At 47.2% G+C, this 216,601-nt stretch overlaps 2 protein-coding genes and 1 pseudogene across 2 annotated transcripts; 1 reads left to right on the forward strand and 2 right to left on the reverse strand.

The window, feature by feature from the left end:
• Positions 1-431: 431 nt before the first annotated feature.
• Positions 432-123,873, reverse strand: slc67a1 (solute carrier family 67 member 1). Its single transcript, XM_086007691.1, has 10 exons — positions 123,450-123,873; positions 96,830-96,927; positions 86,394-86,539; positions 86,168-86,300; positions 53,797-53,912; positions 51,946-52,056; positions 43,250-43,350; positions 11,500-11,601; positions 9,060-9,180; positions 432-6,433 (listed from the first exon to the last, which is right to left on the reverse strand). The coding sequence occupies exons 1-10, from the start codon at positions 123,555-123,557 to the stop codon at positions 6,267-6,269; spliced, it is 1,203 nt and encodes a 400-aa protein (XP_085863817.1). The 5' UTR covers positions 123,558-123,873; the 3' UTR covers positions 432-6,266.
• LOC147106657 (uncharacterized) lies at positions 25,333-26,882 on the reverse strand (annotated as a pseudogene).
• Positions 123,874-124,172: 299 nt separating the features above from the next.
• On the forward strand, positions 124,173-139,549 carry tssc4 (tumor suppressing subtransferable candidate 4). Its single transcript, XM_086007693.1, has 3 exons — positions 124,173-124,464; positions 132,458-132,530; positions 138,008-139,549. The coding sequence occupies exon 3, from the start codon at positions 138,090-138,092 to the stop codon at positions 139,194-139,196; it is 1,107 nt and encodes a 368-aa protein (XP_085863819.1). The 5' UTR covers positions 124,173-124,464; positions 132,458-132,530; positions 138,008-138,089; the 3' UTR covers positions 139,197-139,549.
• Positions 139,550-216,601: the final 77,052 nt, after the last annotated feature.

The following is a 216,601-nucleotide window of genomic DNA, read 5'->3' on the forward strand; positions in this document are numbered from 1 at the left end:
TGTTCGGCGCCTTCCCGGATGCTTCTCCTCCACTTTGTGCGGTCTTGGGCCAGGGATTCCCAGGTGTCGGTGGGGATGTTACACTTTTTCAAGGCTTTGAGGGTGTCCTTGAAGCGTTTCCTCTGCCCACCTGGGGCTCTCTTGCCGTGCTGGAGCTCCGAGTAGAGCGCTTGTTTTGGGAGTCTCGTATCGGGCATGCGGACAATGTGACCCGTCCATCGGAGCTGATCGAGCGTGATCAAAGCTTCGATGCTGGGGATGTTGGCCTGAGCAAGAACACTGACGTTGGTGCGCCTATCCTGCCAATGGATTTGCAGGATCTTGCGGAGGCATCATTGGTGGTACCTCTCCAATGCTTTGAGGTGCCTGCTGTACATGGTCCATGTCTCTGTTGGGGTTGAACGGTTGCACTGAGAGACCCATACTGTATATCTATTCATCAGATCTTTATTCCTTCCATTTTACAATAGATATAAAACTTCAATGTTTGTTAATCTACATCACAAAAACATGATCGAAAGGGATGTACAGGAAATTAATGACATAATTGGGGGTGGTGGAGGGGAGAAGTTGACCGTTGACCTGTTTAATGAGTACAGATCCTAAGGCACAGTTAGCTTTCATTGTGCTTCATACAGCTGTCAAAAACAATGCTCAATAATTCATATCACACAATATACACGTCCTTTTATACCATCCGGTAGAAATTTCAAACCGCCTGAGGCTAACTCCCTTGATGGCGTAGTGTGTAACCGCGAATGGATTAATAGGTCCTGCCTGGGTTGTGATTCTCTTCACATCCTGAATAGACCCCATTCCTTTCTCTGTCTCTGTTGCATCTGCTCTGATGATGCACATCAGAGCTTTTGAAATGGCGTTCCTTTTAGCTCAGCGGAAGATTCGCCACAACAATGGTCAACAGATCCCTTAACCATGTCCGTCCCATTTCCCGTGCTACTGCTTTCACCCTTCCCCCTCCACTCACAAGTGTTATAGGGTCCCCCTTGTCCTCACCTTCCACTCACCAGCCTGCACTTTCATCATTACTATTTCTATCACCTACAACATGATCCCACCAGCAAACATATCTTCCTCTCCCCTTCTACCTCTGCTTTCCATTCCTTCCATGACATCCTGGTTCACTTCCACTACTCATACCTCCAGCTGCTGATACCCTGGCACTAGCCCCTCCCCCTGCCATTCCCCCTCTCCCATACAGCTCTCCAGGGCCCCCAAACACTTCTTCAATGTGAGAGAGCAATTTATGTGTAATTGCTCTGATCTCGCCCTTTATTTGGGACACGTGCAAATGACTGTTTTTGCATTGTTTGGCACAAGCAAGTAAGTGAAAGTGTCATCAACGAGAGTCTGTTTTGTGCCTCTTCCCGTCTGAAATTCAGGTTCTGCATGAATGTCCTCAACCGCTGGGTCAGTGTCCTCTTCTGCCACTGGATGTGGCTGGGCTTCCTCTTCCACCTGCTCCATGTCAATGCCTCTTTGGACAAAAAAGCTGAGCAAGAGGCAACAAACCACAATAATCTTGAAGACTTTTGCTGTTAATACTACAACTCTCTCCCCCTCCATCGGTTTAGATTCTAAAACCTCTGCTTCAACCCGGATAGTCTGCTCCAGCATGTTCTTGGTGGTGGTCTCAGCCTTATCATGGTTGCCTGAGGGGTGAAGAGGATAACCTTGGTCCCTGAGCAACCACCCATCTGCTCTTCCTTGCCTTTCAAATAATCTTGGTTGAATCAATTGGTAAAATGAAGGAACCATGACATATACCTATAGTCACAGAGCAGGTGCACATTAATGGGATGGTGCCCTTTTTGTTCATGAAGGGCATGGGATTGGGAGGTCAGGATTTAAATGGCTATGTGTGCCATTAATAATGCCCTACACTATGGGGAAACCTTCCACATGATAAATGTGCAGAGCTCTCTCGTTCTACGGGCTGGTTTCTATGGAGAAACAAATGCAGAAACTTGCCCTGGCAAACAAGGACCTGCCACCTGCATATTTGTACTGTTGGATGCAAGATTTGCCACATAACTCCAGCTGTTGCTTGGAAGACCAATAACATAGAAGGTGGTCAAGTGGCCACCTTGACAGCCAGTGGCAGAGCTTTTCCTGTCCTGGAACTGGTCTGAAGGTTTGGCTCCAGGAGATGGCATATATTTTCTATTGCCTCCTCGGGGATCGCAGCTTTCCGAAGTTGATCTCCTCTGACCTGAGGTGTAGTTGTTTGAGGGGGGAATGTGGTATAAGCTCCAAAGGTATAAATGCACCTCAATTTCATGCCCCTCCCCCTTTGATACTCCTCTTCTGCCCCCACAACCAGCAGATATAGTGATATCCCCAGTGGTACACCCATGGTCAGACCTGTGGCACTGCTGCATCAAGAAGCACTGGACAAACATCCTGATAACAAATTCAAAAAAATCAATACAGTACTGCCAAAAAAAAGGACGCAAGAAAAATTGCCATAAATCTGCAAAATAAGCACTGCAAGCAGCTAAGCTAAATTTCCTCAGCAAAATTTAAACTTCCCAACATGACTGAATGGGCCTTACAGCCAGGGCCTCTTGTAAACAAACGCAATAGTGCCAAACCCATCATCTCATAAATCATGAGATTTGGTAAGAAATCATGATTTGGACATTTTTGGTTTATAAACCTCATTAGTGGCTTTATTTAATCGCTAACAAGTCACAGTTCTTTACAAAAACTGTATTACTGCATCTGAAAATGCTTTACAAAGCACTTTTAAAAAATCCTACCCGTTATCACCACTCTTCACGAGTTGGGGTAAATTTTCATTAAAAATCGTGTGTCTCACGATTAATTCGCAAGAGTTGGCATTACTGGCAAAGCATTACCAAATGGAGCGTGGAGAGTGGTACCATGTCCAGTGTGCACTGGGGTACGGAGGTGCCACTGAATTGTTTTGGCACAAGTCCATGGTCAATAAACCCCAGGCAATGGGTTCCCAATCACACCCATAGGGCAAGTAGTGGACAGAGATAGAGGGCGACAGAGAGAGACACATACACACAGAGAGAGACACACAGGGAGAGAGGCACAGAGAGAGAGGCACAGAGAGAGACACACAGGGAGAGAGGCACAGAGAGAGAGGCACAGAGAGAGACACACAGAGAGCGGGACAGAGAGAGAGAGAGAGAGAGAGAGAGAGAGAGAAAAAGAAAATGAGAGAGAGAGTGGACGCCCCTTCCCCTATCCCTGGCCAAATCTGGGCTGTGAGAGGTAGTTCTAGTTCACTGAGGTAGATTTTTGACTTTGTGCGATGGTGTAAAACAGGTGATAGGTCGGGAGCCCGTTTTACATCTCTCCCATTAACTTCAATGCAAATAAAAATGGTGCGAGATGGGGGTTGGTTGGACCAAGATCTGAAGCTGTTTCCAGTGTGGCAGCAGCAGCAGCGCGGTGCGGTTCGAAGTCCTCCCTTTGCTCCAGAGTGACTCCACACCCACTCATGTTCTCATCCAGCTCCCCATCCAGCTCCGGGGTGAAGACTCTCGGCAGGTCCCCGGCTCCAGGCGCAGTGCTGGCCAACAGTGGGCTGGCAGAGCGCAGCGGCGACTCGCAGCTGGAAGTCGAATCTGAGTCCTGTCCTGCGGCGCCTTTCATCATCGCTGCCGTGTAAGAGGGTGGAGGCCTGGCTCCTGGTCCTGGCCTGGCTGTGAAGCTGGCGGCACCTTGAGCCGCCGGCGCCGACGTGATCCGGGGCCTTTCAGGAGGAGGGGGTGGGGCGGGGGATCGGAGCGCGCCTCACCCCTTTAAGGGTTTTAAACGGAATAAAAATCCGCCGGTTCCCTTGGTGGCAGTTTTAAGACCTCCCCCACCCCCCCCCCCCAAACTTTCAAAATCACAGGACGCATGCATGGCTTGGAAGAGGCGGAAGTCGCGAGGGTTGGCATTACTGCCAACAGTGAAAGTCAGCAGCACTCTCCACTGCCGAGAGCAGGTTATCTGGGGAATATGTCGCTTAAATGGATTTGGCATACCTAATTTGTTGCACATGTCGCGTGCACTCACCCTCTGCTCTCTTAGTGCTGGCCCATCATAGTATAGCACACGTCATGCTTCAGGCAATCACCAGGCCTGAGATCGGTGTGCCCAATAGCCCATGAGTTTGCATAATCGGCACCTGTACTCCAAGCACACATCATCGTGGAATCAGCCTCTCCATTCGGAGAACGCTATATGTTTTCTCAAAGTTACAGATGGGGAGAAAATGATATAAAATAAATGATGAAGAGTTAGCAAGGGAGACTACAAGCTCAGTTGAAGAAGTGGGTTTTGAGAAGGTTTTTAAAGGTAGAAAGAGAAGTGGAGTGGTTTAGGGAGGGCGTTCTAGAAGGTTGGGCTAAGGCAGGTGAAGGCTCTGTCACCAATAGTAGGTAAAGTGGAGAGGAATACACAGAAGACCAGAGGATCGAAGGGTGAATGGGGAATATAAAGCTGGTGGAGGTTGCAGAGATAGGGTGGGGCAATGCCGTGGAGGGATCTGAAGATGAGGACGATGATATCAAATTTAATGTGTTGAGGAACAGGAAGCCGGTGTAGGTCAGTGAGGATGAGGATAAGGGTCAAGTAAGACTTACTGTGAGACAGGATACCGAAGGCTGAGTTTTGGAGAAGTTGGGGTTTATGGAGGGTGAATGGCTAGCGAGGTGGACATTGAGTCTAAAGGTGACAAAAGTATGGAGAAGGGTTTCAGCAGTGGTGAGGCTGAAGTAGAGGTGCAATGAGGCAATATTGCAGAGCTGGAAATAAATGGTCTTTCTTATGTGGTGGTTTAAAGCTCAGCCCGAGTCAAATAGCATACCAAGGTTTTATATGGTCTGGCTCAGCTTGAGCAGGTTGCCAGGGAGGGTGATGGGGTTAGAGGCAAAGGAACGGGATCTGTTTACAAGGTGCTGGGACTTAACTCTGACCATGCCAGGCTTAAGCAGTCTTTCAGCATTTGTCATTAGTATGATTGTAGCCCTGCTTTGTTGGACAGGCACTCATGCCTGGTACATGAGTGTGCTTTGCAAAGGTACATCTGCCACATTTCATGTTTACATGCACCAGCAGCTGGTACAGGTGTGGCACGCGTACCTGGAGCAAAGCTTGTACAGGCATGCATGGTTTCTTGCAGCATCAGCTGGCAGAGGTGGGACACAGTTACCTATAACAACTTTAGATTTAAGGCCTGGTCAAACACATAGAACAAGTAATTATAGGATTCCTGTTAAATCAACTGTTGTGTGGCCCCTTTTGTTCTACTCTGTATTAAGAGTGAACTTGCCTGATCACTGTTTAAGAGGTGCGAGTTTAACTTGATCTGCTCCCATTTTTAATTTAATATAATTTTAAAAAATTGGTCTTGGGACATGGGCAATGCTGGGTTGTTCTGAGTCAGTTATGGCCATGTAGTGTATACTAAAGTCAGGTGCTAGCCAGACCAGATAGGGTTAGGGCTGCAGGTAGTGATCCAGTTGGGTTTTTACAACAATTCAGCCTTCAGCAATTCTGACAAAGGGTCAAAGACCTGAAATGTTAACAAAATCTTTTTCCTTTCTCCACAGACATTGCCTGACCTGCTGAGTCGTTCCAGCATTTTCTGTTTTTAATTCAGCCTTTTCTGGTGCTAGCACAGAGACTTATTGAATTCAGTTTCACAACTTGGCACGGTGGGATACACTCATAACCTCTGGGTTACTAACTCAGTAGCATCATCATCCCCATTTGTACCTTATAAGGTAGAAATGCTGTACAACAGCAACCAGATTGCTACTGCTCACCTGGTGAATTAAGTACCTTTCAGCTAAATGAATTTTATGTGACAATGCTGGCAGTTTCCTGTGTAATATTCTTCACATTTATAGTTCTTGATTTCCAGTATGTACCAGCTGAACACGAACAGTTTTGGGATCTGCAGATACCCATGATTAGCAAAAATAGACTCTAGAACTCTCCAGTCTTTGATCTTCTCAACTCAAATCAGAGGGCTGGATCGAGACACTGGCTGCACAGTATGTTAAACTGCCACATCGCCATTTCACTGCAAACTTTGCTCGAGTGCAAAACTGTTGATGTAGCAAATGTTGAAATTATTCAAAAATTAGATTACTATTGTGTTACTGCAATTCTCTTAAACTAATGATGGACTGGACCTGAAACCTGACCTTTGTACTTTCACATCTGGAAGTCAAACTAGCCCCTAAAGTCTTCCCAGTGTTGATGCCACTCTGGCATTTTCAACTGGCATTGTTCCCATAGATGTAGAGGCAGACCAGCAAATTGACCACGAACTGCAGATATCCGAAGGATGGGAACCCATATGATTCGAATAGGAAGCCTCCAATTGTGGGAGCCACGGAGCGGATGAGAGAATGAACACACATATTCAACCCCAGCATCGCACCTAGAGAAAGAGAGCAGTAGCAGATTCACAATCAAATAACAAATGAGAAAAAGAAAGAAAGACTTGCATTTATATAGCGCCTTTCACGATCACCGGACATCCCAAAGCACTTTACAGTCAATGAAGGACTATAAGGAAAAAATGAAAACAGTGCAACAGGCCTGGTGCATCTACCTCAACTCCTCCTACCATCACGGTAACCAAGTCTGGCTCCTACAACCCAACTCCCCTGCCAGCACAGTAACCCAGTGCTGAAAATCACACACACCTATGCGCAGCCATCATTTCCCCCACCTAATTCTCTTCTCACTCTACCCAGATTACTTTTGAAGTTCAGAGGGAGATGCCCTGCTCTCTCTCAGATTTGTGATGTTATCAATGGGAGAGAAATGGAAATAGCCCATCATTTACTCGGCCCTAAACAATAGGAAGGAGCTGGGCTAAGGCTGGTTGGGTGACCAAGCTGAGCTAGGTTGTTGGGAGGGTTAGGTTAGTGAACTTAAGCAGAGTGACTCAGCAGAAGAGTCTGGGTGAGTAACTCTGCTGGCTGGGGGAGTTGGTCTGGGTTACTGTATAGGCTAGGGGAGTTGGGCTGTAGAGCTATAGTTGCTGTCTGGGCTACTACGCTGGCTGGGGGAGATGGCCTATAGAAGCCAGGCCGGGTTACTATATTGGCTGGGGGAGTTGGGCTTGGTTATTGTGCTGGCTAGGGAAAATGGGCTATGGGAACTAGGCTGGGTTACGGTGCTGGCAGGGGAGTTGGGTTGTTGGAGCCAGCCTGGGTTATAGTATCATTGTGTCATTTGTGACTGGCTTCCTGGGTCAGCACTGAGTCCCAAACGCTCCGATCTGTCTGATATTGAGCCCGTATTCAGCAACAACTTGCAGCTCTACCACATTCTTCTTGTGCAGGAAGATGTCTCAAGGCACAACATTAGGAGGACAAAATAGTGGGTGTCGAGCAGGAGTGGAAAACAGAAAAAGAGAGGGTTGTACGAGGTGACTCAAAGGCACAATTGAAAAGAATGGTATGAAGACATTTTATAAACCAAAAACTATACAGAGCATTTAATGGTGGAACAGAGAGAATAAGGACAAGGAGAGGCTGGTGTTAGAGGAGTGTAGGGTGTGCGCGGAGAAGTAAAAGAAAAGAAAGACTTGCATTTATATAGCGCCTTTCATAACCTCAGGATATCCCAAAACACTTTACAGCCAAATGAAGTACGGAATGTAGTCACTGTTGTAATGTAGGAAACGCAGCAGCCAATTTTGAGCACAGCAAGATCCCACAAAGAGCAATGTGATAATGACCAGATAATCTATTTTAGTTGGTTGAGGGATAAATATTGGCCAGGATATTGGGGAAAACACCCCAGCTCTTCTTTGAAATAGTGCCATGGGAGCTTTTACGTCCACCTGAGAGGGCAGATGGAGCCTCAGTTAAACATCTCATCCAAAAGACTGCACCTCTGACAGCACAACACACCCTCAGTGCTACACTAGGGTGTCAGCCTAGATTTTGTGCTCAAATCTCTGGAGTGGGACTCAGAGGCAAGAGTAAGGCAGAATGAGACCACTAAGATAGGATAGGATGATTGGAAAGCTAGGATGAGAATTCTGCTGGGGCATGGGGTATCAAAGGACCTAGGAGAAGACAGGGTGATGGAGAAGGATGATCTTATTGGGGCAAGGATGTGGGCTGCAGTTCGGAATGGGCTGAAGCTTATGGAGGTTGAGGCAGGAAGGATGGGCAGGAGAATTTTAGAGAGGTTGAACCTTGAAGTGATGAAGGCACTAGGGATTCAGCCACAAGAAGAGGTACTGGCAGCCATTCAGTACCTCATCCAAGTGTGTACTCATCATGTGCGAGCCTAGACAGGTAGTCTCGGCAAACTCGTGCGCCATGGGGTGGAGGAAGAAGGGGAGGGGATGTCATAGATGCATCTGATTCTGACCTTGTCTGATGTCCAAAAAAGCAAAACTTTGCAGCATGGGTCAAAGGATAAGGATGTGGAGCAGAATCATACAGCACAGAGGAGGCCATTCGGCCCATCGTGCTTGTGCCAGCTTTGAAAGCTGTCCAATTAGTGTCACTCCCCTGCTATTTCCCCATAGCCTTGCAAATTTTTCCTTTTCATGTATTTCATATATCCCATTCCTTTTTGTAAGTTAAAGCCTTGTGATTTTTCCTCTCCGTATGTCAGGAGAGGTTGAGGCAAATGAAAGCTTTGGAATTCTCTGCTCCAAAGTGCTGTGGTTGCTCAGTCTTTGAGTATATTCATGGCTGAGATCGAACTGTAGGGGAATCAAGGGATATGGGGATCGGGCGGGAAAGTGGAGTTGAGGTCGAGGGTCAGCCACGATCATATTGAAGGCTCAAGAGGCCGTGTGGCCTTCTCCTACCCTTAATTCTTATGTTGTTAAAGCACCCCCAGCATCTCCCTAATTGATATCAGCTAATTCAGCACAGACCAGGGATTAAACTTGGGACCTTCTTGTCTGAATGGCTCAGTGAATCACTATGCAGTGCATTTTCACAATGAATCATGAGGGAGGATGAGGGTTTGAAGGGAGTGTTTAATAGCAGTAATATATTGATAATTACAGTGCTGTATTGTCCACTTACCAGTGTCTGCGGGAGGAACTATTTTGGTTAAGATACTATTCGTGGTGAGGTAGAAAGCAGAGATTCCCAGGGACATCGGGATGCAAGTGAGGCAGAAATGGAATATGCTTGTCATCAATGCCTGAAGGAAAACAGATTGAAACTATTAAACTTGGAACGAAGGAGGGAACTAAAACCAAAATGACAGAATTATAACAGCATATTTGTGATGTATAAACTGCGGAGGTCTGTTCCTTCTCCTCTGACGGTTTTTATGTTGCCAATATCACAGTTTAAGCTCATACAGGAGAATGGCCACTTGGGAGAGATATATTGGAAAGTGCCTGACAAACTGTAACTGAGCAACAGTCAGTCAATGTTTCCAGAAAGAGGGAGGGGGTCGGGAGAAAATCGGTACAAAAAAAGCTTCCAGAACTGTCTTGGAGCCTTTTTACTGTGCTTCAATCTTCCCAGGCTCCAGTCTCCCATAACCCTTGCTGCTTGTACTTAGTAAAGGGCCTCAGACTGCATGGCAGCTACAACCCACCAACAAAACAGTCAAAGGAATTCAAAGGCATCCAGCTGCACTAAACACTCACACACCCATTTATGTAGCCCCCTCTCACTGCTCCAAGCAATGAAATCCTATCCATCTGCATCAGGTCCTGTGCATTCACCTCAGCTTGAGCATGCTTTAAAATCCACAGGAAGCGATCCCTGACCTTTACCCTGTGACCCTTATCTTACAGCAGTGTGAGGATGTGGACTAGCCTCGGGCTATGAGCCGCATCCTGCTATTAAAGCCATATCCACAAGCACAGCTGCCACAGTCAGATAGTTCAGGGGTTAGTGTGGTGATGGACAAAAGCTTTTATTTAACATCTCTCTTTGAACAATTGTTGAAATATTTTACTCTTTTTCCTGTCAATTTTCTCCCTTCCTCTCTCTCCCACTTAGGCTTGCCAACCCTCCAAGAGTGAGGCATTAAAATGTAATTGTGTTTTTTCCCCTCATTTTCTTTGAACACTTTCACTTATTATTTAGTATAAATATATATTAGAGATGGGGGAAAAAAGGCCGTTTGATTGAGAGTCAAGAGTCATCCAATTGGGTAACAGTTCGTTTCCCAATTGGCATGGGAAGGCGGTGTGCTGCGAGGATAGACATGTTGGGCAACCAATGACGGAGCAGTTGGAGGCAGGAGGTCATGTGATGAAACCTCCAGAGTTAGCGACCCTGCTCTCACTGGTTCGAAGGATGCAGATCCTCACCCAAGCGGCCATTCTTCATCCGTGAGTGTGCAGAGTGAATGTTGACAGGCTATTCGACTGAGCGGCATCACAGCCAAACCTGATCGTGTCCTCACTTGATGTCTACACAGATATACTTCCAGCAGGGCTATTGTATCCATGAAGCCTGGCTGAATTTTTTCTCCCTTTTGTAGCCCAAAGGAAGGAAGGAAGAAACAGGGAAAGAAAAAACTTGCATTCATAGAGTGTTTTTCACATCCTCAGGATGTCCTAAAGTGCTTCATAGCTAATTAATTACTTTTGATATGTAGTCACTTAATTGTAAATTTGGGCACATCAAGGTTCCTCAAACAGAAAGTGAATAAATTAACAAATACAGGAAACTTTGTGCTATCCGGCACCGACGGGACCGAGCTGTTGCCGTCCCATCAAAACTGCCGGACAAACCAGCGCTAATGTTAAAACATACGGAGATTTTGAGCTCCGTATCTGGCAACTAGAAGCTGTTGCTAAACAACAGGGTTTAACAGTCGGCCGTACCTTGCAAGCATCTCTGTAGCTTAGCAACAGCTTCAGCGAGACCTTGCAGAGCCTGACTGGTGAAAAAAAAGCAACGAAAAGAAAAAAAACCTAACGAAACGGCTCCTGATTTTTGCCGGTGGCTCGAGCATTCCGGACAGTTAACCTCCGGATAAACCAAAGTTTCCTGTAATCAGTTTGGTGCTGTTGGCTGAGAGATGGATTTTCGCCAGGACACTGGGAGAACTCCCCTACTCTTCTTCCAATAGTGCCATGGGATCTTTTACATCCACCTGATAAGGCAAATGTTGGTTGAACATCTCATCTGAAAGACGGCACCTCATACCATATAGTGCTCCCTCAGTAATGCACTGAAGTGTCCGATAGATTATGTGCTGAAGTCCTGCAGTAGGGCTTGAGCCCACAACCCTTTGACTCCGAGGCAAGAGTACTATCACTGAGCCAAGCTGACACGCCACATGGGCCCTGAAACCAACTGAAGCACCCTAATACCACCCTGTCTCAGATCAGCTAACTTAGCAAAAACTAACACTTAAACCAGGGACTTTCTAATCTTTATGGGCTCAGCAACACGCCACATGTGCTCGTTACTTTCTTGAAATATCCGCTTTGAATACAAGGAAAAGCGAAGAACACCACCCAGTGTACAGGGGCACAAAATCAAAACTTACCGTTGCCAAACCCACCAGACAAATGACCAGGATGGACCAGAGAAGTAGGGTTTTCTCTGCCATCCGCTGAGTCAGCCATCCAACCACTAGCCCCTGCATAACCTAGGGAAGAGTAAAAACAATCAGAGAGCCACTGACATCGATTTAAACTTGACAACATGCAATAGCTCAGGAGAAAACAAGTAGGGGACTGGGTGGAGTACTGACGTATGACCTCTGTGACCCAGTTTTGAATCCAGCCAAGACTAATTGGATGAAATTCTCCTATCTCATGTTATAAAAGCATTAGAGATAGCTGTACAATTATTGATCCTTCTTTGTTACCATTCATTAATCTGGAGCTGTTTGAACTTAGGACCTCCTGGTCTGTATGGCTCAGGCAATGATTTACTCACTAGGCTATTGGGGATCTGTGAACAACTTTAATTCCTAACTGTGACTCAGTAGACTTAGAAATATATCGCCGATCCTTCATCGTCGCTGGGTCAAAATCCTGGAACTCCCTCCCTAACAGCACTGTGGGAGTACCTTCACCACACGGACTGCAGTGGTTCAAGAAGGCAGCTCACCACCACCTTCTCAAGGGCAATTAGGGATGGGCAATAAATGCTGGCCTTGCCAGCGACACCCACATCCCATAAATGAATTAAAAAAAGGTAGAGATAACCTTCTATCAATTTGAACACAAGGTTACAGTTCCTTTGTACAACACATGTCACAGGACATATGTGCATGAGCATCTGTGTGCTCATGCTAATCACTGTTGTATGTGGAACTGTACACAGAGCTGTATGTAGAAGTGCACTGTCTGAGGAAATGTTTGTGGAGTTGACTGCACATGGAGCTTGTGAGATATTGGTTGTATACTGAGCTGACATTTACCTTTCTCTGCATTCACTGACTACACATGGCAGGGTGCGCTGATGGGTGTTTCTGTGACTCAGTCGTTAACTGACGGCAAAGTTGGTCCACCTGCTACATTCACAAACAGGGAGGTTACTTCATCTCTCATTCAAACCACTTCATTCTTCTTTTGTTTGGTGTCAGTGAGTTTAGATTCCAGTTGGGCAAACAAGTGCAGGACAGGTGTATGCAGTGACCTCCAGACACTGGGCCCTGCCCTTGCACAGCATGTGAGTACTGTACCACAACCCAGCTCTCTCTAGACTAGTACACCACCTGCTGTGGTGCTGAGCCATAAAGGTTGGAAGATTCCAGCTTTCAATCATGGGCTGCACTGTGTTAGCTGATTTCAACGCAGGCAGCAGTACAATTGGCCTCAGTATTCCTGGATTAAGGTCGGGAAAATCAGCCAGGGTTCCCATTTTTAACTGTTATCCAGTGACCCTCCTCTGGAAACTGCATGCTGTGTTGACATGGATCAGGTTCAGCTGTAATGCCACCCCCGCTGTCAAATATGTTGCTGACAATTCACTGTCTGCACTGACACATTAAGAAAGGTCACTTGTCAGAGCTGCCAGAACACTGCTAGTCCCGAAGGAGCAGTACCCCAGAATAAGCAGGCCCCTTCAGGAAGTGGAGGGAGAAAATTAGGATTTTTTTTTAAAAAAGCACGATCCACACTGGGACTATAGGTGTTCCTCGGCAGTGGACTGAATATAAAAAGAAAAAAAAACTACAAATGCTGGAAATGGGAAATAAAATCAGAGCCCTGTGTTTGCAGCTGACCTGCACACACCTGTCCTGCCCATCTGGAATCTGATCTCATTGTCACTAAACAAAAGAGGAAGGAAGTAGTTTGAAAGGATTGTGATAAAGCCAGCTCCCTGTTTGTGAATGAAACAGGTGGACCAACCCTGCCAGGTAATGATGCAATCTTCAGTTCAGATGAAAGGTGCACGCCCAAAGTATCATAAGCTGTCTTTTATCTTGACAGAAGCCCTTGAACAGAATGCAGCTACTACCATAACGATGTGAGGGAGTTTTGCCAGGGGGATGGGGATGGGGGCAACTATGCCAATGGGACACACACCCATGGTCTTTTGCATGCAGCGCATAAGATGGTGGCAGGAGTGCGATGCCAGAGTGGCACATCTGCTTGGCAGCTTTTTACAAAGTGATTGGCAGCTTGAATCCTGAGACCTGGGAACATTGGCAGACCTTGGAATCTTAAAACCCCAGAGGTGCAGCGCTTCCTCTATACTGCCCCTCCGACGGTGCAGCGCTCCCTCTGTACTGCCCCTCCGACAGTGCAGCGCTCCCTCTGTACTGCTCCTCCGACAGTGCAGCGCTCCCTCTGTACTGCCCCTCCGACAGTGCAGCGCGCCCTCTGTACTGCCCCTCCGACAGTGCAGCGCTCCCTCTGTACTGCCCCTCCGACAGTGCAGCGCTCCCTCTGTACTGCCCCTCCGACAGTGCAGCGCTCCCTCTGTACTGCTCCTCCGACAGTGCAGCGCTCCCTCTGTACTGCCCCTCTGACAGTGCAGCGCTCCCTCTGTACTGCTCCTCCGACAGTGCAGCGCTCCCTCTGTACTGCCCTCCGACAGTGCAGCGCTCCCTCTGTACTGCCTCTCCGACAGTGCAGCGCTCCCTCAGCACTGCACTGGGCGTGTCAGCCTGGGTTAAGAGCTCCAGTGCCTAGTGTGGGACTTGAACCCACAACCCTCTGTGAAGTGCTTCAGGGTGTCCTGAGGATTTAATAAGGTGCTATAAACAGTAGTGCTTTCTTTCTATTAAAGTTAACAGGCAGGCATGGTAGCATGCCAAGGCACAGCACATTACAATCCTCATAACTAAGGCATTGGACTCACATACAAGGGGTCCTTTCACAAGGAGGGGAGTGATGTGACAAAAATTAAACATTTTTGTCTGTTAGATGATTTTTTGGAGTAATTACCTTGGTTGGGGTTGTGAGGCGGGCAGGGTCGATGAGTTTTCTATGTAAGTAACTATGTAAGAAGTGAGCAACTATGTTTCAAGAATCATCATTATGTTAACAGTTAGCACAGGAAAAGAGTCTTTGTTTTTTCTCATTTCCAGGAGAATAGTAAAGGTTGTAATATGTTTGTACTGAATACTGTTTATTTACCTGTTTAAGGTTGAATAAATACATTAGTTTATAGCCTGAGCCTTAGCGTGATAGTCAATCCATCTACCAAAGACTAAGAGGTCACATGGCAGTATGTGATATATTCCAGTAAACTAGAGTGTAATGGCAAGGGTTCTCTGTTTGATCCGCAGGTCTCAACAACAACTTGCATTTAAATAGTGCCTTTAATGTAATAAAACATCCCAAGGTGCTTCACAGGAGCATTATTAAATAAACTTTGACATTGAGCCACATAAGGAGATATTCGGAAAGGTGACCAAAAACTTGGTCAAAAAGGTAGGTTTTAACAACAACAACAGCAACTTGTATTTATATAGCGCCTTTAACATAGTAAAAAGGATGAGAGAGCTAGAGAGGCGGAGAGGTTTAGGGAGGGAATTCCAGAGCTTAGGGCCTATGCAGCTGAAGGCATGGCTGCCAATGGTGGAGAGATTAAAATTGGGGATGCGCAAGAGGCTAGAATTGGAGGAGTGCAGAGATCTCGCAGTGTTGTAGGGCTGGAGTAGGTTACAGAGATAGAGGGGGGTGAAAACAAGGGTGAGAATTTTAAAATCGAGGCATTGCTAGACTGGGAGCCAATGTGGGTCAGCGAACACAGGGGTGATGGGTGAACAGGACTTGGTGGGAGTTAGGAAACGGGACTTGGTGGGAGTTAGGAAACGGGACTTGGTGGGAGTTAGGAAACGGGACTTGGTGGGAGTTAGGAAACGGGACTTGGTGGGAGTTAGGAAACGGGACTTGGTGGGAGTTAGGATACAGACACCAGAGTTTTGGATGAGCTCAAGTTTATGGGGGGTGAAAAATGAGAAGCCGGCCAGGAGAGCATTGAAGAGTCAAGTCTAGAGGTAGGAGAGGCATGGATGAGGGTTTCAGCAGCAGATGAGCGGAGGCAGGGTCGGAGACTCGCTACATTTACAGCGATATCAGGCAGATAAAGACACACGCTGGTTCATAGAGGATGAGAGGTCCGTTTATGGTAATGGTTGTAGACACCGAACCCAGGTCATGTACCTAGCGTAAGAACTCAGGTAAAGGCAGCAACTCAGGAATTATTTGCAGACTTGAAACATTGCAGAAGTGCTGAGAAAGCTCAAGGTAGACACTCGGCCTGGTTGCAAAGAACCAACCAGATTCCTGCATGTCTCACCTGCACCAGCATACTCCCAAGTTCATTGGTGAATTTTTCTGCCTGTCAAATTGAGGATTCAGAGTCCTAAGGAATGGAATGCATTCTTACTTTTTACATCCAGCATCCATGAAGCATTTCCAGGTTGGCCATGGTTTATAGAGTAATGCTTTCTCTACATTGCCCCATTTAATGCTCCTAGGCTAGATACAGCATGAGTTAGATATGAGTAAAGGGGGGCTAAATTTGGTTGATTTACGCCTCCCATTAGCGCCCAAACAGGGCGCAAATCAACTAGTGCCTGAGCACGGCACCGCTAACGCCTCCCGTGAAATTCAACGGGAGGTTAGCGGCGGTGCTAACCGTTAGCGCCCCGGCTGTAACGTTGGGTGGCGCCCCCCAACTTACCGCCAGACGCTATGTCCGCCGGGGTCAGGGGAGGCCTTCCTGCGGCCGGGGCGGTGCTAGTTAAAGGGGAGGTGGCGGGCTGCCATTTTTGTTGCTGGCCACCTGCCAGTACCTGCCCCTGTTGTCGTCCCCGGCCCCCGTGAAGCCCCCCTGTTTGCCGGCACTCGATCCCTGGTGGCCCAGCTGGGTGCCAGGATGCGCTGCGCCAGGCCCCACCCCTTTAATAAGGGAAGGAAGGCCTACAGTACCGCAGCACAACGTGCCGCAGCGCCCGCTGCGATATTGGTTCGCAGCTCCCCAAGAGGGATGCGGGGCGCTTCCAGTAGCGCCCCTCCTCTCTCTCGGGGCGCTACCCGGGAAAATCGGTCGCGGGGGTTCTAACCAACATTATGCTTTAGCCCTAACCATAGCAGATCACCTACTACTGCACCCCTGTGACAGACCTTGGAAAATTCTCCTTTCATCTGTGGCAACTGAGACTGATGGGATTCTGTCGATAGCATTTGATAGACAGATGAAAGCAAAATCTCCAGCAGAAGGTGAAGCTGAGCACAAGGATCTTCCTCACCCTCAGAAATGCTTCTGTCCAAAGGGCTTTGAAGGAACGTGACTTTCACTCACATCGATGGGAGGCTACTACCCGATCTTCAGCATATAAGACAAACTCCAAGTCTGAGCCAAAATCTAAAATTGGCTCTTGAGCTAGAGGGAGGAAATTGTCCCGGGTTCTTACTTCTAACTGCGAGCTCTGCTGAAAATGAGCTGTGTGGATGTCAGGTGAGGATGGGATAGCTTTGGCTGATGACCTCATGATTCAGTACCCTGCTGACCCTCATCATCTAGCCTCACACCTGAAGAATGGTCACTTGAGTGAGGTAATGGAGGGCGCCCACGGAACCCTTCCCAATAAGGAGTCATTTTACATTAGAGCAGTACAGCCGATTGCAGGCATATGATTCACCAAGCAGTGACTGCACAACTAAATTTTAAAAACTTCTGGATCTGCAGTGAACTGACGGTATCATAGAGCCATGAAAATGTCATTCTACAAATTTACTTTCATATTAAGGCCTCATGTTCCACTAAAGTATGTTCAGAGAGCTAGTCTCTGGATTACACAGCAGAGCTCAGCACTTCTGCAGAAACTGGAACCTGAAGCCCACTGTAAAGGGGTAGCGTGGTACTCAGAGGTTGTTATCCATAAAGAAAGAACTTGCTTTTATATAGTACCTTTCATGACCTCCAGATGCCCCAAAGTGCTTCACAGTCAATGAATTACTTTTGAAGTGCAGTCACTGTTGTAAGGACATTCTGCAGAAGCCAATTTACAAATACAGCTGGGCTGTTCTAAAAGAACACGAGCTATTGCTATCAAAAATTTGTTGATGACACCAAATTGGGGGGTGTAGTTATTAATACAGAGGAGGACTATGACAAAGTACTGGAAGACATCAATAAACTTGCAGAATGGGCATATAATTGGCAAATGAACTTCAATATAGGTAAGTGGGAGGTGGTATATTTTGGTAGGAAGAGTAAGGAGGCGACATACTCCTTGGAAAATAAGAGTCTAAATGGGGTAGAGGAGCACAGGGATCTGGGGGTACAGATATAGAGGAGCACAGGGATCTGGGGGTACAGATATAGAGGAGCACAGGGATCTGGGGGTGCAGATATAGAGGAGCACAGGGATCTGGGGGTGCAGATATAGAGGAGCACAGGGATCTGGGGGTGCAGATATAGAGGAGCACAGGGATCTGGGGGTGCAGATATAGAGGAGCACAGGGATCTGGGGGTGCAGATATAGAGGAGCACAGGGATCTGGGGGTACAGATATAGAGGAGCACAGGGATCTGGGGGTACAGATATAGAGGAGCACAGGGATCTGGGGGTACAGATATAGAGGAGCACAGGGATCTGGGGGTACAGATATAGAGGAGCACAGGGATCTGGGGGTACAGATATAAAGGAGCACAGGGATCTGGGGGTACAGATATAGAGGAGCACAGGGATCTGGGGGTACAGATATAGAGGAGCACAGGGATCTGGGGGTACAGATATAGAGGAGCACGGGGATCTGGGGGTACAGATATAGAGGAGCACAGGGATCTGGGGGTACAGATATAGAGGAGCACAGGGATCTGGGGGTACAGATATAGAGGAGCACAGGGATCTGGGGGTACAGATATAGAGGAGCACAGGGATCTGGGGGTACAGATATAGAGGAGCACAGGGATCTGGGGGTACAGATATAGAGGAGCACAGGGATCTGGGGGTACAGATATAGAGGAGCACAGGGATCTGGGGGTACAGATATACAAATCACTAAAAGTAGCAATAAGGCCATAATAAAAGTAAACAAAGCACTGGGGTTCATTTCTGGAGGGATAGAATTAAAAAGCAGAGAAGTTATGTTAAACTTGTACAGAACCTTGGTTAGACCACACTTGGAGTACTGTGCACAGTTCTGGTCTCCATAATAGAAACAGGATATAAAGGCACTAGAGAAGGTGCAAAACAGATTGACTGGAATGATACCAGAACTGAGAGGTTATACCTATCGGGAAAGATTGAACAGGCTGAGGCTCTTTTCTCTAGAAAAGCGAAGATTGAGGGCTGACCTGATAGAGATCTTTAAGATTATGAAAGGGTTTGATAGGGTAGACGTAGAGAAGATATTTCCACTTGCAGAGAGACCAGAACTAGGGGCCATAAATATAAGATAATCACCAATAAATCCAGTTGGGAATTCAGGAGAAACTTCTTTACCCAGAGAGTAGTTAGAATGTGGAACTCGCTATCACAAGGAGTAGTTGAGACAAAAGCACTGATGCATTAAGTGGAAGCTAGATAAACACATGAGGGAGAAAAGAATAGTAGGCTATGTTGATAGGGTTAGATGAATTGGGGTGGGAGGAAGCTCGTTTGGAGCATAAACCTGTTGGGCCAAATTGCCTATTTCTGTGCTTTATATTCTATGTAATTCTATATAATTTGCGCATAGCAAGGGCCCTCAAATATCAATGAGATAAATAACTAGATAATCTGTTTTTAGTGGGTGCTAGTTGAGGAATAACTGTTGGTCAGGACACCGGGAAAATTCCCTGCTCTTCATCGAAAAGTGGCATGGGATGTTTTACATCCACCTGAAAAGGGCAGATGAGGCCTCGGTTATCAACAGCGCAGCACTCCCTCAGTAGCACAATGAGGTATAGACAGGGGTGATAAAACCTGGTAATGTCAAAGTCCCTAATGCCTTCAGGCCACAGAAGAAAATTGGCAAAGAAAAGAGGGTATTTTTTTTTTAAAGATTGATTCAGGGAGCTAGTATGCCAGGATTGAGAAGCTGCAGCAGTCAGAGAGGACAGATTTGCCCAAAGGCCACAAACATTTGGATGGTGTGTGATTTTAATCAATCAGCTGCAACAATTGTCATTTGGCCAAGAGTTTCAGCTGCCCGCGTCTTGAGGCCATGCCCCAGGTTGAATATAGTGTGGGTTTGAGTCCCCTTCTGTCATTACACTCAAACTTGTGAGGTTGAAATCTGAAACATCAGGAAGGGTGCTCTAGGGATATTTTTTTTTGCTTCACCCTATTCCCACCACAATCAACCCTGAAACAGCTCTCTCAATAGCTGGACTGGCTGGTTCACCTAGAGATGTCTGGTTCTGCGTTGCTTAGTAATTCTGCATTGCTTAATGAATGGCCTTGGTCAGACACAGTTCAGCAAGTTGCATCATATCTGTTGTCATTTAATCAAACCTGCCTTCCACCCTGTCACAGACCTGCCCTTTTGTTCTTTCCTCCACTCCCCCCTTTCCCTGTTCCATCTCTAACTTTTTCCAGTTCTGACGAAAGGTCATCGACCTGAAACGTTAACTCTGTTTCTCTCCCCACAGATGCTGCCTGACCTGCTGAGTATTTCCAGCATTTTCTGTTTTTATTTCAGCAAGTTGCACCTTTCACCTCCTGATGCCTACTGTCTTCTTAGGCAGTCCCTCGGATAACTTGCTTCCACATTAAAAATGAGTTCGCAGGTGACTGATGTGTCCAATGCAGGACCTACAGTCTCTATCACAGGTGGGGCAGACGGTGGTTGAAGGGGCGGGTGGGTGGGGTGCTTGGGTTGACGTGCGCTCCTTGCGCTGCCTGCGCTTGGCTTCCGCTTGCTCCCGGCGAAGAGACTCGAGGTATTCGGCGCCTTCCCGGATGCTTCTCCTCCACTTTGTGCAGTCTTGGGCCAGGGATTCCCAGGTGTCGATGGGGATGTTACACTTTTTCAAGGAGGCTTTGAGGGTGTCCTTGAAGCGTTTCCTCTGCCCACCTGGGGCTCTCTTGCCGTGCTGGAGCTCAGAGTAGAGTGCTTGTTTTGGGAGTCTCGTATCGGGCATGCGGACAATGTGACCCGCCCATCGGAGCTGATTGAGCGTGGTCAAAGCTTCAATGCTGGGGATGTTGGCCTGAGCAAGAAAACTGACGTTGGTGCGCCTATGCTGCCAATGGATTTGCAGGATCTTGCGGAGGCAGCGTTGGTGGTACCTCTCCAGTGCTTTGAGGTGCCTGCTGTACATGGTCCATGTCTCTGAGGCATACAGCAGGGCGGGTATCACTGCTGCTCTGTAGACCATGAGCTTAGTGCTGGGTTTGAGGTCCCGGTCTTCAAACACTCTCTTCCTCTCTACTCTTCCAGTATCCCCTCAACTAGCTGAATATAACTGAGAAGCTCCATTGTAGGAGATCAGTAAGACCAGCCCAGTTCGAAGTCTGTTCAATGTGTAACAATGGTCTCTACACCACTTTGCATATGAATGTGCTGCCAGCAGGCAGTTTCTTTTTCCCTCTGGGCTTTTCCTGAGACATATCTTTTCCCACGGTTACACACTCAGCTATTTACTCAATTTACATTCCGCCTCTAGCTTCACAGGTGCCAAAGCATTAGCCATTGTGAGAAAGCCAGTAGGGTGGAGAGAGGAAACTCAGGTATTTCAGGTTAAAATCAACATCACATTAATCAGCTAATTGTATGAAAGGCATTGTGCTGGGTTAAAGCGACTCAGCTGGTATGGATTCCAGTCTCTTTGATCTTTTAGCCACATGTCATCAAAAGCTCAAAGGAACAATTGGCATCCAATAACCAGTACTTTGAGCCGAGATATTATGAACAGGAAAACTGTTACACCAAGCCCATTAAAAAATTCTATCGCTTTAGTGGGTAAAGGCACTACCCAGTGCGATACTGAATCACACAGGCCAGGTGGTCTCTGGTCTGCATGGAGTTAGCTGATCTCAGACAGAGTGCCCTTGGATCAGTGAACAAAATAATTCAGCCAGAGTTCCCATTCCTGATCACTATCTAGTGACTCAGCAGGAAAATGCTAATATGTATATATCAGATGAGAACAGGATGGTGTGTGGTGTGCCACCGGTTGAATATCCTGCCAAAGCTATCTAGGCCCATACATGAAGACCGGCCACTCAGGCTAGACATTGGAGGGTTGCCGGCAGCTGTGGAACCGTACCCACTGAGGAGTCAGTGCCTTTAGGAGAGGAAGGGAGAAACCATCAAAAATCTACACTTGCATAAGGCCTATTTTGTGAGAAATGACCCACAGTGTCTTACAAGAGATCCAAGGGTGCTGAGTGGAAAGGAGGAGAGGGGTTATTGGAGGTGACAAAAGTGCGGTTGAAGAGATAGGTTTCTGAGAGGCTTTTGAAATTGAGGAGAGAGGTAACAAGGCGGAGGGGTTTATGGAGAGTCCCAGAAGGCAGGAGCATGGTTGCTGAGGACTCTGCCACTGACAATGGAGTTTAGTAAGAGAAACGGCACAAAGTAGAATAGAATTGGAAGCGTGGAGCACGTGCACTGGGATGTAGGGCTGGAGAAGATGGCAGTGGTGGGTGGAGCAAAATGGAAAATAAACAATAAAAGTATCAGTCATTCAATATTTTGAGGCAGGCCCAAATTCTCACTCAGCTGATGCCAGCCACAACCTCAGACTTTAACCGTCTCCATTAAGGGAAGAAATCAGCAAACCTTTTGCTACTGAATGTCAATCAGAAGCTGAAACTCTGTCTATGGCATTCTCCACTCCTGCTGTGCACTTGGACAATGAATGGGCCAAGGACATAATGTTAACTGATCAGGAATATAGGTATTCCAACCGCCACCTGATTGTGTACATGCAGGAACTTGCTGAGTGAAATATGGCTGGTGTCATCCAAGAGTTGGTTAAACTACATGGAATCATAAAGGGGCAATAAATACACTGAACCCATCTCATCTGCATTACGATTTAACAGTGGCGCTATGTATTGCTTATGAAGTTTCACATATAGCAAACCTAGTTTTAGCCCTTTGGAGAATGCACTGATTGGAGGCTAGATCCCTCCCAACAGGGTTAGAAAGTAAATCATCCAGTGCATCCCTTACTGCTTTGCTCAAAAGGGGCACTAGCAGGGTACCACTCACAATTCACAATTCACAATTCAAATCGCTTTATTGGCATGATAAGTTACATCTTATGTTGCCAAAGCATCAAAATACATTTATGGTTTAGCACATAAACGCAGTTCTATTCATACAGTGTATAAACAGGTATATCCCTGAGTGTATAAATATACATTCGCATTGTTTATATATATTCTTTTCTTAGTTTACTGGTTGTCCCTCTGTTCATGGCAAGCTGTAACATAGTGTGCCGCCAGTGTTATACAGCTTCTCTCCTCTCCCAGTAGGAATGGGAGTTTTTGGTTGTCATTCAGATTTCTGAAATCAGGGCATATTTGTGAGAATTTTTGGTAGAAATTCTCCCTGATGCCCTGATATTTTCCACAAGCTGTGAGGAAGTGCATCTCTGTCTCCACCACTCCCTGACTGCAGTGAGAGCATATCCTGTCCTCTCTTGGCAGCCTGGTCTGCCTGTGTCTGCCTTTTTCGATCGCTAGGCTATGTTCGCTAAGTCTGTACCTTGTCAAGGTTCTTCTCAGTTTGTTATCCTTTACCATGGTCAGGTAATCAGCTATGTTGTATTGTCTGTTTAGGGCCAAGTAGCAATTGAGTTTGCTTTGGGTTTTTGTTGTTTCTGCCCAATATGTCAGATATTTTTCCTTTTGCTTAGCGACGATTGTGTTGGGTCGAATTCTTTGTGTTACCCTGTCACTGTCCTGGGGCTGGTTATTCTGCACCACTATTAGTGACAGAGGTTTCAGCATCATGGCCCAGCTACGCTGGAATTCTTTACCTCAACCCTTTTGTCCTGCTATCTCGCTCCACACCTACAAAAGCCTCTTCTAACCTACTTCTTCGACCGTGCTTTCAGTCACTTTTCCCAACTCTTAAACCAATTTCTGCTCAGGCGTCTGAACCTCCCCACCCCCCACTCCCGTTGCTGTCTATAACACCCAGCACACTGGGTACGAGAGCCATTGCAGCGATATTTCTCTGGTTCTCTGATGTTGATGAGAGGGTGCGGAGAAGCGGATACAGGGAGCAGGTGTCATCCTGCAGAAAGCAGCAGCAACCTGAGCAATATCATCGCTCAGTGACTGATGACCAAGGCCGCACTGGCAGTGGTCTAAAAGATTAAACTAGAAGGCAAGCACAGCGTCACTGACAATGTCACACAGGTCACAATGGCAGTGTTAGCCTGACACGCTGGACTTTCTTACAGCTCATCACATCGGCATTTCTTGATTACATCTACACCCCAAAATGGTTTGATTCCTTTTGATAAAATATGGAGATAAAAAGAAAAAATATACAAATACTGAAAATTTAAAAATAAAACAGGCACTGTTGGAAACACACAGCAGGTTTATCAACATCTGAGAGAGAAAGACAGGTTAATGTCTTGAGTGGAAATGTGTCATTAAAACTGTTCAAATGAAGGATCTATATCAAAATGTTAGCCCATCCTTTTTATTTTAGATGCTGATCAACCTGTTGGGTGAGAATTTCGGTTGGTTAGCACCTCTCGTTAGCGCCTCCAGGGGGGCGTTAACGACTTACCACCCGGGGCGTGGCAATGTTTAGCGCCGCCGGCGAAATTCACCTGGCGGTTTGCGGTGACGCTAAACACTACCGCCATGATCTTCTGCGCCCGAAAATCGTGACATCATCCGGCTGCGCATCGCCCCGGACCGGAATTCATTTTTCGCCCCCTGCCTCAGCGCCTGCCATTAGGAATGACAGGTAGAGGAGGCGGTTTGCAGTCGGCTGGGAGCTGGAGGAGTGCTATTTAAAGGCATGCACTTCCTGGTTTTTTTTGTCAGCAAACAATGCTGCCTTGTCACTTTGACAGAAGCAGACAGGTGTTTTGACCCATTTGAGGTTTTCCTGCTTGAAGGAGATTTGCTCCTGACCAAAATTTATCAGGTTCATTTGTCTTACATTTGATAGTGCAACATTTCCAACACTTAATGGGGGCTGTACTGGCACTGGACCTCGCCTTCCAGCTTCGCCATTGGAGGCACAGAGAGAGAGTGGAAAACATGGCCAGAGGCAGGAGGGCCAACAGGACTCTCAACAGGAGACCTTACCCTCCCTGGGTATTCCAGGAGCAGTTCTCCTACATTCATCTGTCAGAGGAGCAGTGCCTTAGAAGGCTCCACTTCAGCAAGGAGGTGGTCACAGAGCTCTGCCAGCACTGTTCCACCCACCACATGAAGCTCACAGCTGGCTGCTTGGAGACAAGGGTTATCCACTCGCCACCTGGCTGATGACACCCCTCCGCAACCCTAACACTCTTGCTCAGCACGCATACAATGAGAGCCATAGCGCCACCAGGAACGTGATCGAACAGACTATCAGCGTGCTAAAGCAAAGGTTCCGCTGCCTTGACCGCTCTGGAGGAGCCCTGCAGTACTCCCCTGATCGAGTCTCCCTTTTCATCGTTGTGTGCTGCATGCTGCACAACCTGGCCATTCTGAGGGCCCAGCCATTGCCACCAGGGATTGCAGGGCCACCTCAGGAGGAGGACGAGGGAGAGGAGGAGGAGGAACAGCACCAATGTAGGAGGGAGCCACTCAATGTTGCTTCTGCAAGGGCTGTTCATGAATGCCTCATTACACAGCGCTTCCAATAAATGAGATAGTACATAGCATTTGCGCAGAACAACCACATCACTACAGCCAGCTCGCAGTCTATCACCGGGCAAAGCTCAAATGAGAAACATCACAACATTTGCTATGTCGAAATAAACATTAATTATTCTGCACATCTCTCTCTTATCAGACACAACCAATAATAAACAAACAAAAGCAATTTATGAACAAACACAACTGGTTCTTAGCAAACGGAACTATTCCTTACCAAACTGAACAATATATTTACAAACACATCAACTTTTGTACACACACTCCCCCCATTTGCTATTAACATTTTATTCACTGGGTCTTCCTCAATGATTTCCCTTCCCTTTGCAATTCCCCCCTCCCAACCCTACTGCTCCTCCGTAATGTGGCCCCAGTGGCTGCAGCAAGGCTGGCGGAAGGTTGCTGAGTCTGGGAGCCAGAGACTGCAGATGGCCTTGCAGGATGCCCTCGTCCAGCTCTAGGCCTGGAAGGCCCAGCTGCAGACTGCACTAACTCAGCATGGGCGGCAGCAGTCTGGGATGGCTGGGTTACAGGCTGCGGCAAGTGCAATGGCGGAGTGGCAGTGGTGGGAGCAGGAATGCTGTCACCCTGAGAGAGGACAGCACCTTCCTGCTCGACCGACACACTGCCACTCCCCCGGGGCAGAACCTCAGCATCCTGAGCAATCTGCTCGAGCACAGATTGCTGGCCCGCTGCGGCACCATGAGATCCCCGGTGGACAGTGGGCGACCCAGCGACGATGGCAGCAGTCAACGCTTGCGTAGCATCAATCGGAGACTGCATGAGAGCAATCTGAGACTGGATGCCACCAACCACTGACTCCATTACAGCACTAAGCCTTTGCGTTGCCTCGGCCTGTGCTGCAGTAGCTGCTGCCACCTCCCCTATAACACGCGGCATGGGGTCTGGGACCCCACGGTCTCTCTGTGAGTCAACCATCCTCTGCAAAGTGCCAAGAATGGGCTCGAAGGTTTACGCAGAGATGAGAGCAATGCAGGAGGCGGACTCCTCCACGCTCCTTGCCAGTGCATCCATGCTCTCGGGCACCCTTGCCATTGCACCCATGAGCTCAGTATGCATGCCCATCGCCTGTGTGGTCATTGCCTCGACATCGAGGTCCTCATCCGAGTCCTGTGTAGCAGAACTCGTGCGTGCACTCACCCTCCGGGGAGATGGCCCCCGAGCTTCCCTTTCCCCAAGGCGTTGCTGCAGCCCACTGGGTCCAGGTGATTCACCCACATCAGAGCCAAATCCTCTGCTCCCCTCCAGCAATCGCGTGGCCCCAGTATCCGATGTGTCGCCCTCAGGAGACGCAGGCAGTGAGGTTCCGGCTTGGTGTTCCTCCTCCTCTCCCGTGTTGCTGCCACTGGGAGGCTGAAAGACAGGCTGGTCAGATGGTGGTTGATTATCTGAAAGCATTAAGGCACAAGAGTGGGCTTAACATCAGGGGAGGGGGCTGGAAGGGAGCAAGGAATGGAGACAGTATACTTAGATGGAAAGTGGGACGGGCTTGTGTTGTGAGGGGGAGGTGGTATGAGAGAAGAGGGAGAGGTGATGTTGTCCCAAAGGGAGTCGACCTCTCCGACTGCCACAGCACCCACGCCCTGGGCCGTGATGATGCTGCGCACTTGCTCCTCCAGCTGTGTGAGGAGGTGCAGCTCCGCCTGACCACCTCCTGTGCATTGCTGCTCCCTCCTGTTATGAGCAAGCTTGGCCTGCAAGAAAAAGGACAGCGTGTGAGTGAGTGTGCAGCCATGTGCTTGGAAGATGTGCCTACCATAGTTGAATAGCTGTTAATGTATGCAAGGCGTGAGATGTGGATGTGACTTTTAGTAGATGTACATAGTTGGTGGGTGTTGGAGATTTGGCGGTTTATATTGTCTGTACACAGAGTGAGGTTGAGATGGTGGGATGTAGAGGTTTTTGAAGCATGTACTCACCCTGACCAGCCGAGTGAGGTCACTGAACTTCTTGCGGTATTGGGTCAGAGTCCTGTGGACCAGGCTTCTGGCCGAGACATACTGGGCCTCCTCCCTCCACATCCTTCTGAACTCCTGTGGCAATGGCCTCCTGCCAGTGTCTGGGAACAGCACTGCCCGTCGGCGTTCCACAGTCACAACCAGAGCCTCCAATGCCTGGTCACTGAATCGGCGAGCTCTCTCCCTGGGCCTCTGATCAGCCATGAGATTTCTGAATGATGGATTGCAGCTCCTTGCAGGCCCAGGTCACAAGCAGCAATGATCAGAGTGAGGCTGTGCAGCATGATTGAACCTCCCGTTTAAGAACTGGAAAGCACCAGTCTGTCGGAGTACTTGTAATTGATAGCGCCTGAGCTCGAGTAGCGCTCTGCGGTAGCGCCCCGCTCCCTGACATTAGTGCCCCAAGTGAAGCGTGTAGGGCTTGATTTAGTGCTCCACTTCCCTCTAGGGGCGCCAAAACTGAATTTCGCTAGCGCCGGCGCTAATTAGCGCCGGATGCTAAAGTTTGTACCCGGGCAATGTTAGTGCTCCAAAATGGTCGATATCAAATTTTCCCCCAGTTGTGTATTTCTAGTATTTTGTGGCAATAAAAGGTGGCACTTTGCAAGTATACTGTTGGACAATGATGCATAGTGCTATCTGTGCTAACCTACAGATGCAACCCCATACTGTAATAGATTTCAGAGCTCTATGAACCAGAAATCAAGAATGTGTCATGCAGAAAATATGCAAGAATAAAAAGGTCAAGCGTTAGATAAGGATGAGTCAGGTTTGCAGGTAATTTAAGCAATGACAGGCATCATCTTATCTGTGCGACAATCGCTGAGAAAGGAAAATGTTGCATGAGAATGAAAGTGTAGCTGGTGAATTTTTCACATTTTTTCCTCCTACTCCCCTGAAGGCATTGACTCTTACTGAGGCATGATTCCACCAGCAGCTCACCCAGAAGTCATTCCTCATGTGTGAACCTGGCAGAAATTGACAATAAGCTATTCAACTCTGGGGCTAGCACAGCTAATCCCAATCCTGTCCTCATCCAATGTCCTGGCATGTGCACTTTCCAGCAGGGGTCCCTGGATAGCCAACAGGAGGAGGAACATTGGGTAACTTTTATACCTCCCTAACCTAGGTGTGCCAACTTGTATTTATATAGCGTCATTAATGTAGTAAAACATCCCAAGGCGCTTCACAGGAGCGTTATCAAACAAAATTTGACAGCAAGTCACATAAGGAGGTATTAGGGCAGATGACCAAAAGCTTGATCAAAGAGGTAGGTTTTAAGGAGCATCTTAAAAGGAGGAAAGAGAGCTAGAGAGGTGAAGAGGTTTAGGGAGGGAATTTCAAGGCTTAGGGCCTTAGCAGCTGAAGGCACAGTCACCAATGGTGGAGCGATTGAAATCGGGGATGCTCGAGACCAGAATTGGAGTGTAGATATCGCTGGAGGAGATTACAGAGGTAGGGAAAGGCGAGGCGGTGGAGGGAATTGAAAACAAGGATGAGAATTTTAAAATCGAGGCATTGCTTAACCGGAAGCCAATGTGGGTCAGCAAGCACAGGGGTGATGGGCAAACGGGACTTCAAGTTTACGGAAGGATAGAATGTGAGAGGCCAGCCAGGAGTTCGTTGGAAGTGCCTATCTAAGGTCTAGAGTAATTGTGGTAAACCACTGTTATTGTTGTTCACTGTTGTTGTTGCACACTGTTGTACCTATGCATGCCTCAGCATGTCTCTGCTGGCTCCGCCCCTGGCTCCACCCACAGGCCCAGGTACAAAGGTGATTGCCCTGCAGCCCCCTGCCTTCTTGGAACCCAGTCAACCACGAGAGGCATGCTCTGTTCTTTGCTAATAAAAGCCTTTAGTTACTCTCCTAACTCTCCGTCTTTTACGAGTAATTGATAGCGCATCAATTTTATTAGCAAAAACAAAATGTCGACAACAAACGCTGAGTAGCAGGCTGCTGCACCAAACACTGAGCAGCAGGCTGCTGCACCAAACGCTGAACAGCAGGCTGCTGCACCAAACGCTGAGCAGCAGGAGCTGCTGCGAGCCCTCAGACCAACATGCCTGGACCTAGACCCCCAAGAAGCGGGTTCGGCTACCAAATTCGCGCATTGGCTGCGTTGCTTCGAGGCCTACCTGCAAGCCTCAACTGTGACCCTGGACGAAAACAAGTTGGAAATCCTGGCCTCAAAGGTGAGCCACCAAGTTTATACAATAATCCAGGACGCGACGACCTACGCGGCGGCTATCGATCTGCTAAAAGGGCAATACGCACGCCCGGTAAATACGGTCTATGCCAGGCACCTCTTAAGATCCCGCAGACAGCAGCCTGGGGAATCGGTGGAGGCCTTCCTACGGGCACTACGGATACTCGGCCGAGACTGCGATTGCAAAGAAGTATCAGCCGCAGCACACACGGAGGGACTGATCCGAGATGCTTTCGTTGCGGGTCTAAGGTCCGACTACTCCCGGCAGAGACTGTTGGAAAAGGGAGAAATGGACCTGAGAAAGGCAGTGTCCCTCGCGCTCTCGCTCGACGCGGCCCACAGAAATATGGACGCCTTCTCCCCTAACCGCTCCGCAACGTGGACGCCACAACCTTGGGTCATGGGACCGCCACCTTCAACTGCTGCTGCGATGTCCAAGGCACAGAAATGTTATTTTTGTGGCCAGGCAAAACACCCCAGAGCACGCTGCCCGGCGAGAAACGCTACCTGCTCCGGCTGCGGGAAGAAAGGACACTATGTCAGCGCCTGCAAAGGTAAAACCGCTAACGCCAGCAGCGCCGCGTGCGAACCGTGGGGGCAGCCATCTTGTCCGCCATCTTGGGCTCCCCCAGCCGCGTGGGGATCGGGACCATGGGCGCCGCCATTTTGTCCGCCATCTCGGACGTCTCCAACTTCAACCACGGGGGACCCGGACTCAACCACCGCCTCATCTGACGACCACATCGACTCGCTCGACCATACGCTGGCCTCCGTGACGCTGGACCAATCTCTCCCTCATCAACTGTCCAGGTCCATGATGGACATTACGGTAAACGGCCGCGCCACTACCTGCCTTTTTGACAGCGGGAGCACGGAGAGCTTTATCCACCCCGACACGGTGCGCAGTTACTCTCTCCCGGTCCTGCCGACGCGACATCGGATCTCTTTGGCTTCCAAAGCCCAGTCAGCGGACGTCGGTGGCTACTGTGTAGTGACCCTTTCAGTAAGGGGCACAGAATACAAAAATTTTAAACTCCTGGTCCTGCCCCATCTTTGCGCTGCCGTTCTACTGGGGTTGGATTTTCAGTGCAACCTTAAGAGTGTCACATTAGCGTACGACGGACCCCTCCCCCCACTCACAGTCTGCAGCCAGCAGCTTTTAAATCGCCCGCCGCGCACCATTTGCAGCCTCTCCACCCTTAAAGTCCCCCCCCCCTCCTTGTTCGCTAACCTCACCCGCGACTGTAAGCCCATCGCTACCAAAAGCAGGCGTTACAGTGCCGGGGATAGGAGCTTCATTAAATCCGAGGTAGCAAGACTCCTGAAGGAAGGGATTATTGAAAGTAGCACCAGCCCATGGCGAGCACAAGTGCTGGTAGTGAAGACTGGCGAAAAACAGCGCCTAGTTATTGACTACAGCCAGACGATCAATCGCTACACCCAGCTAGATGCATACCCACTCCCCCGCATATCTGACATGGTCAATCAGATAGCACAATACCGGGTGTTCTCGACGATTGATCTGAAGTCGGCGTACCACCAGCTCCCCATCAGGGCTGAGGACCGCCAGTACACAGCTTTTGAAGCTGACGGTCGTCTCTACCACTTCCTCAGAGTTCCCTTCGGCGTCACCAACGGGGTTTCAGTCTTCCAACGGGAGGTGGACCGGATGGTTGACCAGAACGCGCTCCAGGCCACTTTCCCCTATCTAGACAACGTCACCATCTGCGGCCGCGACCAGCAGGACCATGATGTTAATCTAGAGAAATTCCTCCGTACGGCCCAGCGGCTGAACCTAACATACAACAAGGACAAATGTATGTTTCGTACCAAGCGCCTTGCCATTCTTGGCTGTGTAGTGGAGAATGGAGTCATCGGCCCCGACCCCGACAGGATGCGCCCCCTTATGGAGCTCCCCCTCCCCCACTGCCAAAAAGCACTGAAGAGATGCCTAGGGTTTTTCTCGTACTATGCTCAGTGGGTGCCCAACTATGCGGACAAAGCCAGACCCCTCATCAAGTCCACCTCCTTCCCCCTGACAGCAGAGGCCTGTGCAGCCTTCACTCTCATAAAAGGAGATATTGCGAAGGCCACAATGCACGCAGTGGATGAGTCCATCCCTTTCCAAGTGGAGAGCGATGCATCCGACTTTGCCCTAGCTGCAACCCTTAACCAGGCGGGGAGACCCGTGGCCTTTTTCTCAAGGACCCTCCAGGGCCCCGAGATTCGACACTCCTCCGTTGAAAAGGAGGCCCAGGCCATTGTGGAAGCTGTGCGACATTGGAGGCATTACCTGGCCGGAAAACGATTTACCCTGCTCACTGACCAGCGTTCAGTAGCTTTTATGTTTAATAATAAGCAGAGGGGCAAAATCAAGAACGACAAGATCTTGAGGTGGAGAATCGAACTCTCCACCTACAATTACGATATCTTGTACCGGCCCGGGAAACTCAATGAGCCCCCAGATGCCCTATCACGTGGTACATGCGCCAACGCGCAGGTCGATAGACTGAAGACCCTCCACAATGACCTCTTCCAACCAGGGGTCACCAGGTTTTTTCACTTCATCAAATCCCGTAACCTGCCCTACTCCATCGAGGAGGTCAGGACCATGACCAGGAACTGCCAAATCTGTGCCGAGTGCAAACCGCATTTTTATAGGCCAGACAGAGCAAGTCTGATCAAAGCCACGCGCCCCTTTGAACGGCTGAGCGTCGATTTTAAAGGGCCCCTCCCCTCCTCCGACCGCAATGTGTACTTCCTCAACATAATTGATGAGTACTCCCGTTTCCCGTTTGCCATCCCTTGCTCAGACATGACCAGTACCACGGTCACTAAATGTCTGAATGACCTCTTTGCCTTGTTCGGTTTCCCTAGCTATATTCATAGCGACAGGGGCTCATCCTTTATGAGCGACGAACTCCGGCAGTACCTGCTCTCGAGAGGTATCGCTACAAGCAGGACCACCAGCTACAACCCCCGGGGGAATGGCCAGGTGGAAAGGGAGAATGCGACGGTCTGGAAGGCAGTCCTTTTAAACTTGAAATCTAAGGGCCTTCCGACCTCTCGCTGGCAGGAAGTCCTCCCTGCGGCGCTCCATTCCATTCGGTCACTGCTCTGTACAGCCACCAATGCTACCCCTCACGAGAGAACGTTCTCCTTCCCCAGGAAGTCCACATCGGGGATCTCGTTACCGACATGGCTGACTTCTCCAGGACCCGTCCTACTGCGGAAGCACGTGAGGTCCCATAAGACGGACCCCCTGGTCGAGAGGGTGAGCCTCCTCCATGCCAACCCTCAGTATGCTTACGTGGTGTACCCGGACGGGCGGGAGGACACAGTCTCCATACAAGACCTCGCACCTTCGGGTGCTCCCGAAACACCTCCCTCGCCACCCACCACTACCCACGCCTACCCCCAGTACGCTTACGTAGCGTACCCGGACGGGCGGGAGGACACAGCCCCCACACGAGATCTCGCACCTTTGGGTGCCCCTGAAACACTACCATTGCCATCCACCACTACCCACAACCCAACCCCGCTAGACGGCATGCCGCAGCCCCAGGACCCGTCATTGACCACCCAACCACTCAATGAGACGCCAGATCCAACGTTGGATGCTGCACCATCACCGCCGCCACCACGACGATCAGGACGGCATACAAGGCCACCTGATTGACTTACTTACACGAACCTTTAGTACACTTCACCCCGCCGGACTCAATTTTAAACAAGGGGTGAATGTGGTAAACCACTGTTATTGTTGTTCACTGTTGTTGTTGTTGTTGCACACTGTTGTACCTATGCATGCCTCAGCATGTCTCTGCTGGCTCCGCCCCTGGCTCCACCCACAGGCCCAGGTACAAAGGTGATTGCCCTGCAGCCCCCTGCCTTCTTGGAATCCAGTCAACCACGAGAGGCATGCTCTGTTCTTTGCTAATAAAAGCCTTTAGTTACTCTCCTAACTCTCCGTCCTTTATGAGTAATTGATAGCGCATCAGTAATATCCTGCACAGGTCACTATCTAGTGTCTCACTGATACCCACTTTATAAGAACCAAGAGTGTCACTGCAGCGTACAAAAACAACAATGACAACGTATATTTATATCGTGTCTTTAATTTAGTAAAATGTCCCTAGGTGCTTCACAAGGAAAGATTTCTCCTCGAGCAATTCAAAAATAGTGGAGAAACACGCCTTTAATTTAGTAAAATGTCCCTAGGTGCTTCACAAGGAAAGATTTCTCCTGGAGCAACTCAAAAATAGTGGAGAAACACGCCTTTAATTTAGTAAAATGTCCCTAGGTGCTTCACAAGGAAAGATTTCTCCTGGAGCAACTCAAAAATAGTGGAGAAACACGCCCAAATTACCCTTAGATCACAGGCAAACAGTAGAACCAGACAACACATACAAGCCTAGAAATTCAGGGTTTTAGCACCACCTGTTACAGCCAGATTCGGACAAAAAATGGCAGCCGCCGCTTTTCCACCCGCTGCCGGTGGGTCCCATGGTGGCCACCATTTTCAGATGGCCGGCAGCACTGCCGATGTCCGCGCTCACTAGGGATATGTAGATTATGCAGATCGTTACGTCAGTGAGTGTGAAACGCTCACTTAATGCCCGCTCTGCGAGTTTTGACTTTGCTGCTCTGAGCAAGCGTTGCCAAGCAGGAAGGAGGCTCGAGCAGTGGTATTTAAAGGGATCATCAGCAACAACTTGCACCTGACATGTTTCTGCAGTTTGACTGGCTCTGTGCAACTTTCTAACTCCAGCAGCTTTATTAACTTCTTTCAAGGTTCTACAGTAATAGGGAATGTTGATGCAAGTGGGGAATACCTTCAGTCTTATTTAAAGGTTTCTGCTCACAACACATGCTCATGGTCATGGGGTACTACTGGCCGTCCCCCTCGCGCTCGAGTATCTTAGGGAGAGGAAGCAGAGGCAGCGATGATGATGAGGGCCAGGAGGGCTCTCAACAGAAGGCCTTATCCACCTAGGGTGTTCCGAGAGCAATTTTCTTATATCCACTTAAGCCAGGAGCGGTGTATTAGGAGGCTCCGCTTCACCAAAGAGGTGGTCACAGAATTCTGCCACCTCCTGCAACCAGACCTGCAGCCTGAGAGCAGGGCGACCACGACTCGCCCAGTGGCACTCAAGGTCACCGTGGCCCTCAATTTCTTTGCCAGCGGATCCTTCCAGTCTGCAGCAGGAGACATAGTTAACATCTCACAGTTCGCCATCAATCATTACATCTAGGTCACTGAGGTTCTCCACACCAGAAGGGACTGCGTTGTCTTCTCTCTGAGCAGAGAGAAGCAGGACGACCGTGCATGTGGCTTTTCCAGGATAGCGGGCTTCCCCATGGTGTAGGGCGCCATCGACTGCACCCACGTGGCTTTGCGGGCGCCATATAACAATCCTGAGATCTCCTGTAACCGCAAAGGCTACCACTCACTTAATGTGCAGTTAGTGTGCGACCACGCCCAGCGCTTCCTGATGGTCAATGCCCGCTATCCTGGCAGCAAATATGATGCCTTCATCCTGCGTCAGTCCGGTGTACCAGCAATCTGCCAGCCTCCACATGAAACTCGAGGGTGACTGCTCGGAGACAAGGGCTATCCGTTCTGCCCCGGCTGATGATTCCCCTCCACAACCCCACCACTCGTGCCCAGCACTCATATAATGAGAGCCATGCTGCCATCAGGAACATCATCGAGCAGACCATCTGGCTACTGAAGCAACGGTTCTGCTGCCTTGACTGCTCGGTGGGGGGGGGGGGGGGGGGGAGCCCTCCACTACTCGGCTGAGCGGGTGTCCCATTTCATGGTGATCTGCTGCACACTCCACAACTTTGCCATCATGAGGGCGGAGCCCTTGCCACCAGGGATTAAGGGACCACCTCAGCAGGAGGAGGATGAGGAAGAGGAGGAGGAAGATGAGCAAGTGGAAGAGGAAGAGGACAAGGACGAGGAGGGAGCAAGGAGGCAGGCAGCTAATCCCCCTTCCGGATGGGCTGTCCAAGAACGCCTCATCAGACTCCGATTCTAATGAATGAAATCCCAGATCCCTGATGCTCACCACATCCCCATCATACCATCCCTGTGTCATGGAATATCACAGCATCCTCCTGGGCACAAAGCTGAAATGAGAGGCACCACAACAGATTCCAAACAAAATTAATACATTTATCCAAAATCAATTTACTCACATTTATACTTACGATATGAACTAATCACCCTTGTGCAATCCCTTAGTGTCTGTCGTTTGGGTGCCCTTTCCTGATCTCGTGCTCCCCCAGTGGCTGCAGCACAGCTGGTGGAAGGCTGCTGAGTTTCCATGGCGGAGACTTCAGATGGCCTTGCAGGATGACCTCGAGCAGCTCTGGCCCTAGAAGGTCCAGATGTAGACTGCAGCACCTCGGGAGGCAGCAGTCTGGGCTGGCTGGCTGATAGGCAGCGGCATGAGAGCGGTCTGCGCTTCCGCTGCAGCACTAAGACGTTGGGTCGCTTCCGCCTGTGCTACAACTGCAGCCGCGACATCGCCCATCTCACACATCATCATGTCTGGGTCGACATGGTCTCTTTGGAAGTCTTCCATCATTTCCAGCCTGGAAATCCTGGGCTCCAAGCTCTGTGCATAGTCCCGTGCAATGTTGGAGGTGGTCTCCTCCATGCTCCTTGACATTGCCAAGATGTTCTCTGGCAGGTTTGCGATTGCCAATTATCAATTCGGTGGGCATGCTCGTCATCCTTCTTCTGAAGCCTGCCCCATCGAGGCCCTCATCCGAGTCCTGCGCAGCAGAACCTACGTGCGAACTTCCCATCTTAGCTACCCTTTACCCCTGGCCTTGCAGCAGCCCACTCGTGCCTGGTGCCTCACCTTGTGCAGATCCCACTTCTACACTAGTCTCTAAAGTATGCGCAGTTTCTGAGCTGGTGTCTGTGAGTGTCAGATGCAGTGGCGCTGTGTCTTCTTCTTCTTCTCCCCTCTCACTCTCCTGCATTACCTCGGGGACAGGCTGCTGGGGTGCTTGGCCTTGATTAGCTGAAAGCAGAAAGGCACAAGGGTTGGGTTATGGTGAGGGGAGCGGGGGGGAAGCAAGATTACCATGCATACAGCATCAGCAGCTTGAAAGTGAGAAGTGATTGCAGGATGAGGGGGACGTGGGATATGAAAAGGATTAGGAATGAGCATACCGTTGTTGTCCCCAAGGGCTTCAACCCTGCCGGTTGCCACGGCCTCCATTATCTGCCACCCAATGATCTCCAGCACTCTCTCCTCCAGCTGGCTGAGGTCCTGGATGGCAGCTTGTCCCCCCTCACCCCGCCTGTCTGCCGCTGCTCCCTCCGATTATGAGCGACCTTGGCCTGCAAGAGAAAGCGAAGTGTGTGAGTGAGTGTGGTGCAATGTGTTTGGGTGATGAGCCTGCCATGGTTGAATAGCTGTCAGTGTGTGCATGGTGTGAGATGTGGGTGTGAGTGTTGCAGCAGTGGTAAAGTTGTGAGGGTGAAGTGAAGCTCTGATTGTGAGGTGTGGTGGTGATTAGTAGAAATTGTTGGTAGGTGAGTGCTGGGGGAATATGGCATTTGCTGAAGCATTCACTCATCTTGACCTGCCGTATGAGGTTATTAAACTTTTTTTGGCACTGGATGGCCGACTTTGGCACCACAGTGCTGGCCATCACATCGGCGGCTATCCCCTGCCAGAGCCTTCGAGAGGTGTGTGGTGAGGGCTTCCTGCCAGTGTGTGGGAAGAGGACAGCCGCCTCCTCTCCACGGCCACAACCAGTGCCTCAAGAACCACGTAGGAGAATCTGCGGGCTGTCTCCCCATACTGAGGCTCCGCCATATGTTTCCACTGCCGTCTTCTTCCAGCTAAAGTTGTAAGTGGCTTGACAATGAGGTGCTGTAGCAACAATGTACCTCCCCTTTAAGTACTGAATAAAGCCTATGCCAAACATGACTGGGAATTAGACTGGACCCGATATTGGCCCACCTGTTGAGCAGTAAGCTAATGAGCAGTGGTTTTAGCGCTGAGCTCAAGGCTCATGTTAATGAGGACTGAGCACAAATTGTGTGTGCTACCAAGGCCATTTTGATCTGGTGCAGCTTAACATCGTTGGGCCTGAACACTGCCCGTTTTGTGGCCATATCCAATTTCTAGGCCATGAATCCTTAACACCAATTCATTTCTGATTATTATTAAGTGAGTGGTTAACAGTTGCCTCCAACAGCACTGACATTTTCTGTACAAAGGAGTTGCAGCCCTGATTCATTGGGAGTATCTCTAATCCTGCAAGACTGCCCCTGTGAAGTGAAGTGACAGTAAGAACCTTAGGTGCGGGCGTTGCCTCTTTAATCATAATCACTGGGACGCCTTATTCATTTCTCACAGCACTCTCATATCTTTTTGGCACCACTGACAGTGGAGCAGCTCATCTGATTTGACTGAAGCTGATGATTAATGTAAGTTGGGCTTAAGTGCAAATGCCCAGGGCAAAGTTTGCCACATCCCTGAATAGGAATATCTTTACATAAAGATGGAAACATTCTGCAATCATTAATCTTAAAGTCATTAACCGCTCCCAGCACTTTCCATAATGGAAGTCTTATGATTGGATAACAGTCGATGTAGACTTTCACTGGAAAAGGACCTCTGAGTGAGGTCAATGTTTGTGAGAGAGATGGAGATTACCATCTTCATCAGAAGACTGCTGCACTCATCAATTTGACTTTGTGTCATTTTCTGTCCTGTGATTTTAAAGCCAGGATCTGCTGTATTTCTGTGGCTCTCTCAAGGAAGAGGTGGTCCATTCATGTTCACAAATATGAAAATTGGAATGTTCGAAGTTAAGAATGTTGTTCTGAGGGTTGTAACAATTTAGCTAATAAGCATGAAATCTCTTTTGCATTCATTTGTGCTGTACAAAAGGCTTGCACATTCTGGCTGGGGCGGAGATCACCTCTTACAAGAGGTATGTACCGTATAACATTAACCAGGGCCAGAGTGGTCTCCTGGACTAGTTTTGATCACCTAAATGGGGCGGGGGGGGGGGGGGGGGACGAGGAGGGAAGAGATGGGGGCTGGTCAGAGAGGAATTGTCCAGAATTTCCCCCCCCTAATTGGCCTGGGTTTTTATCTGGTTTTTCACCTTTCCCAGGAGATTACCTGGCTTCCGGGTGGGGTCGGGAGTGTATGAATTGTGATGCACAAGACACCACAATTGCATGGGGAAGGCTAAATTGACCAGTTGGTCTTTTCCTGTGGTACATGCACATAGGTTTTAATCATTGGCCTCACACTTTAGGTTATTCACAAAGTCCCTAATGCTGTTCATGAGCTGCTGTTCATTTAAACGGAAAGTGCTGACGAGGCACTGTGCCTCCCGTGACAAAAATAAAGTCTTTGTCCTGTGTCTAATATGGAACATTTCTCTATTATATTTTTATATGATTTTAGATATACAGAGTAAATGCGATTTAAAAAATAGTTTCAACTATATGGAGCAGGAAAAGAGTTCCTTTGTCTGCAGCAGGGCAGAGGACAAAACATCAAACTTTCAGATATATATGGCTGCCAGCCTTTTTTGTTAGTGCCACTCCCTGTACTCAGAAACTGATTCCATCAAAGTACACTGATGCCTAGGCAATCAATCCTTCTTTGAAATGCTAATGCATTACCCTATCTTCAACCCAACCCAACCCAGTTTTGTGCTGCCAAACCAGAGGACTCCTCTTGGTCCCAAACCTAAGGACCCCCTTGCCAGTGCTATCAGGATCCCCCCACCATTCTTGTCAAACCCTCCTCCAGCGCTGTAAAGCTTTAGGGCCTCCACTGCAGTTCTGTGCAGTGCTTTTAAAACCCACAACCTCCCCTTGTACTGTGCTGATCCTTTATAAATATAAGAACTAAAGATCTTATTCAATTTTTCAACTATGTCGACATCTTCACTTATCAACATTTCAGGAGCCAGCGGTTCTATACTCTTGCATTTTTACCTACCACCGCCCCCCTCCCCCCACCAAATCAAGGATACCGTTAACAGGAAAAAAAATTGGTTACAAGGGAATCATGATTGACTACAAGATCAGCAAGTCTGAAGTCAGTATGGAGATCAGAAAGTCCGGGGTCTGCAAGAGGTCAATCAACATGGACGTTGGATCATCCGCAGTGCTCCAGGCAGGCCAGGGCAGCAGAGGAGCTTGGGCAGCAGGGATCAACAGTAATGAAGCTGAGAACCGGAGGCAGCAGGAAAGGCGGTGGATGCAGGAAGCAGTGACTGTGGCAGTACAAGAGTTAGAGGTTGCCACTGTCAGAGACCCAGAATTTTTTTGGGTGACTTCCAACTGGGACCAGCAGCGAGAGAGCTCAATGTGGAAAATTCACGAGACAGAGTGGCTTGTTTCCTGCTACCCCTGAACACTCAGACTAAATGTCAATTAACACACCAAGGAAATCAGTAGGTTTGAGTGCCTAAAGCATTAGAGGAAGAAGAGTAATGCAGTTCACAATGCTTGGGGATGGAGGAGCAGTTCCAATGCCATTTATTTGCTCCTACTGAGAAACTATTAATAGGACGGAATGCTGAGTTGGGCTGGGAGTTGAGCAAAAGGGCTGGAATACAAAGGGGTGGAAGTTATGTTACAGCTGTACAGAGTTCTGGTTAGACCCCATCTGGACACTGCATTCAGTTCTGGGCACCGCGCCTCAAGAAGGATATACTGGCCATGGACAGGGTGCAGCGCAGATTCAATAATGATATCGAGGCTAAAAGGGTTAGATTGAGGACAGGTTGCATAGATGATGATTAAAGGATTTGATAGGGTAGAAACTATTTCCTCAGATGGGGGAGTCCAGAACAAGGGCGCATAATTTTAAAAATAGAGCTAGGCCTTTCAGGGCTGATGTCACACAAAGGGTAGTGGAAATCTGCAACTCTCTCTCCCAAAATGCTGTTCAAAATGTCAAAACTGAGATTGATAGATTTTTGTTAGGCAATTATGGAACCAAGGTGGTTAGATAGAATTAAGATACAGATCAGCCATGATCTAATTGAATGGCAGAACAGACTCGAGGGGCTGAATGGCCTACTCCTGTTCCTATGTTCCTCAGAGTAGGAATGATGACTGTCAGTGAGATAGTAGTAGATTCAGTGAGTACGCACTGGGAGCAGTGCAAGAGTGAGACAGCAAGTTGCTATCTTGAAAACTGACTATATCCTAATAACACGGGGGAAGGATAGCTGCCTAGGCCCCAAGATCTTCAATTCCCACACCCCTCCCAAATCTCACCACCTCGCTCCTCCTTTAAGATGCTCCTTAAAACCTACCATTTTGACCAAGCTTTTGGTCACCGGTACTAATATCTCCTTATGTGGTTCGGTATTTGATACCACTCCTGTGAAGCACCTTGGGATATTTAACCATATTGAAAGGCGCTATATAAATGCAAGTTGTTGTTGTCAGGTCAGGGTGGATAGTATTTGGGGTGACTGTTAGCTTTGGAGAGGGAATAGGGTAATGGTAGCATCAGACACACACCTGTCTATTTACTCATGGGTGAAATGTCCCCATACACCGAACGACAATTAGATTACTGAAATTCCTTGGCAGCACTCAGAGACATTGATCCGTTTTAGAATGTTGACTTCTCAGGAATGTATGTTTCTGTGGTCCAAGTTATTTGCAATGCTTCAGGTATGTGCAGGTCCAAGAGAGAGAGAGAGAGAGAGAGAAAAAGAGAGAGGTGAGAAAAAAGACTTGCATTTATATAGCGCCTTTCATGACCTCTGGCTGTAATTCACTTTGGGACATCCTATGAAGTACTTCTGAAGTGTAGTTACTGTTGTAATAGAGGAAACGCGGCAGCCAATTTGCACACAGCAAGGTTCCACAGAGAGAGGAGAGAATGAAAGAGGAGGAAAGAATGAGCCAAACTCCATTTAATAACCACCGCCACACACACAGCTAAACAAAGAATGTAATAGCAAAATACTGCGGATGAATGTTGGCCCATCAAATTATAAGTAATACCTTGCATAACACAGATAATTCTGTATAGACACTTATTGTAATGAAATCTGTTTGTCTTGATCCTGTATTCGTTTTGCACTCATGTATATTACCCTCCCCCACTGTGTATAGTTTCACTTCCTCTTTCCCGACTAACCTGGGAGGTTTCAGGTCTTGGCTCTTGGCTCCGCCCCTGACTTCTCTTACATAAAGATTCCAGGATCTGTATGACTCATTCCTGTGAACCAGTCGGCGTGTTGAGATGTTAGCTCTGATCTTAGTGATTAAAAGCCAACTTGTTTAAGTCTATAACTTATAGTTTTGTGGTTATTGAAGGCCCATCACTTATATAAATGGAATTCAAATTATAGTCAACACCAGATATAGAACCATAGGACAATACAGCTAGACGTGTTCTCCCCAGAGAGGAAATCAGCACAGGGTCAATTCCAATGTGGGTGGTATTATAAAACAGTTCATCCGACTGACAACACCCCGATGTGCACTAGCCCCTCCAGTTCTTCGACCTAGTTCTGAATTCAGCCCCAGTTGATGAAATAAAAGACTCCTTTCTCTCTACTGGCTGAAACAGTCCTATGCGAAATGAGCTTGGGGCAGTTTAACCCAGTTCCTAGTGGATGTGGGTCCAGAGCAGAGATAGACATGGAGTACTCTACTGAAATCGGTATTACGAGCGAAAATGGGACATCACAGCGAACCCAATCTTGTCCTTGCCCAAGATATAAATACATACACAAGCATTCACGCATGCAGGAGTCATTGGATAATGATCAGGAGCAGGAAACTTGATCATTTTTTCCCCTTCCTGGTCCAGGAAAGCTGGGAGGAGTTGTAGTGTTGCTACTGCTGCGTGACCAATGCTGGATTCAGCAAAGACCAGAAATTGAACCCGGAACCTTTCTGGGCTGTAGGTACCAAACCAAGTAGTTGTCAGGAATCCTGGGCGAACCACAGTGCCACCTTTTCTGGGTGCCCCTGTGCTGGGGCTCCCATCAAGCGCCCCCTTCCTCTTCATTTAAATGGCCCTGTCTGGCCTGTGCCTACATCTGCTGCAGGCCAGGCTCTGCTACCCCTCCAAGGAAAGTTGTGAAAATCTCTAGGCAGTGTTAAAGGGGCAGGGACCCGCTGATCCAGGTCCTGCCCCTTTTTCCTCATTCTTGAGGCACGGGAAATGCTCAAGAAAATTGGTCTTAATGATTCACTACATCCGTTCCCAGAGGTGAAGCCAGAGAATCACAGAGGAAACTGATCCTGGGCTCACGCCACAAAGGAAAACTGGAAATTTACCAGTGATACTTTGAATATAGATTGTGATACTTAATCTTACTAAGCCTGTACTATAATCTTATATTGTTACTAAGTAAAACCCAGCTATGGAGGAGATAATTTGATGCACTAAGCTTACGTTCACACTTACGATAATCTAGATTCAGTTGATTGACTAATTAAAGATCAGTCCACTTTTGCTGTAATCTATTAATTGTGTTATAATAAACACTGTTAAATAAAGTTGTGTTAGTTAATACATCTGTGTCCGACAGTCTTGTATGTCTTTTGCAAAAAGGAGGTGTTACACTTCGGTCAGTGTTGTAATGAGGTTCTGCTGTGCAGACCTGGCTTGGTTAACAATAAAGATCTTTCAACGCAAGCTAACTAGGAAAGATTTCTCTGATACCCTTCAACCAATAATGGTTTAACATTGAAATTTTCAGAAACAATACAGTATTTCTTATACATTGTGCTAGATGGTGTGAGAGTAGCCCCTTTTTCAGGTATTTGCAGTTATCTCCAGTACTGCTCAGCACTGCTGGAGAGAGTATACGTAGTGTCCCTTACCATTTGCAACACGCCAATGTAAGCCATGAGGTAGCCATTGTACTCCGGCTCCAGTTTGAAATGGTCCATAGCAACAACCGAAAACATACTCTGGAACACTCCTGCAACAGAATGAGAAAGCTAGGTCATGCATGGTCTCAATACCTTTCAGCTGTTCAAGATTTGTGGTTATATTTTGCAGCATGCATTTCCATTTGGATAAGTTCGCCACCCAATCAAATTGAGATTTGGGGTGGTCCTTAACATTGTGCAGACAACTACACACTAACATTTTGTTTGGACTGTCCAAATAATTTAGAACCAGTTTAATGAGGAGCTTGCGTGTCCCCAACATAGTTGTTCCATCACAAATTGCAGTGGTAAAACACGAGGGTTAGAAAGGTCTACTTGAATGAGTTTTAAATTGCGCACTCCCACATTCTTCACAAGCAGATGTGGGGCTAGTAGGATGACCTTTACAGTTTTGTTTGATCCCACAGTTTTTTGCTAATCTCTAGGTGGGTTCCAATAAACACTGCAGATGCTCACCAGAAGAGCACCAATTATTTAGGTAGAAAATGCTGTAAAATAGAAAACAGGAGAACTTCCTTGATGACCTAGTAGGATGACCTGTCATTCAGTGTAGCAGAGCCATACAGACCAGAAAGTCCCAGGTTTAATTCATGAGTTAGTCGATCGAAGCATGATAAATTGTTATGGGTGCTAGAAATTCGACTTAGTGCTCCGAGGATTTTGGGAAAAATTAGCCACAGTTCCTGCTCCTGGTCACTAACCAGTGAGCCCTGTTAGAAAGTGCGCATATGTGAGCGAGGACAGGATTGGGCTCAGCTGCAATGTTCTCCAAAGTGGAATAGCCTGCCGACACTCACTGCTTAGAGTCACCATACTGAACGGTAATTTGGCAGTGATAATGAAAAGAGGGAAAGAGAGAGAGAAGGGGAGAAGTGGAAGGGGTAGAGATCAACACCAGATAAGTGAAAAATTATAAGGATCTTTTGGGGATGCAGTGCTCAGTAAATATATTCTTCTGTCAGGATATTGCAGTGACACAGACACTCATCTGTAATTGCCACAACTTAAATTAGAAGCCATGAAAGTGACAAGAGATGTTAATTTCAAGGCAATCATTTGTCTCCAGGCTCCTTAAAAGGATTATGCTGGGATCAGGTCACACAGAATTTGCTAAGGACAGTTCCAAAGTAGACTCGCAGAGACTAAATACTAACAGCAAGAGAAACTCTTTTACATTTCATTTTTTTAAATAATATTTTTTGCTCTCCTCTGCTGAAGGCTTGGACTCATACTGGGACACAGTTATATGTGCACCAGCAGTGCTCCAGTTATCTTAATCAAGCAACAATCTTTATGTGTGAGCCTACACTGTGAGTGTCGGAAGTGCTATTGCCCATCGAGGGCCTGAGTTTGCCCTCAACTGTCATCCACATATGCCCACTTTACACCAGGAGACATTGGATTGCGACCAGAATTGGGAACTTTGGCTGATTTTATTGCCCCCAAAGCCCAGAATCAGACCTGCAAGACTGAATAGCTTAGTATTACATCAGGCAGGGTTGTTACCACACTAGCCCTGGGTTTCTAAGGATACTGGGTGGTATTGCCAGCAAATGTTGACATGGATATCTACACCTAATGTTCTGGCATACTGTGGTAAACCACTGTAGTTCACTGTTGTTGTTGTTGTTGTTGTCGTTCACTCTTGTTTCACTGTTGTGCCTGACTATGCCTCAGCTGACTCCGCCCCTGGGCTACCGAGTATAAGAGCGGCCGCATGGCAGCTCCTGGCATTCGGTCGTCCACTAGAGGCATAGTCCTGATCTGTCTGAAGTGCAATTCAGTAGTTAATAAAAGCCTGTTGTTCTGAACTCTGCCTAGCCTTTTATTAGAATTGATAGCGCATCAATTTTATTAACTACTGAAAAAAAAAATAAACGATGCTGCAGATTCTTAAGATCAAGTGCCTGGAACTCGACCCGCAAGAACCGGACTCGACTGCTAAGTTCTCGCACTGGCTGCACTGTTTTGAGTCCTTTCTGACTGCATCCGGCGAGACCGTCGCCGCCGATGCCAACAAGCTCAGGGTGCTGAACTCTAAAGTAAACCACCGAGCTTTTGCCCTTATCCGGGACGCTACGAGCTACCAGGGGGCTATCGACATCTTGAAGGAGCAATACGCACGCCCGGTCAACTATGTTTACGCAAGACATCTCCTGGGGTCTCGCAAACAACAGCCCGGGGAACCCACAGAAGCATACATACGGGCGCTGAAGGAACTCGGCCGAGCCTGCGAATGCAAGCAAGTAACAGCCACGGAACATACGGAGGAGCTCATCCGGGACGCCCTCGTGGCGGGCCTCAGGTCCACTCACACACGGCAGCGACTGCTGGAAAGTAGCGAGCTCGACCTGAAGAAGGCGATTTCACTCACCCTCTCGTTGGACGTAGCCCACCGGAACATGGAGGCCTACTCCCCGGACCGCGCGGCCGCCTCATGGATGCCGCAGCCGCCGCCACCTTGGGACGCGGCGCCGCCACGGGCCCTGGCCTCAACTGCTGCAGCGATGTCCCGCCCGAGCCAAAAATGTTATTTCTGTGGCCAAACCAAACACCCCAGGGCGCGCTGCCCGGCGAGAAACGCGGTCTGCTCTGCCTGCGGTAAGAAGGGACACTACGCTGGCGTCTGCAGAAGCCAGAAGACCCCTACCTCCAGCAGCGCCGTGTGCGATTCGTGGGAGCGGCCATCTTGCCTCCCTCCAGCCTCGTGGGGATCGGGATCGTCATGGGCGCCGCCATTTTGTCCTTCCTCTCCGACGCCGCCATCTTGTCTGCCATTCTGCCAACGGGCCCCCGACTCACCCACCGCCACCTCACCGGGGTTCTACAGCGACGCTACCGACTCCACAGCGGCCTCCATCACGCTGGATCAATCCAGACCCCATCAGCTAGCCAGGTCCACGATGGACATCCAGGTAAATGGCCGCGCCACAACTTGCCTTTTTGATTCCGGGAGCACGGAGAGCTTCATACACCCTGATACAGTACGGCGCTATTCTCTCTCGGTCCGGCCAACGCGCCATCGGATCTCCATGGCCTCGAAATCCCACTCAGCAGACGTCGGCGGCTACTGCGTAGTGACCCTCTCGGTGAAGGGCTCCGTATGTAAAAATGTAAAGCTCTTCGTCCTGCCACATCTCTGCGCTGCCATTCTACTGGGGTTGGACTTTCATTGTCACTTTAAGAGTGTCACCTTGACATACGGTGGACCTTTTCCCCCACTCACTGTCTGCAACCAGCAGTTTTTAAATTGCCCGCCACGCCCCACCTGTAGTCTCTCCACCCTCAAAATCACCCCCCCCCCCCTGTTCGCCAACCTCACCCGCGACTGCAAGCCTATCGCCACAAAGAGCCGGCGATACAGCACCGGGGACAGATCCTTCATAAGATCTGAGGTGACGCGGCTCCTGAAAGAGGGGATTATTGAGGATAGTACCAGCCCCTGGCGAGCCCAGGTGGTAGTCGTTAAGACTGGCAACAAGCAGCGCCTAGTCATCGACTACAGCCAGACTATCAACAAGTACACCCAGTTGGACGCATACCCCCTCCCCCGCATAGCCGACATGGTTAATAAGATAGCACAATACCGCGTTTTCTCGACCATTGACCTCAAGGCAGCATACCACCAAATCCCTATCCGCCCTGAGGACCGCCAGTACACCGCTTTCGAGGCAAACGGCCGCCTTTTTCACTTCCTCAGGGTTCCTTTTGGCGTCACCAACGGTGTCTCCGTCTTCCAGAGGGAGATGGACCGGATGGTCGACGAGAATGCGTTACAGGCCACGTTTCCCTACCTAGACAACGTGACCATCTGCGGCCATGACCTGCAGGACCATGACGCCAATCTTGATAAGTTCCTCCGCACGGCCCAACTCCTAAACCTCACGTACAACAAGGAAAAGTGCATATTCCGCACAGCCCGCCTCGCTATCCTTGGTTGCGTGGTGAAACACGGAGTCATCAGTCCTGACCCTGACCGGATGCGCCCGTTGATGGAACTTCCCCTGCCCCACTGTCTCAAGGCCCTCAAAAGGTGCCTGGGCTTCTTTTCCTATTACGCCCAGTGGGTCCCTCATTATGCGGACAAAGCCCGTCCACTTATCAAGTCCACTTCCTTCCCCCTGACGGCGGAGGCCCACTTAGCCTTTCACCGTATAAAAGATGACATTGCCAAGGCCACCATGCACTCGGTAGACGAGTCCATCCCCTTCCAGGTGGAGAGCGATGCATCCGACTTCGCCCTGGCCGCTACCCTTAACCAGGCGGGAAGACCCGTGGCCTTCTTTTCACGAACCCTCCAGGGCTCCGAACTCAGACACTCCTCTGTGGAAAAAGAGGCCCAGGCCATTGTGGAGGCGGTGCGCCACTGGCGGCACTACCTGGCTGGAAAACGATTTACCCTGCTTACTGACCAGCGTTCAGTTGCTTTCATGTTCAACAACAAGCAGAGGGGTAAAATCAAAAATGACAAGATTTTGAGGTGGAGAATCGAACTTTCCACCTACAATTACGACATCTTGTACCGGCCAGGGAAACTCAACGAACCCTCAGACGCTCTATCGCGAGGCACATGCGCCACCGCGCAGATCGATAGACTACGGGGCCTCCACAACGACCTCTGCCACCCGGGGGTCACCAGGTTCTTCCATTTCATTAAGGGCCGCAACCTGCCTTACTCCATCGAGGAGGTCAGGACCATGACCAGGAGCTGCCCAGTCTGTGCAGAGTGCAAGCCGCGCTTCTATAGGCCTGACAGAGCAAACCTGATCAAGGCCACCCGCCCTTTTGAGCGCCTGAGTATCGACTTTAAAGGGCCCCTCCCCTCCTCTGACCGCAATGTGTACTTCCTCAACATAGTTGATGAGTACTCCCGTTTCCCTTTTGCCATCCCCTGCCCGGACACGACCACCGCTACGGTCATTAAATGCCTGCACAACCTCTTTGCTCTGTTCGGTTTTCCCAGCTATATTCATAGCGACCGGGGCTCGTCCTTCATGAGCGACGAACTCCATCAGTACCTGCTCATGAGAGGTATTGCCTCAAGCCGGACCACCAGCTACAACCCCCGGGGGAACGGACAGGTTGAAAGAGAGAACGCGACGGTCTGGAAGGCGGCCCTCCTAGCCTTAAAATCTAGGGGCCTTCCGACCTCCCGTTGGCAGGATGTCCTACCCGATGCGCTCCACTCCATCCGGTCACTGCTGTGTACAGCCACCAACGCAACCCCCCATGAGCGAATGTTTGTTTTTCCCCGGAGGTCCACATCCGGTAACTCACTACCACACTGGCTGACGTCCCCAGGGCCCGTCCTGCTGAGGAAGCATGTAAGGTCCCACAAAACGGCTCCCCTGGTAGAGAAGGTTCACCTCCTCCATGCCAACCCCCAGTACGCCTACGTGGCATACCCGGACGGGCGGGAGGACACAGTCTCCATTAGAGATCTGGCACACTCGGGGTCCACTGACCCGCCACCATTGCCCCCCACCACGACCCCCTCCGACACGGCCCAAAATTCAGTAGACCCAATTCTCACCCCTGTCCATTCCACCCCAGTAGACGGCATGCCGCGCCCCCAGGACCAGCCGGAGCCCACTCGCCCACCCAACACCAAAGGGGACGATACGCCGGTGCTGGACCCCGCTCAAGACGCGTCGTGGGAAGCTGTACCATCGCAACCGTCGCCACGAAGGTCTCGACGGCAAACGAGGCCGCCCGACAGACTCGCCTACTCGAACTTTTGATACACTTCACCCCGCCGGACTTAATTTTAAACGAGGGGTGAATGTGGTAAACCACTGTAGTTCACTGTGTTCACTGTTGTTGTTGTTGTTGTTGTTGTCGTTCACTCTTGTTTCACTGTTGTGCCTGACTATGCCTCAGCTGACTCCGCCCCTGGGCTACCGAGTATAAGAGCGGCCGCATGGCAGCTCCTGGCATTCGGTCGTCCACTAGAGGCATAGTCCTGATCTGTCTGAAGTGCAATTCAGTAGTTAATAAAAGCCTGTTGTTCTGAACTCTGCCTAGCCTTTTATTAGAATTGATAGCGCATCACATACCTAACCAGCAAATTATTTAATTCCATGAATAACTAAGCCACAGCCAAAAATGCCATCATACACGCTCATGTCAATCATCCAGAACCACACAATTCCTTCATACAGTACTTAATCAACTGATTGTGAACCAAGTTTTGAGAATCCCAACAAGAGAATGGGCTGTGGTGCCTCAAAACACGACCAATGCCTCCCCCAACCAATCCACTGTTGCTTCCAAGCATAAATCTGTTATATTACTGGCACTTTAAGCACTGTGCAGTTTTCAGTACCACTGAATATTTGTCAACATGGGAATTTAATATAAAAACAGGGGCTACATCAGGTATGGTAGTGCAGTGGCTATGATCCTGGTAATCTGGAGGTCTGGAGTAATGATCCAGTGAGCGGGAGTTCAAATCCCACCTTGGGCTGTTGTGGATTTGAATTCTGTTCGTTATGCTAAACCTTTATAAAACACTGGCTGGGCCTCAACTGGACTATTATGTTCAATTCTGGGCACCACACTTTAGGAAGGGTGTCAAGGCCTTATAGAGCGTGCAGAAGAGATTTACTAGAATGGTACCAGGGACGAGTGACTTCAGTTATGTGGAGAAGCTGGGATTGTTCTCCTTAGAGCAGAGAAGGTTAAGGGGAGATTTGATAGAAGTGTTCAAAGTCATGAACGGTTTTAGTAGAATAATGAGAAACTGTTTCCAGTGGCAGAACGGTCGGTAACCAGAGGACACAGATTTAAGGTGATTGGCAAAAGAACCAGAGGCGACATGAGAAAACATTTTTTTTTAAACAGTGAGTTATGATCTGGAATGCACTGCCTGAAAGGGCAGTGGATGCAGATTCAATAGTAAGTTTCAAAAGGGAATTTGATAAATACTCGAAGGTAATATATTTGCAATGTTATGGGGAAAAAGCGGGGAGTGGGACAAGTTGGCTAGCTCTTCCAAAGAGCCGGCACAGGCACAATGGGCCGAATGGCTTCCTTCCGTGCTGTATCATTCGACCATTCTATGATTCTATGACTAGAAGCTGAGGAGAGGATCCCAACATCTGGCCCTCTGACCCTTTCCCCAAACACCACAGAAAACCTCTGCCACATATTCCACTGTAAGGTTCAGAAGCCGTGTCCCCCTAAGTGCTTTCTTCTGCAGTTTTTCCAGTCTGGCAGCTAAATGCATTAAAAAAAAAATCTTTTGATAACTTTTCAATCATGAAATACTGCATAACATTTTACCATCCTCTTTTATTTCTGCAGATTGTGTTTAGCTGCCCCAATGATTTTCTTCCCAAGCATTCTTCACCCTGTGAAGGAAACTTTCTGTTCTGTGCACAGATGGCTGCCCGAGCCCTTCATCCACCTTCGGATTCCTGACTGTTGCATTTCCTGTATTCTTTGCCCCAATTTCCACAGATTCATGTCAATAAGATTTTTACTTGCACAGATTATGCTGATCTGGGAATCTCCCAACCCAACTCCTGGGGTTGGATTTTGCCGGGTCCCACCCGCATGGTGCGGGGGGACCCGGGAGATGGCGGGAAACCTGGAAGGTCGGGTTTCCCGGCACGCTCCACAGCGTGCGTGCAACGTCAGGGGCGGGTTCCCTGCCCGGATGGCAGCCTGATTGATAGGCTGGCTTCCAGTTGTGCGGGGAATTTGGAGAAGGAGGCCGCAGCAACAGGCAAGTGCTGGGCCCAAGATGTTTGGGGGGTGGGGTCCAGACCCCGGGGCCGAGTTGTTCCAGGCCCGGAGGAGCGGGTCCGATCGCCGACCCCGGGGAGGAGCAGGCTGATGGTGGGGGAGCATGGGGGGCCGGGAGGAAGCTCTCCTGCTCCTCCCAGCCCACAAGGATTGCTCCCGGAGGCTGAGGCCGCCTTGTTGCAGCCACCTCGACCCCGAGCCCCGGGATCCCCGGCCACCTGCAGTAAAACCTGCAAAGCCGGTTAAAGTAGATGCTTCAGGCCTCATTATCATATGTAAATTGCCAACCTGCCTCTTGACAGCGGGTTGGCAGCCCCCCCACCCCCGTCCTGCCTGAGTGAAAGGTGAAAGTGGGTGGGTTGGGGTCGAGGTTCACATTTTTTCAACTTTCACTTCCCCCCACGCTGCCAACCCACCCATTCTTACCTCAGGCCATTCTGGCCCTGATGTTGCAGACAAACCCTCCCAACAGCAATGCAGCTGGGAAGTTTCTCTGCAAAATCAGGAGTAGGAAACCGACACAGCCAATCCAGGACCAGGAGGGCTCAGCTATGTTGCTCCCCCATGGTTTAATGCCAACTCTCAATGTTTGGGCTCACACATGGTCACTTGGGTGAAGTATTGAACAGTTCTGACTGAGCTATACTCTCGAGAAGAAAAAGACAGAAAAAATACAAGCAGTAATCAGGGTCAATTATGCATAATTAGCACTCATTATATAATATACAGTAAGTGAGGAAAGTCAACATTGTAGTCCCCATTATATAAACATGCACAAAGTGACGTCACTTACCCAGTGCAGTAACCATTATAATAATGCATATTAAGTAAACAAGTTGACTTTATATTCAAATAGGTGCAGTAAGATGACTTACCCATGGGCAGTCCAGTGATGGTTTTAATGGTGAGGATTTCTGCAGCTCCAGGGATGCTCAGCAGTCTGAAGATTTCTTTCACACTGAAGATGCTCCTATTGGGAGTCATTTCTAAAACAGAAATGAGTATGTCACTGCTCAGTGTTGTGCATGCTCCTTGTTTCACACACATACTCTCACATCTACTAGGAACTGGGCTGAGACTGCCCAAGCTCAGCTTACGAGATCCAAACAGCCATCAGAAAGCAGAGACTTTCATTCCATTAGCCTGGGCTGGGCACAGATCCACATTTCACAGGTGAAAGGATCTTGTATACCCAACTATGTCACTCACTATCCCAGCGCAAGAATTGTGTTGTCAGAACCATTATTGCTTGCCTTAGTAAGAAAAAAATATCAGGCTTTTCCAATGGTGCAGCGTGTAAACACGCTGACTCGATGCAGTACTGAGCCTTACAAATCAAAACATAGGAGCAGGAGTAGACCATTCAGCCCCTCGAGCTGCTCCGCCATTCAATTAGATCATGACTGATCTGTACCTCAACCCCATTGATCCGCCTTTCATCCATATTCCTTGATACCTTTACCTAACAAAAAATCTATTGACCTCAGTCTTAAAATTTTCAATATTTTTTTATTCGTTTATGGGATGTGGGCATCGCTGGCAAGGCCAGCATTTATTGCCCATCCCTAATTGCCCCAGAGAAGGTGGTGGTGAGCCGCCTTCTTGAATCGCTGCAGTCCGTGTGGTGATGGTACACCCACAGTGCTGTTAGGGAGCGAGTTCCAGGATTTTGACCCAGCAACAGTGATGGATCGGCGATATACTTCTAAGTCAGGATGGTGTGTGACTTGGAGTTGGTGGTGTTCCCATGCGCCTACTGCCCTTGTCCTTCTAGGTGGAAGAGGTTGTGGGTTTGGGAGGTGCTGCCGAAGAAGCCTTGGCGAGTTGCTGCAGTGCACATCTTGTAGATGGTTCACACTGCAGCTACGGTACGCCGGTGGTGGAGGGAGTGAATGACCCAGCATCCAGGCATTTGGGAGACAGAGTTCCAGATTTCTACTACCCTTTGTGTGAAAACATCCCTGATTCAATTCCCATTCTCTGCCGAAGTAGCTGATCAAAGGAAAAGGATCAGTTGAGGAATTGCAACTGGCCTCAGTATTGCTTAGGAGGAGAGAAAAAAATGTGGTCAGTAATCATATTCTTGGTTGCACCATTCAACTCCTGCTGGACAGTACCAGTGGATGGATGCCCACAAGTACTGTCTGGCAGGGATTGAATGCTGCAGATCGGGCTTCAATAGACCTCCATGATAGACTAAGTAGGGAAAAAATGTTTACACTGGCAAGTAGGTCGTTAACCAGACGTCATAGATATAAAATAATTGGCAAAAGAACTAGAGGAGAAATGAGAAGGAATTGTTTCACAGAGGGTTGTTAAGATCTGGAACGCACTAACTGAAAGGGTGGTGGAATCAGATTCCATAGGAACTTTCAAAAGGCAATTGGACATGTACTTCACGAGGACTAATTTGCAGGGTTATGGGAAAATGCTGGGGTGTTGGACTAAATTGGAGAGCTCTTTCAAAGAGCCAGCACAGGCACGACGGGCTGAATGGCCTCCTTCTGTGCTGTAAGATTCTATGATTCTATGAAATGTCAGAGGGCATCTGGTGCCTGTGGAATCACACTTTACCACAAATCAAAGTCTTCAGGACTGAAAAGGTTAAGGGGAGAAAATTGCAAAAAGCATAAAAAAAGGACAGAAAAATGAATGTACAAAGACTTGCACGGGATTAGTTATTCATGTTTGGACATGTGCTGTGACACACACAAACTTCAACTGACCTGGTTTATTTTCCTTTGTCAAGGTCACAGGTTTGGTATGAGCTGGGATGTATTTTATTACTACAATAGTGTTAAGGACAGATCCAGCTGCTGCAACATAGGCTGCAAACGGCTCCCTGAAGGAGGCAACAAAAGTTAGATCAACAACATGGGCTTCATAAGTTTGCATTGTACACCTGTCATCAATTAATGTATTTACTTTCTTCACTTTAATTAAAATTCAGGCAGGGACATCTGATTTAGATATCAAAAGAGGTTTGCTTCTTTCGGATGAGATGTTAAACCAAGGCCGCGTCTGCTGTCTCAGGTGGACGTAAAAGATCCCAAGGCACTATTTCGAAGAAGAGCAGGGGAGTTATCCCTGGTGTCCTGGCCAATATTTATCCCTCAACCAACAAAACAAAAACAGATTATCTGGTCATTATCACATTGCTGTTTGTGGGACCTTGCTGTGCGCAAATTGGCTGCCGCGTTTCCCACATTACAACAGTGACTACACTTCAAAAAGTACTTCATTGGCTGTAAAGCGCTTTGAGATGTCCGGTGGTCGTGAAAGGCGCTATATAAATGCAAGTCTTTCTTTCTTTCTTGGATCTTAGTGCACAAAGGGATCTTTAATTTAGATCATGGTGGTTTGCTGATTTAGACTTGCTGTTGACTATTAATACAAGTAGCAGGGATTTCCTATAATCTGAACAAGTTGAATTTTTTTACCCATTGTTTCATGTAGCTGACAACCCATTTATTTGCAAATGTGAATTTTTGGATCATCACATACACCGACGTATGTTCCCCATTGTATACGATCTGAATCCAGCCTAGGTACATATTTGCACAATATGCATTACTCATACGTTTTATGTAGTATTGTCATCGTACACATTTGAATTTAAAATAATTAGGTTCAATTGAAAGTCTCCGGTTCAAAAGAATCAATAGATTAAAAGCAGGGGTTAGCTTTAGTTCAGCAGCTCTTCCAAGTTCTGGTATACAATTAGACAAATTTTCTCCCTGTTTTATTACATTATATGTTAAGAGCAGAAATTGTACTATTCCCACTGGAACGTGTACATATGTGGAATCAGTTGAGAATAGGATGAAGCTTGGATGTGATACCTTACATGGCTGTATAGCCTGCTAATACTCAGTCTGTGCTTATACATGAATAATACACACTTCAATGAGGTACTAAAGGGCTACTGGTACCCATAAACTTGTACGCCAGCATGAGTCAGCACTTTACTGACTGCCCAGATACAACGGAAACAGAGGAACCTTATTGATGTGCAACTGACTTCATCAGTTCTCATTAATGAAGACTGTCAATAAACTTTAAGTCCGTCATACTGCCCAAGGAGTTTGCACATACATAAAGCACCCAGACTCTAGAGCAGTCAAGGTAATAAACTGATATTGGGCGTGTGTGCTATGAGGAGGATGCAGAGAAACTCCAGTATGATTTGGACAGGTTGGGTGATTGGGCAGATGCATGGCAGATGCAGTATAATGTGGATAAATGTGAGGTTAACCATTTTGGTAGCAAAAACAGGAAGGCAGATTATTATCCGAACGGCAATAGATTGGGAGAAGGGGAAGTGCAACGAGACCTGGGTGTCCTTGTGCACCAGTCGTTGAAGGTAAGCATACAGGTGCAGCAGGCGGGTAAGAAGGCAAATGGTATGTTGGCCTTCATAGCGAGAGAATTCGAGTACAGGAGCAAGGATGTCTTGCTGCAGTTATATAGGGCCTTGGTGAGACCACACCTTGAGTATTGTGTGCAGTTTTGGTCGCCTTATCTGAGGAAGGATGTTCTTGCCATGGAGGGAGTGCAGCAAAGATTCACCAGGCTGATACCTGGGATGGCAGGAATGACGTATGAAGAGAGATTGGGTCGATTAGGATTATATTCGCTGGAGTTTAGAAGAATGAGAGGGGATCTCATTGAAACTTATAAAATTCTAACAGGACTAGACAGACTAGATGCAGGAAGGATGTTCCCGATGGCGGGGGAGTCCAGAACCAGGTGTCACAGTCTAAGGATAAGGGGTAAGCCATTTAGGACTGAGATGAGGAGGAATTTCTTCACCCAGAGAGTGGTGAACCTGTGGAATTCTCTACCACAGAAGGCAGTTGAGGCCAATTCATTAAATATATTCAAGAAGGAGTTAGATATATGTCTTAAGGCTAAAGGGATCAAGGGATATGGGGAGAAAGCAGGGACAGGGTACTGAATTTGGATGATCAGCCATGATCTCATTAAATGGCACAGCAGGCTCGAGGGGCCAAATGGCCTACTCCTGCTCCTATTTTCTATGTTTCTATGTTATATTTTTCTCCTTCTCTCTTGAAGGCACTGATTCTGCTGGAGTACATTCCCTGGCAATGGCAGCTCTCTGGTACCTCTGCTAAGTGGCTATTTTTCTTGCTTGAGTCCAAATACTAAGGGCTGGATTTTACCAGCCCTGAGGAGGCGGGTTTGGAGGCGGGACTGCTGGGAAAGTCAAAAAGAATGGGAGCAGGTCCCGAACCCGCTCCCAAACAATCTTCCCGGGAGTCGGGTCCCCGATTTGCGCAGGGACCTGACTCCTAGCGGCGGGAAGAGGATTATAGCCAGTTAACTGCCTGTTAACAGGTAGTTAACAGGCAGTTAACAGGCTTTTTCCAATTTTGAGACTTCTGCCGCAGGTTTCCCGACGTTGGGGAACCCCGCCAGGGTAACTGAGGAGTGCTGTGGGTCTGTTGTTATGTTGGTGTATAGATGACAGCTGCAGAAGTGGTGTGAAGGATGCAATGGGACACTGGTGAGTATCAGAGGTAAGGAAATGTTGGGAAAGTCATTTTTAATGTGTTTAGATTTTTCTGTAGGTGACAAGCTTTGAAGTGTTTGTGTGGCCTCACCTCAATGGGAGAAGTGACAGATTGCTTCTGTACCCTCACCTGCAGCTGCCATCTGTTTCATCCTAAGGAGAGAGTCACTGGAGAGCCTGGGTGCAGGGCTCACCTGTGTACAGTGATTGTCAGTGTTCGACAGCACATCAATGCTGTCAAACACTGTCAAAAATTTATGGTTCATGTGCCTTTAAGAAAACCGGCAGATAAAGCGTCATCAACTGACGTCATCGGACACCGGCTTTCCCTTAATTGGCCGGCAACCCACAAGGCCAATCAGGGGAAAATAGCGTCTGTGCGTCGGATGTCGCTGGGGGCGGGACTAGAACCCGGAAGGTAGCAGTCCCGCCCCCAATGTGTTTCGGTTAGTAAAATCCAGCCCCAAGTGTCAGTAGACTATATAACCGTGGAGACCAATAAAGTCAAGCAAATCCTGTCCTCATCCAATGATCGTGCACATGTACTTTCCAGCACAGGTCACTGAACAGTGCTCAGGAGTAGGACCCTGGCTAATTTCTCCCCTCCCTACCCCAAAGGCACTGCAGTCAATTCTAGCTGCTCTAGCTAATTCAGCACAGTTCCAGGCTGAAACCTGGGAGCTTCTGGTCTACATGGCGTAATGTTGAACAACGCACACTAAAAACCTTTTTTAAATACACAGTGGAAACCCATATGTAATAAGCTAACAATCGAACATGATGAAAAGATTTTGAGGGAAAAGATACAGGTTTTGACCACAAGATGATTAAAGATGAGAAAGTTCATTCGGCCCATCTTAGTTCATTAATGTTTTAAAGACCATAAAGAGGGAAAGAATTTGCATTTATACAGTATCTTTCACATCCTTGGAATCTCCCAAAGTACTTTGCAGCCAATGAATTATTTTGTGAACTGTTGTAGGCAAACATGGCAATCAATTGGCACACAGCAAGGTCTCAAACAGCAATGAGATAAATGACCTAATGACAGTGCCTTTGCTACTCAAGCTAATGACTTTTCCACCCTGGAAGCCATGCTCACTAATGATATGAAACTTATGGCGGAGTACTGCCTGAAACGGTGTCTTCAGCCAAGCATCACAAAGGCTGTGTCCTCCGTCTTTCACCTGCACATTGCAAGTGGCTCTCGTGAACTCACTGCCATCCTTATGAAACACCATGCTCATCCTGTTTACTTGTTTGTCACCCATGACCGATCACCAACCTACAAAAATCATCTCCTGAAAACTGCTGAGAAAGTCAAAACCTGAATTAACCTAACCACCAAACCTGCCAACTCTACCTGGGGGAGTGAATTTCCTCACTTTAAGCTCATCTACTCTCGCTCTTTGCTATTCAGTTGTGGAATATTGGCCCAGAACTTGGTGTCGGGGGCTTGCCGCACGTGCAAGCCCCCGATGTGCACTTACCCGGCGCGCCGACATCTGAAACCTGGCCCGCAGTGGATTTCCTGTCAGTGGCCCGGTTCTGATGTCGGCGCGCTGTGCTAACCTGACCCAGCGGCGTAGTTAGTGCGATGTGCCGGCTGGGATCAGGTGAGCACTGTTCAGCCAATCAGGGGAGGGGAAACTTCATTCATAAGTTTGAGAGTAAGAACTGTCAAACTCATGAGAAGTACTGCACCCCAAAACACTACTTAAACTTTAAATAAAATTTTAAAAAACATCCCAATCATTAAATTAAGTACAAATAAGTTTAAAAAAATAATTTAAACAATAATTTTTTTGTTGAAAAAAATAAATTTTTAATAAAAAGGGTCTAAAACTAAACTTACCTTATTGTAGATTCTTTAAAATAATAAACCTGTGGAAAAAAAAATTCTAAATTGCACTAAAACACCACTTACCTGTAAAAATAAATACTTACGTGTGCTTTTTACAAGCGTAAAGACCGGAGGCCTTTACACATGCGCAAATCCCCCAAAACAGAGGAAATCCAAGACGCACGCGCTGCCCCCTACAGCGCACGCGCTAGCCTCTTCACCTCTTGGGTTAGAGGAGCGGAAATGCCGGTTTTCAGCGCATGCGCTGTGCATGCTGAAAACCGGCATTTCCTCCGGCCAGACACGTGAGTACCCCTTCCGTACTCACGCGTTTGGGGAGGAATTACTGCCCCATTATGCTCCTGTTTGGGCTCATTAAGCTGGTGGATACTCAACTGCATGCCACTATGCGTCTTGCGACAGGCACATTACGCCCTACGCCCCTCCTGTATAAATTGGCCAGAAAAAGCAGTAAACCTGAGGATTGGGAGCAGTTTAGGATTCAACAAAGGAGGACAAAGGGATTAATTAAGAAGGGGAAAATAGAATATGAGAGTAAGCTTTCAGGGAACATAAAAACTGACTGTAAAAGCTTTTATAGATATGTGAAGAGAAAAAAATTGGTGAAGTCAAATGTAGGTCCCTTGCAGCCAGAATCAGGGGAATTTATAATGGGTAACAAAGAAATGGCAGACCAATTAAATACATATTTTGGTTCTGTCTTCACAAAGGAGGACACAAATAACCTCCCAGAGATGTCAGGGAACATAGGGTCTGATGAAGGGGAGGAACTGAAAGAAATCAGTATTTGTAAGGAAATGGTGTTAAGGAAATTGATGGGACTGAAGGCCGATAAATCCCCAGGGCCTGATAATCTACATCCTAGGGTACTTAAGGAAGTGGCCCTAGAAATAGTAGATGCATTGCTGATCATCTTCCAACATTCGATGGAATCTGGAACAGTACCCATGGATTGGAGGGTAGCTAATGTTACCCCACTATTCAAAAAAGGTGGTAGAGAGAAAACGGGGAATTACAGACTGGTAAGCATGAAAACGGTAGTGGGGAAAATGCTAGAGTCCATTATAAAGGATGTAATACCAGAGCACTTGGAAAACAAGGACAGGATCGGACAAAGTCAACATGGATTTACAAAAGGTAAATCGTGCTCGACTAATCTACTGGAATTTTTTGAGGATGTAACTGGTAAAATAGATAAGGGAGAACCAGTGGATGTGGTATATTTGGACTTTCAGAAGGCTTTCGATAAGGTCCCGCATAAGATGTTAGCGTGTAAAGTTAAGGCACATGGGATTGGGGGCAAGGTATTGACTTGGATAGAAAACTGGTTGGCAGACAGAAAGCAAAGAGTTGGAATAAACGGATCTTTTCCCAAGTGGCAGGCAGTGACTAGTGGGGTACCGCAGGGATCGGTCTTTGGACCCCAGCTATTTCACAATATATATTAATGATCTAGACGAGGGAACTAGATGTAATATCTCCAAATTTGCAGACGACACAAAGCTAGGTGGGCGTGTGTGCTGTGAGGAGGATGATTTGGACAGGTTGGGTGATTGAGCAGAAGCATGGCAGATGCAATATAACGTGGATAAATGTGAGGTTATCCACTTTGGTGGCAAAAACAGGAAGGCAGATTATTATCTGAATGGCAATAGATTGGGTGAAGGGGAAGTGCAACTAGACCTGGGTGTCCTTGTGCACCAGTCACTGAAGGTAAGCATGCAGGTGCAGCAGGCGGTTAAGAAGGCAAATGGCATGTTGGCCTTCGTAGCAAGAGGCTTTGAGTACAGGAACAAGGATGTCTTGCTGCAGTTGTACAGGGCCTTGGTGAGACCACATCTTGAGTATTGTGTGCAGTTTTGGTCGCCTTATCTGAGGAAGGATGTTCTTGCCATGGAAGGAGTTCAGCGAAGATTCACCAGGCTGATACCTGGGATGGCAGGAATGACGTATGAGGAGAAATTGGGTCGATTGGGCTTATACTCGCTGGAGTTTAGAAGAATGAGAGGGGATCTCATTGAAACTTATAAAATTCTAACAGGACTGGACAGACTAGATGCAGGAAGGATGTTCCCAATGGTTGGGGAGTCCAGAACCAGGGGTCACAGTCTAAGGATAAAGGGTATGCCATTTAGGACAGAAATGAGGAGGAATTTCTTCACCCAGAGAGTGGTGAACCTGTGGAATTCTCTACCACAGAAGGCAGTAGAGGCCAATTCATTAAATATATTCAAGAAGGAGTTGGATATATTTCTTAAGGCTAAAGGGATCAAGGGGTGTGGGGAGAAAGCAGGGACCGGGTACTGAATTTGGATGATCAGCCATGATCTCATTGAATGGCGGAGCAGGCTCAAAGGGCCGAATAGCCTACTCCTGCTCCTATCTTCTATGTTTCTATGTAGTTACCAGTCCTCTGTAACATTGTTCCTCCACATCTTCGTCATTCAGATGCAATAGCAAAATTGATGAATAGACTTTGTGAGAAAATCATGTTATCAATTCACTCTGACTTGTTCTATCCAGCAACAGAGCAGCTCCCTTTAAGACACCCACTTTGGTCAAGCTTACCTGATTCCTTTGACTTTTCATTACCAATTTGCTGGTGTGAAGCGTGGACAGCAGATGTTCCATTAACTCATATCATCTCTGACTCTACACACCAGGATTCAACTGGCCATGTCGTAATTAGGCACTTCTCAACTGCTTTCGACCTAGTCAAGGACAGTGCACCTCAAATCTTCACCTATGGGGCCTTCCTGATGACAACAAATGTCCTTGCAGACAAATAAGAACCATGTCCCACATCGTTGAATGACAATGCTCCAAAATGGCTGGAATTATATGTCGAGTATGCATAGGCAAAATAATAATTAGCCTGTTTCCAGTCTATTGCCCCTCTGTTCACCCTTTTAATGTGTTTATACGAACATACGAAAATGATGGGCAGGAAACGACCATTTGGCAACACGATTTTGTCACAAAGTATATTCACCAATTTTGCTACTACATCTGTCAAGAGAATGCAGAGAAGACCTTAATCATAACAGTCTGGGCTGGATTTGAACAGTCTGAAAGGTTCCAAACTAAGCCCCTCGCTACCTCTGCAATCTCCTCCAGCCCACAACCGTCCCCCCCTCCCACCCCCCGAGATATCCGCGCTCCTCCAATTCTGCCCTCGAGCATCCCTAATTTTAATCGCTCCACCATTGGCAGCCGTGCCTTCAGCTGCCAAGGCACTAAACTCTGGAATTCCCTCCCTAAGCCCATCTGCCTCTCAACCATTCTTTCCTCCTTTAAGACCCTCCTTAAAACCTACCTCTTTGACCAAGCTTTTGGTCATCTGCCCTAATATCTCATGTGGTTCGGTGTCAAATTTTGTTCGCTAATGCTCCTGTGAGCACCTTGAGACATTTTACTACGTAAAAGGCGCTATAGAAATACAAGTTGTTGTTGCTGTCAGCTGACTATTGAAAAAACAAAGACAGCATCCATAGTTCTTATTAGAAGCACATTAATAGATGATTTCTCATAGGAGTTCCCCTCCCCCACCACCACCCACCTTACACAAAATGGCAAAACAAATACAAGATGACACAGTGAACAACAAATTAATAGACCAGGAGACATGTCCCTTCTTAGAAACTTTGGCGCGGGCTTTCCACTTGTGTGCTTGCCAGCAATTTTTCTCACATTTATTTCAATGGACAGGAAAATCATTGGTGTTGAACACAAAAGCAAGAAACCCTGGCCATGTTGCCAACATCGTCCTCAGAGGAGCTGCAAGAATTATGGAAGTTGACTTTATTTTGAAACAGTCAACATTGCTTGTATTAGTGAAAGTTTTTTTTTGTGCTGAATTTTTAGCTCAATACCAGAGGAAATTACATATTTTAAGGCACTCATCACCAATGTATATTCAGGAAAAAGTGTCCCTGTGGCGGGGTGGGGGGTGGGGGTTGGGGAGGGGCACACAGAGACAAACAACAGATTGAATTTTGGGTAGTCTGACATAGATTGAAACAGCAAAGAAAACCCATTTGGGATTGGCATCCCACGGAATAAGTTGACAAACGTAATGTCAATATATCCAGCCATGTATATTGGCCATCTATATACCAACTTCTTCACAGAACAAGCAAAACCTCATCCATATATTCCCAAGGCTGAACCCATTTTTATTAATTTGGATTTACCCTAACTATCTAAAATCATATTAAATATAGATAGAAGTCCCTGTTTTCACCACCACTCCACCCCTCTTGCCACGGTAGAATAGCCTGCCAACAGTCTCTATCTGAGCTTTACATGAAGAAAGCTCACTTGGGCAAGGTTCTCCTGGAACCATATCCTAATGATAGAGAAAGGGAGTAAGAAAAAATATTATTTTCGGAAAAAGTCACATTCAGGAAGGAAACAGCAGGCTCATGAGGATTTTTAAAAAATATCAAAACACCACAGAAAGGATAAATAGTCTTGTCCGCCAGTTTCCTATCATTTAAAAATAATCCTGCTGTTTAGTACATAAATGCCAGGAAGTGGTTGAGTATTGACACCAACCTTCTGGAGCTAATTATATGCAGGCCAGGCACAGCATTACATGTTCAGGATGTACCACTTCCTCCTCCCCACCCTCCCTAAACCTGACAACAAACCAAATAGCCATCAGACAGAGTGAAAGCCCAAACATACATACAATGAACTGCGAGCTGCTCAGCAGACGAAACCAGGCATGTCTCCACTCCCAACACCTCTGTGTTGCCACAAAACACATTACATGCTGCAACTATAAACCGTGTTCCTAAAAGTAACAGTATTTTGAACACAAATAAAAGAAATGCTTTCAGTCAAACGTGCTTATACCCCACTTGTTCCATTCCGAGTTGATCCACCCACTTCATGTTACAGAGAACTGCAGCACCATAGAGGTTTATAGTACAGAAGGAGACCATGCGGTGTACCATGTCTGTGTCAACTGTTTATTAGAGCAATCCAAAACTAATCCCACTTCCTCACTCTCTCCCCACAGCTCTGTATCTTCCGCCAGTTCAAATATTTGTCCACTTTTCCTATAAAAGATGCAATGGTCCCTGCCTCAGTTACTCCATGTCAAAGCAATCCATGCTCCAACAACTCTCTGAGTAAACATTTTTACTAACCTCACTCTCTTAGTGACAATTTTAAATTGATGACTTCTCATCATTCACTCACTTACTACAGGAAATTGTTTTTCTCTATTCACTATCACAATTCTAAAAAACTCTTAAATCTCTTCTTATAGTCCCAATATCTCAAGTCTTCCTCATAACTGTAGTTCCTCATCGCTGGTATCATCCTGGTGAATCTACACTGTATGCTCTCTATAGCTTTTAATGTTCTTTCTATAATGCGGCATCCAAAATTGTACACAGTACTCTAAAACTACAGCCTATAACCTTGTAGAAATATATTATTTCCTATTTGTTCTTGTACTCTAAGCTCCTATTTATAAAACCCAAAATGCTATTTACCTGCACTCGTACATTCAAGAAATTAGATATTTGCACCTTCTGGTCTCTTTGTTTCTCCACACCTTTCAGCATCTTTCCATCAACTGTAAACTCAAATTCCTTCTTTTTCCACTAAAAATGCGTCACTTCACATCTCTGCATTAATTTGTATCTGCCACCTGTCTGCTCATTTTGTTAACCAATCTATGTCCTCCTGAAGGCTTTTACAGTTCTCCTCTGTGTTTGGTAAACACCCTTCTTCTGTGTCATCATTCAGAAAATGTCAATATCATACTTCCTATGCCCAAGTCCAAATCATTTATATAAATTGTGAACAAAAGTAGATCCAACACTGCTCCCTGGGGTACACCACTTCCAATCTTTTTCCAATCCAAGTAACATCCCTCAACCCTAATCCTTTGTTTCCTGTCAGTCAACTAACTTTCCATCCATTTCCTCATACATACCCCAGAATTTTTGCAGCAGTCCTCCTGTAAGACGCCTTATCTAATGCCTTTTGAAAATCTCAATATACAATGGGGAAAATTTGGAGGACTTCTGCCCAGCAGAAACGTGGTAGTGACTCCCCAAAGATGGTGGGGAATGACTTACTGCCCTGTTCCTACCTTCCTCAGGCCGACTGCTGAGCAGACGAAGCGCCCACCTGCATCAGGCGACAGGCCTTTTAGGATGTAAATCAGGGTCCCTGTGATGTACATAGGACCTTGATTAACATTTTAGGATAGTACTGGGCGGAGCGTACCCACAGCATCAGCTGGTCATCCAGCTGAAGAGGAGCTCTGCAGGTCAGTTTTAATTGATTTTTGTGGGGCTGGGAGGAGGCGTGCTTCTCCCGGCTCCACAGAAACAACCTGGGTCGCTGTTCCCTCGCCCCGCCACACCCCCACTCACCCTGGACCTACCTTCTTCTGGCCTGAGCCAGCAGGCAGCCTCTTGGGGCGCTCGTTTTCTGCTCCCTGCCCGAATGAAGCCTGGCCCTCAAAACAGAGGACTGATGCGCAGCCAGTTGCTCAATACCGCTCAGAGAAAAAATCAACCCCTACAATTTTAGTGCATACCTTTCAGTTATAGTCACTTCAAAAAAATTATTGCATTTGTGAAACAAGACTATCCTTTAACAAATGCATACTGGCTAGACTTGATCATTTCATGCATCTCTAAACGCTCACTAATTTTAATCGCGAGACTTTGATGAGACTAAGTGCCACAATCAGCATGCCTGAGTCGTGAAGGAAAACAAGACCTTGCTGTGAAAATCTAAGTGTAAAGGAATTGAGGCCCACAGATCAGAACATCCCAGGTTCAGGTCTTTGTTGAGTTAGCTGCGGCAACAGTTCAAGTGTTACAATTGGTTCTTAGGCGAGGAGGGGGGTGGGGGAGGGGAAGGAGAGAGAGGTGGAGTAAAAATATCAGCCCGATTGCTGCTCTTGATCACTATCCAGTGATCATGTGTACAGGCCCGGGCTGTGGGAAGGGGAAGGAAAGAAGGGAAACAACATCAGGTGAGTGCAGGGTCTGACCTGACAGTGTATCCGACCATGGTTGAATAGCCAGTTGATGCTCACTATCTAGGCTCACACATGATGAGTGCCTACTTTGGCAAAGTACAGAAGGCCTCTTGGAGCACACAGAAATGTACCCCAGCTAGAGTTAGCACCTTTAGGAGAGGAAGCGAGAAAATTAAATATTAGCAACAATGAAAAGAAAGAATTAAAAATACAGGGAATTGTTGAAGAAAGACAGCTTTGTGGCAAGAGAAGTGAGAGCTGCTTTCAAAACATCAAGTTGATGAAGGTCTCCACAGAAACAACAGAGCTCCCTATCCTTCTCAGCTGATTTAAAGCTTGCTAATATTAAATAACTAGTCATCAGTGCCTCCAACAACAAATGTGTGGGTAAATACATTAACCAGTGCAAAGCTGATCCACAAAGGCTAAGAAGGTACAATTTTTTATTTGATGGTTACAGTAGCATAGTGGTTATGATACTGGGCTAGTAATCCAGAAGCCTGGACTAATAATCTGGAGACGTGAGTTCAAATTCCACCACAGGCAACTAGGGAATTTAAATTCAATTAATTAAATAAATCTGGAATTAGAAACTAGTATCAGTAATGATGACCATGAAACTACCGGATTGTCATAAAAACCCACCTAGTTCACTAATGTCCTTTAGGGAAGGAAATCTGCCGTCCTTACCCGGTCTGGCCTATATGTGACTCCAGACCCACAGCAATGTGGTTGACTTTTAACTGCCCTCTGCGGTTCAAGAAGATGGCTCACCACCACCTTCTCAAGGGCAAATAGGGATGGGCAATAAATGCCGGTCTTGCCAGCGATGCCCACAACCCATGAACCAATAAAAAAAAGTAACCATTTCCATGTGTTGAGTCAACTCATCTCAGCCGGGGCAGCAGCTGCAGCGCTATAATTGACCTCAGTGCCACCCAGCAAGGAAAGTGTAATCAGAGTCATAGTTAGAGTAATCAGCCAGGGTTGCTGCTCCTGATCCAGTGACTCACTAGAAAGTGCGTGTGCAGCCGTCAAAATGAGGACAGGATCGGGCTGGGCTGTTTTATCCTCCGCAGCTGAGCCCATCCTGACAGCACTCACTGGCTAGGTTTATATTAACAACGGCCATTTGAGTTAGGTACCGGAGAGGTGGGGAAGAAAGACCTGCATTAATCTCCTCCTCACGTGTCAGACGTTGAGTGAATTGCGCTGCTCAGTGAGTTCAACACAAGCATGTCCTGAGTGATTTAGAAACATTTTGCAGGCTGTGTGGCATTTGCTTGAACTTGCTGGGAGGCCTAAAAGCACTAAATGCTCCGTATTTAACATGTGTGAACAGGAACCGGGTGGCAGCACGCAGTCTGAAAGAAGTCTTTTATCCCACTGAGCAGCGAATTGTGATTGACACAGACAACCCCACCCATCAAAATGCCATTCATACACACTTCATGTGTAGACTCTGTGTAATACAATCCTAATTCTTGTTATCTTGTATGTAATTTACCACCAGCCACCTAATACTCTAACACACTGTCAGTTATCTAAAATCCAGTGGAAATACACCATCAGTTGTCTATTACCCTGTAATTAATTCCAAACCAGCCATTTAGTGTCCTGTGTGAATGACAATGTCGGTCATCATTACCAATATGTGTAACACAGTGTATAGCCAGCTATTGCCCTGCAATTAACCCCAGGCAAGCACCACTTAGGGCTCAATCTCAGTTCCCCAAGAAACAGAGTTAACGGGGGTGATTTTGCCAATGGGGGCGCGCTGGAAGCGGGACTACTGCTCGTCAGGTTTTAGTCCCGCCTCCATCGATTTGTGGCCAACCCACACTATTTTCCCTTGATTGAGCCAGCGGGCTTAGCAGGCCAATTAAGGGAAAGCCCGTTGCAGTGAACGGCAACGTATGACGTTTCATCTGTCAAAAATTTTTGACTGATGAATTGTCATCGTTTGACAGCTCTGTGAAGCCGTCAAACACTGACATTCTCTGTAGTTTGATGAGGTCTTGAATTGCAGAAATGAGATGGTTGTTGCATTGGAGAATGCAACAGCCATCTGTCATCTCTACCGCGGAGGTGCAAGACTCTCCGCATACCCAAGGATTGACGCCTGCAGGAAGAAACAAAGGTAAGTACACTTTTTCTAACACTTTGCACTTACCTCAGATACTCACCTCTCCACACTTGCACCCATCACTTACCTCCACAGCACATTTTTGGACCCCTCTGACCCACTGTTCGCCTCGGTGACCCTGGCGGGGTTCGGAGCCTTCGGGAAGCCCGCACTTATGTGGGCAAAATGGGGATAATTAACAGGCAGTTAAGTGGCTGTAATCCCTTCCCGCCTCCAAGGAGATGGGACCCGGCGTGGGACGGCTACCCGCCTCCTGGCAAGATGGCACAGAGGTGGGTTGGGGGCGGGTTGGGCATCTGGCATTTTCCCGGCAGTCCCACCTCCATACCCACCTCCCCAGGACTGGCAAGATCGCACCCCATGTTTCAGGTTGATGGGAGTTGACCCTTGTGAGCTCCTTAGTCATTGACCTGAAACGTTAACTCTGTTTGATTCTCTCCACAGATGCTGCCTGACCTGCTGAGTGTTTCGAGCAAATACTGTTTCTATAACTATCTATTACCCTGCATGCAACTCACTGTGGACAGTCTATTACCCTGTGTATAACATATGAAGCCCTATTGTGCCCCTTTTCAACACTGTGCTTCAAAGTTCAAATTTTGAATTACTATTCAGTGATCGAGACAGAAATTCTCAGATGGAACAGAATGGTGTGAAGGGAAAAAGAGTCAGCCAAGATGGTGTAATTCATCAGATTTTAAGCATTCACACGGGGTAGAGCTATAGGGTCTTGATCTGCAGGCAGTGGAAATGAGATTTGAGTGGTGTCCTGGTTTTTGTTTTTTGCTACTTCCAACTCCTCCTCGGGTATGGTTCTATGTATACCAGGCACCCTCAGGTACCTCATCTAATGCCCATTCTTCACATGAGCCCAGACAGTAAATGTTGGCAGGTGATTTGACTGTGGTAGTCACGACAACCAAGCCTGACTCAGTCCTCCATCAATGTCCATCCACGCACACTTTCCAGTAGGAGTCACTGGATAGCGATGAGGAGGGGGAACCCTGGCCAATTTTCCCTTTCCATCCAACAGGTGTGAGGCTTATTGTGTCCCTTACTCCCACAGTTGCTCTGGCTGAGATCAGCTAATTCAGCACAAATGAGGATGTCAAACCTGGGGCCACTGGATCTATTTGGCTCAGAGATTGAGCCCCAGGCAATGTTTCCTCTAAGTTGCGCACATGCACGGCCGCGCGGAAATCTGGAAGGTATCGCACAGACCCCTCACAAGTAATTTCCTCTAAGATACCATGTGTGCGCAACCGCATCGCAAATTTAAAGGGACTGCGCATTGAAATAAACAGGCTGCACACAACAAAGAAAATTTAGAGGGAACATTGGCCCAGGTGTGGATATTTCACATTCTTGTTTCCTTACATTGCCATCTCTAAATATTCAGATATCCAAGCTGTTTTCTACACACATCATGGCCTGGACCTCCCACAACATCTTTGATTTCGCATTATTACCTGAGGCATGTTCTAGTATGAAAGGGAATATTTTGAGATAATGTCACCATGGAAACATCAACAGGGAGACTAAAGCCAACAAAAGGGAGGAAGTCTGTGGGCAGGATGGGACTTGTCCAAGCAGATCTGATCAGTGTTTAAAGACAGCCTTGTACTAACGAAATGCCTGTTGCTGCAGAAGGACAGAGGGTGCAATTGTAAAATGTGCTGCAATCATTCAGTGGTTCCATGCTGGGATCATTCAGTACAACATCCGCTTGATGCTCTGTGTCTGGCCTACTTTCCAAATGGAGCCAGCATGTTTTTTCATTTCCAATTTCCTCCTCTCCTAAAAGGCTGATTCTTCCTGGAATATGGTTTCATTGGCACTAGCACCTTCCAGTATCTCATCAAAAAAAACACCCTTTCAGGCAGTGAGTTCCAGATTCCAACCACCCTCTGGGTGAAAAAGTTTTTCCTCAAATCCCCACTAAACCTCCTACCCCTTACCTTGAAACTATGCCCGCTGGTTATTGACCCCTCTACTAAGGGGAAAAGTTCCTTTCTATCTACCCTATCTATGCCCCTCATAATTTTGTACACCTCTGCTCTAAGGAAAACAACCCCAGCCTGTCCAGTCTCTCTTCATAGCTGAAGCGCTCCAGCCCAGGTAACATCCTGGTGAATCTCCTCTGCACGCTCTCTAATGCAATCACATCCCTCCTATAGTGTGGCGACCAGAACTGCACAGAGTATTCCAGCTGTGGCCTAACCAGCGTTTTGTACAGCTCCATCATAACCTCCCTGCTCTTATATTCTATGCCTCGGCTAACGAAGGCAAGTATCCCATATGCCTTCTTAACCACCTTATCTACCTGTCCTGCTGCCTTCAGGGATCTATGTACATGCACACCAAGGTCCCTCTGATCCTCTGTCCTTCCCAGGATCCTACCATTCATTGTGTATTCCCTTGCTTTGTTAGTCCTCCCAAAATGCATCACCTCACACTTTTCAGGGTTAAATTCCATTTGCCACTGTTCTGCCCATCTAACCATCCCGACTATATCGTCCTGTAGCCTGAGGCTTCCCTCCTCGCTATTTACCACTCCACCAATTTTCGTGTCATCTGTGAACTTACTGATCATACCTCCTACATTCATATCTAAATCATTAATGTACACTACAAACAGCAAGGGACCCAGCACCAATCCCTGCGGTACACCACTGGACACAGGCTTCCAGTCACAAAAAGAACCTTTGACCATCACCCTCTGCCTCCTGCCACTAAGCCAATTTTGGAACCAATTTGCCAAATTGGGAAAGAACGGTGATATACTTCCAAGTCAGGATGGTGTGTGACTTGGAGGGGAAATTGGAGGTGGTGGTGTTCCCATGCGCGTGTTGCCTTGTCCTTCTAGGTGGAAGAGGTTGCGGGTTTGGGAGGTGCTGCCGAAGAAGCCTTGGCAAGTTGCTGCAGTGCATCTTGTAGATGGTACACACTGCAGCCACGGTGCGCTGGTGGTGGAGGGAGTGAATGTTTAAGGTGGTGGATGGGGTGCCAATCAAGCAGATTGCTTTGTCCTGGATGGTGTCGAGCTTCTTGAGTGTTGTTGGAGCTGCACTCATCCAGGTAAGTGGAGAGTATTCCATCACACTCCTTACTTGTGCCTTGTAGATGGTGGAAAGGCTTTGGGGAGTCAGGAGGTGAGACATTCGCCACAGAATACCTAGCCTCTGACCTGCTCTTGTTGCCACAGTATTTATATGGCTGGCCCAGTTAAGTTTCTGGTCATTGGTGACCCCCAGGATGGTGATGGTGGGGGATTCGGCGATAATAATGCCGTTGAATGTCAAGGGGCAGTGGTTAGACTCTCACTTGTTGGAGACAGTCATTGCCTGGCACTTGTGTGGTGTGAATGTTACCTGCCACTTATCAGCCCAAGCCTGAATGTCGTCCAGGTCTTGTTGCATGCGGGCATGGACTGCTTCATTATCTGAAGAGTTGCGAATTGAACTGAACACTGCGAACATCCCCACTTCTGACCTTATGATGGAGGGGTCATTGATGAAGCAGCTGAAGATGGTTGAGCCTAGGACACTGCCCTGAGGAACTCCTGCAGCGATGTCCTGGGGCTGTGATGATTGACCTCCAGCCACCACAACCACCATTAAGCGCACCGACTATTTTGGGCAGTTCAAAAAGTTCTTTGCACCTCGTTAACTGTATTTACCAATTTAAAAAGCTCTGCTCTCCTTTCATGATTTCTGTGACTTGGATCAGGCAGCCCCGCCACCTCCAGTTTCCCCCCGGGGTCTCTGGAACTCCTGCAACTGCTGCGAGCCCTTCATGCTGGCTGACTTGCCGCCACCAGTGGCTGGGTTAGAGCCAGATTTCTTGGGCAGGATCACGGCCTGGATGTTGGGCAGGACGCTCCACTGGGCAATGGTGACACCATCCAGCAGCTTGTTGAGCTTCTCGTCCTTTTGGATGGCAAGCTGCAGGTTGCGGGAGGTCAGTCAGTAAGCATTGTGTAGTACTGAGCGAAACAAAGTAGAAGGTCCCGGATTCAATCCTCGGTCAGTGCAGCCTTAGCTTGGCCAGCAGTTGGGAGGCAACATGTCACTCTGGCTTGGAAGATGCACGAGTGACCGTCGGGTGGGAATAGGATCGAACTTGACTCTGATACATTCCACTGTCAGAACACCTTATCCAGGCTCGCACATTCATTGAATGAGGCATCGGTGAGCAAATTACGCACTTGAAGCTGCCTCAGAGAAAAAGTCACCACTTTCAGAGAAAATTTCCAGTCCGCAAGTGGGTGAAAGCTCAGATTATCAAACACTGACTCAGTTGGTTCAAGACTACCCATTATTTATAGTACAAACAACGAGTTTGTTTCTTGTCTGGGACCCACCTCAGAGCCTGCACGAAGCAGACAGATGTTCACATTTTTATCCTTTAAAACAAGCACCAACAACTCCTGGGGGATTTACAGTCAGTGACTGAGTTTACATACTCCTACGCAGATAGCTGCTTTAATGAATTTAGCCATGGCTTAGTGGGTAGCGCTCTCACCTCTGAGTCAGAAGGTTCTGGGCTCAAGTCCCACTCCAGAGATTCCAGCACAAAACTCTAGGCTGATACTCCAGTGTCAGTACTGAGGGAGCGCTGCACTGTCGGAGGTGCTGTCTTACGGATGAGACGTTAAACCGACGCCCCGTCTGCCCTCCCAGGTGGACGTAAAAGATTCCATGGCACTATTTTGAAGAGGAGCAGGGGAGCTATCCCCGGTGTCCTAGCCAATATTTATCCCTCAACCAACATGAAAAACAGATGATCTGGTCATTTATTTTGTTGCTGTTTGTGGGACCTTGCTGTGAGTAAATTGGCTGCATGAGTATGAGTAATCACCTCAAACTAAGATTTCCCCAGCCCTCTGCTTTACATAATAGTATATAAATGACCTGGATATTGGAATACAGAGTAAGAATTTCTAAATTTGCCGATGACACCAAACTTGGGGGTGTGGCAAACAGGGAGGTGATACCAATCAACTGCAACAGGACATAGAAAGGCTAGTAGAATGGGCAGACAAGTGGCAGATGGAATTTAATACAGAGAAGTGTAAGGTGATGCATTTTGGCAGAAGGAACAGGGAGAGGCAATTTACACTTAATGGCACAATGTTAAAGAGTGTGCAGGGACAGAGGGACCTGGGAGTTAATGTGCATAGCTCCCTGAAGGTGGCAGGGCATATTGAGAGAGTGGTTAACAAAGCATATGGGATCTTGGGCTTCATAAATAGAGGTATTGAGTACAAAAGTAGAGAAGTTATGCTGAACCTTTATAAAGCGCTGGTTAGGCCACAGCTGGAGTATTGCGTCTAGTTCTGGTCACCACACTTTAGGAAGGATGTGAAGGCCCTTGAGAGGATGCAGAGGAGATTTACCACAATGGTTCCGAGGATGGGGGATCTTAGCTACAAGGACAGGTTGGAGAAGCTGGATTTATTTTCATTAGAGCAAAGGAGGTTATGGGGTGATTTGATAGAGGTGTACAAGATTATGACGGGTTTGGATAGGCTAGACGGGGAAAGGCTGTTCCCACTAGTTGATGGTACAAGGACTAGGGGACACAGATTTAAGGTTTTGGGCAAGAGATACAGGGGGGAAGTGAGGAAAAACTTTTTTACGCAGCGAGTGGCGAGGATCTGGAATTCGCTGCCAACGGAAGTGGTGGAAGCGGAGACACTCAATGTTTTCAAGGGGAGACTGGATAGGTCCTTGAGGGAAATAAACTTGCAGGGCTACAGGGATAGAGCAGGGGAGTGGGACTGACTGGATTACTCTACAGAGAGCCGGCACGGATTCAATGGGCCGAATGGCCTCCTTCTGTGCTATATGACTCTATGGGGGAAAAATTCGGTATCGCCCATTTTGGGGTGCAGTTATCGGGCGGGCGCAAAGTTTAGCGCCTGCCGCTAATTATCGCCTCCGACTGCAAAATTTGCCTCTATCGCCCCTGGAGGTGATTTGAGTGCTAAATCAGGCGCTACACACTTCTCTTAAGGCGCTAACGTCGAGGAGCTACCTCAGAACACTGGCGAAGCTCAGGTGATGTCACTTAGCAATGGAACCCAGACAGACTGGCGCTGGCCAGTTCTTAAAGAGGGGCTAGCCAGCCACACCCTGCTCATTGTAGCGTTGACTCTGGTGTTGGAAAGACCTACTACCATTGTGCTGAGAAGAGTGATGGATAGGCCCAGGGAGAGAGCTCAGTGCTTTAGCGACCAGGCCTTGATAGCTCTGGTTACTGCCGTCGAGCGGCGACAGACAGTGCTGTACCCAGAGAGCGGCAGGAGGCCATTGCCCCGGGAGTACCGAAGAGTCTGGAAGAAGTTCAACGACCTCACTCAGGTAGTCAGGGTGAGTGGCTGCTTTTCAATACTTCTACATCCCTCCATCTCAACCTCACTGTGCCCAGAGAGTTTAAAAACCCCAAATGCCCAACACTCATCCAAGACCTATGGCCATCTCATAAAACACACACGCACATTCACACCTTGCATACATTAAGGGCTATTCAACTATGGGAGGCACATCAGGCAAGCACATGGCTGCACACTCACTCAGATGCCATCCTTTTTCTTGCAGGCCAAGCTCTCTCATAACAGGCGGGAGCAGCAATGAACGGGAGGAGGACCGGCTGACCTACACCCCCTCACCGTACTGCAGGGCTCCTCCTGAGTGGTCCAGACAGCAGAACCGTTGCTTCAGCACGCCGATCGTCTGCTCAATTAAGTTCCTGGTGGCGCTATGGCTCTCATTATACCGCAGCTCGGCAGGGGTGTTGGGGTTACGGAGGGGTGTCGGGGTTACGGAGGGGTGTCGGGGTTACGGAGGGGTGTCATCAGCCAGGTGCAGAGTTGATAATCCTTGTCCCCGAGGAGCCATCCACTTGGGTGATGCGGAGCCTTGAAACCGTCTGGCACACCAGTCTGGCGCAGGATGAAAGCATCATGGCTGCTGTCAGAATAGCGGGCATTGACGGCGAGTATGAGCTGTGTGTGGTCACAGACCAACTGCACATTTAAGGAGTGGTAGCCCTTGCGGTTTTGGAATACCTCTGCATTTTCAGAGAGGTCCTGGTCCTCAGTTGAGGCTGCAGATCTGGTTGCAGCAGGTGACAGAGCTCAGTGACCACCTCCTTGCTGAAGCGCAGCCTGCGCAAACACTGCTCCTCAGACAAATGAAGGTATGAGAACTGCTCCCTGAATACCCGCAGAGGGTAAGGTCTCCTGTGCAGAGGCCTGTTGGCCCTCCTCCCTCTGGCCATGATTGCCATTCTCTCTCTGCGCCTCTGCTGCCTCCGATTTTGCAGGTGCAGGACGATGCCCCGAGTCAGTGCAGCCCCCATAGTATCTTCTAAATCGCTGGAATGAAGGTGAAATCAAAATGAACCTGCAAAGTGCTGCTCAGGACCCAAAACTCCTTCGCACAGCGTTGAATCTCTCCAGACGTCTCTCTCCCTCTCAGCATGCGTGGTGCAAAAATTTCGCCGACAAGAAAAGGCAGGAAGCAGCTGCGTTTAAATAGCACTCCCCCAGCCCCTTCTCCACTGCAAAACGTTCCCCTCTACCGGTCGTTGCGAGCGGCAGGCGGAAAGGCAGGTGGCGCAACTCAATATCCGGTCCGGGGCATTGCACGCTCGACTAACGTCACGACCTGCGGGCGCAGGAGATCGAGGCGGTAGTGTTTAGCGCCGCTGCAAAACATCTGGTCAATTTCGCGAGCAGCGCTAAAATTGCCGCGCTTAGGTGCTAAGTTCCTAACGCCCCGTTAGCACCCCCCTGGAGGTGCTAATGGGAGGCACTAAGCAACCGAACGTTTCCCCCATGACTCTATCTCTGTAAAGCAGAATGACACAAAGAAGAGTGAAGCCATGAACCTCAAATTTTTCTGTTTGTATCATGTGCCACGGATGCATGGCGGAGCCTAGCTGATCCCCGAACAAAGGCAGAAAACTCAAGCTCACTCTGTCCTCCCCATCTCAGAGTACAGCCCAGCAGACAGGAGAGCTGATCCAGAGCCCAGCCTGTGTTCCTTAGATCTATTGCTAGCACTTTGCTGCCCCCTGCTGCTCCACACATGGATTGCAGAACAAAATCAAGATACTGGCCAGGCCCTGGGAGGATAGTTTTAGTCATAGCTCACTTCCTCCAAATCAAAGGTGTTGCTATGGGAACCCGCATGGGTCCTAGCTATGCCTGCTTTTTCGTGGGATATGTGGTGTGGAACACTCTTTGTTCCAGTCCTACTCGGGTCCCCTCCTGTGGTATATGTGCCTTTAAGAGCCCCCTGTGTACTGTAATGCCGGTAATGGCCACTCGGGCTATATAAGCCTGTATATTGTCTTGTATCTGTTAGTTCACCTCCAGACTTTGTTCAGTAAACACCTGTGAAACCTACTCCTGCCTTCCGTGTCTCTATTAACACACGGATACAACAGTGGCGACGAAGTGGAAATGGACTTACCTGCAATTCGGCAGCACCTCAAGAAGATCGATTCCTCAGACGAAAGTCAAAGAAAAGCAAGAAAAAAAAACAAAAAAACTGTGGTTTCACCAGCTAGCCGAGCTGGTGGCAGGTACTGCAATAATCCTTCCTGGGCGGCGGGCTGGGGCTCCATCGGCTGGCTCTGCAGCGGGGCCGAGCAGCGAAGGCGGAGGCAAACACAGAGAGGGGGGGAGCACTCGGGAGACGGCCGGCGCTGCAAAGCAGGTCGGCGTTCGGACAAGCAGAGGGAGGGAAAAGTCCCAGAGAGTCCGGCGGGAACGAGTCTCCACCTGTAAATAAAAACCGCGGAAAACAGCGTTGTCAGCAGCAGCAGCGGCGGGAAAGTGCGGGAAGCGCCATTTTTTTTGCAGGAAAGGAAGGAAAGCGCGGGAGGCACCATTTTTTTTCCAAGATGCCTAAGGCTGGCAATATTAATGCTTTCGATAACGATATAGAGAATTGGACCACATATGTGGAAAGAGTGGAGAAATATTGCACAGCGAATGAAATAAAAGATGATAAAAAGGCATCGGTACTTCTAAATCTAATGGGCGCAAGGACATACGGGCTGTTACAAAACTTAATCACTCCAGCCAAACCGATGGACAAGAATTTTAAGGAGATTGTTGATACCCTACACTGCCAATTCGGGACAGGACTGGCAGATTCTCTACGAGACAAATTCGTCTGCGGTCTCCTAAGTGAAGGAACACAAAAAAAGCTACTTTCTGAGAAAGATTTGACACTGGACAAGGCTTTCAGTGTGGCTGTATCATACAAAGCAGCAGCAAGAGGAGCTGCAAAGATACAGCAAAAGCCACAGGACTTCGGCACCCATGAAATGACACGGGGTTGAGAGAGATGTTATCGCTGCGGCAGATCCACCCATGACCAGAGGGACTGCTGGTTCAAGGACAAAGCATGCAGGCAATGCGGAAAGATGGGACACATGACACGTGTATGCCGATCTGGAAAAAAAAATCCACTGACAGAAAAAAAAATCAATAAGGAAAAGTACAGAAAGGTACAAATGATGACGGACAGTAGCTCCAAAGACCAGAAGAGCAACAGCGACTCCGGAAACAAGAGACTAAGCTCTCTCAAATTACATAATGTAATTGCCAAAGAAGATTACCAGACCATTTGGGTTACCCTCACGATAGCGGGGTCCCCAGTTAAAATGGAGCTAGATACAGGATCAGCCCTAACCGTCATAAGTCGACAGGATTACGAGCGGCTATTTCCGCATATACCTTTGAAAGACACATCCATTATCTTGAAAACATATACGGGGCAGAAAGTATACCCAAAAGGGAAAATAAAGGTGCCTGTTGTATACAACGGCAAGGAAATACAGAAGTTGTATTTATACGTTCTGCAAGATGGTGGTCCACCGCTGTTGGGACGTGAATGGATCAGGAAGATACGTTTAGACTGGCACTCCATTCAGGCACTGACGGTGACCAGTAAGAAAAAAAATGATGACGTCATACCTGAACGATTAAAAGACATCTTGGCCAACGCCAAGGAAGTGTTTCAACAGGAACTAGGAACCTTGAAAGGCATCACCGCCTCAATAAAAGTGGAAGATGCGGCAATTCCCAAGTTTTTTAAGGCAAGGTCGGTGCCATACGCAATTCGTCCAGCAGTCGAGGCAGAGCTGGAGAATTTGGAAAAGGCAGGCGTATTATCCAAGATAGATTGGAGTGAGTGGGCAACACCCATCGTCCCGGTCATGAAGAAAACGTTGAATAATGATAAATCTGAAGAACAGAGAAAAATTCGCATCTGTGGGGACTTCAAGGTGACTGTAAACCCGGTCCTTCACATGGTACAGTATCCTCTTCCGAGGATAGAAGATATTTTCGCCTCACTATCCGGAGGTAAACGTTTCACCAAAATTGACTTGGCACAGGCATATCTACAGATGGAAGTTGAAGAGGCCTCTAAAAAGTATCTCACGATAAACACACACAAAGGCCTGTACCAGTACAATCGACTGGTTTTCGGAGTAGCATCAGCTCCAGCTATCTGGCAAAGAGCTATGGAGCAAGTCCTGCAAGGGATTCCGGGGACTCAATGCTACCTAGACAACATCCTTGTAACAGGAGAAAACAACAACGAGCACCTTGCCAATTTGGAGCAGGTGCTCACTAGGCTGAGAGAACGGGGCCTAAGAGCAAATCGCCCCAAGTGCGAATTTTTCCAGAAACAAATATATTGTGGCCACATAATTAACGAGGAAGGGTTGCATAAGTCACCTGAAAAAAATTGAAGCGGTCATAAAAGCCCCAGCACCTGAAAATGTCTCACAATTAAGGTCGTTCCTGGGATTGATAAATTACTATCATAAATTTTTACCGAACTTGTCAACTCTTCTGCACCCTCTTAACGAACTGCTACAAACAGGAGTAATTTGGAAATGGGGCGAAGACTGTAAACGTGCCTTCCATAAATGCAAAGTCTTGATCACGTCCAAGGAAGTTTTGGCTTATTACAACCCATCACTGCCAATCAGACTGGCGTGCGATGCATCCCCTTACGGCGTAGGAGCGGTATTATCGCATAGATTCCCTGATGACTCGGAGCGGCCGATAGCTTTTGCGTCATGCTCATTGAACTCAGCTGAGCGTAACTATGCCCAGATCGACAGGGAAGCACTCAGCCTGGTATGGGGAGTGAAGAAATTCAACCATTACCTACACGGACAAAAATTTACCTTGTTGACTGACCATCAACCCCTTGTCTCCATATTCAACCCTAAAAAGGGTGTTCCCATTATGACAGCGCAAAGGCTACAGAGGTGGTCCCTTTTCCTAGGGGCACACCAATATGACATAGAATACAAAAGGATCAAAACAGCATGGGAATGCTGACGGTTTATCGCGCCTACCGTTGCCAACGGTAGAAGAGGCACCTACAGTAGACCCAGTGGAGATGTTCCACTCAACCATAGTGGAATGTCTACCAGTAACAAATTCTGCCATTGAAAAGGAAACGAGAAATGACCCGATTCTCTCACGAGTCTACGATTTAACAGTGAAGGGATGGCCAGCACATGGCGAACCACTGTTGCCAGCATTCTCGCAAAGAAGAGAACAACTGTCAGTGTGCCGAGGAACCTTGATGTGTGGATCCAGAGTGGTGATTCCACCCAAACTCCAGGATAAAGTGCTAAAGGAGCTTCACGAGGGGCATCTGGGTGGAGTGAAAATGAAGAACCTAGCCAGAGCGTTTGTGTGGTGGCCAGGTATCGATGGAGACATCGAAGAAATGACCAAGAGCTGCCTAGGATGCCAGAAGGTCCAAAACGCCCCACCACAAGCCCCTCTACATCCATGGGAGTGGCCCTCATCTCCATGGCAAAAGGTACACATCGACTTTGCTGGTCCGTTTATGGACTCAATGTTCTTAATCGCGGTGGATGCACACTCCAAGTGGCCGGAGGTAATAAAGATGTCCTCCACCACCACGGAAAAAACCATCACAGTATTAAGGATCATATTTGCCAGGAATGGGCTGCCTGAACAGATCTGTTCTGATAATGGACCGCAATTTGTGTCCGAAGAATTCAGGAAGTTCTTAAAAAACAATGGGGTTAAGCACTACACGTCCGCCCCATACCATCCCGCCACCAATGGATTGGCTGAAAGGTTTGTCCAGACCTTCAAGAAGGCCATAAAGGCCATGGGTAATGAAGACATAAAACTTCAGCATAAGGTAGATAACTTCTTGTTTGCATACAGGAATGCAACACATATGGTTACAAACCAAACTCCCGCCATGATGTTCTTCAATAGAAGCCTAAGATGCCGGCTGGATTTGATCAAGAAGGGACGTGGAGAACTGGCAATTTCAAGGCATGAATGAAAGGCCAACTAGAACCTTCCAGATAGGTCAACAAGTTTTGGCCCGGGACTACCGTACCGAGAAATGGCAGCCTGGAACTATTTGCACACGACTAGGACCGCTGATGTATACCGTGGACATTGGTGAAAGCATAATAAGGCGCCATGCTGACCAGATCATAGAGTCATCCGAAAAGGGACAACCTACACCACAACGCTATACGCCTAATGATGAAGTAGAGATACCCATAGTATCTACCTCCGATCCAGTGATACTGGAACCAGATGAACCCGACACTGGCATTCAAGCCGAATCAGCCTTGCCAAAAGAACCTACTACACCACCAGAAACTACAACACCACCGAGGCGTTATCCGGACCGAGTCAGGAAGCCTCCAGAGAGACTGACTTATAATTGATTAACTGCAGCAAATGTGTAGATTATTGTTCTTGTAACATGTTAATTAATGATTACTTAAAATATTATGTACTGGTTGTCTAAAAGGGGAGGAATTGTGGTGTATGTGCCTTTAAGAGCCCCCTGTGCACTGTAATGCCGGTAATGGCCACTCGGGCTATATAAGCCTGTATATTGTCTTGTATCTGTTAGTTCACCTCCAGACTTTGTTCAGTAAACACCTGTGAAACCTACTCCTGCCTTCCGTGTCTCTATTAACACACGGATACACCTCCCTCACCTCTTTTTCCGATACATTGATGACTGTATCGGTGCCGTTTCCTGCTCTCGCCCTGAACTAGATAATTTCATCCACTTTGCTTCCACCCTTCCTTCACCTTCACATGGTCCATCTCCGACTTCTCCGTCTCCATCTCTGGGGATAGGTTATTGACATTCACTACAAGCCCATCGACTCCCACAGCTACCTGGACTACACTTCCTCCCACCCCGCTTCCTGTAAGGACTCTATTCCATTCTCCCAGTTTCTCCGTCTCCGCCGCATCTGCTCTGACGATGCCACCTTCCATACCGGTGCTTCCGACATGTCTTCCTTTTTCCTCAACCGAGGATTCCCCTCTACTGTGGTTGACACGGCCCTTGACCGTGTCCGTTCTATCTCCCGCACTTCTGCCCTCACCCCTGCATCTCCCTCCCGGAACCACGATAGAGTTCCCTTTGTCCTCACCTTTCAGCCCACCAGCCTCCATATTCAACGGATCATCATCCGCCATTTCCGCCACCTCCAGCATAATCCCACCACCAAATACATCTTCCCCTTTCAGCATTCCGAAGGGACCGTTCCCTCCACGACACCCTGGTCCACTCCTCTATCACCCCCAACACCCAGCACCTTCCCATGCAAGCGCAGGAGATGCAACACATGCCCTTATAGCTCCCCCCTTCCCACTGTTCAGGGCCCCAAACACCCCTTCCAGGTGAAACAGCGTTTTACTTGTACTTCTTGCAATCTAGTATACTGTATTCGCTGCTCACGATGTGGCCTCCTCTACACTGGGGAGACCAAACGCAGATTGGGTGACTGCTTTGCGGAACATCTCCGTTCAGTTCGTAAGGGGGACCCCGAGCTTCCGGTCGCCTGTCACTTTAATTCTCCGCTCCATTCCCACTCGGACCTCTCCGTCCTCGGCCTCTTGCATTGTTCCAATGAAGCTCAACGTAAGCTCGAGGAACAGCACCTCATCTTTCGATTAGGCACTTTACAGCCTTCCAGACTCAACATAGAGTTCAACAATTTCAGATCATAACCTCGGCCCCTATCATATATATATTTTTTATTATCCACACTTTTTATCTGTGTCTTCTTTTCTTCTCCCCCACATGGCAGCTGTCTTTCATTCTGCCAGCGCAATTTACACTTCATCTAGAGCCATCTTTTGTTTCTTAACCTGTCCCATTACCATCTCCTTTTGCCTTGAATGATGTCTCTTAACATCTCCTGCCTTCTATCCTATCACAGACCTTCCCTTTTGTTCTTTCATCCCCTCCCCCCTTTCCCAGCTCCTACACTTGCTTAAAAATCTGTTCCATTTCCTGTTTTTTTCCAGTTCTGACGAAAGGTCATCGACCTGAAATGTTGGCCCCGATTTTCTGCCAGCCATCGGGCGGGTTTTCATGCGGGCGGGGGCCGAAAATCGCCGAAATAGGGGGTCGCGACCCCCCCCGCCCGATTCCCCGCCCCGTCCGACTTTCGGACCGCCATTTCTCCGCGACCCGAATCAGTCCTGCCCGCCGCTGGCGGGACTGGCCGTCGGGACCCTGATCACCCATTATTGGCATGTTTAATGCCATTTTAGGGTGTCCTTGCGATTTTCAGGGGTTCCCCACGCTAAACACGCCTGCGGGGAACTCCGCTGATGAAACCTGGCGTGAAGCTTGCCGGCTTGCTTGCTCTCAGCTGCAGGTCATTCGGGAAAGCTGCGATTTAAAGGGACAGCATTTGTATGTTGAAGGACCTTGTTGTTGCAGGCTTGGGGCTACTTCTTCAAGGCTTAGGCACAGCTGTGGAAGGTTGGAGTCTCACACACTGCTCCAATGCGATCTCCTGGGAAGCCCCTCTCGCCACCCTCACTCAGCGCTTCCTCAGCGGAGGCATCTACCAGAAGCATGGGACGCCTTTTTTTCCTTCCCTTCTTGCCATTAGAGGATCTCCAGCAGCAGAGGCGGCAGCAGCAGAACCAGGAACAGCAGGATGAGCACCAGGAGCACCAGGCTGCTGCTCACTCACCTGAAGCTGCACAGGCCAGAAGGGGACAGTGCTTGGAAGTGTTTTGAGAGCACCTTGCTGCGCTTTAGGGGGCCATGGGGACCCATATCTGCACTGGCAGTCCTACTCAGAAGGACTTCCATGAAGGTCTGGTTTCTCTGTTCAATAGATGGCCAACGCTCCTCAAGAGATGTCATTCTCTTATGAGCACTCACCATGTTTTCCGTACCCTGGCGAGTTATCTCCTCCATGGAGGTTGCCAACCTTTCCATGGTGATGTGTTCCTGCGCCAATGACTCCACAAAGGCTCTGCTCATGGTCGCTATGGACTCCTCTATTCGCTCCACACTCGCAGCGACCCTGGAGACAAAACCTGCCAGAGACTCCTGCATCTGTGCATGGAGATCCATCACCTCTTCTCTTGCGGATGGACCCAGAGGCAGAGGGTCGACATGCAGCGCCGCTGAGCTGAGCTGGCAGAGTCCTGCGCCCTCCGACGAGGACTCGCCACTGCTGTCCCTGTCTCCAGAATCTGCTGAGGCTCACTTGTGAGCTGTGAAACACCAGGTGACAACACTACTCTATGTCCCGAAGGTCCTCCCGAAGTGTGAGTGTCTGCGCTGGTGCTGGGTGCGCTTACTTCTGCTGACGCTGCGCCCTCAGAGGTTAGGGCTTCCTCTGAGGAGTCTGGCTGCACAGCCTCTTCCTCCTCCACTGTGGGCTCTGGATGGTCCTGTGGGGGAGTAGAGGAAGGAGTTAGAGATGTGATGCCAAGGTTACATGCACATTCGAGTTGACATCTGCTGACACCTGCATCCATGCAGCCTTGGTCTCAGTGGGAGGCCTCTTCCTGCCTGACCTAGGGAAGAGGACCTCCCTGTGGGCCCTAACCCCATCCAATAATGCCTGCAGTGAAGCTTCGTCGAATTTGGAGGCAGCTCGGGGTCTGGCACCAGCCACAGCTGCTGCAGGCTCCTCTGCCATCCTGTATGGTTCGTTTGGAAGCCAACAGAGGAAGCAATGCTTGCTGTTGACCTTGAAAGCACCACGAATGATGACATCATACTGTGGGGCTTTCTGACTGGAAATGGACAATTAGCAAGGCTGCCCACACGCTGGAAATTAATTGGCCACTTGAGGGAAAATTGCGTGCAGCTGGCTGACCCATTTTTTTGTGTGTCAGAACCCCACATTCGGGGGAATCCGACCATTTCCCACACAATCCACAAAATCGGGCCCGTTAACTCTGTTTCTCTCTTCACAGATGCTGCCTGACCTGCTGAGTATCTCCAGCATTTTGTTTTTATTTCAGATTTCCAGCATCTGCAGTATTTTCTTTTTGTATTAGTTTTAGTCATAGTTTTATTCATATCCTAGAAAGCACAAACAAGTTCATTATCACTCGATATTGAAAGGAAAATTCCCTAAAATTAAAGTATTTATTACAGAAAACAATTCTGGCCCACAGCAAAATGCACTGGTAATCGAGAGATAGCAAGGTTAATGATCAAAGTACTAGACATCACTAAAGCAGGAAAGTAATGAAAGTCACAATAGAAGGAACCATTATGCATTCAACATTGACAGCATTTTCATCTTAAACTGAACCCTTCTCAGTACCGTAAACACTTTGTGCTCCCTGCATTAGACACAGAACATGCCAATATGGTCCCTTACAGGCTCGCAGAGTTAGGAGAGGTAGGACCAGTCAAAACCTCGCAGGAAATCACGCGTTATAATTTTCTGAGCAAGAGATTAAATCTTATATATTTAGGTTGGTTATGGGGTTGACAAAATGACACCTTTTAATATGTTAGAAGTGCCTTGACACATCAAATTCTCAGATGAACGCACAATTAGAATTGTTTCAGGTGTAAAAGCTCTCAGTACAGTGTAACATCCGATCCATTAAGAAGCCAGTTTAACTTAAAGGAGCTGTACATTTGTTAGCCTGGGCAGGATTTTTATAAACTGAATGCTAGATTTAAAACTGAGTTTCGTTGGTTACACAGGGTGAGAGCAGACCATGCTTCATCTCTAGCTGAACCTTACTGGAAAATGCAATTGTGTGGACACGAAGTAAGAACTGGATCAATGTGGCTGTGATTGGGGTGTACCAAGGATTTTTAAAAGAGTTTGTCACACTGGTGGGTCACCTCTGCACATTGCTGGAAACGCATGTATGCATATCAGGCAAGGATAGGATTGGGTGCTGTGCTGTGCCTCTTCCTACTACAGGAAACTTTCGCTTAAACGGCACCTAAATATCCGGAATTCTCTATTAACTGGCAAAATTCTCACTCCGAAAACAACACCTCAATAACCGGCAATGTTGCCGAGTCAGAGTTTCCCGCGGTGGCCGAGTTAGTCAGTGGGGGTAGTTCTCCAAACTGCCACTACTCGGCTTCTTGGCGCTGTCGGAAGTCCGAACACCTCAATACCCCGTAACAGGAGTCTGACTCTCCCGCGCTGCCGGTCGTCTCTTCTGATCCGCCATTTTACAGGGGTACTGTGTGTCTCCCACGCTGCTGGTAGTCATTGCATTGCATTACCCTCAACTGGCAGTACTGTACTTAATCAAGCATCTTCCACCATCCATTTAACACAACATTCTGTAGGTGAGTACCCAATTACTATATATTGCACATTTCTTGATTATTTTATTTATTTTTTGTTAAAAATAGCCTCGGTAGATAACCCTCTCCATCATCCGGAAATTTTGATCAACTGGCAACACGGCGGTCCCGTCGGTGCCGGATACCAAAGAGTTTCCTGTACTATTTAAAGTGTCGGCCGTGGCTCAGTGGGTAGCACTCTTGCCTCTGAGTCAGTAGGTTGTGAGTGCTGCACTGTCAGAGGTGCCGTTTTTCGGATAAGACGTTAAACCGAGGCCCTGTCTGCTCTCTCAGGTAGACATAAAAGATCCCATGACATTATTTCGAAGAAGAGCAGGGGAGTTATCCCCTGTGTGCTGGTTTTTAAGGAGTGTCTTAAAGGAGGAGAGAGAGGTAGTGAGGCAGAGGGGCTTAGGCAGGGAATTCCTAATACACAAAGGAGAAATTAAAGTCAGTGCTTCAATGTGTTACCTTTGGCTTTTTAAAATAAAATTGAAATCTCCCCCCCCCCCCCCACCCCAAATTTTTTCCATGCTCTCTCCAAGGTGCTGACTCATGCTGGGCACCAGCTCCATTGAAGTGGCTGCCTTCCAGTGCATCTTGCCCACGTGGCTATACTTTGTGACTGAGTCTTGACAGTGAGTGTTGGCAGGCCATTCAAGCTTGGAGGACAATACAACCGAGTCTGATCGGGCCTTCGTCTGACACATGCAGTTTCCAGGGTGATGAGGACCTTTCTGGTCAGTATGACTCAGGACCACATAGTACATCTATCTAATTAGCCATTAAAGGAGCTCTCTGATGGGCTGTTTGAATGAGGGGAGGATTAGGAGTGACCAATTTTTCTGCTGGATTGAGGCCTGTGGGACACACCCAGTTTGTACTTACCCAAACCAGGAGATCAGCAAACCACCAACTGAAGAACCAATGATCATCCCCATACCATATGAGAGACCAAGCTTCCCCAGGGCACCTGTCCGTTCCGACTCATTAGAGAGGTCAGTCACAACCATCTGAGCAGCTGGGAGGGTTTAAAAGGAAAGAAATGCATTTTAAAATCAGACACAGGAGAGACGGGACGAAAAATGGAGGGGCAAAAAAAGTACCACAGTACCTTGCATCCCGTGCATGAAGACTGAGGGCACCCGGGAAAGGAAAAGCAGTGACACATTAGTCGAAAGTCCCATCAGAACGTAGGTAAGTCCTGAGGAGAGGTATGCTAGTGATAGGGCAGCTCGTCCTCCAAACAAATCACCAAACCTGTCAGCAGAAAAAATAAAAATACCACATCAAAGATTCCTGCACACTCACAAATTAACACACAGTGGATAACCACTGGGGCACCTGCGGAAAGCACACTTGTCAGCAGTTGGGCAAATTCCCTAACATCCCTCCAGAGGTAGCTGCCAAGATAGCGGGAAGATAGACATGTTCCAGCTGTGACAAAAGCAGAGTTTTCATCCTGTAACAAATAAGGACATTTGTAATTTTGTCAAGACAGGTTTCAAAATAGCTAGAGTTAAAATGGAAGTGTCTTGCCTTACTAATTGGGTATTTTAAAGATAAACTCCAGCTCATGCCAATCAAACAAAGTTATGGTTTCAATTACAGTCAATATCAAAAGCAAATGGACCATTTGAAAGCCAGGAAGCTACAGTTCACATCCTATCCACCCAAGTGTTAAGGTTGGCTAACATCTTAATTGCCAGACCATTGAGAAAAAATAATAATTTTACCATCAAATGGGCCTGCTTTAACATCAAAGTAATCACAACTATATCCTGAAGGATGGCCCCAGTCCCCTGCCTCTACCACACGAGGGGTTAAGGAGCACCACAAAGGTTAACTCCCATGTAACTGCCATCAAAGACTCGGTCAGAAACGACTGAAAAGCGCTATAAGTACTTCAGACGGCTTCTTTTTTTTAATTTGAAACAGTTTATATATTGTGCAAGTCTAGCACTATACTCAGTTTCTTGGGCGAGTTTACTGCCTCTTTGTATTATGCAACCTGTGAAGAATTCTCACCATTGGTTTTAAGCTGTACACACTAATCTGATGGCATGGTATTGTCTTTCTTTCAAAGGAGAACCTGATGAATATTCCCCATGATGGAGTGGTCAATATTGTTAATCCCAGACATTCTAGTCCATGCATGGCGTGTACAAAGGCACAGGTTTCCGTTTATAGGAGACTTGGTCTACTTGTAGAAACCCCCTTTTGGCCATAAACAGAACATAAAAAGTGTTGAGAGAAAACCCAACTCTGGCCTCCCTCACAACCTGCAGTCCATTATCTTACGAGTCAAAATAAGACTTCTTTGGAGGATAGCTCACAATTGCTAACAATTCCTGAATCCATCTCTGTTTAATCAACTACAAACATGGAAGGCAGCAGTGCTGCCTCACAGAGGCAAACTGCAGTGGGTAATGAGGAGAGACTCATTGCATAGAATACATCTATAAAAAAAAACATAAATGCACTGGAGAAAGTGCAAATAAGATTTACAAGGATGGTACCAGAACTGAGAGATTACAGCTATCGAGAAAGATTGAACAGGGTGGAGGTTTTTCTTTAGAAAAGAGAAGACTTAGAGGTGGCCTGACAGGTCTTTAACATTGTGAATGGGTTGGACGGGGTAGATGTGGAGAATCCAAAACTAGTAGCCATAAATACAAGATAGTTAATAAATCGAATAGGGAAATAAGAAGACATTTCTTTACTCAGAGAGTGGTTAGAATGTGGAACTCACTACCACAGGAAGTATTTGAGGCAAATAGCTCAGATTCATTCAAAAGGAAACTAGACGAGTACATGAGAGAAATGGGAATAGAAAGATGTGCTGAAAGGCTGAGATGAGGCAGATGGAATAGGAGGAGACTCGTGTGGATTATAAACACCAGCACAGACCAGTTGGGCCGAATGGCCTGTTTCTGTGCTGTATATTCTATGTAATCTATAACCATAAACATTAGTAGTCTTCCCTGTATATTGAGACGAGTGGAATAGTCTCAGCTATAAAGGCTGTGCATGCACAGTCAATTCAGGTTCTTACTGTTGGGACACCATTTGAAAATTCAGACAAGTCCCTTTGCGTGCCACTGACTTTTACAGCAGTATTTATTGCGGTAAGTTCTTTTTTGATCCAGCCCTAATCGCTTCCACGTTCCACTCGCCACTTTTAACTAATAACTATCGTCAAATACTTCATGACACAGCTTGTACTTCTGCATATGGGTTGAGAGCAGTGGCCAAGAATGCTTGAAAGTTCCCCACTTTATCTTTTGGAAGCAGACCAAAGTACCGCAAATGGTCCACAACATTCTCTCAGGACCAGCCGTTCAGGCAAGTGGCCGGATATCATTCTGAAACCCAGATAAGCTTTTCAGCCGAACAAGGATGGATGATTAGTTCTGCCAAGGTAAATACCTTGGGAACCTTTCGCAATAGTTTATAACCAGCCACATTTTCCGCCCATTCATTCTTTTTGTGGAAGTCTGGTGACCTAGTCTGTGACACACTGACTGCTGCCCTGCTCTTGAACTGGACTGCATCATTTTATATATGAGCGACTGCTTTCAAAGTCAGAGTGCGTTAGAGGTGTAAACATTGACTGAGCTGAGCAGGGAGAACACAAAAATAAAAAAATGACAGCTAGAGATTAACGCACAGTGAGTCACTGCCACTATGGTTAGACTGTTTTAGCCCCTTGAGTAAGTCACTGATAAGAAGGCAAACAGGAATTCAATTGTACAGTGGTGTGTGGATATAGGTGTTAGAAGCTGGAAAGTGGCTGCAAGGAAACTCGTATAAGTGCAGTCTATCCAGTCAGTCAACACTTTCTTTCCCCTCATGCGGAGCCGCCCTGTGTCGGTTGGAAGCTTGCCCGTTTGAAAAGAGACCTTTTTTTTCCTGATTAAATTGGTGTTTGAGACTGGGAGGGTGAACCATCAATGGAGAGAGGGCGCATGTCATGTGGCCTTAGAGAGAGGGGAAAAGGGAGGGTAGATAGAAAGAAGGAGACTTTCCAGTCTCTGGGCCTGCAGCAAGGTCGTAATAATCAGGATCCGGTGAGACTCTCTCCTTCAGTGTCTTCAGTCTGAGTTCATAAAATAGCTGACGGTGTTATCATGATTTTTCTCGTACCTCAGACTCGGAGCTTTATATTCATGGCCATGTGCTTCTCTGACGGACGGATAGGCCTGGTCTGGGCGCTCATGTCCTTTGAGATACCGTGGGCTTTGTGAAAGGGTTGGGGAGGAGGAAAGAGGGGGCTTCCTTTGTCACTAAAGGATTTATGGTGATGAGGTTAGTTGGGTAAAGTCGCTCAGGGCCCGATTTATTTCTCCGTTTCTCTCAAGTGCCATCCGCCTCCGCCATTACTGGTGCTGTTAATTCAAGTCGCTGACTTTCACCGCTGTGTTGGGGTTTAGTATTGAAGTAAGAGGGAAGTTCTTTTTCCTAAATGGAGGACGTGGACCTGGAATTTTAGGGCAGTCCGGCTGAGTGTGCACAAAACGAGCCTGTAGTGAGCACTGTCTAGGTTACTCCTGGTTCATTTCCTGTTAAGCAAGTGGTTGCTGGGGTGGAGCAGACCTTGAGCAGTAAACAGGCACATAATGTAAGTTTAGGATAAAAACAGAAAATGCTGGAAATACTCAGCAGGTCAGGCAACATCTGTGGAGAGAGAAACAGAGTTAATGTTTCAGGTTGATGACATTTTTAAAACTTGTTTTATGGGATGTGGGCATCGCTGGCAAAGCCAGCATTTATTGCCCATCCCTAATTGCCCTTGAGAAGGAGTTGTGAGCCACCTTCTTTAACCGCTGCAGTCCGTGTGGTGAAGGTACACCCACAGTGCTGTTGTTAGGTAGGGAGTTCCAGGATTTTGACCCAGCGACGATGAAGGATCGGCAATATACTTCTAAGTCAGGATGGTGTGTGACTTGGAGGGGAACTTGGAGGTGCTGGTGTTCCCAAGCACCTGCTGCCCTTGTCCTTCTGGGTGGAAGAGGTCGCGGGTTTGGAAGGTGCTGCCGAAGAAGCCTTGGCGAGTTGCTGCAGTGCATCTTGTAGATGGTACACACTGCAGCCACGGTACGCCGGTGGTGGAGGGAGTGAATGTTTAAGGTGGTGGATGGGGTGCCAATCAAGCAGACTGCTTTGTCCTGGATGGTGTCGAGCTTCTTGAGTGTTGTTGGAGCTGCACTCATCCAGGCAAGTGGAGAGTATTCCATCACACTCCTTACTTGTGCCTTGTAGATGGTTGAAAGGCTTTAGGGAGTCAGGAGGTGAGACACTTGTCACAGAATACCTAGCCTCTGACCTGCTCTTCTTGCCACAGTATTTATGTGGCTGGTCCAGTTACGTCTCTGGTCAACGGTGACCCCCAGGATGTTGAAGGTGGGGGATTCGGCGATGGTAATGCCGTTGAATGTCAAGGAGCGGTGGTTAGACTCTCGCTTGTTGGAGACAGTCATTGCCTGGCACTTGTGTGGCGCGAATGTTACCTGCCACTTATCAGCCCAAGCCTGAATTCTGTCCAGGTCTTGTTGCATGCGGGCATGGACTGCTTTATTATCTGAGGAGTTGTGAATGGAACTGAACACTGTGCAGTCTTCAGTGAACATCCCCATTTCTGACCTTATGATGGAGGGAAGGTCATTGATGAAGCAGCTGAAGATGGTTGGGCCTAGGACACTGCCCTGAGGAACTCCTGCAGCAATGTCCTGGGGCTGTGATGATTGACCTTCAACCACCACAACCACCAGTCAGATCTGAAACATGAACTCTGTTTCTCTCTCCACAGATGCTGCCTGACCTGCTGGGTATTTTCAGCATTTTCTGTTTTTACTTCAGATTTCCAGCATCCATACATAGTATTTTGCTAATGTAAGTTTCGGACTTAATAAATTCTTCTTTACGTAAGGTGTAATATAGATATTAATAACTAATTTTATACTGAAAAAATACTTGTGTTGTGTTACAGGTGGTCCGTGGAATTTTTATAACTTGGGAGGGGGGCCTCGGAAGCAAAAAGGTTGAGAATCCCTGCTCTAGGTGGTTAGTATAATTTTTGTTATTTCTTTCAATGATAATATGGCACTATAGTTACATAATAAACACATCCCACATCCCAGTACAAGTCATTCCAGGCTAGCCAGTGCTTGCCTCCTGCAGTAAATGATCTATTCTCAGGCATTCCTCCCACCTCTGTAGAGACAAACACTCCAAGATGAAGAAATCATCATTGACTGTTTACAAAGTTCACACACTGTTGATTGATGCCTCCGTGTGTAAATGCATTGCATGATTTTGTAGTGAGTATACAGTTGAGGAAGGTCCCAGGTTTGATCTCTTGATCTGTGTCAGGTCAGCATCTGGGCGGCGCTGCAAATGGCACATTCTAAGAGAGAAGGAGAGCGAGAGAGGCCCACAAACAGAAATGAGGAAGTGCATGCGTGTGGATGTTGCGATCAAGGTTAGCTGTAATGCCCTTCATGGTTGAATAACCTAACAACACTCACTGCCTAGACTCATGCATGAAGAATAGGCTACTTTGGATGAGGGTCTGCAGGGTGCTTGGAGCCTGCAGAACTGCACCCCAACTTGACTCAAAGCCTTCTGGAGAAGAGGGCAGGGTGAAAACTATGAGAAAATAAAACCTTGCGACAATACCCTTCATATTTCACTATTGCAATATTTCCATTTCCCACACCAGCCCTTTGGCCTTTATGAGCAAGACTGTCAATTTAGTGCCAACTTATGGATAGTGCTTGGGCATCAGAGCCCAACTGTTAGTGGTTGTAAGACTATATTGTGACACTATCCATAGGGCTAGAGGGAAATAGAAATGTTGCACTCAGGGAGTATGAAGTGTGCTACTCTAAGATTATTTATTTTTCTCCAAGTTTTTAACCCTGCCTCTTCTGAAGGTTTTTGAGTCCTTTTCAGATACAGTGCTATGGGTGCTGACCACCCTCCGGAGTCTTATCCAAGTAGCTTATTCTTTATACATGAGACTTACAGGCAGTAGAAAGAGGAGACGTTTAACTTATTGTTCTGGTCTGGTCTGGATTTGACCCCAGATGCTTTACATGAGAAGAGTATCTAACCCATTGCAGCACCTGTCCCCAGTGAGTACCTCTGGCGTCCTCAAGTTGGAGCCACCAATCATACTTCTGAAAACTAATGGAACAAGAGATGATTTAAATGTATCCCTTGTTTAGTTAAATGAGTGAAGAGACAGAAACACGCCCTGGACAGGTGCCCTCTACTTGTTTATTTACAGTCTTTACTTGGCGCTATGCCACAGTTGCTATGTGACTGACTTAAACCAAAATTATCTAATTCAGGCTGAAAGTTTATAATTGAAGGAGTTTGCATTCTTACGTGTAACAACAAAGGCGCTAGGAGTTTTAAAAAAACTTTTGTAATTCTTTAAAGTCAAACTTAAAATTAATATAGTTATTCAGAATGATTTTCTTTCCCTCACTGTCTCAAACCGTTGACATAATAATTCCACTTTTAAATCACAAAGCCCCGAGCTTTCCTCTTTTTCGTGCTCCAACATTCTGGTGCAAAACAGAGTAACCTTTGGACCCTTAGTGAAAGCAGCTCACAATAGTAGGCGTCCATACACTGATGTAAATCAAACATCGGGGCCTAGAAATTGGGTTGGGGTGCCAAAGTGGCGACAAAGTTGCCTGAGCGCAGGATTTAGCGCAGCGTTCGAGGCTTTAGCGATCGTCAGATATTCAGTTCCATTGCCCCTAGAGGGAGACGGGGCGAGGCTCGAGGCGTCCCTCTTAGGGCGCTGAAACTGAATATCGCAGCGCAACGTGCTGCGGCACGGCACGCTGCGGTACTGCAGGCCTTCCTCCCATTGTTAAGGGGGAGGGGCCTGCAACAGCGCGATCCCCGCTCGCGAGTGCCGGCAAACGAGCCCAGCACCAAGGAGAAGTGCCGGGCTCTCGGGAAACAGCCGGCAATGCCGCAGGGAGGGGGGTCAGGAGGCCGGGGACGGAGGTGCTGGCAGGCGGCCGCCGAAAAAGGCAGCCACCCCGCACCTCCACCTTAACTTGCGCCGCTGCCGGCACAGTAAGGCCCCGCGAACCGGGCGCGGGTAGCGAACGGCGCAACTGCGGCGTTCGCTACCAAATATCGCGAACGGGGCGCTGCGCACACCGATGACGTCATCGGTGGCAGCGCAGCGCAAATGGCTAATGCCAACATTAGCGCCCCTGCTGAATATCGCGGGAGGCGCAGCCAGTGGCGCTACAGCCACTGACTGTCTCTGTAGGCGCTAACAGGTGGCGCTACTCACCCAATTTTTCCCCCCTGATTTATAGATAGTGTTACATACTTCATCTGTGTAAGTGTCCATTCGGTCTTCAGAACCCAGACTCAATGCTGCCCCACACTGGACAGAACACTTCCTGACTGTAGCTGACTTTAGTTATACGACTCAACTGCAAGCCTGACGAAAACTGCTCTCAATCTCTGCAGTGTAGGATTCTCAAAATTAACAGATCCCCAAAACGAAGAAAACCCTATTAAAGTGATTTTGGACCCTTGCTAAAAACTTCAGGAGTGATAAGAAGGGCATGTTGGGCCTAACAAGGAGATTCAAGATCAGAAAACAGACTTGGCATTTTTAAAAGGACATGTTCAGGCATGTTTGGGGAAAAGGCTGCAACAAAAAAATGGGATCTGCCTTTGCAGTAGACAGTTTGAGTATTCGAGATAGCCAAACTGTCTGGGGGAACTGTAAACGTCACTCAGCCCCTATCAAGAAATTTACATGCTAACAATAGACCCACAGAAGAACAGCCTCACAAGACCCATCCAAAAACCATGCATAAAACAAATTGTTTAGCCAACCTACAAAGAATCTCAGGCCCCACAGGAAACTCAAAGCTTGAGGACAATTCAATACAATTAGATAAGAGCTCAACAGCTCAGGAAAACCATCCCGAAACCACTTTAAACAATTTAAGATTAAGAGGCCCCAATTAGTATAATTGAAAGCCTGTTTTCTAAAGACAGAGAAGTTAAGAAGTTCAAAAGACTCGTTCAGCAGTTACACAGTTGCAACAAGTTCTCTACAAGCTCTACAGTTCTGGGCAGTTCTCAGGAGTTCATCAAGTTCGAAGAAGTTCGCAGTTCTGGAAGCAGGTCAACACACAAGAAGAAACCAGAGCAACAGTTTCAGTGACCATCAGACACCTCGCGGCAACAAGGGCCTTACGAAACAACCAACCGGGGTACGGCAGGCACCAACCAACACATCCAGCGAACCCCAAAATCGCGAACCAGCTCAACTGTCAAGGAGTCGTTTTGGTGAGCATTATCCTTGGTCCTTCAGAGCCTAACTTAGCTAGTAAGGTGGGATTGGGAGGGGTGAGAGATTTGTCTACTGTAATTTTTCCCTCGTGTATGTCGAAGTGTTTTCCCCATTTTATTAGAGTGTTATTATTGTGTTGTATTTTCTTTCTCAAATAAAGATCAAAGTTCTTGCACCAAAATCAGTTGTTTGCTGCACTTTTATCACAACCCCCAAATAAGTCCAAGGTCTAGAACCAAGGGAGTGGGAGCGGTTCGAGCTGCTCATAAGTCAGAGGTGAAGCTGACCCCAAACACCACCCCCTACAGCAGTGACAACCAGAACGGTCACATTGGGCAGCAAAACTGATGTTCTGATGCTTCTGCTAAGACACATTGTCAGATTAACGTAGAGCAACTCTGAGAGATTCAGTGTCGAGGCACAATGTCAAGAGTTAATTTTTATTTTTCAGAAACTTAGGAGAAGGGCCAAGATCCATAATGCAGGACATTGTCAAGACTTAGAAGAGTAGAAGGGAAGGTGATGTAAATCAGGAGTAGTGGTTGTGAGACTCCAAATCCTGCAGATTGTAGAGACTGAGGGAGACAAGGAATTTCTAGCTTTGTAGTTCTAGAAATCAATGAATTACATGGTGCAATAAGCCTTGATTTAAACACAGGAGCATGTAAGGAGGAAGATAACAAATTTGGAGCTTAGGATGAAGAGAGGACTGTTCAGAGGAGCACTGCCCATTGTGGTATTTATAATAGTGACACACAAAAAATACTGCAACGAAGACCAGGGGCTACAGGTGAGAAAAAAAACTATAAGACAAGAAGCTTTTTTATGTGTCTTACCAAGGAGTGTGAAGAAAGTATTAGAAGAGCCTCCCCTGACATGTGGGCACCATTCAAGTCTTGGATCGACTTGGACTTTATAATGCATTAGGAATTATTGAAAGAATAGAAGTGTTTGGCAAGAAATAAGAAACCAAATTTCTTGGAGGCAGCTCTAGCAATGGGGTGGGGTTGGGCATTTAGGAGTTCCATTTGAGATTCAAAGAGATACTGGGACTTAGTCAATAGATGAAGAAGAGTTTTATAAATGATATGAAGAAAACTGTCAATGAATTTGAAGAAAGAAGATTTTCATTGCCTCATTGAAGGTCATGGGTATGAAGGAGGTTAAAAATTTAGCAATTCAATCATTAGGCTACAAGAGAAATGAAAGTTATCTGCATAGAAGGCAAGTGTTCTGAAGAAAGTTTTATGAACCTAGTTTGGAATCATCAGTAAAATGGGAGATTTCCCTACCTAAATCACTGTGGGAGCAACAGTGCTACAAGGACTGCAGCAGTTCAATAAGACCCACCATCATCTTCGGGCTAATTAGCGATAGTAATAAAACCAGCCTTGCCAGCAATGCCTACATTCTGTGAACACATTTAAAAAAAACATTAAGGGGGTTGGATAATGCGTGGACAAGGCGAGAAAGAAAAGTGGAGCGGGAACTTGGCATTATTATTAGAAATAAGATCTCAAGATGAGCCTTCAACAAATAGCACAATTTGAGAGGAATATAATTTTGGTGGAAGACTAAAAGGCAGAAATCCATTTAAAAGTATAAGATGCCAAAAGTTTTGCAGATATCCAAGGTGACAATAATTGAATCCAAAGGTGTTAAAAAGCAGAGATCCAGACATGTGTATCGTAAGCAAGAACGGAAGCATCAAACATCAGGCTGGTGATTTATGGATTTGGCCAGAACTTCCAAGGTGATGGATAATTTGCCAGTTAACAGCAGCAGCCATAACTTTAGAAAGTACCAATGGAGCAATAGTTAGAAGGATGAAAGGGACGGGATGAATATTAGCAAATTGCCAAGGAAAAGGAAAGGTAGCCTGGGATTATGAGAGGCTAAAGTGATGTCATAATGCAGAGGCAAATATCTTATGGACCACAGGAGTACAAGAGCTATGTCAGTCTCGGAGTTTAGCTACAATGTCAAGGTTAACATACAGAGTTCATGAGTTCCCGGGTTGAGGCACACTATGTAGCGGCGGTCTGTGTGGTTCACGGATAAGGCACACTATGGGGTTAATGAAGAGTAGTCCTGTGAGGGTCAGGGTTCATCGTGTAGGGGAGTTTCCTGACATAAAATTAAATTTCATGGAAATTCAATCCTGGAGAATCCAGTCATCCTGCTTCCTGGCCCAAGTCATTTACCTGCCAAATAGGGGTCCTCCCAGGAGTTGGATAATAGCAAACGTTGTCTGTAGGTAACCAAACATGACGGTATCCATCCCCAGCCTCTTCGACAAATACTAGGGACAAAACATTAGTGTTAGAATCTGGAATAATACTGTACAGTGTTCTAAAGCCTATAACCAAGCAGACTCCAGCTCTGACACACTTTGCCTTCTCCACATTAAATGGAAACGTGGTATAACATTGCTGCAGGTGTCCTACTGATTAGTGATCAATCAAGGTGTAATCTATCAAATTTGCCACTACCAAATCCAACACAAGCTTGGTCTGTGGGCTGCTATGCAAAATTAGGTTTAAATCCAGGGAAAAGATTAAACAGGTTTGTTATAACGCACAGCAGGAGTGCCAGCGGCTCTTCAAAAGCATCAACCAGGACCAATCAACCAGAATGGATAGCAAACTGGCTACAAAACAGAAAACAGAGTGTAGGGGTTAAGGCTAGCTACTCAGGCTGGCGGAAGGTGGGAAGTGGTGTTTCACAGGGATTCATGCTGGGACCACAGTTTTTCACAATTTACCTAAATGATTTGGACTTGGGAATCAGAAGTACAATATCAAAATTTGTGGATGACACCAAATTGGGGAGTATAGTTAATACTGAGGAAGGCTGCGACAAAATATAAGATGACATTAACAAACTTGCAGAATGGACATGTAAATGGCAAATTAATTTCAACATCGACAAGTGTGAGGTGGTGCATTTTGGTAGGAGGAAAAAGGATGCAACCTACTCCTTGGAAAATAAAGGGCTAAAAATTGAGTAGCGCCCCAATTGGGGCATTAACTTTGCGGAAAAATTAGCGTCCCCGCGCCGGAAATTGAATGATTGCGCCCCAAGAGGGAAGCGGGGTGCTACTGGAAGCGCCCCGCATCCCTCTTGGGGCGCTGTGAGTCCATATTGCGACGTTATGTGCCGCAGCACCACACGCTGCGGCACGTCGCGCCGCGGTATTGCAGGCCTTCCTCCCCTTCATAAAGGGGAGGGGCCTTGTGCAGCGCGACCTGGGGCCCAGCTGGGCCCCCGGGGATCAGGAGAGCAGGCAAAAGAGCCCGGCACTCAAGAGAAGTGCCGGGCTCTTGGAGCGCAGCCAGCACTCCGCAGGGGGGGGGGGGGGGGGGGGGGGCGGCGGGGCGTTTCAGGAGGTCTGGGACGGGAGCGCAGGCAGGTGCTGGCAGGCGGCCAGCAACAAAAATGGCCACCCCGCACCTCACCTTTAAATTGCGCCTCCCCGGCCGCAGGTACGCCTCCCTGACCCCGTCGGACATAGCATCCGGCGGTAAGTCAGGGGGCGCTCCCGAAGATCGTGAGCGGGGCGCTGCGCACGCCAATGACATCATCGCCAGCAGCGCAGCGCCACAGGGCGCTACCGGTTAGCGTCACCACTAACCTCCCGCTGAATTTTGCAGGAGGTGTGGGCAGTGCCGCGCCTGGGCGCTAGTTGCTTTGCGTCACGTTAGCGCCCTCTTAAGGCGCTAACGGGAGGCTCAACCAACTGAATTTTTCCCCCAAAGGGATCTAGGGGTACAGATATACAAATCATTAAAAGTAGCAACACAGGTTAACAAAGCCATAAAAAGTGCAAACAAAGCACTGGGGTTTATTTCTAGAGGAAAATAATTCAAAAGCTGAGAAGTTATGTTAAATTTATATAGAACTTTAGTTAGACCACTTTATTGAACAATTCTGGTCTCTATATTATAAAAAGGATATAGAAGCACTGGAGAAAGTGCAAAAAAGATTTACAAGGACGATACCAGAACTGAGAGGGTACAACTGTCAGGAAAGGCTGAACGGGCTGGGGCTCTTTTCTCTCGGAGTGACCTAATAAAGATCTTTAAAATTATGAATGGGTGTGATAGGGTAGATGTAGAGAAAATGTTTCCACTTGAGGGGGGAGTCCAAAACTAGGGGCTATAAATGTAAGATATGCACTAATCTATCCAATAAATAATTCAGGAGAAACTTCTTTACTCAGAGTGGTAAAGATGTGGAATTTGTGACCACATGAAGTCGTTGAGGCGAATACCATAGATACATTTAAGGGGAAGCTAGATGAGTACACGAGGGAGTCCATGAGGGAGAAAGGAATAGAAAGATATGATAATATGGAAAGATGACGCAAGGCGGGAGTAGGCTCATGTGGAGCATAAACACTAGCATAGACCTGTTGGGTCTGTTTCTGTGCTATAAAATTCTAGTAATCTTGCCCTTCTGTCTGGTCTCTTCCTCCAGCTCTTGCTTTTGTCTGATGCTTGCTCACCTTCTGGGGTGAAAAAGCCCAGCTTGCTGACAGGCTGAACTTTGTAAACCCCACCCTATCAGGGCAATATTAAAGTTGGAAATCAAAGAGAATTATTTTCTTTCTCTAGCTTTTCCCCCCTTTCTTGAAGATGCTCACTCTTGCTGCAGAAGGGTTTCATGGGTACTGCCTGCAACTCACCCAAGTGACCATTATTTTTGTGCGAGTTTAAACCGACTATTCCACATTGGAGGAATTACAGACAAGCCAGGGAATCCTTGCTGATTTTCACTCCTCCCTAGCTTAGGGTTACAGAGGCCAACTGTTGTGCTCCAACTGCTGCCCCGGATCTAATGCTCTAATGAAAACAAATCCAGCTTCTCCAACCTGTCCTTGTAGCTAAGATCCCCCATCCTCGGAACCATTCTGGTAAATCTCCTCTGCACCCGCTCAAGGGCCTTCACATCCTTCCTAAAGTGTGGTGACCAGAACTGGACGCAATACTCCAGTTGTGGCCTAACCAGCACTTTATAAAGGTTCAGCATAACTTCTCTACTTTTCTACTTAAAGCATGCTGCCTGACCTGCTGAGTTTCTCCAGCATTTTCTGTTTTTATTTCAGATTTCCAGCATCTGCAGTATTTTCTTTTTCTCCTTTTCTACTTACAGGAAACTTTCGATTAACCGGCCACTAAATAACCGGAAATGTCGGTTAACCGGCAAAATTCAGGAGTCAGTTCAGATAACTTTTTTTACTTTTACTTTTAGTTACTTTTTTTTAACTCATTTCTTTCTGGCTGTGCAAGCGTCTAACTGAAGCTGTTGCTAAGCTACAGAGACGCTTGCAAGCTGTGCTGATTGTTTTGAAGCAACAGGGTTTGTTGCTTTAGACGGAGCGCTGAGCTCCGTATCTTTTAACTATAGCGCTCGATTCTCCGGCATTGTTGATAGACCGGCACCAGCTCGGTCCCGTCGTGCCAGATACCAGAAAGTTTCCTGTATCTGTTTTCCTTTACTTCTCACTTTCTTCCACTCTCCTGCATCACTTCTTGTAGTCTTCCAATTCCCTCACTTCTCACTCTCTTTCAATCTGCTCCTTCAATTCTCACTTTCCCCCCATTTCTTGCTGTCTCTCTACCTCCTTTTCCCCGTCACCCGCACCCCCCAACACAGCTTAGCTGAGCAGTAAGCATTTGGGCGAGACAGGAAACACTCCTGGTAAGTGGGTGAGCAGCTGGATCAGGGATGCATTGGGGTCAAGTGGGCTGGTAACTACTCGAGCTAGGCGGGTAATTGAACAAGATGAAGCACTCAGGCTAGAAAGAGGGTGGTCAGGAAGCACTCGAGGTGACTGAGTAAGCAGATCAGCTAGGAGGCATTCGTCGCAGATAGGTTAGGATGCACTTGGGTTAGGTAAATGAGCAGGTAGGCTAAGAGGCACTCTGGGCCACTTTGCTGTCCAGCCTGCTGCCCCAAACTCATTTTCAGCCTGCCGTATTCACCTAGAGTCCTTTGCAGTCCAACCTGTCCAGAAATGTTCCCTCCCGGGTCCTTCCTCAACTATGATTTTCTTCTTGGCTGATGCTATGTTTCAATCTCCTATTATATTTTCCAATTGTAGAAAGGACTTGGGCAGGAACAATTCCAGAGCAGATTGGGGTGTGCTGGGCTGTGAAGGACTCCAGGTGGCTGGGGTGAAGCGAACTAATGGAGCCAGGCCAGGCCAGACTATTTAATGGGTCAGGCCACTGAAATTTCAGCAGAGGCCAAAGAGAGGAGTTTGCTGTGCTTGACATGACTGCAACTGTTTGTGAGGAATCAAAACATTTACTCATGAAATGCACAACAAAGCCCAACCCAATAATTGAAACTCCAGCCATGTAGAAGAATGCACATTTAGCCACTGCCTTTCACATCCTCAGGATATTTTGTGTATACTTGAATTGGCAGGCATGGCATTCATCTCATCTGAAAGAAGATTCCTCCTATAATACAGCACTCCCACAGTACAGCATTGAAGTGCCAGCCTAGATTATATGCGCAAATCCTAGAGTGGAGTTTCAACCCACAACCTGCTGTCTCAGAGGCGAGATTATCATCACTGAGCCAATTTCACACTTTAAACTCCAAACTGAGCGCCAGGCTCATGTCATAGGAGTACGCCCCTCCTGGAAATTTATTTTCATGGATTTACAGCACTGTACAGGCAACTCTGAATAGAAATAAGCATTTTATTCTGTTGTTTTCTTCGGGTTTCTTGTAACTGTTGTTTACATAGTAAATATTCCACATGCTGTAAAATTCAAGTTGGCAGTAAAACCAACTTCACAAAATTATTTGAGCAATTAGATTGGTCTTTTTCTTCCATTTGCCATTTAGGAATTGTTGCTTTGAAAAAAATGAGCAATTTCATTACTTGGTTTCCTGCTGCTTAGCTATTCGCCATTACGAACATAAGAACAACAAATAGGAGCAGTAGGCCATTCGGCCCTTCGAGCCTGCTCCACCATTCAATGAGATCATGGATGATCTTCTGCCTCAACTCCATTCACCGGCCTTATCGCCATATCCCTTGATGCCCTTACTAGTCAGAAATATATCGACTTCTGTTTTGAATATACCCAATGACTGAGCCTCCACAGCCCTCTGGGGTAGAGAATTCCAAAGATTCACCACCCTCTGTGTGAAGAAATTTCTTCTCATCTCAGTCCTGAATGGCCTACCCTTTATCCTGAGGCTGTGGCCCCTGGTTCTAGACTCCCCAGCCAAGGGAAACATTCTCCCAGCATCCATCCTATCAAGCCCTGTAATAATTTTGTATGCTTCAATGAGATCTCCTCTCATTCTTCTGAATTCAAGAGAATACAGGCCTAGTTTACTCAATCTCTTCTCATACGACAGTCCCCCCCATCCCAGGAATCAATCTCGTGAACCTTCGTTGCACTCCCTCTATAGCAAGTATATCCTTCCTTAGGTAAGGAGACCAAAATTGTACACAGTACTCAAAGTGTGGTCTCACCAAGGCCCTATATAATTGGAGTAAGACTTCTTTACTCCTGTACTCAAATCCTCTTGCAATGAAGGCCAGCATACCATTTGCCTTCCCAATGGCTTGCTGCACCTGCACATTCACTTTCAGTGACTCATGTACAAGGACACCCAGGTCCCTTTGAGCATCTGCATTCCCCAATCTTTCACCATTTAGGAAATACTCTGCCTTTCTGTTTTTTCTACCAAAGTGGATAACTTCACATTTATCCACATTATATTCCATCTGCCATGTTCTCGCCCACTCACTGAGCCTGTCAAGATCCCCTTGAAGCCTCTTCACATCCTCTTCGCAACTGACACTGCCACCTAGCTTTGTATCATCAGCAAATTTGGAAATGTTACATTTAGCCCCCTCATCCAAATCATTGATATAGATTGTAAATAGCTGGGGCCCAAGCACCGATCCTTGCGGTACCCCACTAGTCACAGCCTGCCATCCTGAAAAAGACCCGTTTATCCCTACTCTTTGTTTTCTGTCTGTTAACCAATTCTCAATCCATGCTAGTATATTACCTCCAATTCCATGTGCCCTAATTTTGTTAATCAACCTCTTGTGTGGGACCTTATCGAAGGCCTTCTGAAAATCCAGATACAGCACATCTACCGGTTCCCCTTTGTCTACTCCACTAGTTACATCCTCAAAGAACTCCAATAGGTTTGTCAAACAGGATTTCCCTTTCATAAATCCATGTTGACTCTGCCCAATCTTACTATTAGTTTCTGAGCACCCAGTTATTGCATCCTTTATAATAGATTCCAGCATTTTCCCAACTACTGATGTGAGGCTAACAGGTCTGTAGTTCCCCGTTTTCTCTCTCCCTCCTTTCTTAAAATAGCGGGGTTACATTTGCTATCCTCCAATCTGCAGGAACCATTCCAGAATCTATAGAATTTTGGAAGATGACAACCAATGCGCCCACTATTCCAATGGCCACCTCTTTCAAAACCCTAGGATGTAGGTCATCCAGTTCTTGGGATTTATCGACTTTTAGTCCCATTAATTTTGCTAGTACTGTTTTTTTACTAATAATAATTTCTTCAAGTTCCTCATTCTCGTCACACCCTTGGTTTTCTCATATTTCTGGGAAGTTTTTTGGCTTTTATTAACTTAGAAGGTAACACACAGTGGAGAGGTGTCTTCCATCCAGAGGTCTGCAGTACTGGATGTGAGGCACGCTGAGCCTGGTATGGGCGGAGCCCTACACACAATACAATACAAGGTGAGGAAACGGAACTGAGGTAAGGGAAATGAAACTGAAACTAAACCACAGTCACAGGCACAATCACAGAGAATACAGATGAGTGATGAATGGCATATTTCATCACACTGCCAAGCCAAGATCTTTTATCTCTACCGTACCGATCTCATCCCTTATTAACAGCACTACACCACCTCCTTTTCGTTTGTCCTTCCTAAATGTTGAGTACCCTGGAACATTCAGTTCCCAGCTTTGGTTACCCTGCAACCATGTCTCTGTAATGGCAATTACATCATACCCATTTACTTCTATTAGTGCCATTAATTCATCCACCTTGTTGCAAATGCTACGTGCATTTAGATAAAGTGTCTTCAACTTTGCCTGTTTAATATTTTTCTGCACTTTGACCCTCTTTACTGTTGGCCTTTGTTTCTGCTCCCAACTAGTTTTGCTGACTACTTTTCTAACTTGCACTTCCAGCTTTGTTTCTCTCCGTTCTGGGCCCACACTTAGGTTCCCAGCCCGACAAACTAGTTTAAATCCTTCCCAACAGCACTAGCAAACCCCCCTGCGAGGATGTTGGTCCCGCTTCTGCCAAGGTGTAGCTCGTCCAGCTTGGACAGGTCTCTCCTTCCACAGAATCGGTCCCAATGCCTCAGGAATTTAAATCCCTCCCTCCTACACCATCTCTCCAGCCACGCATTCATCTGGTCTATTCTCCTATTTCTGCTCTCGCTAGCACGTGGCACTGGGAGTAATCCTGAGATTACTACTTTTGAGGTCCTGCTTTTTAATTTATTTCCTAGCTCCCTATATTCTGCTTGCAGGACCTCGTCCCTCTTTCTACCTATGTCGTTGGTACCGATATGGACCACGACCTCTGGCTGTTTGCCCTACCCCTTCAGAATGTCCTGCAGCCGCTTGATGACATCCTTGGTCCTGGCACCAGGGAGGCAACATACCATCCTGGAGTCAAGTCTGCAGCCACAGAAACGTCTATCTGTTCCCCTTACGATAGAATCCCCTATCACTATTGCTCTCCCACTCTTTTTCCACCCCTCCTGTGCAGCTGAGCCACTCGTAGTGCCACGGACTTGGCTCTTGCTGCATTCCCCTGAGAAACCATCTCCCCCAGCAGTATCCAAAACGGAAAATCTGTCGGAGAGGGAGATGGACCCAGGGGACTCCTGCACTACCTTCCTAGTTCTTTTACTCTGTCTGCCAGTCACCCATTCCCTGTCTGCCTGTGCACTCTTTACCTGCGGTATGACCACCTCGTTAAATGTGCTATCCACGAAGATCTCAGCCTCGCGGATGCTCCACAGTGACTCCAGCTGCAGTTCCAGCTCCGATAAACAGGTTTCGAGCAGCTGCAGCTGGAGACACTTCCTGCACACGTGGTCTCCCTGGACACCGAAAGTGGTCCTGACTTCCCACTTAGCACAGGAGGAGCACTCCACGCTGCCGAGCTGCACTGCCATGTCCTACCCTTAATTTACTCCCTTTACTTCCTTTAAATTAAAGAATATTAAATACACTAGGGACCTTACTTCACTTTAAACACTACTTACTCTAACTAGAGACCTTACTTTTACTTTAACGACTGGACTGTAGAAATACTCGCCAGGTCCTACTTACCAATCGGCTCCTTCCCTTGTGCCGACGTCACTTTTAATCTCTGACGTCACTTTCGAATGTTGCCGGTTGCGGTCCGCTGTCGCTGCTGCTCCCAATAGCTCGGTCTGGGCCTCGAGCCTTATTTCCTCGCTCTTCCTTCGCCTGTTCCCTCACAGGTCGGTCCGCTCTCGCTGCTGCTCCCAATAGCTCGGTCTGGGCCCCGAGCCTTGGGCTTTATTTCCTCGCTCCTCCTTCGCCTGTTCCCTCACAGATCGGTCCGCTCTCGCTGCTGCTCCCAATAGCTCAGTCTGGGCCTCGAGCCTCGGGCTTTATTTCCTCGCTCCTCCTTTGCCTGTTCCCTCACAGGTCGGTCCGCTCTCGCTGCTGCTCCCAGCGAGGAAATAAAGCCTGAGGCTCGAGGCCCAGACTGAGCTATTGGGAGCAGCAGCAAGAGCGGACCGACCTGTGAGGGAACAGGCGAAGGATGAGCAAGGAAATAAAGCCCTAGGCTCAAGGCCCAGACCAAGCTATTGGGAGCAGCAGCGAGAGCAGACCGACATGTGAGGGAACAGGTGAAGGAGGAGTGATAGTTACCTGCACCATTGGTTATTAAGTTCAATTGATTACAAACACTTTGGAACTTTATAAAATGTGCTGTTTTCCAATCAGACATTTTAAGTCAAACATATGTAGTTGTCAATTATATCGACACCTCCAGTCAGTGGGAGCAGGCAGGGAACTTTCTGTATTTAACAATAGATACAAATTTAAACCAATATTGATATATTTCTCTCCTCAAAATAAAATTATATTTTTAAATAAGAACATTTTCACCAACAACAGCAAAATCTGCACCAACTATATAATGTCTAACAGTTTCAGAATTAACAGTTCAAACAACGGCACTGTTGATAAAATTGTTACGTCATTTTTACACTACTCTACCACTGCTGGTTAGGGTAGCGAGCTTGCTGTTCCTAGTGTTAATGGGAGCCTTTTCCATCAAAGGTTCTAGTTACAGTGCTGGCTCACTGTTTTGTTGACCACAGTCTGTTCTTCTTTTGTAGTCTGTTGCTATGGCTGTGTATTTTTTAAACTATGAGCTGACTGGGTACAGAGTGTATAACCAAACTTACATGTCTCACCACAAACAACAGTTCTATCTGTCACAGGTTTCTCCCAAGAGACCTTCCCATTTTCAGATCTTACTTTGTAAGATCCGATATCCACTTATTGTTGCGCTTGTGATGGCATCCATTTCCCTGCTCCTGTTAGCTGAATTCTGATAACTTATTAAGCTCTTTGCTGCCTTTATTGTGGAATCAGACCTGTTGTATCCGTGTGTTAATGGAGACATGGAATGCAGGAGTTGGTTTAACAGGTGTTTACTGAACAAAGTCTGGAGGTGAACTAAAAGATACAAGACGCTATACAGGCTTATATACCCGAGTGGTCACTACCGGTATTACAGTACACAGGGGCTCTTAAGGTACATACACTACAAGACCTCCCCTTTTAGATAATTAGTACATAACATTTTAAGTAATCATTAATTAACATGTTTACAAGAACAATAATCTACACATTTGCTGCAGTTAATCAATTATAAGTCAGTCTCTCTGGAGGCTTCCTGACTCGGTCCGGATAACGCCTCGGTGGTGTAGTAGTTTTCGGTGGTGTAGTAGGTTCTTTTGGCAAGGTCGATTCGGCTTGAATGCCAGTGTCGGGTTCATCTGGTTCCAGTATCACCGGATCGGAGGTAGATACTATGGGTATCTCTGCTTCATCATTAGGCGTATAGAGTTGTGGTGTAGGTTGTCCCTTTTCGGATGACTCTATGATCTGGTCAGCATGGTGCCTTATTATGCTTTCACCAATGTCCACGGTATACATCAGCGGTCCAAGTCGTGTGCAAATAGTTCCAGGCTGCCATTTCTCGGTACAGTAGTCCCGGGCCAAAACTTGTTGACCTATCTGGAAGGTTCTAGTTGGCCTTTCATTCATGCCTTGAAATTGCCGGTTCGCTACGTCCCTTCTGATGTTTGGCTTGATCAAATCCAGCCGGCATCTTCGTCTTCTATTGAAAAATGTCATGGCGGGAGTTTGGTTTGTAACCACGTGTTGCATTCCTGTACGCAAACAAGAAGTTATCTACCTTATGTTGTAGATTTATGTCTTCATTACCCATGGCCTTTATGGCCTTCTTGAAGGTCTGGACAAACCTTTCAGCTAATCCATTGGTGGCGGGATGGTATGGGGCGGACGTGTAGTGCTTAACCCCATTGTTTTTTAAGAACTTCCTGAATTCTTCGGACACAAATTGCGGTCCATTATCAGAACAGATCTGTTCAGGCAGCCCATTCCTGGCAAATATGGTCCTTAATACTGTGATGGTTTTTTCCGTGGTGGTGGAGGACATCTTTATTACCTCCGGCCACTTGGAGTGTGCATCAACCGCGATTAAGAACATTGAGTCCATAAATGGACCAGCAAAGTCGATATGTACCCTTTGCCATGGAGATGAGGGCCACTCCCATGGATGTAGAGGGGCTTGTGGTGGGGCGTTTTGGACCTTCTGGCATCCTAGACAGCTCTTGGTCATTTCTTCGATGTCTCCATCAATACCTGGCCACCACACAAACGCTCTGGCTAGGTTCTTCATTTTCACTCCACCCAGATGCCCCTCGTGAAGCTCCTTTAGCACTTTATCCCGGAGTTTGGGTGGAATCACCACTCTGGATCCACACATCAAGTTTCCTCGGCATACTGACAGCTGTTCTCTTCTTTGCAAGAATGCTGGCAACAGTGGTTCACCATGTGCTGGCCATCACTTCACCGTTAAATCGTAGACTCGAGAGAGAGAGAGAGTCGGGTCATTTCTCGTTTCCTTTTCAATGGTAGAATTTGTTACTGGTAGACATTCCTCTATGGTTGAGTGGAACATCTCCACTGGGTCCACTGTAGGTGCCTCTTCTACCATTGGCAACGGTAGGCGCGATAAACCGTCAGCATTCCCATGCTGTTTTGATCCTTTGTATTCTATGTCATATTGGTGTGCCCCTAGGAAAAGGGACCACCTCTGTAGCCTTTGCGCTGTCATAATGGGAACGCCCTTTTTAGGGTTGAATATGGAGACGAGGGGTTTATGGTCAGTCAACAAGGCAAATTTTGTCCGTGTAGGTAATGGTTGAATTTCTTCACTCCCCACACCAGGCTGAGTGCTTCCCTGTCGATCTGGGCATAGTTACGCTCAGCTGAGTTCAATGAGCGTGACGCAAAAGCTATCGGCCGCACCGCGCCATCAGGGAATCTATGTGATAATACCGCTCCTACGCCGTAAGGGGATGCATCGCACGCCAGTCTGATTGGCAGTGATGGGTTGTAATGAGCCAACACTTCCTTGGACGTGATCAAGCCTTTGAATTTATGGAAGGCACGTTTACAGTCTTCGCTCCATTTCCAAATTACTCCCGTTTGTAGCAGTGCGTTAAGAGGGTGCAGAACAGTTGACAAGTTCGGTAAAAATTTATGATAGTAATTTATCAATCCCAGGAACGACCTTAATTGTGAGACATTTTCAGGTGCTGGGGCTTTTATGACCACTTCAATTTTTTCAGGTGACTTATGCAACCCTTCTTCGTTAATTATATGGCCACAATATGATATTTGTTTCTGGAAAAATTTGCACTTTGGGCGATTTGCTCGTAGGCCCCGTTCTCTCAGCCTAGTGAGCACCTGCTCCAAATTGGCAAGGTGCTCGTTGTCGTTTTCTCCTGTTACAAGGATGTTGTCTAGGTAGCATTGAGTCCCCGGAATCCCTTGCAGGACTTGCTCCATAGCTCTTTGCCAGATAGCTGGAGCTGATGCTACTCTGAAAACCAGTCGATTGTACTGGTACAGGCCTTTGTGTGTGTTTATCGTGAGATACTTCTTAGAGGCCTCCTCAACCTCCATCTGTAGATATGCCTGTGCCAAGTCAATTTTGGTGAAACGTTTCCCTCCGGACAGTGAGGCGAAAATATCTTCTATCCTCGGAAGAGGATACTGTATCGTGTGAAGGACCGGGTTTACAGTTACCTTGAAGTCCCCACAGATGCGAATTTTTCTCTGTTCTTCAGATTTATCATTATTCAACGTTTTCTTCATGACCGGGACGATGGGTGTTGCCCACTCGCTCCAATCTACCTTGGATAACACGCCTGCTTTTTCCAAATTCTCCAGCTCTGCCTCGACTGCTGGACGAATTGCGTATGGCACTGGCCTTGCCTTAAAAAACTTGGGAATTGCCGCATCTTCCACTTTTATTGAGGCGGTGACGCCTTTCAAGGTTCCTAGTTCCTGTTGAAACACTTCTTTGGCGTTAGCCAAGATGTCTTTTAATCGTTCAGGTATGACGTCATCATCATTTTTTTTCTTACTGGTCACCGTCAGTGCCTGAATGGAGTGCCAGTCTAAACGTATCTTCCTGATCCATTCACGTCCCAACAACGGTGGACCACCATCTTACAGAACGTATAAATACAACTTCTGTATTTCCTTGCTGTTGTATACAACAGGCACCCTTATTTTCCCTCTGGGGTATAATTTCTGCCCCGTATATGTCTTCAAGATAATGGATGTGTCTTTCAAAGGTATATGCGGAAATAGCCGCTCGTAATCCCGTCGACTTATGACGGTCAGAGCTGATCCTGTATCTAGCTCCATTTTAACTGGGGACCCCGCTATCGTGAGGGTAACCCAAATGGTCTGGTAATCTTCTTTGGAAATTACATTATGTAATTTGAGACAGCTTAGTCTCTTGTTTCCGGAGTCGCTATCGCTCTTCTGGTCTTCGGAGCTACTGTCCGTCATCATTTGTACCTTTCTGTACTTTTCCTTATTGATTTTTTTTCTGTCAGTGGATTTTTTGTTTCCAGATCAGCATACACGTGCAATGTGTCCCATCTTTCCGCATTGCCTGCATGCTTTGTCCTTGAACCAGCAGTCCCTCTGGTCATGGGTGGATCTGCCGCAGCGATAACATCTCTCGAAACCCAGTGTCATTTCATGGGTGCCAAAGTCCTGTGGCTTTTGCTGTATCTCTGCAGCTCCTCTTGCTGCTGCTTCGTATGATACAGCCACACTGAAAGCCTTGTCCAGTGTCAAATCTTTATCAGAAAGTAGCCTTTTCTGTGTTCCTTCACTTAGGAGACCGCAGACGAATTTGTCTCGTAGAGAATCTGCCAGTCCTGCCCCGAATTGGCAGTGCTTTGACAGCTTTCTTAATTCGGTGAGGTAATCAGCGTTACTTTCATTCTTGTGCTGATTCCTCCTGAAGAATTTGAATTGTTCCGCTATAAGCAGCGGTGTTGGGTTTAAGTGCTCCTGCAGGGTATCAACAATCTCCCTAAAATTCTTGTCCATCGGTTTGGCTGGAGTGATTAAGTTTCGTAACAACCCGTATGTCCTTGCGCCCATCAGATTTAGAAGTACCGATGCCTTTTTATCATCCTCTACTTCATTCGCTGTGCAATATACCTCCACTCTTTCCACATGTGGTCCAATCCTCTATATCACTATCGAAAGCAGTAATATTGCCAGTCTTAGGCATCCTGAAAATCAAAAATGGCGCCTCCCGCGCTTTCCTTTCTTCCCTGCCGAGAAAAAAATGGCGTCTCCCGCGCTTTCCCGCCACTGCTGACAACGTTGTTCCCCGCGGTTTTTATTTACACAGATATTTTTAATAGTTGGAGACTCGTTCCCGCTGGACTCTCTGGGACTTTTCCCTCCCTCTGCTTGGTCCGAACGCTGACCTGCTTTGCAGCGCCGGCCGTCTCCCGAGTGCTCCACCCTCCGTCTCCGTTTGCCTCCGCCTTCCGACTCGCTGCTCGGCCCCGCTGCAGAGCCACCTGATCGAGCCCCAGCCCGCCGCCCAGGAAGGATTAGTGCAGTACTTGCCACCAGCCCGGCTAGCTGGTGAAATCAGTTTTTTTCCCTCGTTTTTTTTCTTCGACCTTCGTCTGAGGAATCGATCTCCTTGAGGTGCTGCCGAATTGCAGGTAAGTCCGTTTCCAATTCGTCGCCACTGTTGTATCCGTGTGTTAATGGAGACACGGAATGCAGGAGTTGGTTTAACAGGTGTTTACTGAACAAAGTCTGGAGGCGAACTAAAAGATACAAGACGCTATACAGGCTTATCACAGAAAGAATCACTCGGGCTTATATACCCGAGTGGTCACTACCAGTATTACAGTACACAGGGGCTCTTAAGGTACATACACTACAAGACCTGTTTGGCTTCTCTTTTACATTTCTTACCAGCCTTAGTTTCAGGTCAGCTTCCTAGACGGAGGAATGTCTTGCAAAATAGTCTTTGAACTGTTGAGCTGCCTAGAATCTCATCAGGTGTATGGTACCAATCAAGAAAAGTGAGGCAAGGATCTATGCCAGGCTTGTATGCTCTTTTTAAAGAGTGCCAATGTAATTTTAACAATGTTCTCTACCTTGCCAGTTGACTGTCGACACCCTGAAGAACAGATGGTAGCACTGAACTCATCCTGTTGTGCAAACTGTTGGAATTCCCTCGAGTTAAATGGTAGTTATTTAGCTGATACATGACATGCAAATAAGCATTCATCCTAGCCATGACTTCTTTCCTTCTTTTAAAAAAAGAAATTGGATTTATAGTCAGATCATATGAGATAGTTTCTTCCATTTCCTTCAAACAAATTACACAGTAGTTTCTCCTATGGCATTTCTGATATTTGGTGGCTGATAAGTGGTTCATTTTGCTGTTTGGCTTAAATCTGCTGGTCTACATCAAGCCTTGATATGAATGTCTCAACATTTTTTTGTCAAAGACCAGTAAATAATTTCTCTAGCTCTTCAAACACAACCTTGCATTCCAATGTCATTTGACTTAAGACTCTACTTCATCTGTTCTCTCACCTGTAGTAGCATAATTACTTGATCGCCCTTGAACATCAGTCTATCCTGCTTGTGGAGTTTGTCTCTAATATTGAAAGACAGCAATTTGGGTGCTACCGCTCTTGTGTCAGGTTATCCTTTGTTCAAACCTCAGGAGATTTCAAAGGTGAGCGAGAGCAGCTGGAGAGCGCCAAACCTCGGGAGATTTCAAACGTGAGCGAGAGCGGCTGGAAAGTGCCAAACCTCGGGAGATTTCAAAGGTGAGCCGGGGCTACAACGGACCGGTGAGTGTACAGAAGTAAAACGTAATCGAAGTGTGACATCACCAGATAGCAGGTAAGTGATTCGTTTGTGAGTATTTCTCTCTTTCTCGCTTTTTTCCAAACTTAATTTTGTGATTTATAGTTTCTAAGGTCTCTGTTGTATAGCGGGGAGTGCTGGTAAATAAGGGCCCTTGAGTATATCATTTAATTGTAGTGTAATTGGTGCTATTGATTAGATTTAATTTAATCTGAATTAATTAAAGGGTAAGTCATGGCAGCACAGCTCGACCCCGTGGTATGCTCCTCCTGCACTATGTGGGAAATCAGGGACACTTCCTGTGTCCCTGACGACCATGTGTGCGGGAAGTGTATCCAGCTGCAGCTACTGGCAGACCGCATTGCGGCGCTGGAGCTGCGAATGGATGCATACTGGAGCATTTGCGATGCTGAGGACATCGTGGATAGCACGTTTAGGGAGTTGGTCACGCCGCAGGTAAAGGCTGCACAGACAGACAGGCTGGTGACCACCAGGCAGAGTAGTAGGCACAGGCAGGTAGTGCAGGGGTCCCCTGGGGCCATCCCCCTCTCAAACAGATATACCGCTTTGGATATTGTTGGGGGAGATGGCTTATCGGGGGAAGGCAGCAGTAGCCACCTTCCTGACACCATGGGTGGTTCTGCTGATCAGGACGGGAGGAAAAAGAGCGGGAGAGCTATAGTGATAGGGGATTCTATTGTAAGGGGAATAGATAGGCGTTTCTGTGGCCGCAAACGAGACTCCAGGATGGTATATTGCCTCCCTGGTGCAAGGGTCAAAGATGTCTCGGAGCAGCTGCAGGGCATTTTGGAGGGGAAGGGTGAACAGCCAGTTGTCGTGGTGCATATAGGTACCAACGATATCGGTAAAAAAATGGGATGAGGTCCTAAAAGCTGAATATAGGGAGTTAGGAGGTAAATTAAAAAATAGGACCTCAAAAGGTAGTAATCTCAGGATTGCTACCACTGCCATATGCTAGTCAGAGTAGAAATAGAAGGATATTTCAGATGAATACATGGCTAGAGGAATGGTGCAAGGGGCAGGGATTCAAATTCCTGGGACATTGGAACTGGTTCTGGGGGAGGTGGGACTAGTACAAACTGGACAGTTTGCACCTGGACAGGACCGGGACTGATGCTGCCTGGCCTGCTGAGTATTTCCAGCATTTTCTGTTGTTATTTCAGATTTGCAGCATCTGCAGTATTTTGCTATTGTCCATGGGGGAGTTTTTGCTAGTGCTGTTGGGGAGGGTTTAAACTAAGATGGCAGGGGGTTGGGAACCTGTGCAGGAAGACAGACAAAAGGGAAGCAAGGATAGAAGCAAAAGACAGGTGGGAGAAAAGCAAAAGTGGAAGGCAGAGAAATCAAGGGTGTAAATCAAACAGGGCCACAGTAAATAATAATTCTAAAAGGGCTAAGGTTGTTAAAAAAAACAAGCTTGAAGGCTTTGTGTCTTAATGCGAGGAGCATTCGTAATAAAGTGGATGAATTAGCTGCCCAAATAGATGTAAACGGATATAATATAATTGAGATTATGGAGACATGGCTCCAGGGTGACCAAGACTGGGAATTCAACATCCAGGGGTATTCAATATTCAGGAAGGAGAGCCAAAAAGGAAAAGGAGGTGGGGTAGGATTGCTGGTTAAAGAGGAGATTAACACAATAGTAAGGAAGGATATTAGCGCTGATGATGTGGAATCTGTATGGGTAGAGCTGAGAAATACCAAGGGGCAGAAAACATTAGTGAGAGTTGTATACAGACCCCCAAACAGTAATGGCTGAGATTGGGGATGGCATTAAACGGGAAATTAGAGACGCGTGCAATAAGGGCACAGCAGTTATCATGGGTGACTTTAATCTACATATAGATTGGGCTAACGAAATTAGTAACAATACTGTAGAGGAGGAATTCCTAGAGTGTATACGGGATGGTTTCCTGGACCAATATGTCGAGGAACCAACTAGAGAGCAGGCCATCTTAGACTGGGTATTATGTAATGAGAAAGGATTAATTAGCAATCTTGTTGTGCGAGACCCCTTGGGGAAGAGCGATCATAATATGATAGAATTCTTCATTAAGATGGAGAGTGAAGTAGTTGACTCAGAGACTAGGGTCCTGAATTTAAATAAAGGAAACTACGATGGTATGAGGCGCGAGTTGGCTAGGATGGATTGGGGAACGTTACTTAAAGGGTTGACGGTGGATAGGCAATGGCAAACATTTAAAGATCGCATGGATGAACTACAGAATTTGTTCATCCCTGTCCGGCATAAAAAAACAAAAAAGGTGACTCAACCGTGGTTAACAAGGGAAATTAGGGATAGCATAAGATTCAAGGAGAGGACATATAAATTGGCCAGAAAAAGCAGCAAACCTGAGGATTGGGAGCAATTTAGGAATCAGCAAAGGAGGACAAAAGGATTAATTAAGAGGGGGAAAATAGAGTATGAGAGTAAGCTTTCAGGGAACATAAAAACTGACTGTAAAAGCTTATATAGATATGTGAAGAGAAAAGGATTGGTGAAGTCAAGCGTAGGTCCCTTGCAGTCAGAATCAGGGGAATTTATAATGGGGAACAAAGAAATGGCTGACCAATTAAATACATACTTTGGTTCTGTCTTCACAAAGGAGGACACAAATAACCTCCCAGAGATGTCGGGTAACATAGGGTCTAATGAGAGGGAGGAACTGAAAGAAATCAGCATTTGTAGGGAAATGGTTTTAGGGAAATTGACGGGACTGAAGGCCGATAAATCCCCAGGGCCTGATAATCTACATCCTAGGGTACTTAAGGAAGTGGTCCTAGAAATAGTAGATGCATTGCTGGTCATCTTCCAAAATTCTATAGACTCGGGCACAGTTCTCATGGATTGGAGGGTAGCTAATGTAACCTCACTATTTAAAAAAGGCGATAGAGAGAAAACAGGGAATTATAGACCGGTAAGCCTGACATCGGTAGTGGGGAAAATGCTAGAGTCCATTATAAAAGATGTAATAGCAGAGCACTTGGAAAACAGTGACAGGATCGGACAAAGTCAACATGGATTTACAAAAGGTAAATCGTGCTTGACTAAGCTACTGGAATTTTTTGAGGATGTATCTGGTAGAATAGATAAGGGAGAACCAGTGGATGTGGTGTATTTGGACTTTCAGAAGGCTTTCGATGAGGTCTCGCATAAGAGATTAGCGTGCATAGCTAAAGCACATGGGATTGGGGGTAAGGTACTGACTTGGATAGAGAACTGGTTGGCAGACAGGAAGCAAAGAGTTGGAATAAACGGGTCTTTTTCAGAGTGGCAGGCAGTGACTAGTGGGGTACCGCAGGGATCGGTGCTAGGACCCCAGCTATTCACAATATATAGTAATGATCTAGACGAGGGAACTAGATGTAATATCTCCAAGTTTGCAGACGACACAAAGCTGGGTGGGCGTGTGTGCTGTGAGGAGGATGCAGAGAAACTCTAGCATGATTTGGACAGGTGCATGGCAGATGCAGTATAATGTTGATAAATGCGAGGTTATCCACTTTGGTGGCAAAAACAGGAAGGCAGGTTATTATCTGAATGGCAATAGATTGGGAGAAGGGGAAGTGCAAAGAGACTTGGGTGTCCTTGTGTGCCAGTTGCTGAAGGTAAGCATGCAGGTGCAGCAGGCGGTTAAGATGGCAAATGGTATGTTGGCCTTCGTAGCGAGAGGATTCGAGTACAGGAGCAAGGATGTCTTGCTGCAGTTGTACAGGGCCTTGGTGAGACCACACCTTGAGTATTGTGTGCAGTTTTGGTCGCCTTATCTGAGGAAGGATGTTCTTGCCATGGAGTGCAGCGAAGATTCACCAGACTGATACCTGGGATGGCAGGAATGACGTATGAGGAGAGATTGAGTCGATTGGGCTTATACTTGCTAGAGTTTAGAAGAATGAGAGGGGATCTCATTGAAACATATAAAATTCTAACAGGACTAGACAGACTAGATGCAGGAAGGACGTTCCCGATGGCCGGGGAGTCCAGAACCAGGGGTCACAGTCTAAGGATAAGGGGTAAGCCATTTAGGACAGAGATGAGGAGGAATTTCTTCACCCAGAGAGTGGTGAACCTGTGGAATTCTCTACCACAGAAGGCAGTTGAGGCCAAGTCATTAAATATATTCAAGAAGGAGTTAGATATATTTCTTAAGGCTAAAGGGATCAAGGGATATGGGGAGAAAGCAGGGACAGGGTACTGAATTTGGATGATCAGCCATGATCTCATTAAATGGCGGAGCAGGCTCGAGGGGCCAAATGGCTTACTCCTGCTCCTATCTTCTATGTTTCTATGTTTATTATATAATGCTCTACAATTTCAGATCTTCATCTCACACAGCGGTCAGTACCACAGCATGTTAATGATTTATCTTTCTGTTTCTGAGCATGTGTCAATTATTAGGACTTCCACAACAATTCTGGTCATATATGGCAGAGACACTCAGTTCAGCATGTCACTAAGAGACATCTCCTTGCCTCCCCTGTAGACAATAAAATGTGCTTTTGAAAGCTACATTCTTTGGAGCTTTTTGAGATGACTACAGGAAACTCTTGCTTTACCGGCACCTAAATAACCGGAAATCTCGGTTAACCGGCAAAATTCAGGAGTAGGATCAGGTAAGTTTTACTTCATGTTTGTGGCCGTTCCTCGATCTGTGGCTGTGCAATCGGGGTTGCTGCACATGTTGCTAAGCAACAGGGACGCTTGGTCTGTGGCCGGGATTCCTGCTCATGTTGCTAAGCAACAGGGAAGCCTGGATTTGTTGCTGTGTACGGAGCTCTCGTACCTTTTAACTATACCACTCTGTAATCCAGACTTTTTGATAAACTGGCACCACGCTGGTCCCGTCGGTGCCTGATAAAGAAGAATTTCCTGGTAATTAGAAACCCATTTTAGCTTTTAAAAAGTCTAATCACTTTCCACAGTAATTTTCTTTTCAAAGACATGCATTCAAATTTGTTAAATCCCAAAACAATGGCTAACTGTTCAATTTCAATCTCAACATAGCCCATCTCAGTTTCAATCAGAGACCTTGAGGCATAAGCCACAGGTTAACCTTCTTTCATGAAACAATTTCCCAATCCTCTTTCAAGTGCATTGCACTGTAGAAGTAAATTATTAGTGGTGTTAAAGTATTCCAGTATTGATGCTTGAGAGATGATCTTCATGACATCCTCTGAACACTTCTTATGGCCACAGTTCTTTGTAATCTCAACTTGTTTCTGTAGTCACGAAGAGTAGTGGTTACCTCATCGCTTCAGAGAAAATTGATGCATAGTTAGCAATTCCAAAAAATGTCTGGATTTCCTGTCTGTCAGTGGGAGAAGGCATCTAAGTTCTGTTCCAACTTTTCTGTATCTGGTTTTAGTTCATCTTTAGAGTCAATTGCACAAATATTTCACTTCTTGTTTGTTGACCTTGATACCTTTTTGTTGTCACTGGTTCAATTGGGCTTCCAATTTCCAATCATGGTCCTGTTCAACTGCACCATAGATTAAAATGTCATCCGCCATGATAGCAATTCCTTCCAGACTTTGAAGTGTGTTGTGACGTCTTCTCTGATTTCGCTCAGGATCTGCAGAAATTCTGAAAGGCTTACATAACCACCTGTATTTTCCAAATGGTGTTGAAAAGGTTATCTGCAGGCTTGATTTTTCATCTAACACAATATGCTAACCCCCATTCATTGCATCTATAATTGAATTAGTTTAGCTTTCGCTAGTTCATCGTGTAGGTTTTGAAGTTTGTCGGTGAAGTGCCTTGGGATGTTTTTACTATGTTAAAGGCGCTATATAAATGTAAGTTGTTGTTGTTACTGATTATATTTGAGAGCTTTATTAAGTGGCTTTGAGTTGATACACAAGCATACTTTATCATTCCCTTTCATTATCACCACCACCGAGACCCAGTCAGTTGGGACACTGACCAGCGCAATAACTTTCTTTTCAATAAGCTCATTAATGCACTTCTGGACAAGTTCTTTCAACAGTTGGAGGTAGTTTCTTGCCTGACAATTGTGTTCCTGGGGCCTTCTTATTAATTTGAAGGTTCACAGTGTTCCCCTCTCCTTTGAAGACAGTCTAGTACAATGCTACTATATCTTGTTTTGTGAGCTTTGATGAACCCTCCATTATAATGTTCGTCTGAGTCACTGTCACAAGTTCCATATGTTGAATGATCCCAGCACCTACGACAGATCCACGCAGTGCTACTTGAAACTCAATGCTGTATTTCTTGCTGCTCTTGGGGGTTTTAACACTAACTTATCTTTTCCCCATTGGTTTTATTTCTGTTTTGTTGAATGTGAAGTAGTGTTTGAATTCTGAAGCTCTGCCACTTGGATCATTCTAATACTGGTGCTCTACAGATCCAACAACTTCAAGCGAGAAAATATAACCCTCATCTGAATCACAATTAGCTTAATCTAGAGTTTGTAGTTGCTGCTTGCCTTGTTTCCAATTTCTGAACTTTGAACACTTGGCTAAGAAATGGTTTAGTTCTCTACATGTATTACACTTCAAACCCTAAGCAGGACAAGCTTCTTTCTCTCTGACATGATTTTTTTCCACAGTGTTTACAGTCTATTTCAGTTTTCCAAAATTTCTTACAGATTTCGTTAGTCTTTTCAACACAAAATTGTTACATCTTAGCAACAAGAGCCTTTATATCAGCCTTGCTTGTGCCGGTCTCAAACTGAAGATCGAGTATTTTCAGTGTCTCTTTGCCCATACAGGTAATTAGTGCAAGAATTCCCACATATTTTGGCTGCTCATAATTGTCCCAAGTTCTCTTCAAGCTTTTCCAATCACTGTCTGGATTGCCCTCCATCTTTAGTTTTGCTGGAGTGGCACAGAATAATAAATTCACAGAGCTGTAATCCTAATGGTTAATGTTTTTAATTTTCCATTTCAAATGACCTTTCAGCAATATAGTCAGAAAGAGCAGAATACAGTCAAAGAAGAACAGTATAGAATCTACTTGAACAGTTCAGAGCACTTAGCTGAAAAGCCCAATATAGCCACAGAAAGCTGGCTTTCTTGGCTTCAAAATGTTCTTTTTCTTTCCTTCCTGTTACAACTTTAGGGTCTTGCTTCAAATATTCTCTGGGGTACGGCAGTGTTCGACCCTTCTGCAAGTGGTCTGAGCCTCTTGAGAGCTGTGCCCATAATGCCCAATATCTAACCAGACAATAGCATAACCCAGGCACATAACAATAAGACCCCTTGTATTCCAAACTAGATATGTGTCTTTCACATGTGCCCCCATCTGTGCTTCTCTAATCTTTTAGAAGGTGAACCGTTAAAACACTTGGTAGACAAGGCTAAAAATTAAATCATTAAGCTGCTTTATTTCATGGCAAGTAAACATACTGTGCAACAATTATGATCGTACTTAATTTATTCAGTACAATTTGTGTTGGTATAGTAATACGAAATATGTCCCGGATCTTGAATTGAGAATAATGGTGAGTCTACCAGCGCTCACCGTTATTATGGAGTAAATCGGACAGCAACTTACGGAGTCCACACATGTGCAGTTAACGCGGAAATCCGGAAGTTACCATCAGATTTGCCCTGCTCCTCCGCAAGCTTCGCTACACTGGTACCTCGCTGATAGACTCAGCATTGAAACACATGCAAGGAGAGGGAATCTCATTGAAACTTATAAAATTCTAACAGGACTGGACAGACTGGATGCAGGAAGGATGTTCCCGATGGCCGGGGAGTCCAGAACCAGGGGTCACAGTCTAAGGATAAGGGGTAAACCATTTAGGACTGAAATGAGGAGGAATTTCTTCACCCAGAGAGTGGTGAACCTGTGGAATTCTCTACCACAGAAGGCAGTGGAGGCGAAATCATTAAATATATTCAAGGAGTTGGATATATTTCTTAAGGCTAAAGGGATCAAGGTATATAGGGAGAAGGCAGGGACAGGGTACTGAATTTGGATGATCAGCCATGATCTCATTGAATGGCAGAGCAGGCACGAGGGGCCGAATGGCCTACTCCTGCTCCTATCTTCTATGTTTCTATGTTAAAGTGCTTGTGTAAGGAAATAAGTGTAGGTGATAAAATATAACTTTAGTTTTAGGATAATAAAACTGGGGTAGCGCATCCATTTGCTAAAGATAACAGTAGGTAAAGGAAGTCTTGTTTAAGGGAAGTGGTTTTGAAGTAAACAAACTACAACTGTTTACATGAATAGTCTGTTTTCAAAGGGTTTGGGAATAGATATGTCATACAGTCTTATCTATGACATTGTCCTTTGATATAGTCAAAATATGATGTATAAAGGACCATTGTTTTCAACAGGTGGTCAGAGTGTGCTTGTAAGATACAGAAACCAGCAAAAAGCCACTCTCTGCATACAGTTAAAGGCCGATCACCTTTACTGTGCATCAATAAAGTCTGTTCCATTTACCCTACTACGAAGTCTTGTGCTTACTCAAAACGTGCTGTTCTGAACCAGAGGAGAAAGGAGGTTGACTGCTAACAATATAGAGCTTAAAATGAAACAAGAAGGAGGCTTATGATAAGTGTCAGGTTTCTAATTCAGTAGAGAACCAGGCTGAATACAGAAAGCACAGAGAACTGAAAAAGAAAAAAGGGGCAAAGAAAATGTATGAGAATAGATTAGTGGCCAACATAAACACATAATTAGTAAAAAGGGTAGTCAAGGAAAGGGTGGGGCTGATTAGGGACCAATAAGATCTTTTTGTGGCGGCAGAGGGCATGGCTGAGATACTAAATGAGCACTTTGCCTCTGTCTTCACTAAAGAAGAGGATGCTGCCAATGTCACAGTAAAGGAGGAGGTAGGAGAGAAATTGATTCGGATAAAAATAGATAAAGAGAAAGTACTTAAAAGGTCGGCAATGCTCAAAAGTAGAAATGTCTCCCGATCCTTGATTACTGAGGGAAGTAAAGGGTGGAGATTGCGGAGACTCTGGCCACAATCTTCCAATTCTCCTTAGATATGGGAGTGGTGCCAGAGGACTGTAGGATTGCAAATTTTACTCCCCTGCTCAAAAAAGGGGAGAGGGATAAACTCGCAAGCTACAGGCCAGTCAGCTTAACGTCAGTGGTGGAGAAACTTTTATTGACAATAATCTGGGACAAAATTAATTGGCACTTGGAAAAATATGGGCTAATAAATGAAAGCCAGCACTGATTTGTTAAAGGCAAATCATGTTTGACTAACTTGACTGAGTTCTTTGATGAAGTAACAGAGAGGGTTGATGACGGCAGTGCGGTTGATGCTGTGTATATGGACTTTCAAAAGGCATTCGATAAAGTACCACATAATATCCTTAGTAGCAAAATTGAAGTCCATGGGATTAACAGGGAAGTGGCTGTGTGAATACAAAATTGGCTAAGAAACAAAAAGCAGAGTAGTGGTGAACGGTAGTTTTTCCAGAAATAAAAACAGAAAATGCTGGAAATACTCAGCAGGTCAGGCAGCATCTGTGGAGACAGAAACAGAGTTAACGTTTCAGGTCGATGACCCTTCGTCAGAACTGGGTTGGGGTTGGATCTGAGAAAATGGAGTGCTGCAAGTTCAGAGGGAGGTAGGTTGGAGTGAGTGAGGAGAGCAGAGAAATTGAGATGGCCAATGTCACGCCGCTGTTTGCAATGAAAAGATCTAGAGAGGTTAAGAGGCCAGAGGGAGGGGTCCAGGTAGAACGAGAATTCTGAAAATGGGAGAAAGGGTCAGCTGTGCAGGGAAAAATTCCTGGCCAAAGAAGTGGGCACGGAGACGAAGGCGGCGGAAAGTAAGGGGATGAAGCTAAGGACTGATCGTTCAGGGTCAGAGAGGGGAAGGTCAGAGGGGATAATGAAAACACGGCAGGGGGGTGAGATTGGAAGAAGGGATGGGGTCAGAGGAAAGTGAAGGGGAAGAAGGTTTCAGTGGAGTGTTGGTGTCCAAGAGTTGTTGAAGCTTGCGATCCTTGACACCTGAAAGGAAGAAAAAAGATTTTTTAAAGTGCCGGATGAGGCGAAGGATGAAATGGAACTGCGGGCAAGGACAGCTTTAAGATAGAGTGAGTCGGTGCTGCTGGAGAGAGAGGTCGAGAGTGTTCATGTGGCGGCGCATGGCATTCAGCGTGGATCTCAGGATACGGCGAGAGCAGTGGTTCGAGGAACGCTGAATATCTTGGGAGATATCTGTAGTCCTGGGCGGATCCAAAACATAAAGGGTGGAATTTCAGTTGGAATCCACGTGGAGTGGAGCCGGAGACAGTTGCTGAGGAAAGATATGTGGCTGTGAAAGCGAGTTTTGGTAGATACCTGATCAAACATGAGAAGGGAGACAGAAAGCAATGAAGATGAACAAGGTAAGAGACAAACGGAAATCCCATCGGAGAGAAGAGCAGAGCTTCTTCAAGGTGGGCATTCTTAGAAGAGAAGTGTCAGTGAACACTAACAAAAGCAAAATACTGCGGATGCTGGAAATCTGAAATAATGACGAAGGGTCATCGACCTGAAACATTAACTCTGTTTCTCTCTCCACAGATGCTGCCTGACCTGCTGAGTATTTCCAGCATTTTCTGTTTTTATTTCAGATTTCCAGCATCCGCAGTATTTTGCTTTTGTGGTAGTTTTTCCAGACTGGATGGAAGTATGTAGTAGTGGAGTCCCCCAGGGCCTGTTGTTGGGACCACTGCTCTTTTTGATATATATATATATAAATGACCTGGGTATACAGTGCATGATTTCAAAGTCTGCAGATGACAGAAAACTCAAATGTAGTAAATATTGAGCAGGATAGCAACAGACTTCAGGAGGACATTTAAGGTAATTGGCAAAAGAGCAACATGAGGAAACAACATTTTTTACACAGCGAGTTGTTATGAGCTGGAATGTGCTGCCTGAAAGAGTGGCAGAAGCAGATTCAACAATCACCTTCAAGAGAGAGTTAGATAAATACTTCAAGGGGAAAAACTGGCAGGGCTACCATGGGGAAAGAGCAGGGGAGTGGGACTAAGTGGATACATCTTTGAAAGAGCCGACACAGGCACGATGGAACAAATGACCTCCTGTGCTGTATCATTCTATGATTCTATGTAACCTGTAATGCATCATCACGCAACAAACTGTGTAAATTGGAACGAACTCAATAAAACTTCCGAAAAATACCCCTCAACCCCGCCACCCAGCATTGCGCAACCAGGAAGCGCTGATCACTGCATTCTATCTGATCACTCACTGCCGGTGTCGATCAGTAAATCACGGTTAACTACTCACAGGCATGACTCCAGTTTGGATCCAGAAGCAAGTGGAATAAATAGCCATGTTGATGTGAGCTACCAGGATGACGAAGCCCACCCCGGTGCCTTTCTTTGGCTCTGTCATGTTTACGTGTCTGTTTTGTGCGGGTTTAAACCTCTGGGTCTTGCACCTCAATTGCCACAGTCTGACTGACAGCTGCCAATCTTCGAGGGTCTGGGGAGAAGGTGTAATCCAGGGCTAATGTCCCCGCAGCCAGTCAGCGATGGTACAGCGGCCGGCCGACACTCAATCCCCGCCCAGCCCAGACGCCACCCACTGACCGGTGCAGCCCAATCACAGCGCATGGCAGCAGAGGCGGCGCGAGCCGACAAACCAGGACGCAGTTTATATAACAGGCCAACGTCGCCCATTCCCAGCCGGCGATTTATCCGAAGCAGAGTGAGATTCAAACAGCAAAAAAAACCGCTTGGGCCGGCCCACGAGCCGGGGGGGGCGGGGTCAACGCTGCAGGTCCCGCCTCTCCTTCACGCTGATTGGTCACTATCTCACACCTCGGCTTTTGATTAGTCGATGCAGCCGCCAATAACCGCCGACAACTTTGCTGAGCTGAAGCGCTTATTTCCGTTGACTAAAAACACGATCCGACGGAATTTGTGACCATGTAAAAGCGAGGAAGAATATTAAAGGTGCTAATATGTCAGGGTGGTTGGAGAGGCATTGTGGGAGTTGTAGTTCTATGGGATCGAGGCGCTGCCACTGTCAACGGGAGCGCGAAGCTGCCGGACTCCCACTCCCGGCGCGCACTGCGCGACACGGGGTTGCGAGGTGCGCATTGGTCTGTTTTGATCAGTCGGTCCCGGAGAGAGTGCGAGTGACAGAGGCGGGAGAAGGTATCGCGACGCGCCGATCGATACCTGGCAGCCAGACCACATCGAGACTAGAGGGATATGGACTCGGAGTCACAGCTCAATGCACACAGAACCGCCGTCCTTTTAGAGTTAAACAGTATCCTGTCCACCACTCGGAACCTGTGAGTAGCGCGGAGGGGGAGGGGAGGGGATTGGGGGGAGATGGCGCCAGAGATGCGCCATCAGCACGCACGGTGCGTCATCTTTACGTGCTTTCTGATAGGCTCGATCCACGAAAAGGCCCAGTCAAGAAAACCTAATGTAGCAAAATCCTGTTATAATTCATTACCGTTGTGATAATTAAATTTGTGTACATATAAAGGGCACTAGAGCAACTTTCCCCCAATCTTCTGCCATCCTCATTTGAAGACTCGAATTGTAGTTAGTGCCCTTGGGCATCTTATCCAAGTGGCCATCCTTCACGAGAGAGTCTGGATAGTGAGTATTGGTAGGCTATTCCATTGAGGGGTCATCACAACTAAGCCTGTTTCTGCCCTCAACTTACATCCACACATGAACCTCCAGCAAGGGTAAACGAATAAAGATCAGGGGAGTAGAAATATAGAATCACTGAATGGTTACAACAGGGAAGAAGGCCATTCGACCCGTGCTGGCTCTGCAAGAGCACTTCAGCTAGTCCCACTCCACTGCCCTTTCCCTGTAGCTCTGCAAATTTCTTTCCCATCACATACTTCTCCAACTCCCTTTTGAAATCCAGGATTGAATCTGCCTCCACCACCCTTTCAGGCATTGCAGTTCAGATCTTGACCACTTGCTGCATAAAAAAGTTTTTTCTTGCGTCGCTTTTGGTTCTTTTGCCAATCTCCTTAAATCCGTGTCCTCTGGTTCTCGACCCTTCTGCCAATGGGAACAGTTTCCCTCTATCTACTCTGTCCAGACCCCCCCCCCCATGATTTTGAACACCTATCAAACCTCCTCTCAATCTTCTCTGCTCCAAGGAGAACAACCCCAGTTTCTGCAGTCTATCAACGTAACTGAAGTCCCTCATTCCTGGAATCATTCTCGTAAATCTCTTCTGCACCCTCTCTAAGGCCTTCACATCCTTCCTAAAAAGTGTGGTGCCCAGAACTCCAGTTTTGGCCTAATTAGTGCTTTATAAAGGTTCAGCATAACTTCTCTACTTTTGTACTCAATACCTCTATTTACAAAGCCCAAGATCCCATACGCTTTGCTAACCACTCTCTCAATATGTCCCGCCACCTTCAGGGACCTATGCACATTAACTCCCAGGTCCCGCTGTCCCTGCACACTCTTTAAAACTGTGCCATTAAGTGTATATTGTCTCCTTCTGCCAAAATGCACCTCACACTCCTCTATTAAATTCAGTCTGCTAGCCTTTATGTCCTGTTGCAGTTGATTGGTATCATCATCACTGTTTGCCACACCCCCAAATTTGGTGTCATCGGCAAATTTAGAAATTCTATTCTGTATTTCAATATCCAGGTCATTTATATATATCAAAAAAAGCAGTGGCCCCAGCACTGACCCTTGGGGAACTCCACTATCTACCATCCTCGAGAGTGAAAAACTGCCATTTACCACAACTTGCTGTTTTCTGTCCTTAAGCCAATTCCTTATCCAAGCTGCCACTGACCCACCTATTCTATGAGCCTCAAGTTTGTTAACCAGCTTTCTATGTGGTACTTTGTCAAACGCCTTCCGAAAATCCATGTAGACAACATCCATTGCATTCCCTTCATCAATCCTCCCTGTTACTTCATCAAAGTACTTCATGTCTTCCTGAAGTCTATCACTCTCCTCCTCACTGTTCACTATACTTCCAAGTTTTGTGTCATCTGCAAATGTTGAAATTGTGCCCTGTACACCCACGTCATTAATATATCTGAATAAAAGCAGTAGTCCTAGAACCGACCCCTGGGGAACACCACTGTATAACTTCCTCCAGTCCGAAAAACAACTGTTGACCACTACTCTCTGTTTCCTATCACTTAGCCAATTCCGTATCTATGCTGCCACTGTCCCTTTTATTCCATGGGCTTCAACTTTGCTGGCAAGCCTATTATGTGGCACTTTGTTGAATGCCATTTGGAAATTCATGTACACTGCGTCAACTGCATTACCCTCATCAACCCTCTCTGGTTACCTCATCAAAAAACTCAAGTTAGTTAAACACGATTTGCCTTTAACAAATCTATGCTGGCTTTCCTTAATTAATCCACACTTGTCCAATTGACTGTTAACACTGGTTAGTTTATTCCTCCCTAACCTAGCAGCCAATTGTAGCATCCTGACTATTGTCCTAGTTGGAGATTAGCTAACTCGCTACAAAATGGGGGATTAAGCGTGGATGGAATGTTCCTATTCTGGCTTAGTTGCTCACTGAATAAAATTCCTTTTCTACTATAGGGAAGCCCCCCCCTCCCACCATGTGATGCTATTTGTTGCAGTTTTAACCCAATCAATTATGTTTGCTACATAGCCACACATAATCATAATATCATCAAGATAAGGGCTCATGGGGCTGGGGGTAATATATTAGCAAGGATAGAGGATTGATTGAAGGACAGAAAACAGTAGAAATAAATGGGTCATTTCCAGGTTGACAGGCTGCTACTAGTGGGGTGCAGGAAGGATCAGTGTTGGGGCCATGGCTATTTACAATATATATTAATGACTTACATGAAGGGACCAAGCGTAATGTATCAAAGTTTGCTGATGATGCAAAGCTTGGTGGGAAAGCAATCTGTGAGGAGGACACAGAGTCTGCAAAGGGATACAGACACGTTAAGTGAGTGGGCAAGAAGATGGCAGATGGAGAATAATGTGGGGAAATGTGAGGTTATTCACTTTGGTAGAAAGAATAGAAAAACAGAATATTTTTGGCCCGAAACGTCAACTCAAATTTCTCTCCACGGATGTTGCCTGACCTGCTGAGTTTTTCCAGCATTTTCTGTTATTTCGGATTTCCAGTATCTGCAGTATTTTGCTATCGTCTTATTAAATGTTGATGTTTAGAGGGATTTGGGTGTCCTTGTACACAAAACACAGAAAGTTAACATGCAGGTACAGCAAGCAATTAGGAAGGCAAATGATATATTGGCCTTTATTGCAAGGGGGGTTGGAGTACAAGAGTAAAGAGGTTTTGCTACAATTGTACAGGGCTTTGGTCTTCGTATCTGAGAAAGGATAAGCTTGCCTTAGAGGGGGTGCAATGAAGGTTGACTAGATTGATTCCTGGGATGAGAGGGTTGTCCTATGAGGAGAGATTGAGTAGAAGTTTAGAAGAATAAGAGGTGATCTCATTGAAATAGACAAGATTCTGAGGGGGTTGACCAGGTGGATGCTGAGAGGCTGTTTCCCCTGGCTGGAGTGTCTAGAACTAGGGGCCATAGTCTCAGGATAAGGGGTCAGCCATTTACTACTGAGATTGGTCTGGCATTCATTTCAGCAGGGGTTACTGTTCTTGTCCACTATCCAGTGACAAGAGGGCAAAACGGGACTTGGCAGCAATGCTCCCTTGCTGATATTTGCATTTCAGGCTCATTTATGAAGAATGGCCATTGGAATAAGGTGATAGAAGGTGCTTGGCACTTATGGCATTGTATCCCAGACAAGATAGCATCTTTAGGAAAGAAGTTAACTTAAAACTTAAAATAAATTTATTACCTAGAATGTACATTACAGAAACAGGCCAGTCTGTCTGTGCTAGTGTTTATGCTCCACACTAGCCTCCTCCCACCCTACTTCATCTAACCTTATCAGCATAACCTTCTCTTCCTTCCTCCCTCCCTCCCTCCCTCGTGTTTATCAGGACTTGATTGGCACCTCATCCACCACCATAAACATTCACTCCCTCCACCACCGGCGCACCGTGGCTGCCGTGTGTACCATCTACAAGATGCACTGCAGCAACTTGCCAAGGCTTCTTCGACAGCATCTCCCAAACCCGCAACCTAGAAGGACAAGGGCAGCAGGTGCATGGCAACATCACCACCTCCAAGTTCCCCTCCAAGTCTCACACCATCCTGACTTGGAAATATATCGCCGTTCCTTTATCGTCGCTGGGTCAAAATCCTGGAACTCCCTCCATAACAGCACTGTGGGACTGCAGCAGTTCAAAAAAGCGGCTCACCACTACCACCTTCTCAAGGGCAATTAGGGATGGGCAATAAATGTTGGACATCCCATGAACGAATTAAAAAAAAAAAAAACATGGGGGCAATACCAAGGGCATCAACCAGGATGGGAGAGAGTAAAGGTTTTGATGGTTACAAGGGTATCCAAAGTGGAGCTGAGGGAGTAGTTGAGCAGATCAATAGTAGCAGAAGTATTGTGAATGGAGGTCCAAAACCTAGTATTTGAAATTACGATTGTAAGTGATTTGGTGGAGAGTATTTTCCAGGGATGGACACAGAAGGAAGTGTGGTTGGAAGGGACTTATGGGATGTGGGTGGCGAGGGATACAAGGAAGTGATTGGAGATGGCTTTGTTTGTGATCGAGTCCATGGAAGTAGAGAGGTCACAGGAAGTGGCAAGGTTGAGGAGTAGCCATAAATTTGGGTAGGACTGTTTATATAGATGGAGAGGTTTAGGGAGAACAGGAGGTCAATGAATTCAGAGGAGAGCGGGCAAGGGGAGCTACGATGAAGATTGAAATCACCAAGGATGAGGAGTCGTTAAGTGCAGAGGTTGAGGGAGGGAACATGGACAATAAGGATTTGAAAGGAGAGGTTAGAGGGGTGGAACAAATTGAGATGTTCGAAGGAGGAGAAAGTATCAGAGGGGTAGGGGCAGAAGCAAAGGTATGATTTGGAGATAAGGGCCACACCACCACCGTGGCGGTCTTGGGTGGATCAAGTTGAAAGCTGGGTAAGCTTCAGTAAGGGGCAAGGTGTCGCCATCCGTGCGTGTACCACAGTTACAGCCATGAATGTCAATGCAATCATCTACAGTATTGTTTTGGATGGCAAAGGCCTGGTTTGCGAATGAACGAACATTCTGGAGGAAAGTGCGTAGCGGGACGGTGATTACTGATTCGCTGGCAGAATTCAATGGTGGGATGGGAAGGAGGTCGGCGAGGATAGCCCCCAGCAGATGTGCTGGGCGGGAAGGTCAGCGAGAGAGGAGGATGGGGCAGTTTGGGTTGTTGCTCGTAAGGAGGCAGGGCTGAAAGCTTGATTGGCCCTTCGGAGTATGCCAAGGTAGCTGTGGACTTATGCAAGCAGGATTCACGCCTGGAACAGTATCAGCAGAATAGGATGGCAGAGGAGTAGTGATGAGTTGGGGTACGAATGGGGGTCAAAGTACCCAGGAGGGCAGAAATGAAAGGTGGCATGACTGGGCGATGGGAAGGCGAGGAGACGGAAGAAAATAAGAGGGACCAAAAGAGAAAAGAAAAGAGATAGAATTAATGGGTTCGGTCAGAGATGAGAGCCAAAATGTGCACATGTATAGACACATGGAATTTGGTCTACGTAGAGAGGACCGTTCCTCTTACTCCAAATGCCTTGTATTGGATGGATCAAAAATGGTTACACTTGGTACGCTCGGTACCTCAGTGTTACAATATCTAGTTAACCAACTCAGCCCACAGGTGCAAAACTTTATTGGATCAACAACCTCACCAAACACTAAAGCACTCCACAAAGCAAGGCTCAAATTCAACAGCAGTTGTCCATTTTTCACTGAGTCTCTCTGTGTGGGTTCAGTGGATAAGGGCACTGATTCCTGGTCTGTGCTGATTCCTTGATGGTTCACTGGGTAAAGGCACCAATCCCACGTCTGTGCCGATTCCTTGATGATTTACTGGGTAAAGGCACCAATCCCAGGTCTGTGCTGATTCCTTGATGGTTCACTGGGTAAAGACACCAATCCCAGGTCTGTGCCGATTCCTTGATGGTTTACTGGGTAAAGATACCAATCCCAGGTCTGTGTTGATTCCTTGATGGTTCACTGGGTAAAGGCACAATCCCAGGTCTGTGCCGATTCCCTGATGGTTTACTCGGTAATGGCACCATTCCCAGGCCTGTCCCAATTCCCTGATGGCTTACTCAGTAACGGCACCATTCCCAGGCCTGTCCCAATTCCCTGATGGCTTACTCGGTAATGGCACCATTCCCAGGCCTGTCCCAATTCCCTGATGGCTTACTCGGTAACGGCACCATTCCCAGGCCTGTCCCAATTCCCTGATGGCTTACTCGGTAATGGCACCATTCCCAGGCCTGTCCCAATTCCCTGATGGCTTACTCAGTAACGGCACCATTCCCAGGCCTGTCCCAATTCCCTGATGGCTTACTCGGTAACGGCACCATTCCCAGGCCTGTCCCAATTCCCTGATGGCTTACTCGGTAACGGCACCATTCCCAGATCTGTGCGATTCCCTGGTGATTTGCTTGGTAAAGACCCAGAGCCCATGTCTGTGCTGATTCCCCGATGGTTTACTGGGTAAAAGAACCAATCCCAAGTCAGTGCTGATTCCCTAGTGGTCCCGAAATACAAAATTATAAAATGGAACATATTTATAATACTACTAATAAATAAGCTGTCCAAACTAAAAATGAGGTCTCACTAAATTTGTGTAGTTTTGAAATTGGAGCCAATAAAACATTTGACATTCTGCAGTGTCCACTGGTACCCTTTGGCGATCTGGTAGACACCGATTGTATTCCATGGGCACTCGGCACATACTAAAGGTTTACACATGGGAAAACAGTTGGAGAGATCCTTCCCAGAATCGAATACACTAAAAGAACAGCCAGTTATGTGTATTGGTCACCATTGCCAAAGAAAGACGGAAGCCGCGACTTTATCAATGGAGGCGGGTTGGGTGCTGGTCAGGTGGTTTCCAGCTTCCAGTCCCGTCCCCAGCTACATCCGGCCCACAGACGTGATTTTACGTTGATTGACCTTGTTAAGCCTGCCCTGCGGGCTTGCTGGCCAATTAAGAGGAAGCTGGTCATTTGATGATACGTCATTGCCGGTTTTCTGAAAGGGACCACGCACAATTTTTTTTTTTGACAGTTGATTTCTCTGTGTTTGACAGCATTGAGGTGCTGCAAACACTGACAATCACTGCACAAAGGTCACCTCTTGCACCCAGGCTCTCCAATGACTCCCTCCATAGGCTGGAATAGATGGCAGCTGCAGGTGAGGTGACAGAGGCGATCTGTCATTGGTGAGAGAGGTTCTCCCAATGCGGTGGCGCTGAACATGGATTTCAAAACTTGTAACCTAAAGAAATGTGTAAATGTATTAAAAATCCCAACATTTTCTTACCTGAGACTCACCAGTGCAACATTGGATCCTTCACACCACTTCTGCAGCTGTCATCAATCCAGAAACATTACAGCAGGCTCACAACACGTCACACTTACCTGGCGTGGTGTCCAGACTTTGGGAAACCCAAGGCAGAAGCGGCAAAATTCAAAAATAGCCTGTCAACTACTAGCAACTACCTGTTAGTAGGCAGGTAATTGCCTTTAATCCTCTTCCCGCCGCTAGGTGTCGGGTCCATGCGCAAATCAGGGACCCGACACTTGGGAAAATTGTTTGGAGGCGGGTTGGTGGTGGGATCGCAACCCGCCATCAATCAAAATGATTTTACCCTTTGACCCACCTCTAAACATGGCAAAATCGCGGCCGGAGTCCTTCCAGAGAAAGATGGACAAAGCCAATTTTTAAATTATATTTGTAATTATCTGACATCACATAAAATAACATGAAGAAATTACCCTACTTTATTTCCATCCCAAAGCACTTGACATACAATGAACTACCTTGAAATGAATTAATGGTTGTGTATAAGCAAACAAACGGCAATGAGATGAATGACCAGTTAATCAGTTTTTGGTAGTGTTCATTGAGGAAAAGGTGTAAGCCCAGATGCTGGGAACTCTGTGCTCCACTTGGAATAGTTTCCTGGAATCTTTAACGTCCATGTGAATCATTAGTCTGCCTGTTACAAGGATTCAGATGGACGTTAATGGATAAAACTGCAAAAAGGAATGGAAAATAGCAGAAGTTAAAAGAAAACAATCTATTTACATTTGTTTGGATATTTGAACTATGACTGATACAGAAGGGAAGTAACAACTAAAAGCACTAACTTGAGGGCTCTTGATCTTTGTTTTACAGGGTGTGTGAGCTCAGGACGCTGGTAGCTTTGACAGACCGAGAAGGAGGGAAACTAGTCCAGTCTCAGAACAAAGTAAGCATTGATCAATAGGTTCCCCCTGTGATTGATACTGGAGGGGCAATGTGGTAGTGCCTTATGTGTCCCGAGACTAACTGGTTGTATTCTCGAGTATATTATAGTTTTGTACTGATTTAACATTGGGCTAAAAATGTAACTTCATTCCAGAAAGTGATAGTGGTACAGTGTAACAGATCTTTGAACGGATCCCTTTATCAGGGCTTTGATACAACACAAGTTACTTCTGCCTCTCCTTCCAAGTTTGCTACGTGACTCACTCCAATTACGATGTGATCTTTGATTTATCAAATTGTCAGGAGTCGCTGTATTCTAGGGATCTGGAGGATGTACTTTGGGGTAGAACCATTTACACACGTTAAATCACCAGTTAGCACTGGGTGGAATACTCTTTAGAAAATGTGACACAAATATTTTATGTTGTCTGAATCACAGTTTCCTTTTTTATTCAATATGTAAGTTGCAGCTTGTTATTTATTTTCCACCTTAATATCAGCTGTATTTCACATCACTTTCATTGAAAGACATAAAGTCTCAGCTGTTATAGAAAATAAAAACTATTGTTAAGAAACAGTTGGTTTAGGCAGCAATAAATTAAGTAGAAAGCAATCAATGTATTCCCCATGATCAATTTTCACATGTTTCTCTGTACAATGAATACAGGACAAAAATAGACCATGCAGTGTCTTTTTGGACATTCACGTTACATCCTCAAGCTCCAGTTTATAATTTCTGGTCCGTAGGTCCATCCACAGGAACCAGGACAGCCACAGTTTCAAGCTAACCCAGAAACCTGGTTTATAAGTTGCGTTTAAAAGTATTGATTATGGACTTTGCCAGCATAAATCATTGTCTATAAAACATAATTGTAACCGCAATTCATATTGTAGTCAGACAGCGGCTGAGATAAGGAGGGCCTGCAGGTAGACAGGAGGCTGAGGTAAGGAGGGGGCCTACGGTTAGACAGGAGGCTGAGGTAAAGAGGGGGCCTGCGGTTAGACAGGAGGCTGAGGTAAGGAGGAAGCCTGCGGTTACACAGGAGGCTGAGGTAAGGAGGGGCCTGCGGTTAGACAGGAGGCTGAGGTAAGGAGGGGCCTGCGGTTACACAGGAGGCTGAGGTAAGGAGGGGCCTGCGGTTACACAGGAGGCTGAGGTAAGGAGGGGGCCTGCGGTTAGACAGGAGGCTGAGGTAAGGAGGGGGCCTGCAGGTAGACAGGAGGCTGAGGTAAGGAGGGGGCCTGCGGTTTGACAGGAGGCTGAGGTAAGGAGGGGGCCTGCAGGTAGACAGGAGGCTGAGGTAAGGAGGGGGCCTGCGGTTTGACAGGAGGCTGAGGTAAGGAGGGGGCCTGCGGTTAGACAGGAGACTGAGGTAAGGAGGGGGCCTACGGTTAGACAGGAGGCTGAGGTAAGGAGGGGGCCTACGGTTAGACAGGAGGCTGAGGTAAAGAGGGGGCCTGCGGTTAGACAGGAGGCTGAGGTAAGGAGGGGGCCTGTGGTTAGACAGGAGGCTGAGGTAAGGAGGGGGCCTGCGGTTAGACAGGAGGCTGAGGTAAGGAGGGGGCCTGCGGTTAGACAGGAGGCTGAGGTAAGGAGGGGGCCTGCAGGTAGACAGGAGGCTGAGGTAAGGAGGGGGGTTGGGCTGCGGTTAGACAGGAGGCTGAGGTAATGGGGGGCCTGCGGGTAGTCAGGAGGCTGAGGTAAGAGGAGGCTGAGGTAAGTGGGGGCCTGCGGGTAGTCAGGAGGCTGAGGTAAGTGGGGGCCTGCAGTTAAATAGGAGGCTGAGTTAATGGGGTTTTCTCAGAGACAGTACCAAATCTTAGAAGAATAAAGTTGCTAGGATAGCTAGTACGTGCTATATTATTACCCATTACAGAAGGGTATTGATAAAGGCTGGGTAGTAGGCAGCCTGGCCAAGATCTCAGCCAAGAAAGGATCCTAACAGAAAACGTTGGGGGTGACTGAGTGGTATAGTGAGTTAGGCACTTGCCCTTCACCTCTGAGACTTGGACTGAAATGTAGCCTAGATTTATGGGATGGAAGTGTTCTATGTCTGCTGGCAATAAGGATTGTCTGTAAAATGAATTTGGTCAGTCAATCTAGTTCTTGGTCCATAGCACAAGAAAGCTTCTAATGTGATGCTAATTTTATTTTTAATTCATTCACGGGATGTGGGCATTGCTGGCTAGGCCAGCATTTATTCTCCATCCCTAATTGCCCTTGAGAAGGTGGTGGTGAACCGCCTTCTTGAACCCCTGCAGTCCATGTGGCAAAGGTACCCCCCACAGTGCTGTTAGGGAGCGAGTTCCTGGATTTTGACCCAGTGACGATGAAGGAATGGCGATATGTTTCCAAGTCAGGATGGTGTGTGACTTGGAGGGGAACTTGGAGGTGGTGGTGTTCCCATGCACCTGCTGCCCTTATCCTTCTAGGTGGTGGGTTTGGGAGGTGCTGTTGAAGAAGCCTTGGTGAGTTGCTGCAGTGCATTTTGTAGACACACTGCAGCCACGGTACGTCGGTGGTGGAGGGAGTGAATGTTTAAGGTGGTAGATGGGGTGCCAATCAAGCGGGCTGCTTTGTCCTTGATGGTGTTAAGCTTCTTGAGTGTTGTTGGAGCTGCACTCATCCAGGCAAGTGGAGAATATTCCATCACACTCCTGACTTGTGCCTTGTAGATGGTGGAAAGGCTTTGGGGAGCCAGGAGGTGAGACACTCACCACAGAATACCCAGCCTCTGACCTACTCTTGTAGCCACAGTATTTATGTGGCTGGTCCAGTTAAGTTTCTGGTCAATGGTGACGCCAGGATATTGATGGTGGGGGATTTAGTGATGGTAATCCTGTTGAATTTCAATTGGCAATCTCACTCAGGATGGCTGGTGTAGGAAATGGGAAAAAAAAATCAGACTGGTGTACTAGAGGATGCTCGTGGAGTTCGGGCATAGCATACTCTACAACCACTTGTTTCATACCTGACCCCAAAGTGTTTGATAGACAGTAGGCACCAAAATGGAAAGTTTTCCATTCCCAGTACTGATGCCCTCTACTTTGAGCACAAAAGAAAGATGCTTAAAAGAAAAGTAGCTAAAGTAAAACAGTATTTGTACAGTGGCGCTGGAAGCTATAATGGTAGCACTGCCCACAAAGTATAAATCCTTTCACTGCGTTTCATGTTCCCTGAAATCCAACAAGGTGGACTGTAGCTGATTTACAGAAGCCGAAGCGGATTTGAGGCAAAGCTCAATAGCTGAGTTTATGATAACTCTCAAATGGAGGACTATAAAGTTAGCACTGCAGTTGGAAAGTCAATCTCCGAGAAATAACCTCCATCTGATTACTCACAGCATTTTACCTTAAAGGTGCAGTTGGGCTAATTTGGTAGCTCATTGTGTAAAGACACCCCCCAGTGTGGTACTGGGCTACAAAGACCAGGAACTCCTGGGTTCCATCCCTGGTTTGTGCAAAGCTGGCAGTCCCAGCTGGCGTGGCACTGGGAACCCTACCTTGATGTCCTTGAGCTGGGAAAGGCTAAAATCAGCATGGGTTTCTATTTTTGATTATTCCCCAATGATCCTTGCTGAATTACAAGCAATGTATGGATGCATAGTGAAATAGCCTGATGATAGCTGTATGAAGATTTGTGACTTGGAAGAAGTATGAGAGGACAATTGGTATTTGTAGAACTGTGTCCCCTGCAAAAATCATCACTTCCAGGAAATAAGGGGGGAAGGGAAACAATTGGGTTGGGAACCTTTAATGATGCCATTATGGTTTTTGTTTCATATACAGTCAGATTTAGTTAATCCATTTTTCATTAGTACACGGACCTGCAAATATATTTTTACACATCAACCCAAGTCATTTAAAAAAAACCATAGTTGATGTGTATTGCCGCGCTGACCCAGCTGGCCACCGCCGCGCTGACCCAGCTGGCCACCGCCGAACTGACCCAGCTAGCTGCACAGAATCACCCATGTTCAACTGAAACCACTTACTGGTGCTAAACTGTTCCCCACAGTTATTCTTGGGGAATTTTGACCACAGTTGCGATATTTCTCAGTGAAGTGCAGACAAAAACAAAATTTACAAGTTTATATATATTAATGACTTAGACTTGAGTGTACAGGGCAAAATGTTAAAATTTGCAAATGACACAAAACTTGGACGTATAGTGAACAGTGAGGAGGATAGTAATAGATTTCAAGAAGACACAGGCTGGTGGAATGGGCGGACACGTGGCAAATAAAATTTAACGCAGAAGTGATACATTTTGATAGGAAGAACAGGGAGAGGCAATATAAACTAAAGGGTAAAATTCTAAAGGGGGTGCATGAACAGAGAGACCTGGGGGTATATGTACACAAATCGTTGAAGGTGGCACGGCAGGTTGCGAAAGCGGTTATAAAAGCAAACGGGATCCTGGACTTCATAAGTAGAGGCATAGAGTACAAAAGCAAGGAAGTTATGATGAACCTTTATAAACACTGGTTTGGCCTCAACTGGAGTATTGTGTCCAATTCTGGGCACTGCACTTTATGAAGGATGTGAAGGCCTTAGAGAGGGTGCAGAAAAGATTTACAAGAATGGTTCCAGGGATGAGGGAATTCAGTTACGTGGATAGACTAGAGAAGCTGGGGTTGTTCTCCTTAGAGCAGAGAAGGCTGAGAGGAGATTTGATAGAGGTGCTCAAAATCATGAGGGGTCTAGACAGAGTAGATAGAGAGAAACTGTTCCCGTTGGCGGAAGGGTCGAGAACCAGAGGACACAGATTTAAGGTGATTGGCAAAAGAACCAAAGACGACATGAGGAAAAACTTTTTTACACAGCAAGTGGTTAGGATCTGGAATGCACTGCCTGAAAGGGTGGTGGAGGCAGATTCAATTGTGGATTTCAAAAGAGAATTGGATAAGTCCCTGAAGTAAAAAAATTTGCAGGGCTACGGGGGACTAGCTGAAGTGCTCTTGCAGAGAGCTGGCTCGGGCTCGACGGGCCGAATGGCCTGCTTCTGTGCTGTAACCATTCTGTGATTCTAGTTATTCTGGATGAGTAACTTGAATAATGAATTACAAGTTTGTTGAGTTTTTATTTTAATATTGATGTCTCATTAGTACACTGATTTTTATTGTGTTACAAAATAGTGGGCTCCCAATGTATATGGACTAGTCAGGTCTGACTGCATTGAAATAAAAACAAAATGCTGGAAATACTCAGCATGTCAGGAGCATCTTCTGTGCGGAGAGAAACAGAGTTAACGTTTCAGGTTGATGTCCTTTTGTCAGAGCTGCAGAACTGACTGCATTGTACTTTTGCTGTTTAAGGTGTGATGGTACCTTGATTTAATATTTATATGTCGCTACTATTACAATATTTTTAATACATATAAAGCATGTTGCTTTGTAAAAAGTTTGCGTGTGCTTAAAGTCCCTTGATCTACTGAGCTTTGTACTATACTACAATATTTTGCTGTTTTCTTACCAGGCTGTGAGCTCCCTGGACATCTGGAAGCATCTGTTTGCTGCAGTGCCTTCTGAAGAAGACGCTTCATTATTATTGCAATAAAATGGCCGACGGAGAGACCAACATGGTTTCCACGGATCTTTTGCTTCTAAAAGACCCTGATCACGAAACCAGGTTACCCAGTGATGCAGTATCACTCAGTGACACTGACTCGGAGACAAATCTACAGTCATTTAATTCCTTGTCACCTCTTAGTGAATCTGATCCAGACTCCTGGTCCCCAGATGACTCGCCTGTTGATGGGGTTGAACCCCAGTGTGACTACATGTCGGATCATTCTCTATCTACCGTTGGAAACAGCCCTCCATCACAGCTGTTTCAGCTACGAGGAACTAGTTCTGGCTTCTCTTTTCGTAGTCAGAATATATTCAGTGGTTTGGAAAATGCAGTAAAATTTGATGCATCTCAACCCAGGGACAACAGCATCATTGACGGAGAATTCAAGCGTCCGCCAAATCCAGCTCCTCAGAGAAAGGTGACAGGGGGGTCTCCTCCAGGAAACCAGAGCAGTTCTCCTTCAAAGAGAAAGGTCATCGGAGAGCCTCCCAGAGGAAAGCAGAGCAGCGCCTTGTGTAAAAAAGCACAGTCTGTCCCAGATTATCTTCTGCATCCAGAACGCTGGACCAAGTACAGCCTGGAGGATGTTCCTGAAACCAGCAATAAGAAGAATGCAGCAGTGGCGTTCGAGTTCATGGAGGGCTTGAAGAAACAGAGAAAAGAAAAATCTACAGTAGACTTGGATGAAAGCTTCACTTCCTGTTTCAATCAAGAGTCTGATGGTGTTGCTGGTAAAATCCTATTCACCAAGCCATCGAAACCAGCAGGCAGCATGGCAGATTATGTAGACAGGACAGAACAGGAAGGTCATGGCAGTAAGCTTGGTGTGGCCAGGAAGATAGCAAAGAGAGAAGAACTGAATCCAGAGGATCCTGGGCAGGTGGACCTGGCACACCTAGATTACGGTGAAGTCAAGGAAGTGGAGGACGTGAAAGCATGGTGGCATGATAAAGATGCAGAGGAGCCGGCAAAGGATAGAAAACGAGTGACTACAGGGGAGAAGGTGCACGAGTCAGTGGTGTTTCATAGTGGAAGAAAGAGGAATCGAAAAAATATTCGAGTGAAACTGGATAAAGACAGTGAAGATGACTAATGTCTAGGTAGTTTGATCCCAAGGCTGCTGATGTTTTTAAATGGATTATTTCAAAATCATTCTTTAGCTGGATCTGACCTCTACAGGGGCTGTCTCATTTTGTGTAGTAATCTATAAAACAGGATTTCCAGGACAGCTGCAATTACTTTGTACAGCTGCCTGGATGCCTGTGTTTAACACTTTGCAGTTAACTATATTAATTTGAGGGGTGGGAGGGCGGAGGGGAAAGAGAAGTTTAGTATCTCTGATGTAGTTAAAGTTTGTGACGGGAAGGAGAAAAGTGGGGTTAGATCCTGAACTGTAGTGAAGGTAAAATGTACATCATTAATAAAGACTTTTTGTTATCCTTTAAACACCGTGTCCTGTGTTTATAAATATGAAATGTGATTTGGAAACCCCTAGACTAAAATGGTGGGAAGAGATTACACAAGATCTTATTTAGTAACATTCAGGAGTTCAGAGGGGGGGGTTACAGGAGATCCTGTTTAATAAATTCAAGGGTGTCGTCCATTTTTGGAGGGGCGGAGGGAGAGCAAGGCAACAGGAGATTATGGTCAGTTTCACTGTTGACCCAGTGGTGGGACAGTGCACTGAAAGTGTCTGACGACTGTTAGCAATTAGAATATTTACATTTTCTAACTATCAACAAAACACATGATAAATCAGGTGATAATTAGAGGTGGTTTACTTCACCATTCAACTCTGAAAATTGAACTCAAATTAAAATAAGGAAAGACACTGTTTGGCTGACTGAATGTTGCTGGTGCATCCTGGAAAATTGGGTACATTACATATGCTCAGACTGCACATCTGCCTCCAGATGAGTCACAACTGGTCAAAAATATCAATTTCAAGCCCAGGTATTTGGGAGAGGCTGAGGCCCTCAGTAAAAACCTAAGAAAGCCAATGAAAGGCATTTCAGTGGATAAATTCAATCATGTTATTGTGACTGGAAAATAGGGCTCCCAATGCTGTTTGAGGCATTCTTGGAGGTTTGATCACGTGACGGCCTGACCGTGTGACATCTGATCACATGACATCTGCAAATGTTACTGTATTTACCTTTAGAGGTTGGGTCCCCTGTAGTTGAGTATCTTTACTTGTGGTTTTGTGCCAGCAGCTGTTGTGCAAGAAGTTCAGAGAACCAGGAGGCCACCCGCGAGGAAATGAAGACAGGAAACCGAGAGCTGGGAAATGGGGAATTTGAGGGCGGGGGAGCGAATCGCAGGAGGAAACCAGAGGTGGGAGGAACGTTGATTCCACCAATAAGCAAAGTGCACCGATAACTAATATTAATACTGGTAAAATTCAAATTTCCCTCATCAACAGTAATGTAATAACTCAAAGTCTGTATGTAACTGCCATGTGTAACACCCCAATATCCTACCTGTAACTAGTAGTATTCCTACAACCCACTGCTACCCTGAAACTACAGCTAGACTATCCCTGCACTGGTCAGTCCCCGGGTTTCACTCACCCCTTTACTGGCTCCTCTCACGGTGCTGCTCCAACTCCAGTCTTTGCAGAAAATAGTGATTCCCATGTCCAACCCATTCTCCACTCTCCCTCTTTGCCACCCCACGACTCGATCACCAATTCCCCCCAGCCTCCAGTCTCCCTCTCTATCCCACTCTTCCCCATAACCCTCAATCTCCCTCATTTTGCAGGCTCCCTCTCTCCATGACCCCCAATCCCCAGTTCCCAAAACAAAATGCACCGCTTTTCAAGGACAAAAAAAAAATCATCTAGTGCCTTTTGCCTTTGCGCCTGCACTGTTACATTCAGAAAATGTAAATTCAATTTGAAACCATGACAAGAGATACTCCAAAAAGGAACTGCTACATGGTTTTATAATGCAAGGAATACCTCTGCGAAACAAATTAAATGTCGGGCAAGGCAGCAATTCATTTCAAACAATTGCTTGTGTCTAGACACAAACTTCTATTGCTTACACTTTGCCCTCTTCTGATCCACAGCATCTCCACCACTGCTGTAACTGCTCTGGCTTGCGCAGGCAGCAGCTCCCTCCAGTGCAAACTTCCAGATCTTCGGAAGTGCGGCAGGCACACAGCGGTGGTGGGTGGCGAATAGCTGATTAGCAGCTATACCATTTAAAAACCTCGGTCCGGCGACCTTTGAATCCCTGCATCTAAATAAAACAACATGCAACAAAAGGTAGATATTCCCCGAACAAACTTTTCTCCCGTGTTGCCAGTGGCAGTGTTGGGGAGATGAACAGCACGGACCTAATCGGAGGCACCAGCGGCAGTGGGACCTTCCACGATTTCCAGAAAAACAAGGTGTGACATCACAGGACAGCAGGCAGGTGATTGGTTGGTGAGTATTAAGGTTTCTTTAATCTAGGACAGTGGTTTAAATTAGGAGCAGAAAACTATAACATACTGTATTAAATTTATAGCTTGACTAGTTAAACTAATTAATATAACTATAAATAATCGTTGATTAAAGACTTTAACTAATTAAAAAAATAAAATAAGGGTAGACTAAGATATGGCAGGGCAGGTTGTATGTCTGGGCTGCAGTATGTGGGAGTTTATGGACAGCGAGACTGTCCCAAACAGGAGATGTCTCCATCTCGAATCTCTCTGGCTCAGAATCATTGAGCTGGAGTGCAAGTTGGAGACACTCCTTCACATGAGGGAGGGGGAGGAATTTCTGGACAGTTTTATCCAGAATACAGTCACACCCCAGAGGAAAGCACAGGTTCAGGAAAGGGAACGTGTGACTGTTAAGGAGATGGGTAGCAGGGATTTAGGAGAAGCTGAGAAGGAGGTCCCGCAGACACTGATCCTGTCCAACAGATACGATGTACTCGCTACCTGTGAGGACAAGGAGAAAGACTGCTGGGAGGACAGCCACAATGCAGACCAAGGCACCGTGGCTCAGAAGGCTGTCTAAGGGGGGGGGGGAGACAGCAGAATAGAAATGTAGTGATAGGGGACTTTATAATTAGGGGGATAGCTGGCATCCTCTGTAGCCAAGAATGAGAATCCCGAAGGGTGTGTTGTCTACTTGGTGCCAGAGTAAGGGATATCTCACGGCGGCTGGAGAGGAACTTGGAAAGGGAGGGTGGAAATCCAGTTGTTGTGCTCCATGTTGGAACAAATGACATAGCTAGGAACAGGGAGGAGGTCCTGCTGAAAGAGTATCAGGAGTTAGGATCTAAATTAAAAAGCAGGACCTCGAGGGTAATAATCTCTGGATTATTGCCCGAGCCACGTGCAAATTGGCATAGAAGCAGACAGATCAGGACAATTAACATGTGGCTAAAGGGCCAGTGTGGGAAAGAGAGGTTCCTTTTCATGGGACACTGGCACCAGTTCTGGGACAGGAAGGAGCTGTACCGATGGGACGGGCTCCACCTGAACCAGGATGGGACCCGTGTCCTAGTGGAAAAGGTAAATAGGGAAGTGGCAAAGGCTTTAAACTAGTAAGATGGGGGGAGGAATCTACAAGAAACGTAACCAGCCTAAATATAAACAAAACAGGAAAAGAGCACAGGAAAGAATAAAGTAATGGAGGACATTCATGGCAAGGGAATAAATGGTGTTATAGAACAGAAGTCTAAAAAGGTGGTTAAACATAAAGTGAGAGGAAATCCTATTAAAAATGAGTTAAACTGTCTGTACAGCAATGCACACAGTGTCCGTAATAAAACAGGGTAGCTGGAGGCAATCATATGGTGCGAGGAACCAGACATAGTAGTGATTACTGAGACATGGCTACAGAAATATCAGGACTGGGAATTGCAGGGTATAACATATTTAGAAAAGATAGGGAGGGAAAAAGGGGAGATGGAGTAGCTGTACTTATTAGGGACAACATAATGGCAGTAGAAAAAAGTGATGCAGATATCAGCAAGACAAAAATAGAATCCATATGGACAGAGATAAAAGATAATAAAGGATCAATCACACTAATAGGCGTAGTCTACAGACCACCTAATAGTGGAGGGGAGGTGGAGGAAGAAATATGCAGACAAATTAGGGAAATGAGTAAAAAAAAGAAAATAGAATATTAATCATGGTGAATTTCAACTACCCTGATATTAATTGGACATAAGAGGTAGATAAAGGGGATAAGGGAATGGAGTTCCTACAATGTGTACAGGATTAATTTCTAACCCAATATGTAAAAAGCCCAACAAGGGAGGATTTGATATTGGATCTAATAATGGGGAATGAACCAGAACAGATAAGAGAAGTAAAGGTAGGGGAACGTACAGGTAATAGTGACCATAATATAATATGCTTTAAGATGATAATTGAGTAGGACATAAGTATGACGAAAACCAGGTTAATAGATTGGAGAAAAGCTGATTTTGAGGGGCTGAGAATAGAACTGTGGTTGGGGGGGATAAATGGGCAACAATATTGGCAAACAACGATGTAGAACAGCAATGGGAAACATTTACGGTGTTCAACAGAGTGCAGGAAAAATATATTCCGCTAAAAGGAAAGAACAAACTAAACAATAATGAGTCTATGGATGAATAAAGCCATAAAGGAACAAGTGAGGGTAAGGAATGAGGCATACATTAAGTATACACAGCAGGGGAGTGGATGATGAGAGAGAATACGAAAAGATTAGGAGAGAAGGCAAAGAGGAACTATGAAATTAAATTATCAAGGAACATAGAACAAAATAGTAAAATATTTTATAGGCACATCAATAAGAAAAAGGAAGGTTGGGATGGTAGGGCCATTAAGGGATAGTCAGGATAATACCACAGGTAATGATAGAGAGATGGCAGAAATATTAAATAACATTTTGCTTCAGTATTTACCAGGGAGATAGAACAGGTGGACATGACACTGGATGATGAGATTAGTAATGAGATAAGTGCATTTAAAATTTAAAAAGAGTATATTTTAAATAAATTAATCAAACTCAAAGAGGATAAGACCCCTGGTCCGGATGGATTGCATCCACGCATTTTAAAAGAATCTAGGGAAGAGATAGCAGAGGCATTACTATGCATATTTAATAATCCATTAGAAAAGGTATAGTGCCAGAGGACTGGTGGATAGCTAACGTAATACCGATATTTAAGAAGAGGGATAGAACATGTCCAGGGAATTATAGACGAGTTAGCTTAACATCGGTGGTAGGAAAAATAATGGAATCCCTACTAAAGGAGAAAATAGAAGAACACCTAGAAACCAAAAATATAATAATGAGTAGTCAACATGGATTTCAAAATGGAAAGTCTTGCTTGACCAACCTTATTGAATTTTTTGAAGAGGTAACAGAGGGAGTAGACAATGGTAATGCAGTGGATGTAATTTATCTGGATTTTCAAAAGGCCTTCTATAAAGTACCCCATCTTCTTCTTCTTAGGCAGTCCCTCGGAACCGAGGATGACTTGCTTCCACATTAAAAATGAGTTCGCAGGTGACTGATGAGTCCAATGCGGGACCTACAGTCTCTGTCACAGGTAGGGCAGACGGTGGTTGAAGGGGCGGGTGGGTGGGGTGCTTGGGTTGACGTGTGCTCCTTGCGCTGCCTGCGCTTGGCTTCCGCTTACTCCCGGCGAAGAGACTCGAGGTGTTTGGCGCCTTCCCGGATGCTTCTCCTCCACTTTGTGCGGTCTTGGGCCAGGGATTCCCAGGTGTCGGTGGGGTTGTTACACTTTTTCAAGGAGGCTTTGAGCGCTTGTTTTGGGAGTCTCGTATCAGGCATGCGGACAATGTGACCCAACCATCGGAGCTGATTGAGCGTGGTCAAAGCTTCGATGCTGGGGATGTTGGCCTGAGCAAGAACACTGACGTTGGACGTTTAATAGACTGATGAACAAGATCAGGGAATGTGGAGTCAGGGGACAAGTAGCAGAATGGATTGTTGGCTGGCTTCAGGACAGAAAGCAGAGAGTAGGAGTAAAGGGTAGCTATTCACAGTGGCAGAAGTGGGCAGTGGTGTTCCACAAGGATCAGTGCTGGGATCACTGCTGTTCACAATTTACATTAATCATTTAGACTTAGAAATCAAAAACACAATTTCTAAATTTGTGGATGACACCAAATTGGGAGGGGGGGGGATAGTCAATACTAAGGAGGACTGCAACAAGTTACAGGAGGACGTTAATAAACTTGCAGAATGGGCATATAATTGGCAAATGAAGTTGAACACAGATAAATGTGAGGTATTACATTTTGGTAGGAAGAATAGGGAGGTCACTTATCACTGGGAGGGTGCGAGTCTAGGTGGGGTAGAGGAACAAAGGGATCTCAGAGTACAAATACACAAATCACTAAAAGTTGCAACACAGGTTAGCAAGGTCATAAAAAAAGCTATTTCTAGAGGGATAGAATTGAAAAGTAGGGAGGTTTTGCTAAACCTGTATCGAACCTTGGTTAGACCACACTTACAGTTCTGGTCGCCATATTATAAAAAGGATATAGAGGCACTGGAGAGGGTACAGAGAAGATTTACAAGGATGATACCAGAAATGCGAGGGTATACATAGCGGGAAAGGATGAACAGGCTGGGTCTCTTTTCTCTTGAAAAAAGAAGGCATAACGTAATAGAGGTCTTTAAAATTATGAAAAATTTTGATAGAGTGGATACAGAGAGAATGTTTCCACTTGTGGGGAAGAGCATAACTAGAGGTCATCAATATAAGATAGTCACCAAGAAATCCAATAGGGAATTCAGGAGAAACTTCTTTACCCAGAGAGTGGTGAGAATGTGGAACTCGCTACCACAGGGAGTAGTTGAAGCAAATGGTATGGATGCATTTAAGGGGAGGCTAGACAAGCATATGAGGGAAAAGGGAATAGAGGGTTATGCTGATAGATTTAGGTGAGGAAAGACGGGAGGAGGCTTGTGTGGATCATAAACGCCGGCATGGACTGGTTGGCCTGAATAGCCTGTTTCTGTGCCGTATATCCTATGAACCGCTGATTTCGGGAGATGCCTGCCTAAAGTGGGAGCGTTGGGACCCCTACCAGTGGAAAATAGTAGATGGTGGGCTGAACCAGAGGAGAGATAAAGAGAAGGCAAAAAAAGATTAAAATAGACGGGGAAACATAGAAAATAGGAGCAGGAGTAGTCCATTCGGCCCCTCGAGCCTGTTCCTCCATTTAATGAGATCATGGCTGATCATCCAAACTCAGTACCCTGTCCCTGCTTTCTCCCCAGATCCTTTAGCCTTAAGAAATATATCTAACTCCTTCTTGAGGCCAACTTATTAAATATGTTCAACTGTCTTCTGTGGTAGAGAATTCCACAGGTTCACCACTCTCTGGGTGAAGAAATTCCTCCTCATCTCAGTCCTAAATGGCTTACCCCTTATCCTTAGACTGTGACCCCTGGTTCTGGACTCCCCCAACATCGGGAACATCCTTCCTGCATCCATGTTACTGAAGACAACAGTATAACTCTTATAAAACAGACTAATATATAAGGGCAATACTGTATTGCACCCTCTGCAAAAGGTGATAGTTATTGGAAAAACAATGAGACAGTAAAATCGATCGGAAGACGAGAGGCCTAATTGAGGCACTCTGTTTAAGCAGCTGAGTGGTAAATAATAGAGCCCAGTGGCTGCTGAGCACATGCGCTCTGGCCTGTTTACCTGGCATTTGGTTGAACAAGCTGATGCACATCCCTGCAGAACCTGTTTGACTTGCCAGCTTGTGAGTTCATCTAATCCACGTAGGAGAACAAGCAGCAACAGTTAATCAGAGCACCTGATGGAAGGGAGCCTGAGAATTAAAGAGATCCGAAAAAAATATTCAGCAACAAAAACTTTTACTACAAAAGAATCAAAAAGGAATAAATTGACCAAAGTGGGCTGGTTGTGCAGGGTATTAAAACTTGTCCTTTCATCCTTTCATACAGTCCTGTGTGGTATCAACAGGCTGAGACTCACCCAGTCTTCAGCTCCCCTAGCCACCCTTATACTGCCACCCATGTATACAGGCCAAGATAATTATACCTGGAAAGGTCCATGTATGAGGAGACTACGTACGGGCTGGATTTTACCTTAGATCCGGAGGTCGTGGCGGGATTGCTGGTTTTCGGGTTTTAGTCCCGCTCCCAGCGACGTCTGACGAACAGATGCTATTTTCCCTTGATTGGCCTTGTTAAGCCCGCCCTGCGGGCTTGCCGGCCAATTAAGGGAAAGCCGGTGTCAGATGACGTCAGTGCATGACGCTTCATCTGCCAGTTTTCTTAAAGGGACAGGCCCCATAATTTTTTGACTTATGAATTGTCAGTGTTTGACAGCATTGAGGTGCTGTCAAACACTGACGATCACTGTCCAAAGGTGAGCCCTTGCATCTCTCCTTTAGCAGAAAACAGATGGCAGCTGCATGTGAGATTGCAGAAGCCATCTGTCAATTCTCCTGATCAGATGAGGCTTCACAGAAACATCAAATCTTGTCATCTGCAGATACATATAAACAGAATAAAAATATTTCTCACAACATTCTTTCACCTGTCATACTTACCTGTGCACCATTGCACCCATCACACTACCTCTGCAGCTGTCATTTGCACACTTACACTACAGCAGACCCACAGCTCGCCTCGCTGACCCTGGCAGGGTTTCCTGCCGTCGGGAAGCCCGCATCAGCAGGCTGAAAATGGGAAAAAGCCTCTTAACTGCCTGTTAGCTACCTGTTAACAGGCAGTTAATTGGCTCTAATCCCCTTCCTGCCGCTAGGAGACGGGTCCCTGCGCGAGTCGGGGACCCGCCTCCCGGGAAGATGGTTCAGAGGTGGGTTGGGACCCTGCTCCCAATTTTTCCCATTTTCCCAGCAGTCCCGCCTCCTCAGGGCTGGGAAAATTCCCCCAAGTAGGCCATAACAGAACTGTTGTCTCCTGCAGCCAGGCCTAGAAACTACTTTCATGAACATGCTATGTTAGTAGCTGTCAAAGTGACTGCTTGCCTTGGATCCTTCCAAGCAACAGCGGGAGATTGCTATTAGATTTCACAACCTGCAGTGTAGTTAGATTGTGCAGGTGACAGATGCTTTGTTTGCATAGGCCAGTGATTTCTTAGCAACATGAGAGCCCTGCAATTTTACTGACTGGCTGGATTATTCAGTGCAAAGCGTTATTGGCGGTGGACATGTGGTCAGTGTCACCTTCATGAACAGAATTGGGTTCTACTCCATGAATATGGAGCTTGGTCTCTGACTGTAGGTACAAAATAACACACATTAATGTCCATTGCCCTAGTAGTTGTCATAATTCCGTTATTATTTCAAGGATCAGGAAGACTTCTTGGATGGCTGCTGGGAACCAAGGCTATCTACTGGAGCCTTGGCTCATGACCCAGTTAAGACACCCATATGAAAAGACTTGAAGAAAGATGCAATGAGGCACACGCAGCTACCTGGATCTGGGTGGAGCAGATCATTGGGCTGTCAAACAAAGATTTCTAATAGATTGACTGGTCAGGAGAAGTCTTACAGTACAGCCTGGACAAGATATCAAGATTTTTGTAGCCTGCTGTGCCCTTCACAACTTCACTCTGCAGAGAGCCATTGGTAAGGAGTAGGTGAAAGAACAGAGCCAAAACCAGTGGTAGAGAGAAACCCAACCAAGAGCCAGATGAGATGTCTGTTTAACCAACTGTTCACTCAACAACAGGCTTACGGCAGGCTTTAATATATATTTAGTTAGATATCTGTAACATTCAATGCAAAAGTCAGCTGCACATGCATGCAATACTCTGGCCATAAAGGCACAACTGCCATTGCCCACAGCCATCAGGACCCATGAATTCAATAACATTCCTCCCAACTATATTACTGTGTTTCATCCTAAATGTAATGTTGCACATATTAGAGTGCCGGAGAACACAAATTTTATTAACCTTTCCAGATTGTAGTGGATTTGTATTCAGGGAAACTGGATGATACCGTGAGACACACATCATCTGTGCCAGCTCTTGCCATTTGCCTGCTGCTGGGCACTCCCTCAACTTGGCCAAACTGTTGAACAGCCTGAGATGTGGAAGCCCTACAGTGTGGGGACACCACATTTTGCGAGAGTGAAATCTTGAAGGTCTGGAGCAAAATAATTTCGTATTTTATTACCACCAAACATTCCAAAAAAGATGCAAAACAGTTTATTTTCTCACTCCATATGTAAGTCGCTGCATTTCCACACTTCCCTCTAGTTCACACAATAAGTCTAAAATGATCTGATTCAATAGTTCCAATTTCTTTTTACTTTAACAACTGGCTCCACAAAAATAACTCTTACAATTCTAACTAAGGACATTGATACTGGCACGCCTCCCTTCCTTTCAGTATCACACTCTGCTTCCCTTCGGTCTCTTTCTCTCCTCTCCATCCCATTTGTCTTTCTCACTCTCCCTTCTCTTCAATCTCTTCTTCCGTTCTACCTTTCCCACTTCCGTTCTACCTTTTCCACAAGTGAGTCATGAGGTTTGCATTGAGGAGCAGGAGTGTGCCCCACACTTGCTCTCCTTATTGAGGTGCCATTTAGAAGAAGAACAAGGATTAAGTAGACAACACATATCCTACACTATCTCACCAAGGCAAGCACTGGGGAAGCAAATGTTGATGCAGGGACTTGCATATGGAGTGGGAAAATAAACTGCATCTTTTTCAGAATGTTTGGTGATGATTTGTTATCTAGAAGAGTCATATGAATGTTGGTATTGGGTGTCAAACATGTAGAAATTGAAGTGAAGGGGGGAAATTGGTGAGAGTACAATATAGAGAGAACCATAGCACAGTTCATGTAGGAGCTCAAGTGCTATATTTAACTGAAAGTCCTGTCGGTTAATCTTTCACACACCAACTTGCCTGGCTGTACATCAGCCTCAGTCAATCTTCCTCCTGCTCTTCCTGTTCCAAAGTTGCTAGCCCACCTTCCTTCTACGAATAGCTATGCCTGTGATGAATCTAGTTTGTCAGGTACAATTTGGTATCAGCCTCCCTGCTGAACTGGGGATAGCAGAGGCAGTAGGCGTGCCTCGGTTGGATAGCATAGTTCCTGGAAAGACTGCGGGTGGGTGCCAGACACCCAAGGTGAGGTGTAAGTGCAGCTGCAGGAACTCCTCTTCCACCTCGAAATCCAAGACGGTCATTTGCAAGCTCAATGTTGGCAACTGGCAGCAAGAATGCTGTTGCTGGAGGTGTGCACCAAAGGAATGCTGAATTTCACAAAGCAAGCAGCTGAAAAACAAAATATACCAGCAATACTGCACAAAGTACAGTGGGACAAGTCATACAGCAGGAAGAATCCAAGTATCACAATAAGGCAACCTAGCTTTAAGAAGTGCTGTTTTGCAGTGAACAATATGGACGTCTCCCAGTGACCGTTTCCTACAGGTGCTCAGTGAATGAGGAACTCAGTACAAAAGACCACAATGATTTTGTCTAGAGTCATAGGGGATGATTTTAGCTCTGGTGCGGGATGGTGTCGTGTTATCCGAATTTCGTGTTTCCCACACGAATCTAAATCGATGTGGGAGATTGATGCAGTTTTAACTCAATTGGCCAATTGATTTCCAACGTGTGGGAAGCCTTTGCAAAGGGATTTTTCATGACTGAAAGTCCCCTCCGATGACGTCATTATTGCTGCTGCATTTAAGGTCTGCAACAAGCCTTGCTTCTTCTGCAGACTGCCAACCTTTTGCCCTTTCATGCTAGAGGGACCTGGAGGCAGAATGACCATCGAGAGACCTAGGTCTGCTCCCAGGTTTGATGATGTGGCCCTGCAAGCTTTAGTTGAGGGAGCAGGAGCTCATAAAGAGGTGCTCTTCCCTTCCTAAGGGAGGAAGAAGCCTCCCCAGCAGACCAAGGCTATGTGGATCCAGGTGGCAGAGGAGGTCAACTCATTATCAGTACCCCACAGAACCTGGACTCAGTGCAGGAAGAGATTTCATGACCTTCTGCGCACTGGAAAAGTGAGTATGGATTTCCCATCACCCTCAATCTGATCCCCATTGCCTTTCCTCACCAGCACTCAGCTTCAGCAATCTCTTCCTCCACATCCCACTTGACACTGACATCCATGCACCCTTATCCATTCCCTTTCTCTCTCTGGTCACATTCACATCACTATTCGGCTATGCAGCCCTCACACTCCCTATCACTCTGATGCTTTGAACACAACTGACAACACACAGGGAGGGCCCTTGGTCTTGCCACCTCACTCCATCTTTGTCTCCTTCTAAGTATCTACGCTATGGAATCTCTGCACTCACTCCTTCATTCTCACTCAACCGCCACTTGTCTCCCTCATTGCAGGAAAAGAGAGCTCACAGTAAGCGAGAAAGAGTGAGGACAGGAGGAGGGCCACCCTCACTAGCCCACCTCACCCCCTGGGAGGAGGCGGTCCTGGAGATCATAGGAGTGGAGGAAGATGCGCAAGTGGGGGACGGACAGACGGGTGCATCACAGCAAGCTGGTGACAGAATAGTTTTCCATCTCGCTCATTGACATTGCATGAGTCACTGATAATGATTTTGAAGCTCTAACAGATGGACTTATGATCATCTGCAATATGCAGCATGTAACCTTGGCATCACATTTCTGACTCTTTCCTTTACTCCCCCACAGGACCATCGCAAGCAGCTGTCACCACTAGCCAGGAGGAACAGCCTGAGCATCCAGACTCCTCAGAGGAAGCTGCAACCTCTGAGGGCACAGCATCAGCAGAATGCAGCGCACCCAGCACCAGCGCAGACACACCTTGGTGGGACCTTCGGGACATAGAGTAGTGTTGTCACCTGGTGTATCACAGCTCACAAGTGAGCATCAGCAGATTGGGACAGCAGTGGAGAGTGCTAGTCAGAGGGCGCAGGGCTCTGCCAGCTCGGCTCAGCTGCATGTCGACCCTCTGCCTCTGGGTCCATCCATAAGATCAGCGGTGCTGGAACTCCAGGAACAGATGCAGGAGTCTCTGGCAGGTTTTGTCTCCAGGGTCGATGCGAGTGTGGAGCGAATGGAGGAGTCCATAGCGAACATGAGCAGAGCCTTTGTGGAGTCATTGGCGCATCAACGCATCACCATGGAAAGGATGGCAGCCTCCATGGAGGAGATAAGTCGCCAGAGTGCAGAAAACATGGTGAGTGCTCATAATAGAATGACATCTCTGGAGGAGCGATGGTCATCTATTGAACAGAGAAGCCAGACCTTCATGGAAGTCCTTCCGAGTAGGACTGCCAGTGCAGAAATGGGTCCCCATGGCCCCCTGATGTGCAGCAAGGTGCTCTCAAGCCACTTCCAAGCGCTGGCCCCTTCTGGCCTGTGCAGCTTCAGGTAGGTGAGTAGCAGCCTGGCGCTCCTGTTGCTGCTGCTGTTGTTCCTGGTTCTGCTGGTGCCGCGGCTGGTGTTCGAGCTCATCTAATGCCCAGAAAGGAAGGAAATAAATGGCTCCCATGCTTCTGGTATATGCCTCCGTTGAGGAAGCACTGAGTGAAGGTGGCGAGAGGGGTTTCCCAGGAGGTCACACTGGAGATTGATGTGAGGCTCCAACCTTCCACAGGTGTGGTTAAGCCTTCTAAAAGTTGCCCCAGACCTGAGACTGTTGTGTCGGTACCTTTCTACCTAGACACATTAGGACTCAGAACTCAGAGATTCAAACATGAAGTGCTTTATTGGAAGGAAAGGAAGTTCTGGCAAGTTCCTAACAAAGAGAGCTAAAACTTAACAGAGAACACCCAACCATTTATCTCCTGTGACAGCGCCACCACAGGTGGGAGGAGAACACACAATACATAACATTTCCTCCCCTCTTAAATGGAAGGTCCACATTATTCCTCAACAGGTAAGTTACTTTCAATGCACTCAACGAACCTAGGGTAGAGGTAGACTGCCTCAAACCCTGACTTTACCCTGGGGTTTATTCTGCCCCAGTCTTGTGGGTAAGTCACTAAGCCTACAGATCCAAGCGTCTTGGAGGCCGCCACTCTCTGACAGGATACCGGCGGTCATCGCTGGCTTCCACAGCAGTAGGCATTGACACAGGCCTGGATGGAGAAGGTGCCTGTGTCAGTCGAAAGTCAGGAGTTTGCACAGGTGGAACAGTCTCTTTGACTTCCTGTGTTGGAGAAGAGCACTGTGGCAAAGGATGCTGGTTTGCGGTATCATCCGGAAACAGTTCAGGCCAACCAGCCGTTGGAGCCTCTGTGGCTGTCTCTGCTCCTAGCAACAGTTGATCTGTGTGTCTTCTCCAGACGACGTCCTCCGCAGTCTCAACCGTGTAAGACACAGGGCCCGTCTGCGCGATCACCGTAGCAGGAACCCATTTCGGTCCCGTGTTGTAGTTTCGAGCTAGGACGTGCTCTCCTGGATGAAACCGTCTCTCCTTGGCTCTTTTCTCTTTTCAACTTGAGCTTGTTGTTGACAATGGACAACCTGTTCTGCCCTTGGAGGTTTGAGTAAGTCAAAACTTGTCCGCAACTGCCTCTTCATCATGAGCGAAGCGGGGGAAGTTTTGGTTGTGGCATGCGGCTCGTTCCTGTAGGACAACAGGAAGCTGTTCAGACGTTGGTGGATTGAGCCCTGACCTTGCGATGCCTTCAAGGCGTGCTTCAAAGTTTGCACAAACCTTTCTGCCTGGCCATTAGTAGAGGGATGATAGGGCGCAGACCTGATGTGTTGGACACCATTCACATGCAGGAAGGTTGCAAACTCCTGTGATACAAATTGTGGACCGTTGTCACTTACGTTGTTCCGGTGAGCCATAATGGCTGAACATCTCACCAAGTTTCTCAATTGTTTTCTCTGCCGTGGTAGACCTCATCACAGCGACCTCCGGCCACTTGCTATGAGCGTCCACAACCACCATAAACATCTTCCCTTCGAAAGGACCGGCGAAGTCCACATGTACTCGCTGCCACACTTCTGCAGGCCAATCCCAGGGGTGTAGGGTTGCCAGCTGTGGAACATTCCGGACCCTTTGACATGGGGAACATGTTTTGGCTTTCTCCTCAATATTCCCATCGAGACCTGGCCACCAGAAGTAGCTTCTTGCCATTTCCTTCATCCGAACCATCCCACTGTGGCCTGTATGAAGTTGTTGCAGTATAGGTTCCCTCAGAGGTGGCGGAATGATGACACGGCGTCCCCAAAGAAGACAACCTGCCTGGACGGAGAGCTCATTTCTTTTTGAAACGTAAGGTTTCAAACTAGGAGAATCTCCTATCGCTCTCCCTCGAATGACATCGTCCATTACCTCAGACAGGACTGGATCGTTGCGGGTGTACCTTCGCACCTGAACTGCAGTGACAGGTGCTCCCTCCACTTGTCTAAAGTAGAAGATGTCTATCTGACGAGGCTCTGGGGGAGTAACAGGCAAGGGTAGCCTCGAGAGACCGTCTGCGTTGCCGTGCAAGTCTGATTTGCGATATTTGATGTCGTATGTGTGTCCTGACAACAGTAAAGCCCACCTTTGCATCCTGCTTGCAGCGAGAGACGGAATTCCGGTGTGGGGCCCGAAGATTGAAGTCAATGGACGGTGGTCCGTCAGGAGTGTGAACCTTCTCCCAAACAGGTACTGATGAAATTTTCGAATTCCAAAAACGATTCCCAAGGCCTCGCGCTCGATCTGCGCATAGTTACTCTCGGCCTTGTTCAAGGTGCGTGATGCGAAGGCGATAGGTTTCTCTTCACCCGAAGGCACGATGTGGGATATGACTGCTCCCACACCATATGGTGATGCATCACATGCTAGCTGCACTGGTAGCTTTGGGTCGAAATGTGTCGGGACCTCCGAATTCAGCAATGCTTTCTTTGCTTGGGCGAAAACTTCGTTGCACAGTTCAGTCCATTTCCATGTTTTGCCTTGACATAGCAACTGATGTAACGGCTTCAGCAATGTTGCTAAGTCTGGAATAAACTTCCCATAGTAGTTAAGTAGCCCCAGAAATGAACGTAACTGGCTCACATTCTGGGGTGCTGGGGCCTCCACGATTGCCTTGACCTTTGGCGGCGCCTTATGCAGACCAGTAGCATCAATCACATGCCCCAGGTACTCAACTGAAGACTGAAAGAATTCGCATTTGTCTTTACGAACTCTGAGTCCGTACTCTTTCAGTCGTTGTAGTGTCGCATCCAAGTTCAGAAGATGATCCTCCTCATTTGTCCCAGTGACAAGGATGTCGTCCAGATAGCATTGGACTCCTGGCAGTCCACTCAAAATCTGATCCATTGCCCTTTGGAATTACGTCGGCCCCTGCTCTATTCCAAACGGAAGGCGGCAGTACCTGTATAGCCCCTTGTGTGTCACAATTGTCAGCAGCTCCTTTGATTTGTCATCGACATGCATTTGTAGATAAGCCTGGCATAAGTCTATTTTGCTGAACTTTTGCCCTCCGGCCAGGCCCGTAAAAAGATCATCAATGAGGGGAAGAGGGTACTGTTCCACAGACAGCACCGGGTTAATAGTCACTTTAAAATCCCCGCAGATTCGAACAGATCCATCCTTTTTCAGGACAGGAACAATGGGTGTGGCCCATTTGCTCACGCTCACAGGCTCCAGGACTCCATTCTCGACGAAGGCCTCCAAGTTAGCCTCAACTTTTGGCCTAATTGCATAGGGTACAGGTCGGGCTTTGTGAAACTTCGGCTTGCTGTCAGGTTTAATGTCCAGTCTCACGCTGATCTTTTTCATGCTCCCAAGTTCCCCATTGAAGAGTTCTGCATGTTTGTTTAACACTGCAGTCAGACCTGACTCCCCTTTTGACATCATGCGGACTGCAGGCCAGTCCAGCGTGATTTTCTCTAGCCACGCACGTCCCAGTAGCGATGGGTAATTTCCCTTTACCACATATAGTGGCAGTTTTGCAGTCTGTCCGTTCAATTTAACTGTCACCTCAATGACGCCTCTCATGGCCACAGGTTCGCCAGTATACGTCTTTAGCACAATGTTTGTTGGCTGAAGGGTAAGATGCTTTAGCATTTTGTTGTAGACAGTGTCTGAAACAAGGGACACAGCCGCGCCTGTGTCCACCTCCATCCGCACTGATTGTCCCTCCAGCAGTGGTGACACCCAGTAGCCATTTGAACCACCTGCAACCGTCAGTATGTGCACCTCTTCCTCCTCAGAGGTGTCGCTCCCCTCTGTTTTGCTTGTTCCATCATACTGCACTGAATGAACACTCTTTTTCCTCTCTTGTCCAAATACAGACATTTTGTTTCCATGCTTCCCAGCTCTTTTTTTTTACCTCTACAGGCGCGTTCAATGTGACCCTTTTTGCCACAATTTCGGCATTCCAGCTCCGTACACCAGCAGTCATTAGCGTGATGGCCCGTTTTCCCACAACGGTAACGTGCCGTTCCGCGCACCTTTAGGCTCAGATGACACCTTGTGAACTCTCCCTGTTAAACTCAACTGGTGAGCCTCCTTTTCCGCCATCTCCATGGAGACACTAACTTCAATGGCCTTTTCAAGAGTATGGTTGTCCTCAGTAAGAAGGCGCTTCTGTGTGGCTGCATTTTGCAGACCACGCACAAGTCTGTCTCTAATGGTGTCATTCAGCACCTCCTTGAACTGGCAGTGTTCCGACAACCTTTTTAAAGCAGCAATAAACATCGTCACTGATTCCCCCTCCTCTTGATTCCGTTTGTGAAATCTAAATCAGCAATAACCAGAGGTTTTGGTGAAAAATGTGCTCCAAGAATTTCCACTAGTTGCTTATATGGTTTAGTTCCTGGCTTATGTGGCTGCACGAGGCTGCGAAGTAAATTGAAAGTCTTCGGCCCGATTACACTCAAAAAGGTAGGCATGACCTTTTCATTTGTCACCACATTCGCCAATACAAAATAGTCAAAACGTTCCGTATATGCGCTCCATTGCTCCACATTTTCATCAAAATCACCGATGTTTCCTAATATAGTAGCCATCTCACGTTTCAAATTAAATTTTCTGTTTACTCACTGCACCCGTAACGTACGCAGATTCATCCGCTCCTCGTTGCCACTTGTTGTGTCGGTACCTTTCTACCTAGACACAATCTGGGACTCAGAACTCAGAGATTCAAACATGAAGTGCTTTATTGGAAGGAAAGGAAGTTCTGGCAAGTTCCGAACAAAGAGAGCTAAAACTTAACAGAGAACACCCAACCATTTATCTCCTGTGACAGCGCCACCACAGGTGGGAGGAGAACACACAATACATAACAGAGACTACTAAGTCCTGCCACCTGCAAATCATGGCTGTTCAAATCTCTTTAATGGTTTACCTGCAGTTGATCGTCACCAATGCAATAGTGCTCCCGCCAGGTTTCACATTTGTGATTCCCACCAGGCGTATTTTACATGGGAAAAGGATTAAAGTTGCAAGGGTCTGTTAAAATAGGATTATAGAGGCCATTTAGTGGTAATTAAGGGCCTTAAAGACCAGTCCCGCCTGTTGGATGCGGGACGGAGTCGGGACCATTAGACACGCCTGAGTTAAAATTGCTCGGAGCCGGGAACCAGGCGGGGGGGGGGTGGTCCCGCCCGCCTGCCCGCAACTTTTTGCGGTTTTAACCCCCCGCCCGCCTCACAGCCCAATGAAAATTGAGGCCATAGAGTTATACAGCACAGAAAGAGGTCCTTCGGCCCATCGTGTCCACGCTGGCCATCAAACCCTGTCTATTCTAATCCCATTTTCCAGCACTTGGTCCGTAGCCTTGTATGCTATGGCGTTTCAAGTGCTCATCTAAATGCTTCTTGAATGTTGTGAGGGTTCCTGCCTCTACCACCCTTTCAGGCAGTGAGTTCCAGATTCCAACCACCCTCTGGGTGAAAAAGTTTTTCCTCAAATCCCCTCTAAACCTCCTGCCCCTTACCTTGAAGCTATGCCCCCTGGTTATTGACCCCTCTACTAAGGGGAAAAGTTCCTTTCTATCTACCCTATCTATGCCCCTCATAATTTTGTAATCCTCAATCAGGTCCCCCCTCAGCCTTCTCTGCTCTAAGGAAAACAACCCCAGCCTGTCCAGTCTCTCTTCATAGCTGAAGCGCTCCAGCCCAGGTAACATCCTGGTGAATCTCCTCTGCACCCTCTCCAATGCAATCACATCCTTCATAGAAACATAGAAGATAGGAGCAGGAGTAGGCCATTCGGCCCTTCGAGCCTGCTCCGCCATTTAACGAGATCATGGCTGATCATCCAAACCCTAGCACCCGGTCCCTACACCGACAGCCATCCCACCCAAGCCCTATCCCCGTAACCCTGCGTATTTAATCCCCCCTAACACTAAGGGTCAATTTTTTTTATCATGGCCAATCAACCTAACCAGCACATCTTTGGACTGTGGGAGGAAACCGGAGCACCCGGAGGAAACCCACGCAAACACGGGGAGAATGTGCAAACTCCAAACAGACAGTCACCCGAGGCCGGATTTGAACCCGGGTCCCTGGCGCTGTGAGACAACAGTGCTAACCACTATGCCACCGTGCTTCCTATAGTGTGGCGACCAGAAGTGCACACAGTACCACTGACACCTGGGAATCCCTGGCCCAAGACCGCACAAAGTGGAGGAGAAGCATCTGGGAAGGCGCCGAACACCTCGAGTCTCTTCGCCGGGAGCAAGCGGAAGCCAGGCGCAAGGAGCGCACGTCAACCCAAGCACCCCACCCACCCGCCCCTTCAACCACCATCTGCCCCATCTGTGACAGAGACTGTAGGCCCCGCATTGGACTTATCAGTCACCTGCGAACTCATTTTTAATGTGGAAGCAAGTCATCCTCGGTTCCAAGGGACTGCCTAAGAAGAAGAGACACAGTATTCCAGCTATGGCCTAACTAGCATTTTGTACAGCTCCATCATAACCTCCCTGCTCTTGCCTTCATTAGCCGAGGCATAGAATATAAGTATCCCATATGTCTAGTAGGATGGACAGATAGAAGGTAGATGCAGTTCAAATGTAAAGTAGTATATTTTAGAACTAAAAACAGGGAAAGTAAATATATTTTAAATGATAAGTTTTTAAATGAAGTGGAGGAGCAGAGGAGCCTTGGTATGGAGGTGCACAGGTGGCAATGCAACTAGATATGGCTATAAATAAGACAAATGGAATCCTCGGGGACGATTTTGCCAATGGGGGCGCGTTAGAGGCGGGACTGCTGCTTGTCGGGTTTTAGTCCCGCCTCCATCGACTTGTGGCCAACCCATGCTATTTTCCCTTGATTGACCTTGTTAAGCCCGCCCAGCAGGCTTAGCAGGCCAATTAAGGGGAAGCCGGTTACAGAGAACATCAGCGTATGACGTTTCATCTGTCAAACATTTTTGACAGATGAATTGTCATCGTTTGACAACTCAGAAGCTGTCAAACACTGACATTCTCTGTTGTTTGATGAGTTCTTGTATTCAAGACTCATCAAACCTCTTTTGTGAGCAGAAATTAGATGGTTTTTGCATCGGAGAATGCAGCAGCCACCTGTCATCTTTGCCGGTGAGATGCGGGACTCTCCGGTTCCCCAACTGTTGAAGCCTGCAGGAAGAAACAAAAGTAAGTAAACATTTTCTATCACTTTTCGCTCACCTCACATTTACCTCTCCACACTTGCGCCCATTACTTACCTCCACAGCGCACTTTTGGACTCCTCTGACCCCCGCAGACCCACTGCTCGCCTCGGTGACCCTGGCGGGGTTTCCCAGCGTTGGGAAGCCCGCGCCTCTGCTGGAAAAATGGGGATAATCCTCTTAACTGCCTGTTAACTATCTGTTAACAGGCAGTTAAGTGGCTATAATCCCCTTCCCGCCTCCAGGGCCTGATAATCTACATCCTAGGGTACTTAAGGAAGTGGCCCTAGAAATAGTAGCTGCATTGCTGGTCATCTTCCAAAATTCTATAGACTCTGGAACAGTTCTCATGGATTGGAGGGTAGCTAAAGTAACCCCACTATTTAAAAAAGGTGGTTGAGAAAAAACGAGGAATTATAGACCGGTAAGCCTGACATCGGTAGTGGGGAAAATGCTAGAGTCCATTATAAAAGATCGGACAAAGTCAACATGGATTTACAAAAGGTAAATCATGCTTGACTAATCTACTGGAATTTTTTGAGGATGTAACTGGTAGAATAGATAAGTGAGAACCAGTGGATGTGGTGTATTTGGACTTTCAGAAGGCTTTCGGTAAGGTCCCGCATAAGAGACTAGCGTGCAAAGTTAAAGCACATGGGATTGGGGGTAAGGTACTGACTTGGATAGAAAACTGGTTGGCAAACAGGAAGCAAAGAGTTGAAATAAATGGGTCTTTTTCCGAGTAGAAGGCAGTGACTAGTGGGGTACCGCAGGGATCGGTGCTAGGACCCCAGTTATTCACAATATATATTAATGATCTAGACGAGGGAACTAGATGTAATATCCAAGTTTGCAGACGACACAAAGCTGGGTGGGCGTGTGTGCTGTGAGGAGGATGCAGAGAAACTCCAGTACGATTTGGACAGGTTGGGCGATTGGGCAGATGCAGTATAATGTGGATAAATGCGAGGTTATCCACTTTGGTGGCAAAAACAGGAAGGCAGATTATTATCTGAACAGCAATAGATTGGGAAAAGGGGAAGTGCAACGAGACCTGGGTGTCCTTGTGCACCAGTCGCTGAAGGTAAGCATGCAGGTGCAGCAGGCAGTTAAGAAGGCAAATGGTATGCTGGCCTTCATAGCGAGAGGATTCGAGTGCAGGAGCAAGTATGTCTTGCTGCAGTTGTACAGGGCCTTGGTGAGACCACACCTTGAGTATTGTGTGCAGTTTTGGTCGCCTTATCTGAGGAAGGATGTTCTTGCCATGGAGGGAGTGCAGCGAAAATTCACCAGACTGATACCTGGGATGGCAGGAATGACGTATGAAGAGAGATTGGGTCGATTAGGCTTATATTCGCTAGAGTTTAGAAGAATGAGAGGGGCTCTCATTGAAACTTATAAAATTCTAACAGGACTGGACAGACTAGATGCAGGAAGGCTGTTCCCGATGGCGGGGGAGTCCAGAACCAGGGGTCACAGTCTAAGGATAAGGGGTAAGCCATTTAGGACTGAGATGAGGAGGAATTTCTTCACCCAGAGAGTGGTGAACCTGTGGAATTCTCTACCACAGAAGACAGTTGAGGCCAATTCATTAAATATATTCAAGAAGGAATTAGATATATTTCTTAAGGCTAAGGGGATCAAGGGATATGGGGAGAAAGCAGGGACAGGGTACTGAATTTGGATGATCAGCCATGATCGCATTGAATGGCAGAGCAGGCTCGAGGGGCCGAATGGCCTACTCCTATCTTCTATGTTTCCAGGAGACGGGATCCAGCGTGGGTCGGCTACCCGCCTCCTGGGAAGATGGCATGGAGGCGAGATGGGTACCCGCCCCCAGACTCTGCCATTTTCCTGGCAGTCCTGCCTCCAAACCCGCCTCCCCAGGGCTGGCAAGATCGTGCCCCTTGGTTTTGTATTTAGAGGCATAGAATATAAAACCAAAGAGGCAATATTGCACTTGTACAAGATCTTAGTTAGGCTGCAGATGAAGTATTATGTATAGTTTGGGGCACTCCAGTATAGGAAGTATATAAAAGCAATGGAAGGGGCACAACATTGATTAACTAATGTGTTATCAAGGATGAGAGGTTACAATTATGAAGAAAGACTGAAGAAGTTAGGGCTTTTTTCACTAAAATGGAGGTGATTAAGAAGTGACATGATAAAGGTCTTCAAGGTTATGAAGGGTTATGATAAAGGTAAATAGTGATAGATTGTTTCCACTCTCTCCCCTCCTTAAAGTTTCCTCAGAACCCACGGTTCCGACCCTGCTGCTGGCTCCATCCCACTTGAAAATGAACTTACCTTAATGGGGTCTATTAAGCCCGCCCAACACGTTACCCAGCCCAATGAGATGGAGCGAGTCTGGTGAAGTCATTCATGACACGTTTTCAGTCGGGATCTTTAAAGGGACCATGGCCACATTACATTTGAAGTTTCATCTAACATAGTGCTGTCAGTGTACTACAGCATTGGAGTGCTGTAAACACTGACGATGACTGTACAGAGGCAGAGGGCTACACCCAGGTTCTCCGATGACTCCCTCCATATGCTTATGGAGGGACTCCGAGTACGCAGGGAGGTCCTCTTCCCTTCCAAAGGCAGAAGAGACCTCCCCAGGAGACCAAGACAGCCTATTTGCAGATTGCAGAGGAGGTCACAAGCAGGGATGTGGTCAGGAGGACCTGGGTGCAGTGCCGCAAACGTTTTAATGATCCCATTAGATCAGGAAACGTTAGTACAAAGCCACACTCAACCTCATCCTGCTGTGCCTCTCATCACATCCCCACCACTCTGCCTTCCCTACCCTACTCCTGCACATCCTTACACCAACTTACTTTGCACCTCGACACATCCCTTTCTATCTAGATTTTTACATCCCCCATCTCACTAGCCACCCCTCACATTCACCCTCATCCTAGTGCAATCAAAGCAACTAACAACACACAGGGGTAGAAACTTGGGTGTTTTATCCAATGTTTATGTAAAGTTTCTGTTAATGTGGTGTCAAACGTAAAAATATTTATTTTCAACACTTTCCGATCTTGGACAGATTTGTGTGCACCTTTGGAAGTGGCTTAGTGAGTTGCAGTGAATGGTGAGACATAACGATACTCCCCGCAATGGTAATGAGTATGAAAGGTATGGCTTGGTCATTGTAGGGATGCGTTATGGTGTTGGTGTGGGGTGGTGCCAACCTGGCACATCATGTGGCAGCCATATGGGTGTACAGCGTAAAGTGAAGTAAATCTGGCCATGATGAGGCCATCCCTGGCCTCCCGGGCAGCAATGTGCTCGGTTGCTGATGCCCTGTGTCCTATACAGCATCAGGTGATTGCGGAGAAGGTTGGTGGTGGTGTTTGTGCTGCTGGTGTTGGGGCTCATCGTGGTCCGATTCTGAGGACCAAGGTGAGACAGTATAAACCCATGTTGATGGAATAGATGGCAGGTGAAGTACAGATGACAGAACCATTCTGTCAATGGTGAGAGAGTTCTTCTAATGAGATGAGACTGGATGGAGACTTTGCTGGAAAGACTTGCAGCCTGCAGAATCTGTGCTGGAAATGGACTGACCAACAGCGTCTGCCTGCAGAAAGTGATCATCTGTCAGGTGGGAGCTTTCACTGAACATTCCATGCTGTCAAGTAATCAGCTGGAGCAATGGCCACGGAAATCCTGCCTCAGGTTGACAGACGTGGTTCCCGAGCTGCGTGAATCCTGTGGCCATGCAGGGAAATTGAAAAAGTAAGTGAAAAAAGGCTTTTAAGTGCCTGTAAACGACCTGATAATTATCTCAATTGGGTCCCCCACCGCTGCCAGTTGGGTCAGCTCCGCGATGACAGACGCGACTGGGGGAAAGGCGCGGGGGAGCGAGATGACAGCGGGTTCCTGACCCACTGTCAAAAATAACAACTTTCCCACCTGACCTGCCACCAATCACCCCGGAAAATTCCGGCCAGTTTGACTTTGCCTTCAGGCTTCACCCATAACCCTTTCCCACCAGGACTTGGTTTCCAACTATTTTATCTCTGTGAAGTACTTCGTGATATTTCATTATATTAATGGCTTTATATAAATGCTAGTTGTTGTGATTCATTGTTAAACACAAGAAAAATATCTGGCACAACCCAAAAATGAAAGCAGTCCTCAACATGGCAGATACATCTACTTACATAGGATTACATAGGATATACAGCACAGAAACAGGCCATTCGGCCCAACCAGTCCATGCCGGCGTTTATGCTGCACTCGAGCTTCCTCCCGTCTTTTCTCATCTAACTCAATCAGCATAACCCTCTATTCCCTTCTCCTTCATATGCTTATCTAACCCCCCTTAAATGCATCTATACCATTCGCTTCAACCAATCCCTGTGGTAGTGAGTCCCCCATTCTCTGGGTAAAGAAGATTCTTCTAAATTCCCTATTGGATTTCTTGGTGACTATCTTCTATTGCTGGCCTCTAGTTTTGCTCTTTCCCACAAGTGGGAACACTCTCTGTATCCGCTCTATCAAAACCTTCCATGATTTTAAAGACTTCTATTACGTCACCCCTCAGCCTTTTTTCAAGAGAGAAAGTCTGTTCATCCTTTCCTAATATGTATACCCTCGCATTTATATCATCCTTGTAAATCTTCTCTGTACCCTCTCCAGTGCCTCGATATCCTTTTTATAATATGGCGACCAGAACTGTACGCAGTACTCCAAGTGTGGTCTAACCAAGGTTCGATACAGGTTTAGCCTACTTTTCAATTCTATCCCTCAATAAATAAACCCTAGTGCTTGGTTTGCTTTTTTTACGGCCTTGTTAACCTGTGTCGATTTGTGTATTTGTACTCCGAGATCCCTTTGCTCCTCTACCCCATTTAGATTCTTATTTTCCAAGTAATATGTGACCTCTCTATTTTTCTTACCAAAATGTAATACCTCACATTTATCTGTGTTGAATTTCATTTGCCAATTATATGCCCATTCTGCAAGTTTATTAATGTCTTCCTGTAATTTGTTGCAGTCCTCCTCAGTATTGACTATCCCCCCAATTTGGTGTCGCTGCAAATTTAGAAATTGTGTTTTTGATTCCAAAGTCCAAATTGTTAATACAGTTTGTGAACACTGATCCTTGTGGGGCCCCATTTTCCACCTTCTGCCTCTCTGAATAGCTACCCTTTACCCCGACTTTCTGCTTTCTGTCTTGAAGCCAGTTAGCTATCCATTCTGCTACTTGTCCCCGACTCCGCATTCTCTGATCTTATTCATTAGTCTATTATGTGGTACCTTATCGAAGGCCTTTTGAGAATGTAGATAAATTACATCATCTTGAATTTTACTAATCCCTCTAGGCCTTTCCAAGAACAGAAATTATCAGCACTTTGTCAACTTGCAATTGTGGTCATGGAGACAGAAAGAGAGACATCATGCCAAGATGGTATGTGGGATTATAATTGCAATGCCGTAAGCTTTATACAATCACATTTACTTTCTCATGCTGATTATCATGTGTACTTCCAGAAAAAATAAATTCTGTGTAATAAACCAGTGGATATCAATACTACCAGTTAACAATTAAACAACATAGCACAGACACACCAGTTAACAATTAAACAACATAGCACAGACACACCGGTCTTGCAACTTATGCAAGTAGACATGGCCTATCCACTTCGTTGCTGAAAATTAAATAGCAGCTGGAACCAAGACAGTTGTAAGAAAATGAATGATAAATAAAACTTCTGCAGTGCATAAAATTGGGCATGTACAACAACAAAAAGTAAAGTAACAATGAAAATGTAGATCAAGCAATTTAATAAGCAAAAAAAAAATTCTAAAATTGAAAAGTGCCTCCCACTTTTAAGAAGCCAGCTCTTTCAGACCATGCCACCTGGAGAGTGTTGTACCCATTTCATAAGCTATGGGCTAGAAAGCCACAGAAAGAAGATAACTGTCATTTTTTCTAGTGCTTTTCACGACCACCTGACATCCCAAAGCAGTTTACAGTACTTTTGAAGTGTAGTCACTGTTGTAATGTAGGAAACGCGGCAGCCAATTTGTGCACAGCAAGCTCCCACAAACAGCAATGAGCAGATAATCTGTTTTTAATATGTTGATTGAGGGATTAATATTGGCCAGGACACTGGGGATAACTCCCCTGCTCTTCTTCAAAATAGTGCCATGGGACCTTTTACGTCCACCTGAGAGGGCAGATGGGGCCTCGTTTAAACATCTCATCCAAAAGACGGCACCTCCGACAGTGCAGCCCTCCCTCAGCACTGCACTGGAGTACTGAGAAAAACTATTAAATATGGTGTGGGACAGACTTAAATAAGAATAAGAGGTTTAATGAGGGCCACAATAACTGGCAGTTTGACCTCCAAAAAAGTAGACATTTTCTTTGCAGTGAAATGCGTCGTGCTGTGCCTCATAAAATTTCCCCTTTCATGGTACATCTGCAAGAACAAGTTGGAACAAAAATTTATACGAAGCCCATGTATGCCTAAAGTGTTCTCGCTGAAATGACCCAAACCAGGTCTTGGAAATTGAATGTGCAGCAAATTGGGCTTAAGGTCTCATTTTATGGTGCATACCCTCTGCAATTGAGGTCCAACCAGTCATGCAGGGCCTTGCAAAATATGGTTCTAGAATCAGAATGTTACAGAAACAGCCCATTTAGCTGATCAAGTATGTGCCAGTGCTTTCCTCCGTGTGAGCTGTCTAATCGAATTCTACACTCCTGCTCACTCCCCATAACCCTTTAATATTTCTATTTTTCAAGTAACTAACTAATTCCCTTAAAATAAAGGACTCTGCTTCAATAACTATATGTGGCAGAGAGTTGTGAAAGAGTCCTTGAACATGTTGTCGCCTCCCAAATCCGTGCCCATCTTTCCCGCAACTCCATATTTGCACCTCTCCAATTAGGTTTCCGCCCCTGCCACAGCGCTGAAACAATCCTTGACAACCAATGACATCCTACGTAACTGTGGCCATGGTGCACTATTCCTCCTCATCCTCCTCAACCTGTCTGTAGTGTTTGACACGGTTGACCACACCATCCTCCTCCAATGCCTCTCCTCCGTTGTCCAGCTTGGTGGGACTGCTCTTGCCTGGTTCCATTCTTGTCTATCCAGTCATAGCCAGAGAATCTCCTGCAATGGCTTTTCTTCCCATGCCACTACCTCTGGAGTACCCAAGGATCTATCCTTGACCCTCTCCTATTTTTCATTAACATGCTGCCCCTTGGCGACATCATCCAAAAGCAAAATGTCAGACGACACCCAGCTCTACCTCACCATCTCTCGACTTCTCTACTGCACCTGATTTGTCACGTGGCTCGTCCTACATCCAGTACTGGATAAGCAAAAATTTCCTCCAATTAAATAGTGGAACACCAATGCCATTGCCTTCGGCCCCTGCCACAAACACTGTTCCCTAGCCACCGATTCCATCCCCCTCCCTGGCCACTGTTGGAAGCTGAACGAGACTGTTCGCAACATCGGCGTCATATTTGACCCTGAGCTGAGCTACCGACCCCATATCCTCTCAATCACCTACATCCACCTCCTTAAAATCGCCCATCTCCGCCTCTGCCAAAGCCCATCTGCAGCTGAAACTCTCATCCATGCTTTCATTACCTCCAGACTCAATTATTCCAATGCTCTCCTAGCCTGCCCCCCCATCTTGCACCCTTTGTAAACGACTTCAACTCATCCAAAACTCTGCCGCCCGTATCCTAACTCGCACCAAGTCCCATTTACCCATCACCTCTGCTCGCTGACTTATATTGGCTCAGGGTCCATCAACGCTTCGAATTTAAAATTCTCATCCTTGTGTTCAGATCCCTCCATGGCCTCAACCTTCCCTAGCTCTGTACCCTCCTACAGCCCTCTGAGAACGCTGAGTTCCTCCAATTCTGGCCTCTTGTGCATTGCCGATTTCCTTCGCCCCACCAGTGGCGGCTGCGCCTTCAGCTGTCTAGGCCATAAGCTATGAAATTCCCTCCCTAAACCTTTATGCCTCTCTACCTCTCTCTCCTCCTTTAAGACACTCCTTAAAACCTACTTCCTGTACTAATATCTCTGTGGGGCTCGGTTTCAAATTTTGTTTGATAACGCTCCTGTGAAGTGCCTTGGGACATGTTACTACATTAAAGCCGCATATAATGCAAGTTGTTGTTGCGATTTCCACCTTCTAACCACCACCTGTGTGGAGAATTTATTTCTAATCAGCCTTTTAATTCTTTTGCAAACAGCTTAAATTTGTGTCTTCTGGTTACTCTCTTCTACCTTCACTTCTATTTTTCTTTTCCTTTATGTCTCCTTCTCTTCTGTCTCCTATCTCTCACACTTCCTTTCCTATGCGTGCACTTCCTCTTCCCTTCTGCCTCTGTCTTTCCTCTGTTTCCCTCACCTCCTTCCGTTGTCACTCTGCCTCTTTACCCTCTCTCTTTCAATGTCTCTCACACGTCCTCTTCGGTGTGTTTCTGTTCCCTTTTGTTTCTCTGTCTTCCTTCCCTTCTGTCTGTTGTAAGATACGTCCGGACCAGACACCAATAGGTTACAGTAATTGAGATTATTATTTTGAGCAACCTCTTAGTTGCTGCACAGAAATCGCCAGGAACAACATTCCTTTACACTGTCATTCTCTCTCTCTTCCTCCCACCCCCATTTACTTTCCTGTTTTGAGTATTTAAGAATTACAATTAATGCACTTCAAATCAAATCAACTTTTATTGTCATTGTTAGTGCACAAGTGCAGTACAACGAAATGTAGGCTTGCGGCTCCCGAGAGTGTACATTTAGATTAAGACATTTAAACATTCAACATACATTTGGCTTGTAATACATTAACATAAACATAACCATAATAAAGTGCATTGGCAGATGTGCAGGCTTTAGAGTTTATTTGTGGAGTTCAGTAGGATGACAGCCCTGGGAAAGAAGCTGTTCCTGAATCTGGTCGTACGGGTGCAAATGCATCTGTAGCGTCTCCCAGTCCCAGATGGCAGGACGGCGAACAGACTGTGGCTGGGGTGGGTAGGGTCTTTGATGATGGACCGTGACCTCCGTAAACAGCGTTTCTGGTATATGTGCTCTATGGTCAGTAGCCGGGTGCCGGTAATGCGTTGGGCAGTTTTGACTACCCGCTGCAGGGCTTTCCGGTCATAGTAGCTACAGCTGCCATACCATACTGTGATACAGTTTAACCACTGGGTTTCAACATTGCAAATTTGTGGTTTAAATTTGGAAACTTTCCCCCAAAAATGTGAATTGAAGACATGGTGGCCACCAGCATGTCTTGCTACCTGACTCTCCAGCTAAGACAGAATGATGTAGATTGGAATTTAAAGTCTATAGAGCCCTAGTCAGAGCATCTGTTATGGAAACTATGGCCAAATGTAGGATCTCGGCTAAGCAGGGCTCTGCTGTAGAGGGTTCTGAAGTGGCCACGCTGTCCTCCTGAAAAATTAAATAGAATGAAAAAAAGAAGAAAGAAAGACTTGCATTTATATAACGCCTTTCACAACCACTGGACGTCTCAAAGCACTTTACAGCCAATGAAGTATTTTTGAAGTGGAGTCCCTGTTGTAATGTGGGAAAGAATGGATGGAAAATGCTGTGTGTCCTGTTACCTCCACACCTTAATTTCTGATATGCATTCCCAATGGGTGACACTCCATGCTGAGAGCACAGATTTGTAAAATATATACTATAACCTCAACTTGATGAGTCACATGCATAAGCCATTAATAAGAATGTAACAACATCAAAGTTCATTCGTTTAAACAATTGTACAACTTGTAAAAAAAAAGCAGGGAATAGTTGCACACAGTCCCAGCAACAACCCCTTTTCCATTGTTTGTTATTACATTGTCCCTGGTTTGTTTTTCTGTGTTTTCTTTATAGCATTTCTGAGTAAAATATGTTCTTTTAAAATTAATGTTATACTCAGCCTGGAAACTGCACATTCACTAAGCCAATATATTTGTGCCTAAAGTCAAACAGCTGCAGAATATTACAATGAGACAACGGGCCCCATATATGATAATGTTTAATTATAAAATTGTAAGTGTAACTGCTCCACCAGAACATTTCCTGATAGCTATTCATCCATTGAATCTGGCAGATTGTTAACTTCTTGCCTTCTTTGTCTGGTTTACGAGAAGTGTATGCATCCTGTAATTTGATTGGGCACTCGAGTTTAGTTTTGTCCTGGAAAATAGGTGTATAACTAGACACAGGTTCTATAAAAATGCCTTTTAATTGTCTGTAAAAGAAAGGGTTGATTTGACAGCACCATGCCCAGGCAGAGACATAGGCCTCAAATTTTCCGGTTGATGGGGCTTGGGGGCGGGACAGCTGCCTTCTGGGTTCCAATCCCGCCCCCAATGACATCCGACGCACCGACGAGATTTTGCGTCAATTGGCCTTGTTAAGCCCACCCCGTGAGCTTGCCAGCCAATTAAGAGAAAGCCGGTGACAGATGATGTCAGTTGATGACGCGTCATCTGCCGGTTTTCTTAAAGGAGCCACACACAATTTTTTTTTACAGCTGACAGCATTGAGGTGCTACAAACACTGACAATCACTGCACAAAGGTGAGCCCTTGCACCCAGGCTCTCCAGTGACTCCCTCCCTAGGCTAGAACAGATGGAAGCTGCAGGTGAGGTTACAGAAGTGATCTGTCACTGGTGAGAGAGGTTCTCCCAATGAGGTGGGACTACACAAACAATTCAAAACTTGTCACCTACAGAAAAGTCTAAATACATTAAAAATGATTTTCCCAACATTTTCTTACCTCTGAAACTCACCAGTGTACCATTGGATCCTTCACACCACTTCTGCAGCTGTAATTAATGCAGAAACATTACAGTAGATCCACAGCACACCACACTTACCTGGCGTGGTGTCTGGATGTCGGGAAGCCCGTAGTAGACCTGTCAAAATTGGAAAAAGCCTCTTAACTGCTTGTTAACAGGTTGTTAACAGGTAGTTAAGTGCCTATAAATCCTCTTCCTGCTGCTAGGTGTCGGGTCCATGTGCAAATCGGGGACCCGACACCTGGGAAGATTGTTTGGAGGCGGGATGACAGTGGGTTTCCGATCCGCTGTCAATCTTTGCGATTTTGCCAGATGCCCCGCCTCCAAACCCGCCCCTTGAGCGCCGGCAAAATTCCGGCCATAGAATCAGAAATTTATGGTGCAGGAAGCCATTTGACCCATTGGCCCCGATTTTCGGCTTGTGGGAAATGGTCGGGTTTCCCCGAATGTGGGGTTTCTGACACACATAAAAAAGTGTCAGCCAGCTCCACGCAATTTTACCTCAATTGGCCAATTAATTCCCAGCGTGTGGGAAGCCTTGCTAATTGTCTAAATCAAGTCAGAAATCCCCACAGAATGATGTCATCATTCGTGGTGCTTTCAAGGTCCATAGCAAGCACTGCATCCTCTGAAGGCTTCCAAATGAACCACACAGGATGGCAGAGGAGCCTGCAGCAGCTGTGGCCAGTGCCAGACCCCGAGCTGCCTCCAAATTCGACGAGGCTTCACTGCAGGCATTATTGGATGGGGTTAGGGCCCACAGGGAGGTCCTCTTCCCTAGGTCAGGGAGGAAGAGGCCTCCCACTGAGACCAATGCTGCATGGATGCAGCTATCAGCAGATGCCAACTCGCTGGGAGTCACCAGAAGAACCTTGGCATTACATCTCTAACTCCTTCCTTTACTCCCCACAGAACCATCCAGAGCCCCCGTCCTCACTGTGGAGGAGGAAGAGGCTGTGCAGCCAGACTCCTCAGAGGAAGCTCCAACCTCTGAGGGCGCAGCGTCAGCAGAAGTAAGCGCACCCAGCACCAGCGCAGACACTCACACCTCGGGGGGACCTTCGGGACATAGAGTAGTGTTGTCACCTGGTGTTTCACAGCTCACAAGTGAGCCTCAGCAGATTCTGGAGACAGGGACAGCAGTGGAGAGTCCGCGTTGGAGGGCGCAGGACTCTGCCAGCTCAGCTCAGCTGTGCTGCATGTCGACCCTCTGCCTCTGGGTCCATCTGCAAGAGAAGAGGTGATGGATCTCCATGCACAGATGCAGGAGTCTCTGGCAGGTTTTGTCTCCAGGGTCGCTGCAAGTGTGGAGCGAATGGAGGAGTCCCAAGCGACCATGAGCAGAGCCTTTGTGGAGTCATTGGCGCATGAACGCATCACCATGGAAAGGTTGGCAACCTCCATGGAGGAGATAACTCACTAGGGTACGGAAAACATGGTGAGTGCACATAAGAGAATGACATCTCTTGAGGAGCGTTGGCCATCTGTTGAACAGAGAAACCAGATCCTCATGGAAGTCCTTCTGAGTAGGACTGCCAGTGCAGATACGGGTCCCCATGGCCCCCTAAAGCGCAGCAAGGTGCTCTCAAGCCACTTCCAAGCGCTGGCCCCTTCTGGCCTGTGCAGCTTCAGGTGAGTGAGCAGCAGCCTGGTGCTCATCATGCTGTTCCTGGTTCTGCTGCTGCCGCCTCTGCTGCTGGAGATCCTCTAATGGCAAGAAGGGAAGGAAAAAAAGGCGTCCCACGCTTTTCGTAGATGCCTCCGCTGAGGAAGCGCTGAGTGAGGGTGGCGAGAGGGGCTTCCCAGGAGATCGCATTGGAGAAGTGTGTGAGGCTCCAACCTTCCACAGCTTTGCCTAAGCCTTGAAGAAGTAGCCCCAAACCTGCAACAACAAGGTCCTTCAACATACAAGTGCTGGTCCTTTAAATCGCAGCTTCTCCTTACCTGCAGCTGACAGCTAGCAAGCTTCACGCCAGCTCTCAGCAGCGGGGTTCCACGCAGGCGGGTTTCAGGTGGGGAAAGCCCCAAAGTCGTAACTGCACGGGAAAATCAACTTCAACAAGCAGATAATTGCTTGTTAGTGCTCCGACGACCAGTCCCGCCAGCGGCGGCCTGGACTGAAGCGGGGCGTGGGGAAACGGCAGTCCGAAAGTTGGGGGCGGGGAATCAGGCGGGGGGGGGTCCCGACCCGCTTTTTCGCTGATTTTCGGCCCCCGGCCGCATGAAAAGCCGCCCGACGGCGGCCAGAAAATTGGGGCCATTGTGTCTGTGTCGGCCACAGCGCTATCCAGCCTAATCCCACTTTCCAGCTCTTGGTCCTTAGCCCTGTAGGTTACAGCACTTCAAGTGCATATCCAAGTAGTTTTTAAATGCAATGAGTGTTTCTGCCTCTACTACCCTTTTAGGCAGTGAGTTCCAGACCCCCACCACACTCTGGATGAAAAAGATTCTCCTCAACTCCCCTCTAATCCTTCTACCAATTACTTTAAATCTATGTCCCCTGGTTATTGACCTCTCTGCGAAGGGAAATATCTTTCTTGTAATGTGACAAAAACTGTACGCAGTACTTTCCTGTAAAAAAAAAAAAGTCTTATAATACTCCTGTGCCGCGCCTTGGGATGTTTTACTATGTTAAAGGCACTATCGGCTGAAAATTCAGTAGCCTTAGCGCCTCATTTGAGGCGCTAGAGGGCCTTGCGCCGGAGTTATGGCCAGTAGTGAAATTCCCTGGGGCCCTAAATCGGCGTTGCTCCGGTAGCGCTGCGCCGGCACCGATGACGTCATCGGTGTGCGCAGCGTCCCGGTTGCCGTGGTAACCCGCCCGAACTCCGAAATTGAGTTGCGGCCGCCTCGCCCGTGGCAGCTGCAACCAGCGTTTTGTCAGAGGTGCCTTACTGCAGTTAGCGCCGGCGCATTAAAGGCCCCGCGGCGGCCGGCCGCTTTCCCGCCGGCCGCCTGCCCGCAGCTCCCTCCCCGGACTTCTCTCCCCCTCCCCCCCCCCCCCCCGGAACAGATGCAAGCCCGGCACTTGTCCGAGGTGCCGGGCTCATTTTTAAGCAGATTTGCGCGGGCCGCGGCCGGGTGCAGGCAGCTCCTCCTTAACGGAAGGAGGAGGCCTGCACTTCCCCAGCCTGCCGCACCGCATCGGGTGCCGCAGCGCCGGAATTGCGGCGCGAAACGGCAGTTAGCGCCCTTTTCCAGGCGCTAAGACCCTTCAGTAGCGCCGGCAGCCGTTTGGGCGCGGCGCCACTGAATTTTTGGCGCGCGCAGGGGACTTAGCGCCGGCACTAATTTCCGGCGCTAAAGCCCTGGCTAAGCCAAAACCCAATTTCTAGGCCTATATAAATACAAGTTGTTGTTGTTGTAGTAATGTGGTGACCAGAACTGTACATATATTCAAAGAGTCTACATTAACTTGACTGTTCTCTCCACAGATGCTGACTGACCCACTGACTGTTTCCAGCATTTTCTGGTTTTGTTTAAGATTTCCAGCATCTGCAGTTTTTTCTTTATAGAGAATTATATTCAACAGCTTTCGACTAGTTCAGCAATTCTATCAATGGTAAGATGGGCAAGTTGAGGTGGGGGGAAACCTCATAAATTTTGCATTAGTGATGCTGATTCAGGTTCAGGGTTATTAGGAGAGTCGGTGAAATGTGTCTTTCATTATTTTGTGAACAAAGGAGTTGAAAGTTAAACATTGTAACAAAGTGCAAAATGTTGTTTTGATCTTTTGTTTTGTTTCTATTTTTAGTAAACCTGATTCGTAGATTATAGCTTAAGTCACAGTGTCTGACAAAGTGGTATTTCTTCTGTGATCCGAAGAGCTAGGAGGATAGGAAAAGACCTGTCATTTCCAATGAGCAATTTACAGTAACCTGGACAATACTATAATACCATTATATTGTGTACAAAATCATAATTCAGTGCACAGGGCTTGCTTACAGGAGCTGTCGATGATGCGAGAGAAAAATGTGGGTGCGTGCCTGAAATTGTAAGATTGTGATCTAGTCATTCCCAGGGCAGAGGAAAGGAAATAAGAGACAGAAAAAGATAAGCCACTAGGTGTCATCCTGATGTCAAAAGAATGGCAGCATAGACAATTATATGTAGACAAGCAGATATGCTCGGATTGCCACAGGAAATAAGAGGACAAAACACAGAGTTCAAGGACAATAACCTCTTCCTTCCAATTGACAGTACCACCATCTTGAGGTGTGGTGAGGGTGTTCTCATCAAAAGGATGAGGTGCAAAACGTTGATGATATTTGGTCTAGGTTGGTGGAATGGAGCATATGGCTGGAGAAGGTTGCTCAGGTAAGGTGAGAAAAGACCATGGAGGAATTGAAAATGAAGATGAAGACCTTGAAGTCAATGTGTGAGGCACAGTGGAGCTTGCAAGATTAGGATGTGGGTATGAGAGAGAAATTAGGCCACAGAGTTCCAAGTTATTTGGAGGGGAGGCAGGTGGGGAGAGAATTTGAGTCATCACAAATATGAACTTGGATTTTGGTAGCAAAGGGAAAAATGTAGGAGCAAAGGTGGGCAATGTTCCCAAAGTGGAAAAATGTAGTATTGTATCTGACCAGGTGTGGGGTAGGAAGGTTGGGTCAGGGTGTAGCCCCTATGCTTTTTCTCCAGGGTTGCTTGCAGCAGTGACCTGGAGATTAATCTTCAATTCCTGGAGGCTCCAGGCCAATCCTAGAAGGTTGGCAATCCTAGGTGTATAAGAGCCAATGATTCCGCTACCATCCCTTTTGTGCCCTCGCCGAAGTTCTTGCCATGGAAGGAGTGCAGCGAAGATTCACCAGGCTGATACCTGGGATGGCAGGAATGACGTATGAGGAGAGATTGTGTCGATTGGGCTTATACTCACTGGAGTTTAGAAGATTGAGAGGGGTTCTCATCGAAACCTATAAAATTCTGTCAGGCCTGGACAGACTAGATGCAGGAAGGATGTTTATGATGGCCGGGGAGTCCAGAACCAGGGGTCATAGTCTAAGGATAAGGGGTAAGCCATTTAGGACTGAAATGAGGAGGAATTTCTTCACCCAGAGAGTGGTGAACCTGTGGAATTCTCTGCCACAGAGGGCGGTGGAGGCCAGTTCATTAAATATATTCAAAAAGGAGTTGGATATATTTCTTAAGGCTAAAGGGATCAAGGGATATGGGGAGAAGGCAGGGACAGGGTACTGAATTTGGATGATCAGCCATGATCTCATTGAATGGCGGAGCAGGCTCGAAGGGCCGAATGGCCTACTCCTGCTCCTATCTTCTATGTTTCTAAGTTGAATTTTACCCCCTCTTATTAATTGAGTCAGCAGGTAGAAACTATAGGTGATGTGCAAATAATGAGTACATGGTAAGCTAGTGCTCACCTTAGAATTTCCTATCCTTAATCTTCACTATCTGTGGATTAACATTAACCCAAGGAAGAATTTCCAGCTGCTTGTGTCTCAGTTTTAAATTATTAAGGTAGAAATTACTGTTGGTGATCTTGTATGCTTAACACATTCATATCAAATTCCTCTCTTCTAATGGATTAAAATAAGTAGGTTAACATCAACATTAAAATAGCGGAGACAGGAATTTACTTTAGTGTTTGCATGATAACATTTCTAACAGTAATTTCTACTCTACTAATCTCAGGCAGAGCAGGAATAATAACAGCTTTACAGAACAAAAATCAGAGTGCATTGGAGCAGTTGAGAAATGGTAAAGCCAACCTTGAGGAATGAATTGCAACATCTCATAGCACTGTATCATTCAAGGTTTTACCAACAAACAGTGCATGAGTGGAGTGTTTTGAGAGGGCAGGAGATAAGGGAAAGTACTGAAAGGTGTATGAAATGTGTGAGTCACGTAAGGAAGAACTTACTCCTCAGGGCATTCCATTGCACTTTACAACCACCGGATTACATTTGAAGGGCAGTTAGTGCTATGTAGGTAAACACTGCAACCAATTTACACACAGAAAGTTAATGACTAACCAGATAACCTTTCTCTGGTGATGTTGATTGAAGGAGGAATATTGGTGAGGGAACTCTTTACTCTTCTTTGAATAGCGTTGGCTTAAATGATATGTTAAAGTCTGTAGGAGGGCTGACTTGGAGGTAAGAATGCTACCAAATGAGCCAGGCACAGGCACGGTGGGCCGAATGGCCGCCTTCTGTGCTGTATTAGTCCATAAGCCAAGCTGTTGTAATTGGGAGATTTTCATTGGGCTTTATATCCTAGATTTCATGTCTGTCCTTCTGTCAAAAAAGGAAAGCCCATGAGCTCTGCTTACAACAAAATACAGGTTGAGCGTCCCAAATCCGGAGATCCGTAACATTCTGGAATCCGGACTCTGGGATGATTGGTGGCAGGGGTCTGGAATCCGTAAAATGTTTCGAAATCCGGACACCCTGAGGGAGGCTTACCAAAAACCAGAAATAGCGCAACCTGGGCCCAGGCATTTCCGGACTCGGCACATGTTTCTGATGTCCGAAGTCCGGAAATATCGCAACCTGGGCTCAGGCGTTTCTGGACTTCAGACATCAGAAACACGCTCCGAAGTCCGGAAAAACCCGAAAACCGGCTCGGCCTCGGTCCTGAGATTGCCGGATTTGGGACGCTCAACTTATAGTATGAAAATAACCATGCATGAAATTAAAGCTATGCACATTTACCCTTAAACTTCCTCCCACAGAAATGCCCCAATTTATAGGTGTTATTGTGACATTGCCAAAATATCTGGAGTGAGTTTGTCTTGTGTGAGCCTGTGCAAATGTTCACTTTAGGGACCGCATCCACTTAGGGCCCTGTAGAATTGCATAGGTTGCAGAGCCCTAATACTCCCCCTGGTCTCAGCATCAGGAACTCACAGCACAGGAATAAAGTTAGTATAGTAGACCAAAGCACCTTGGTTACTTCAATATTCACCCCCGTCTACTGAAGGCATTGACCCCCACTGTTTGGAGTCTTTCACTGGTACCAGCATTACTTCAGTACTTCAGCATATATTCACCACACATGAGCCCGACCAACAAGTTTTGGCAAGATCCAGTCTTTGTAACACATTCCAGCAGAGGTTATGATGAAGCCAGAGCTGGAACCTAAGCTGATTTCCCCCAATTTAGATTAAACAGAGTTCAAAGTACAAGTAGTGCCGGGAGTCATGCCATCTCCTCCCCCCAGTGACTGGTTTCCAACTGGCTCAAACTCATCTCTTCTAGGACCATTAAAGCTGAATTAACACACACATGAATCTGAATTGGATCTAATCTCATGTCTCAGTACTTCAACACTATTTCATCTATAAATTTATTTCTCCAATTTGAATTATATTTAACAATTATTTTTATATAATTTATATCATAACATAGTTTATATAATTTTCTCCCAAGGCAGCTACTTCTCGCTAGGGACAGTTCCAACAGGCTCTAGTAAGTTATCCAAGTGATGATCAACTTGCACACTGTTACCAGCACAGTCAGCTACACTGGCAGTATAGCTAACCCTGATCCAATGTGCACTTCTAAGGAAGAATAAAAGCCTAAGCAATGTGCAGCCTGTTTTCCCCTCGGTGTGGAGGTAATGGAAGGGCCATTGTCGTACCCAACTACTACCTAGCTGGCTTTCAACTAACTCAGCACAGACCACATATGGAACCTGGGACTTTCCTGGTCTGTACATCTCAGATCTTCAGAGTAACTTGCTGAGCCTTTTGTAAAGTTTATACGCCTACTTTGTCCATTTGCAGTAGCATTAAAAAGGGACATTGAAGAGTGTTGCAGATCAACAGTTCGAACATTGAGTACTTACTTGATAGTGGCGATGTCAAAGCAATTTAAAAGATAAATGGCTTGAGTTGCTTGTACTACAATCCTTCCTGCATGCAAATCTATCTTCCCAAGAGTATTTTGTCCATTTCTATCCTGTTTCCTAGGCGCTCCTTTCTGAAGGGTGGAATCTAAACAAGCGCTTTGTCATTTACCAGTTTAACACTTAAATGTTTTTTGGCCTACCAGAAATAACTTTAAGTAACCCCAAGGAGGTATCAGAAGGGTCCCCATTAACCAAATAGTGACTGGGTTGGCATCTCCCTTATCTAGATGGGGACAGGAGACACGAAGTCTTAATCCCAGCCAGCTAAATTGGACCTCCCTGGAGGCTTGCAAGGGGTAGGGAGGAAATGGAGCACGAGCTGTTTGACCACTGCAAGTGGAAGGAGGACAAGGACCATAAGGGTGGTGTAGATATAGGGGATGGGAGAGGAGACTATTATCTTCATTCAGACAGGAGAACTACCTGGGTAAAGCACTGGAGTGTATTTTCTAAATGGATGAACGCACTCTTATTTGAGTCACACGCATCACAGTGCTATCTTCACTCTTTTTCCTCCATAGGTGTCAACCGTGGCTCAAGTCCCATTCCAGAGACTTGATCACAAAATCTAGGCTGACCAGTGCAGTACTGAGGGAGTGCTGCACTGTCGGAGTGGCTGTCTTTTGGATGAGATATTAAACTGAGGCTCCATTTGCCCACTTAGATGGACGTAAAAGATCCCATGGCACTATTTGAAGAAGAACAGGAGAGCTCTCCAGTGTCCTGGCCAATATTTATCACTCAACCACCATCACTGAAACAGATTATCTAGTTATTTATCTCATTGCTGTTTGTGGGACCTTGCTGTGCACAAATTGGCTGCCGTGTTTCCCACATGGCAACAGTGACTACACTTCAAGAAGTATTTCATTGACTTTATAGTGCTTTAGGACATTATGAGGTTGTGAAAGGCACCGTATAAATGCAAATCTTTTTTTAAATGCAAGAAGCTCGGACTGCTTTAGAAAGTGACCAGCAGGCAGACCTGAAGCTTGTAACAGCCTCATTATCTATTCTGACAATTAGGGGGTATCCAAGACCTGGTCATAAACTAAATTACAATAATGTATGGAGGTATTTGTCCTAGTTTGTCCAGGTGATATGGAAGGATGGTTAAATCACATTTCCTGATTGATATTCTTTCATCTTGAAAGGTATTTAAAGGATACATTTTATCTTAGAATTTAGATTATTTTACAAAGATATTCAAATAGCAGCGAAGCATAAAGAATACTTAGATAGAAGGGCTGAATGCAATGCTCAGCACCAGTACTGCTGATGTGCAGGTGATCTGTATTATCAAGCCCCGAGGCTGTATCTATTCCACAAAGCATAATAAAGGTGCCTATGGTGCTGAGGCATCTATTAGGCTCAGTAACGCCCAAAATACCGCCGTAAACTTCAGCTTTCCTTTTCCCCATTTAGGGCAGCACCAGCAGCAACAACAAACAGAACAATCAGTTCATAAACAATGGCCTTTCCTCCCCCTCGTCAGTCTCTGCTCTAGACCACAGCAGAGGGAAATATTTGAATTGAAAAAGCCAAGAGTCCCAAAAGTCCACGGTTAAGTAGTTCGCCCACTTCCTTCTTGATTGCCTTTTCCAACTCCCCTCACAATTCCATCTTTCTCTCTCTTACAGAATGAGTCTCCAAACCTGCATCTTCTACCTTCTTCAGAAAATGTCTTGTAGATGTTTTTTTGAATGCCACTAACTTCCAAACCAAAGGAAGGGCTGTTTTTAAGAGATGAAAGGTGAGAAGGAATTCAGAAAGGATAGAGTAGCTCTCAATTCAAGAGAAAACAGACTGTCTCACTAGAAAGACACAATCGACCGAAGCTCCTCCTTCTCAGCAAACTCCACATTTAAATGACCTCAAGGTGAATTACATCATCAGACAAAATTAAACCGCAAGTGGACATTCAGCCAATCAGCTCTGACATTGAGCAACAATTATAAGCTGCCCAATCAAAGTTGCCAGATGTTATTGGACTGCTGCAGTGCGACCATTTTGAGTTGGACCAATTGAGTGAACTGGGATTTGTTTAATGCCATCATGGCAAAATGTCACCAAGTGCCGTCATCAAGAATCATTCATGATGATACAGATAGTGTCCTGTGGTGCCCATTGGTCGCAGGGGGCTTCAAACGAACCAGTGGACCTCTTTTCCGGGTCGCCTGGGTGCACACAAGGCCTTGAAATAGTGGCAAGCAGTCAATAAGAAATGTAATTAATTATATAGAATGGAGCAGGTGATGTGTTACTGTTGCGAGATGTGGGAGCCGGTGACCCCCATTGAGGCTCACGGTGATTACATCTGCGACAAGTGTTTGCTGCTAGAGGAAGTAAAGTTCCATGTTATGGAGCTTGAGACCGAGCTTCAGACACTGCGACACATCAGGGAGGGGGAGAAGTTCCTGGACTCTATGTTTCAGGAGATGGTCACACCTATGAAGTTAATTACTGCAGATGTAGTCCGTGGTCAGGGACAGGACGGTGTGACTATGAGTGAGGAAGGTACAGGGATCCAGGATGTAGTGTTGAAGGAGACGCAGCCCTTGTTCTTGTCCAGCAGGATCGAGGTTCTTACTCCCTGTGAGGGCGGGAGCGGGGACTGCAGGGAGGATGAGCAACCTGGCCACAGCACCGTGGTACAGGGGGCCATTCAAGTGGAGGGAGTAAAAAGAAATGTTGTAGTGGTAGGGTATAGTATCATTAGGGGGATAGATAGGGTTCTCTGCAGTCAAGAGCGGGAGTCCCGAAGGCTGTGTTGCCTGCCTGGTGCCAGGGTTAAGGACATCTCTTCTGGGCTGGAAAGAAACTTGGAGTGGGAGGGGGAGGATCCAGTTGTCGTGGTCCATGTTGGTACAAACGACGTAGATAGGGCAAGGAAGACGGTTCTGTTAAAGGAGTATGAGCAGCTAGGGGTCAAATTAAAAAACAGAACCTCAAGGGTAATAATCTCTGGGTTATTACCTGAGCCACGAGCGAATTTGGCTAGGATAAATAAAATTAAAGAGTTAAATGCGTGGCTCAAAGACTGGTGTGGGAGAAATGGGTTTTGCTTCTTGGGACACTGGCACCAGTACTGGGACAGGAGGGAGCTGTTCTGTTGGGACGGACTCCACTTGGCCAGTGCTGGGACTAGAGTCCTGGCGAATCATATAACTAGGGCTGTAGAGAGGGCTTTAAACTAATTAGTGGGGGGGGGGGGGTTTCTAGAGAGCAAATAATAGAAATGACAACAGAGAAGGTCATAGACTTAGGTAGCAGTAGGGGAATTAAAAAACAGAATGTGTCAGGAAGGGACAGAAGGTATGGAGTAAAAAGTAAAGTACTAAAAAGGGAAAAAACAGGAACTAAGTGTTACAAAACATATTTGAAAGTTCTTTATCTGAATGCACGTAGCATTCGTAACAAAATGAATGAGTTAACGGCACAAATAATGACATATGGCTATGATCTTGTGGCCATTACAGAAACATGGCTGCAGGGTGACCATGACTGGGAATTAAACATACCAGGTTATTTAACAATCAGGAAGGACAGGCAGGAAGGGAGAGGAGGTGGGGTGGCTATGTTAATAAAGGAAGGAATCACTATAATACAGAGAAATGATATTGGGTCAAAGGAGCAGGATAGTGAAACAGTTTGGGTGGAGATAAGGAATAATAAGGGGGAAAAAACACTAGTGGGTGTAGTATATAGGCCTCCGAACAGTTGCAACTCTGTTGGACGGAGTATTAATCAGGAAATAGTTGAGGCTTGTAATAAGGGAACAGCTATAATTATGGGGGATTTTAATTATCATATTAACTGGACAAATCAAATTGGGCAGAGCAGCCTTGAGGATGAGTTCATTGAGTGTATTAGGGATGGGTTTCTTGAGCAGTATGTAACTGAACCGACCAGGGGGCAAGCAACCTTAGATTTGGTCCTGTGTAATGAGACAGGATTAATTAAAAATGTCCTAGTAAAGGATCCCCTTGGAATGAGTGACCATAACATGGTTGAGTTCCATATTCAATTAGAGGGTGAGAAGGTTGGATCTCAAACAAGCGTGCTGAGCTTGAATAAAGGAGACTATGAAGGTATGAGAGCGGAATTAATTAGAGTGGACTGGGAAAATAGATTAAAGGGTAAGACGGTACATGATCAGTGGTGTACATTTAAGGAGTTATTTTACAACTTCCAAAAAAAATATATTCCACTGAGGAAAAAAGGGTGTAAAAGAAAAGATAGCCATCCGTGGCTAAGTAAAGTAATTAAGGATAGTATCCGACTAAAAACAAGGGCATATAAGGTAGCCAAATCTAGTGGGAGGATGGAAGATTGGGAAGTCTTTAAAAGACAGCAAAAAATAACTAAAAGATTGATTAAGAAAGGGAAGATAGATTATGAAAGTAAATTAGCAAAAAATATAAAAACAGACAGTAAAAGTTTCTATAGTTATATAAAAAGAAAAAGGGTGGCTAAAGTAAATGTTGGTCCCTTAGAGGATGAGACCGGGAAATTAATGGTGGGAAACATGGAGATGGCAAAAACACTGAATAATTATTTTGTATCAGTCTTTACAGTAGAGGACACTAAGAATATCCCAACACTGGACAAACAGGGGGCTCTAGGGGGGGAGGAACTAAATACGATTAAAATCACTAAGGAAGTGGTACTTGGTAAAATAATGGGACTCAAGGCGGATAAATCCCCTGGACCTGATGGCTTGCATCCTAGGGTCTTGAGGGAAGTAGCGGTAGGGATTGTGGATGCATTGGTAATAATTTTCCAAAACTCACTGGACTCAGCAAAGGTCCCGGCAGATTGGAAAACTGCTAATGTAACACCCTTATTTAAAAAGGGTAGTAGGCAGAAGGCTGGAAACTATAGACCTGTTAGCCTAACATCTGTGGTTGGTAAAATGTTAGAGTCCATTATTAAGGAGACAGTAACGGGACATTTGGATAAACATAATTTAATAGGACAAACTCAGCATGGTTTCATGAAGGGGAAGTCATGTTTGACAAATTTGCTTGAGTTTTTTGAGGAAGTAACATACAGGGTGGATAAAGGGGAACCAGTGGACGTAGTGTATTTAGACTTCCAAAAGGCATTTGACAAGGTGCCACACAAAAGATTATTGCTCAAGATAAAAAATCACGGGATTGGGGGTAATATTCTGGCGTGGGTGGAGGATTGGCTCTCTAACAGAAAGCAGAGAGTTGGGATAAATGGTTCGTTCTCAGATTGGCAACCAGTAACTAGTGGTGTTCCGCAGGGGTCAGTGCTGGGTCCCCAACTCTTTACAATCTATATTAACGATTTGGAGGAGGGGACCGAGTGTAACGTATCAAAGTTTGCAGATGATACAAAGATGGGACGGAAAGTAGTGAGTGAGGAGGACATAAAAAACCTGCAAAGGGACATAGACAGGCTAAGTAAGTGGGCAGAGATTTGGCAGATGGAATACAATACTGGAAAGTGTGAGGTTATGCACTTTGGCAGGAAAAATCATAGAGCAAGTTATTATCTTAATGGCAAGAAACTGGAAAATACTGTAGTACAAAGGGATCTGGGGGTCCTGGTGCACGAAACTCAAAAAGTTAGTATGCAGGTGCAGCAAGTGATTAAGAAGGCCAATGGAATGTTGGCTTTTATTGCTAGGGGGATGGAATATAAAAACAGGGAGGTATTGCTGCAGTTGTACAAGGTATTGGTGAGACTGCACCTGGAATCTGCATACAGTTTTGGTGTCCATACTTAAGAAAAGACATACTTGCTCTCGAGTCAGTACAAAGAAGGTTCACTCGGTTAATCCCGGGGATGAGGGGGTGGTCTTATGAGGAGAGGTTGAGTAGATTGGGACTCTACTCATTGGAGTTCAGAAGAATGAGAGGCGATCTTATTGAAACATATAAGATTGTGAAGGGGCTTGATCGGGTGGATGCGGTGAGGATGTTCCCAATGATGGGTGAAACTAGAACTAGGGGGCATAATCTTAAAATAAGGGGCTGCTTATTCAAAACTGAGATGAGGAGAAACTTCTTCACTCAGAGAGTGGTAGGTTTGTGGAATTTGCTGCCCCAGAAAGCTGTGGAAGCTACATCATTAAATAAATTTAAAACAGAAATAGATAGTTTCCTAGAAGTAAAGGGAATTAAGGGTTACGGGGAGCGGGCAGGAAATTGGACATGAGTCTAGGTTCGGAATGGTCATGGCCCTGTGGGTAGTGGAGTGGGCCCAGGGGCCGTGTAGCCTTGTTCTGCACCTACTGTGTTCTAATTCTGTGTTAGATTTCAGGAGATGGTTTTATTCCTGTTCCTGGCTGGGGTGGAGATCGCCTTTACAGAAGGTAAGTACTGTAGAAAATATAGGGACAGAGTGATCTCCTGGAAGAATTTCGATCGCCTAAATGGGTCGGAGAGGAATTTCCCAGATTTTTTTCTCCCAAATTGGCCATTGGGTCTTTATCTGGTTTTTCGCCTCTCCCGGGAGATCACATGGGTTCGGGTGGATGCAGAGTGATAGAAGATTTGAGGTTAGGATCAGATCAGCCATGATCTTATTGAATGGTGGAGCAGGCTCGAGGGGCCGATTGGCCTACTCCTGCTCCTATTTCTTATGTTCTTATGTTCTTAAAGTGACGCTCCCGGCATCCTGCCCTGCGGATGGCGGTTTTAGCCAGGGCAGGAGCAGACGCAATAGAAGTCCTCTGATCTGCTCGTCCCTCTGCGCACCGATGACCAAAGATAAAGCGTGCAGGGATAAATGTAACCAAAAGTGGAGGAGCCGACTACTGCTATTGGTAATTTAACACATTTTGAGGCAAGGGAAATTAATGATCTATTTCAAATTGGTCAGTGCCCACATGTCCATGTGTTCACCCACTTTGTTTTCTCCAAAAATACTCCTCAATACTGCAGGTAACCCCTATACTCTTCCATCTCTCCTTCTGTGCTTCCCTAAATGCCATCAGTTTTGCTATTGAACTATAGGTAACATGGAATCAAAGTATTAAAAACAATAAGGTTACAATTAATGGCTTTTAAGGGAAAATGAACTTCATCTGCATGCCCTTGTCTAATTCTGCACAGCCCTCTAACCCCATTTTACTTGAACATTACACTTAGTCCTATCTTCCTTGTTGTCGCATTATGCAATGTGGACCAGTGTTTCCAACAATTATCTTCTCATCAATGACAACCCAATGAGGACACTTCTCCTGAACTAACCATCAAATTAGATCTGACCCCTAAAACTCTATGGCCCGAATTATAATCAGGAGGCGGTTTGGGAGCGGGGAAGCTTGGAAGCTGTCAGGAAACTCGGGAGAATGGGTTTCCCACAGGCCCTGCCAAATTTAACGGCAGGGACTGATTTTCATTTGACACCTCTGTTTTCTGCCTGCAGCCAGCCAGATGGAGAGGCTGTCTGGCTGCGGGCGGGTAGGCCTGCGGCACCAGGCAGCAGAGAGGGAGGAAGGGATCAGGTGGGGGGCCCGGGGTGGTCAGTGGCTGGAGGCAGAGAACATCTGGGGGTGGGGGGGGTGAGGCAGAGAACACCGGGGGCCAGGGGGGGTTATTGCGGGGGGGAGGCAGAGAACATCAGGGGCTAGGGGAGGCAGAGAACATTGCAGGCCTGGCGAATGAGCAGGGGAGGGCGGGGAGCCAAAGAACGTGGTCGGCCTGGAGAACGATCAGGGTGGGGGAGGGAGGGAGAGAATGGGGCCGGCCTGGAGAATGATTGGGGTGGGGGGAGGGAGGGAGAGAACGGGACCGGCCTGGAGAATGATCGGGGGTATGGAGGGAGAACGGGGCGGGCCTGGAGAATGATCGGGGGCATGGAGGGAGAGCGAGAACGGGGCGGGCCTGGAGAACGATCAGGGAGCGTGGAGGGAGAGCAAGAACGGGGCCGGCCTGGACAACAATTGGGGAGGGAGGGAGGGAGAGAATGGGGCCAGCCTGGAGAACAATGTGGGGGGGAGGGTTTGTGAGTGAACGAGGCCGGGCTGGAGAATGATTGGGGTGGGGGGGAGGGAGGGAGAGAATGGGGCCAGCCTGGAGAACAATCTGGGGGGGAGGGTTTGGGAGTGAACAAGGCTGGCCTAGACAACAATTGGGGAGGGGGGGAGAGTTTGGGAGAGAACGCGGCTGGCCTGGAGAATGATTGAGGCGATGGGGGGAGGGAGGGAGAGAATGGGTCCGGCCTGGAGAACAATCGGGGAGGGGTGAGGGGGGAACATAAGAAATAGGAGTAGGAGTAGGGTATTCGGCCCTTTGAGCCTGCTCCGCCATTCAATGAGATCATGGTTGATCTTCTGCCTCAACTCCATTCACCGGCCTTATCACCATATCCCTTGATGCCCTTACTAGTCAGAAATCTATTGACTTCGATTTTGAATATACCCAATGACTGAACCTTCACAGCCCTCTGGGGTAGAGAATTCCAAAGATTCACCACCGTCTGTATGAAGAAATGTTTCCTCATCTCAATCCTGAATGGCCTACCCTTTATCTTGAGGCTGTGGCCCCTGGTTCTAGACTCCCCAGCCAAGAGAAACATTCTCCCAGCATCCACCCTATCAAGCTCTGTAATAATTTTGTACGTTTCAATGAGATCCCCTCTCATTCTTCTGAATTCAAGAGAATACAGGCCTAGTTTACTCAATCTCTTCTCATATGACAGTCCCGTCATCCCAGGAATCAATCTCGTGAACCTTCGTTGCACTCCCTCTATGGCAAGTATATCCTTCCTTAGGTAAGGATACCAAAATTGTACACAGTACTCCAGGTGTGGTCTCACCAAGGCCCTATATAATTGGAGTAAGACTTCTTTACTCCTGTACTCAAAACCTCTTGTAATGAAGGCCAGCATACCATTTGCCTTCCTAATGGCTTGCTGCACCTGCACATTCACTTTCAGTGACTCATGTACAAGGACACCCAGGTCCATTTGAGCATCTGCATTCCCCAATCTTTCACCATTTAGGAAATACTCTGCCTTTCTGTTTTTTCTACCAAAGTGGATAACTTCACATTTATTCACATTATATTCCATTTGTCATGTTCTCGCCCACTCACCGAGCCTGTCAAGATCCCCCTGAAGCCTCTTCACATCCTCTTCACAACTAACACTGCCACCTAGCTTTGTATCATCAGCAAATTTGAAAAATGTTACATTTAGTCCCCTCATCCAAATCATTGATATAGATTGTGAATAGCTGGGGCCCAAGCACCGATCCTTGCAGTACCCCTTGCCGAAGGGTTTGGGAGAGAACAGGGCCGGCCTGGAGAACAATCAGGGAGGGCGGGGGAGGGAGGGACAGAACATCGCTGGCCTGGAAAATGATCGGGAGGGGGGAGGGGTTGGGAGAGAATGGGGCCGGCCTGGAGAACAATCAGGGAGGGCGGGGGAGGGAGAGAATGGGGCCGGCCTGGAGAATGATTGGGTTGGGGGGAGGGAGGGAGAGAATGGGACCGGCCTGGAGAATGATCGGGGGTATGGAGGGAGAGCGAGAACGGGGCGGGCCTGGAGAACGATCAGGGAGCGTGGAGGGAGAGCAAGAATGGGGCCGGCCTGGACAACAATTGGGGAGGAGGGGAGGGAGGGAGAGAATGGGGCCAGCCTGGAGAACAATGTGGGGGGGAGGGTTTGTGAGTGAACGAGGCCGGCCTGGAGAATGATTGGGGTGGGGGGGAGGGAGGGAGAGAACGGGTCCAGCCTGGAGAACAATCTGCGGGGGAGGGTTTGGGAGTGAACAAGGCTGGCCTGGACAACAATTGGGGAGGGGGGGAGAGTTTGGGAGAGAACGTGGCTGGCCTGGAGAATGATTGAGGCGATGGGGGGAGAGAGGGAGAGAATGGGTCCGGCCTGGAGAACAATCGGGGAGGGGTGAGGGGGGAACATAAGAAATAGGAGTAGGGTGTTCAGCCCTTTGAGCCTGCTCCGCCATTCAATGAGATCATGGCTGATCTTCTGCCTCAACTCCATTCACTGGCCTTATCACCATATCCCTTGATGCCCTTACTAGTCAGAAATCTATTGACTTCGATTTTGAATATACCCAATGACTGAACCTCCACAGCCCTCTGGGGTAGAGAATTCCAAAGATTCACCACCCTCTGTGTGAAGAAATGTTTTCTCATCTCAATCCTGAATGGCCTACCCTTTATCTTGAGGCTGTGGCCCCTGGTTCTAGACTCCCCAGCCAAGGGAAACATTCTCCCAGCATCCACCCTATCAAGCTCTGTAATAATTTTGTACGTTTCAATGAGATCCCCTCTCATTCTTCTGAATTCAAGAGAATACAGGCCTAGTTTACTCAATCTCTTCTCATATGACAGTCCCGTCATCCCAGGAATCAATCTCGTGAACCTTCGTTGCACTCCCTCTATGGCAAGTATATCCTTCCTTAGGTAAGGATACCAAAATTGTACACAGTACTCCAGGTGTGGTCTCACCAAGGCCCTATATAATTGGAGTAAGACTTCTTTACTCCTGTACTCAAAACCTCTTGTAATGAAGGCCAGCATACCATTTGCCTTCCTAATGGCTTGCTGCACCTGCACATTCACTTTCAGTGACTCATGTACAAGGACACCCAGGTCCATTTGAGCATCTGCATTCCCCAATCTTTCACCATTTAGGAAATACTCTGCCTTTCTGTTTTTTCTACCAAAGTGGATAACTTCACATTTATTCACATTATATTCCATTTGTCATGTTCTCGCCCACTCACCGAGCCTGTCAAGATCCCCCTGAAGCCTCTTCACATCCTCTTCACAACTAACACTGCCACCTAGCTTTGTATCATCAGCAAATTTGAAAAATGTTACATTTAGTCCCCTCATCCAAATCATTGATATAGATTGTGAATAGCTGGGGCCCAAGCACCGATCCTTGCAGTACCCCTTGCCGAAGGGTTTGGGAGAGAACAGGGCCGGCCTGGAGAACAATCAGGGAGGGCGGGGGAGAAACATAGAAACATAGAAACATAGAGATAGGAACAGGAGTAGGCCATTCGGCCCTTCGAGCCTGCTCCGCCATTCAATGAGATCATGGCTGATCTTCGTCTGAGATCTTAGCTGATCTTACCAGTTCAGTACCCCGTCCCCGCCTTTTCTCCGTAACCCTTAATCCCCTTAGCCTTCAGAAATATATCCAATTCTCTCTTGAAAATATTTATTGAATTAGCCTTCACAGCCCTCTGTGGCAGGGAATTCCACAGGCTCACCACTCTTTGAGTGAAGAAATTCTTCCTCATCTCTGTTTTAAATGATTTGCCCGCTATAGAAACATAGAGGGGGGGAGAGTTTGGGAGAGAACGTGGCTGGCCTGGAGAATGATTGAGGCGATGGGGGGAGAGAGGGAGAGAATGGGGCCAGCCTGGAGAACAATGTGGGGGGGAGGGTTTGTGAGTGAACGAGGCCGGCCTGGAGAATGATTGGGGTGGGGGGGAGGGAGGGAGAGAACGGGTCCAGCCTGGAGAACAATCTGCGGGGGAGGGTTTGGGAGTGAACAAGGCTGGCCTGGACAACAATTGGGGAGGGGGGGAGAGTTTGGGAGAGAACATCGCTGGCCTGGAAAATGATCGGGAGGGGGGCGGGGTTGGGAGAGAATGGGGCCGGCCTGGAGAACAATCAGGGAGGGCGGGGGAGGGAGAGAATGGGGCCGGCCTGGAGAATGATTGGGTTGGGGGGAGGGAGGGAGAGAATGGGACCGGCCTGGAGAATGATCGGGGGTATGGAGGGAGAGCGAGAACGGGGCGGGCCTGGAGAACGATCAGGGAGCGTGGAGGGAGAGCAAGAACGGGGCGGGCCTGGAGAACGATCAGGGAGCGTGGAGGGAGAGCAAGAATGGGGCCGGCCTGGACAACAATTGGGGAGGAGGGGAGGGAGGGAGAGAATGGGGCCAGCCTGGAGAACAATGTGGGGGGGAGGGTTTGTGAGTGAACGAGGCCGGCCTGGAGAATGATTGGGGTGGGGGGGAGGGAGGGAGAGAACGGGTCCAGCCTGGAGAACAATCTGCGGGGGAGGGTTTGGGAGTGAACAAGGCTGGCCTGGACAACAATTGGGGAGGGGGGGAGAGTTTGGGAGAGAACGTGGCTGGCCTGGAGAATGATTGAGGCGATGGGGGGAGAGAGGGAGAGAATGGGTCCGGCCTGGAGAACAATCGGGGAGGGGTGAGGGGGGAACATAAGAAATAGGAGTAGGGTGTTCAGCATTTTGAGCCTGCTCCGCCATTCAATGAGATCATGGCTGATCTTCTGCCTCAACTCCATTCACTGGCCTTATCACCATATCCCTTGATGCCCTTACTAGTCAGAAATCTATTGACTTCGATTTTGAATATACCCAATGACTGAACCTCCACAGCCCTCTGGGGTAGAGAATTCCAAAGATTCACCACCCTCTGTGTGAAGAAATGTTTTCTCATCTCAATCCTGAATGGCCTACCCTTTATCTTGAGGCTGTGGCCCCTGGTTCTAGACTCCCCAGCCAAGGGAAACATTCTCCCAGCATCCACCCTATCAAGCTCTGTAATAATTTTGTACGTTTCAATGAGATCCCCTCTCATTCTTCTGAATTCAAGAGAATACAGGCCTAGTTTACTCAATCTCTTCTCATATGACAGTCCCGTCATCCCAGGAATCAATCTCGTGAACCTTCGTTGCACTCCCTCTATGGCAAGTATATCCTTCCTTAGGTAAGGATACCAAAATTGTACACAGTACTCCAGGTGTGGTCTCACCAAGGCCCTATATAATTGGAGTAAGACTTCTTTACTCCTGTACTCAAAACCTCTTGTAATGAAGGCCAGCATACCATTTGCCTTCCTAATGGCTTGCTGCACCTGCACATTCACTTTCAGTGACTCATGTACAAGGACACCCAGGTCCATTTGAGCATCTGCATTCCCCAATCTTTCACCATTTAGGAAATACTCTGCCTTTCTGTTTTTTCTACCAAAGTGGATAACTTCACATTTATTCACATTATATTCCATTTGTCATGTTCTCGCCCACTCACCGAGCCTGCCAAGATCCCGCTGAAGCCTCTTCACATCCTCTTCACAACTAACACTGCCACCTAGCTTTGTATCATCAGCAAATTTGAAAAATGTTACATTTAGTCCCCTCATCCAAATCATTGATATAGATTGTGAATAGCTGGGGCCCAAGCACCGATCCTTGCAGTACCCCTTGCCGAAGGGTTTGGGAGAGAACAGGGCCGGCCTGGAGAACAATCAGGGAGGGCGGGGGAGGGAGGGAGAGAACATCGCTGGCCTGGAAAATGATCGGGAGGGGGGAGGGGTTGGGAGAGAATGGGGCCGGCCTGGAGAACAATCAGGGAGGGCGGGGGAGGGAGAGAATGGGGCCGGCCTGGAGAATGATTGGGTTGGGGGGAGGGAGGGAGAGAATGGGACCGGCCTGGAGAATGATCGGGGGTATGGAGGGAGAGCGAGAACGGGGCGGGCCTGGAGAACGATCAGGGAGCGTGGAGGGAGAGCAAGAATGGGGCCGGCCTGGACAACAATTGGGGAGGAGGGGAGGGAGGGAGAGAATGGGGCCAGCCTGGAGAACAATGTGGGGGGGAGGGTTTGTGAGTGAACGAGGCCGGCCTGGAGAATGATTGGGGTGGGGGGGAGGGAGGTAGAGAACGTGGCTGGCCTGGAGAATGATTGAGGCGATGGGGGGAGAGAGGGAGAGAATGGGTCCGGCCTGGAGAGCAATCGGGGAGGGGTGAGGGGGGAACATAAGAAATAGGAGTAGGGTGTTCAGCCCTTTGAGCCTGCTCCGCCATTCAATGAGATCATGGCTGATCTTCTGCCTCAACTCCATTCACTGGCCTTATCACCATATCCCTTGATGCCCTTACTAGTCAGAAATCTATTGACTTCGATTTTGAATATACCCAATGACTGAACCTCCACAGCCCTCTGGGGTAGAGAATTCCAAAGATTCACCACCCTCTGTGTGAAGAAATGTTTTCTCATCTCAATCCTGAATGGCCTACCCTTTATCTTGAGGCTGTGGCCCCTGGTTCTAGACTCCCCAGCCAAGGGAAACATTCTCCCAGCATCCACCCTATCAAGCTCTGTAATAATTTTGTACATTTCAATGAGATCCCCTCTCATTCTTCTGAATTCAAGAGAATACAGGCCTAGTTTACTCAATCTCTTCTCATATGACAGTCCCGTCATCCCAGGAATCAATCTCGTGAACCTTCGTTGCACTCCCTCTATGGCAAGTATATCCTTCCTTAGGTAAGGATACCAAAATTGTACACAGTACTCCAGGTGTGGTCTCACCAAGGCCCTATATAATTGGAGTAAGACTTCTTTACTCCTGTACTCAAAACCTCTTGTAATGAAGGCCAGCATACCATTTGCCTTCCTAATGGCTTGCTGCACCTGCACATTCACTTTCAGTGACTCATGTACAAGGACACCCAGGTCCATTTGAGCATCTGCATTCCCCAATCTTTCACCATTTAGGAAATACTCTGCCTTTCTGTTTTTTCTACCAAAGTGGATAACTTCACATTTATTCACATTATATTCCATTTGTCATGTTCTCGCCCACTCACCGAGCCTGTCAAGATCCCCCTGAAGCCTCTTCACATCCTCTTCACAACTAACACTGCCACCTAGCTTTGTATCATCAGCAAATTTGAAAAATGTTACATTTAGTCCCCTCATCCAAATCATTGATATAGATTGTGAATAGCTGGGGCCCAAGCACCGATCCTTGCAGTACCCCTTGCCGAAGGGTTTGGGAGAGAACAGGGCCGGCCTGGAGAACAATCAGGGAGGGCGGGGGAGAAACATAGAAACATAAAAACATAGAGATAGGAACAGGAGTAGGCCATTCGGCCCTTCGAGCCTGCTCCGCCATTCAATGAGATCATGGCTGATCTTCGTCTGAGATCTTAGCTGATCTTACCAGTTCAGTACCCCGTCCCCGCCTTTTCTCCGTAACCCTTAATCCCCTTAGCCTTCAGAAATATATCCAATTCTCTCTTGAAAATATTTATTGAATTAGCCTTCACAGCCCTCTGTGGCAGGGAATTCCACAGGCTCACCACTCTTTGAGTGAAGAAATTCTTCCTCATCTCTGTTTTAAATGATTTGCCCGCTATAGAAACATAGAGGGGGGGAGAGTTTGGGAGAGAACGTGGCTGGCCTGGAGAATGATTGAGGCGATGGGGGGAGAGAGGGAGAGAATGGGGCCAGCCTGGAGAACAATGTGGGGGGGAGGGTTTGTGAGTGAACGAGGCCGGCCTGGAGAATGATTGGGGTGGGGGGGAGGGAGGGAGAGAACGGGTCCAGCCTGGAGAACAATCTGCGGGGGAGGGTTTGGGAGTGAACAAGGCTGGCCTGGACAACAATTGGGGAGGGGGGGAGAGTTTGGGAGAGAACATCGCTGGCCTGGAAAATGATCGGGAGGGGGGAGGGGTTGGGAGAGAATGGGGCCGGCCTGGAGAACAATCAGGGAGGGCGGGGGAGGGAGAGAATGGGGCCGGCCTGGAGAATGATTGGGTTGGGGGGAGGGAGGGAGAGAATGGGACCGGCCTGGAGAATGATCGGGGGTATGGAGGGAGAGCGAGAACGGGGCGGGCCTGGAGAACGATCAGGGAGCGTGGAGGGAGAGCAAGAATGGGGCCGGCCTGGACAACAATTGGGGAGGAGGGGAGGGAGGGAGAGAATGGGGCCAGCCTGGAGAACAATGTGGGGGGGAGGGTTTGTGAGTGAACGAGGCCGGCCTGGAGAATGATTGGGGTGGGGGGGAGGGAGGGAGAGAACGGGTCCAGCCTGGAGAACAATCTGCGGGGGAGGGTTTGGGAGTGAACAAGGCTGGCCTGGACAACAATTGGGGAGGGGGGGAGAGTTTGGGAGAGAACGTGGCTGGCCTGGAGAATGATTGAGGCGATGGGGGGAGAGAGGGAGAGAATGGGTCCGGCCTGGAGAACAATCGGGGAGGGGTGAGGGGGGAACATAAGAAATAGGAGTAGGGTGTTCAGCCCTTTGAGCCTGCTCCGCCATTCAATGAGATCATGGCTGATCTTCTGCCTCAACTCCATTCACTGGCCTTATCACCATATCCCTTGATGCCCTTACTAGTCAGAAATCTATTGACTTCGATTTTGAATATACCCAATGACTGAACCTCCACAGCCCTCTGGGGTAGAGAATTCCAAAGATTCACCACCCTCTGTGTGAAGAAATGTTTTCTCATCTCAATCCTGAATGGCCTACCCTTTATCTTGAGGCTGTGGCCCCTGGTTCTAGACTCCCCAGCCAAGGGAAACATTCTCCCAGCATCCACCCTATCAAGCTCTGTAATAATTTTGTACGTTTCAATGAGATCCCCTCTCATTCTTCTGAATTCAAGAGAATACAGGCCTAGTTTACTCAATCTCTTCTCATATGACAGTCCCGTCATCCCAGGAATCAATCTCGTGAACCTTCATTGCACTCCCTCTATGGCAAGTATATCCTTCCTTAGGTAAGGATACCAAAATTGTACACAGTACTCCAGGTGTGGTCTCACCAAGGCCCTATATAATTGGAGTAAGACTTCTTTACTCCTGTACTCAAAACCTCTTGTAATGAAGGCCAGCATACCATTTGCCTTCCTAATGGCTTGCTGCACCTGCACATTCACTTTCAGTGACTCATGCACAAGGACACCCAGGTCCATTTGAGCATCTGCATTCCCCAATCTTTCACCATTTAGGAAATACTCTGCCTTTCTGTTTTTTCTACCAAAGTGGATAACTTCACATTTATTCACATTATATTCCATTTGTCATGTTCTCGCCCACTCACCGAGCCTGTCAAGATCCCCCTGAAGCCTCTTCACATCCTCTTCACAACTAACACTGCCACCTAGCTTTGTATCATCAGCAAATTTGAAAAATGTTACATTTAGTCCCCTCATCCAAATCATTGATATAGATTGTGAATAGCTGGGGCCCAAGCACCGATCCTTGCAGTACCCCTTGCCGAAGGGTTTGGGAGAGAACAGGGCCGGCCTGGAGAACAATCAGGGAGGGCGGGGGAGAAACATAGAAACATAGAGATAGGAACAGGAGTAGGCCATTCGGCCCTTCGAGCCTGCTCCGCCATTCAATGAGATCATGGCTGATCTTCGTCTGAGATCTTAGCTGATCTTACCAGTTCAGTACCCCGTCCCCGCCTTTTCTCCGTAACCCTTAATCCCCTTAGCCTTCAGAAATATATCCAATTCTCTCTTGAAAATATTTATTGAATTAGCCTTCACAGCCCTCTGTGGCAGGGAATTCCACAGGCTCACCACTCTTTGAGTGAAGAAATTCTTCCTCATCTCTGTTTTAAATGATTTGCCCGCTATAGAAACATAGAGGGGGGGAGAGTTTGGGAGAGAACGTGGCTGGCCTGGAGAATGATTGAGGCGATGGGGGGAGAGAGGGAGAGAATGGGGCCAGCCTGGAGAACAATGTGGGGGGGAGGGTTTGTGAGTGAACGAGGCCGGCCTGGAGAATGATTGGGGTGGGGGGGAGGGAGGGAGAGAACGGGTCCAGCCTGGAGAACAATCTGCGGGGGAGGGTTTGGGAGTGAACAAGGCTGGCCTGGACAACAATTGGGGAGGGGGGGAGAGTTTGGGAGAGAACATCGCTGGCCTGGAAAATGATCGGGAGGGGGGCGGGGTTGGGAGAGAATGGGGCCGGCCTGGAGAACAATCAGGGAGGGCGGGGGAGGGAGAGAATGGGGCCGGCCTGGAGAATGATTGGGTTGGGGGGAGGGAGGGAGAGAATGGGACCGGCCTGGAGAATGATCGGGGGTATGGAGGGAGAGCGAGAACGGGGCGGGCCTGGAGAACGATCAGGGAGCGTGGAGGGAGAGCAAGAACGGGGCGGGCCTGGAGAACGATCAGGGAGCGTGGAGGGAGAGCAAGAATGGGGCCGGCCTGGACAACAATTGGGGAGGAGGGGAGGGAGGGAGAGAATGGGGCCAGCCTGGAGAACAATGTGGGGGGGAGGGTTTGTGAGTGAACGAGGCCGGCCTGGAGAATGATTGGGGTGGGGGGGAGGGAGGGAGAGAACGGGTCCAGCCTGGAGAACAATCTGCGGGGGAGGGTTTGGGAGTGAACAAGGCTGGCCTGGACAACAATTGGGGAGGGGGGGAGAGTTTGGGAGAGAACGTGGCTGGCCTGGAGAATGATTGAGGCGATGGGGGGAGAGAGGGAGAGAATGGGTCCGGCCTGGAGAACAATCGGGGAGGGGTGAGGGGGGAACATAAGAAATAGGAGTAGGGTGTTCAGCATTTTGAGCCTGCTCCGCCATTCAATGAGATCATGGCTGATCTTCTGCCTCAACTCCATTCACTGGCCTTATCACCATATCCCTTGATGCCCTTACTAGTCAGAAATCTATTGACTTCGATTTTGAATATACCCAATGACTGAACCTCCACAGCCCTCTGGGGTAGAGAATTCCAAAGATTCACCACCCTCTGTGTGAAGAAATGTTTTCTCATCTCAATCCTGAATGGCCTACCCTTTATCTTGAGGCTGTGGCCCCTGGTTCTAGACTCCCCAGCCAAGGGAAACATTCTCCCAGCATCCACCCTATCAAGCTCTGTAATAATTTTGTACGTTTCAATGAGATCCCCTCTCATTCTTCTGAATTCAAGAGAATACAGGCCTAGTTTACTCAATCTCTTCTCATATGACAGTCCCGTCATCCCAGGAATCAATCTCGTGAACCTTCGTTGCACTCCCTCTATGGCAAGTATATCCTTCCTTAGGTAAGGATACCAAAATTGTACACAGTACTCCAGGTGTGGTCTCACCAAGGCCCTATATAATTGGAGTAAGACTTCTTTACTCCTGTACTCAAAACCTCTTGTAATGAAGGCCAGCATACCATTTGCCTTCCTAATGGCTTGCTGCACCTGCACATTCACTTTCAGTGACTCATGCACAAGGACACCCAGGTCCATTTGAGCATCTGCATTCCCCAATCTTTCACCATTTAGGAAATACTCTGCCTTTCTGTTTTTTCTACCAAAGTGGATAACTTCACATTTATTCACATTATATTCCATTTGTCATGTTCTCGCCCACTCACCGAGCCTGTCAAGATCCCCCTGAAGCCTCTTCACATCCTCTTCACAACTAACACTGCCACCTAGCTTTGTATCATCAGCAAATTTGAAAAATGTTACATTTAGTCCCCTCATCCAAATCATTGATATAGATTGTGAATAGCTGGGGCCCAAGCACCGATCCTTGCAGTACCCCTTGCCGAAGGGTTTGGGAGAGAACAGGGCCGGCCTGGAGAACAATCAGGGAGGGCGGGGGAGGGAGGGAGAGAACATCGCTGGCCTGGAAAATGATCGGGAGGGGGGAGGGGTTGGGAGAGAATGGGGCCGGCCTGGAGAACAATCAGGGAGGGCGGGGGAGGGAGAGAATGGGGCCGGCCTGGAGAATGATTGGGTTGGGGGGAGGGAGAGAATGGGACCGGCCTGGAGAATGATCGGGGGTATGGAGGGAGAGCGAGAACGGGGCGGGCCTGGAGAACGATCAGGGAGCGTGGAGGGAGAGCAAGAATGGGGCCGGCCTGGACAACAATTGGGGAGGAGGGGAGGGAGGGAGAGAATGGGGCCAGCCTGGAGAACAATGTGGGGGGGAGGGTTTGTGAGTGAACGAGGCCGGCCTGGAGAATGATTGGGGTGGGGGGGAGGGAGGGAGAGAACGGGTCCAGCCTGGAGAACAATCTGCGGGGGAGGGTTTGGGAGTGAACAAGGCTGGCCTGGACAACAATTGGGGAGGGGGGGAGAGTTTGGGAGAGAACGTGGCTGGCCTGGAGAATGATTGAGGCGATGGGGGGAGAGAGGGAGAGAATGGGTCCGGCCTGGAGAACAATCGGGGAGGGGTGAGGGGGAAACATAAGAAATAGGAGTAGGGTGTTCAGCCCTTTGAGCCTGCTCCGCCATTCAATGAGATCATGGCTGATCTTCTGCCTCAACTCCATTCACTGGCCTTATCACCATATCCCTTGATGCCCTTACTAGTCAGAAATCTATTGATTTCGATTTTGAATATACCCAATGACTGAACCTCCACAGCCCTCTGGGGTAGAGAATTCCAAAGATTCACCACCCTCTGTGTGAAGAAATGTTTTCTCATCTCAATCCTGAATGGCCTACCCTTTATCTTGAGGCTGTGGCCCCTGGTTCTAGACTCCCCAGCCAAGGGAAACATTCTCCCAGCATCCACCCTATCAAGCTCTGTAATAATTTTGTACGTTTCAATGAGATCCCCTCTCATTCTTCTGAATTCAAGAGAATACAGGCCTAGTTTACTCAATCTCTTCTCATATGACAGTCCCGTCATCCCAGGAATCAATCTCGTGAACCTTCGTTGCACTCCCTCTATGGCAAGTATATCCTTCCTTAGGTAAGGATACCAAAATTGTACACAGTACTCCAGGTGTGGTCTCACCAAGGCCCTATATAATTGGAGTAAGACTTCTTTACTCCTGTACTCAAAACCTCTTGTAATGAAGGCCAGCATACCATTTGCCTTCCTAATGGCTTGCTGCACCTGCACATTCACTTTCAGTGACTCATGTACAAGGACACCCAGGTCCATTTGAGCATCTGCATTCCCCAATCTTTCACCATTTAGGAAATACTCTGCCTTTCTGTTTTTTCTACCAAAGTGGATAACTTCACATTTATTCACATTATATTCCATTTGTCATGTTCTCGCCCACTCACCGAGCCTGTCAAGATCCCCCTGAAGCCTCTTCACATCCTCTTCACAACTAACACTGCCACCTAGCTTTGTATCATCAGCAAATTTGAAAAATGTTACATTTAGTCCCCTCATCCAAATCATTGATATAGATTGTGAATAGCTGGGGCCCAAGCACCGATCCTTGCAGTACCCCTTGCCGAAGGGTTTGGGAGAGAACAGGGCCGGCCTGGAGAACAATCAGGGAGGGCGGGGGAGGGAGGGAGAGAACATCGCTGGCCTGGAAAATGATCGGGAGGGGGGAGGGGTTGGGAGAGAATGGGGCCGGCCTGGAGAACAATCAGGGAGGGCGGGGGAGGGAGAGAATGGGGCCGGCCTGGAGAATGATTGGGTTGGGGGGAGGGAGGGAGAGAATGGGACCGGCCTGGAGAATGATCGGGGGTATGGAGGGAGAGCGAGAACGGGGCGGGCCTGGAGAACGATCAGGGAGCGTGGAGGGAGAGCAAGAATGGGGCCGGCCTGGACAACAATTGGGGAGGAGGGGAGGGAGGGAGAGAATGGGGCCAGCCTGGAGAACAATGTGGGGGGGAGGGTTTGTGAGTGAACGAGGCCGGCCTGGAGAATGATTGGGGTGGGGGGGAGGGAGGGAGAGAACATGGCTGGCCTGGAGAATGATTGAGGCGATGGGGGGAGAGAGGGAGAGAATGGGTCCGGCCTGGAGAACAATCGGGGAGGGGTGAGGGGGGAACATAAGAAATAGGAGTAGGGTGTTCAGCCCTTTGAGCCTGCTCCGCCATTCAATGAGATCATGGCTGATCTTCTGCCTCAACTCCATTCACTGGCCTTATCACCATATCCCTTGATGCCCTTACTAGTCAGAAATCTATTGACTTCGATTTTGAATATACCCAATGACTGAACCTCCACAGCCCTCTGGGGTAGAGAATTCCAAAGATTCACCACCCTCTGTGTGAAGAAATGTTTTCTCATCTCAATCCTGAATGGCCTACCCTTTATCTTGAGGCTGTGGCCCCTGGTTCTAGACTCCCCAGCCAAGGGAAACATTCTCCCAGCATCCACCCTATCAAGCTCTGTAATAATTTTGTACGTTTCAATGAGATCCCCTCTCATTCTTCTGAATTCAAGAGAATACAGGCCTAGTTTACTCAATCTCTTCTCATATGACAGTCCCGTCATCCCAGGAATCAATCTCGTGAACCTTCATTGCACTCCCTCTATGGCAAGTATATCCTTCCTTAGGTAAGGATACCAAAATTGTACACAGTACTCCAGGTGTGGTCTCACCAAGGCCCTATATAATTGGAGTAAGACTTCTTTACTCCTGTACTCAAAACCTCTTGTAATGAAGGCCAGCATACCATTTGCCTTCCTAATGGCTTGCTGCACCTGCACATTCACTTTCAGTGACTCATGTACAAGGACACCCAGGTCCATTTGAGCATCTGCATTCCCCAATCTTTCACCATTTAGGAAATACTCTGCCTTTCTGTTTTTTCTACCAAAGTGGATAACTTCACATTTATTCACATTATATTCCATTTGTCATGTTCTCGCCCACTCACCGAGCCTGTCAAGATCCCCCTGAAGCCTCTTCACATCCTCTTCACAACTGACACTGCCACCTAGCTTTGTATCATCAGCAAATTTGAAAAATGTTACATTTCGTCCCCTCATCCAAATCATTGATATAGATTGTGAATAGCTGGGGCCCAAGCACCGATCCTTGCAGTACCCCTTGCCGAAGGGTTTGGGAGAGAACAGGGCCGGCCTGGAGAACAATCAGGGAGGGCGGGGGAGGGAGGGAGAGAACATCGTTGGCCTGGAAAATGATCGGGAGGGGGGAGGGGTTGGGAGAGAATGGGGCCGGCCTGGAGAACAATCAGGGAGGGTGGGGGAGGGAGGGAGAGAACATCACTGGCCTGGAGAACGATCGGGAGGGGGGAGGGGTTGGGAGAGAATGGGACCGGCCTGGAGAACAATCAGGGAGGGCGGGGGAGGGAGGGAGAGAACATCGCTGGCCTGGAGAACGATCGGGAGAGGGGAGGGGTTGGGAGAGAATGGGGCCGGCCTGGAGAACGATCGGAGGCGGCGGGGGCAAGGGAGTGGGGAGGTGATCGGAGGCCTTGTGGGTGGGTCTCCGATCGCGGGGGATGTGCTAGGCACGGACGCTGGATCCAGGAGGTAAGTGTGTAAAGGCACTTACCTCCTGTATCTATTAGTCCTCGCCTTCTATTAGCTGTCCGTTTTCCCGAGACCTGCGAAACCTGACCAGCCATAGTTAAAATTAAAATGCAGGCTAAATCTGAGGCACGCCAGCCTCATTATAATATTTAAATAGGCGACCATCCTCCTGGGAGCGGGTTGGCTGCCCTTCCCCCATCGCACCTCTGTTCAAACCAGAGGTGGAAGGGTTGGAGGTGGGTTCAGGTCGAGATTCAGATTTTTAACACTTTATCTTCCCACCTGACTCCAACCTACCCATTTTTTGGGGTTAAAATCCTCCCCCCGGCCGGAATCTTTACCTTTGCATCATGTGGGGTTGGGTGCGCGCGGGCTCGATGTTCTGAGCAGCACGTTGCTCAGAGCGCCTTTAACTTAATGGCCCCAATTGAAAGACACATGCGCATTTCCCAGCCCTATGAAATGATGCGGGTCTGATGATGTAATCGATGACTCATTTCCAGCACCGATATTTAAAGCGGCCTTACACTCAACTAATTTGAAGGTTGCTAGAGGAGGGTGGAACCTGACAAACAAAAATAAGTACTCTTATCAATTTCTCATCAGAGCAGACAGGGGGACCTCTTCCCTGCTGATAGGCGAAGGCAACATCCATAAGAAACAAAAAGAGCCTGGCTGGATATAGCTGAGGAGGTCAGCAGTAGGGATGTGGTCAGGAGGACCTGGATACAATGCAGGAAACGTGTCAATAATCTCAAGAGGTCAGGAAAGGTGAGTGCAAAGCTACACTCAACTTCATGCTGATGTGCCTGTCAACACATCCCCATCGCTCTGCCTTCCCAAGCCTACTCCTGCACATCATTCCTCACACCAACATACCCTCCAGGTCCACCCATCCCTCTCTCTCATACTTACATCTCCATCTGACTAACCACCCCTCACACTCACCCTCATCATATTGCAATCATAGCAAATAACACCACATAAGGAAGCCATTTGGCATTGGCACAATGTGATGAAATAACTCTGTGCTCTGGCATTTGTATTGTTGTTGTTGTTGTTGTTGTACTTGTTAATGTCTGGAATGTTCTACCGGTGTAACCACTAATGCTCCTCCCTAGCCCCACCCCTCTGGATCCTCCGGATTGGTGTGAGTCTTACTTATAAGAGCTGGGTCTTACTCATAAGGGCTGGGTCAGTGATGAATGATGGTTGCCCTGTGTTAACTTGATGCCATGTTCTTACTTAATAAAAGCCTTTAGTTTTAAGCTTTAACCTCATGGATTCAGGCCGTTATTTGGCACATCACACCCCACTCCCTCATAGTCACCTTCTACAGATGTAACCCATCCATTCCTTATACTCATTCCATCACTCGCACTCAAAATTCTCTTCTTTCCCTCCTTGCAGGAGAAAAGAGCCCAGAACAACAGAGTGAAGGAGAGAACAACTAACAGCAGCAGAGGAGGGGGCTCTGGAGATCTCAGGAGCTCGAGAGACGTTAGCGGTGGGAGATGGAGAGAAGAGGACATCCCAGCAACCTGGCGACTGAATCACATCTCATACAGCCACATGGCATACAACAGTCACTCATATGGTGACTGATGTCAGCAGCCAGTGAAATGTCATCATGTGCATAATGGTAATGTTACCCATTCTTATTGTAACACTTCGAATTCATCTCTTTACTCTCCCACAGGTCCATCAACTGCCCCCCCCCCACCACTGTCCAGCTGGATGAGGAAGACGACTCCTCAGAGGAACCTCCAGCCGCTGAGGGTGCAGCGTCAGCAGACCCAAGCGCAGCCAGCACCAGAGCAGATACGCACACCTCGGTGGGTCTTTTGCGCCATGGAGTAAAGTTGTCACATGGTGTCTCACAATTCACAAATGTGCAAGAGCAGGTGGTGTTGACAGGGACAGTGGAGACTCCTTGCTGGTGGGCACAGGATGCTCCAAGCTCTGCCAAGTTGCATGCAGACGCTGAGCCTAGGGGCCCATCGAGAAAGAGGGTGATCTTGGAGGGGTGGCAACAATTGCATGAGGCTCTGGCATCTTTTGCAGCCGCGCTGTCTGCAAATGTTCAGAGAATGGAGGAGTCCATCTCCAACATGAGCAGCACCATGTCGCAGGTGATGGCAACAATGTGCTCTTCCATGGAAAGGAGGGCCAACTGCATGGAGCAGCAAATGCGCAGAAAGTTCAGAGGGGAAGTGAAAAAGGAAATAAGAGGGGCAAAGAAAGAGTATGACAATATAGCAGCTAACATAAAAGGGAATCCAAAAGTCTTCTATAGGCATATAAATAGTAAACGGGTAGTAAGAGGAGGGGTGGGGCCGATCAGTGACCAAAAAGGAGACCTTCACATGGAGGCAAAGGGCATGGCTGAGGTACTAAATGAGTACTTTGCATCTGTCTTTACCAAGGAAGAAGATGCTGCTAAAGTCATAGTGAAAGAGGAGGTAGTTGAGATACTGGATGGGATAAAAATTGATAAAGGAGGTACTAGAAAGGCTGGCTTTACTTAAAGCAGTTAAGTCACGAGAACCGGATGGGATGCATCCTAGGATGCTGAGGGAAGTAAAGGTGGAAATTACGGAGGTACTGTGAGGGTGCCAGTCAGTTCCTTTTTGTAACCTCTAGATGGTGCCTTCACTTGTGTTGTTCCTTTGTTAATTGTCCTAGTCTCTGGTGTTAATTGTTTCTAACCCTGTGTTAGTTTTTAAACAGCCTGTTAGCTGTTTATGGGTGGCACCTGGTTTTCTTGGTATATAAGTTCTGTTGTTATTTCACTCTTTGCTCAGTCCTCACTAGGGTGGACTAGGGAGTTAGTTTTGACAATGTTTCTTGTCTTGACTAGGTGCTCTGTGTGACTAGCTTTTGCTCTATGGCAGCTTGCCTTCACAAGCTGGCTGCCATAGTTCTCTTGAGCTATGTATCTAAGTCTGTGTTCTAGTTCTCTTGAGCTATGTATCTAAGTCTGTGTTCTAGTTCTCTTGAGCTATGTACCTAAGTCTGTGTTCTAGTTCTCTCAAGCTATGTATCTAAGTCTGTGTTCTTGTCTCTGGATTTAAGATGTATTTAAGTCTTGTACTGTTGAGTTGCTTGTCTTGGTAAGGTGCTGTTTGGACTAGCGTGTTGCTATGTGGGAGCCGTTGGGATCTTGTCTTGAGCTTTGCATTGATAAGCCGATTACCCTTGGGGTAGCTTGTCTGGAGTTTAGCCTCGGCAAGCCGGTTGCCCCTTGTGGTAGCTTGTCGCAAGCTCAGTATAGACAAGTGGGCTTCCTCATGGAAGCTGTCCTGAGTTCCTATCTTGACTGGCTGTCTTGTAACTTGTCTCTAGTTCTTATGTTTCTGTCTCGAGTTCTCTTGTCTCTAGTTCTTATGTATATTGCTGTGTTAATCTAGTTATGTGTGAATCTAGTAAAGTTCAAACAAAGTACTGTATATTTGTCTCTTGTTTGGTTTCTGCACTTGGGTCCAGAACCTACCTCGCCCGGAGAGCACGGCCTCGTATTTATACGGCCCCGTGGCTCCCCAACCCTGACAGGTACTGGCCATAATCTTCCAATCTTCCTTAGATACTGGGGTGGTGCAGAGGACTGAAGTCGGTATTAGGACCACTGCTTTTCTTGATATATATTAATAACTTGGACTTGGGTGTACAGGGCAATGCCAAAATTTGCAGATGACACAAGACTTGGAAGTATAGTGAACAGTGAGGAGGATAGTGATAGACTTCAAGAGGATATAGACAGGCTGGTGAAATGGGCGGACATGTGACAGATGAAATTTAACGCAGAAAAGTGCGAAGTGATACATTTTGGTAGGAAGAACGAAGAGGGACAATATAAACTAAAGGGTACAATTCTAAAGGGGGTGCATGAACCGAGACCTGGGGGTATATGTACAGAAATCATTGAAGTTGGCACGGAAAGTTGAGAAAGCGGTTATAAAAGCAAACGGGATCCTGGGCTTCTTAAATAGAGGCATAGAGTACAAAAGCAAGGAAGTTATGATGAATCTTTACAAAACACTGGTCCGACCTCAACTGGAGTATTGTGTCCAATTTTGGGCACCGCACTTTAGGAAGGATGTGAAGGCCTTAGAGAGGGTGCAGAAAAGATTCACAAGAATGGTTCCAGGGATGAGGGACTTCAGTTACATGGATAGACTGGGGAAGCTGGGGGTTGTTCTCCTTACATCAGAGAAGGTTGAGAGGTGATTTGATAGAGGTGTTCAAAATCACGAGGGGCCTAAACAGAGTAGATAGAGAGAAACTGTTCCTATTGGTGGAAGGGTCGAGAACCAGAGGACACAGATTTAAGGTGATTGGCAGAAGAACCAAAGGCAACATGAGGAAAAACTTTTTTACGCAGTGAGTGGTTAGGATCAGGAATGCACTGCCTGAGAGGGTGGTGGATTCAGATTCAATTATGGCTTCCAAAAGGGAATTGGATAAGTACCTGAAGGAAATAAATTTGCGGGGGAGTGGGACTAGCTGAAGTGCTCTTGCTGAGAGCTGGCACGGGTTCGATGGGCTGAATGCCCTCCTTCTGTGCTGTATCGATTGTGATTCTATGATTCACTCACATGAGCACATGCTTGTTGTGTATGTACCTTTAAGAGAAGAACTGATTCTATACTGCAGTACCGGCAGTAATCACCCCTGTATATAAAGCCATAGCAGGCTTCTGTATTTCAGTCTTAAGTTACCCTCTGTTCAGTAAATACCTGTTATTATTGTTCTCCTGCAGTCCGTGTATTATTTATATACTCGGACACTACATTGGCGACGAACAGGTTCGAACTCACCTGCAGTACTGCATCACCTCACGGGGATCTTTCCCTGAGAAGAAGCTTCTTGGAGGTCGAAGTCAGAACAACAGGCGTCGACCGCGGGCAACCGCCCAAGGATCCATCGGAGTTCGGAGAGTTGCAGGAGAGGCTGTGGAGAGCTGGGCGTGGCTCCCCAGTCAAGGTGTTCCAGCAAATCGTGCTGGTAGCAGGTAGTGCGCTGACCCTTCCGGACTGCGGCGGGCTCGAGCTCGATTGAGCGGCTCTGCAAAGGGGCCGTGCAGCGTCGTCAGGAGGAAAAGAGAGAGAGAGAGAGGGTGGAGCGCACAGGGCGCGGTCGGTGCTCAAGAACCGGGCAGCGTAGCGAAAATAAAACAAGGGGAAGGAAAAGTGAGACGCGCCGAAGCCGCGGGTCGCCACCATTACCCTGCAGAACGTTAGGAGCAGCGTGGCAGCAAGGGGAAGAAGGAAAAGCGCGGGAGGCGCCATTTTATTCCATTGGGGAAGAAGGAAAAGCGCGGGAGGCGCCATTTTAATCTATTGGTGAAGAAGAAAAAGCGCGGGAGGCACCATTTTAAATCACCCAAGATGCTGAAAAGTGGCAGTATCACTGCTTTCGACAACGAGGTAGAAGACTGGACCATGTATGTGGAAAGAATTGAAGTGTACTGCAAGGCAAATGAGGTGGCCGATGGAAAGAAGGCGTCGGTATTATTAAATTTGATGGGCGCGAGAATGTACGGCCTATTGCGGAATTTAATTACCCCAGCTAAACCAATGGAGAAAAGTTTTGAGGAGATTGTTAATATCTTACAGGAACACCTAAACCCTACACTGCTGCTGATCGCAGAAAGATTCAAGTTCCATAAAAGAAACCAGCACAAAGATGAGAGCAATGCTTACTATCTTACGGAACTACGCAAGTTATCGAAGCACTGCCAGTCGGAGCAGGACTGGCAGACACCTTATGGGATAAGTTTGTCTGCGGGCTCCAGAGTGAAGGAACCCAGAAACGACTACTTTCGGAAAAGGACCCGACGCTAGAACAGGCTTTCAGCGTGGCAGTATCCTACGAAGCAGCAGCACGGGGAGCTGCGGAAATACAACAGAAACCACAGGAATACAGCGCTAACGAAATGGCGTATGGAGCAGAAAAGTGCTATTGCTGCGGCAGAACAACCCATGATCAGAAGGACTGCTGGTTTAAGGACAAAGTATGCAGGCAATGTGGGAAAATGGGGCACATAGCAAGAGTCTGCAGGTCGGGAAAGAAAACCAACACTACAAGAACTACTAAGGAAAAGTACATGAAAGTAAAGAAATTGACAGACAGTAGTTCGGAAGATCGGGAGAGTGATAAGGACTCCGGGAGCAGGAGACTAAGTTGTCTAAAGTTACACAACGAGATCGCAAAGGAGGATCACCGAACCATTTGGGTCACCCTCATGATAGCAGGGTCTCCAGTAAAGATGGAATTGGACACAGGATCAGCCCTAACTGTCATGAATCGACGAGACTATGAGCGGCTATTCTCACACATACCCTTGAAGGACACGTCCATTGTATTGAAGACATACACGGGGCAAAAAGTCTACCCCAGAGGAAAAATAAGGGTGCCAGTTGAATACAACGGCAAGGAAACACAGAAACTGTATCTATATATACTACCAGATGGAGGACCACCATTATTGGGACGTGAATGGATCCGAAAAATACAATTGGATTGGCATTCCATTCAGGCGCTAACTGTGACTGATAAAAAGGATGATGACGTCACACCTGGACGACTGTCAAAAATTCTAACTGACACGAAAGAGGTGTTCCAACAAGGACTTGGGACTCTAAAAGGAGTAACGGCAACGATAAAAATCGAAGATAACGCAAACCCAAAATTTTTTAAGGCCAGACCAGTACCATACGCGATCTGCCCAGCCGTTGAAGCAGAGCTGGAGAGTCTGGAGCGTTCGGGTGTGCTGTCCAAGGTGGACTGGAGTGAGTGGGCCACACCCATCGTTCCTGTAATGAAGAAATCATTGAGCAGCACGCCTGGGGAACCGAAGAAGGTTCGCATCTGTGGGGACTTCAAGGTAACTGTGAACCCAGTCCTGCACACAGTACAATATCCACTTCCACGGATAGAAGATATTTTCACCTCACTATCTGGAGGGAAACGCTTTACAAAGATTGATCTAGCCCAAGCGTATCTACAAATGGAGGTGGAAGAAGCATCTAGGAAATACCTCACGATAAACACTCACAAAGGCCTTTACCAGTACAATCGACTGGTATTCGGGGTAGCATCAGCCCCGGCTATTTGGCAGAGGGCGATGGAACAAGTCCTGCAAGGGATCCCGGGGACCCAGTGTTATTTGGACGACATCCTGGTTACGGGCGAAAATGACAGTGAACACCTTGCCAACCTGGAGCAGGTGCTCACGAGATTACAGGAATATGGGCTACGAGCCAACCGCCCCAAATGCGAGTTCTTCAGGAGACAAATCTCGTATTGTAGCCACATGATTGATGAGGAAGGGTTGCATAAGTCGCCGGACAAGATTGAGGCTGTAGTCAAGGCTCCAGCACCGGAAAATGTGTCGCAACTGAGGTCGCTCCTCGGGTTGGTGAACTACTACCATAAGTTCTTGCCGAATTTATCTACAATTCTGCACCCACTGAATGCCCTGCTGCAAACTGGAGTAACATGGAAATGGAGTGATGAGTGTAAGCGTGCCTTTCAGAAATGTAAATGCCTAATCACTTCAAAAGAAGTATTGGCCCACTACAATCCAACACTACCGATTCGGTTAGCATGTGATGCGTCTCCTTACGGCATCGGAGCGGTGCTGTCACACAAATTCCTTGACGGTTCAGAGAGGCCAATAGCCTTTGCGTCGCGCTCGTTAACCTCAGCTGAGCGTAACTACGCCCAGATTGACAGGGAGGCCCTCAGCCTGGTGTGGGGGGTGAAGAAGTTCAATCACTATCTGCACGGGCAGAAATTCACCCTACTGACTGATCATCAGCCCCTGGTCTCCATTTTTAACCCAAAGAAGGGCGTTCCGGTGATGACGGCGCAACAGCTGCAAAGATGGTCACTTTTTCTAGGGGCACATCAGTATGACATAGAGTACAAGGGTACGAAACAGCATGGAAACGCTGATGGGCTGTCGCGCCTACCGTTGCCTATGGTAGAGGAAGCACCTGCAGTGGACCCTGTTGAGACATTCCATGCGACCATAGTCGAATGTCTACCTGTTACAAACTCAAGTATAGAGAAGGATACCCGAAATGACCCGACACTCTCTCGGGTCTATGATTTGATGGTGAAGGGATGGCCAGCACATGGCGACTCACTGTTGCCAGCATTCTCGCCAAGGAGAGAACAGCTGTCAGTGTGCCGGGGGACCTTGATGTGTGGATCCCGAGTGGTAATTCCACCCAAGTTGAGAGATAGAGTGCTCAATGAGCTTCATGAGGGTCATCTGGGAGGGGTAAAAATGAAGAGCCTAGCCAGGGCGTTTGTGTGGTGGCTGGGAATCGATAAAGAAATTGAGGATATGACCAAGAGATGCACAGGATGCCAGAAGGTCCAAAACGCTCCACCACAGGCCCCGCTACATCCATGGGAGTGGCCCTCATCTCCATGGCAACGGGTACACATTGATTTTGCTGGTCCATTTATGGACTCAATGTTCCTAATCGCTGTGGACGCCCATTCGAAATGGCCAGAGGTCATCAAAATGTCCTCCACCACCACGGAGAAAACTATTGCAGTCCTACGGACCATCTTCACCAGGAATGGCTTGCCAGAACAGATTTGCTCCGACAATGGGCCACAGTTTGTGTCCGAGGATTTCCGGAGGTTTCTGAGGAATAATGGGGTGAAACATTACACATCTGCCCCATATCATCCAGCCACAAATGGATTGGCTGAGAGGTTTGTTCAGACCTTTAAAAAGGCAATAAAGGCAATGTATAATGACGACATACCACTACAACACAAGGTGGATAATTTCTTGTTTGCGACACATGCAGTCACTAACCAAGCTCCAGCCATAATGTTCTTCAACCGAAGGCTAAGATGTCGCCTGGATTTGCTCAAACCAAAGATAAGACGAGATGTTGAGGATAAGCAATTCCAGCACATAAATGAAAAGCCAACCAGGAGCTTCAAGATAGGGCAACCAGTCTTGGCCCGTGACTACTGAACAGAAAAATGGCAGCCAGGAACGATATGCACATAGCAGGGACCACTAATGTACACAGTGGACGTTGGAGAGAGCATCGTGAGACGCCATGCTGACCAGATTCTAGAGTCACAGGAACAAGCCAAACCCATACCATGAGCAGGTGCACCTGGTAATCAACCCGAAGTACAGATTGCGTCTACCTCAGAAGCAGTGGTATTGGAAGCTGACGAACCAACCAATGACAATGAGCCAGAATCAACTCCACCGCAAGAACAGGATACTGGAGAAAGGCGCTATCCAGTCAGGATCAGGAAGCCTCCTCAAAGACTGAACTTATAAATGATTATTTCAGTTGATGTATATGGTACAGAGAAAATTGTAATTGTAATTAGTTATTATTTAGTTGTTAAATGAATGTTATGTACTGTTTATCTAAAAGGGGAGGAATTGTTGTGTATGTACCTTTAAGAGAAGAACTGATTCTATACTGCAGTACCAGCAGTGACCACCCCTATATATAAAGCCATAGCAGGCTTCTGTATTTCAGCCTTAAGTTACCCTCTGTTCAGTAAATACCTGTTATTATTGTTCTCCTGCAGTCCGTGTATTATTTATATACTCGGACACTACAATTACAATGCTAGCTGTGGAGAACAGATGGCAGGCCCTCATAGACATCCTCTCAAGGAGGGATGTAAATGTAGATTTGGGCCTTCATCGCCCCATTACTGTGCTCACCAGCCCCTTGCTAGCAGGGAAGCGTGGGTGGCCCACGAGAGGGATGATGGTGAGAGGGGACATGGGGGCTCTTCTCCAAGCGCTCTCACTTCTCCCCCGTTGCCTCTTCCTCAGTCAGAGCCCCACATGCTTCCTCTGATCTCGATGGCCGAGTCTGCCCCTGCATAGTCACAGGAGGAGCAGACTTTGGCAGGGCCCTCAGAGTCCAAAACCCAGAGGGCGTCCGCCTAAAGTGTCTGCCGAATCGCAGAAGGGAAGTGAGCAACCTGCAACTACCTCTGCTGAAGCCACAGGAGTTGCACCTCATCGAAGCACTCGGAAAAGAAAAATGATACAAAAGTAGATGCACAAGGGTGTATCAAAAAATGTTAGTGGTAAGTTTCAATTATTTTGATGACACACACAAATGTTTTTCTTTGCACCACTTTCGGGTCTTGTCCATTTTTGCCTCAAACCTTTGAAGTAACTTTTTCACTTGGAGTGAATGGTGAGACATTATTTAACCTCAAGCTTTGGGTGAGAGGAATGGATTGATCATTGTAGGGATGCTTTATGGTGTTGCGGGGGGGGGGGGGGAGGGGAGATGGGGCGAACATAGTACAGCATGTGGATGCACTGGAGCAAGTTAAGTAAATCTGGCCATGATGAGGCCATCCCGGGCCTCCCGGGCAGCAATGTGTGCCGCTGCTGGTGCCATCTGCACCTCAGGTTCCTCCTCCTCCTCCTCATCTTCCACCTGCTCCTCCTCCTCTGAAGAGGCTGTGTGCTGTGCAGCTCCAAGTCTCGCTGTTGCATTATGTTGTGCAGCACGCAGCAGACGACGATGATTAGAGTCATAGATAGTTATACAGCACAGAAAGAGGCCCTTCAGCCCATCGTGTCTGCGCCGGCCATCAAGCCCTATCTATTTTAATCCCATTTTCCAGCACTTGGTCCCTAGCCTTGTATGCTATGGCGTTTCAAGTGCTCATCTAAATGCTTCTTGAATGTTGTGAGGGTTCCTGCCTCTACCAACCTTTCAGGCAGTGAGTTTCAGATTCCAACCAGTTGAAGATTCTGGAGACCATGGCTCGTGCGTACTGAAGGGCTCCTCCAGATCTGTCAAAGCATCTGAAGCGCATCTTCAGCATGCCTATTTCTTGCTCTATGACACATCTGGTGGAGATGTAGCTCTCATTAGAACGCTCCTCGGCCTCAGTACTTGGGCTCCTCAGGGTTGTCATGAGCCATGTCTTCAGTGGATAGCCCTCGTCTCCAAGCAGCCAGCTGATAAGCCTGTTTGGAGGTGCGAAGAGCTGAGGGAGGGTGGACTGGCGCAGCACAAAAGAGTAATGACAGCTGCTAGGGAATCTTGCACACACATGCATAATCATCTTTTTATGCTTGCAGATGAGCTGCTCAGTGAGGGAGTGGAAGCCCTTGCGGTTCACAAACACTCCTGGGTGATGATGGGGTGTCTTCATGACCACATCTGTGCAGTCAATGATGCCCTGCACCTGTGGGACATCAGCCAGAGCCGCAAAGCCGAGCGCCTGCTCAGTAACACTGGCTTCATCAGTGGCAAAGTTGATATAATTGGCTGACTTGTGAAACATGGCATTGGTCACCTGGGTGATGCATCTGTGGGCGGCCGACAGCGAGATCCTGCAAATGTCTGCTGCAGATTCCTGGAAGGAGCCTGAGGCGAAGAAGTTGAGGACGGTGGTGACTTTGACAGCCACTGGTAACGTGTGTCCACCAGCATCTCTGGGCAGCAGGTCTTGTTCCAGCAAGCTATAAATGTCTGCGGTGACCTGGTGCGATAGCCTGAGCCTCCTGAAGCACTGCTGCTCAGTCATGTTGAGGAAGCTCATCCTCTGCCTGTATACCCTGTGTTGGGGGTATCACCTTCGGCATGCTGCAGCCCTGTAGTGCCCCCACCCGGCCCCCCTCCTGTGGAGCATCAGGTCATTGAGGAGAAGGCTGCTGTTGTGGCTGCTGCTGTGGCTGGTGTTGTTGTTGCTGCTGTTGGTGTTGGTGTTGTTGCTGCTGGTGTTGGTGTTTGGCCTCATCTTGGTCTGATTCTAAGGACTAAGGTGAGACAGTATAAGCGGCACCCATGCTGATGTAGTAGATGGCAGGTAAAGTGGAGATGAGAGGGCCAATCTCTCAATATTGTGATAGTAGAAATGAGGTGGGAGTGGCCTCCAAGGTTTCAAAAATGATCTGCAAGCTACAGACACCTGTAGTGTATGTACCTTTAAGAGAGAACTACTTTTACAGCTCCTGTATACTGTAGTACCGGCCGTGACCACACCTGTATATAAGCCTTGAGCAGGCCTCTGTACTGTCAGTCTTTAGACTACTCTCCTCCAGTAAACACCTGTTGATTGTTAATGTACAGCCTCCGACTAGTTATTGGAAAACACTATACTTTAAGATTCACGGATTCAACAGTGGCGACGAGGTCGATTCGAATCTACCTGCAACTCTGCATTTCCTTTCAAGGATTCGCTCCGGGAGGACGGTGGAAGAAAGTCGAGGCCAGAAGCACGGGCGTCGACCACGAGCAACCGCCCAGTCATCCGGCAGAGAGTGAACATCGCAGGGGAGGCTGTTGAGAGCTGGGCTTGGTTCTCCAGCCACGACGATCCAGCAACAGACTGGCAACAGGTACAGCGCAGACCCTTCCCGGACAGCGGCAGCTGGAGCCGACCGACAGCACAGAAAAGGCCGAGCAGCGTCGACGGGGTAAGAGAGAGGGTAAAGCGCACAGGGCGCAGCCGGGGGTTGAAGACCGAGCGGCATCGACGGAAAACAAAAAGAGAGAGAGGGTAAAGCACAGCCGGGGTTCAGGACCGAGCGGCGGCAATGAGAGAGGCGCACAGGAGAACGCGCAGAGCGCAGCCAGGGCTCAAGAGCTGAGCAGCGTCCGCGGGGAAAGAAAGGAAGCGCAGGAGACGCCATTTGAGCCGCGGAGAAGAAGGGAGAGCGCGGGAGACGCCATTTTAGAAGCCGCAGTGGAGAAGAAGGGTGAGAGCGGAGAAGAAGGGAGAGCGCGCGAATGCCATTTTAGACAGTTTAACCACACCCAGGGATGCCGAAAAGTGGCAGTGTCACTGCGTTCGACAATGAAGTCGAAGATTGGGCGACATATGTGGAACGCATTGAGGTGTACTGCAAGGCGAATGAAGTGCCAGATGCTAGGAAAGCACTGGTTTTGTTGAATTCCATGGGTGCAAAAACTTATGGGTTACTGCAAAACCTAATAACCCCAGAGAAGCCAGTGGATAAGGATTTCGAAAGCATAGTGGAAATCCTACAGGACCACTTAAACCCCACACCGCTGCTGATAGCAGAAAGATTTAAGTTCCACAAAAGGAACCAGCATAAAGACGAAAGTAATGCTGAGTATTTAACGGAACTGCGCAAGCTATCGAAACACTGCCAGTTTGGATTGGGACTATCAGATACGTTAAGGGACAAGTTTGTGTGTGGGCTTCAAAGTGAAGGAACCCAGAAACGGCTTCTATCAGAAAAGGATCTTACGCTGGACAAGGCTTTCAGCATGGCAGTATCACACGAAGCAGCCTCACGGGGCGCTGCAGAGATACAATGGAGACCGCAAGAATATGGCACCAATGAAATGTCATATGGAGCAGGGAAGTGTTATCGCTGCGGCAGAACAACACACGACCAGAAGGATTGTTGGTTCAAGGACCAAGTGTGCAGACAGTGTGGAAAAGCAGGACACATAGCAAGAGTCTGCAGGTCAGGGAAGAAAACCAGCAGCAAGAAATCTCCACAGGAGAAGTACAAAAAGGTACATAAGGTGATGGACAGTAGTTCAGACGAACAGAAAAGTGATACAGACTCCGGAAGCAAGGAGCTGGGTTGTCTGAAACTACATAAGGTAATCAAAATGGAGGATCACCAGACTATCTGGGTCATGCTCAAGATAGACGGAGTCCAAGTGAAAATGGAATTGGACACAGGATCAGCCCTAACAGTCATAAACCGAAGGGACTACAAGCGGCTATTCTCACATATACCCTTGAAAGCTACAGAGATTGTCTTGAAGACGTACACGGGGCAAAAAGTCTACCCCAAAGGAAAAATAAGGGTGAACGTGATATACAAAGGCCAGGAAATACCCAAAATGGACCAAAATGTATTGCCAGATGGAGGACCACCACTACTAGGACGTGAATGGATCCGGAAGATACAATTAGATTGGCATTCCATGCAGGCACTGAAGGTTGAGGCCAAAAAGGATGACGTCACACCTGGACGACTGTCAAAAATGCTAACTGACGCACAAGAAGTGTTCCAGGAGGGACTCGGAACACTAAAAGGCATAACAGCGACGATTAAAATAGAGGAAAATGCAAGCCCAAAGTTTTTTAAGGCCAGACCGGTGCCTTATGCGATCCGACCAGCCGTCGAAGCAGAGCTGGAAGGTTTGGAATGTTCAGGAGTACTGTCCAAAGTGGACTGGAGCGAGTGGGCTGCACCCATCGTTCCTGTAATGAAGAGGTCATTGAGTAATACGCCTGGGGAACCAAAGAAGGTCTGCATCTGTGGGGATTTTAAGGTGACAGTGAACCCAGTCCTTCACACGGTACAATATCCGCTTCCACGGATTGAGGATATTTTCGCCTCGCTATCTGGAGGTAAACGCTTCACTAAGATTGATCTGGCCCAGGCGTACCTGCAAATGGAGGTAGAAGAAGCCTCGAAACAATACCTCACGATCAACACTCATAAAGGTCTCTACCAATACAACCGGCTGGTGTTCAGGGTAGCATCGGCTCCGGCTATTTGGCAAAGGGCAATGGATCAAGTCCTGCAAGGGATTCCAGGGACCCAGTGTTATTTGGATGACATCCTGGTCATGGGCAAAAATGACAGTGATCACCTCGCCAACCTGGAGAAGGTGCTCACTAGATTAAAGGAATATGGGCTACGAGCTAATCGCCACAAGTGCGAGTTTTTCCAGAAGCAGATCTTGTATTTTGGCCACGTTATTGATGAAGAGGGGTTACATAAGTCCCCTGAAAAGATTGAGGCAGTAGTCAAGGCTCCAGCACCGGAAAATGTGTCACAACTGAGGTCGTTCCTCGGGCTGGTGAACTACTACCATAAGTTCTTACCAAATTTGTCTACAGTATTACACCCACTGAACACCCTACTGCAAACGGGGGTACCATGGAAGTGGAATGATGAATGTAAATGAGCTTTCCAGAAGTGCAAAGAATTGATCACATCAAAAGAGGCGTTGGCCCATTTCAACCCAGCACTACCAATTCGGTTGGCGTGTGATGCATCACTCTATGGTATTGGAGCGGTGCTGTCGCACAAATTCCCAGACGGGTTGGAGAGGCCAGTAGCCTTTGCGTCTCGGTCACTAACCTCAGCCGAGCGCAACTATGCCCAGATTGACAGGGAGGCCCTCAGCCTAGTATGGGGAGTAAAAAAATTCAACCACTATCTGCATGGGCAGAAGTTCACCTTGCTGACTGACCACCAACCACTTGTCTCCATCTTTAATCCAAAGAAGGGCGTTCCGGTGATGATTGCACAATGGCTAAAAAGATGGTCCCTTTTTCTAG

This window comes from Somniosus microcephalus, chromosome 15 (assembly GCF_052327205.1).
Source record: "Somniosus microcephalus isolate GS21.2 chromosome 15, FLI_Smic_1.0, whole genome shotgun sequence".
NCBI lineage: Eukaryota > Metazoa > Chordata > Chondrichthyes > Squaliformes > Somniosidae > Somniosus > Somniosus microcephalus.

Excerpts from the sequence above, each read along its gene's own strand:
- slc67a1 (XM_086007691.1), bottom strand. The coding sequence starts at position 123,557 with ATGACAGAGCCAAAGAAAGGCACCGGGGTGGGCTTCGTCATCCTGGTA. Across the intron at positions 52,057-53,796 it reads GACAAAGGAAAATAAACCAG|AAATGACTCCCAATAGGAGC; the intron begins GTCAGTTGAAGT and ends TTTCTGTTTTAG. Across the intron at positions 9,181-11,499 it reads GTCTGGTGGGTTTGGCAACG|GCATTGATGACAAGCATATT; the intron begins GTAAGTTTTGAT and ends GTTTTCCTTCAG.
- tssc4 (XM_086007693.1), top strand. The coding sequence starts at position 138,090 with ATGGCCGACGGAGAGACCAACATGGTTTCCACGGATCTTTTGCTTCTA.